The sequence below is a fragment of the Lissotriton vulgaris genome, chromosome 2_1 (genome assembly GCF_964263255.1).
Source record: "Lissotriton vulgaris chromosome 2_1, aLisVul1.2, whole genome shotgun sequence".
NCBI lineage: Eukaryota > Metazoa > Chordata > Amphibia > Caudata > Salamandridae > Lissotriton > Lissotriton vulgaris.
The window spans coordinates 441,394,977-441,683,334 of NC_141687.1; the positions used below are offsets into that span (position 1 = coordinate 441,394,977).

Here is a 288,358-nt window from a genome sequence, read left to right on the forward strand (position 1 = left end):
AATCTCATGTGCTGTGCTGTAACTAACATACCACCTCTGCCGCCCAGCCCTTCCACAACCCCTTGAACTCCCCCCACCCCCTGACTGCCCTCCCTTCCTACTGCAGGCAAATAGGTCAAGCATGACCTATTGTGGCTACTCTAGGTTGCAGCGTTGCTTCTCCCCCTCTCCCTTCCTGGCCAAATAAGTGCTGTGATCCCCCTGTGTACCCTATGGGTCTGTAGCTGGACCTTTTTCTCTACTGTGTCCGCTTCCTTGCACTTTTAGTTCCTCTAAAAACTGATTAGCCTTAATTTCTGATAGAAACATCCTGACATGCCCTCTAGTAATAACATTTAGTCTTGCCAGGAACAGTAGGTATGCTTCTAAACCTTGTCCTTGGAAGGGTGCTATCAGTTGCCTAAGCCTCCACCTTCTTTCTACTGTCACATGACAGAAATCCGACCTTGCGAAGAAGGTGACCCCCTCGTATGTTATTTTTTTGTCTGGCCTGGCCTTGTCCATGATTTCTTGTCTTGCCAAGAAATTTCCCATAAAAACCAGCATTGCCCTCGGCAGGTTATCCTGATTCCCCCCTCTCCCTTTCTTGAGTGTAAGTGGAAATCTGTGTGCTCTTTGAACCTCTGTTTCCCATTGCCACTGCGCCTCGGGGAAAGCACCCTTCAGTAGTTTAATAACATAGCCCCTTGCGTCCTGCCCTTCCACCCCCTCCGCAAGTCCCACAAGTCTAATATTATTGCGCCTTTGGCGATTCTCCATGTCATCCATCTTCCGTTGCAGGTCTTCCACTGCCTTCAGGCTTTAACTGCCTGACAATCCGCTACATCATCCTCCAGCCTGCCAGTTCTTTCTTCCACCAGCATCACTCTTTCTTCCACTACTTCAAATCTCTTATTATTTTTCCTGAGAGAGCCTTGAATTTTTTTGATTGCTTGTTTTGCTCTCCTACTTTCTGCTCTTGCTTCCCCCTGCATCTGCTTAAGCGTGCTGAACAGCATATCCAGTGTAGCATGTTGTAGGGGGGCTCGCTGCCGACTCCTCCTGCTGATGTCCCACCTGAGTAATTCCCTTCTTGGTAGACCTTTGAGGTGGCTGAATAGTCCCATAGCAATTTCCTGTTCATACACATTGGGGAGTCGACCCCTAAGCGTTTGGTACCAGATTTCTCCTTTTTTGCGTGCTTTTTTCCCCCCGATCCTGTATAGCTCGCTTCTGAGTCCGAGCTGTCTTCTATGTAGCTTTCGCATTCCGTTGATGATAATGCGTCTGATTCCTCATTAACCGAAAATAATCTGTCCACCTCAGTAGAGTCCCCCCTCTGTCCCCTTTGCTGCTTGCAGCAGCACTCTCCATGTTCTTTCTGCGAGGCCAGGCTTACTACGCTGCCCCAGTCTGAGCCTGCAAATTTCGCACCACCAAGCCCTGCCTCGAATTGCAATAGCGCCTCCAGCATTTGCGCATTAATGAGCCTCTCTGACTCCATCTGGACAGCCTCTGACCCCTCCGGCATGCCCCCTCTCGCCTCTTGCTGCATAGGAGGCTGAATATCCTTCGTGCCTGAAGCGCTCTCCGGGCGTGTCTCTTCTCCGTCTTCAACGTCCTGTCGCCTAGCAACCACATTTTCTGCGTTGCCGAGGACGACGTTCCCTGAGTCAGCGTACACGCCAGCAGCCTGATTTCCCGGCTTCGCAGCTCCTGGTGTTGCTTTACCTCCGAGGTGGCCGAAGGGTTTACCGGCAAAGGACTCAGTTAGGGTAGGTTGCCAGAGATTAGTGTCTTTATTAGCCGCGCTGCTATTGTTCCAGGATACTTTTGTGCATACTAACGGCATTGATCTGCTCTTTTACTCCTCCGGCTGCTTCGCTTTCAGATCCGGCCTTTTCTCTTTTTCAGCCTTTTTCTGAAGCGCCTTTACTGCAGCGCTATTGAGGGTGGCTGACCGCTTGCTCATTGGGGGCAGTTTTGGATTGCCAGCATTAGTAATATCCCTTTGCCCTAACCCCTTTGATGTGATGGAAGGGGTCAGTGACGGCTTCTCTTTATCCATGTCTTGTCTCAGTCTTTGCGACATCGTTTCGCCTGCCTTGCAGTTCCGTACCTCGCTGTGCCGGTTCCTCCAACAGCTTTTTAATAACTTCAGCGTTTCCAATACGTGCCTTATCGCACAGTGAAGCCACAGGTCGTGAGCTATGCATACGGTTTCCTTGGCCAAGAATCGCCCGACTAACCACAGCATGTCCAAATCAGAGCTCCTGCATAGTCTTGCTCAGGAGAGGGAGCGATGTGCGACTACCCTCTACAACTTCGTAGCGGCCATCTTGCCTCAACCTATCAACAAATTATTCTAATGTAACTTAAGTCAGTTATCACCCTTTATAGTTCTCCTTTTGGTGACCCTCAAAAGCTTTTATTTACTACAATGCATTTCAATGGTGTGCTATCATATATATTGGTCCCAAGATGGCTGCTAGCAATTCCAGGATGAAGTGCTGACAACCAATCAGATCTCACAATGAGCCAAATAATTTCCTATGGAATTAACATCGAAAAATGCATGTTAGGACCCCCCTTTTTTCTCAGCCCCCGCTTGACGAATCATCCCGCAATTTTCAAGACAGGAGCTGACAGGAGCGACCCATTAGTTTTAAGAATTTCGCTAAGATTTCTCAAACGGCCCTAAAGACATTGGAAAATCAAAAACGTTTTTCCTATTGATAATAGGTCCTAACTATAACTACCTACTGGTGACTATATATTGCTAATATGTATTAATCATTTATATAATTTTTTATTGGGATATAACTTGTATTTATCATATTTATTTATATAAAAATTATTACCAAATGGAAAAGTTGTATTAGAGACAATGAAAGTTAACCCCTTCCATGCTCATGACCAGCTCAGCTCGTCATGAGGCACAGTGGAGCTGTGCTGATGACGAGCTGAGCTCGTCATGAAACTATGTAAATCTGAAGCCTTCAGCACCGGAGGGGAAAATGGGCAGCAGCGATGTGGTTAATACAGGCTTAACCCAATGGTCCAATGGTAACTTCATGAATCAAACGTCTGTTGTTTAGCTCCATGTAAGAAATTAGTGGAGACTATTCAATGTGCAACCGTATTTAATCACTATTGGGTCTCGACATGTCATGTGATCAAGAACGGGGAAACCCGGTCGAAACGCGTCATCTTGCTGAAGGGAAAATAAAAGTACGATTAGAAATCTTACTGCATGGTGGTCCGGTCCTGCTTGTTTGCTGAAAAACGTTTGCTGTCAGGACTGTGATCTTATATGTGTATCTATATATCTATATATCTATATATATATATATATATATATATATATATATATATATATATATATATATATATATATATATATATATATATATATATTCACTGAAAAAACCATAGGTTTCACACCAGTTATAGTTAGGAATTAGCATTTAAAAAACCTATTAAATTCACAGAAAAAACCATAGGTTTCACACCAGTTATAGTTAGCTGGAAATTTTACTGATATAAAACCATTGAAATTCCCACGTTATAGTTAGTCGGACTCACTATAACTTGCGCGTGCAATGCACTGCTGATGACATCACATATTACATCACTCATGACATGGTCAGTGACATCACTCATGACACCATCCTTGTGACATAGTGACAGACCTCCTTTCACTATAATGTAACCCTTGAGACACATATTCAAAAATAGAAACTGAAATTTTTTAAAAAATGGAGATACCTATATCAGTTACAACAAGTAATTCAGTAATTCCACTATCTATATACACATCCACTCATACCTATACTCACTCATCATATGAAATGATACACCTATACATCCTGTTACACACCGACAATCATCGAAAAGTTACTCACAGACATACTCACACGTGCAAATAAACTATTGAACATCCATTTATTTTAATATAGAGTTATACACACACTTCCACCTCACTTCTATTGAAAATTACACATATTTATTCTCTTAAACAATCACTTATAGAAACACATACTTATTTAAACAGGAACTCTTTCAATCTCTTACTCTCACATATACTCACTTATATACATCAATATTCACATATACTAGATTAAAACATATGTCGTTACTGATAAAGACACTAGTGAGACAGTCATTCACTCACTAACAAACACATATACACACTCATCCACCCATACAGTCCTGCACATATGCTGTCTTCAAAACACATAGAAACAGAGAGTCAGTCACTCATGCATCTATGTGCTAAGTAATACCCCCACCAAACAATATAGACACTCATACTGATACTAAGAGAAACATCTAATAACCCATATACATACGCATGTAGCTACTTACCAACACATGTAGCCACTTATACACAAAGTGAAACACTAATATATATATTTAAATATTTAAACATTACTCACTAATATTTACTTTTTCAGAAAGACACATATTCACTGGATGGTGTCATCAGTGATGTCATGAGTGATGTCACTGACCATGTCATGAGTGATGTAATATGTGATGTCATCAGCAGTGCATTGCACGCGCAAGTTATAGTGAGTCCGACTAACTATAACGTGGGAATTTCAATGGTTTTATATCAGTAAAATTTCCAGCTAACTATAACTGGTGTGAAACCTATGGTTTTTTCTGTGAATTTAATAGGTTTTTTAAATGCTAATTCCTAACTATAACTGGTGTGAAACCTATGGTTTTTTCAGTGAATTTCATAGGTTTTTTAAATGCTAATTCCTTTCTATATCGAGTTTGTATCCTTTTTTTTTTTACAATTTGCTGTTTTTTTGTAAGTATTCATTTTTTTTATATAATTTTTTTTCTTTTGCGCTCTGGGTGCGCGCTCCGGGAAGCTTTCAGCTAAGCGCTCCCGTAAGCTTTCTGGTGAGCTTAGCAGAAAGCGCACCCGGAGCGCTATTGTCGTTCGTGAAAAAAAATATGAATGAAAAGTTAATAATAATGCAAAACTTTTCGTACTATACAAATAAAATCAGTTTTTTTTAATAAGGAAAATGATTATGCATTTCTGTAAAAGTTTGATGACATCACTTCGGCGCGCAACGTAAGTGCCCTCGGAAGCGCCTACGTTCGCGCCGCGTAAACGCACGCAGAAGCGCCTACGATCGCGTCACGTGTGCGCGCCGGAAGCGCCTGCGATCGCGCCGCGTAAACGCACCCGGAAGCGCCTACGATCGCGCCACGTTTGCGCCCCGGAAGCGCCTCCGATCGCGCCGCGTAAACGCACCCGGAAGTGCTCCGGAGCGCGCTGCGTAAGCGCGTCGGGTCATGTGACCCTAAAATAACACTTTTCATTGGTTGCTAACAGTTTTTTTTACAAAGAATGAAATCCCCACCCATTTCCTTCACTATTGCTTTGTACTTGGAGAGAGCAAGAGCTGTTCTGTGTACTATCTTCATCTCCTACTTTCCTGATCTACAGCAATGGCTGCAAGAGAGTCATCCAGCAGTGATTCAGATGCATTTGTAGATGAGGACCCTCCTACGCAGAAGAAAAAAATCCATTTCATCTGGAAATTTTATAACATCCCTGAAGGTGAAAAAAAAGTCAACGCTCCTAAAGTAACCTGCAAAATATGTGGTAGTACTTTATCCAGAGGCAATCCTCTGAAAAAATATAGTTTTGGAAATGCCAATTTAATATAGCCGAGATACCCGCCACCCCCTCTCAACACAATCCCCAAAGGAGTGAAACCGGAAACAGTTCTTGAAGTTTTTGGAAGTGGGATGGAGTGACCATCCCGGCCGTATTTATTAAAACAAAATTAAAACATTAAACGTTTCATGTTATGTACAATTTCATTACCATATTGCGATGTTTGGCTAACCTTAACAGATTCTCTAATACAGAGGTTCTCCTAGCCGAACTAGCAACCTACAAAACATTTCTTGACATATTGAAATTGTACAACCTAACGTTTAAGGGCCAACAGCAAGGTCATAACCGGTGTCAAGATCCCTAACCGGACTTACCCCTCCCACTTGGGATGGGCGACAGCACGGAGGCGTACCTCAAGTGCAACTACTACCAATTTCCCTTGACTTGACGGGGGCACCTAAAACTCGACGCCAGTTAAAGGTCGTTCGAATACTCGTGTGAGGTATCTAGAAGGTATCGTGGCCCTTATCCCAACCCCACACAACTTACCGCATCTGCCGTCGCAGATGTCACTGGCCCCGGGAAATTCCCCAGGAGGGGGCTGTAACCCCTCCTACAAAGGAAGGGGCCTTGACCGCCTTTCCTTTACTTCCGGCGACCCATCCTTAGAAGGGACCGCCTCCCCATTGAGGGGCCAATGGCCACCTCTCCCGAGCGCTCCCATCCGTGTTGGGTGACGCCCACTCATAGGGATCTACTAATTAGTGCTCACCGATCATGACCTTACCGCCTACCAAAATAAATACGGCAGTGCAAATTAACCTAAGAATACCTTGGCCACTATGACCGAAAGAGCATACATCAAAATTCGACACTAACTGAATATCTTTAATGGCAAACATACTCAAAACGAACATTCTTTATTAACTCAAAATCAACATGGCACTACAACCTGGAAACGAAAACAAAAACAAAATTAATCAACTTTATTATACACAACTGGCTGTCTTCAGGGGCTGGTGGGTGGGTCAAAATTGGCTCTTCGTTCTGTCCCGAGCTCACGTGCAGCGAGGAGGTGCAGCTTCAGAGCACAAGAACAAGAGGATGTCTTCTGGTCTTGCGTCCCTTTTTATCCGTCTTCAGGGCGGGCGTATACCCGCCCCTGCCTGCCCCTGAGGGCGTGGCTGGCTGCGTCGGTGTCTAGGCCAGCCCACTCTAGGGCGGGAACGGGCGCGCCCCAGCTACGCCGCTTCGGGCATACCAGCTGAGACGCGCCTCCCGCCCAAAATGGCTTCCCGGGGGGATCGAGGCACTCGGCCATAAGTTCGGGGGGACCGATTCGGTCGCCCCTTTCCATATAGCCGAGATACCCGCCACCCCCTCTCAACACAATCCCCAAAGGAGTGAAACCGGAAACAGTTCTTGAAGTTTTTGGAAGTGGGATGGAGTGACCATCCCGGCCGTATTTATTAAAACAAAATTAAAACATTAAACGTTTCATGTTATGTACAATTTCATTACCATATTGCGATGTTTGGCTAACCTTAACAGATTCTCTAATACAGAGGTTCTCCTAGCCGAACTAGCAACCTACAAAACATTTCTTGACATATTGAAATTGTACAACCTAACGTTTAAGGGCCAACAGCAAGGTCATAACCGGTGTCAAGATCCCTAACCGGACTTACCCCTCCCACTTGGGATGGGCGACAGCACGGAGGCGTACCTCAAGTGCAACTACTACCAATTTCCCTTGACTTGACGGGGGCACCTAAAACTCGACGCCAGTTAAAGGTCGTTCGAATACTCGTGTGAGGTATCTAGAAGGTATCGTGGCCCTTATCCCAACCCCACACAACTTACCGCATCTGCCGTCGCAGATGTCACTGGCCCCGGGAAATTCCCCAGGAGGGGGCTGTAACCCCTCCTACAAAGGAAGGGGCCTTGACCGCCTTTCCTTTACTTCCGGCGACCCATCCTTAGAAGGGACCGCCTCCCCATTGAGGGGCCAATGGCCACCTCTCCCGAGCGCTCCCATCCGTGTTGGGTGACGCCCACTCATAGGGATCTACTAATTAGTGCTCACCGATCATGACCTTACCGCCACAGGCCCGGATAGTTGACCGGCTATCCGGGCCCCCCACCAAAACTCCTAGCTAAAGGTCATGTTCCAACGTTTTTAACCATGCTAAGAAGTCTCCTATGAGTAACTCATTTCCCACCCGAGACAAATGCACACCATCCCCCATATACATGCTGTCATCATTAATACAACCGTGCGAGATAGAATGCAATGTCCTGGAACGGAACAACCTACTCATTTTGTTATTAAGTTTCCTAACAGAATGGTTCAAAGCAGGGATCGAAATAGCCCCCCGCCACTCTTTTCGTGGGATGATATGAGACCACGCAATTATGCACCCCGGAACTTTCCTCGCCAACCAACTTACGGTGGAAAGCATCGCCTCCAGGAGAAGTCGTCTACCGGTGGTGACCAAATCATTGCCCCCTAAATGTACTATGACTATAGACGGCGGTGACCTCATCCGCCCTAACAAACCCTCAAAGTAAGCTTGAAACTGGTCAATACAGAGACCGCCCCTTCCGTAGAAGGACATCCTGTACCCGTATTCCCCAGCTACGTGAATCATGTCACCTGCTTTGAATACGTCTGCGGCACGCCTCACGTATGAGTGGCCCACGACCCACACCTCCTTTCTCACAGCCGGTGATGTCTGACCGCTGGCCCGGTGTTGGGTCGACTGCATAGTCCGCCCCGCCTCGAAGGCTTGCGTAACTGAAAACCAAACAAAAGACAAGAAGCGTGAGTACATTGTTACAGCTTCACAACATGTGCAACCGCACATACCTCTTATAACAATTGGAGGACCAACGCCCCACTCGTTTTACTTGTTCCACATTAAGACCCCTGGCTGCAGCTTCAGTGGCAGCCCCTATCCGAAAGGAATGGGTCCCAAACTCACCCGGGTCCAAGCCTGCTGCGGTAATTGACATCGCGAGCACCCGCTGAAACTGAAACTTTGTCAGTGGGGTGGCGTCCGCGTGTCTCAACATTGTCCCCCCCCATGATGCCACCCTTTGTGCTAGGTAGTCCTCTAAACACCTCACCGGACACATGGAGGACCCTGGAATCCTGCGAATGACTATGCAGTCTCCCACCCCACTTTGATCGGTTTTTGACTTGACAAAGGATACCGTCATAGTCTCACCCCTGATCTGAACGTGTTCCCGGCACAAACCCCCCGCCACATCCCGCTTGCTCCTTGCCACCAGCTCACTTATCCTCATAGCCCCGTGAAATGCAAGCGTAAAAGCGGCTCGGAACAAACAGGCCTCGAACTGAGATGAGCATATGTCGGGGAGTGTGGCCAGCAACTGGGACAACCTATCCAGACCTATCGGGCGCCTCTCATCTACTCTGCGACCCTCAAGGCGTTGCCACCCACGCAGCGCTTTCTGTACAGCAAAAGACGCTGTCGGGTCCTGGATATTATGAGCCCTGGCAACAAAGGAGATGGCAGCACGATGCCTCTGGGCTGTAGCCACCGACTTCCCAGCCTTACGCAAGGACATCAGAAAATGTACTACCCAATCCTCATGCCCCCAAAGTCCCCCTCTCTCAGTCCCCAAAAAGGCCAAATAAGCCCGAAACGCCCCTTCGTATGCCTTCCTCGTCCTTGGTGCTAGACTCTCTCCCACGAGGTAACGAAGTTCGGGGCACCGAGAGACCAGAGAGCTTCGGGAAAGGGTGCTGGCTCGGGGTCCGCTGAGGGAAGGAAACCCGAGAAAGCCTGCATTTGAAAACGAGACAGTGCATCAGCAGCCTGATTCATCACCCCCGGGACATGCTTTGCTCTGAATACCACGTTCAGTTGCATACACAGTAAGACAATCTCTTTAAGCAGCCTCAAAATCATTTTACAACGTGCTGCCTGACTATTAATGCATTCTACAACGGTCATATTGTCAGACCAAAATATGACAGAATGATTTTTGAAACCATCGGGCCAGGATCTGAGGGCCACCAAAATAGGGAACAGCTCAAGGAAAGCAATATTACTCGTCAGCCCCTCATCGTGCCACCATGTTGGCCACTTTTGTGCCGACCATTTTGTGCCGAAGATGGCGCCGAAACCCATGCTTCCCGCTGAATCCGTCCACAGACCCAGCTCTTCAGAGGACAAGGCCGGTTTGTTCCAGACGACTCGACCATTGAAATCCGCCAAGAATGCTAACCAAATACGCATGTCTTGGCGGACCTCGGCCGATAACCTCGTGCGATGGTGGCCCTCTTTTAGGCCGACCATCGCCTGTGCAATCGAACGGGAGAAGGGGCGGGCCATCGGGATCACCCTTAAGGCAAAATTCAACTTCCCCACCAATTGCTGCAATTGATGCAGCGTAACTTTAGGTGCAGTGATACACATTTGCAGGGCTGTCTTGAATTTCGATACTTTGGAAGCTGGTAAACGAAAACAACCCTCACTAGAGTCCAACTCGATCCCGAGGAACTCGAGGCAAGTCGTGGGACCCACAGTTTTACCTGGTGCCAACGGCACGCCAAATTGATTCATTAAAACACAAAATTCAGTCAAGGCCCGGGCACATTCATCATCCCCAGCGGCCCCAAGGAACAGAAAATCATCGAGGTAATGCATCACGTTCCGAAAACCTGTTTTCTTCGTGTAAACCCATTGCAGAAAACTACTGAATTTCTCGAAATAAGCACAAGATATCGAGCACCCCATTGGCATACACCTGTCCATGTAATACAAACCTTGAAACATGAATCCCAACAAACGTTGATCATCCGGGTATACCGGGAGCAAACGGAACGCTGACTCGATATCTGATTTCGCCATCAGCGTCCCGGGCCCCAGGCGATTCAAAATGGCGACGGCCTCATCGAATGATGCGTACCGCACCGAACACATGTCTGGATTAATTGCATCGTTTACAGAAAGGCCATGAGGGGCTGATAAATTGTGAATCAATCGAAACTCACCCGGGTCCTTCTTGGGGACCACCCCTAAAGGAGAACAAACAAAGTTCGGTACCGGGGGGACAGGAAACGGGCCGGCAACCCGACCTCGGGTAACCTCTTTCCGGATCTTATCCTGCACTACAGTTGTATGCTGCAAGACGGAAAGTTGATTTTTGCACGACCCGACACCCTGAAAGCTACCCACCGGGATGCGGAAACCATATGAAAAACCGTTTCGTAGCACCCCAGCAGAAGTACGATCAGGGTATTCGCTGAGCCAGGGAATCATCGCCAGGGTATCAATCGGGGTTGGTAAAGGCGCCCCTCGGACTATATTAGACCTGTTTAGCGCCTCCTCTACCCCCATTTTCACCCGATTTGGCTCTGCACGAGGACTCAGGATGGGGTGCCCCACAACCACTACATTCGTGTTTGAACTTACAACACCCCGGGGGCCTAGTACATTTGCTTCTGTTGAAATTGAAACAGAACCCCCTCTTCCCTGTATTGCCGGCGGGTCTCGGGTAATCGTCTGTACCTGTACCCGACCGAAAGGGCGTCCCCCCATTTTGGCGGGAGGACTCACTAACAGCACTCCCCACCAATGGCACTTTCAACATTCCGGACTCTTTCATCTTATTCCACGTTAAAGAATCGTAACAGTCCCAGGTTAAACTTTTGTTATGCTCCATCGCTTTCCTGAAAAGGTTGTCATAACAGAACCATTGGTTACCTTGATGTGATGTTGAGTACCCCATAATTCGTGACTGATATACTGGAAATTCAGGGAGTAAATCAGGCCTACGTTCCCCCAAAATTGCCGTGAAAATTCCCCAAGCATTACCCCAGTTACCAATATTTTCATTCACTTTAAAGGCGGCCATTTTTGCGCGCCAAACACTCGGATGCATCAGATCCTTTTGACCTTTAACAGTTTCGACCTCATAGTGATCAACGAGCAGGGAGAAAATGTTAACGTATTCCCCCGCCCAAATCTTTTCCTTTATTGGCAAAGGAACATGTTGCCCCAGTCTTTCTCTACGAGAGGGTGTTGACTCATCCCTTGCAATCGGCAATGGCCGCTTACCTGCACCGGACGCTGCTTCCGTCCCTCGTGGCTTGTCTATCGCCGCATCCGGCGCGGGCACCTTGGCTGTATCACGTTTCTCGCGCAACTGCTTTATGAGAGCTTGCGCTTCTGTAGCCATGGCGCCCCCATTGCTGTCCCCCAACCATGCTGCTAACTGTGCCGCCAACTCAGGAGGCATATCTCCGGCAGACGTCGGGGTAACTATCACGGGAATCGGATTCCCCTCATCCGGTACCGGGGCCGGTACCGGGGCTGGCGCCTCGAGCGGAGAACAGGGAACCGGGACGTCTCCCCCGACCGGCCCCCTTCTCGGCCTCTTTGGCTTCCCTCCGGCCGGTGGACGCCCCGATCCCTCCTCGCCGTCTCGCTCCGCCAACCGCTTCTTAATTTCGGACATATCCTTCATGAGTGCCCGAACCAACTGGTCAGTCGACATTCTCTTTGTTCCTTTCTTGGGCATCCTTTCGACGAAGTATCTAAAAGACAAAGAGAAAGATTAAAACGCTCAAAATTGGCTCTTCGTTCTGTCCCGAGCTCACGTGCAGCGAGGAGGTGCAGCTTCAGAGCACAAGAACAAGAGGATGTCTTCTGGTCTTGCGTCCCTTTTTATCCGTCTTCAGGGCGGGCGTATACCCGCCCCTGCCTGCCCCTGAGGGCGTGGCTGGCTGCGTCGGTGTCTAGGCCAGCCCACTCTAGGGCGGGAACGGGCGCGCCCCAGCTACGCCGCTTCGGGCATACCAGCTGAGACGCGCCTCCCGCCCAAAATGGCTTCCCGGGGGGATCGAGGCACTCGGCCATAAGTTCGGGGGGACCGATTCGGTCGCCCCTTTCCATCAGGCATGTCAAAAGAAGACACCCAAACAACTTTGCGAGGGAGAGTGTCAGAGACCTGGCACGGAAATTACCCACAGATGGCGGCAGCACCTCCACTGGTGGAGCAACACCTTCGGGACCATCCCGTAGAAGAATGGTCCCTAACATACAGCCAGAGTTTGCAGGCATCAAATTTCTGTGCACGGAGTGTAACGAACTGCTCTGCTATGGGGAGCAGAGTGTTGAACTTATTGCCCTAAAGAAACAGCAACACCGCTGCCCTGACAGTCCCTAAATTTTCACATTTTTTTTGCTCCTGTTGAGCCGTTTTTGAATCCCTGTTTTTTGTTTTTCCCTTGACAAAAATCCAAAAAAATTATAAAATTGTTTTAAAAAGCCAAAAAAAGTTCAAAAAGTTCAAAAAACACAAAAAAATATAAAACAACAAAAAGAAGAAAAAAAAAGTTCTTTTCAGAACTACCTCTAATTTATAAAAAAATGCATTTTTTTTGTGAAAAAAATCTGTCATTTTTTATCTCCATAGTATGCTCCCCAGTAAGCTCTCCGGTACGCGTACCGGGTGCGCCCCCGCGGAAATGGAAAAAAAAATAATTTTTTTTTAATGGCCCCCACATCAAAACTAGGGGGGCAGAGGGGGTGTACTCTTCCCCCTTATTGTCATTTCCCCCTTTCTTTTAGCCACCTCTTGTGTCTCGATTTTACCGAGACACAAGATGGCGGCCGCTACAGACTGTTTAGAATGTTTACAGACACCCAAGAGCCAATCAGCTTTCTGCGCGCAAGTCGCGTGTCGCGCCTGGAGCGCTCTCCGGTGCGCGCACCGGAGAGCGCCTATAGATATATATATTTTTTTGAACTTAAATTACTCAAAATCCACTGGAGCACATATCTTGAGACATAGCAAAGGCACATCGGGCTACCAGTCCCTACAATTTTGCCAAATTTGGTGGAAATCCATTCAGCCGTTCGGGCTAAAAGTGAAATCGACCGCCCTATGGAAATTAACATGGGGAAAACGCGTTTTGGGACCCCCCTTTTATCTCGGCTCCCACTTGACGTATCCCCCCAAACTTTCAAGGAAGAACCGGAGCTCGACGAGGCCATTTTCAGGAAATTTTCAGGCAGATTCGTCAACCGGTGCCAAAGTAATTCCAAATAGAATTTTGAGATTTAACATTGAAAAAAATCCTAACTATAACTACCTACTGGCGACCGCCAGTAGGTAATATATATATAAATGTATATATATATATATTCACTGAAAAAACCATAGGTTTTACACACGTTATAGTTAGGAAGTAGCATTTGAAAAACCTATGAAATTCACTGAAAAAACCATAGGTTTGACACCAGTTATAGTTAGCTGGAAAATTTACTGACATAAAACCAATGAAATTCCACGTTATAGTTAGTTGGACTCACTATAACTTGCGCGTGTCATGCACTGCTGATGACATTACATATTACATCACTCATGACATCACTGATGACACCATCTTTGTGACAGAGTGACAGACTTCCTTTCAGTGTAAGGTAACCCTTAAAACACATATTGGAAAATAGAAATTAACATTTTCAAAAAAATGGAGATACCCATACCAGTTACAACAACCAATTCAGTAATTCCACCATCTATATACACATTCTCTCATTTACCAACAGTTCTATATAGTCACTCATGCATATACTCACTCATCATATGTAGTGATACACCTATACATCCTGTAACACACCGACAATCATCCAAAAGTTACTCACACACATACTCACACATGCAAATAAACTATTGAACATCCATTTATTTGCATATAAAACTATACACACTCAACCACCCATACAGTCCTGCACATATGGTGTCTTCTAAACACATACAAAAAGAGAGTTAGTCATTCATGCATCTATGTGATTAGTAATACCCCCATAAAACCATAGAAACACTCATACTGATACTAAAAAAACATCTAAGAACCCAAATACCTACACATGTAGGTACTCATCAATCCATGCAACCAGTTATTCACAAAGTGAAACACTGATACATATAATCAAATATTTAAACATTACTCGCTAATATATGTATTCACTAAGATACACTTAATAAGCCAGTTATCCAATCATTTCTTTTTGAAAAAAACATTCATTAAGACAATAATTTAAACATTTATTCTTCCCTCGACCTTTACATATACATATATAAAACATATTTATTTTTTAGAAAGACACACATTCACTGGATGGTGTCATAAGTGATGTCACTGACCATGTTATGAGTGATGTAATATGTAATGTCATCAGCAGTGCATTACACGCGCAAGTTATAGTGAGTCCAACTAACTATAACGTGGAATTTCATTGGTTTTATGTCAGTAAAATTTCCAGCTAACTATAACTGGTGTCAAACCTATGGTTTTTTCAGTGAATTTCATAGGTTTTTCAAATGCTACTTCCTAACTATAACGTGTGTAAAACCTATGGTTTTTTCAGTGAATTTCATAGTTTTTTTGAATGCTAGTTCCTAAGTATGTAATCACGTTCGTAACTAGATAGTATCACCGCCTACACGTCCTGAGAAGCGCATGTAAAGTCATGTGACTTGAAAACAAAACTTCCAATTGGTTATTAGTAGTTTCTGTTCTGGAATATACACGCAGCACTCCACCCACTTTCCTCACAATCTTTTCTACTCTCAAGAGACAACAACGTCGAGCATCTTCCGGAAGACTTTGCTGAAATGGCTGCCCTACCAGATTCATCTTCCGAATCTGAAGGAAATGAGCGACCACCGTTAAGAAGAAAAAAGGAATCTTTCATTTGGCAATTTTTCACTTATCCTGAAGATCAAAAGAAAGTGAATGCGCCAAAAGTAACCTGCACGATATGCAATTCGGAGCTCTCAAGGGGAAATCCAAATAGAAAATATTCCTTTTCTATACACACCATGCTGCGGCATGTTAAACAAAGGCACCCTGAGCATTATGCAAAAGCATCGACAAGAGCCCTGGCCACGCTATTACCATCAGAGGTGCCCAGCACATCTTCTGGTGGACGACCTGTATCTCCATCGAGTGCTGAGATGGACTTGAGACCATATCTTGCGAAGGTGCACATGAAATGCAACGAGTGTGGAGAAATTCTTTTGTACGGAGAGCAGAGCCTCGTTCTTATTCAACTCAAAATTGAAAGTCATAAATGCCCCAAGAAAAGATACATTTCTTTACTTCATTTTCATAGTATTACAGACTGAAAAATGTAGTAGCAACTTTAAGAAATCGAAAGCATTATAACACTTCTTTCCCCAAAAAAGAAAACAAAAAAAAAAAAAAAAAGTTCTTTTCAGAACTAACTCTTTCTACCAAAACGTGCTCCAAGAGCATATTATGAGATATTTTTTCGCCGCTTTATTTTAGTGCGCGACCGGGTGCGCGCACCCTCCTATCGCGTACAGGACCTGACACTCCCATGTGAAGTCATGTGACTTCCAAACAACACTTCTAATTGGTTCTTAGTAGTTTCTATTCTGGAATTTACACGCAGCACTCCACCCACTTCCATCACTTTCTTTTCTACTCTCAAGAGACAACAACGTCGAACATCTTCCCGAAGACTTCGGTACAATGGCTACCGTTCCGCATTCATCTTCCGAATATGATGAAAATGAGCGACCACCTTTGACAAGAAAAACGGAGGCCACGCCATTACCATCAGAAGTAATCAGCACATCTTCCGGTGGACGACCTGTATCTCCATTGAGTGCTAAAATGGACTTGAAACCATGTCTGGCGAAGGTGCACATAAAATGCAACAACTGTGGAGAACTTCTTGTATACGGAGAGCAAAGCTTTACTCTAATTAAACACAAAATTGAGAGTCATAAATGCTCCAAGAAAAGTTACATTTCTTCACTTTATTTGGATAGTATGACATACTGAAAAATATCATAGCAACTTTAAGAAATCAAATGCATCAAAACACTTATTTCCCCAAAAAAAAAAACCAAGTTCTTTTCAGAACTAACTCTTTCCACCAAAACATGCTCGAAGAGCATATTATAAGATGTTTTTTCGCCGCTTTATTTTAGTGCGAGACCGGGTGCGCGCACCCTCCTATCGCGTACAGGACCTGACACTCCCATGTGAAGTCATGTGACTTCTAAACAACACTTCTAATTGGTTCTTTGTAGTTTCTATTCTGCAATTTACACGCAGCACTCCACCCACTACCATCACTTTCTTTTCTATTCTCAAGAGACAACAATGTCGATCATCTTCCCGAAGACTTCGGTACAATGGCTACCGTTCCGCATTCATCTTCCGAATCTGATGAAAATGAGCGGCCACCTTTCACAAGAAAAACGGAGGCCACGCTATTACCATCAGAAGTAATCAACACATCTTCCGGTGGACGACCTGTATCTCCATCGAGTGCTGAGATGGACTTGAGACCATATCTGGCGAACGTGCACATGAAATGCACCAACTGTGGAGAACTTCTTGTATACGGAGAGCAAAGCTTTACTCTAATTAAACAAATAATTGAGAGTCATAAATGCTCCAAGAAAAGTTAAATTTCTTCACTTTATTTGGATAGTATGACATACTGAAAAATGTCGTCGCAACTTTAAGAAATCAAAAGCATCATAACACTTGTTTCCAAAAAAAAAAAAAAAAAAAAAAGTTCTTTTCAGAACTAACTCTTTGTACCAAAACAAGCTTGAAGAGCATAGTAGCTGATATTTTCTCGCCGCTTTCTTATAGTGCGCGACCGGGTGCGCGCACCCACCTATCGCTTTGAGACACGCATGTGCAGTCATGTGACTTTAAAACAACACTTCCAATTGGTTCTTACTAGTTTCTATTCTGCAATTTACACGGAACACTCCACCCACTTCCCTAGAAAACCAGTTTATCGTAAAACTTTTAAAGCCTCCTCTTATGAAATATTCGACATCAATCACATAGCAGAGTACTAAATAGCACTATATACACTCCGTCCCTTAATTATAAGAGACGTATTGCTATGTAAAAGCAACTTTTGTTTTCCAAGATAATGTAAAATGCTGAGCCTATTACATAATTTTTTTTCGCATATATGTTACTAGTCTCCTTCGAGTACTAACACCGTAGAAAATACCACCAATAGCGGTGATATTTTTTACACCGAGAACGGGCGATTTCTATCGCTTACAGCCCTTACAATTATAAAGTTTTATTTCCTAAGTCTCTGATCTCCAACTGTGCAACGTAGGTCCCCTGTGTGTCGCAATAAGGTCCATAAACAAAAACTACAGAGCCAGCATTATAAACATACACAGAACCACAAAACGACAAGAGCCACCATGCTAATATATATGCTTAATAAAATAAACCTCTGAGAATAAATACATATTTCCGTGGCAGCCCATAACACAAATGTGGCGTCCTCTGACTCTGCTCCATTACCAAACACCGTAACTCCCCGCCCCCCTCACTTTTCACTAAACTCCGCACTCCACCCCAGCCGAACCCCCTATTACAAACCCCCAACCTACCCTCCCTGCCCAAACCCACCATGAACCTCAAACCGCCCCTAGAAAACTTATAAGACACAGGATTACTAAAACTCAAAGAATACGCAACAGGCACATAATGTAAATAGTACATAAAGGCACATAGTTTTTCCAAAATACTATTTAAAAACATGTTCTATTTTTAATAAATCTATCATGCATCTGACCCTCTAGAACTGCTTTCAAAACGTGAACTATAAACCAATACTTTTCATTTTCAAACCATACACTTTCTTCTGACCCTCTAGAACTGCTTTCAAAACATGAACTATAAACCTCTACTTTTCATTTTCAAACCATACACTTTCAATTACATTATTTTTTTTACACAATTCATGTAATGTTACAAACCTTTTCTAAAATACACCAGTCCGTATCATTTATAAGGATTTATTTTCAGTCTTCATCAGTGACACTTTCTTCACATATAATAGAAATCACTGTAACTTTTTAAACAACAATGCTAACGCGGTAAAAATAACCCTTCATTTGCTTTCCTTTAAGAATGCACACTATGTACCCCACGCATGCGTATCTTAATCTTTGTATTTGGCAGCGAATACCGACCTTGAATCGGAAGACATGAACAAGACCGCCATTGTCACATTTAAAACTGAACGTTGCATCTGCTCACACACATATCTTTCACTAAGCTAACATTCACAGAAAACAGCATTGATGTAAAAAAAATTGACCTTGCTTTACAACTCCCTCAAATCACTCCCTTATTTTTTAACGCATCCTCCAGTTCAAAAAAAGCTACTTTTTTAATAACCACTAAGCAATATATAAGTCACTAAACTCTTAGAAAATGTATCAAGTCATTCTGCTTCTCTCCACTGCATAGCCGGCGACCTAATTCTGTGGAGTTGCTATACAACCAGCGGTGCTGCGCCGTTTCCTTTACCATCTTGGGAAATTCAAAATGGATGTCCCTCCTGCCTTCGAAAACGAGCCGGGCCACTTAGAACTATTTCGCCAGAAGATGCTTGACTACTACGGCATCTTACCACTCTCGACTTTGAATGCATCATATCGATTATCATTTCGATATTCGTATTTCACTTGTGTGCAGCCTGTATTTCATTGCCTGAGCTGTGATTTCACGTGGGCCCTTGATTTATGTCTCTGCAATTTGGTACCTCCTGAACCGAATTACAATCACCTCATGAATCCGTTACTTGATCATGAACAGCTTTGTTACAACGGAGGGTTTATGGCCTTTGCAGCGATACAAGGAGTTCTGGGTCATTGGAATATATTCGCAGCGGCGCAAGATTTCCTAACAGAGAGCTACATCGAAAACCCACCGAGCTGCCCAATGATGGTAAAAGACGCTCCAATAATGACAGATCATGAATGCTCCTTTGATCTTCTCAATTGGATGGCTGACATGTTTTCAGATGATAACAGTGATTTCATGTTAGAGGCACTTGCTGCATACTTTGCCTACACAATGGACAATTAACTCTTTCCTAACAGCGAGCTACATCGAAAACCCACCGACCTGCACTCTGATGGTAAAAGAGGCTCCGATTATAAGAGATTATCAGTACTGCTTTACTCTTTTCCATTGGATAGCTGACATAATTTCAAATGATAAAACTGATTTCCTGTTACAAGCAGAAACTACCTATTTTGCCTAAACAATGCTTCAATAACTCTCAAACAACCCATTGACGTCCTCATTTCCTTTTGGTTTTCTATATTCTTCACGTTATTTTCCATATTTTCTTTTGAAGAACAGACCTATTTGCTTTACTAACAATGGACATTATGATTTCGTGTTGTTTGACAGCTGATTCATAAAGTAATGATGTATAACCACTTGCATTTTCATATATCGTTCCTAAACTGAAAGGCCACAAACCTTCTTCCATTTATTAAAATATAATATACTTCCTTATAAGACTGAACAATGTTTTTTTCCAACTATATTCATTTTTCTTCAACTATAGCGTTTGTATTCCATGTACTACTGACAATACCAATTACTGTGTTTTTTGCAATTTCTGTACTCATATTACATAATGATTTGCCTTTAAAATAGTACATTTCTAAATAAACATTTCAAATATTCACAGTTTCTCTTTTAATCCATAATCTCAACTGAAATGATTTCATATTGAAAAACTATTCATGGGTTCCACATAACCTTAACTGTAGACACTGAGGACCTTATTTATGAAGACCTTCCGCCGCCGGGGCCTCATTTTTTAAAATGGGAAAAAGTAACGCACCGGTGGCGCAAGGCCTTCATAAATAAAGTCCTGAATGTTTTCTTTTCTTGAACTCACTTACTGATACTAGAACCTCCAAGCCAATTACGGCCCGTGAACTCTTTCTTAGTAGGTTGCGCACCGTAAACACAGTTATACCACTGTTAACATTTTTTTTTTACTGTTACTAAGCACCGACACAGTTCCGCTTTACTCAGAGTTAATCACTGCTCCCACGCTTCTACAGGCCAGACGCTATGTCGTATTTCTCTCCTTATCACCCTTTCATCTCCACAATAACAAACAGTTGTCCTCCAGCCACCAGAGAACAGACTCAGATGCAGAGGCACCAAAGAGTGAACCCATCACCAACTGCCATCTCCGGCTGTTTCCATGGTAACACCTCATTCTGCACCTTGCTGAAGGCAGAGGTCAAAAGTTCATGTCTCAACGTTCTACAGCTAACTAATAACACTATTTTCCCTCCAGAAACACCTGCCAATCCACAACTCTGTTACATGTCTTGTTTTTTCACACCCAATAGTACTTTTCGTTTAACATAAACATTAACATGCAACGTACTGTTCAATCTCCACTTCTTACAATCAACCAATCATTTTTATTTTTTAGACCACACCCAGCCTCTTCCTTTTTCTTTATTTAGAATTTCAACTTCTAACTACCATTCCACTTCCAGAACCGATCGGAGGACGACTACAAATCCCTTGAAAATAAAGGTATGGCTAATAGGACACAGTTATATTCACTGGAGTGAAAAATATGCAGTAAGCAGACGAATTTGCAACCTCAGCTTACCAAATGTACACATAACATGGATTTCCAAAAGAGGATTGAAATGTCACCAATTGATTCCATTGGTGAAAACTTTTATGCATCTCCCAGAACCAGACCTTATAATTGTGCACTGTGGTGGAAACGATCTAGGCACAATCACTGGGGTAGGTCTGGAAATGCTTCTAAAAGACACCTTTCGACAATTGATGACACTTTTTCCTCGATCTGCCTTGGTATATTCCAATATATGCCAAAGACAGAAATGGAATTGGTCCAATCACCATTGTGCACAATTTGAGAAAGCAAGGAGACATGTAAATAAATCTGTTTCTGCGTTCCTCAGAGATTATAGCATGGGTTCTATTTACCACAACAACTTGCGCTACCACATGCAAGACGTCTATAGGAGAGACGGTGTTCATTTCACGAATGAGGGAAACAGAATCTTCCTCTGCAACATCAGGCTCTGCATCGGTACTTACTTATAAATGCAGAAAACACTCAATTAACACAAGGGCTCTTTTCAGAGCCACCTTATATCTAAGCACTCAAACTTCTGATTTACCTCCATTTTCACACTCTTGTAAATAGGTGTGCGCGACCGAGTGCGCGCACCCCGTATTTTTTTTTCGGGGAAAAATTATATCTTTTCGCGTTTAAGGGCCTTACTGCACACCCTGAGAAAACCTACGCAGGAAGACAATCTCTACCTTCTCCCCTTTCCATGTTTCAACGCTTTGAAATGAACAATATATTTACTCGCAGTGACAAAATGGCGGACAAAACTTCCTGATTTCCTTCGAATCGAACGTTAACAGACGTCACACAGCCAGAAAAAATACCGCTCACGCGCAGCCGCTTGGGTGCGCGCACGTGTGCGCGCCTATAGATATATAATTGACTTTAACTTTAATTTTCTGAACAACTACTGAACGGATTTACACCATTCCAAAAAAAGCGTAATCTGCGAGCCGGACTGTACAGTTTTGCCAAATTTCTTATAAATCCATTCACCCGTTCGACCTGTAGCCGAGTCTAAAGGTCCTATGGAAAATAACATGGAGAAAACACGTTTTGGGACCCCCCTTTTATCTCAGCCCCCACTTGACCAATCCCCCCCAAACTTTTAGGGAAGGAGTGCAGCGGACTGAGCCATCTTCTTTGAGAAATTCGCTAAGATTCTTCAACCAGGGCCAAAGTTATTCCAAATAGAATGTTGAGGATTTCCTATGGAAACTAGGTCCTAACTATAACTACCTACTGGCGACCGCCAGTAGGTTATATATATATATATATATATATATATAGATATATATATATATCCAAATAAATTACCGTCTTTGCTCACAGATAGAGAGTCGAGGCCCAGATTAGCTTTTCAAGTGCTTTTATTCAGCAACACTAGCACTCAACGCGTTTCGCAGCCTCCGCCGCTTTCTCATATATATATATATCTATCTATATATATATATAGATAGATATATATATATATATATATCTATCTATATATATATATTTACATGGTTGTGACGAGCGCAGTCAGCCGCCGGCAGCACCCGCCCACGAGTGCACAGGATTTTCGAAGGAGCGGCAAACTCATCTGTTTCCTGTGCACCGCCTAAATGCCAGCAGGAAGGTCTATTACTGAGTGGCCCACGCCCACTTCGGATAGTACGAGACGGTTCCTGGAGGACACCGGCGTGCCTTGGGTTCTCATCTGGAGTCTATTGGAACACCGAGGAGGGTAAGCGGACCATCGCTTGACTTAATTTTCCTGCCTAACTCGTTGGGATCACATAACAAGGGAGCGGACATCTAGGTAGGGCGCCAGGGGGTGTTACCTTTCCACGAAGCCACCACAAGCCAAGCCCATTAACCAATGCGCCTGCACCTCACTGAGCAAGGAGCGCAATTGAAACCGGCAAAATGTTCTCAGAAACGGAACGCCGCACGGCGGCAAAAGACATATTTAAACATCGTGAAAGACGTGAGAGGACCAGTGAAGATGTGCCAGTGGTAGATCCACAGAATGCAAAAATAAAAGAAATGATGGTAAAGCTGGAAAGGCTGCATGAACGCGAGACACGCAAATGGTGGGAAGCCACAAGCCTCACCAGTTACGTGGAGGTAAAAAGAGTACCGCGTGGTTTAAGGGTTCACACTGTGCCATCATACGAGAACCCTGACCCCCAGCTGCTCACGGACTGGGAATTGCATACAGCTGCATACACAGAAGGAACCCTCAACATACTAATTAAGTATGCCTGGAGTGACCGCGAAAAGGCGCTGGAAGAAATAAAGAACTTAGAGGAGAAACTGGAGGAGGAATCGGATAAAGAGCTTGTGCTCCAGCTCAAAACCGATATGAAATCCCGCCTCACCAAAAACGAACAAAAAATTCGTACTAGGAAACAAGAGAAGTATGAAAGAGATGAGGATGATTACCAACAGGGTCGCATCTTGACATCTGCAAGGAAATATGACGCTTCGCGCCAAGCACTCCAATCTAGAACCACCTCAACACCTGAAATTCTCACATCTGAATCCGAAGTGACGGAGAACGAATCCGGAGATGAGCAACAAAACATAAGGGTACCAGCCAAAACACGACAAAGACCATGACCAAATGAGACAGCGAAAAGACCCCTTTTCACCAGGAGTACGATGTCATCAAGGGGACCTGGCTACGAGGCGGCAAGACAAAACCACCGGACATGGCGGAACAACAACAGAAAACAAAAAAACAAGGCGGACAAGGAGAGGGGGCGGCGGCAAGCGGCGGCGGATAGGGGAGAGGCAGAGCGAAGCCCAAAAACTGGTGCAATCGGACCCGTGGCAACAAAAAGTGATTCCGGCATTGGAAACCACTAGTCAAAATCTAACGGGGGTCAATCTGACTGAAAGAACTTTAACGGACACTGAGACAAATCTACTCAGCCTCGGACTCACCTTCTGCCCCAGCACCCCACTTGAATATACCCAAACGAAAATAGACCTCTTCAGATTTACGAGCAAGCTCAAGCTGCATAAATATTTCAAACTACGGCCCCACCTAAATGAAAGTGAAGAGAAAGGCACTAGAGCAACAGCAACGGATGCCCTTACGGGCAGGGAAATTGAAGCTCTGGAAACCCTTGAGGAATTGCGAGAAGACAATCCCAGACAGAATTCATCTGAAATCCTCAACAGAGGACAAAGAGCTTTAGCCCTGGGCATTGAACAAGATCGTGAAGAGAGTGGATACAAACCCCCATCAATATTCATCCCACAGATGCCTTGGGATGCAATCAACGCCTTGGGATGCAATCGACGCCTTTTCTGAAGCCATGACCCAAGAACTCATGCAGTACAGAAAAGCAAACCATCCGATAAAGTACAACATCACAGAGCAACAAAAACTGGCTCTACACGACCTCATGAGGGATGAAAAAATCATAATCAAACCTTCGGACAAAGGGGGAAACGTGGTACTACTCACCAGAGAATACTACAGATATGAAGCATTACGCCAGCTTTCAGATACAAAGTTCTACGTCAAATGTACCAATGATGTATATTTGGAAAGCATCCGGAGTTATGATAAACTGATAGGGAAATGGCACAATTGTAACATGCTTAGTAAGGACGAATTTCTCTTTCTCCGGACAACCCAACCTCTTACACCAACATTTTACCACCTGCCAAAACTACATAAGGACAGTCTACATCCTCCGGGCCGTCCGATTGTGTCATCGATTGGCGTCTCACTGAAAACATGTCCCGTTTTATTGATAAATTCCTATTCCCCTTGGTACTTACTTTACCCTCATATGTACGGGACACCAAGGATTTTTTGAACAAAATAAGGAATGTGCAATGGGACAACGACTGCCAACTTATTGTGTTAGACATTACAAGCCTGTACACAGTTATTGACCATCAACAAGGCCTAAGAGCTATCCAGCACTTTCTGAACTTGAGACAATTGAGATTTACTACACACAATACGATGATCCTCGAGTTCACTGAATTTTGTTTGAACAATAATATATTTTTATTCGAGGACCAATTGTTCAGACAAGTGTCTGGAACGGCGATGGGTACCTGCTTCGCTCCCAGCTATGCAAATCTTTTCGTTGGCTGGTGGGAGGAGCAGGTACCCAGGAGCTGTATGGTAGATGGTTCAGAAGGAAAGACGGAGGGTTGGTTCAGGTACATTGACGACCTGTTTATCGTCTGGCGGGGCTCATCAGTAACAGCACAGGCGTTTATTAACCAACTGAACGAGAATGTTTACAACTTACACTTTTCAGGGACGGTAAGTCCGGTCTCAGCAGACTATCTGGACCTAAAAGTGTTCTCAGAAAATCAGCAGATTCACACAGCCCTACACAGAAAAACGACTGCTGGCAATTCCACCCTTTTTGCCAGCAGCAGTCATCCACCCCAACTTATCAAGAGCATTCCGTACGGAGAGCTACTCCGACTCCGTAGGAATTGTTCAAGATTAGAGAACTTTGTTGTGGCAGCAAGTGAATGTGTGAATCGATTTAAGGCCAGGGGGTATGGAGAGGCTCTTTTAAAAAACACCTTGAGTAAAGTAAGGGCCATCCCTAGAGATTCCTTGCTTACAACCAAACCCATCACAGAGAAACCGACTGATGGTAAAGGAAAGTTCAGGTTAATAACCCCTTTTTCTGCTGGAGCCAATGATTTAAGATCTATGCTCCGTAAGAACTGGCACATTCTCAAAACGGATAATATCCTTAAAGATGACCTACCTGTTCACCCCCTTATAACATTTAACAAAACTAGATCCATAAGAGACTATCTAGTTACTAGCCATTTAGAGAAACCACTCCCCAAAAGAACACCCTAAAGTCTATGAGTGGGTTTTTCCCATGTGGAAAATGCAAAGCGTGTGCCGGAAGTAAAAGGGTCCTCTCGATAGAAATTCCCGACACTAGCAAGAAACTGCAAATAAAACCGTTCATTACATGCAGCACTCCCTTAGCAGTCTATTGTTTGACTTGCCCATGTGGCCTCCGCTACATAGGAATTACTATTAATATGCTTAAGCTACGGATTTTAGAACACCTCAGGACTATCGACAAGGCCGATCAATCCTACCCAGTTGCTCAGCACTTTGCCGAAAAACACAACAGGGACCGTAGCCAGCTGCAATATTTTGGCCTTGATACCATCAGGAATAATGCTAGGAGAGGTGACCGTCTGCGACGACTACGCAGACTTGAATCACGATACATTATAGATCTTTCCACTAAATGGCCGAAAGGGTTGAACAGTGGGGAAGAAATGGTTTTCCATCTAGGTAAATAAGAGTGCTGCTGTTATTGTATCTAATTGTATTCTGTATTAGTTGAGACTCTGTGGCTCACTGTATGAACAATATGTTTCTGTGTGGTAATAAGGATGGCTGACCTAGATGTATTTAGAAACTGATCCTCCAGTGTTATACACACAGAACTAGATCTATGGTTCATACACACATTCTTTTAACTAAGATTTATTTTGTAGGTTCAAAGGGCTCTTTGATTCCTAATGTCATATGGTGTATGAACAGTAACTAGAAAAGAATGTACCTATGGCACGTTTTCATGTTTTCCTTTGGCACCTCCTAGTCTCTATACGATGTATGATATGTTTACATTTATTTTCACAACGTATATAATTCTGTGCAAACGTTGTAAGTAGGGTCACCTCTCTTTATTTTAGAGGACTGTTGCCGATCCACGGCTATATCAAACAGTGTATAGATATCACAAGTATTGTACATATACCTCCCACTGGAGCATACTTACCTATCTGTAGGTATAATAATGCTGAGTATATTCACCATGGGCATTGAGTAATGTAAGGTGTACTGCACCTTTAAAAGATGGCGCGTGCGAAAGATGGGAGAGTTCTAGTCCTCTGTCGATTTTGACTTAGAGGTGTAACCTTTGTACGCTGTTAACATCAATAAATGTACCGGTTGAATGTGTGCACACACACACTGACAAAGGCCAAGCACCGAAACGCGTCTGTGGCTAGCTTGTAGTTAAATAAACTACTTCGTGGCAGAAGGTACCCCCCGAGTGCTGTCGTTTCTTTCCTTGTGGATTATATATATTCACTGAAAAAAAAACATAGGTTTCACACCAGTTATAGTTAGCTGGAAATGTTATCGACATAAAACCATTGAAATTCCACGTTATAGTTAGTTGGACTCACTATAACTTGCGCGCCTGCAATGCACTTCTGATGACGTCACATATTACATCACTCATGACATCACTGATGACACCATCCTTGTGACAGAGTAACAGACCTCCTTTCAGTGTAATGTAACCCTTGAAACCCATATTCAAAAATAGAAACTAAAATTTTCATATAAATAGAGATACCCATACCAGTTACAACAACCAATTCAGTAATACCACCATCTATATACACATCCACTCATTCACCAACAGTTCTATATAGTCACTCATACATATACTCACTCATCATATGTAGTGATACACCTATACATCCTGTTACACACTGACAGTCATCCAAAAGTTACTCACACACATACTCACACATACAAATAAACTATTGAACATCCATTTATTTGCATATACAACTATACACACACTACCACCTTACTTCTAAGGAAACGTACACATTCTTACTCTCTTAAACAAACACTTATAGAAGCACATACTTATTTAAACAGGAACTCTTACAATCTCTCACTCTCACATCTACTCACTTATGAACATCAATACTCGCATATACTAGATTAAAACATATGTCGTTACTGATAAAGACACTAGTGAGACAGTCATTCACTCACTAACACACACATATACACACTCATCCACCCTTACAATCCTACACATATGCTGTCTTCAAAACACATACAAACAGTGAGTCAGTCATTGATGCATCTATGTGCTAAGTAATAGCCCCACCAAACCATACAGACACTCATACTGATACTACAAAAAACCATCTAATAACCCATATACGCACACATGTAGGTACTTACCAACCCATGCAGCCACTTATACACAAAGTGAAACACTGATACTTATATTTAAATATAAAAAAATTACTTGCTAATATATGTGTTCACTAAGATATACTTAATAAGCCATGTCATGAGTGATGTAATATGTGACGTCATCAGCAGTACATTGCAGGCGCGCAAGTTATAGTGAGGCCAACTAACTATAACGTGGGAATTTCAATGGTTTTATGTCAGTAAAATTTCCAGCTAACTATAACTGGTGTGAAACCTCTGGTTTTTTCAGTGAATTTATTACGTTTTTTAAATGCTAATTCCTAACTACAACTGGTCTGAAACCTATGGTTTTTTCAGTGAATTTCATAGGTTTTTTAAATGCTAATTCCTAACTATAACTAGTGTGAAACCTATGGTTTTTTCAGTGAATTTCAAAGGTTTTTTAATAGCAAATTTCTATAGCTATGTAATGTAATATTTTTTAAAATGAATCCTATATTGTATATTTATATAATACTATCTTTTTTATGTATATTCATATATCTTTTTTTTTGCCCTGGAGCGCTCCAGGTGCGCGTACCGGTGAGCGCACCAGTAAGCAAAGTATTCCGGCGCGCCCCAGTGCGCGTACTGGCGCGCGTCCCGTTAGCGCACCAAAAAAATAAAAATTATAATAATGAAGAAGTGAGCATAAAGAAAGGGGACAGAAAGAGTGGTGTAAAGAGAAAGAGAGCTAGAGGGAGAAACACAGCGAGACTGTGTAATAGGAATGTCTGACAAAATATCGAAAACTAGAATATCGAAGTACAAAAATATCGGAACAAAAATATCGATGTCAAAAATATCGGGATCCTATACTTAACTATATATCTACACAAATATCGATTTTTTAATATCGATATACAAAAATATCGTTTACTGTGATATCGACCACATTTATATCGGAAACCAAAAATATCGCTATCTGCAAAATGTAATGACATTTACAAAAATATCGATAACACAAATATCGTGCACATTAATATCGGATTATGAATTATATCGACTTTTGTAAAGCTTTTCTTTACATAATTAATTAACGCTTTATATGTTTTCACAGGAAAAATAACATACAACACTTTCATTTCTACTATACACAAACTATAAAATCAAATCTTTTTTTATATTGGTTTAAAAAATGTCACCTACACATATAAAAATATTCTATGGTACTGTGTATACTTTTCTAATTATTGTTTGATTTTATATTCTAATACTAATTAATCTCAACAGAAATTCAAATCTACTAACTAACCAATCACAAGCCTAATTTTTTAAATGAACCAATAGTAAAGTAATTACTACTGACACTCCCCTATATAAGCAATGAAAACGTAAGCACAAACTACTTGCCAAAAGTCACAGAAGGAGATTCATCTCTATCCGAATTGCTGCACAACAAGTAGAAGAACGAGACTCAAAACCTACTATTACATCTACTAAGTAAGTAAATAAAATATATCATACATTATTTTCTAATTGTATTTACTTACCTGCTAAATACCCAGTGGCCCTTTGCTATTCATACTACTTAACATTCTAAATAATGATATAAAATTATTTTTTTTAGATACTACCACTACTGATAATTGTACTCCAATTAATTGTGAACAAAACATAGGAATACAGAATCAGATAAATATGTAAGTAATTTGACATTGTTTCATTATGTGCACATTAATCTAAACACCCTGAAATAATGACTTTTGCACACCATCTTTTTATTTTTCTGTAGATTCTGCTACTGAAAACTGCACTACTACAGAACTAAGTCTACAGTACTACATCTATAATCCTTTATATTAAGTAAGTAAATAAAATAGAAAGTGCTTCATTTGCTAGTAATACTTAATTACCTGCTAAATACCCAGTACCCCTTTGCTATTCATTGCAGTTAACATGCTAATAAATTATCTACTACTATTTGTTTAAGATACCACGAGAACTGAATTTTTTACTCAAAATAACTGTGAACAAAGCATAGGAATACAGATGCCCAAATATATGTAAATAATGGCACATTGTTTCATTATGTCCACATAAATCTAAACACAATGAAATAATCATTTTTCTCCCACATATTTATTTTTCTCTATAGATTATACTACTAAAATCTGCTTTACTACAGAACTAAGAACATCAGAACTATTTCTACAATACTTTGTCATAAGTAAGTACATAAAATAGAAACTGCATATTTAGCACTACTAATTATTTTCCTGCTAAATACCCAGTGGCTCTTTGCTATTCATACTACTTAACATCCTAAATAGTAACATATTATTATTTTTTTAGATACTACAACAACTGAATTTTCTTCTCAAACTAAGTGTGAAGAAAGCATAGGAACACAGAATCGAATAACTATGTAAGTTAAGTTACATTGTGTAATTATGTGCTCAAAAATCTAAACACAGAAAAAATAACAGTTTTCCTCAACATATATTTTTTTCTCTGTAGATTCGACTTCTGAAAACTGCACTCCTAATTAACTAAGGACCTCAGTACTATTTCTAAAAATACATTTTAGTAAGTAAGTATTATGCAACTGCAATAAATGTGTAAAAACAATACTAACATTTCTAACTGTTTTAATAATTTTCTATGACATATTCTTTATTTACAGAGCAAACACAGTGAATAGATATACAGGCAACATACAGAACTTCACATTCAAAACAACAGTAAAACAAATAACTAAGTAAGTATATTAAATAACATATTTACCACATGTTTCAAAAAACCTACCAACATGGTGATTAAAGTAACTCATATGTTCCTTTTTTTTTAAAGATAACACTACAAAGTATTCTACAGAAGCTGAAGAAAGAATTATACTGCCAAATACCAACCACAAACATTATGTAAGTATCTTCATAATGTGAATAATGAAGACACATTTTTGTAGTAAAAATGAGCGTTTTAATTGCTAATTTACCTAAACATTAATAAATAATATACTACTTTCATATTTCTCAGAACAGCTACAACAACATCAAAACTATTTATCCTCAACTAAAGAAGCAAGAAAGTCCGAAGTTTAGCTTTACATTCTAAAACACGTAAGTATAAACATTCCTACTAATCACTAACATAGATTATTGATCACATTTAAATTGACATTAACTATTATATATATTTTATAGATATACAAAGTACAAAATGACCGAAGGAGCCGAATTTGTGACCAGCCAAAAAGGAAAATTATTATTATGCTACATGGGTTACACGTACACACAGGAAAAACAATATGGCATGAAAGTGAATTGGAAATGTTGCAAATATTATTCCAACAAGTGCTATGGCAGAGCAACAACAAAAGAAGCTACAGTACTATATACTAGGGAACATAATCATCCACCTAATATTACAGAAATAGAAGTCAGAACAGCCATGGAAAGTATAAAAGAAGCTAGTACCGGACCCCAAAAGCAAACTAATTTCATTTTAAAAGAAGCCATTCCAAAAATTCCCAAAACAGCCTCAACCCAAATGCCAAACATCCTATCATTAAAAAGAACTATAGCACTGACCAAAAAAGCGACAACTTCTTCAACACCATGTCCTAGAACATATCAGGATATTAGTTTTAGTGCTAACGAAATAATAACTTTAAATAAACAACCCTTTATAATTTATGACAATGAAAGCAATGAGAATAGACTTATAATTTTTGGTACCAGTATGAATTTAGTGAAACTGCAGCAAAGCCTATATTGGATGATGGATGGGACATTTAACATCTGTCCCAAACCATTCTTCCAATTATACACAATACATGGCCTCTATCACAACTGCAATATCCCTTTGTTATATGCACTATTGCCTAACAAAAACAATTCTACATATATGGAATTATTAAATGTCATAAAACAAAAAAACAATGATTTTTCTCCGGACAAAATCATTCTTGATTTTGAGCATGCAATGCTCTCAACTATTCTAAAGATCCACCCACATACCTCCATTCAAGGGTGCTATTATCATTTCAACCAGTGTTTATGGCGACACCTTCAAAAAACTACCCTAAGTGTCGAACATGCTACAAATTCTTCATTTGCTTTTCAAATCAAAAAACTTATAGCACTTGCCTATGTCCCTACAACAGATGTAGCTGAACATTACAATATTATCATAGACAGTCCATTTTACAAACAAAACGAAGCTAGATTAACTCCTTTTCTTGATTACTTTGAGGACACCTGGGTAGGCAGACTCCACAGATCTGGGCACAGAAGAAATCCAAAATTCCTCATTCCCTGGTGGAATGTGTACAATAGTACCCTTAACGGGGAGTCAAAAACTAACAATGCTGTTGAAGGTTGGCACAATGCATTTGTCCAATCAACTGGCAGAAGCAAACCTAGTCTCGAAAAATTCATAAAATGCCTACAGAAAGAACAGAGCTATCAAGAATTTCGAATGGACCAATCTGTTACGGAAATTGTCCCTAAAACATCCAAGCAAAATAAACAAATGTACAAGTACCTGGAAGAGCAGGTTAAACTTTACCCTAATACGAAAGGCATAGAATACCTAAACATCATAGCCAAAACACTACTGTAAATAAAACCGAAACTGTTATAAAAGACCAAATGTAGCACCTAAGTATGTGAAAATATGTAACGTGAGCTTCTAAAGTATTTAATGTATGCAATATATAATGATATTATTTTAATATATGCACACATTAAAACAAAATAATAAGTTAAAAACAATTCCATAATAAATATGACATTACCCACCCACAAAAATAATAGAAAGCAAACACTTACCAATTTTGTTGTCTATCCAAGAACGTCCATTACCACCAAAGTAATCCAGGTAGTGCAAAAGTAACCCAAAAAAAAATGTAAAAATACAACTGTTCCACAATTACGAATTCCATGCGGTCCTTAGCCATCGAACTACCATCAAAAACCCGAAAAAGTAGAAAAAAAGAAAGAATCGCTCCGGAAAACCCGAAAAACTGTAAAGAAGTGTTTGTAAATCAGTGTTGGATTAAAAAAACTAACACTTCCTTTAGAAAAAAACGGAACTTCCGATGTTGCGTACACCTAGGAAAAAAACATAGAAAACAGACATTCCCACCCACAATATTTAACAAATAATGACAGACTAACATATTAACATTGATGATTTAATGTTCGATATACCCTAAAAGACCTAAATGAACTCTATAAATAATTAGTTATCTAACTAACACGACGTGTATATACCATACGTAAATATGTGCATTCAAAATCTGAAACATAGCTCCCTCACATTCAACATCACTAAATATAAGCTCACTAGTCTCAAACCATAATATTAATACACATATAACATATAAAAAGAACCTTACCTGCAGCGACGTGAAGTGTCTCCCAACCGCGATCAGCCCTTCTTCCAAATAACCCAAAACGACCAAACCCGGTTACAAAAGAAAGCACCAAAAATGAATAAAATAGTGCCAAGTGTAAAATATAATATCTATACAGAACCAAATGTGTAAAAAAAGAAGTAATAATTTATGTTATATAGAAAAATTTTATTTTTTTATCCTACAAAGAAATCATGAAAAATATGTACATGAAGATAATAATTTAATATGATGAAAACAATGATGTTTATGTTAACAATGTTAAAAAATGTAATTACATTGTCACAAAAAGGAAATTTATTTTTAAAAAAAGGAAAAATGTTTATTTATATTGTTAAAATGTGATCTTCACAAATGAAGCTGAGAAAAGCTTAACAGAAAAATATTAGTGTTATTTGCATATTTTTTCTGACATAACAATATGTGAAAGAGATAATAAAGAATGTGAATTTCATATTAAAAAGAAGAAAAATAATAATGGTTCTGTATAGTTGTTATTAAGTGTGTTTATAAAAGTTTATTTCGAATGAAATGTCAATAAAAATATATTATTATGCATTTATGTTATTTGTTAAAATGTAAATAAAATAAAAGTTAATAAAATCATGCTGAATATTGTATTTTATTATCTTACTAAAAAGTATCAATGTAATTAAAAATTAATAAGTGTATATTACAAGTGAGTATATGTTGGACTCTAATAATGTAATACATAATATACAAAATCCAGTGTACATTAAATTTCAATAGGTGTAGCACAGTAATAACATAAATATTAATATTCCTACTGCACTCTACATAAAATGTAAATATGTACTATACACTAATTAATTAGAATAGATTATTCCAACATTAGTGTACAGTAAATTAAAGTTGATGTAATATTATATATGTAAAAAATCCTGTAATTGATTAAATGATAAATAAATATATTATTATCCTGTAGAACTAGGTACCAAAATCAAAAAATTGACCCTGAACCCTACAAATACTCCTTTACCCTAAAAACAGAACACTGACCCAGAACCCCAAAAATAGACCTTAACCTAAAAACTTGAAACTGACCCAGAACACAACAATGACCCCTTTACCCACAAACTGAAAACTGACCCTGAACTCAACAAATACCCCTTTACCCAAAAACTAAAAACTGACCCTGAACCCTAAAATTAGCCCTTTACCCAAAAACTAAAAACTGACCCTGAACCCTAAAATTAGACCTTTACCCAAAAACTGAAAACTGACCCTGAACCCAACAAATACCCCTTTATCCACAAACTGAAAACTGACCCTGAACTCAACAAATACCCCTTTATCCACAAACTGAAAACTGACCCTGAACCCAACAAATACCCCTTTATCCACAAACTGAAAACTGACCCTGAACCCTAAAATTAGCCCTTTACCCAAAAACTGAAAACTGAACCTGAACCCAACAAATACCCCTTTATCCACAAACTGAAAACTGACCCTGAACCCAACAAATACCCCTGTATCCACAAACTGAAAACTGACCCTGCACCCAAAAAATACCCCTTTATCCACAAACTGAAAACTGACCCTGAACCCAACAAATACCCCTTTATCCACAAACTGAAAACTGACCCTGAACCCTAAAATTATCCCTTTACCCAAAAAAACTGACCCTGAACCCAACAAATACCCCTTTATCCACAAACTGAAAACTGACCCTGAACTCAACAAATACCCCTTTATCCACAAACTGAAAACTGACCCTGAACCCAACAAATACCCCTTTATCCACAAACTGAAAACTGACCCTGAACCCTAAAATTAGCCCTTTACCCAAAAACTGAAAACTGACCCTGAACCCAACAAATACCCCTTTATCCACAAACTGAAAACTGACCCTGAACCCAACAAATACCCCTTTATCCACAAACTGAAAACTGACCCTGCACCCAAAAAATACCCCTTTATCCACAAACTGAAAACTGACCCTGAACCCAACAAATACCCCTTTATTCACAAACTGAAAACTGACCCTGAACCCTAAAATTAGCCCTTTACCCAAAAACTGAAAACTGACCCTGAACCCAACAAATACCCCTTTATCCACAAACTGAAAACTGACCCTGAACCCAACAAATACCCCTTTATCCACAAACTGAAAACTGACCCTGCACCCAACAAATACCCCTTTATCCACAAACTGAAAACTGACCCTGAACCCAACAAATACCCCTTTATCCACAAACTGAAAACTGACCCTGCACCCAACAAATACCCCATTATCCACAAACTGAAAACTGACCCTGAACCCAACAAATACCTCTTTATCCACAAACTGAAAACTGACCCTGCACCCAACAAATACCCCATTATCCACAAACTGAAAACTGACCCTGAACCCAACAAATACCCCTTTATCCACAAACTGAAAACTGACCCTGAACCCAACAAATACCCCTTTATCCACAAACTGAAAACTGACCCTGAACCCAACAAATACCCCTTTATCCACAAACTGAAAACTGACCCTGAACCCAACAAATACCCCTGTACCCAAAAACGAAAAATTAAACCAGAACCCTAAAATTAGCCCTTTACCCAAATAGTAAAAACTGACCCTTAACTCAACAAATACCCCTTTAACTACAAACTGAAAACTGACCCAATACTCAACTAATACCCCTTAAAAGAAAAATAATTAAGTACATTATTACAATTAATAACAATAAAAATTAATTAATTACAAAGAATTGAGTAAATACTAGAGATAAAAATATTTGTGTTAGGAAAAAAGGCACAAGACTAGAGATAAAAATATTTGTGTTAGGAAAAAGGCACAAGACCAATGGGGGAGGTGGGCGATGGTGGAATGTAAGATTGATGGGGAGTGGACAACGTTAATAAGTGTATATGGATCGACTGAGGATGACCCGGAAATCTTCCAGTATCTGGATGTGGAACTGGCTACTTGGGCTCCAAAAATTATAATGGCTGGGGATCTGAATATCAATGGGGCTGACGGTCTGGGTTTAGACTCATTAGGTAGTTATTGTGGCAGGAAAAAGCGGATGTGTCGAGCTCTTCAAGAACTAGTTAAAAACAATGCTTTATATGATGTATGGGGGAAAAAAATGATAGGAAATAAGGGCTATACATATTATTCTGCGCCACACAAAATATGTGTGAGATTGGATTATTTTTTTGCTACAAATGAGATCTTAGCAGTATCTAGGATGGATAGGCTTCCCCGAGTTTTAAGTGACCATAACCCGCTAATTCTCTCGGTGAGAAAGCAAAAAATTACTATGCAGATTACTCAATGGACCTTTGAAAGAGCACTGCTATCAGAAGAAAAATATGTGGAACATATGAAGGCATGGATAAAAGAATTCTTTGAGAATAATAGGGGTAGCACCAGTGTGGGGGTAGTTTGGGACGCATTCAAGTCGGGGGTACGGGGAGAGACTTTAAGCTTCAGTTTATATAGGAGAAAGCAGGAGCAGAGGAAGAATGCAGAGATAGCGGAATTAGTGTTGAAGGCTGAGGAGGCTCTAGAGCAATGCATTTTGAGTGGAACCCCTGTAGAAAATGAATATCTGAAACTGTTAAAAGTGAAAAGTGAAGCCGAAGGAGAGATTGCTAGAAAAGCTGCAAAAATTTATATTAGCAAAAGGGAAAAATGCCATGAGTTTAGTGAAACGGTAGGAAGAACTTTAGCAGTTCGCACAAGACAGCAAGAAGCATTAGGTAGGGTGAGGGAGATTAAGGACCCCTCTGGTGTGACGCACGTAGAAACGGGAAAAATTAGGGAAGTCTTTAGATCTTTCTATGAGGAGCTATATGAGGAGCCGATAAAAACTGACCTTGGGAAAATTAGGGATTATTTACATGACATTCCCATGAATAGATTTACGGATGAGGACGCAGATGGGCTAGATGAGTCCTTTGTGGAGGAAGAAATAAGGAATGCTATAGCAAACCTACCATCTGGAAAAGCAGCTGGCCCGGACATGATTCCAATAGAGTTTTATAAAGTGTTCTGGGAGGTTTTAAAAATAGACATGCTTATGACAATGCTAAAAGCACAAAGCGGGGACTCAATACCTAAGACATGGGGTGGTGCCGAGATAGTTATAATATTAAAAAAAGGGAAACCACCAGAAGAACCAGGCTCATACAGGCCCATTACGCTAATGAATACGGACACAAAAAATTTTTCTAAAGCATTAGCAACAAGATATGCCATGATTATAGATAGAGTGGTGAGTAAAAATCAGCATGGCTTCATACCCGGGAGAGGTACCACCCATCACACGCGCAAAGTGATTACATTGTTTGATGCTGCAGCAGTCTCAGGGGACCCGATTGCAATTATGTTACTAGATGCGGAAAAAGCATTTGATCGGGTCTCCTGGGACTATCTGTGGTTCACACTGGAAAGGGTAGGAGTTAAAAAGGGCTTTCTTAAGGCAGTACAAGCGCTATATGTAAACCCTTCGGCTTCGGTTAGGGTGAACGCAGGGGTTACCACACAGTTTGCGATAAGGAGAGGCACAAGACAGGGCTGTCCCTGCTCCCCATTGTTATTTGCAATGTATATGGATCCTTTAATCCGAAAAATAGAAGCAAGCCCCTTAATAAAACCCCTATCTACTCGGATGGGCCATTGTAAAATATTAGCGTATGCCGATGATGTTGCAGTTATTACACCAGACCCGACGGAGGCTATACCCCAAGTAGAAGCGGAAGCTATGAAATTTGGAAGAATTTCAGGCTATAAACTGAACATCACCAAGACACAGATCATTAAGAACTCCCACACCCCATGTATAGATGGGCGAGTAACTAAGTCTGGAGTATACTTAGGGGTGACCATATCGGCGGAATTAGATAACTTAGTTGAAGCAAATATAAATCCCTTAATAAATAAGGTACGGAAGGACTTAGACAGGATAGATAACTTGCACTTAACAATCCTGGGGCGGACTAATGTGATAAAAATGTTGGTGCTGCCAAAGTTTTTGTATTTTTTTAGAGCTATCCCTTTACTTTTTGAGAACAATATTTTCAAGAGAATAGAAAGTATGATCAATAGGTTTATATGGTCGAAGGGGAAAACGAGGAGAGCACTCAGGTTTATGGTTTTGCCAAGGGAGAGGGGTGGATGGGCATTGCCAGATCTAAGGTTTTACTATTGGGCAGCAGCTTTTCAGAATATGTTGGGTTTGATGGGTGGGGGAGAATATGAAGCAGGGAATGAGTTGGGCTCACTGGCAATATACGGGCTGTTGCTGGGACCAGAAGCGGAAAATGCCTTGTTGAGGTTCACTGAACCCAGTTACTATAAGAGAACAAGATTCAAGACACTCATTGCTGCATATACAGTATGGAAAGCTTTTACAAAAAAATTTGGGTTAGGTCGATATAATGCCTATACAAGGCTGAAAGGAAATCCGAACTTGTCTGAGGAAATCACGTCAGGGAGTATATTGAGAGAATGGGAACGGAAGGGACTTAGAAAGGTTGGTGATATCATGGGACAACAGGGAGTTTACCAGTTTTTGGATTTACAAACTAAATTTGCACTGGATAAAAGGCAATTTTTTAAATATTTACAAATTAGGAGCTTTCTGCATGATAAAAAGGGTGGCCTGCTAGGATTTACTAAAAATGAAATTATGGAAGTGATACAGGCAGGGGAGGATTGTACTATTAAGAGATTGTATGCAGAATTATTAGCTTCAAGAGAGGATGATATAGAGAAATGGTCAAGCAAGTGGAAGCTTAGCTTGAACATTGGTGAGGAAACTTTCGATACTTCTTTAGAAATGGGGTGCAAACTGTTGTGTTCTGCGCCCCTGCAGGCACAACATTATAAAACATTATTTCATCTATATCATACTCCTGCAAAAATTGCTCAGTGGGGTGGTATAACGGGAACTAATTGCTTTAGGTGTGGGGACTTTGATGCAGATCTGCTACATATATTTGCAACATGCCCTCACTTACAACCACTGATTAAAAGTATCGAGGGTTTTTTTCAAAATCTAGGAATAGATCTGATTATTACAACTTCAATTATACTCTTGGGGGTAAAAGAAGAAGGGGAGGGACATCAACAAAGTAGCTGTAGACCTGGTGAGATATGGAAATATTTTTTGTTTATGGCTATGGCAGTATTAAGACTTACAATTGCATCGGCATGGCTGGACCCTAAAGCTCCATCATATCACCAATGGCTGGCAAAGTTGCTCTCAATATATAATCTGGAGATAGAAATTTATGCAAGAAAGGGGAAAAGGCGTAGGAAAACTGGTAAAGAGATTTGGGGACCTCTTACACGATGGAAAGAGGAGAGTCTGGATTGAAGACCGCAGTCAGATATCTTTGTTAGAAGGAATATGATAAAAAAAAAAAAAAAAAAAAAAAAAAAATGCTACGAATTCTTGCTATCTATTGAATGTACAAAATGTTGTATTCTTTACCTAATTTCTCTCGTATATATCTCTGTAGTATTTCTGTTGTTCTTTTCCCTTTTTTCTTTTTCTTTTTCTTTAATGATTAGATATCTGTAAAGTATATGCCATTTGTCGTGCCCTGTCTGTAATGTAAAATATGGGAAAAACTTGCAATAAAAAGAATTAAAAAAAAAAAAAAAAAAGAATTGAGTAAATAATAAATTAGACTATATAATATTAATTACTGAACAAATTATTAATAATTATTTGCCAATTAGGTGTAATGTAAAAAAAAATATTTACAATTATTAATTAATGAGTTAATTCTTAATAAATTACTTCCCACCCTTATCCCCTATAAACACAATAACCCGCTCCTAAACCTAGAAATGTAATTTACAAATAACTATTTTACAATAATGTCGAAATACTAAATAAACATGTATGTACATTGAATTATTTAAGTAAATATTTAATATTTCTTATTTAATATTAATTATTTACCTATTTATTATTAATTAATATAATTGACTATACGAGCTTAAATAATTAACTAACTAATTATAATTAATAAAAAAAACTTAACAATTTGGTATAATGTACAAATAGTTAATAACATTTATTTTTTAAATAATTAATTATTAATAAATTACTTCCCACCCTTATCCCCTATAAACCCAATAACCCGCTCCTAAACATAAAAATATAATTTTTTAAATTTATATTTTACTAAATGTAGAAATACAAAATCAACAAATATCTACATATATTGATTAAAATATATAATTTTAATTTCATAATTAATATTTATTAATTATCAATTAATTATTAATTAATAATATAGACTATATGAGCTTAATTAATTAACTAATTAATTATAATTAATTAACTAATACGTATAATTTAGTATTTGTTATTAACATATATTAATTAATTATTAATAAATTACTTCCCACCCTTATCCCCTATAAACCCAATAACCCGCTCCTAATCCTAGATATGTTTTTTAAAAAAATGTTTTGTATAAAATTTAAATTAACAAAAAAAATTAAATATGTTTTAAAAAAATTAACCTCATTAATATAATTAACTAATTTTTATTAATTAATTACCAATTAATTAGTAATTAATAATATGGACTATATGATCTTAATTAATTAACTAATTATTTTAAATTAATTACCAATTAGGTATAATTTCGGAATATTGAATAACATATATTAATTAATTAATTATTATTAAATTACTTCCCACCCTTATCCCCTATAAACCCAATAACCCGCTCCTAAACATAGATATGTATTTTTAAATATTTTATTTATAATTGTTTTATTTATAATAATACAACTTTTTTAATACTTTTTCTATACAATTATTTTACTTTTTCCTATACTATTGATTATTTCCATTACTACACGATATTTTTTTTTTACGATATTTTGACACTCGATATTTTTTTTTTCGATATTTTTGTATACTCATCTATTTCGATATTTTTGTATCCGATATTTTTGCATACCTATATTTATGTCCTTCGATATTTTTACTTCGATATTTTGTCTTTCCGATATTTGTTTTTCGATATTTTGTCTGATTACCGTGTAATAGATAGTAAGACAGAGAAAAGGTGTTAGAGGAAGTAACAGAGAAAAGGAAAGACATGGGGAGTGACAGAGAGAAAGGACAGAGAGAGAAAAGGAAGGAGTGACAGAAAGGGACTGAGTAAACTAAAAAAGAAAGGAAAGTGAGGGAATATGGGTGAGCAGGAGGACTGAAAGAAGTTGAATGTGGTAGGAAAGTAAGGAAAAGAGAAGTAAACATGGAGGATGAGAATAAGTGAGGGAAGCAGAGTAAGGAAACAGGGGTAAGGTAGGGTGAGAGAAAAGTAGTGAGTTTAAAGCCAAGGATGATGACAAAGTACATTTTTTTAGTCACACTTACCATATAATTAATGTAAACTTAATTACATTTTTACAAACCAACAAGAAAGAAGCACATTCTGCTTTGTAATCTGAGGTAACGCAGGTGACATCATTGTGAAAGGTTCAAATACATTTATTTAATGAGGCAGACACTATTAATTCCTTCTCAAAAATATAAAAGCCATTCATTTACCCCAAATTCGTTTTTAAAATAACATTTTACAAACACAGCACAAGTCCTATGTACAAGCATTCAATTTCACTGCTGAAACTTCACTATCTGCTTCCAAATCTTCTCCATAGAGCAAACAAGTCTCTATCTAAATTAAATGAATCATTACTTACCTTTACAAATGCTTTGGGATATTGAGAACAGTGTCAGACACACACACCAATTTTTCTTTAGCAGAGCAAAGGGTATGCACTCAAGACACTGCAACCATGACTGGCACAGAAAACCTCTAATTCTACACACATATGCCTCATTTCAACCAATCAAAACTTTTCCCTCACTTTTTCAAACTAACACCCTTCCCCCCCTCAGACCTTTCTACATGTTACCATAGCAACTCCCTCCTTACTGAACTCTCAGGTTCAAAAGTTTATTCTACAATGTTGCAAATAAAGTCAGCAAGGATGTTTGACCTCTCAATACACCAGCTTATCCGGTGCATTATTGCTTTAATTGACTTTTTCTTTAACCATTCAAATTGCTTCTTTCCCAAAACACAACCATGCACCCTAACTTTTAGTTTTCAACTATCGAAAATCCACCAATGATTGCTTGTGATTCAAGAGCAGGGAAACTCCACAATTATTTTTTTGTAAACTCCTACTGTTCCAACTGCCATTTCATCCCCACACTTCATCTGACTGCACCAGAACCATCTCTCACCATGTATTCTGTCGGGATTATTGGACATAGCTACATCCACTGGGCTCAAAGGTATACAGCTAGCAGAAATTTTCACAACCTTGATTTATCAAATGTGGAAATCAAGTGGATTGGCCAGAGAGGATTAAGATGTCACCAATTGATAACATTGGTGAAAACCTTTTTGCATCTGACAAACTCTGACCTCTTAATAGTGCACTGTGGTGGAAATGACTTGGGCACTTTGACTGGGGTAGGTCTGGAAATGCTTTTAAAGGACACCTTTGGTAATTGATGACACTTTTTCCACAAACTACCTTGGTATATTCCAATATATGTCAAAGACAGAAATGGAACTGGTCCAACCAATTGTGTCCACAATTTGAGAAAGCACGGAAACATGTGATTAAATCTATTTCTGATTACATGAGAGACTATGGAATGGGTGCAATATACAACAATAACTTGCGTTACAACATGCAAGATATCTACAAAGGAGATGGTGTGCACTTCTCAGATGAGGGGAATAGAATATTCCTCCTGAATTTAAGACTGTGCATTGGAACCTACTTGTAGGTTCCTAAATCAGACACAGAACCCAAAAGCTCTTTTCAGGGCTACCCTACCTCTATTCACTCAAAATGATAATTTTACTCTAACTTTTTTCACTATTTTTTACCATAGTACGCTCCCCGATATGCTTCCGGGTACGCTTCCCGGTGCGCGTACCGGGCGCTCCCCCCACAAATTAAAAAAAAAAATGCCTATATGGGCCTCCTAAACTCCCCTCCCACTCCCACAGTAGACAGCCCCTGACATCTAGGGGGTCAGGGGCTGTCTACTGTGCCCCCTTCTACCCATTCCCAACGTTGTTTGTCCTCCATCTTGTGTCTCAATTGTACCAAAACACAAGATGGCGGACTCCCGTAGCGCTCCCGGTGCGCGCACCAGTAAGCTCTCCCTAAAAAAATCTGGGAACTCAATTTACATAAAAACCACAGGACACACTTTCACCAAATATAGAATAGGCCCTACTACATAGCAGTCCCTACCATTTTCCCAAATTTGATGGCATTCCATTGAGCCGTTTAGGCTGTAGCCCTGTCTAAATATCCTGAGGTAAATTACATGACAAAAACACAATGAAACTGTTGGAATTTACAACCAATTAAAATGTTACTTACAATTTGTACTTTTATGTGCTGACATTTGATTGGTTAAGTACATGAATATATATGAAAAATGAGAGGGAAACACAGCCATTTTGACTAATACTACCTGAGGTACATTTTGAAAGAATTTTGACAGAAAACTTCAACTACTTTGAAAAAGGTAAGTTGTTAATTTGGAAGGGGAACTATGTTGTGCACTTTAAGTTAATTTGGGAAAACGTTTTCTGATAGTTATATACTGTCCCCCTTTAAGAGTTAGAGATTGAGATAGACTTCTCTGTTATAATTATGGATTGAGTTAGGCTTCTTTGGTATAATTATGAATTTACTTAGGCTTCATCACATGCACTTTTTAACCACTTGGATGCTAGGCGTTTTCCCCCCCAGTGCTGGAAAATGCCATTTTAGTGGCACCATGACGAGCTCAGCTCGTCATCAGCACACGACCCCCGTGGGTGATGACGAGCTGAGCTCGTCATCAGCATCGAAGGGGTTAATAGTTCTACTTCCTGCCTGAAACCATACACTGCCCAAAAATTACTTCACTGTTAAAAACTCAGAAGTACCTGTCTGAACTTAAACCCAACAGTACCCTAACTCTACTAATATAGTTAATTTTTATGCAATTTTCAGAAAGAAAATTGAAGGAGAAAAACAATCAACTGTTATTTCTTTCGAAATAAAGGTGGAAAATCCAGAAGAACAAAAAGATGAACTTGATTTCATAGATGAATCTTTGGACCAACAGTTAATAGATTGTTTGGAACAAATGGAATCATGTACTTATAATTATGAGGAAATTCTGGACAATATTATGTTAGAAGTTTTATTAAATTATGAAAAAGAATCAGAAGAATACATTTATATTTAATAATTAAAAATTGTTTGAGACATTATTCATTTTTATATGTAATTCATGAAGTAGTACCAAAATGATTATATTATAAAATGAGACTTATAGTATACTGTGCAACTTTTTTGTGTTACATAGTAAGTTTACTCATAGTTACTACCTTTCTCCCACTATATTATCTCCAATGTGTATTCTACATCTCTTTTTCATCATAAGGGAGCAGGATAGACTACCCATGATCCCCTAGGACTTCTCAGGGAGTGCTTAAGGGATCTGTTTCTGCTTTCCTGACAGACTATGTTATGGATTCCATATACCACAAAAACATCTATAACAACATGCAATATATCTACAGAGAAAACGGTGTACATTAAATGTAAGTCTCTACATTGGTACCTACATGTAGGTACTTAAATTTAAAAAAAAAACAAAAAGAAAATTTTCTTAAAACAGCTATTTTTTTTAAAAACTGTCATTCTTTTTTCCCCATGGTATGCTCCCCAGTACGCGTACCGGGCGCTCCCCCTGCGAAAATTGTTATTTTTTTCTCCCATGGAGCCCTTTTATAGCCCCCACATCAAACCTAGGGGGTTCGGGGGGTCTACTCTGCCCCCTTATGGTCATTTCCCCCTTTGTTTTTGCCACCTCTTGTGCCTCGATCTTACCGAGACACAAGATGGCGGCCGCTCCAGAGTGTTTTGAATGTTTACAGACACCCGAGAGCCAATCAGCTTTCTGCGCGCAAGTCACGTAGTGCGCCCGGTGCGCTCCCCGGTGCGCGTACCGGGGCGCACTTATAGATATATATATTTTTTTGAACCTAAATTACTCAAAAACCACTGGAGCACATATCTTGAGACATAGCAAAGGCACATCGGGCTACTAGTCCCTACAATTTTGCCAAGTTTGGTGGAAATCCATTCAGCCGTTCGGGCTAAAAGTGAGGTTGACCGCCCTATGGAAATTAACATGGGGAAAACACATTTTGGGACCCCCCTTTTATCTCGGCCCTTGCTTGACGAATCCCCCCCAAACTTTCAGGGAAGGTCCGGAGCGCTGCGAGGCAAATTTGAGGAAATTTTCAGGCAGATTCCTCAACTGGCGCCGAAGTTAATCCCAATAAAATGTTAAGATTTTGCATTGAAAAAAATCCGAACTATAACTACCTCCTGGCGACCGCCAGTAGGTAATATATAGATATAGATATAGATATATCATATATATATAGTTATAGTTAGAACCTAGTTTCCATAGAAAGAAAATGTTTTGTTTTGCTTATAACTTTAGCGTCGTTTGATGAATGTTCATGAAATTTTCCAAACTAATTCTTTGTTCATATCAACTCCTATGTTAAAAGTTTGGGGTGATTCATCAAGGGGGGCTGAGAAAAAAGGGGGGTCCCAAAATGTGTTTTCTCTATGTTAATTTACTCAGGAAAATTTAGACGAGGCTACAGGTCGCACTGGTGAACGGAATTACCCAAAATTTCACAGGGAGAAGGGTCTTGGTTTAGCAAGCACAGTTTTGTTTATTTGTTGTAAATCCGTTCAGCCGTTTTTTGAGAAGTATCTAAATTTTCTGAGGCGTTACGAGCATGAGCTTGCTGCTTATTGGTTGCGAGCGCAGCAAGCAGTTGCAACTAGGAAGTGTTGGCTGCCATTGTGTGATTCCGTTGATACAAACTGTGTATTATTCTCCTCACAAAAGTAAAACAGAAGACCCCAGGCTATGGGATCCAAGGGAAAAAAGGGTGATAAAAGTAGGAAAGGAGGGTAGGAGCACTGTAAGCTCTGTGGGGAAGTGTGAACCGAAGTAGTCACTCCTACAGATCTGAAAGTGCGGTGTTGTTTAGAGTGACATGGTGCTGAGATTATATGCTGCTACATTCGGGTATGAAACCGAGAGCCTAAACCGAGAGCTCATTGTTGTAAAGTGATGTGCTCTGGTCTTTGTAGCATACATGTGTAAGTAGTGTTAGTATGCATTTATACCATACAGGAAGTGGGAAGCAAACTACTGACCGCTACCTTGTGTTTATACTATACCTAGCAGTGTGAAGATTCAAGGATCAAACCAAGCTGATTTCTGTAAAGTGATGGGCCCCGGGCTCTGTAGGATACTAGCCGATATAGTTTAACTGTGTAAGTAGTGTTAGTATGCGTTTATAGTATAGAGGGAGTGGGCAGCGAACTACTTTCTCCTACTGGTCGGAAGACTCAGGGATTAAATCGTGAGTCTAAATAGGGAACTCATTGCTGTAAAGTGATGTGCTCTGGGCACTGTAGTATACCTGTGGAAGCAGTGTTAGTTTGCGTTTATAGAATAAAGGTAGTGGAAAGAGGACTACTCACCCCTACCGGTCTTAAGACTTCTGGATGAAACCATGAGCTCATTGCTCTAAAGTCATGTGCTCTGTGTAGTATTCCAATGTAAGACATAGTAGAATGTTAGTATGTAATTCTACTAGAATATAAGCATGTAATGTTAGAATGTAGGGCTGTCATGGGGGAACCTTGGGGAGTTTGTATACAGTGCTGGAGAAGACGGTTGCCTTGCTGTCTGCTCCTGTTGGTGGGTATTTAAGGTGTCTTGTTTTCCTGCAATAAATTTATTTGTCGGATCCACTGCTGTCTGCATCTTCAGTACATCAATTTGGCGATAAGCAGGAGAAGGTAAAAAGAAGGCAGCATTTACCAATAATTCAAAGTAGCTTGCGTTGTGCTGAAGACCTGTTTTCTCCGTGCGCTTTCTCTGCCTCTTCACTATACTCTGGTCGCTGTACTACACCTGTGTAAGTAGTGTAAGAATGCGTTTATACTAACAAATGCATCATGGTCCTAGAGAGCGCAACTGCCCAGGCGCTGCTCATACAATGTCCCGGGGTGTGCATCCACTGGACATTTATGTTTGCTACCAGAGGGTGGGTGCATGGCTACCTCCCTGTGATAGCAAATCCCTGTTTGATTCGTTGAAGCGAGAGGAGGAAAACATCATATCGCTTTAATAGATTAATAGAGCAAATACAGATGATAAAAATGGAGAAAAAAAAAAGTGGGGTCTCACTCGTTGATTTAAATTAGGCTCCTGGTGGGTAATGTTCCATGGCTAATCCTAATATTATATTGCGGGGTCTTTGTAGAACTGGGGATCTTAATGTCACAAGTAAATTAGGAGCGGAAGGGCATAGAGACATTTCGTAGACTAGGGGATTGCCACCTTCTTGGGTATTGTTTATTAATTGTTCGGGGGGCTTCGAGGCCAACTGAACTCCGGGGATCGCCACCCTCCGGGGCTTTACTGAAATATGAAGGGTAGTCCTCTGCAGTCCCTGAAGTCACAGTGGTCCTAGGCAGTGCCTTATTGGTTCTGTAATCACATGGGCAGTACTCATGGGGTTATAAAGTGATATACGCCTAGAACCCTTGCAGTTGAAGAATTACACAGGCTTCATTTATGTAATAGTCTATTGGTTTTTTATTTGGTATTTGCACCACAAAATTATACATGTTTTCTCTCAAAACCTCTGATAAACAGACGATTTTCACAATAAACTACATACAAGTGTTGTCAGAAAAAGAAGACCTATACACTCACTTATTTATTAGAAAAAAAATCTTTATTAAAACAAGACAAATAAATGGAAACGCAAGTTTATTAGAACAATCAACAGTATAACATGAAATATGTGGGTGGGACTCCTCCGGAAGCAGTGAACAAAACCTGAAAAACAAAAATGAAACATAAGTATGTGTGCCATGTGATAGAGGAAAGGAAAGGTAATCCGAATGAAAGGAGGATAGTGAGAATGGAAGGCAGAGGGAGTGGGTGGAAGGGAGAAGGGGACAGAGAGTCAAAAGAACAGAGGGAGGAGGAGACAGAGCATCAGCCTATTACAACCAGCCCTCAGTGTTTACGTCCCATCACCCTTTTGTCTAGGACGCTGTGGTCCGCGAGAAAGAGTGTGGTCGAGCAACTCCTTAAAATTAAATATATTGATGAGGCCAGAGATTATATTATTAGCTACAGGAACATTGCTGGTCTGCACCTGTGCACCCAGGGTGCTGCACCCCAGTGCGTCCTTCGTTTTTGAAGTACGATTTACCAACTGTTAGTGGTAATCGTGGTTCAAAGAGGAGTTGGCGTGCACGAGAATACACATGGTTAAATAATAATGTGTTATGCTAACGTTTACATGCAAAGGAAAAGAGCGCATGGTAGAAGCATAATGTGGGCGTGTAATGCAGCGGCGGATGCCTGTGTGCATGTACACTTAGTAATGAGCTCACTACAGTGCACTAAAAGCCAAGGCCATGTGTCTGTAGGGCAGCGCTGCTTACTGTTTTAGGCCTACAGTACGGTCTGGCAGGGCCTTAAAATGAGACAGAGATGAGACTGAATCAGGTCAGAGATCACACCATTACGCATGGCAACATCGCTTGTTCAGACCTGCGCACCCATGCTGATGGACCCTACCCCTCCCGCAGCACTGCACTCTACAAGTGTCTGTAGGGTTGCGATGCCCACTGGTTCAGGCCTACAGTACGGACAAGCATGAGACGGAGATGTGACTGAATGAGGTCAGATCACATCACTAGGGATAGCCACATCGCTTGTTCACACTTGCCCACCTAGGGTGATGCACCCCAGCCCTTTCCCCCGCACTGTGCTCAATTGTATGTCCTGCGCACCGAGGCTTAACTGCTCACATGCCACCATCTGTGTGTCCAATGGTGTGCCGGTGCAAGCTCCGAGTCGGGGGTACTTTTGTAGGGTGGGAGAGCAGGTCCCCGGTTGGGGATGGTGTCTTGATACCACGATGGAAGGCGTGATAATGCAGAGAGCATCATCACGGGGTGAGCACCCGCTCCGCCCATTTTCAGTCAATTCAGTGTCTGAAAAGGGAGAAATAATTTATTGATAGAATTGTCTGGAGTTAAATGAAGGTTTATTTCAAGCTTAATAGAAAACATCAGTTGAGTGAATCCTTTGTTTTTGAAGTACGATCTACCAACTGGTAGTGTTAATAGTGGTTTAAAGAGGAGTTGGAGCGCACAACAATACACAAGGTTAAATATGAATATGTTATAACAAGGATTCACATATAAAGGAACAGAGAGCATGCTAGAAGCATAATGTGCATGTGTAATGCAGTGGTGTAAGTCTAAGTGCATTTACACTTAGTAATGAGCTTACTACAGTGCCCTAAAAGCCAATGCCACATGTCTGTAGGGCAGCGCTGCACGCTGGCTCAGGCCTACAGTACGGTCCAGCAGGTGCTTAAAATGAGACAGACATGGGACTGAATGAGGTGAGAGATCCCATCATTAGGCAGGGAACTTCGCTTGTTCGCATCTGTGCACTCAGTTTGATGCAGCCCACCCCTCCTGCAGCACCATGCTCAATTGTAGCCGCTGTGCACCCAGGCCCACTGCTCACCTGCTGTCATTGTCGTGTGTGCAAACACTACGGGCAGCAGTATTCACAATTCAGCTGCAGTGTTGATTGCAGGATGGTGTACACCTCATGAATCCCATTGGAAACACAACAGGCAGTAGGGTTCACAATTCAGAACCAGTGTTGATTGTCAGGATGATGTACACCACATGGATCCCTTTTTTATTTTACGTATTGTGATATGCGAGGTGGATGCAGCCATATCACCTGAGGCAGTGTGGAAGAACTGGGACATTGTGGTGTTGTCGTTATCCTACTTATAGGTACACAAGGTGGGCTGGGCTTGCGTATGCCATGCCAGCGTAGGGGTGTGAATAATTGTTCCCGGGATCTGGGTGTTGTTCAGTTCCTGCCTGGCCTGGAAGTGTAGTTATGTGTGTTTCTTTTGCAGTTTTGACATTGCAGGATGTGCAATTTATATCAATTTAGAATGTATCGGCAGGGCGGCAACTATCGCTAATGAGATGTTGTTCGAAAAGATTGAATGGCGAACAGTACATGTCGTTGTCAAGGTTGTGGAATGGTGTGCGGTAATATTGAAAGTGTTGCTATCGTGAAGCGTACACATTTGAATGTGCTCAGATGGAGGGATGAATACCAGTGAGGCTACGTCATACGCAATGATAACGCTCATTACAGTCAAGCAATGTATGTCAAACGTGAATCTGAAAGTCTCACATATGACACACTACTATATTGGTAAAGCCTGACAACAAAGCGTACAGCATTACAAATCTTCACATTATGTTTACTGTTTGTCACATGTGATCTAGGATATGCACTCTGCCCTTGGCTGATGATACTCCTTAGAGCCTCCAATACCCAGACCGAAAGGCAGCACAATAATGTTCACACACAAACACCAGGGACATTGTGTAACAAACATTTGTTTTTTGATGTAACATTTTAGATGCATGGCCATTACACGTGGAAGGTTTAATGTACAGACCATTAATATTGATCAAGATGATTGTTGCATGTTGTGTGTAGTATAAGATATGTGTACACAGAAAAAAAACGTTTCAAAAAATCTGTTTAAGGTGAAGTGGGGTCTCTCATCAAACGCAGTAGAGAGAATGACTAAAATGAGTGGGGTCATCCAACTGTTACAATGGGAAATGTTATGAAGCAATACAATGTTTTTTTAACCCCTTAAGCGCTGCAGTCGGCCAAAGGCCGACGGCAACGCTACCTCCCCAGTGCTGCGAACGACCGTTGGCCGACGGGCCAGCGCTCGTTATTCGAACGTTCAGCACTGGGTGCTGAACGTTCGACGCAGCAAAGGAGTTAAGGCCACATGGCAATCGCGCACCAAGAATGCAAGGAGGCTGCACCTGACGTGATTTTGAGAAAACATATTTATCATAATATAAGTTTATTACATTTAGAAATATATAAATGTTTAAAATATTTTAGATTATTGCTTGCTGTCAAATACTGTTTAACGTTATTTAGGTATAATTTTGAGACAATAAAAAACAGGGGAAGGCGTACCCGGCGCAACACCATACGTTTGTGACGTAACACAGGGCCTGGTGGCGTGCACTCGTCGCATACGCAACGCACAGCGTGCACGACCCCATACATATATGACGTAACGCGTGGCTTGGTACTGCCTACCCTTCGGATGCCAAAGTAGCAGCTGGGATGCCTTCATGCCACAAACATGTCGGATACAAAATGCGCATCATTTACGAGTTTAGCAATATGGTGGACCGGATTCGCTTGATGATGGAGCTTGGTATGGGAGTGCATATTTTTGGGGGAAGATATGCAACATTACATAATTTTTTAAGTTAAAAAAAGAAGTATAATAGGGTTCCAAAATATTAAAAAATATTATAGAAAAAATATAGGTTTTATAAACATTAAAATATTAAATTAATATTTTAAAAAACCTTGAAATTCACTGAAAAAACCATAGGTTTTACAGATGTTATAGTAGGAATTAGCATTTAAAAAACCTTAGAAATTCACAAAAAAACTATAGATTTTAGGGACATCATCACCAGTGCATTGCAGGCGCGCAAGTTATAGTTAGCTCAACTAACTGTAACAGGCGAGTTTCTCTGGTTTTATTTGAGTCAAATATTCAACTAACTATAACGTCCCTGAAACCTATGATTTATTTAGTGTATATATATATATATATATATATATATATATATATATATATATATATATATATATATATATATATATATATATATATATATATATATATATATATATATATATTCACTGAAAAAATCCATAGGTGTCACACCAGTTATAGTTAGCTGAACATTTTACTCATACAAAACCATTGAAATTCCCACGTTATAGTCAGTTGGACTCACTATAACTCGCGCGCCCGCAATCCACTGCTGATGATGTCACATATTACATCATTCATGACATGGTCAGTGACATCACTGATGACATCTCAAATGACATCACTGATGACATCACTGATGACATCATCCAGTGAATGTGTGTATCTGTAAAGTTAAAATATGTTTTACATATTGAACAATGAGTATTTGTATGAGTGTGTGGATGAAGGATTTAGTAGGTGCGTGACTGACTGTATGAGTGAGTGATTAAATGTGTCTTACTGAATGCATAGGTTAGTGACTAAACTGCCTGAATGTGCGCATCAATATGTCTGTTGTTGTGTAAGCTGCTGCATGTGTTGATTAATAGCTATATGAGTGGCTATATGGGTTATTGATTGGTTGCCCAAGTATTTGTATATGAGGGTGAGTATATGTGGCGGTGGCTGGGAGGTGTGTGACTCTGCATAAATGTGTGAGCAGTTGATTCACTTGGTGTATGGGTTCAAGAGTGCCTGTGGAAGCAGCTGTATGGGCGATTGACTGTCTGAATTGGTGTGTTGGTGAGTGAAAGGATATCTCAGTGCTACATGTCCAAGTAAGTACATATGTAAAACACAGTGCATGTGAGAGTTGGCATATAATAATGACTATACATGAGAGCCTGTGATTGCGTAACTGACTGTATAGATCAATGTGTACTTATATATGTTTAACTAGTATATGTTTAAATAATTAAGGTTATGTGTGTATAACTGTATAGATGAGGAAATGGGAGTGTGATTGATTCTTTGCATGACTGACTAGGTGTGTGAGTAACTCCATTGATGAGTGGCAGTGTGTGAGTATCTCTATAGGTGTATGAGTGCATATGATAGTGTTGTATTGATGAATGACTGTATGTATGAGTGATTGTATGGGTGAATGAGTGGATGTGTGGGTAAACTTAGGAATCAGTGAGTGCGTATGTAGTAACTGGTATTGGTGTGTCAATGGTTTCTGGAATGGTAGTCTGTATTTAACACTGGATATAGCAAAAGTTAGATTAGAGTGTGAGGAGGTGCATCGTATTATCACATGAATTATGTCATCAGTGATGTCATTTGAGATGTCATCAGTGATGTCATCAGTGATGTCATTTGAGATGTCATCAGTAATGTCATCAGTGATGTCACTGACCATGTCATGAATGATGTAATATGTGACATCATCAGCAGTGGATTGCGGGCGCGCGAGTTATAGTGAGTCCAACTAACTATAATGTGGGAATTTCAATGGTTTTGTATGAGTAAAATGTTCAGCTAACTATAACTGGTGTGAAATGTATGGTTTTTTCAGTGAATTTCAAAGGTTTTTTAAATGCGAATTCCTAACTATAACGATTGTGAAACCTATGGTTTTTTCTGTGAATTTCAAAGGTTTTTTAAAAGCTAATTCCTTACGAGTTTCTAACCTACGATTTTTAAAGTGAATTATTATTTTATTTTTAGTAGCTGTTTTTTATAACTATTAATTTTTTTTATTTTTATTTTCTAAAATAAATTTTTCAATGTATTTTTCATGTAGGTTTTTTTTTTTCATCATTTTGTCTCGGAGCGCTCAGGGTGCGCGCACCGGTGAGCTTACCTGAGAGTGAAGGAAGAGCATTATTCCTGCGTGCGAGAAAAAAAAAGTTTGTATTTAAAGTAAAAAATAATGCAAGACATTTAGTGGCATAATTATAAAAGTAAAATTTTTGATTTTAAATACCCGTATTTTAACTTTAAATGTATTTCCGAAAAGCTAGCAAAACGTCGTTTAGGCGCGCCGCGTAAGAGCTTCCGGAAGAGCCTATGTTCGTGCCGCCTAAGTGCCCCTGGAAGCGCCTACGTTTGTGCCACGTAAGCAGCCCCGGAAGCGCTCCGGTGCGCGCAGCATAAGCGCGTCAAGTCATGTGACATTGATATAACACTTTTCGTAGGTTCTATAGAGCTTTTTTACAACTAATGAAAACCCCACCCATTTCCTTCACTACCTCTTTCACTTTGGAGAGAGCAAGACCTGTTCCCTGTTTCTCTTCATTACTTTAGAAAGAATGGCTACAAGACCACCTAGAAGCAATGAGGACTCTGATGGGTTTATCTAGGAAGAAACTCCTCAGCCAAAGGTGAAGGAGCACTTTATCTGGAATTTTTTTACTATTCCACCAGGAGAGAAAAAGGTTAATGCTCCAAAAGTGGAGTACAAAATTTGCCAAACTGTTCTTTCACGGGGTGACCCTAGAAGAAAATATAGTTTTGGCAACTCAACAATGATCAGGCATGTTCAAAGGAGGCACCCCCAGAACTATGCCCGGGAGACTGTCAGAGACCTGGCACAAAATACCCTAAGAGATGGCGCCTCAACTTCCAGCGGAGGACAAACATCAACGGGGAGAGGAAGATCAGTGGAGCTTATTCCCAACATTCACCCTGTTTTCAGTGACATCAACATTCATTGTAAGTAGTGTAATGAACTGCTTTGTGTTGGAGAGCAGAGTATCCTCCTGATTGTTCGCAAAAGGGAAGAACACCGCTGCCCTCCCCAGCCCTAATTTTTCCCCTTTTTTTTGCTCCTGTTGAGCAGTTTGGCATTCCCTATTTTTGTTTTTGTTCTGATAAAAATACCAAAAAAAATTTGTTCGGAAAAGAAAAAAAAAAAAAAAAAGAAAAAAACACAGTTCTTTTTAGAACTACCTCCAATTCTCCAAAAAAGAGCTATGGGGCATATTACCAACAGCTAGCGATAATTATCGCTATGTTGGCTTAGCGGCAATTTTTTTATCGCCGAGTTGCGGCGATTTTTATCGCTTAGGAACCTTGCTATTATCAAGGTTTATCTCCTAAGCGATAAAAATCAGCCGAAATGCATGAATATCGCTGAAAAGTCAGCGATATTCATGCATTACCGAACTAATGTTCTTAGCCATGTTATCCACCTACCATTGGATAACATGGCTAAGAACTGCTCCGGGGCAGGTAATAGCGCGAATATCTCCGAAAGTTGGTAATAGGAGATAGCGATGTTAGCAACTGTTTCCAGTCGCTAACATCTTGGCACGCCCACTTTGCATGTCATTAGTGATAAACATCACTGACATGCAAACCGGGGCCCAAGATGGTCGCTATCTCCTACTAGCTGTCGCTAACTGGTGTTAGCGACAGCTAGGTAATAGGGAGATAAATTTATCTCTGCTTTCTTAGCTTTTAAAGCCAAAAAAGCGGAGATAAACCCCCTTGATAATATGCCCCTATATTCTTTACAAATTCAAAAGAAGTGAGTGAAGTGGAGTGCAGTGAGAGACAAAAGGAAAATGAGTGAGGGAGCAAAGAAAGGGACGAGAGGGGAAGGGAAGTGAATTAGGGGGACTAAAAGAAGGTGAGTGTGGGAGGTGAGTGAGGGGAAGGGGAGTGAACATGGGAAACGAGGATAAGTGAGGAAAGCGGAGTAAGGGAACGGGGTGAGGAAGGGTAAGAGAAGACCAGTGAGGTTGAGGAAAGAGTGGTGATAGAGAGTGGATAAAGGCAACTGAGCGTGAGACAAGGAGAGTGAGGGAGTGAGGAGACAGAGGAAATAAAGGAAAGACTGGGAGAAGAGGACTGAGGGAAAAGAGTGAAGGAGCGAAAGCAGGGAAGAGAGAGGAACGGAAGTAAAACAGGAGATCTGAAAGAAAGTGAGTGTGGAAGTGTGGCTGAGTTATAGGCAGTGAGCGTGACAGAAAAGGAGTGAGAGACTAAGAGGACGAAGTGAATGAAGCTAACAGAGAGAAAATGAGGGAAGGGGAGTGTAGAAGTAAGAGGATAGAGGGAGTGAGAGAAGGAGTTAGTGAAGTGGAGTAAGGAGTTTAGGGAAGAGAAGGGGAATGAGTGAGTGAGCAAAGGAAGGAAAGAGAGGGGAAGAGGACTGAAGCATAGCTACTGAGAGAAAGTGAGTTGGGGATGAAAGTAAAGGGAAAAGAAGAACAATATATGGAATGAGGGGTAGTGAGGGAACCAAACTAAGAGAACGGGCGTGAAAGAACGGCAGAGAGCATGAGTGAAGAGGGATAAAAGAGGGTGGATAAAAGTGAGTGATGGTAAGACAAAGGGAGTGAGGAAGTGAGGGGATAGAGGTACTGTAGGGAAAGAGTGACAGAAAGGGACTGAGTGAGGGAGCAAAGAAAGATAAGTGAGGGAGTGTGGCTGAGTTATAGGGAGTGAGCGTAAGAGAAGAGAAAAGAGAGACTAAGAGGACGGAGAGAATGAGGCTAACAGAGAGAGAATGAGGGAAGGGGAGTGTACAAGTAAAAAGACAGAGGGAGTAAGAGAACGAATTAGTGAAGTGGAGTAAGGAGAGTAAGGGAAGGAAAAAGAGTGAAGGAGCGAAAGAAGGGAAGAGAGAGGAAAGGAAGTAAAACAGGAGATCTGAAAGAAAGTGAGTGTGGAACTGTGGCTGAGTTATAGGCAGTAAGCGTGATAGAAGAGGAGATAGAGACTAAGAGGACAGAGAGAATAAGGCTAACAGAGAGAGAATGAGGGAAGGGGAGTGTAGAAGTAAGAAGACAGAGGGAGTAAGAAAAGTAGTTAGTGAAGTGGAGTAAAGAGAGTAAGGGAAGGGAAAAGAGTAAAGGAGCGAAGGAAGGGAAGACAGAGGAAGGAAAGTAAGGGAGAAGGTCTGAAAGAAAGTGAGTGTGGGAGTGGAGTGAAATTGAAAATGTCATGGATATTGAAAGCACCATTTTATCACAAGGAGGAGATGACATAAATGATTTTTTGGATGAATCTCTAGACGAGGAATTAATCGAATGTTTGGATACAATAGAATTACAACAAACATCAATGAACACTTTTCAGCCCTACGTTCGTGCCGCGTAAGCGCCCCCGGAAGCACCTACGTTCGTGCCACGTAAGCGCCCCAGAAGCGCTCCGGTGCGCGCAGCGTAAGCGCGTCAAGTCATGTGCCATTAATATAACACTTTTCATTAGTTCTTTAAAGCTTTCTTTTACAACTAATGAAAACCCCACCCATTTCCTTCACTACCTCTTTCACTTTGGAGAGAGCAAGACCTGTTCCCTGTTTCTCTTCATTACTTTAGAAAGAATGGCTGCAAGACCACCGAGCAGCAGTGAGGACTCTGATGGGTTTATCTAGGAAGAAACTCCTTAGCCAAAGGTGAAGGAGCACTTTATCTGGAAATGTTTTACTATTCCACCAGGAGAGAAAAAGGTTAATGTCCCAAAAGTGGAGTGCAAAATTTGCCAAACTGTTCTTTCACGGGGTGACCCTAGAAGAAAGTATAGTTTTGGCAACTCAACAATGATCAGGCATGTTCAAAGGAGGCACCCCTAGAACTATGCCCGGGAGAGTGTCAGAGACCTGGCACGTAATCCCCCAAGAGACATGGCGCCTCAACTTCCACCGGAGGACAAACATCATCGGGGAGAGGAAGATCAGTGGAGCTGATTCCCAACATTCAACCTGTTTTCAGCGACCTCAACATTCGTTGTAAGCAGTGTAATGAACTGCTTTCTGTTGGAGAGCACAGTATCCTCGTGATTATTCGCAAAAGGGAAGAACACCGCTGCCCTCCCCAGCCCTAATTTTTCCCCTCTTTTTTGCTCCTGTTGAGCAGTTTGGCATTCCCTATTTTTGTTTTTGTTCTGATAAAAATACCCCAAAAAATTTAAAACGTTTGGAAAAACAAAAAAAAAAAGAAAAAAGAAGAAAAAAAAACAGTTCTCTTTAGAACTACCTCCAATTCTCCAAAAAGAGCTATATTCTTTACAAATTCAAAAGAAGTGAGTGAAGTGGAGTGCAGTGAGAGAGGAAAGAAAAATGAGTGAGGGAGCAAAGAAAGGGACGAGAGGGGAAGGGAGGTGAAGTAGGGGGACTGAAAGAAGGTGAGTGTGGGAGGTGAGTGAGGGGAAGGGGAGTGAACATGGGAAACGAGGATAAGTGAGGAAAGCGGAGTAAGGGAACGGGGGTGAAGAAGGATAAGAGAAGAGCAGTGAGGTTGAGGAAAGAGTGGTGATAGAGAGTGGATAAAAGGCAACAGAGCGTGAGACAAGGAGAGTGAGGGAGTGAGGAGACAGAGGAAATGAAGGAAAGACTGAGAGAAGAGGACTGAGTGAGGGAGCAAAGAAAGATAAGTGAGGGAGTGTAAGTGAGTTATACGGAGTAAGTGTGATGGAAGAGGAATGAGATAGTGAGGGGACGGAGGTAGTGAAGCTTAGACAGAGGGAGTGAGTGAAAGAGAATGAGGATATGATAGGACAGGGGTAGTGAGAGAAAGAGTGAGTGAAGTGGAGTAAGGTGAGTAAGGTAAGGGGAATCAGTGAGTGAGCGAAGGAAAGGAAAGAGAGGTGAAGTAGACTGAAGTATAGGTACTGAAATAAAGTCCGGAGAGTCCGCCATCTTATGTCTCTGCAGAATCGAGACACAAGAGGTGAAAATAAAAAGGGGGAATGATTAAAAGGGGGCAGGGTACACACCCACTGACCCCCTAGGTTTTCTGAGGGGGGCCTAGAAGGACCCTGAAGGGCAAAAAATCTTATTTTTTTTGCAATTTTTGCGGGGTAAGAGCTGGGTGCGTTCCCATGTACACTCACCGGGACACGTACCCAGAGCATACCACAGGGTAAAACAGTGAAAGGAAATAGTGTAAATTAAGAATTTGGATTGCTTAGAGGTAGGGTATCTCTAAAAAGAGTTGTGTTATGTGGGTGATTTAAGTACCTACAAGTAGGTACCGATGCAGGGTCTAAAATTCAAGAGAAAAACTCTGTTCCCCTCATCTGAGAAATGCACACCATCTCCTCTGTAGATATCTTGCATGTTGTAATGCAAGTTGTTGTGGTATATGGAACTCATACCATAGTCTCTCAGGAAAGCAGAAAAATATCCTTTTTGGACACCCTGAGAAGGTCTAGGGGGTGTGGGGCACTCTATCCTGCCCTCTTTTCACGTCCTGAACTATTATATTTCACTCTCTTCTGTAACTACACAAAATGGCGGCAATAGGGTGCATCAGAGACAGACAGTGAGCGAAAGGAGGCAGGAGATGAAGAAGAGATTTCAAATACACATTGGAGAAAATATAGTGGTTGAAGGGAAGTAACTATGAGTAATCTTACTATGTAACATAAAAATGTTGCACTCTATACTATGTCTCACATTATACTACAATCACTTCGCTACTACCTCATAAATTAGAAAAAAATGAATAATATGTCAACTAATTTTTAAATTTGTAATTATTAATTTATTGTTTAGAAATTTCATAATTTAATAGAACTTGCAGCATGTCCTCATCTGGAATTTCCCTTTCAATCAAATCATCAGGAATCTCCTCATGAAATGTCTGCAATGATGATTGTTGGAATTCAATTGTATCCAAACATTTGAAAAATTCTTCGTCAAGAGATTCATCCAAAAAATCATTTATGTCATCTCCTCCTTGTGATAAAATGGTGCAGTCAATATCCGTGACATTTTGAATTTCAATAAATGAAATTTCGTTGGTCTCCTCATTTTGATCCATTTTAATTTCAAATTTCTTGCTGTAAATTGCAGAAAAAAGTAATCATTTTCATTTATCGTTTTTAGTAATACATAATATAAAAGTAGCTTATTGAAGTATTTAGTTCTTTAAAATTAATTGGTAGTGTATAGTATCAGGCAGGAACTAGAAATATAAAGCACTGCATGTGATGATGCCTATCTTCATCCATAATTATAACAGAATGACTGTAAATAGCTAACAGAAAACATTTTCCAAAATATCTTAAAGTGTACAACATAGTTCCCCTTACAAATTAACAACTCACCTTTTTGAAAGTAGGAGAAGAGATAGTACTCTGTAATTCAAACTCCAGAAATTGAGCACCCAAAATTCCTCTCAAAAGTACCTCAGACAGGAGTATCACAAAATGTCCGTGTTTTCCTCTCATTTAAGATATATACATAACCAATCATACTTCATCACACAGAAATTCAAAACGAAAGTAACATTTTGATTGGTTCTACATTTTAATACTTTCAAATGTGTTTTCCGCATGCAATTTTCCATAGGACATTTAGACACGGCTACAGCCCGAAAGGCTGAATGGAATAACACCAAATTTGGCAAAATGGTAGGCACTGGTACGTAGTAGGACCTTTTCCATATTTGTTTAAAATTGCTCCAGTGGTTTTTATGAAAAGCAACTTCAAAAACACATATACATCTATAGGCGCGCTCCGAGCGCTCACTGGTACGCGTACCTTGGAGCGCACTCGGCGCGCCACTGAAGTGCGTGAGCGGAAAGCTGATTGGCTCTTGGGTGCCTGACAACATTATAAACAGTCCGGAGAGTCCACCATCTTGTGTCTCGGTAAAATCAAGAGGTGAAGAAAAAGGGGGAAATGATTAAAAGGGGGCACTCCCTGACCCCCTAGGTTTTCTGAGGAGGGCCTAGAAGGACCCTGAAGGGCAAAAAAACGTTGTTTTTTTTTGCAATTTTCACGAGGTAAGTGCTGGGTGCGTTCCCATGTACGTTCCCATGTACATGCACCCTGAACACACCACGGGGAAAAACAGTGTAAAAATTAGAGTAAAAAAATAATTTAGAGTGCTTAGAGGTAGGGTAGCTCTGAAAAGAGCTGTTGTGTTATGTGGGTGTTTTTTGCACCTACAAGTAGGTACCGATGCAGAGTCTCAAATTCAAGAGGAAGACTCTATTCCCCTCATCTGTAAAATGTACACCACTCTCCTATAGATGCCTTGCATGTTGTAACGCAAGTTGTTGTGGTAAATGGAACCCATACCATAGTCTCTGAAGAAAGCAGATACAGATGTATTCACATGTTTCCTTGCTTTCTCAATCTGTGGACAAAATTGGTTGGACCAGTTCTATTTTTGCCTTTGGCATATATTAGAAAACCAAGGCAGTTTTTGGAAAAATTGACATCAATTGCCCAAAGATGTTCTTTCAAATCATTTCCAGACCTACCCCATTCAAAGTGCCCTGGTCATTGCCACCACAGTGCACAATTTTGAGGTCAGGGTGTGGTAGATGCATAAAGGATTTTATCAATGGTATCAATTAGTGACTTCTTAATCATCTCTGTCCAATCCACACTATGTCCACATTTGTTAAATCAAGGTTGTAAATACCTCTGTTACTTGCAAACTTTTCACTCCAGTAGACAAAGCTATGACCCACAAACCAGACTTTTGGCATCTTGAAGGTAGATGTGCTTGTATTCAGATGAGTTGTGGAAATTAAATTTTGAAAGTAGGAATTATGAAAAGAAGTGGTTGAGATTCAGTGCACTTGAAAAACAAGAAATGATTGGTGCTTTCTTAAAATTCACCACTGAAAATTAGAGTGCATGATTTTCTTTTTAAAGAAGTAATTTTAATGGTTGAGAAAAGGTCATTTAAAGAAACATGGCACATGATTAGCTAGTACATTGAGAGGTCAAACACCCTTGCTGGATTCTTTTGCAACATAGTATGATGAACTTTTCAACTGTGTGCTGGGTTAGGTGGGAGTTACCATGGTAACAGGGTGAATAAGCACTGGGGGGATGGGTGAATATTATGTGAATTTCAAAGTGTTGAAATGTACAACCAATTAAATTGTGCAGTTTGGTTTTGAATTTGTGTGGGAAGAATTTTCATTGGTTATGTACAAGAATATGGGTCTGAAATGAGAGGTAATCTGTGTCATTATTCTGAGGCTGCAGTGACAGGCGCATTATTCAGAGATTCTGCTTAAGAAAATCTGGTGTGTGACTGACACTGCTCTACATCTTCCAAAGCATTTTTAAAGGTGAGTAATGATTCTTTTGATAAAGATAGACTGCTGTACGTACTATAGGGAAGATTAAGAAGCATATTGGGCTTCTTTTTTCCTGAATTGTGTGTCATCTTTTTTTGTAATGCTGCTAAAAAACTTAATGGGGCATATTTGAAATGTATTTTGGAAATGGGTTAGGTTTCTGCCTTGTTTTGTAGTGGTCATTTAAATGGGCTGTGCTCTGTGTTAAAAATGATTTACTATGGAATATGTTTTCTGGTAAAATGTTTGGCTTTTAAAATGTTGTCAAGGATTACAGTGAGTGTGTGTGTGAAATAAGGAACTATGTTTTCACATTTTTCAATAATGTCACGTGTGTCTGCTGTCAGTTTGCCTCTCTTAGCTTAAAAGGTAGTCTGTGCCTGTGTTTCATGTCACTTTGCACGCGCATAATCTCTCTTTTTCTGTGTGTCATTTCTCTCTTTGTGTGTGTGTCATGACATTTGTCTCATGTGCCTAAGATCAGACTATGAGTGAAACTCTATTTTGAATGTATCTGGGTGAATAATTTGCTTAGTTGATGTGTTTAAAAATATGGAAATACATGTTTTCCTAAAGTCAGTTAGGCTTTAGCATATGTACTAGTAGGGAATCTTAGGCAGCATGTCTGTTAGGCCTCTTACTTCTCAAATAGGCTCTAAGCTGTGCATTCAAGATTCAGGGTGTGCTATTGAAATGAAAAAGGAATGTTATGTCTTGCTTATATATATGTGGTCTGTTTTTTGCCAGTAGGCACAGTGAAATAGTCTGAGACACACATATTGCATGCAGAGACAGACATGGTAGATTACATGTAACATCCTGGTCATGTGCCTAAGATCACACTGTGAGTCAAGCTTGGTTTTTAATGAATCTGGGTGAATAATTTGATGAGAGTTAGAGAGATGGAAACTGTGAGGAGACATAAGTGACATTATTGAAAAATGTGAAAAAATTATTCCTTATTTCATACAGACACTCAGTGTGATACTTTTTACCATGAAACATTTACCAGAATGAGATGAGACTCAAGCAAACAGACAAATTACACACAGAAAGAGAGAGAGAGATGGGGAGGCACAGAGTGAGATGAGACACAGAAACAGAGTGAGTTGAGACACAGGCACACAGTTCCCTTTTAGTTTAGAGATGCAAACTATGAGTAGACACAGGTGACATTATTGAAAAATGGGAAAATATAATTCCTTATTTCATATAGAGACTCAGTGTGATCCTTGTCAAAAATGTTAAAGCCATACTTTTTACCACAAAACATTTACATGAATGAGATGAGACACACGCAAACAGACAAAGGACACACAGAAATAGAGAGAGATTGGGCAGGCACAGAGTGACATAAGACACAGGCACAGAATGAGATGGTGCTGGCAGAAAGTAAGATTAATAATGAAACTGTACTGCACTGTTACTGTGACACAGTTGCTGTGGTATAAAGTAACTTATGTTGTAAACTAGTGTTTATATCGTTTACTTATTGTAATTGCTATGTAGTATGTTTGTAGTGGTCTATAATATGTTATTTTTTCTTTACCACAGACTATAATCATCTATAGAAATATAAAAGAATATGCCGTCAAAGAAAAGACGTCAAAAGAAATATAAACAAGATTTACGGTCCAAGAAAACGAAAACACAATCTTCAGTGAAAAAAATAATGCTCCTGGTAAGCAAACTAAGGACTTTTTAAGGAATTTCTTGAAATGTAAAAAAAAAAATGTAGTTTGAAAGAAGAATAAGGCATCTCTAAGTAGAAAGAAAAAACTGTGCCCCTCCAAAAATGTTAGACCTGTAGAAGGAGATGATATTGTCTCTGCAATAGAAGGAGATATCAATTTATTGAAATTCGTAGACGAATGTTTTATAACAGAATAGTTACAAATGTATTAAAAAATGTAAAGCTGTATTAAAAAAAGACTGCTTTTTACAAGAAAAAAAAGCATAGTGAAGATTGTGGATGAAGCATTTAAAGTGAAAAATAAATAATTGTGTAATTAATCGGACTAATTTTTGTGATTTTTTTTCTGGAGAATGGAAGCATAGTTCAAGTTGTGAGCCATTTTTTTATGAAGAAAGTTACTTTCAGGATAATGATTTGGTGCATGCAGTTGACACCAGTGGTCAAGCATATAAGGTGAAGGACGGCTGTCCGGTTGAAAAAGAAAGGATTGTGCCTAGAAATACAGAAGAAGTGTTAGCTGATGATATTTTAGGGAGATGTCCTAAGGCTCCAGTGTGTACTTGGAATTGTAGTAGTATTTGTAGTGTGCGACAGGATTCAATTGATTTGTTTCTTAGTTTCTAACGGACATATACTAAGAAAAGTTTTTTTAAAAAAAATTAAACATTTACAAGAATTAGATCCTTGTAGAGTGAGAGAAAAAACAGTTTTGCATGGACATTCACTGGCTTGTCTTGCAAGGAAAGTATTTCAGAGTGTTTTTCACCATTTTAGGATGTTAGCAGTGCATCATAATAAAGTAAGGAAATTAGTGAGAAGTGTGTATTATGCAAAAGTCCAGCACTTAAGCTAAAACAGTTAAACAGTGCTCTTTTGCATGGAACTGAATTAGATGTGAAAAACATTTGTAAGGAAATTGAATTTTGTTACTTTGGTGAAAAAGAGGACTGTGCAGTAAACTGATACACTAATAGAAGGTAATGTGGAAGAGAATGTAGAGATTTCAAGTACAGAAAAATGTGACCATGAAATTACAAAGTTTAAGGTCAATTCAAGTGAAAGGCCTAATTTTACTTGTGTGTGTTGTCAACGAACTCATTATAAGAATCAGACTAGATTAGTTGATTTGTATGTAAAAAGTGAAATGGAAGGATTTTGCAACTTATTTGTTGGTAGAAAATTGTTTTGATTTGGGTTCTGATCAACGTATTTGTAAATATTGTTATAATAAATTAAATGAAAACAGAATGCCTGCTAGAGCTGTTCATAATAATCTGGAGTTGGTAGACATTCCTTCTGAATTGATGGATTTAAATACCTATGAGTCTATTCTGATTCAATGTGTGCATCCATTTCAGGCTATTGTTCGCATGGAGCCTAAGACAGGGAAATTGCCTCCTTCAGATTTACAGAGAGGATTAAAGGGAAGAGTTGTTTATTTGCCTCTAGATTTTAAGAAAAATATTGATACAATTGGTGTAGAAAAAGAAGAAGAGGAACCTCTGGTTATTCTAGTTAATGGTGTTCCGACAAAGAGTAAGAAAATCTGGCAAGAATTAGTAGATGTTAGGAAAGTCAAAAAGGCAACATTGTATTTGGTACAAAATAATCACTACCACAAAAATGTATATGTAGGAGAAGAGGAAACAACTGTAGAAGAGGACAGTGATTTCTCAGCTGGGCAAATTGAAAAAGTTGATGTCTCTAGAAGTGAAGAAATTTATGAACATTATAGTGTTCATCCATTGCATTCCAAAGAAGTAATGGGGAAAGCTATTGACTTGTTTCAAATGAAAGAAGCAAAATGAAGTCCCATTAGTGTATGGGAAGAAAGTTTGGAAACTCGTTGTTTTCCACAGTTATTTCCAACAGGTCAAGGTGGACGATATGACGACAGACCTGTTCAAATTCCTGCATCTGAATACCGGACTTCAAGATTATATGCAGAAGATCCAAGGTTTCGTCAATTCATTCCATATTTGTTCCATCTACTGTTTACTGACTTGTCTGGACTTTCTTATGCAGTGAACCATATACTGAAAAGTGGAGTACATCTACAAAAAGTTTCGGCAAAGGACGTTCTGGATAAAGTAAAAATGCAAGACAGTGTTTTGGAATATCAGCTAATTAATCTCATGGCATGTCAGCGTGGTAATAACGAGTATTGGTACCGTCGTCATGGGGAATTGAAATGTATGCTGAGAAACTTAGGAACTCCTACATGGTTCCTCACTCTTAGCTGTGCTGAGTATGCTTGGGAAGACTTACTTCAATTTCTACGAGAGGCAAATAAAAACATTTAAAATATTAAATACAAGACACCTGGAGAAGTGTGCTCTTTGGATCCAGTTAATGTATGCAGGTATTTCAATCATAGGTTTGAAGCTATGATGTCTTTTATTACAAACAAAAAAAATCCTCCGCTTGGAGAGGTTTTGGATTTCTTTTGGAGAAAGGAGTATCAAGCAAGAGGTGCTCCTCACATACATGTGCTGCTATCGATTAAAGATGCACCAAAATTTGGAACAGATTCAGATGAGAAAGTGATGAGTTTCATTGAGCAGTATTCTACATGTGCTGTTCCAAAAAGTACAGAAGAAAACAATTTAAGACATCAAGTTTTACGCTTTCAAACCCATCGTTGTGGAAAATACTTTTGTCGAAAATACAAATCCAAGGACAAGTTCTACACAAAATGTCGTTTTGCATTTCCACGTCCAGTAACATCGAAAGGAAGAGTGAACAGTTTTATGTCTTCTCTGCGACATACTGTGACATGAAAATCACGGAAAAATACATACAACCTAAGAAGAAATGAGGAATTGAAATACATAAATGACTACAACCCAGTCATTTTGTCCATGTGGAATGCTAACATGGATATTCAGTATGTTGCTGACAACTCTATTGCTGTGGCTCGATATGTGACGTCTTACATCACAAAATCAGAAAAGACGGAACTGAAGGAAATGTGGGAGGAAATTTCGCATGAAAAGAGTCTAAGCAAGAAATTATACAGTTACAGTCTGAAGATGTTGTCGCATCGAGATATTGGAGCTTATAAATGTTCTGATTGGTTATCATCAGCAAGTCTATATGCCAAATCTAGAACGATCATTTGGGTGAGTCTAGGTCTTGCTGCAACACGAAACCGAGTTTTGAAATCTGTACAAAAAATAGAGTATTTGGCGGAGAAAGAACCAAACAGTAGAGATATTTTGAAGACAAACATTTTGGATACATACTATCCAAATAGAAGTAGTCATCTTAAGAACATTTGTCTGTATGAAGTTCTGCAAGCCTATACTTTTAAGAAGAACGTCACAGAAGATATCAATAAAGGTGTATATGCTATAATTGGATGTGAAGGCTGTCTGGTGATACAAAGAAAAGGCTATTTGATTAATCATCGAAAATTGAGTTGTGAATCTCCAGACAAGAGAGAATTTTATTACTTAGCTCTTTTGCAACTCTTTAAGCCTTGGCATACAGAAGAGGAACTACTTGGAGATTTGTTCAATGCAACCAAGGATACCATAGGATGTCCTGTTTTTTCAAATTATCTGCAAATGTTGAACGAGGAAATACAGCAAAAAGCTACAATTGCAGCATAGATTGCTAGAGACAGTTCCCAAGACAGTCAGAGTTCTGCTTCATTGAGTCAGGATCCACTAGGAGGACCAATTATCCAAAATGAAGCTGCTACTACCATGGATGAAGTTGAAAGAGCCATGGAACAAGCTCAGGAGGATGTAGTTAACTTACAAGATTAGGAAAAAGAACTAAATGTTGAGCATAGACAAATATATGACGAAGTCACAGAAAAGATTGAGCATGGTTTTTCTCATGAGAAAAAAGAGTGCTAATGTACATCATTTATACCTGTACGGCTGTACGTGAGTGGAGAAGCAGGACCTGGAAAAAGTTTTCTGATTAAAGCAATTGTAAATTATCTGCAGAAAAGAACGGAGTCATCGCTGTCTTGTGTTGTTACCGCTCCAACTGGGTTGGCAGCACATAACATTAAAGGAATTACTTTACATCGGTTATTGATGCTGTCAGTAGAGCATGATAATAAATTACAATACTACAAGCTATCTGGAGTAGCTTGTTGTGAAGTTTCCCGAGTCTTGAAGAAAATTAGCATTGATGAGGTAAGCATGGTATCAAATGTAATGCTTGCTTTTGTGCATTTAAGAATACAAGAAATTCTTAAAACAGAGCATGATGTGTTATTTGGAGGCAAACACATCATTGTTTTTGGAGATCTACTGCAGCTAACTCCAGTGAAAGGTAAACCAGTGTTTAAAATGCTTACACATGAAGATACAAGGAAGTGCCTCGGAAGCATTGGAAATGTTAACATATGGTTAAATTTCAAATATGCAGAACTGCTACAAAATATGCGACAGGCAAAGGATGAAGATTATAAAAATATTCTACAAGATGAAAGAATTGGAATAGTAAGTGAGCATGGGAAAGCATCTTTACATGCACGATTAATTTCAAATTTGTTTCCAAATGAAACCATTAACCCAGAGAATATTTTTAAGAAAATTCCTGAAAACAAATCTGTCATATGCTTGATGCCAACTCTGCAAGAATGTTCAATCTTCAACAACAAAATGTTAAAGATGGAAAATCAAGAGATTGTGAAACTAGAAGCTATTGATAAAATAGAACATGAAGGAGCAACTATTATTTTGTCAGAACAGTTTAAATCAAAATTGGATTCTTTAGAGAAGACAATATCTAAAACTGATGGTTTGGAAAAGAGTGAGACATGCCCGGGGCACACAAGGTGTCCCTGTGCATAAGCCTTTCCAAACCGGTCCTGGGACTTCCCAGACCCAGGCCTGGCGAGGAGCTGGACAAAGGAAAGGGGTGTAACCACCCCCCTTCCTGGTCCCACCCAGAGGAGGGACCTAGCAGGTGATCCACCCCTCAGATTGGGAATAAGAGTGGGAGCAGTGCCATAGCACCTAAGATCATCCTGAATCAACTTGAAACTAAGAAGACGACTGGACTTCGACATTCTTCTGCACAGAAGACTGAAGAGCATCTCCCTTGTGGCCTAGGAGTGGCCACCCTGTGAACACAGGTACCAACCAGCGAATAGATTTCTGCTTTGCCGCCGCCTCCCGCCGGAGCCTGAGCCCAGAGCCTGACAAGACCCAGACTCTCAGACTTCTCACAGCCCGATCCACAGTCCCTGCAAAGAAGGGACCCGTGGAGGCACGGAGAGACGGGGGACCGGATATCTTGGAACACAACCGAAGAGCTGACTGCGCAGCATCAGAGGCATCCTCGACGTTGTGCTTTGGGGACTGAGAACCCCCAACACCGAGCAGCCCTTGCACCAAAGATCAGCCCCCCAGCATCTCCACGATCAGCGTGGGGCCCTTTTGCATTGTGCCACTCAATGCGCCAATCTGGCCACTAGCCACGTGGTCAGCGGCCATCTTGGCAATGAAACCGAAGAACTACACTGCGGTTCTGATTGCACCAGACTTGCCCTAGCTCCTGTAAAAAGGAGCACCCGCTCTGACCTTGCTGGTCCGAGTAACAAGCCTTTTTTGACTCCTGCATGGCTTGCATTAGCCAAGGCCTGTTTGCTTCAATCAAGTTGCCGACACCGCCAACAGCGAGAAGCATGCGTGGGACATCTTGTGACCGACTCCTGGACATCCTTGACCCCCGGTGTCCACGTGGCTGCAGAGAGAAGCTACACCTCAACGCCTGTTTGCACCCAACATCGCCTGGTTCCAATCTGGTTCCACGGTAGTCACTGGCTAGTGACTTTGAACATTGTCCCCTCTGCTTTCAGGTCTTCACATCTTCAGATCCACCCTTGGATCCACCAGAACTCTTCACATCGAGCCGCCTGCAGCATCTTCAGCTCCAAGCACCATCGACCAGCGTGACGAAACCCGACACTACTTCGACCCTGTGCACCCGCTTCCTGTGGGTGAGGTAAATCAGCAACTACAGTGTTCCTACATTGGTACACACCTCTAGGGCCTGTGTCTCAAGTTTCAGCTTTCTAGGTCACTCAGAAGGTTCTGAACTAACTAACTTTCTAACTTTTACACACCATAGACTTTGTATTGGTGAGTGCGTGCATTTTAAACACTGCACCCGAGTACCGCGGGCCTTTCCCCACTTAGTCACTGCTAGTCCCGAACAGCTCCAGCGATTCCCAAGGCCCTAGGCCTGTTTCCTTTTAGATTGGTATCTCTTATACCACTTTCTTAGTATATGGTTTAGGTGGCCCCTAGGGCTCATCCATATTGTGCAACTTTTGTGTATTTTAAACTGTGTTTTGTTTAACGCTTGTGCTTCTGTGCTCATAAAGAGTTCAGGGGATATTTGTAGTTAATAAAGATATATATATATTTTCAATATATATCTGTGTGGTGTTCTTTCATTTGGTATTCAAGGGGGTTGTGTATGGTAATACAGCTGGCTTCACATGCCTTTCAGAGTTTAGCCTAAGACTGCTTTGTCCACGTTACCTCTAGGATAACTGGTCTATAAGGTTGACTTACAAACGATCATCATAAGGGTTGTTTGGACTGATACAAGGTGGTTCCTGAATTGGAAACATCATATATCAGGCCAACTTCTCACAGTCAGAATGCAATAAAAATGACTAGGAAATAGGTCAACCTCCAGTACGCAGGTGGGCTCACAAAGACAATAGACCCTATGTAGATATTGACATTTTTTGGAGAAATCGTAATATACAAAGGGCCCGAGCATTGGTAGATACAGGAGCGGAGGCCTCTCTAATTCATGGAAAAGCGAAGAAATTTAAAGGACAATTTTTCACAATTACTGGTTTAGGTGGAAAGGAAACCCACGCAGTGCAAACAAAAGTTGAAATGAAAATAGGTAGAATGCCTCGAAAAGAATATTCTGTTTTAGTAGTGCCACTTTTAGAATACATAATTGGAATTGGAATAACTTTGGCGCCGGTTGACAAATCTGCCTGAAAATTTTCTCAAATTTGCTTTGCAGAGCTCCGGTCCTTCCTTGAAAGTTTGGGGGGGATTTGTAAAGCTGGGGCCGAGATAAAAGGGGGGTCCCAAAACGTGTTTTCCCCATGTTAATTTCCATAGGGCGGTCAACCTCACTTTTAGCCCAAACGGCTGAATGGATTTCGACCAAACTTGGCAAAATTGTAGGGACTGGTACCCCGATGTGCCTTTGCTATGTCTCAAGATATATGCTCTAGTGGTTTTTATGAAAATTAACTTTGAAAAAATATATATTGGACTACATTGGGCTATATATATGTTAGAGCCCAAATGTAGCCCAATGTAGCCCAATGTAGCCCAAAGATGGCCCCCAGAGACAAAAAAAACAAATGTAGCCCAAATATCAGCCAGATGTAGCCCAACTATAGCCCAATGACAGAATGTCCCAGAGTGTTCTAAAGAACAACTAGAACGCTAACAGTCTTACTTATGACAAAAGTATGGCACACCTGAAGTCATCTTGATTGGAATAAAGTGGTAACACTTAATACATTTAATTTGAAAAGGAACAAAATGAGGGGTTTCATTTTGCCATAGAAATTTTATATATATATATATCTATATATGTTAAGTTCCTGGCGCAATCTTCATTTCTTGAAACACCAGAGTCGAAGCCCAAATACAGTTTGAAGTGCTTAGGTTTATTTGGCGGAAAAACAACCCCTACGCGTTTCGAGGTAAGCCTACATCTTGCTCACGGGTGGAGTGCAGGTAAACGCGCCAAACTTTTAAAGTGAAAGACACAGTGTTTGCACAAACCACGTGATAATAGACAATGAAGACATACTAGTAGTGCTACAATGTTACAACTACACCGCATTTAAAATAAACACATAATGATGAATGATGAATATTGTATCAAACATTACTGTGTAACAAGAAATTATATAAACAAATTTATATACAGTGAATTTTCTTGAAAAATGCAGTGTAACTCATCTAAAACGGATCACTTGAAGGTCAAAAATGAAAAGCATCACATTGCGTTGCAGAAGTGTAATGAGTTGTGTCAAAGGTTATTTTATGCTGATAGGAGATCTGCCACTTTGTCACAAGGATGTTTTCATCAGTGATGTCATTTGAGATGTCATCAGTGATGTCACTGATCATGTCATGAGTGATGTAATATGTGACGTCATCAGCAGTGCATTGCACGCGCAAGTTATAGTGAGTCCAATAACTATAACGTGGGAATTTCAATGGTTTATTGCTGGTTTATTGCTGGTGTGAAACCTATGGTTTTTTCAGTGAATATATATATATATATATATATATATATATATATATATATATATATATATATATATATATATATATATATATATATATATATATATAATTCTGCCGTGGTGTGCTGATGAATAAAAGAAACTCACCTGCACTCTGGGTCTTCCGTGTTCTTTCCTGTGTGGTGGTCGATTATTGGAGCCTGTCGCAGTGAAAAGTGCAAGTGCGGATATATACATATACACACATACATACATACATACATACATCTATATATATTGCCGATGGCGAGGGAAAAATAAAGCCACTTTCTTGAATCAAACCTTTGGTGTTCTGGAGATCTGTTCCTGTTGGTGATGTGAGGAGTCGCATTGCAGGACTTTGTTTCTACATCTATATATATATATAAATATATATGTGTATATATATATATATCCATACGAAAAGCACCCAAAGTTGAAGCACCACACACAGCGTGTTAAACACCTTCTTTATTGGCAGGTTCGCAGGAGCAGATGGCGTCACTTTCACAGACTCTTGAAATCAAACATGTTTTGGGCTTCCTAGCCCTTGTTCACTGACGTGGAGCAAGGCACAGCTGCAGCATTCTCACGCCATGTTTGTGGCACTTAATTATAGTGGGCGTATGCTCAAGTAGCATTGTAGTCTTAGTAGTCCTCTTGATATAATCCCACAGTGGAATGCAGCACAGTCCCGCAATTCATTAAAGTGCTTTAGTAGGGAGCTGTGTAGGGCAGCGCTTCGTCCCTGCTTTAGTACAAAGCCAATATTCGTCATGTTTTTCCATGCTCGCTGTTACCTTCAAGGCGCACTGGATCTGCCATTCGAAGCAGGGTAGCTTTGCGACCCGGGCAGGGCCGCAATATATGTCCATACGAAAAGCACCCAAAGTTGAAGCACCACACACAGCATGGTAAACACCTTTTTTATTGGCAGGTCCGCTGGAGCAGACGGCATCACTTTCACAGGCTCTCGAAATCAAACATGTTTCGGGCTTCCTAGCCCTTGTTCACTGATGTGGAGCGAGGCACAGCTGCAGCATTCTCGCGCCATGTTCGTAGCGCTTAATTATAGTTTGGTCCAGTGGGCGTATGCTCAAGTAGCATTGTGGTTTTAGTAGTCCTCTTGATATAATCTCACAGTGGAATGCAGCACAGTCCCGCAATTCATATATATATGTCACAAATAAGCAAATCCCCAATTTGCACATTCTCAGGAAAGATGGACTCTGTATCAATAAACGTTCACCTTCGTGTTTACACGTGTGAACTATTACAGCCAGTGTGCTTCTCCGGCATGCACGCCACTCTCCATGGGTCCATCAGAGTCTGGAAGGAGTGCTTGCAATTATAAACAAGCGGCTGCTTTTGCGCAATGCCAAGAGCTTTTTTTTATTTTTAAGGAGGCAGTCTCAGCTTCATGTGCTTTTTACACCTCTGCCATGTCAGGCAGTCAGACACAAAGAACACGTCCACCACCACAACCACCACCCCCTTATCCGCCACCACCGCCACTACCACCGCCACCATGTCCAACACCACCACATCAACCACAAAAACCATATCCATCACCACCACGTCCACCACCACCATGTCCACCACCACCACCATGTCCAACACACCTACGTCCACCACCACCATGTCCAACATCACCACATCCACCACCACCATGTCCACCACCATCACCATGTCCACCACATCCACCACGTCCACCACATTCACTCCCACATCCACCCCCACATCCACTACCACCACCACCAAGACCACCACCACATCCACCTCCACCACCACATCCACCACCATGTCCACAACCACCATGTCCACCACATGCAAAACCACTACCACACCCACCACCACCACCACGTCCACCACCAACACGCCCACCAAAATGTCCACCACCACCATGTCTACCAACTCCATGTCCATCTCCACAAACACCACATCTACCACCACCACGTCCAACACCACCACATCCACCACCACCAACTCCACCACCACCTTTATTACCACGTCAACCACCCCCATGTCTACCACATCTACTACCACCACCACGGCCACCACCACATCCACCACCATCACCACATCCACCATAACGTCCACCATAGCCACATCCACCACCACTACCATGTCCACCACCACATCCATCACCATGTCCACCACCACCATGTCCAGCACCACCACATCCACCACCACCACCACCATGTCCACCACCACCACGTCCACCACTAACACATCCACCACCACCACATCCACCACCATATCCACCAACACCACCACAATGTCCACCACCACGTCCACCAACACCATGTCTACCACATCCTCCACCACCATGACGGCCACCACCACATCCACCACCATCACCACATCCACCATAACATCCACTACAGCCACATCCACCACCACCACCACATCCATCACCACGTCCACCACCACCACGTCCACCACCACCACATCCACCGCCACCACCACCATGTCCACCACCACCACGTCCACCACTACCACATCCACCACCACCAGATCAACCACCATATCCACCAACACCACCACAATGTCCACCACCACTATGTCCACCACCACATCCACTGCCACCATGTCTAACATGTCCACCACCACCATGTCCACCACCACCATATCCACCACCACTACATCCACCACCACCACCATGTCCACCATGTCCACCACCACCACCATGTCCACCACCACCACATCCACCACCACCACATCCACCACCACCACCATGTCCACCACCACCTTGTCCACCACCACCATATCCACCACCACCACGTCCACCACGACCACCACATTCACCACCACCACCACATGCACCAACACCACATCCACCACCACCATGTCCAAAACAACCACCACCATGTCCATCACATCCACCCCATCCACCAACATATCCACCACCACATACACCACCCTCACCATGTCCACCACATCAACCACCACCACCACATACACCACAACATCCACGTCCACCACCACCACATCCATAGCCACCAACACATCTACCACCACCACGTCTACCAAATCCACCACCACATCCAACATCAACACCATTTCCACCACCACCTCCACCACGTTTACCACCACCACCATGTCCATCACATCCACCACTACCACAATGCACCCCACTACCACCACATCAATCACCAAGTCCACTACCACATCCACCACCACCACATTATCCACCACCACAACCACCACCACATCCATCACCGCCACCACATCCACCACCATGTCCACCACCACCACATCCACCACATCCATCACCACAACCACGTCCACCACCACCACCACAATGTACACCAAAACCACCACCACGTCCATCACAACCACTTCCACCACCACCACCACCACGTCCACCATCACTACATCCACCACCACAACGTCAACCACCACCATGTCCACAACCAAACCACCACATCTACCAATGGCACATCCACCACAACCTCCATCACATCCATCACCACCACTTCCATCACCACCATGTCTAGCCCCACCACCACATCCACCATCACCATGACCTATACCATGTCCACCACCACCATCACATCCACCACCACTGCCATGTCCACCATGTTCAACATCAACACCATGTCCACCACTACCTGGTGCACCATGTCCAACACCACCACCATGTCCACCACCATCAACACATCTACCAACACCACGTCCACCACTGCCATCTCCACCACCATGTCCACCACATCCACCATGTCCACCACCACCACATCCACCACCAACACCACCACATCCACCACCACTACATCCACCACCACATCCACCACCATGTCCAACATATCCACCACCACCACCATGTCCACCAACACACCCACAATGTCCACCCCCACATCCACCGCCTTAACCACCTCCACCATGTCCACCACCACCACTACCATGTCCACCACCACCACAACTGCCACCACATGCACCTCCACCATGTCCACCACCACCTGGTCCACCATGTCCACCACCACCACCATGTCCACCACCATCAACACATCGACCAACACCACCACGTCCACCACCATGTCCACCACCACCACATCCATCATGTCCACCACCACCACATCCACCACCAACACCACCACATCCACCACCACTACATCCACTACCACATCCACCACCACCATGTCCAACATATCTACCATCACCACCATGTCCACCACCACAGACACCATGTCCACCACCACATCCACCACCACAACCACCTCCACCATGTCCACCACCACCACTAACATGTCCACCACCACCACAACTGCCACCACATCCACCTCCACCATGTCCATCACCACCACCACATCCACTACCACATCCACCACCATGTCCACCACCACCACGTCCAACACATCCACCTCCACAACCATGTCCACCACCACATCCACCATGTCCACCACCACATCCACCACCACAACCACCTCCACCATGTCCACCACCACCACTACCATGTCCACCACCACCACCACAACCACCTCCACGTCCACCACATCCACCTCTACCACATCCACCACCAAATCCACCACCACCACATCCACCACCATGTCCACCACCACCACCACGTCCAACACATCCACCACCACCACCATGTCCTCCACCACATCCACTACCACAACCACCTCCACCATGTCCACCACCACCACTACCATGTCCACCACCACCACATCTGCCACCACATCCACCACCACCATGTCCACCACCACCACCACATCCACCACCATGTCCACCACCACCACCACGTCCAACACATCCACCACCACAACCATGTCCACCACCATATCCACCATGCCCACCACCACAACCACCTCCACCATGTCCACCACCACCACTACCATGTCCACCACCAACACAACCACCACCACAACCACCACTACCACATCCAATACCACCACCACCACGTCTACCACATCCACCACCAAATCCACCACACCCATCATGTCCACCACCACCATGCCTACCACCACCACCATGTCCACCACATCCACCACCATCACCACGTCCACCATCACCACTTTCACTGTCACCACATCCACCACCATGTCCACCACCACCACATCCACCGCCACTACAACATCCACCACACCACCATGTCCACCACATCCACCACCACATCCACCACCTAATCCACCACCAGCACCACGTCCACCACCCCCACCATGTCCACCATATCCACCACCACCACTACGTCCACCACCACCATGTGCACCACCATATACACCAACACCACCACCACGTCCACCACCACCACATCCACCACCACCACCACATCCACCATCGCCACATCCACCACCACTTCCACCACCACCACCACCATGTCCACCACCACCTGTGATGGGTAAAGTGTCACTGGAGGGCAGGGGTAATAGGAGTGGCAACCCCAGCTGTACATGGGACAGTTAAGGATGCATTGGGTGCAAGAAGACAGAAATAGGGGCTAGAAGTATTACACCAGACCCAAGATACAATTTGAAGAGGCCCAATGTCACAGGGGCTACTGTAAAAACACTCATTGCATCTCTCCCTCACAGTGGCATACATGCATGAGCCACTCACTCAAAACATGCATTGGCATAGCCAATAGGTCTTGCCTTTGGGACCTTATAAGCATTTAGCCATGCAACACTTGATGTTGTTACACTAAGGATATTGTGCTGGATAACTAAACACTAATAAGGTCCCAAAGGTGAGACCTATTGGCTATGCCAATGCTTGTTTAAAATGGTGTAAATCTGTTCCTGGGACATTTAAAAACGAAAAATTTAAATACCTGAGCACCGGGGAGGAGTTTCCAACCCTTCCAAGCATGTCCTCAATTCTTATTGGCTGCCAACACTCCAAACCAGGAAGTGTTGGCAGCCATCTTGTGACTCCGTAATCTGATAACAATAAAAAAGGGTGAAACAAAGATAACAAGCATGAAAAGGGGGCAGGGTACAAACACCCTGACCCCCTAGGCATGCCCATGGACCCCCAGGGCCAAAAAAAACATTTGTTTCGAAAAATAATCAGCAGAATTTGTGCTAGATGCGCGAATCAGGCAGAGAAAAAAATGAAACAAGGTGGTCTGAGGCCACACCCCTTTTTACAAACCTCAGCAATGCAGCTTTGTGGCTAGTTGTCCCCCATGGACCCTCAGGATTCAAGGGGACATAATAGGGATGTTATAGTTAGAAATTAGCATTTTAAAAAAACTTAGAATTTCACTAAAAAATATAGGTTTCTGGGATGTTATAGTTAGAAATTAGCATTTAAAAAACCTTAGAAACCCACTGAAAAAACACAGGTTTTAGAGACGTTATAGTTAGTTGGACATTTCACTAGTACAAAACCAGAGAAATTTGTCTGTGATAACTTGCGGCCCGCAATGCTCTGTTGATGATGTCACATATTAGATCACTCATGACATGGCCAGTTATATCACTGATGATGATATCACTGATGATATCTCAAATGACATCACTGATGACATCATCCATGTGATACCCTAAAACACCTTCTCACACCATAATAAAACCTATTATACACACACTCTAAAATACAGACTACCAATATCAAAAGAATAGACAGACCAATAGCAGTTAGTACATACCCTCTCAGTGATTCCGAGATCTACACACACACATCCACTCATTCACCCATACAGTAACTCATGCATGCAGTCACTCATCAATACAGTACTACCATATGCACTCATACACCTATACATAAACTCACATACCAGCACTCATCCGTAGACTTACTCACACACCTACTCAGTCATGCAAAGAATCAATCACACCCATTTACTCACCTATACAGTAATACACAGACCACCTCACTTATTTCTACAAATACTAACACATACTTACTCCCTCATACAATCACTGATGCAAGCACACACTCTTCCATAGAGCCACTCCTACACTCACTCACTCTCACATATAGTCATTTATGTACTCCAACATATACTGGCTTTCACTTATGTAGTTATTCACATATATAGCACTGAGACATCCATTTACTCACCAACACACCCATACACACACTCACTCACCCATACAACCCTTCCCAGATGCACACTTGAACCCATACACCCAGTCAATCACCCACTCACACATCTATGCACAGTCACCCACCCACTCACAAATACACCCAGGTAACCATAGAAATACTCATACATCCAATCAATAACTCATATAGACAGTCATTTAGCTACTCACCAACCCATGCAGCCTCTTAAACACCAACTGACAAACCGATACAGACATTTATAGTTTACTCACTAACCCATGCATTCAGTAAGATATGCTTAATCAGTCACATATACAATCGGTCACACACATACTAATTCATCCATTCAGACACTTATACACCCAGTCATTCTTCAATACACCTTGGTATAAATGTATATAAAACATATTTAACTTTAAAGAAGCACACATTCACTCGATTATGTCATCAGTGATGTCATTTGAGATGTCATCAGTGATGTCAGCAGTGATGTCACTGACCATGTCATGAGTGATGTAATATGTGACGACATCAGCCGTGCATTGCGGGGGCACAAGTTTTTAGTTAGCTCTACTAACTATAGCAGCTGAATTTCTCTGGTTTTGTACGAGGGAAATGTCCAACTATCTATAACGTCGCTGAAACCTGTGGTTATTTCAGTGAATTTCTAAGGTTTTTAAATGCTAATTTCTAACTATAACATCCCTGACACCTATGTTGTTTTCAGTGAACATATATATATAAAAACACACACACACACTCTCTCTCTCTCTCTGTTTAAAATATCTCCTGAGAGTGTTCTGATTCTCTTCCTCTTCTTCCCACTTTTCTCACACATGAAAATAGTCACACACAAGTTGGCAAGCACAAAGACATAAGCAACCACTCACACAAAGTCTAAGGTGGCATTAAATCCATTTTAAATTCGGTCTCAGGCTTGTGGACTCTTCAGCAGGGCTTCTGCTGCGCTTACAAGCTCTTGAGAAGCAGAACGGCATCTACCCTGTGCTAGAAAAGATACCTAACCGGAGCCTGCAGTGCCGTCTATTAACATACTTGTACTCTCCCTTGCTAAAGCGAAGTGCCGGGCCTGTCGGCCAGAAAATATTGAAGTACCAGTACTCAGTACCGGTGAGTACCAGCCCATTTAAAGCACTGGTCAAATCCAAAGCTATTAATAACAACTACTGATTTTGAAGACTAGACTCCACTGTGACAATCTAACTGGCACTTTGGTCACCGCAAATCCAAACCCGAACCTGAAATTAATGAATAAAGTTTATGAGAGCAGACTATATCCCACCTTAATGAAGTACAAGTGTGAGAACTTCAAACTCTTTTGGCAGTGGCTCCTATAAGAGTACATTTAACTGATATTGCACATATAACATCACAGAAGTGTTCACATTCAAAGAGATCACCCTAAGCTTGAAGCAATTCCAGCATGACCAGTTTGGCATGCTACAAGGGTTGCCACAGTAAGACAAGAGGCCCACTCTCTTTAGTTAAAATGTACAAAGGCCAGTCCGTCACCATGGCCACTTACTTTGGCACTTATAGGTATTCAGGACCTACATCATTGCTTGCAAATTGCAGCATAGATTAAACTAAAGCTCCCAGTTTATGTAAGAAGCAAATGGGTTTGGGGTACAAATGAAAGCAGGGCTATTAGAGCAGAAAGGAAAGACCTCTTCAGTGATACCCTTCCTCTAGCATCTATTCATTTAGGCTCCTACAACTCTGTTGACACGGTCATAATTTCTCTTGTCCCATCCCAATCAATTCCCCATTATAATTAGAACCGTCCCACTCTCATTCCACCACCATTGCAGCCATTAGTGACATAAGCACCACCCTCGATCATGGACAGACCATTGCTTCCTTCCTCCTCGACATCTTCTCTGCTTACAACACTGTCTCCCAGTACTCACTCATTGCTATATTACACACAGCAGGATTACAAGGACCATACGCAAATGGATAGCTTCCTCTCTGTAAGGACACAATGAGTCAGACTCACACTGTTTACATCAGAACCCAAGGACATCATCTCCGGAGTGCCACAGGGATCATCAATCAGCCCCGTACTTTTCAAAATGTACATGACTCCTTTGTCTAACTTCAGATACCAAGTACTCAACATCTTCTCCTTCACTGACGGCACCCATCTCATTTTTTCCCTCTCAGATGACACCTTCACCACCAAATCCCAAATGTCAAACAATGCGTAAACACCTACAAAGACAGCACTCTGGCACCCAAGATTCAGAGTCAGATGCAGTAATTATTTCGCCACATCTGATTTTTGTTTTCTTGAATAACCTTTGATTTTAAACACTCAACAAACACTTTCATGGCAATATAAAGCAAAGTTGCAACTAAGGAGCAGGCATGTTTAACCTCTTTGAAGTACTAGGTAAAGTGTTGGCACTATGGTTTCCGTGTTGAACTTTCACTTCACATCTTAATGCTTTCTGAGAACTACTTTAATTAGGCTACTAGGATGAACTCATTTTAGAAAAAAAAAGATTTATAACCGAAAAGCAGATGGCTAGAAAGTATAGTGAAACAGAACAGATAGTGGCTGGGTAGGTCTTGCGCAACAACAACTAAATTGGTATACTCCTAATAAGATGGCTCAAGGGAACAGGGGAAAGCGGCCACCTGCGTTCCCAAAAAGAGTTCTCTGAAAACAGAGAATTCAACGACAAAGAATAAATTGTCCCCGAGCACAGATATGCAATTTCTTATATTTGTTTCAAGAGAAAAGATAGCCACAATCAAATCAATGTTCTTTCAAAGTTCATCGAATCAAGTTCCTTTAATTTCCATTTCTTTTCTCTTCATATATCAGAAAATTCTTCACAGTCTTCATCAAGTTCATACAGAATGTAGCCAAAAAACCAAATGTCCAAATGTCAAATCATACGGGCCAATTCCAGGAGACAGTTGTTCCACAATTAACCTTATTATTGGAAACGAACCCCTACTTATGACGTGAGGAGTACTCTCCCTGATCTTAACCATACATCTTCCTATATGAAGAATTCTGAGATAGAATATGGACTGAGTTCTAATCAATAATTGTGGAACAACTGTCTTCTGGAATTGGCCCGTATGATTTGACATTTGGATTAAATTTTTGCCCTGAAGAAGTCATTTGGGTTATTGTACCCTCTGACGAAACACGTGTTGGCACTGTTTTTTTGATCTATTGGCTACATTCTGTACGAACTTGATGAAGACTGTGAAGAATTTTCTGATATATGAAGAGAAAAGAAATGGAAATTAAAGGAACTTGATTCGATCAACTTCAAAAGAACATTGATTTGATTGTGGCTATGTTTTCTTTTGAAACAAATATAAGAAATTGCATGTCTGTGCTCGGGGACAATTTATTCTTAGAAAGTATAGTGTTTTGTAAAAGAGCACAGAGTTAGCAACTCTATACTACTTATATAGCTGCTAAATGGACAATGCCATGTTGGTTATATCCTGCAACTCCTGGCTTATTAGCTGAACAGCACTTTGAAGCCAGCATAACACATTTAACAGTGTTAGAAGAGAAACTCCAAATCTCAGACTGAACTTTACCACTGGCTAAAAACACAGAAATAGACATAGATTAAGTATGGGCGAAATTTGTGAATTTGTGTTACGCAAATTCGTGCGAAAGGGAATTTGCGGTCTGCAAAATCCACAAATTTGTGCGAACTTGCAGATTTTTTTTATTTTTGCGTGTTCGCAGAGTTTTTTTTTCAGCGCGGCTACCGCGAACTTACCCATGCGGTCGTTTTTGGGCGTTGCCATCTTGTTTGCGGGAAGAAAACAACTTGGAAAACTCAGAATCAAGGTAAGTCAACGCAGCGCACTCAAGATTGTATTTTTGAAGTGCAAACAAGCAAAAAAAATCGCAAACTTGCGAATTGCGGATTGTTTGGCTATTTCTCGTGATTCGCGGACCGCGAAATTGCCAAAAATCCACAAATTCCGCTCTCGGAACGAATTTTCAGCCCACGCTTAACATAGATGTCTCACAAGACATCAGCGTTTTAACAGTCGAGCAGTTGGCTGCATACTAAGAAGATTGTGCCCCTACTTCAATGAAGTATATATAACGTGCAAGCAGTGGTGCAAATTCAGCCTTTTTTTATTTTCCTCAGATGGTGTAGTCCACCTTTTTAATGCACTTTCTGTACTTAATACAAATTCTATTCCATTTGTGTAAACTCAACTGTTTATCCTTTTCAGGTCGATGAACTGATTACTCTTTAGTTGGATGGCAACATTCACTGCTGCTTTACAATATAGCTTAAACACATTGCCAAAGCCAAATGGCTCTCGCTAAACACTTAGTAAAGTCAAAAAAGCGAGACCTATTGGCTGTGCCATTGCTTGTTTTAAATAGGCAAAGGGACCTTAAGTGACTGATTTATTGCCCACCAGAATTAATCACAGGATACTGAGCCTGAACCGATGCCGAGGCTCGAACCCTGTTCCCGGTAGCGGGCGGCCAATCTCCAGAGTCGGTAGTGGCAGACCTACCTAGCCGGTGTAAGGTTATACTGCGGTCGACTTCATGCTATAATTAGGTGTAGTGCAATCTTGGAGCCATTTTCCATACTTACTTTACATAGGTAGGTGGACTCTGAAGAGAGGTGTGTAGAATATACTGGATGTAATTACTAAAATGAATCGAATGGCAAACTGAAACAAGAGTAGTAGGTGAATACACATAGGCGCCATATGTCGAGTGCTGGTCTCTCTGGACCTTCTACGGCCTGCCGCCTACGCTTCACCTATTATAATTCTGCTTGTAAGCCCCAGGGCATGAAGATATGTGCCTGCACTATTGAGCAGGAACACAATTTCGCTCTAGAACCCTCAACCCTGTTCGCTCACCAACTTAACAGGAAAATATTCATGTCCCGGGTCAGAGCAAAATAAAAAATGAAGTGCACGTTTATAGCAGCAATTGGCACATGATCTATCTGCAATGCTGCTGGTTCATAATTATTGGCACAAACGACCATGGCATTTAATAAACATAATGAAAAATTAAAAAAGAACATGGCGACAGCAGGCATCAGGTTCATTATGACTCTAGTCCCAAGATATGATTTTGGAAACAAACTAGTCACAAAACATCACATAAGTTATTACAAATAACAAATAAAGCGAGGGTAGACATCTGTGGTAAAAAAGACTAAATAGGCAATTTTTCACCAGCCCTTTATGTGTGTCGCTAATTCCTCTATAATACTGAGACTGCCAGTGCCACACTCAAAGACAAGGCAAGAGACTCTACTCTGCTGTGGCGCAGTATATTAACAGTCTTACTGTCTTTGCTGCAGATCAGGGCCTGATCATCTGCAACAAAGATGCTAAGACAGTATGCAATTAATTTGCACCCAATTTCTAAAACCAATCCTTGATGCACTGCCTGCCTCTGCAGTAGCTAGATGTTAGTTCAATTAAAAAAAATCAGACGGAGTGATCAGTGATCACACCTACCTACTTTTAAGGTCTCGCCAATGGAGTGCATGCGCTGCATAGGAGGAGACATAATGCCATCAGCAGAGCTTTTTCAGAAAAGAAGTGCTCGCATTGCAATGCAACGCGTGCATATCTTGGCTGTTTCCTATCGGGAGGAGGCGTCGCCATATGGTGGCGGACATGGTCGCACTCTCCCGAAGGTAAATCTCCCATGCCCCCTCTCCCTGCTGCCATTTCACTGCCGCGCTGCTTTACTGGTGCGTGGCCAATGCTTGTTTCTTTTGTTTTTTTCCTAACTTTATTTGTCCACTTCACGTCGTACTACATTCGTTACTGCGCCATTAAGTCATGGGACAATTTAGACGCGTAACCGCATCATGCATGCATTTCTGACTTTCACGATTCAAATTGTTGAAGTCTTCCAGGCAGGCGCGTTTACTTTTAGAGTCCAGATTTGATCACGATGCACAGGTACCATTTCAGTAGAGCAAGGTGAGCGCCAAAGCATGATATATTTACACGCATTTTGGATTAGATCCCTTTTGTATCAGCATGCGAGCCTGCCGCATACCATCTCTTTAAATGCCAGCATTATTTTCACATCGCATTTTAGATTTGTTCGTTTCAAGCTTTTATCAACCTGTGAGCCTGCCGCATATCGAGATTCGATAACCCACTTCTTTTAAATGTTTGCATTTCTTTCACATTAATTTTGGCTAAGAATGCCGAGTGTATGTTCTCCAGTGCACCTTTTGGTTAGGGTCACTTCTTTATTAACACAGACATTTCTGAACGCCAACACATCACACATCTGTGCACTTTTGAGTTCGGATCACTTTTTCAGCAATAAGGCCATTTCTAAACTTCAGCACCTTATTTGTATAACGTCACGACCGTTGATGTAGTCATATATTCACTGTTTCGATACCGGTAAGAAGGTGTTGTCACTGCATTTTTCACTGAGCACAAGGAACTTTTTCCCTGAACTCTTGAAGGTCTCTTGACCATTTATAAATTTGATTTTGTTTTGATGTGGACTGTATGATGAACAGTCTTCCGTTTCCATTTTCATATTTCAGAACTTATTGAGTAACTACTGATGAAGGGTCAATGGATGACTCGAAATGCGTTTGAGTTTATGAATATGTGATTGATTGGATTTTGGACGGTTAATTACGATGGATAATGCATGCTTGATAAATGCATCAAATGAACATTAAAACATCAAAAAGTTGGATTCCAAATTAGTTTGAAGAGTGTTCATTCTAAGATACACCAATTTGAACTTGTTGATACCTTGTGGTATTGTTAATCGTTCCCCCACCAGCAAGAAGGGTTCTCCCTCCTGCACACTTGTTAGCATTCAGCGTATTAACGCCTACGGACACGGTGGCAGTGGTTGAAGCACACTGTAATAACATTTGCAGAACGTTGATTCCTATCTAAATCTGAGTGCACGTTGGCAATAGTTTTGTCCAAGCTGCGTTTTGGTCTGTTTTCTGTCACAGGCACTACACCTAGCTTTAATTAGGCTAGCCACTCAAGTGAGGTACCACTTTCAATATAAGACTTGGGGAAATGCTGGGTGGAAGGAAGTGTGTTGCTCTCTGCAGATTCCAGAACTTTCCATCACAGAAATGCAAGAACATGTGTTTGTTTACTCAAAGTGTGAGGTTTGCAAAGGATTCTGGGTTAAAAAAAGAACAGGTTGACAGTCACACAAGGCACACCACCCTGGTATGCCCAAGTGCCAGTTATCAAAAATGTGCAGGTTTACTAGGGTTCCTTAGATGCCGGCTGAGCTAGGGCTCAAAATCCACAGCTACAGACTTTGCAAAAAAAGAGCCAGTTCTAAGTGTAAAAATATGATATTCATATGACTTTTTGGCCCGTTTCCTGTCACCGGCACTAGGCCTACCCACACAAGAGAGGTACCATTTTTACAAGCAGACTTTGGGGGGTTCTGGGAGGAAGAATGTTTTTGGCTCCAAACACTTTCCAGAACTTAACCATCATAGAGATGTGAGGAAAATGTGTTTTTAGTCAGAGTTTGTGGTTTGCAAGGTATTCTGGGTAGAGAAATCTGGTGAGAGACATGCTAGTCTCCACATACAGGATTTCTCCACTTGTCTATTTTATTTTAAATGTACAAGTTTGCTAGGATTCCTTAGGTGTCACCTGAGATAGGGACCAAAAGTCACAGCTACCACCTTTGCAAAAAAAAAAAAAAAAGTCAGTTATGTGGAAAAATGGGATGTGTCCATGTTGGATTTTGGTCTGATTTCTGTCATGAACACTAGGCCTACCACTCAAGTGAGGTACCACTTTCATTGCAAGACTTGGGGAATGCTGGGTGGAAAGGAGTATTGGCTAGTGGCAGATTCCAGAACTTTCCATCACAGAAGTGAGATGATTTTGCAAAGGATTATGGGGAAAAAAACTGGTGACAGTCACACAAACCACCCCCCCCCCTGGATTCCCTGGGTGTCTAATTATCAAAAAGTTGCAGGTTTACTAGGTTTCCTTAAGTGCCAGCTGAGCTAGGGCCCAAAATACACAGCTACCCACTTTGCAAAAAAGGGTGAAAAATGTGATATGTCCATGTTGCGTTTTGGCTAATTTCCTATCATAGGCATTGGGCCTACTCACACATGTGAGGTACCATTTTTATTAGGACACTTTGGGAAATTCTAGGGGGAAGGCTGTATGTGGCTCCCCATAGATTCCAGAACTTACCATCACAGAAATATGAGAAAAATGTGTTTTTAAGTCAGTTTTAGGTATGAAAGGGATTCTGGGGAAATAAATCTGGTGAGAGCCATGCAAGTTTCCACACCCTGGACTTATCCAGTTGTCTAAAATGTAACCGTATGCTAGGATTCCCCTAGGTGCCTTCTCAGCTAGGGCCCAAAATACACAGCTACCCGCATTGAGGAAAAAAGTGTCAATTTTTTGTTGAAAAATGTGATGCATCCATCTTGCACTTTGGCCCTTTTCCTTTTGCAGGCAGTACTCCTGCTCACACAAGTGAGGTACCATTTATATCGGAAGACATGAGGGAAAATAGAATAGCAGTACATTTGTTATTACCAATTGGATTTTGCCGCCATTGTGCATTCCAAATATATGGCAGTGTGTAAGAAAGACATTTTCAAAATTGCCCTCTGGATCACTTGCTAGTATAGGTATCCACAGATTCAGAGATGTACAAATAACCACTGCTCCTAAACTCCATATCTTGTGCTAATTTCAGAGATACACAAGTTTCCTTGACACCCATTTTTCACTCTACATATTTCACCATATGAACTGATTTTTACTCAGCACACAATAAACAAGCATTGGCATAGCCAATAGGTCTCGCCTTTGGGGCCTGGTAAGTGTTTAGCCATGCAACCCTTGATGTTATTGCACCAAGAATATTGTGCTGGATAACTAAACCCATAAGGTTCCAAAGGTGAGACCTATTGGCTATGCCAATGCTTGTTACCCAGGGTGGGGTCGAGCAGGACCGGGTCGACTCGACAACCAGTTAACAGACTCCCAGTCATCCATGAAGCAAAGCTGGCTGTGGCTCGCGGCGGTCAAAACAAATGTGACCCACTTGAATCAGCGGTTTCTGATCTGGCATTATGATAGGCCCCCGCCTGAGCGATTTTGCTTTACTGACAGACAGAGAAGTTTTTTTCCTTTTCCTACGTGTGCTCTGCTCCCTTTTCATAACTGCTTTTGGCTGCTTCACCGTCCCGGCCCCCAATCGGTTTCTCATATTGGCAGTATATCTCCTTAAACAGGTTGTGCCCTTGTTTTTCTTAAGTTGCACTGAGGAGTCCTCCCCTTTTTTCGACTCCGTATTCAGCATTTTAGCAGCACTGCCCTGAACCAATATCACTTTCTTTGATCTGACCGTTCTGAGCACTGTTTATCATTTGCGATCTCCATCTGGCATTTTCTTTCGTTACATTATCATAAACCCGCTTGTGTTTTGTTGTATTAGCCCGCCTGGCCAGGAGCTCAGGCACACCCCATGGCCACTTCCTTGGATTCCCCCACCCTGAGGAAGGTGAGACCCATATGGGGTCGAACACCGAAACGCACATCAGCGTTTATACCATATAAAGTTTATGACCAATGCTTCCGGTTGCCTCTATTGCTTAATTTGAACTTGAAGTCTGATGGTACATATGGTGTAATTCTGAAAAAGGATCTTGGTACCTACAAAATACCACCATCAATGTTATTGTTTCGTGGTTATCTTGGTCCATTTGTCCATGTATTGCCTTTGTTGCTTTGAGTATGGCTAGATTCCTGAGTTTTAGGACGCATGAGTATGTGTGGGTATGAGTTTGTTGGTTTGAATGATTGAGTGAGTGTAATGTGGGATGTGATCTGTATCTTCTTTTTATTGTCTATTTACATATGTGAACTGACTATTAATACATTTTAATAATTTTTATATTCTGATTGTGGCATGCCTTTGTCAATAGACCAGCTTCTTGGGTGTCTATATATCTGTGAAGTATGGCACAACTTAATTAATTATGGTGGAGAATTTTTGTGTGAGTAGTCAGTTTATTTCCCGAGTTCTTCACCACCTCTATTCAACTACAGGGACCCCCTCTATTTGAGTGATTCCACCTGAGCTGGTAAACAACAAGATGAGTTCTGATGACTACTGAGCACAAGGCCAGCCCAACTGTTGTCTGCTGCAGACCGTCACACCCTGAGGGGGGAGGGACAGCTAGGTTGACTGAACAGCCTAGCAACAGTAGAAACGTCCAATCACTGCATGGCTACGCAATAATCTAATGCATTGATTGGCCTTACTCTATTGTCAGAGCCTCTTAAGGCCCCCCCACACCTCATGTGTGCTCCGGACTGCGAGAGGCTGTTGGTAACATCATCTCAGCCAATCCAGATGCTGCTCCAGCAGTGCCAGGATTGGCTTGAGCTGGAATACTCGCAGCTCATTTGGAGACCAGGGGCTGCAGCATGGATCAACCCTTGCTCTTCTAATGTGAAGCCAGAGCATTGCCTAGTGCACTTGTCTGGGCTGGTCAGAGAAATTCTCTGCCCAAACTCAACATGCACATTTGTGCAGTGGGCTCGGCTAGACCATCCCTTGCTATGATGATATGTCACTCATCATGATGACGACCCAACCTGCTGTCTCACCCCACCCCCTTCAGAGCCGCTGATGGTGACTGCCTGTCTGCCTCGGGCCCGGCCTGCCAAGCCCGGGATTAAAAGCTGGGTAATTGTGGTCACTATGAACAGCAGCTATAGGGGTCAGAAATTATTAATGATCAACACCTCAGCGCCCTGAGCTGGAGGAACATTATAGCCAATACACTTTGAGCTCTAGTGTTACTGTATGAGGTGTATCAGAAGTGCAAAACAATTGTCCATTCATTTTTTTCAATATCCTAATTTTGCAATATTCCAGCGTTCGCCCAGTAAAACGTATGTAATACTGTGTTGAAGTTGAATGTGTCTAAAACACTCAGAGTAACCGCATGAATGTACTTTTTAAAAATAAAATCCTGGCTGGTTATTTGAGACATATCGTGTGTGCATGAAAGAACATTTAGTGCTGGGAGCTAAGGCTAATTGGTTGCAACGTAGAGATTGACTAGCTTATCTCTACGTTATTATTAACGTTTAAGACGCGATCCCTCTACTGAAGTGAAGCTGACAGAGCTGTGCAAATGCTACTTTAAAAAAACATACCTGTCAGAGCTGAGACCTTCTGGAAAATGTTAATCATAAACATGCTGTCCCAGAAAACTGTTTGGTGTTCAGTACTCCCCTCAATTGCAGCTCTTAACATTAAAGCCAATGGATTAAGTTGGCAACGTTTTTAGGTCGGGCGTTACAGACTGTTTTCACTATCTTTCCAGACTATTGTTATAATTAAATACAACGTCATACATAATACGTATAACCACAGGAGTGTTTGGGTAGCATTGCTCCCTCAACTGATCTGCTAAATTTCAATTCACATTGTGGTTCCACGCACCACGAAATACAGCATATGATAATGGGTCAGCCAACTTTAGTCATTGCCTGCGTCGCTTTGAGTGATGCAAATCCTGTGAACATTGTTGATATATTCCTAAAAATAGTCCCTTTCATTTCAATTGTTAAGCTGGTTGAAAGTGTGCTATTTTATTTTACGTAATTTTTTATATTAACTTTAAGTACCATCTATGTATTTTGCCTGCATTCCTTTTCAAAGTTTATTTTTTTTTAAAGTTTTTATATGTCAGTGGAAGTGTTATAGTATAGAAGCATCTGTTTTTAGTGATTGACTTGACTGTGACTTATTCTAGTCTCCTTCACAAGTAATATTAACATGCCTACAGCAGCTAAAAGGCTTGTTGTTTGAAAAACATCATTATGAAATTCCTCATCGACTACTTTTATTTAAATGTAAAAATGTTATTGCGAATAACGGAGCAAAGCAATTGTTCTTGTTCCATCACAAAAACAGCTACCTCGTACATTTGCAACATGTCAGCAGTTTAATTGTTTTCCAAGATTCCTGGCACATGCCCACGTAATATGCATAGCCTGCCACAGGTTCCCAGGCGAGCTGCAATATTTTGGTAATGGCTGATAGATTTAATTGTGTTCCAGATGTTACCTCAGCTGATGTCTTCACGGTGGACGGCTGTTTAGGTATTTTAATTTGTGATGTAATATGTTCCCGTAAGGGGGACTGCTAATCTCTCCCGTGTCTCCGTGGCTAAGTGGCTTGACGTTTATTTCCATGTTAAATTGTTCATACATCAGCGGCAGAGGCATGTTTTGTGACAGATGAGGTAAAATACTATTCGAGGGGCACCATGGTCAGTCACAGCAGTTGAACTTTGGGCTGCCACAAACAGTGAGAAAAGAGCGAGCCATATTTGTTCCACTTGATTTGGGGAGGGTTGGGGAGTGTCATGCCCATACAGTGGCACTAGGACCCTGGGGACTCAGGGGCAAGGGACAGAGACAACGGACACCACATCCGGTCAGGGGAGGGGATGAGGGTCAGTTGGGATCAGGACCTCGGAGCAAGAGGTCAGGGGACAGGACACGCCGCACCAAGAAGCTGTTGCACAAATAAAGAATTGCCTACCATACCTTGGCCGTCTCCTGCGTGATCTGTACAGGGCACACGACGTGACAACTGGCGACGAGGCGGGATGAGAATACTGCGACGTGAGATAAGGCGATTTTAACCAGGAGCCCACCCTGGATCGCGTCGTGACCAGAGAAGGAGCGCAGGAGCACAGCGACGTCGAAGCAGCAGCAGCAACACGGGAGCCCACCCCAATCACTGCAGGAGGACCAAGAAAGTGACCTAGCGACCCCCGGTAAGCGCCCAGCAAAAGCAGCAAAGAGCGCACAACTGAAGAATTAAAAGAGAAGAAGGCAGCGCAAGCTCTCGCGAGAGTCTCGACGGCCATTTTGGGGTCAGGCGCGACAGCCAATAGCAATTGAGAACGCACGCGGCGGCGATTTTGAAGTCAGGCAGTGCTGCGAGTGGACGCGAAGTCCCGCGAGATCAGCGGCAGCCATCTTAGAAGCAGGTGAACGGACCAATAGGAAGCAAGAAAGGCTCTTTTCTCGAGTTTGGACAGAAAGTGCCAATTAATCGACAGAAAGCAAAGGAAACATAATGGAAAGGATAATAAAGCAAGGAAGGGCCTACAATAAAGGAAATAAAGAACAATAAAAGGAATAAAAGAGTAAACCTGACACAAGTATCAACGAAAGACAAAACAAAGAGAGAAAGAAAATAGTAAGAAGCAGAAACAAGTGATGTCAGACGCAAAACAAAGTGCGCAATATAGAAGGCCATTGCCATTTAGCCTGTCCGAACCACAAACAGGGATAAGATGGGAGAAGTGGCTCAGACGGTTTGAAAATTATGCAGAGGCAACAGACGTCACAGAAGCAAAGAAACGAGGACTGTTTATAAATCTAGTGGGCGATGAGGTCGAGGACCTGATGGTGACGCTGCCAACCAAGGAAATTGACACCTATGACAAACTAATAAAATGCCTAACAGACAAGTTTGACCCACAAAGAAATGTGGATTTTGAGAGATACAGCTTCACGATTGCCTTCCAACAAGCGGAGGAATCATTGGATGAGTTCGCAACGAGGCTGAGGAAACTGGTGACTCACTGCGAGTTTGATAAATTTGACAATGAGCAGGCCATACGATTACTCATAATAACAGGCTGTCGGGACATAGAGTTCCGAACAAGGATACTAAAAGAACCAATAGCTCTAGAAAACATCCTCGCACTTGGGAGGGCAGAAGCGCGAGCAACAACACACGCTCAAGTGATGGAACGTGGCAAAGGAAGAGGTGGAGAACAAATCAATAGAATGGCAAGCAACACCAGAACAGGAAACAGGAGACAAGACAGAGGGGATCAGCCAGCAAGGAAGCCGCATGAAGGAACATGCTACCGATGTGGACTAGAATTCCCACACCGAGGACAATGCCCTGCATTTGGCCAGACGTGCAGAAAATGCAACGGAAGAGACCCCTATGCAAGCGTGTGCCATGGAGCACAGTTCAGGAGCGACCGGGGAAGAATGAGCAGAGGAAGAATGTCGACAAGGAGACACATAAGGCATGTCGAGACTGAAGTGAGAGGCTCATCAGCAGAGTCAGAGGAAGAATATGAAGAAGAAAAAACAGAACGCTTATACCTCATGACAGAGGGCACAACGGACTCGGAAGACGATGAGGAAGGAGCCAATGAGACAATATGCCTGATAGACAAGAAGAAGATACGGAAAACGGAATCGGTAACAATAAAAGTGGGCCCACATGACGCCACTTTCGTTCTAGACAGTGGTGCAACGTGCAACGTGCAACATTATGTGCGTTTCGGAGTATGAAAAAATTAAAATAAAGCCAATCCTGACGCCATCACGAGTGAAAGTCTTCACGTGGGGGGCAAAAAGACCAGTGATCAACCTGGGAAAGTTTAAGGAAGAGCTAAGGTACAAAGACCAAAGGACAACGGAGCAGATCCATGTACTCAAAGGAGACATCCCCGCGCCATGTTTGTTGAGCAATGTCACAGCGCAAGTGATGGGGCTAATGGAAATGACATACCACATGGCAGAAAAAAAGAACATCTTAAAAGAATATCCAAAACTGATAGAGGGACTAGGAAAACTGAAAGGGCGCCAGATAACACTACACATTGACGAAACGGTGAGACCGGTTGCGCAACATCACAGAAGGGTGCCCATACATCTACAACCACAAGTGGAGGAACAGCTGAAAGCCCTCCTAAAGCAAGACATCATTGAACCAGCAGATGGACCGACAGCGTGGGTGTCACCCATCGTGGCCGTTCCAAAGAAGGATAAATCAAAAATAAGAATATGCGTGGACATGAGGATTCTAAATAAGGCAATTGAACGAGAGCGACACCCAGGCCCACACCTAGACGATATGATTAGCTGTCTCACGGGGACAAGAAGATTTTCAAAGCTAGATCTATGCAAGGGCTACCATCAGCTGGAACTTGACCCCCAGTCACGGTACATCACGACATTCTCCACCCACCTGGGGTTTTTTAGATACAAGCGCCTGAGCTTTGGGATTTCGTCAGCGGCGGAAATATTTCAAGAAACAATTAGGCAAGTCATCAGGCCCGTCAAGAACAGTTTGAACTATAGTGATGACATCCTGGTGTTTGGCAAATCAGATGAAGAACACGACAGCGCCTTAAGAGAGGTGTGCTCACACCTAGAAGAAGCAGGTCTAACGCTGAACGAAGAAAAATGTGAACTGGGGGGAAATGAGTTGGTGTTTTTCGGTCACATCTTTTCCAAAAAAGGAATGCGGCCAGACTACAGCAAGGTAGAAACTTTGGAAAAGGCAAAAAAGCCCACAGATGTGGCAGAAGTGAGATCGTTTCTGGGACTAGCGAGCTACTGCTCGCGATACATCAAGGACTTTGCCACCGTCAGCGCACCTCTGGGAGAGCTGACAAAACTGGGAAAGAATTTTCGATGGACCAGTGAATGTGACAAAGGGTTCGAAGAGATAAGAAAGGCGGTGACAGCAGTGGATCACCTGGCCTATTTTGATCCAAAACTGTGCACAGAGGTGACAGTGGATGCGAGCCCCGTGGGCTTGGGAGCAATTCTAGCGCAACACCAACCTGGGAGGGATTCCCCACGACACATCGTCGCATATGGGAGCAAGAGTCTGACAGAGGTTGAGAAAGGATATTCACAACCAGAAAAAGAGAGTCTAGCGGTAGTGTGGGCCTGTGAACATTACATTACCACATGTTCACGATCGTAACAGATTATCAAGCCCTGATCACGATATATGGCAACCCAAATGCAAAGATACCGCTGAGAATAGAAAGATGGGGAATAAGGCTCATGGACTACATTTTCAAAATAATCCACAAGCCAGGCAAAGAACAAAATCCAGCAGACTACGTGTCAAGACACCCACTACCACAGAACTCTCAAGTGGCTACAATGGCAGAAGAATACCTCAACTTTGCACTGAAACTAAGTACACCAGCGACAATAACAATGAGTGAACTGGAACAAGCAACGAGACAGGATGTCACCATGGAAGAGGTGATGAGGATCAACAAAACTCAACGATGGAGGCACGTGAATAGCAACATGCATGCAGACAAAGGAGTAGACAAAGAAGAACTGCTGGCATTCAAAAGAATACACAAGAAACTATCAGAATGTGAAAATGGAACAGTAATGAGAGGAACGAGAATGATAATGCCTCAATCGCTGAGAAGAAGGACAGTGGAGTTGGCACACGAGTCACACCGGGGCATGGTGGCCACAAAAAAGATGCTGAGGGAAAAGGTGTGGTTCCCGGGACTTGACAGCATGGTGGAAGAAATGATAACAAAGTGTCACATATGTCAAATCATAGGGTCACCACCAAGACCAGAACCACTGAAAATGTCTCCACTACCAACAGCGGTATGGACGGAGCTGGCCGCGGATTTCTATGGGCCTCTAGAAACAGGAAATTACTTCCTAGTAGTGATCGACGAATACTCAAGGTTCCCCATTGTAAAGGCAGTGTCGTCGACGTCTGCGAACGCAACACTACCAGTACTGGCCCACCGTTCTCAAGCGAAGAATTTAAGAAATTCATGGCATACTTAGGCATACATCACAGGCGCATAACACCCATGTGGCCGCAAGCAAATGGGATGGCGGAGAGGTTCATGGGGACCATCAAAAAGGCGGTGCAAAGAGCAAAACTGACGGAAATATCAATTGGACAAGCGCTATGTCAGGTACTGAGGGACTATCAAAACACGCCCCACAGTTCCACCGGGAGATGTCCCGCGGAATTGGTACTAGGGCGAGTGAGCAGAACACGTCTGCCACAGATGAAAGAAGAAAAAAAAGTGGGCCAAGAAGACATCGCCGTCAAAGACAAGAGGCAGAAAGAAAAGATGAAAGAATACTCGGATCAAAGACGACACGCGACAAACAAAAAGATAGAGGAAGGAGACCTGGTGTTTGTGAAACAGCGACAGGTAAAAAAGTCGGACAGCGCATTTGCAAAGGAACCAGCAAAAGTGGTGAAAGTGAATGGGCCCATGATCACAGCCACAACTGGCCAACGAGAGATCACCAGAAACAGCTCCCACTTCAAGACAGTAAAAACAGAAGAAGAAACAGGGATGCCAAAGCAAGAAGAGGCCAGAGAGACACCGCAGGAAGATCCTGCACCAGAGGCTGGAGAACAACGACCAAGGAGAGAATGCAAAAAGACAAAGAGACTGATAACTGAGATGTAAAGGAACATCGGCAACATCACATTTCTTTTCTTTTTCCCTCTCTCTCTCTCACTCTCTCTCTCTCTCTCTCTCTCTCTCTCTCTCTCTCTTTTTCTTTTTCATTTCCACGTTCTCTCCATCACTGATGTGAGCCATTGGACAGCTGGCAAATAACTTTTGTTCGCAACAAAGGGGGAGATGTCGTGCCCATACAGTGGCACTAGGACCCTGGGGACTCAGGGCCAAGGGACAGAGACACCGGACACCACATCCGGTCAGGGGTGGGGATGAGGGTCAGTTGGGATCAGGACCTCGGAGCAAGAGGTCAGGGGACAGGACACGCCGCACCAAGAAGCTGTTGCACAAATAAAGAATTGCCTACCATACCTTGGCCGTCTCCTGCGTGATCTGTACAGGGCACACAACGTGACAGGGAGCTTGGGGGTCTATTCAGCCCAGAGAAATGTGTGTAAACCTGAGGCAAAAAAATGAATTTTAAAGCAAAATTGGAACGTAATTTTGGAGCAGAATGCTCAAGGAATGTCATGGTCAGTTGCAATTGGAAACTATGTAGAGTGAACAATGGTGAAGTATCACTGTGGTGGAGCCAGTATGATTTGCACACAGCGAGAGAGCAACCTGAGCGAGATGTAATCGCTCCAAGAGGATTGGATGAGGCCTAGGTGGAGTTTCTCATCCGAGATAAGTTTGCAAAATCATACAAATAGTGCGTTTTGCAGTATAACTTGAACCTAAATCGAGGGGCCAAGTTTCCTGAACGGGCACCCTGGTCGCTTCAGATAATAAACTTTGAAAATGTAGGATTATAAAGTCAATCCTTGAACAATGGCAGCTAAAGTCGAGCAGTGTTGGGGTGTAAGTACCATGTATGAACTGCAGGCAAGTGATGCAAGGAAACCCTAATTACTCCTGAAGATTGTATAATGTTGTAATATGTTCACTCAATAATGCATTTTGGAAGATAAGGAGGACATACATTGAATAAAACCTCGTGGATCCTGAAAGAGCCCTCTAGGTATGACCCTGACCGGCGATATATGTGGTACACTGTCCCCAATAAAACTGCGAAAATATCACAAACAATTGGCTGAAAGGTCCTGAGTATTCGAGTAGCTCAACATATCTTGGTGTGCGATTTCATATTGGCTATTATTTTAAAAAATGTAGTATCTTCTATCATCACTGAATTGCACTTACCTCCATTTCCCATCCTGCCTTTTCAAAGTATCATGTTAGTCATCCTACTGAATGACTGGAAATCTAATTTGAAGGGGCTGAGTGGAAAAAATAAAAGCTATCTAGAACTCACAATCTCAGGCCTTACACAGCTGAGGCAGAATTATTTAAAATGATCATCTATCAGAGCTATGACAACCAAACACATAGGAACACACTGTTTGTCAGTCTGGCACGGTAGAAGACTTCTAGTCTTATGGTTCTACACTCAAACATGCTGCCCTGCCCCTGATCCAGGGTCAGCTGCCACTCAGTAGCTAACTAGGAATTCTAAAGAAGAAAAAGTTGCATTAGAGTATAAAATATGGTTCACAATAGCTTGATGGTTGAGGAAGAGATCATATACCAAAGCATAGGCCTTCTGAAAATACCTTTGGCCGTCAGTATGGATCAACTGAATATGTTTCACTGGACTGAATAAGTGCTGATTTTTGCCTATCCATGTTCATGAGACACATTCTTAAAGTCGTACATGAACACCTCACTCCATACTGGCCATAGACCAATAGTATATCTGCTAAACATAAGGATTGCAAGTGGGACTTCTAGCTTGTAGGATACTAGTTTCTTCGATGCTATTTACTTACACCTCATATGTACACATGAGTTGGAAAAGGCCTAGTTTTGGAAGAGTGTGACATAAATGATGCACCTTTGTGTGTACCACACACCTTGCCACCAAGAACTGCAAAAGCAAGATGGCAGCAGGCGAACCATCAGACACCTCCGGCTCCAGGCTCTACTCCACGCTGAGGTACCGACAGAAAGAGCGGTGCCTTTTTCTTGAGCAGTTGCCAGGGAGAGGGGTGGTGATTTACCCAGTAGTCACGGGTAATGTTTTCATTATATTTGACACATCAAGAAGAATTGTGTCTTTGTATCTTTTTTGGTTATCACTTTCTTGCAGCAGCATCATTGGTCCTGATGAAAGCCTAGCCCGCATTCAGGATTTTTTGGCTGAAACATGTTGACCAAGTAATTTACACCACCGCGGTTTCGAATCCAGACCGCTGGTGCACTGCGTATTTAATCCTAGTGTAGTATGTCCTATAATAAAGGTTTCTTGGACGCCCTCGAGCTAGCTTTACTTCATTTTCCTCGTAGTTTTTGACTACATTTGCTTTACGCTGCGCCCTCACTCACACTATTAGCTCTTCATTTGTGGATTTAGAATATCCTAGACAACATCTAAAAAATCCCTGAGCTCCCCCCTCTCAGAGAGGGGGTCTTAGCCCTAGAGGAATTAGGTTTTTCCTCTGGGAAGAGAATCCCAAATGATGAAGCATGTCACCTATAGTGAGTGAGGGATTTTGCGCTAAAAAAGGCAAATGCCCAAAGATATTTCTGACACTGCGTGTGAAATATAATCTGGAGGTAGCAGATTTTGGTGACATCTGTGCTCTGTCGCCGACAAGGAGGAAACTCTGGATGTGCAGAACGTGAGTAAATTGCCTCCTCACACGGTGTTGTTCGTGTGAACAGATAGCTCCTCTGAAGCCCTTCGCAGTTCACACCAGCGCTGAGTGTTGTTAGAGGGGCTACTCCTGTGAAGTTTCACACGTGCAAGGTCTGAGCAGAGTTTGGTGGGAGTTTGCCTGCCAAAGAGGTACCTGAAGCGTTGGTGTTTTACACGTCAACTTCCTTGCAGGTACTTTGCCGTCTACAAGATTTTGAATTGTATTACATTTTGAGTTGATGGTCGGCAGCGCACACTTCATGTTTTTGGACTCTCTGTGTGAAGGTGAGGATATGCGGAGAGCCAGTGCTGGGTATTGAATTTTCGACTTGAATTTTCGACTTCAATAATTTTATTTTCACTGCGTAAGGATTAACAGTTTAACTGTCATGCAATTTTTTTTAAAAAGAGTGCGAAGAGTGTGCGTGCAACGTAATGCGCATAGAACTTACCTAGTGTGTCCGCCGCAAGGAGGAGTTCCCTGCTCTTTCTGACATCGTGGGAGGTTTGCTGCTTCAATGCCGCTCTCTCATGTTTTCCAGCACCGGCGTGCCGAGAGCCACCCGGCGTGTGATGCGTGCCACCATTTTGAGATTGACATGGGATTTATGTTGGAGAGTTTGTTTTGCCAGCCACGTATCATTATCCATGGACGTACTACTATCCTGCGGAATGACTGCCAGCCTTATGGAGATAATTGGAACATTGTGGGAGACAAAATTGTACTTTCGGCAGCTGTCTGGCAGTGACTCTTTCAACCCTGCAAATCGATTTGGAGCGGATGATGCGACCAATGGAGGGTGTTTTCACTAAAGGCATGCATTTCTTTCTTGAATAGACACTACAAGGGGATCACGCATGGAGGACACTGGACTTTGGGCTCTGGTTTCAATTCTGGTGACAGATCGCTCACCAGAGTCTAAGCCTGTTTATTTACTATACATTGTATACGTGATGTGTTGGGCAATGGTGTGTGTGATTTGAGATTTGTTTTAAGGAGGGGTGTACTTGTTATTTTGAGATTTGCCCTAGTTACGTTTCTTAAGGATGTGTTTTGTTGTTATCTTTTACATGTAGTTTCCGGGAATTAAGTACCCCAGTTATAGCTTCACAGAGAGGTTCCCTGTTGCGGGGAGGTTGTGGGGTGGTATAACTAAGTCCCCCAGTTTTATTTACTCTTTGCTGTGAGGTGTGTCAGTGTTGCGTATAATTTTGAGGTGGTTGTGGGAGCTAGGTGCTAAATATATTTGTTGCTAGGGTAGTTTACCCTTTTGCAATATGGTTGTGGAAGCTCAGTGGCCCTGCCATGTTCTTGTTCTACGGGGCATTATGTACTCTTTTACATGTTGGTTATGGAGCTCCAATTTTGTTACGCAGGGTGGTGTGTACCCTGTTACATGTAGGTTGCGGGGCAGTTTGTGTCCCTGTACTGGTTCACAGGGTGGTGTGTACCCTGTTACATGTTGGTTATGGAGCGATAAGTGCTCTAATTTTGTTCCACAGGGTGGTGTGTACCCTGTTACATATAGGTTGTGGGGCAGTCCTTGTCCCAATACTGGCCCGCAGGGTGGTGTCTACCCTGTTAAATGTTGGTTATGGGTGCGTGCCCATTCTGTCATACCGGTTTTTTTTTTGCAGTTGCATTGTGGACTTTCCCCAAGGGAGGGGGATGGGGCTAATTTCAAAGGTATTATATTTCAGAATGTAATATCAATACTTTCTTTTGCAATGTAAATATTTTATTTTCTGAATGCATTGTACATATTGATGTTCATGTTGCTTTCCCTAAATTTAGTCTTGTTGTTGCACTAAGGAAGGAGGATGTGTTATAATTGACCTGGGCCTCTTTTCCCTGGCTGGGATTTCCCTGTTGCTCAGATAGTGTGAATGGTAGAATGCTTGGTGACATCATGGAATGCTGGGAGCTTGGCCTGTGTGTGGAGTGGCAGTTGATGGAAGGCAGGCTGAGTGACAGGGAGGCCGCTCCTGGTGGGGTTTACATTTCCATATGTCTTATCTTGAAGAACTTAACTTGGAACTAACTTAAATAAACTTATCCTGTTTATACACCTGCCTCAAGGACTTCTATTTGTAACATATTTCTTTTGGGCTTAGTCACTGGTTATGTTTGCTATTTTGCACACAATGTTTGTGATTTCACAGTAGTGGTTTGCCACACTCTTTATACTATTTTTTCAGACCTCAGGATTTCGTATTGTTCTTTATTCTGATTTTGGGTAATAAATCCTCTGCGGTCTATACATCCTCCCCAGGAGCCTCTGGCTTTGAACCGTTTATTGTTATAGAACCATCAGACAAGCTGCTTATGTGGGTCAAAGTCTTAAGAAATAGAGGTGCCCTTTGGGAAGACAGGACACAGTATTATTGAATTGATTCATTTTGTATTCAAAATACATGCAACAACCCCTGGTCAGTCTGTGATCCTCAGCAAGTGTCTCAGGTTCCAGCTTCTCAGAATCCACATGCCAGATTCCAGAAGTGGAAGCATCACAATTGCAAAGTAACAGTGTCACAGCACCTGGGACATAGTCTAATAATGCAACACATGCCCTTAACTTACCCAAAGATTCCTCACCAAACTAGCACAAAAAAGAACTATATAGCTACTTAAGCATAACTACGAAAGAACTTCAAGAATATATATACTTAAACATAACTACTCAACAGCCTCAGTCATAGAAATAATACTCTAATGTACTGAGTCTCACTCTCACATATGTGCTCGCTCAAGTTTCATCACATCTGAAGTGTGTGTCACTTCTGACCCTGAACCATTACAATTGATTCTCAAATTCAACCTCACTTGCCATTCCACATCATTACAAACAGTCACTCTCCTTCTAGACTACCACTTGCCATCTGATAATCTCAGTGTATTACCCTTTACTTTGATCCAGCGCGGCTCTGAAACAACCATCCAGAATCATCATGGAAATACTCAGGAGCTATCAAACTTCACTCGTTGGTGGGGCCCATAGCACCGCGAGTAACTTATTAACACAAACACACTGATTCCAAGATCAGTGAAGAATAGAGGACAAGCTGCTGGACAGCGGAGTACCCTTATTAAACCAACAATATTAATTTCTATACACTATATACATATGCATTTTATGGATGTCTCCATTCTCCTTAGATCCACAAGAAATAACATCAAGGCACCCCACTGTTTTGGCCAATGGACCAGCTACTAGAAGTTAGTTGATGGAAATCAAGACCAGCCTAATTTACTATTTCTCATTTATCTTTATTTCTCTTATTATTTCAGTGTTTTTGTCATGGGTTTTAATTCTAGATTTCTAACTTTTATATATAGGGTTATTAAAACATTTCTATAGAATACATTCAAAGAAAAATGATTTCAATAAATGCAACATTAATTAGTAAACAATTTATAAATAAGAAATTTGAATGTCATATTACCGATCTTCTTTGGAAGAAGAAAAGAGCAGGAATAAAACGACACAGGTTCCCAAATCTGCCTCTCTATCTTCCTCGATGTCTACCTACCATCAGGACACCGCATTCAATTCTATACCCTATCAAAAGTTAAAGTCAGGAAAAATTTCAAAGGTGTTTGCACCCAAAATCATTCAGTCCGACAGCATGTCGTGACGCGAAAAATAAATTCAGGAAAAGCTTTTTTCACTCTTTCGTGCTGGCTCTTTTATACCCTTTTTCACTAACTATCAAACTAAATATTGAAACTTTAGGGTCCATACTCAATTGTCATTGGTCCATTCGAGGGGTGGTGAAGATCACCTCATTTCTCCATTGTCCAAATTTTGCACAGTCACTTCCATGTTTTTCATGTGGTCATAATAGTTCATTTTTCGATACTCATCATCCTGTCCTTTATGTCGATACTTCACTCAATTTTCTTAGGCTCACAAACTCTAGCATCTCTTTGGGATCAATCTGCTCTTCTAGGCCACGCTGACCTTGACACCAGTAGCCCAGGCACAGGCCATTCATACATTTCTCGAGCACAGTCGCGCATGCGTTGAGCCATACTCTTTCGGAGTCTCGCAAATCCACCATTTTATTTTAGGCTGCACGGGCCTCAATGGGAACTAATACAGAACCACACACAACAAATAATACATTTTGAAGTAAAACCCTTCTGTTTACCTCCCACCATTCTAAGTTTTACCCTGTTAGAGGATACCTAGCAGAAAGCTGCAAAAATGCATGTTTTACTAACCAATTTTGTTCATTTTGCCACTAAAATACTCACAATAAGTATACATGTATAGCTCTGCTTAATTAAAAGCATTACTGCACTATATTAGTATGACAATTTCACCTGATTAATATATTACGAGTTGCAACATAAGCAATTTAGTATCCCACATGTACTTTTTCTGTGTGTGCTTTTGTTTTTGTTGACTAGTTTTAACACTCCACTCGATTAATACATGTTATTGTTATAGGAGGTTAACTTCACAAGGGGTACACAAAAAATGTTGTCACTTCACTGCTTCATCAACTTCCACCACTTCGTTAGTTTAGTAAACTTGGCGCTACCCCATTTACTGAACACACTCTCACCAAGATCTCTTCTACATTCTGTATACAGTTTTTCTTGATTTTGTCATAGTGTCTTCTCTTGTACTGAGATTGATATTGTTCCAAATTTCACTCATACTGTAATAATCCACCCCTTGTTGATCTGACCAGCAAAGTACAAGGTACTCTCCCTTTCAGCAAACAAAATGGTGTTTCCCCCATCATGGATTGTGAAGTGGTTCTATAACTCCACAACATATTTCTGACTTGATTCCTCCAACAAGAATTGGTTGACATGGGTAACTGTATGCTTTCCACCAGCACACAGTTAAAGCATTCAATCATGCAGTTACCCCTGTGATGATACATAGGTGTCCTACAGTCCTTTATTCCTCATTTCTTCAAAAATTGCAGAATTAATCTGAAATAAATTGTGGACCGTTATTGCTCACTATAGGCCCAACTACAGCACCGAATCAGCTCTCCTCTCCGTGACCGACAACATCCAGATGTCACAGGATAGAGGAGGCTCAATGATTCTGGTGCTGTTAGACCTGTCGGCCGCTTTTGATACTGTGTCCCATAAGATCCTCATGAGCCGTTTACAGGGAGTAGGTATAGGAGGACAAGCACTCTCCTGGCTGGAGAGTTTTCTGTCCGGGCGCTCACAATCTGTCAGCCTGGGACCTTACCCCTCCTCTTCTAGGATGCTCACGAAGGGGGTGCCACAGGGCTCATGCCTAAGCCCCACATTGTTCAATGTGTACGTGGCCCCCCTTGCTGAGATTGTGAGAAAATATGGATTCACCCCGGTGTCCTACGCTGACGACACCCAACTTCTTTACCCTTTCCATTCTTTTAACTCCAATGTCAGGGATAACTTCGCGGAAGGCATGAGGGCCATCTCCAACTGGATGGCTGCCAATCGCCTCCAATGCAACGTTGGAAAAACGGAGCTAATGCTTTTTGGAAAAGCGTCCATACTATGGTCCCCCGACTGGTGGCCCTTAGACCTGGGACCAGTACCCACCTCAAAACTTACAGTAAAAAATCTGGGGGTGAAGTTGGATCAAAATCTTACCTTGAAGGAACATGTTAACGCAGTCGCTGGGGCATGTTTCCATACAATTGGCCTGTTAAGACGAGTCTTCCCTTACCTATCAGACAACTATAGAAAGACCCTAGTGCAGACTATGGTGATAAGTAAAATTGATTACTGCAACGGACTCCTGATACAAGCCAACGAGAGCGCCATTAACCGCCTCCAGGTTGTCCAAAACACAGCAGCAAGACTGGTTTTGAATGCCCCTCCCAGAACCCCCTCCAAGCCTTTGCTGCGAGAACTGCACTGGTTGCCAATACGACAACGCATCAAGTTCAAGATCTGTTGCATTGCTCACAAATGCCTGTTCGGGAAAGGCCCCAACTATCTGACCCAAAAGCTACCCCTCTATAAACCTGACAGAGCCTTACGGTCAAGCAACCAATTGCTAATAAAAACTCCACTGGTAAAAAAAAACCAGACAAGGTGGCAGAGCCTTTTCTCTTGTAGGGCCTAAACTCTGGAATAACCTTCCCATCGACATAAGACAAACCTCTAATCATTCCTCCTTTAGGAAGAAACTAAAAACCGTCTTATTCCAGGAAGAATAAATAATCTACCATTAGTCGACAACCACAACATCTGGTAACACCTGCTACTCCATCCTGCGAGCAAAGCGCGGAGATACCTCGGAAGGGGTCGATTCTTGCGCTATACAAGAATATAAAATAAATAAAATAAATATTTCTGCCGGACATCCTTCCCTACAGAAAATGCCCTCAAAAAAGGCTATCACATTGTTAGACTTCACATTTCTTATAAATGCCACCTCAGGCCCCTTTGAAAAGTAATCTATCATTACAACAGCACACCTTTCACTCATCCCCAAGTGCTCAAATGGATCAAAAATGTTGATAGCAGATTTACAAACTGAGATTGTCTTAACTCAACTGAATGCTGCACATTCACCTGTGTTTCCGCTGTGGTGGTGTTTTGTTCTGAGTGGCTCCACTGTCTATTACCCTAGGCCAGCATTCTATTCGCCAGGGCCCTTCATAAAACATAAAACATACACTTCTGTCAAAGATTAAATCTCCTGCACTATTTCTACTCTCCCTTCATGAGACAGGTAAGATGAGGGGATGTGAAGGGACACACATATAGTTATCCATGGGTGGCCAAAATTGTAGAGACAATTTAACACATTTTTCAGTAAGCAGAATTGTTAATGCTATGAGCATTTTCTGTAGAGCTAAATCTGTGAGTTATTGTGCAGCAGTCACGTTCTCTGCAAACTATGGGGTCTATTATGATGGCGGGCGGATAAAGTCTACCGCCACCTTATCGGCAAAAGGGACCACCCGCCATATGTGTGGCGGTGCCGTGAAGCAGATTGGATATGCCTGCAACACTGGCGAGTGCATCCCACATTTCTTACATTGCAGTGGGTGGTGCTTTCAGCAGCACCCGCCCCAATGTATAAAAAGCATGTTGTGCATTTGCATGCACAACGTGGTAGGCACTGCGCGGTGCCTGCCACGTTGTGCATGCAAATGCAGGGGGGTACCCCCATGTGCACACCCCACACCCCCAACCCACTGGGTGCCCACAGCAGGGCCCCACATGCAACACTGCCATGGAAAGGCATATCTCCGCCTGCATAATAATATGGATGGCGGTGTCTTGCAGACACGCCACCATATTCAGCCCCTTTTCCAGCCGGTTTACTCATCATCGTAATATGGCAAGGGAAAATGGGAGGCAGGTGGTGGGAAATGTGAGGTGGGCAGTGGGAAATGGCGGGCGGATTGCCACCTCCATACGGGCAGTGGCGATCCACCCGATATACTAATAAACCCCTATGTGTGGCAATGGACATCACATGTGTCATATTTTTTATGCAACAATCTTAAGCCTTCTTGCTCCTGTATGAAGTACTGTAGACACAGCTGCAAAGTGGCTGCACACCCTTCAAACTGAGTATTTCAGTAAATGGTCATCTTTGGCATCATTTCAGCAACATTTTCTGCCCTACCTGTTTTTCTGGACTTGATCTTTTGTGCTCTCTTTTCCAGGAACAATTGAAAAATTGGATAGGTGTACATTACCCTTGGGAACACTATCCCATTGATTAGAGATGAGCCAGGAGTCACCCTTACCCAAAGGCTAGTATTTACCGATTTTAAAATACCGATTTATACCGAATCAGTATTTTGAAATCGGAAAATGATATGTAGAGAAAAAAATTCGGAAATATACAGATTCGGTAGTAATCGGTATTGTGATTCGATACATACCGATTCAGCAATTACCGAATCGATATTTACCGAATCGGCGAATACCAAATCGGCAAATACCGAATCGGTAATAGCAATACACCCCCATGGGCCAAAAGGCCCATAGGAACGCATTGTAAATACTGAATCGGTATTTATCGATTCGGTAGTAGCCGAATCGGTATTAGCCGAATCGGTAAATACCGAATCAGTAAATGCCGATTCGGCAAGCATGTAAAACTGAAACTAAGGACATCAGGCAATGAGGTGGAACCACCCTCCCCCACCCTAGCAGGGAGTGGCTACCCAGGCAGGTGCAACTCATTAGAACTTTCTGGTGAGGCAGCCTGAGCTGAGCATTCACAGTGAGCAGCAGTAGTAGCACTATCCAGATCTTTGTGAAACATGGCAAACAGCTCTGAGAGCCAGAAGGCAGAGCGCAAGCGGAAGGCCAAATTCATCAGCATGGAGCTGCAAGTGTTGGTGGAGGAGGTGGTAAGAGTACACAGGCAGCTGTTTGGGAGGCTGTCCCTCACTGTCCCAGAGAGCACCAAGAGGAAGCTGTGGAGTGAAATAGGGGAGAGAGTGAACGCAGTTGGTGTCACCCCCAGGAGCCTGGACGACCTCAAGAAGAGGTTTTACGACATCCGCAGCCTCACCAAGAGGAAACTGGCCGAGCTGCACAAGCAGGCAGGACTAACTGGTGGAGGCAGGAACCCGGCGCCACCCCTCACTGACCTGGAGGAACTTGTGTCGACTACCATTGAGAGCGAGAGTGTGGTGGGAGTTGGGGACCTGGACAGCTCATCCAGAGCTACAGCTAAAAATAAGAAGCATGCGCATCTTGACACACCCTACCAGACACCTCCCCTTTAGCCCCAATGCACAGCCAAACCCCAGCCCAGTACTGCTAGCAACAGACATGACCAATGCATCATGGTAAATGTAGTCAGCAAAAGTAGTAAAAAATGCCAGTGCAGAAGCATAATGAAATGAACTGTAAAACTGAATCAAAGTATTTGAAATGAGATGTGCAATGCTTTAATTGTAGTGACTGTAATACATTAGCACTCAGTTCACAAATGCTTCTTTATACCTAGGGGCACCATCAGGCGGTGGAGCAGCAGCTACACAAGCTCCAGCTCCAGCACCATCAGCCAGTGCGGTGGCAGGGCCAAGCACCAGTGTACCACCACAGGAGGAGGAGGAGGAGGAGAACAGCAGTGCCCTGGGCAATGAGGAAGACACTGGACATACCTTCACATTTCCCCACTCCCCCCAACTGTCTCTAACGCCCCCATTGCAGTTCTCCCCGGAGAACTCACCACCACAGAGCCACCCTGCACCTGCCACATCTCCTGCCAGGAGGATAATTGTTGCTCCATTAAACGTCATGGAGGGAGCAGCGGGTCAGGCTCCAGCAACCAACCCTGTAACATCTGTGGCACCCCAGCCCACACAGCAGGGCAGCAGCAATCCCCGGAGGCCACGCACATCCAGCAGTGCTCTTCCAGCATGGGAGGGCAGCGTGTTCCAAGGGCTGGAAGGCAGTATGGTCAGGATCTAGAGGATGCAGGCAAAATCAATCTTGGCTTGCCAGCGCCAATTGCGGGTGCACAACCTGCAGATGGGGGAGATGACACAGGGATTCAAGACATTTGTTGATAGCAACAAGGACATAGCAACAGGTCTTGGGCGAATGACCACTGCCATCACCCAGCTCTGCAATAAAATGGAGGAACATGAGCACTGTCGGCGCGGGGATGCCCGCGTGCAGAATAGGGCTATCAACTGCCTTGCTGCTGCAACCGCCCAGCTTTGCCGCCGTGGGGCTAACATGGAGGACTGCCTCACCCAGAACATGGCAGAGGTGACTAGGGGCATGGCCCGCATTACCACTGCCATGGAGGCACTGATAATATCTAACACAGTAGTAAATCCTGCCCTGGACCTGGGCGAGGCTGGGGACAGCAGCAGCCGCAGCAGCCCGGCCAGCCCAGTGTCTGAGCCGCACCGGAGCAGCAGGCGCTCCGCTGAGGCTGCTGGACACACAGAAGGGGGTGAGCCACATCCTAGTGGGGCTGCTAAGCGCAGCAAGAAGTAAGACTGCCAGGGCGGGTGAGGCAACCCGGACAATTTACATTTACCCACATATTTTTTACCTTTTCATTTGTTGCACATCATTAAATCTTATTTTTTTCAAACATCCATTGACCTGTCTGTGCATCTGTACTCACTCAGAAATTGTTTTCTGTAATCTCCTCACGTCTGTATCTGCCATCACTTGGCGTAGACACCCCAGCAGGTTGTGTTTGTGGCACTGCAACGTCATCGTCATGGTCCTCGTAGTCTGACAACTCCACCTCAGTGCCCTTCTTCACCGCAAGGTTGTGCAACATTGCACAGACAGCTATGATCTTGCAGCAGGTGATGGGGGTATACTGCCTTGCACCTCCACTCTTGTGCAAGCATCTGAATCTGCTTTTCCAGATTCCAAAGGTCCGTTCTACTACAATCCTTGTGCTTTTGTGGGCCCGGTTATACCTCCTTTGGCTGGGGGTAGAGGGGTTGAGGTAGGGGGTGAGTATGAATGAGCGGAGGGCATATGCACTGTCGCCTACAAGGAAAAGGGGTAACATTACTCACATGCATACATGTATTTTACTTAGCTACTTTGTGTTATGGGGTCTGATGATGTGTCTCACCTAGGAGGTATCCTTCACCAAATTCCCCAGCCGTCAGCCGTGCATAGATGCCGCTGTGTTGAAAAATGTAGGAGTCGTGGGTACTCCCTGGGAATTTTGCTACCAGGTCTGTGATGGTGCACTTCGCATTGCAGATCACCTGCACATTGATGGTGTGCTTAGACTTCCTATTGCGGTATATGTATTGTGTAACAGCAGGGGGGCAAATTGGAATGTGCGTGCCATCTATGCAGCCGATGATTTGGGGAAATTGTGCCATCTGGCAAAAGTCTGCTTTTGTTTGTACCAGTTCCGCATGGGTTGCAGGGAAAGATATGTATTGGTCCATCCTCTGTATCATGGTGTCAAGGAATTTGTGGCAAAACCTTGACAGGCTGCTCTGGGTCACCCCTCCTACCGCAGCGACTCCACTTTGATAGCTGCCAGACGCAAGCAGGTGTAGGCTGCATAGCACCTGCACGTGCGCTGGGATGGCGTGTGCCCTTGGGGTGGGGTGGTCCAACAGTGGTTTGAGGTCCCTGATGAGCTCCAGAATGGTGTCTGAGTCCAGCCTGTACCTCTGTAGGATCTCTGCCTCTGTGAGCATGAACAGGGTGATCCTCTGTATCTAGACCTGTTCCTCTCTTTGCCATTCCCTCTCTCCTTCCTGCTGTAGCCGTAGCGGCTTGCAATGACATAAAATGCCGTCATCCTGCAAGTTGCAATGCATTTTGGGTCTATTTTTATCGGTTGCAGTTGGTTACCACCTGATTGTAATCCATGGTAAATACCGAATTTGAAATACCGATTTTGAGGCAAAATCGGTATTTCTATGCTTCCCTACATCTCAATCAGAGTTTTGCCCTGTCCGAATCGGTAATTTACTGATTCGGTAACTCTACCGAATCGGTAGATAATCCGATTCGGAATAATTACCGATTCTGTGTCTCTACCAATTCGGTACATGGTCCGATTTGGTATTTTTACCGATTCGGTGTCACTACCGATTCGGTACATGGACCGAATCGGTATTTTTATCGAATCGGTATGTAATTGTAATTGTAAAATTGTAATTGTAAAAATATTTGTTGAGCGCGGTTGCTGCCCGTAGGCATCCAAGCGCTGAGTATGTCGTATGTTACCGGATCGTTCTTTTAATGAATCGTTGTATTTCCGATTCTGATTATTTCCGATTCGGTCACTATTCCGATTCGGTATATATACCGATTCGGACGATTTTCATCGCCCTACATCTCGATGGCTGGATACCGATCGGTAAGGGCCGAAAATCGGTATTTTCGGCTGTTACCGAGCGGTAAAGGCCTACCTACATCGGGCCCCTTGTGCGCTATCCCCCTCACATCCATCCACCACAAACAAATGTGTCACATTAGGGATTCTGGAACTTAAAAAATTGGATAATGTTGGTCACTTGATAAGAAGATGCTTGTGAGGTTGGACAAATAGGAATCTTAGTCATGTATGGATTTACATATAAAACATTTATTTAAAACAAAACATCAACAATTGAAACTATATACAGCCATGGGATGTCATCGCTGGACCTTTGTGAAACACAGAAAGACAAAAAGAAAGATAAGATTGTGCGTCATGCGTCCAGCAAAGGAGAAAGAGAGAAAGAGTGAGAGAGAGGAAGAGAGATAAAAAAAAGAGAGAGAGAGAGAAGAAGAAAGAGAAAGAGAGAAACAGTGAGAGAAAGAGTGAGAAACAAGGAAGAGAGACAGAGAGAAACAGTGTGAGAGAGAACAAGAGAGAGAGAGAAGGAGTGAAAGAGTGAGAGAGAGGAAGAGTGAGAGAGAGGAAGACAGAGAAAGAGAGAGAGAGAAGAAGACAGAGAAAGAGTAAGATACAAGGAAAAGAGAGAGAAACGGTGTGAGAGAGAGGAAGAGAGAGAGAAAGAGAGAGAGGGAAAGAGTGAGAGAGGAAGAGAGAGAGAGAAAGAGTGAGCGAGAGAAAGAGAGCGAAAGAAGGAATAATAGAGAGATGATGAGACAGAGAAAGAGAGAAAGTATGAGAGAGAAAAGAAAAAAGGAGGGGGAGCAATGACAATGGAGATAATCCTCGCAGCTCACTGTATGCCACTGATGTGTTTCCAACCACTTGCCAGGATATAGTGCACCCTCAAGTTTAGTAATCTGAAAGATTGTATAGAATTATTAATTGCAGAGTGCATACAACTGCATAAGCCTAATCCTCTGTTTCCGCAATCGGCACTCAGGCTGCTGCACTCTATCCACTCCCACTGCTCCGAGGTGTCTGTGCGCTCTTGTGCACCCAGTCTGCTGCACACTATCCACTCCCACCGCCCAGAGGTAACTACCCGCTGCTGCAGAAAAAAGCCTCTCTCCTCATCTTCCGCCACCGGTGTGTGTGTAAGAGGGAGCACCACGTGCCGAAGCAACATTCTCAGGCGTTGTTAGGATAGCCATGCATCATCGCAGGTTCTACACGCATTCAGCTGTGGTGGTGTTGGGAGAGACGTAGATTCGTGAATCGCATCCTGTTAGATAAAAAGCAATATAAGATTTTGCGCCATGAGTCCATCAAAGGAGAGAGAAAGAGAGAGAGAGAGAGAGAGAGAAAGAGAGAAAGAAAGAGTGACAGGAAGACAGATAGAAAAATAATGAGAGAAAGAGTGAGAGAGATGAAAAGAGAGAGAAACGAGAGAGAAAGAGAGAAACATTGTGAGAGGAAGAGAAAGAGTGTGAAGGAGAGAACGGAAGATATGAAGAGGGACAGTGAGTGCCCATACCGTGAACAAAACCCTCACAGCTCACCTTTATGCCACCACTGTGTCTCCAACCACGTGCCGGGATCTAGTGGAGTCCTCAAGCTCCCACATCTGGAACACAGTACAGAATTAGTCATGATAGATTACATATGACCGCGTACACCTAAATCGCTGCTGTACCCCATCCACACCCGCCGCCCCGACGTATTTGCCCTCCGCTGCACACCCAGGCCTCACTGCCCTCCACATCATGCAGCCGTGCTCTGCAAGCCAACAAGTCTTACATTTGGTGCTGCATCTTGATTTTTCCATGGCAGAGGACATACTACTGCACCTATCATCATCACAGGTTCCACACCCGCTCAGTACTTGTGGTGCCACTTACTCAGTGACCAATGAGGCCACGCACGTGGCGGTAGGCCCCCCTGTTCCATGGCTCAGGCCTTCATGAGGTGTCCGGACCACCGGGATGGGCCATCACACTGCATGCTGTGGGAACAACTCTGAAATACATTTTCCTCGGAGATTTCAATCTGCACTGGAATGATCTCAAAGATCCTCATGTCAACGCCATTAATGACCTCCTGGCCAATCAAGCCCTGACCCAAGCGTGCTCACTCCCAACCCATTCGAAAGGGGCCACTCTTGACTGGATCATCTCTAAGGAGGCAACCGTCAAGCTTATCTCTATAGACCCCTGTCACTGGTCTGACCAGCATGCCTTCGCCTTCCTTCTGCCCGGCACCCACAAGATAAGAACACCACAACCGGTGCTTCCTAAATGCTGGGTCAGAGACACCAAGAACCTGGACCACAAGGAACTTGAGATCCGCTGCAAATCTGACCCCCCCCCCCCACATATCACATCGGTCAGTGACCTCAATGATCACTACTCTGCAACGATGTCGAACATTCTGGGATGACCTAGCCCCTCTTAAACTAAAAAGATCTCAAGTCAAAGATAGAAAAACCCATGGTTCACTGTTTCCCTCAACAATGAGAGGAGATCCCTCCGACAAGCCTAAAGAATTTGGAGACAGCACCCCTCGGCAGCTCTACTAAAACCTCTCCACCAGGCCAGAAATACATACAACAAGAACATCCTCAACTCAAAAAAAGAGTATTTCAGAGCGGAACTAGGAAATGCCCAGAACAGACCATGCAAACTCTTTGAGCTGGTCAAACACCAATAGAGCAAATTGACCAAAATAGCGAAAGAAAACCCCAAATCTCTCATCTCATCCGAGGAATTCTCCTTGTTTTTTGCAAACAAAATCAAAATCTTAGCTAACGAACTTAGTGCTGCCTCACTCTCTCTACCGACCCCTGACCTTCCGCCTCCTTCCCCCCTGCCTCCACAGTCCTCACCTAAGAATCTAGCACACTGGACCTACTTCTCACTCTACGATGAAGGCTCTGTCGCCAAAATCCTTTCCACCTTAAACGCGAACAACCATTTCAACGACTACCGCCCAATCCATTATTCCTAGCTGGACTGCGATAATCAACGCCTCTCTCCGGCAGGGATCAATCCCGGACTCTCTGAAAGTGGGCCAAGTCCTTCCCATTCTGAAAAAGCTGACGCTGCATCCAGCCTCCCCAGACAATTTTAGACCGATTTCCAACATTCCTCTCTTGGCTAAAGTGCTGGAGAAGTGTGTGCAACTGCAGCTAAGTCACCACATCAACAACTTCCATCTACTCAATGACTGCCAATCTGGTTTCCAACCTGGACACAGCACTGAAACCACCGTGCTCCACATCATCGATGATGCCCTACAAGCCCTTGACCAAGACAAAACCTGTCTCCTAATCCTCCTAGATCTACCCTCAGCCTTCCACACGGTCACCCACAAGATGCTACTTAAATGCCTCAAACTTAGGATGGGATTAGATGGCCCTGTCCTTGACTGGTTTAGTTCCTACTTCGAAAACCGATCTCAGCGATTCCTAATCAATGGCAACCTGTCCGTTCCCTCCTTGGTCACGATGAGAGTCCCTCAAGGATCAACATTGCCCCCCACCCTTTTCAACCTCTATTTAGAACCCCTTGCCGAAGTCCTTTGCACTGCAAATATCTCCTACCATATGTACGCTGACAACACTCAGAACTGCATAAAAATCTCATCTCCTGAGGAGATCCTTACCTTGAATAAGGCCCTGAAGCTGACCATCCAATAGCTCTCCTCCAACCAACTCAAACTCAATGCAAAGAAAACTGAGTTCCTCCTAATTTCCCCGTCTAAAAGCAACTCAGAGATCCAGACATGGATTAAAGCTATCACAGCCTTAAACTGTTCCCGACCATTGTGGACTCGGCCAAATATCTGGGAATTACCTTGGATTACAACCTAAACATGCGATACCACATCAACTCAATGGCCAAATCTGCCAGATTTCACCTGAGCTACCTATGGAAACTGAAACCCTTTCTTGACGCTCCCGACCTAAAAGTGGCAGTCCAATCACTAGTTATTTCTAGGCTGGAATATGGCTGCTCCAACCTCTCTGGTTTACCCAAGATCTCCCTAGCACCCTTAAAAGCCTGCCTCAATGCAGCCACCAGACTACTTACCGGCACAAGGAAATTTGATCACATCACTTCTCATCTGTAAGCATTGAACTGGCTTCCTCTCGAGGCTAGGATTCATCTCAAGCTGGCACTATACTCAAACTCTCCTGCATATCTGGCATAGAAACTTGTGATATCCGGAGGAAGCAGAAATTCACGGTCGACCAGTGCCCTCCTACTCCAGCCTGCACGCTTTCAGGAAAAAAACCTATAATCGGGCGTTCGCTGGGGCTGCACCAAGAATATGGAACTCCTTCCCACCCGCCATCAGAAAAATCCCCTCTCTGGCACACTTCAAAAAGGAGACTAAATCCTTCCTCATGGGTCAATTCCTAGGCTAAACCCATTCCACAGCCACCTCAGAGACTACTGCCTTCATCCTGAGACCTCGCCCCCACCAAGAAACCGGGGGTCTGTCCTCAGCAACTGTAATATTGACTATCCTTGTATACTCCCATCCCTCTTGTATCCAGCACCCCCTCCTCCCTAATTTACAGTACTCTTGTGATATCATGCCTATTGTATGACTCTTTGACTCTGTAAAACGCTCTGATAACCTAACGGGTCAAGTTCGCACTCTATAAAACACTAAGATAAATAAATAAATAGTGTAGAGCACGTGCGCCCAGTCTTTTTTATTGGTAGGCTCACGTGTCCTGTGTGGATGGGTGTGGCTGTATACCAGCCGAGAGGGAGTGGCTGTGGAATACTGACAACTAGGCCTGTGACCAGCAGATCACTACAATGAAAATCTGTGCCATGTAGCATTGTTGTCTATCCCTGTAAGTGTAAGCAGTGTGGGCAGGCCTGGTGATTGCCATTCCTGCATGAGGCTGTGAAGAATGACTCTGGAGCTGTGGGCGTGGCTCCATCGTGAGCTGTAAGAGGTATCAACTGGTACGGCACAGTTGCCAAATTGGGATAGATCACGCACAAATGGGCTATATTTTTCCCGGTTGTGTGGTAAAAGTTTGGTTTGTGTGAGTTGCCAGATTATAAATATATATACAGCGCTCCAGCAAAGTAGTATGTCAAAGTGCTTTATTAGGCAAATATTTACTTTGCAGCCTGCTGCAACATTAATTCCAATGCATTCTCCGCCGGCTTGTCGATGCCCCCACCCCTCCTTCCTTAAAGTAGCAATATTGGGCTACCTAGGGCTACTTTTGGTTGGCTTTGGGCTAGATAATGCTTAAAAAATCAGGTGCTGCAGTCACCCGGGTCACAAGCGTCAATGTGTCACTTTATGAGCCAAGTCCCACAACATGGCCAACATGGAAGGTACGGGGAATCACTGACCTTACATTCATCCATATTTCCACACAAGAAAGATGGTGGAGATGACACATCTGTCTGGATGTGAATGTTTACTACGCATTCAGTGGAGTATTGCAGCTGTAGCAATACAGGGCCATGCAATGCCCAAATTTCAGTTTTTGGCACATGGAGAGCAGCCAATTAGAGACAAGCTCGTTGCCGGAATTAGGCTGCTCTAACATATGTACTTATACAATCACTCCGCCAATCCACACATGCTTATTAATTCACTGTACACTCTCCTTGCAGTACACTAATCATCCAGTGTCTGCGTTCCTACTTGTACAATGACCAAGACAAAGTTACATAACCAAAGTTTTCTCCCACTGTCAAAGGTAAGTTGGTTGCATACGCTGTCCAAAGCACAATGTAATGGGGTAGGGCCCAGGGGTAGCATGTTGCATAGATAATGAACACACGGACACAGATAGATAGTGGAACTGGGTACGGGCATGTACGCTCGACTCCTTTTCATTACCAGAGTCACATGTCCAGTGACATCTGTGCTGGATGCATGTGGGGTGAGTGTAAGCAAGCCCTCCAGGAATGGTTGGTGTTGGCCAAAAGTACATAAGTAATCATTGGGTCAGACACAGCGATTCAATCATAAAGGGTCAATGATTTGTGATGCACTAAAGTAGGGGCATCAGATGTGAAATAATAGACAAAAGATTCTATCGTAAAGGGTCCATGACTTGTGATACACTGAGGTAGGTTACCAGATGTGAAATATACACCAAATATTGTATCATAAAAGATCCATGGGTTCTACTGCACTGAGATAGTGACATAGAAGCATTCAGCATGTGCGCAGCCAGCGATGATGCGTGGTCCTGCTGGGCCGCTCTGGGAGCAATGTCTCTTGCCTATTGGACTGCGTCATCTGTAATTGCGACTCAATGTGAATTGTGAGCCCTGCTATCCGTAGTATAGATCGAAGGCAGTAGTCAGCACAAGCATCGAGGAATGCTTTTAGATATAGTTACAAATTATCATTTAAAAAACCTTTGAAATTCACTGAAAACACCATAGGTTTCAGGGACATTATAGTTACAAATTAGCATTTAAAAAACCTTTGAAATTCACTGAAAAACCATAAGTTTCAGGGACATTATAGTTAGTTGCACATTTCACTTGTACAAAACCATAGAAATTCGGCCATTATAGTTAGTTGAGCTAACATTACTCACGCCCCCGCAATGCACTGCTGACGGTTTCACATATTACATCATTCATGACATGGTCTGTGACATCACTGATGTCATTTCAAATAACTGAGCTTTCTTGAACAAAGTGAGTTTTCGAGATCACTGTGCCTGAAGTACTTGATATAAAAAGACTAATGACTTATGAAGACATTTATGCTGCAATGGGAAATAACAAAGGTGGTAATACTAAGGCTATGATGTGAAATAATGTGAAAAGTTATATTTTTCAACATGTCATTATGGCGCTTATTTGATCGGGCAATGGAAGAGCTAATGTGCAGTCCTTTGCCGCTGTTTACACTTTTAGAACTGCCAATAGGAAGGAGTGCGATGCGATTTAAATCATATGAATTTGGCGTGCTGATAGCTGATAGCTGCTTTCAATTGAGGAACATTGAGAAAGGCAATTTTCGCCGGAATGCATTTGTTCAGATCAAAAAGAATCCACTGCCATGCCTCGTGAGTGCTTCATATTTCTTTGAGCCGCAGATCCTTCTCCTACCTCACCACCAAGACCTGGAACACTCTCCCCAACAACCTACGACAGACCCAAGCCCTGCTCACCTTCAGAAGACTCCTCAAGACCTGGCTAGTCAACCAGTAGCAGCACCCCCCCACCCCTCTCAGCGCCTTGATACCCTAGCAGGTATGTAGGGCGCTTTATAAATATTTTGATTGATTGATCGAGTGATTGATTAACATCATAAATGACTTGAGGGTGCATTAATTTAGTGCATGCCGTAATTTTGAAGGCAGCCCTGCTTTGTAGTGCATTGTACTAATAAGTAAGGGCATTATAAAATAAGTTTTATATGCCCTGGTGAGGGACAAACTGCCAATTTAGTTATTCCCTATTGTAGTACATTAGCTCCAGAGGCTAGCATTGGAAGGCTGTATTAAACTTCAATAAAGCCTAACTTGTGACAGAAGCGAGCTAAAATAATAATTCAAGCTATGAAAACCATACATTACAATAATTGTGGCAACTTGCCAAGGTTGGATGTATTATAACTATTGCAGGAAAGTAGCTTTAGAACTGCTTTCATAAAGGTATCTAAAACCAGTCCTGTATGAGCCTCTTCTGACTGGCCAGCCTTTGACAGGCTGAGCAATGCTCCTATAATGAGGTATGAAGTGGCATGCACTGAGACAAAGGAGGCATCTGGTGGCAGCAGTTGCCAGGACAGGAAGGGGGCTGGCATGGTGCCCTGGTGCAAGGATGCCTCAGTTGCAGGCAGGATTGTTTTATTGCAGGAAGGGTCATATTCCTCCTCATTTCACCTCACCTCAGGTGGCATATGAATTTGACACTTCCCCAGGTTTTCATCTCTTTGTAAAGCTGGGGGAGTGTTAAATTCCATTGATGTTGGTGGGAAAACCAACCAAGTTGCCTATGGAACACCTCTCAGGTAAAGAATAAGGCAAAGCAGGGGTTTGCGTTGCATGGTCTTACTCATGATTTATGAGGACACTCAAAACCACACGGTGGCCTTGCATGGCTTCATAAATATTTATAAGAGCCCTCCATCATGCATGCACCACTTTCCATGGTGTAAAGTGGCTTTAAACATCTGGGCTCTTGTTTCTCCTGTCCACATAGCTGGCTCAAAGCACTGCAACGTGTAGACAATTATATTCCATATTGAAATGCAACCACAAATCAGTTGATGGCAGTACCTACAGAACATCAGTGACTACTACTGCCAAATTTCTATCAGTGTGAATGAATGGGACCACATCATCTGCACTGGGTAACGGATGAAACCTAAGATGTTCGGTAGGACAGAGAAGTCAATATGAGTTTTCTGCCAACTCAGTAGAGAAGTGTGAGATACGTGTCTCCTCACTGCCGTGGCTACTCTCTCTATATATCAAGACTCCTCATATTCAGACTGGTGGGAAACATGTTTCCAAAATTCAGGAAGTGTGTCACACATGCCAGTATTCATGTATGTCTATAGAAGTGTCAGGAATAATAATTTTGAAAGGCCATGTGTGACATTCAATGTCGATGTAGGCCCTTGGCATGGGTAAATGTCTATACCACTGTGCAAAGTGACATCAACTGTACAAAAGCAACATATCTCTCAGCCTTACAGTCATATATTGGGAGAGGATGTGGCCTTACAGCTAGAGTAGTTGTACTTGACATTGGGGAGCCGGGTTAGAGTTTCGGCATGGACACTCAACATCCTGTGATTCTGGGCTAATCACTCAATCTCCCTGTGCCTAAAAGAAATGTATGTGAATGTTTCCATCTGCAACACAACTGGTACTCATGAAAAGCACTCTGATATCTTTGAGTCAATTTTGCACCATATAAAACTCCAGGAAGAAATGATTGTGGTGACCAAATGGAAACCATATGAAATCCAGAATGTGCAGTCAGAAACATTAAAACAACGTAGCCACATGTGCAACTTCTACGCTCCCAAACGCCACCACCGATCCGCCAGCCACGCCCTCGCCGCCGTCCCACGCATCCGCAGAGCCACTACAGGAGGAAGGTCCTTCTCCTACCTGGCCGCCAAGACCTGGAACTCCCTCCCGGCCGACCTGCGCCTGACCCAAGACCACCTCTCCTTCAGGAAGAAGCTCAAGACCTGGCTGTTCGAGCAGTAGCGGCAACCCCCCCACCCCCCCAAGCGCCTCGAGACCCTACGGGTAGGTAGTGCGCTCTATAAATGTCTTTGATTGATTGATTGATCGATTCAACAATCATAAACATAGATTGCAATGCAACCTGGACTATGGATCAAAGTGTACTCAGGATACCAATCTCAACATTCCTTTGACACAGCAATGATGATAGAACCATTGGAAATAGGCACCTTATCCACATCAATTTACATTACAAAAAATATGTGTGAAGACCAAAGTATTGTGTGGACATAGATCAGTTACAGCATCAGTGTTCCTACCTAGAGAGGCCCCACATTGCAGACCCAGGTGCCAATCCCAGTGCACATTGACATATTGACTGATATACGGCCACGGGAAAGCACAACAGGTGGCTGACATCAGGACCCGCACTACGGGAACCCGCTTCCTGGTTATCAAGTGCCTCCTTTCACGGTGATTGGTGGTGATGGCTGAATGGCAGCTCCAGCCATGGAAAAGCACAACAAGCGGCTGACAGCGGGACCCATGCTGCGGGAGCACGCTTCCGAGTTATCAAGCGCCTCCTGGAACAGTGATTGGCGGTGATGGCTGAATGGCAGCTCCAGCTGAGGGAAAGCACAGCAAGCTGCTGAAAGCAAGGCCTTTTTAGCACATCCTGACAATTTAGTGGCAGGGTGAGCTTACTCACACAATAGGTGCAACATGCCGGAAGGCAATGAATACATAGGCAACATGTGAAGATGACCACTATGATAGCTATTAAGACCAGTAACATCTTCTATCCCTATGAAGTCAGCAGCCCCCAGAACCACCCTGTCAAGGACCATTACCCATTATCTTGATGAATATCAGATGCAAGCTTGTGGAGCTTCTGTATAGCAGAGGATACATTGGGAGAATGATCAGGGATGTAGACGCAGCAGCTACTACCGATGACATCTAAAACCATCTGGTTTTGAAGAGCAATGAGTTGTGTAGCCTGAAGCTCTACTGTAATGTTGGTCAGTATTTCTGCCGTCATATTGATATCCCCCTCCACCACCGGGTGAGTCATCTAATATTGAGACTATTGGCCTTAGGGCCCCAGAAGGGTGGAATACCTTTCATTGCATAAGTAAACTGTTTCAAGGTTGTGTCAGTCTGGTCATTATCGGCTGTACTAATCATCCTCTTAAATCAGGAGGTGATGAGTTTTGTGATAGTTGGGAGGGGTTATATAGACCGGGGGAATGAGGTAGGAAAGGTAACACTGCCCGGACCACCCCTCAGGGAGCCATATGTAACCACGAGTACCACAAACAAAATAAACATTAGGTGGCAGGATCAAGGCCGGACTTTTGGGCGTCTTCAATATGGAAGTGGTGTTGCATCTACTTTCCCCCACCTCTATGTCTCCTGCCCCTTGAACACAAAAAGGAGCCAGTACATCTACCACCGCAAGGGGTATGGGCTTATCTTCTGTGACATTGTAGGCTTGGAAGGATTGGTAATATTCTGATGAACTGCGAGTACCAATCTCTGTCAATCTTCTTTTTGCCATCTACCTCGATCTGCCGCCCTGAGGCAAGAACTCAAGAATACTCAATCAAACTGCCCATTTTCAGGGGAAACACCAGCTGGGGCCCTATGCTGGGAATACACATTCATTGTCAATGAACGGGAACTGGTACCTCTTTCTTCCAAGGAGTTTACCTCGGAGAATGAGCGGACCATGCTAAGTAAGGTGAACCACCTCTCACAACTATTAACATTGGATAAGGGCATAGGCAGCAAGTTCTCACTTCGATGAGTGACAGAAGGTAACAAAACACATACCCAACATTTCATCGTATTAAAAGCAGCATGCATTTGGTGCAATGTCTGAATAAAAACATTGTCTTTTATAGGACTTCCGGTGTTCTCCATTAGGAGGTGCTAAGGTACCAAAAATACGTTCAAGAGGGGCCGGTGTAGTACTGATCCAAGCGTGCACAGGGTATTTCTCTTCTAGGAAGAACAGCACCCCAAATACAAATATCTGGGAAAGCAAAAGTATTGCAACAAACACTATTTTACTCTTAGTGGACCAAGACGACCAAACAGGCCCATCTGACGTAGGATGCAGAGCTGCAAAAGGCTGCTCCTCATCAGGGATAGGATGACCAAAGGGATACATTTAGAGAACTTCAAGGGCAACTTATATGAGTCAAAAGGAAATTATCACGGGCTGGAGCCACTATTGCAACAACAGTAGGAGGGGGCACAAGTCACCCAGCGTCCTCACTGGAAGGCTCCTATTGTTCATATATGACGGGAAGCACTCTGGCAGAGGAGCTGTGTGATCTCAGCCCTTGCAGGAAAACAAATCTTCTTCTGTCAGGATAGGGCACCCTCCCCCCTGGGCAAGTACCCTCAATGATCCTGGCTTCAGAGAAAGGAACAAAGTGGGACACTCGCTCCCCTTCCTGATCAGCGATGCCTTCGAGGAGCCAACGATCATACGGAAGAGGTAGAGGTATCTATTTGACATGCGATCCATGAATACAGTGCTTTCTGCCTTCAAGCTTCACAGCTGTGCGGGTGGTGAGAAGGTGCCCTTTCCACTTCAGCTTCAAGCAGCTGAGGTGGAGACTTTCTGCTGAAAGTTCTTGATGAGCACAAAGTCTCTGGGCTTTATCTGATGCCGGGCTCCCTCCAGTACTGGCAGCAGAGTGGCGTGAATCTGTTGGCAAAGAGAACAAAGACCTTTAGACAATTCATACAGATAATCTACAAGCAGGGGGTACTGTATCTCGGAAAAGTGCTTGGGTCTTGGAACGCCCCAGACATTAGCAGGGCATCCAAAGACCACTTCATACGGTGACAACCATGTTCTAGAATGCGCTGTCGCCCTGGTAGATAATAAAGCCAAAGGTAATGCATTTTGCCATCGCAACCCTGTGCTTTCTTTGATCTTTGCTAATTTCAGTTTGAGAGTACCATTGTACTTCTCACTCAGGCCTGCTGACTGGGGGTGGTTCGCTGCATGAAACTTATGCTTACTATGCAAGCCTTTGCACACCAATTCAATAACCTTTGAATTGAAGTGACTTCTGTTGTCACTACAAATCACACGTGGTAATCCTTAGTACGGGAAGAACTCTTTTAAGAGTGCCTTCGCCGTCGACATAGCCGTATTCTTTTTAGTGAGGTAAGCCTCAATCCATTTACTGAATACACAAATCACTACCAGTACACTACCAGTACACACTTCAAGTTGTTCACCCATTCCATTTTGAAGAAAGCCATTTGTAGAACCTCGAAAGGGAAGGAAGGCGGTGCAAAGTTACCTGCAGGTGTAGGAGTGCCTTTCCCAGGATTATGCTTTCAAAACCAATGCAGTGTTTCACTAGGTGTGTGGCTACCTTAGAGATATTATAGTTCTGCCATACTGGGTCCAGTAGCTTGCATACTACTTTGGTACTAATATGTGGATGACTCAACTATAGTGTGCAAATTTTTTATTGCATAAGCAGCAGTTCTAGTGGGATGTATGACGTTACAACGCATACTTTTACTCCGCATACCATTACAACGCATAGCGCGGTATTTACAACGCATACCGTTGCAACGCATAGCGCTTTGGGGTGCTGGATAGTGGTAAGTATAATTTACTATTCTAACTCCAGTCCCCGTGGAACCTAGGGAAGGTGTTGGATAGTAAATTAAACTTACCTCTTATCCTAGAGCGCCCCCCAGCGCAATGCGTTGTAATGGTATGCGTTGTAATGCCTGCGTTGTAGTGGTAGTGCGTTGTAAAAATTGCGTTGTAACAGGTGAATACCGTTGTAGTGCCATCTGGTAGCTTGAAACCAGAGCCATCAACATATAGTTCCCCTTGGGGGTCAGATAAGGAAACATCAGTCAGGTCTACCCATCCCTTCCTTCCTTCCTCAGTCCGAAATAAACAATCATGGACATCAGTGTCTTTTTCTTCTGAAGGGAGGGGTACGAACATGGCTGGGTTCAGAGTAGCACATCGTTTGATGGTAATGTGCGGAGCAAACAATGTTAGCTCATATCCAGTGAGACGCATACTAATGAGGTGCTGCGTCTTTGTCTTGTTTAAGAGTGTGTCCAAAGCGGGGGGTACCATTACTGTGAAATAAGTATCAAGGACAAGCCCTGCAATTGTATGCTAGAAACTGATGCCACCGTGGCAGCTCTCAGGCAGCTTGGGAGAGCTCTGGCTACGTTATAGAGAATAGCAGAGAAGTAAGCAGGGTCTCTGCTTACCATGTAACCCTGTGTTAGGACAGAAACCATCCACCTCACGTACATAGAGCACAAAAGGCTTCTGGTAATCAGGAGTACCAAGCACAGGGGCAGAGCAAAGAGCAACCTTTAATTGCTAAAATGCTTGCTGACATGCAAAACGCTTGCTGGCATGCAGGTGTCCAAGGCAAGGGTTCGGGCTCATCCTTGGTGGTCAGGTATAGAAGGGGTTTTGTTAGTAAGGAGTAATTAGGGATCCAATGCTGACAATACGAAATTTTCTCAATTAAATCACATACCTCACGTTCAGTCTTAGGAACAGGCATATTAGTAATAGCAGCTATGCATTAAGGTGTTAGTTTGCGACACTCCATCGACAGTAGGTGACTTAAATAGGTGACCTCCTGTCGACAATATTTAAATTTTGACAGTGACACCTTGTGTCCATGATGTGCCAAATTTAACAATAATTTAACTATAACCTCTTTGCAACCATCTTCAGTGTCCGAAGACACAAGAGGTCGTCAATGTACTGCAACAGCACATTACCATGGGTAAGTGTCAAAGAATTCACATGAGCTTTCAAAGCTTCCAGGACTTTCAGTATAGCCCTGTGGAGCACAGCAACATCTAAAGCTTCTGCCGACTGTTGAGAATCCAAATAGATGTCCACTATCTGTATGGATTGGGATGCTGAAAAAAGCATTATTTAAATGGATCATGGGAAATAATTTTGCTGACGAGAGAATCATTGTAAAAATTGCGGTAATATCAGGAACGACAGGGTATTGGAGAACCACTATTTTGTTCACCCCTCTCAGGTCAATTACAAAGCATTAAACATCAGGGTGGGCATCAGAAGAGTACTAGGGTGCCTTTTTAAGAATAGGGAGGATAGGGCTATTACACACATTCACCACTGTCTCCTCAACCACACCAGACTTAATCGAATCCTGTCTAATTTGCAATAGGGCCTTTTCTCCTGCCTGGGATATCTTGTACTTAGGAATTCGTGGTAACACAGCATTGTGCTTAATCTGCAAAGAGACTGGTGGGATCTGGAGTAACCCCACATCCGTGTCTCCTGTAGCCCACAGAGTATGTCATACATCCTTATACTCAGCGGGGAGGGAGGCATCCTTTGCAAGGTGTTGCTTGGCTTGGGCCACCTGCAGTCCAATACTCATGTAAACAACGTCTGGAGAACAAAAAATTATTGCATGCAATTTTTTTAACAAGTCCAATCCCAACAAATTCTCCCCACAATTTGAAGTTAGTAAAAATTGTCAATCGACTGAAAAGGGGCCAATAGTGTGGACAAGGGGCTTGGAAATGGGGCTAACAACTGGCACACCTAAGAAACCCAACGAAACATTATTTTGGCCAGACAAAACTGCCCTCGGGACCAGTGAACGGGAAACAGAGCTAATCATAGCCCTCCATCAACTAAAAAAATGGCGGCCATATGCAGTAAATCAGCAGTGACGTAGGGTTTTCGCTGAACTATAGGCACCAGGACTAGTCCCTTGCCCTGTCTCTGGTTGTCCTAGCTGTGAGACAACCCCATCACCTCATCCAAGTGATAGTCATCATGTTAGTACTGTGGGCCTGATGGGTCATCAAAATAGGTTCATGGTGAGTGTTGGATGGGAATACAGTAGTTTTGCGTTTATCACACTGCTCTGACTCGGTTTACAAATGCTTTATTCACAGGAGCCATTATACCTTTATGGGCATTCTTAAGCGTCCAAGTCCTCTTTATTATTGACTTTCGCGCATTGGTAGTGGTGAGTTATATATGTGTGTATGTTTTTATTTCTGCTCTCAAGGTCAGTGATATCATCGCATTCAGTGAGTTTACTTGTTTGTTGATTTTACAGGATTACGCTAACTTGATTGATTTGAGAGTTGGACTTTGACCTTTTTGATAGTGGGATTCAGGTAAAATTAGATTTGTGTTTGCACGTATGTATAGCTTTAGTTGTGCACTTAATTACATCTTTTGTCATCTCTTTATTTCCGATTAGTGACTGTTTTTGTTCAGAGCCCTGACCTTGATTTAATGGCTTGGTCTAATCTTTGGCTGTAAGTTAGTTGTTTTTTCACTGTCTTTTATCAACCTATGGCTCATTAACCTTTTTTCACTGTCTCTTATCAATCTCAGGGCCTATTGACTTATTATTTTTTTCCTTTTTATAAAGATGCACAGTGTAAGCTTTGTTTCACTTTTCATATTGCCTAGTGCACTTTAAATGGGGTTTCCACTGAACGTACTGCATGCATCCTTTGACCACATTGGTGCAGTACGATTTACCGCCCGGTGCTGACCCCTAATGGAAACGGGTTTGGGCATGACGGAACGGTTCCGTCATGAGCACAGCTCAACTGATGCTCATGACGGAACGGTTCCGTCATGAGCATCGAAGGGGTTAACACGTCACGTTAGCACCTCTTTGCCTAAATCTGGTCGGCATGACAAAAAAATTTGTGTGGTGGTTCTCTCCTCGAATATTTTTGAGCCCTAAAAAATCGAATAGAATATTCATGGTGATTTTTTGTTTTAATGTCAACAGAATACCCTGATGAAGGGCTATCCCGGAATGCCCGAAATGCATTGGGACTTTTAAAAGACTGTTTATGCTGACTTCAAAAGCATTGTTTATCTTGTTTTCTTGAAAATTTGTGAAGACTGCGAATAAATTTCACTCGCACACCTTCGTTTCCTGGACTTCGAAGCTTTTCGTTCCTTCTGATGCATTGTTTCCATGTTATTTACTTTTTGTTAACTATGTACAAGAATTGTAACTGAAGTCAAAGTTCATGTAGTAACTTTTTGAAACACAATTTTGCGACACTTTTGGTAGTGCATTGGGTATTCCCAGATCATTATCTGGGCACTGTTATAGCTCGTGGGTGGTAGCAGTGCAGTCCCAGGTCTCCATAATCGTGCTTGTGATATAAGAGGTGTAAAGATTAGGTGGTGTATGCTTCTTCCAGAGAAAGGGAATACCTTGCAGTGGCATGGCCACAACTGCTTGGTCTTGGAATAACCAGTGCTTTTCGGATTTCAGGCGGTTCCATTCCAACAAGTAGCGGAACTGGGCAGCGTAGAAATAGAGCTGTAGGTCAGGGATTCCCACGCCTCCCCCCTCCAGGGGCAGGACTGCGAGTGCATGTTTGTACCGCAGCCTGCGGCCTTGCCACATAAATTGTGCCAGGTCCGACTGGATTTGCTGAATCCAGCAAGCGGGGGGGGGGGAAGTAGAGGGAGGGTCTGGAAGAGGTAGAGGATCTGGGGGGGGGTATTGAAATTTAATAGCCGCTTTTCCACCCAACCAGGAGAGGGAACGGTGTTTCCATTGGCCCAATTCTATGCGGACATTGGCGTGGAGCCTATCATAGTTAGCGGTGATAATGGCTTGTATGGTGTAACCTAATTGCACCCCTAAGTATGGGATTGTGGTGGTGGAACACTGTATAGGATGTTCTTCCTGTATGTGGGCTAACTTGGTCGAGGAGAGGGAGATATTAAGAGCAGTCGATTTGTCCATGTTAATTTTAAAACCCGAGGCCTGTGCAAAACAGTGTAGTTCAACAAAAAGAGCCCGTAGTGCCTGGATCGGGCTAGGGAGGGAGAGCAGAATGTCTTCCGCATATAAGGTGATTGTGTGTACATCCCCACCGAATATGATCCTGGTGATGAGGGGATGGTGTCTGACTCTCAGTGCCAATGGCTCCATATAGAGCGCAAAAAGGAGGGGAGAGAGGGGGCACCCTTGCCGAGTATCTCTGCCTATGAAGAACTGCGATGATGTCTGACCATTTACTCGGACTGTGGTTTGGGTGAGCAATAGCAATTGATAATTCAGGTGCGCAATTTCTCTCCGAAGCCGAATCGCTGTAGGACCTGTTCCAGATAGGGCCAGTGCACACTATTGAAGGCCTTCTTAGCGTCGATGGCCAGTAACATATGTTCCCCTTGTGTGCAAGACGCTTTTTCAATGAGATGCAGGACTCTCTTTGTGTTGTCACTTGTTTCCCTTTGCGATATGAAGCCTGCCTGGTCTGGTTCCACCAATTGGGTCGTATTGGGCGCCAGTCGGGTCGCAAGTATACTCGTATATAGTTTAATATCTATGTTTAGGAGGGAGATTAGTCTATACGCGCTGCACAGAGTTTTGTTCTTACCGGGCTTCGGGATGACTACAATCGACGCTTTTCCTCAAGGATAGCTCCGGTTTGTGTAAAACTGTTAAACAGGTCCCGCACAGGGGTGCCACCTGGGTGCAAAAGGTTTTATAAAAGCCTGCTGAATAGCCATCTGGCCCAGGCGTTTTACCGAGCCGAATACAGGATATCGCCTGCGATTACTTCTTCTGTCCCTATATCCCTATCTAAGTGGGCGGCCTGTGCTGAGTTAAGAGCGTGTATCTGTGCGGTCTCTAAATATTCAAAGCTGTGGAGTGTGTCTAGGGAACCGCCCGAGTAAAGATTAGCATAGAAGTCTCGAAAGGCTTCTGTAATGGCCACATCGTCCGAGGTAGGTTCTCCCCCAAGGGTCGGATGGCTTGTACCCCCTGACGTTGTCTTACTTCCCCCAATTTGTGGCCTAGGAGATGGCCCCACCTCTCTCCTCCAGAGTAGTAGGAGTGGCGGAGATGGAGAGCCGTGTATTCAGGTCTAACCTGATCCAGCACTGCGAGTTGTTTCCGCTCCGAGCAGAGTTGGCGCCAGGCCCTGGTCACCCCAGTGGGTTGATGCATCTGCTCTAGTTCTGCGACCCGCTTAGTGAACTCAGCCCTTTTCTGGCTGCATTCTTTGTTGCTGGCCTTTGAAATGGCTATAAATTCTTCCCAGACAACAGGCTTACAATTGTGGAGGCCTGGTGAAATAGCGAGCCGCGCAAGCGCCAGTGTCGCAATGGTTGCTGTCTGTGTGGAAACTGGAAGGAGGCTATGACTGGAGAGTGGTCAGATAAGGACACAGTGAGTATGTCAGTATCAGTGGCTTGAGCCTGTAGCAGAGTGGAGCAGAGGAAGTAGTCCAGGTTGGCATAGGTTTTATAGGCCCCTGAGTAATAGGTGTAAGCTCGGCTGTGCGGATTGAAATGGTGCCATAGGTCGACGAGACCCATCTCCCGGGCATGGACCAGCCCCCAATAGCAGGCGTCATTCTGTGTTATCCGCCGCCTTAGTGAGTGCGTTGTGAAATAATTTGTCCTGACCTTCATTGGGGGAGTATACTGAACCTATTATGAGGGATACCCCGGCCACCAGAAACTGTTATGTAAGCAAACCATTCTTGATCTCGGTGTCCCTTTGGAGTACTCTGCCCTGGAAGGAGTGGGAAACAAGTATGGCAACCCCTGCTGATTTATTGGAATTGGAGGAAAACATCTGTGTGGGGAAGGCACAGGATTTCATCCTATGATGGTCTGCATTTGATTGGGTTATTGAGGCCTCATACATTGAGTGTTTAAATCTTAAGTGGTCTATGTGGCATCTAGTGTATGGGAGAAATGTTGGCCATATCATGCGAAATAGGAGGGGTCCATGTGTGCAGAGCTCGGAGGTGATCAGCGCCAGTGGAGAGAAGGGAAAAGTGGACGAGGGGGACCGGCCCAAAAACCCCCCCAAAAACCCATGGGAAAAAAAACCCCAAACCCACCCCAAACTGAGAACAGTTCGAACAATTACAATTAAAAAAAAAATTCCGCCATTCTGGGACGACTGGTCAGTCAACAAGTTGGGGTCCATCATGTAACAAAGAGGAGGGTTCATTCCCCCCGTCGCCCCCCAAAACCAACAAATATACAAATAGAGGGTCCAATGCTTTAAGGGGGTTTACTTGGCAGTTGAGTCTTCTCCGGCAAGAGCCTCTGTGGCTGCGGTTAGAGCTGCTTGTCGGCCTCTAGCAATTTCTGACTTGTGTGGTCGCTGGGGACGCCACCATCTGCCTTGACGCTGCCATCCTGATGGGGACATCTTTGGTCCTGAGTTAGTGCTGCGGTCATCGTCTTCTTCTTTTGGCGTTCCAAGGCCCAATAAGCAGCAGGCTTTTATTAAGGAGTGGAGCTGGTGGAGTTTTTCATTGTGGTGAAAGATAAGGCAAAAGGGATGTCCCCAAGAATATGATATCGCCTGCTGCCGGAGATGGTCAGTCACTGGACGGAACTGCCGGCGTTGTTGCAGCGTGATCAGGCTAAGTCCTGGAACAGCACTGGGGAGTGATCCTGAAATAAGATGGGGTGGAGGGTTCTCGCCTTGATGAGGATGGCTTCCTTTATCTTAAAGTCTTGGACGCACACCAGAATGTTCGCTGGCGGAGCGTTGGGGGCACGTGCTGGCCCCACCCTATGCGCTCTGTCCAAGACAATGTCGGCGACCTGTGATTCCCCCAAGATGTGGTGGAAAAGTCCCTGTGTGAAAGTGAAGAGCTTATGAGTGTTTTTGAGGACTTTACTCCACAAATCTGGATGTTGTGTCTTCGGGACTGGTTTCCAGGTGAGTCTGAATGTCCACGTTCTCCCACATTATGCACTTCCTTGCGGATATCCCTGACCTTTGTGGCAAATTGAGTTTTCACCGACTGTATGTCCTCTCTAAGAGTGAGGAACAGTGACTCAAGGAAGGTTTTCGTGATGGGCTCATCTCCAGTGGCAGGGGAGGGCTTTGAGGTCTCCACCTCTGGAGTTGCAGTTGCCATGTCACGAATGAATTGTGAGCAGCCAAAAATGTCTTTAAGGGTTTTCACTTTGTTGGTCCTGGCTTTGGACATGCTTTCCAGTCTCCATCCGGGCCCCAAGGGAGAGGGCCGTTGGGCAAGCGGCACCTGGCGGGCCGCTGGGCTTGTGGCTTCACGCTGTGGCCCCTCTGGTCAAACTGCTCCGTAGCAAGCAGGATGCCCCAGGAAGGGGAGGGCTGACCGCCTATGTCCGATGCTGCGCGTGCTCCCATGTGCTCTCGGTACCAGGTGCTGAGCTAGTGATCAATACTCTGTGGGAAGGATGGGAGGTGGGGCGCCCGTTGGTCCGGTAGATGCCCCGACGGGGCACCAGGGTTACCTTTGTTCAAGCAGGTTTTGTAGTATGTCCTTGTCGCCGGCCCAGGAGCAGTGTCTCCACGAGGGCGGACCCCTTTCAGACCAGGACCTCCCTGTTCTATGCCGCCTTCTATGTGTGCGCTCTCACTGTGTGTCTGCCAGGGGAGGATTCGCAGCGGCGTGTACCGATTTATTCTGGGCCACCACCTCCACGACTTCTCAAGTAGCCAGGGCCCTGTCGTGACTCAGGCGGGGAGGAGAGGTTCACTGCGGTCGCTGGCGGGACAGGGTTCCCACCGACCCCCTGCAGAGGGAGGTCACGCCGGTCTGTCCACAAGTGCCCCAGCCCTCTTCAGTGCCCCGTAGGTCCCATGCAGGGCAGGCGCTGTGGTCAGATCAGGTGTGCTAGGGGAGAACCCAGGATTCGTCCTCTCCCCGCCTATGGGCTGCCCAAACAGGGTCCAGCAATCCACGTGGTCTAGGGCCCACTATCGTCCAGTAAATGCACCAGGTTTGCTCACCGTGTGTCTTGTGGCTACATTTGGGCCATCTTGTAGCCGCTCCCTGTCCATGGCAGCCCCTGCTGGCCCCAGGGGGCTCCCGCTTTGTTAGCCTTGGAGGCAGTGTGCCCCGGTCGTTGGCCCTCTGATGGTCAGGGTGGGGCATCCGGGCTCGCCCGATCCAGCGCTGCATGGGCGGCCGAACCCAGCTGGCCGCAGGGCAGGGGTGGGTGGTTGCAGTGCTTATCAGGGGGAGGACCTTGGTGGTTCCGGTCCCGGTGGTAGAAATCCAGGGTTATCACTGCGGGCCCCACTTCCGAGGCCGCAGCTTCGCGTGGATTGCAGCCGGGCTCTATGCGCTTTCTGCGGGCCTAATTCAACCCCAGGCCGGGGATCGCCACAGCCTAGGGCGTCGGCCAGGCCCCTGGCCCGCCCGCTGCGCCCTGTCTGGGCTTAGCGGCGGGTCCCCCAGTACATCTCTGCAGTTCTGGGGGGCACCAGGGGTAATGCCAAAGAGGGAGAGTTCTCTTACCCGCAGCGTGAACAGCGAGGCTTTTCAGTGATTTTCAGGATATTGAAAACAAGTACCTAGATACAGGGCCGGCGCTAGGCATGGGCAGCGTGGGCAGCGGCCCAGGGCCTCGCAGCCAGGGGGCCTCGCGCTTTCAAATGCTTCAGAGTTTGGAGGCCCAGGGGGCCCAGGAGGCCCAATGGATTTAATCAATATCTGCCTGCCTTGGCCTAATCGCTGTATCTGCATGAGGATAGCAGCGATTAGACAGGTAATTAAAGAGCCGTTACGTGTGAAGTGCGCCCTGCCCCTAGTTGAATAAGAAGCAGGATGACCTGCAGGGCGCTAAAGGAAAGATAGAATGACGGCGCCTCACACTGAAAACAGCTCAGCTCATCCAGGACTAGGGAAAGGGAGCACAGAGTACATGAAAGGGGTGCGAAATACAGAATCAAGTGAGAGGGGGCTGGGAGCAGAAAGGTGTGAGATAGCAGCCAGACAAGAGGTGCAGGAAGAGTAGCACAATCAGAATGTAAAATTGGCTGAACTAGGGCTTTCAGTGTGCTAGGTCCCTCGAGTCTTTACCTGGTGGTAAATTAAAATCGACATTGAAACAGGCATCTACCGGACCCTATATTCATGTCCTTTACTTTACCTACAAAAACAATGATCCTGTATCAGCATAATAATTGTATAACACAGTGGCCGGGTTGGACATTAGGGCAATCAGGCAGTGTGTAATGGTCCAATCTGCCAGGTTATTAATTGACCTGTTTTTTGGGCTGTTTGTTTGCCTGCTTTATGGTCAGATGAACATGTTTTTAATGTTGATTTTCATGATATTAAAACAAACATTGTCTGCAGCAAAATCAAATTTTGCAATCTCTCATACCTTACAAAAAACGTAAACAGCATGTCTTTACAAGTTAAAAACGGCCCTAATTTTGACACTTTTCTAGCTAACTAATTCACTAATGGGGGCCACTTTTATTTTTGTGCTGGGCCTATTTCCTGACCCTATGAGGTCACTTCCTGTCAGGTTAAATCTTATGCAAATTATAGGGGCCTCGCATGTTCCTATTCTGCCCGGGGCCCCACAAATCCTCGGACCGGCCCTGCCTAGATACATGTGGTCATGCACAACCTGTAAGGCAGGCACAAAGTTAAGAATTGTGTGATCTGATTTTAGAAAGAATGCTTTCCAACGATCATTCTAAATTATAGAAACACATTTAAAAAATCCATGTCTTGTGGTATGACATGTTTGGAAAACCATCTATCTTTACTCTAAGCATGGATCTATATCATTCACCAAGTGTGAGAGGCTTTCATACGTGCAACCTACAAGTATTTGCCACGGAGTCTAGTTGTACTCTGCATTTTACTGGTTATAATATTTCACCTGTAAGCATTAACTATTTTGTATAAAAATAGACACACACACACTCCCAGATACATAGGTACGCGCACAAACAGTTAAGCATTAAGTTTAAATGCAAATATGTTCATTTGCACGTTTCAAAATACTAGAACAGAACAGGAAGAGGGAAATTTGTATCTCCTGAGCGCACTGGGTGTGGAAATTTCATTAAAAACCATTGAGTTCTAGGAAATGTAAGATACAATTCAACTAGATTTTAACAACAGACCAACATTAACTTTTGAAAGCAACTCAAGGAATAAACAATGAAAGCAACAACGCCACATTGACAGTCTGTGGCAACAACACAAGGAAGGGACAAAAGCAATTAAGAAAACAGCATATAGCTTGTGCAGACTGACGTCAGTTCTGGTGCTCCATTATGTGAACATAATATTCCGTTTTTACTGTCCCTGCGAGCATTCGCCGTCTCAGCCAAAACACAGGCAGCATCCTGCTAATTACAGTGACGTTAATCCCCAGAAAGAAGAAAATTATGCAGAATATTTTCTAATGAGTTCCTATTGTATCTAGTTCAGGAATACGGAAAGGCTCATTATCAGTTGCCAACGGGTTTACCCTGCAGCCACTATGTTAAATAAATCTTACAGCAGTCCTGAATTCTTGTCCATTTTCTCATTTGACATGTTGTTTATACATTTAAGCTCACATCATACTCGTACTCGGTATTGATACTTGACTGCAAATGTGTGCAGTGCCATTGCTGCTCTTCTCCAGTCGTGGTCATTTTTGGTTCCCAACTTGTTCAGAGCACTTCTGGCAAGCAGGGCCCTGCCGTTCCACGGTTTAAATGCCACACTAGTTCTGCTGTCCTTGCATTTGAAGCATGATACAGCCACCAAACGTGAACCTTCAAAATATGCTTATAGAATTACTTTGTCGAAGTTGAAATCCGCGACTTCGGAGGATACAACAGCCTGCCTTCTAGGTAACATGACCTCTCTTTTGGTAATATTTATAAATAAGGAATACACAATTAAAATGAATATTACAGGTTGCATCTAGCGCTAGAGATATGATCTACTTAGACTAACAATACGCCGAAACTCCCAAGAGTTTCTTTTGCACTTTTCTGGCAATCCACTCGTATACAGGTTTGGGACAGTCAAGTGTACAACTGGCCGCTTGACCAACCACCACCTCTCTCAAGTATTCTAGAACTGAGTTTGTTTTTCCATAAGTAGAAGAGGAATAATTCAATAGTCTGTTTGAAGTATCACAATTGTCCCTCCATAAAGAAATGTTTACCATGTAGGATCCTTTGTTCTACTCTTTGTAAAATAGGCTGATATATCCCCCGAATTTGAGGCACTATTCCACTCGGGCAGTTTGTTTACGTGTAGCTGGTCAGGGTGGACTGTACGTTCCAGACAGATGAACAAAGCTTAGTATAGTGGTCAGCAGACTCAACGCTGTTAATCAAAATGTATATATGTGAGAACTAGGGTGTTGGTTGAGGGGGGTGAAACCTAGCTCAAGCAACAGCCACAATCCTTGTTAGGATGAACCAGAAAAAGACCCTAAATTAACCTGCGCTTAAAACTCTAGTAGGTTGACACAAAAGCGATCAGGCTTTTGTGCAAAGTACTTATGCAGCAAATAAACAGGTAATGAAGTGAAAAAATAACAAAAGAAAAATTCCACACTAATTTAAAAAAAGATTGCATTTTAATATATTATTGGACATCAACATTAAATCAATCTTAACAGTAGAACCAGAGTGATACATTTTTAAAGGTTAAAGTTAAAAATACAAACTAAAAGATGAAAGCAACAACCTCAGACATCTCTCGGCTTATTTTTCAGAGGCTTGAACCACCTGGGCGTCACAGCGCAAGCCTTTCAATAGGCACAGAGGTGAGAATTATCAGGACCGAGGAAATTGAGCCCAAGACCCGACGAGGCAAGAATTGAACCCTGGTGCTGGGCCACACCTCTGCATCGGGCCACACCTCTGCATCGGGGTCTGCCGCTCTAACCATTGAGCCACACTTCTCCACGGGCCTAAAGGTAAGTTTATCATCAATCAGAACCCCCAGGTTGTTGACCTTGGTAACTGGAACCGGGGGTACACCTAACCTTTCCAGCCACCAATTAGGGCTCCAAAAATTAACACTGGAGCCAAAAAGTAGAACTTCAGTTTTAGCCGAGTTTAGCTTTAAACAGTTCCGAGCCATCCACTTGCTGACTGCTGACATACACTCTTGGAATTTACTGGTTATGCCTTCCTCTCTACCTGGAATCAATGAGACCACAATCTGCGTATCATCCGCATATGTTGTAAGCTCGAACACATAGGATCGAATGACTGGGGCCAAAGAGGAGTCATAAACATTGAAAAGGGTGGGACTTAGGGAGGATCCCTGGGGAACCCCGCAGGGAAACACAAATGGTTTAGACTCGAACTCCCCCAGTGCTACCACCTGGATTCTGTTGGTGAGAAAGGCTTTCAAGATGTTAAGGGCATTCCCCTGTATCCCGCAGGCCTCCAAACGGTCCACCAAGATCGTGTGATGGACCGTATCGAAGGCCGTTGACAAATCCAGCAGGATCAGGGCTGCCCTACCCCCCAAGTCCATCACTTTCTTGTTGCGATGGATCGAGGGCTTGTGTGGTCCTTAAAAATGCACTAAGCTGGCTATATAAAAGAAACTCAAAATGTACAACTAATAAAGTCAATTGAAAGATGAAACCTATTAATAGACACTCGTAATGTACTCTGCCGAAGATACATTTTTATTGATGTATCTCGCTGGTGTACAATGTGGTAAGTAGACATTATATCGAAATTAAAATATCGATGTGACAGAATATCGATGTTTTAATATCGATGGTAATATATATCGAACTGTTTAATAGCGATTACAAAAATATCGTAAGTATTATGTGTGTTTTAATATCGAAAGTAAAAATATCGAGTGATAAAATATCGTTGTGTTAAAATATCGATATTGTGTAGTTTTTAGTAATATGTGTATATTTATGTTTTAAAATTGTGTTTGTATTTTAAATTAGTAATTTTATTATTTTTTTTAAATATTTTTTATTCATCAACATCAAGATTACAATTTCATTTTCATTATGTATTTCACCAAGATAAGAAAATCAGATAACATTCATTATAAAAAAATTAATTCCTTAACAAGTTCATAAATTCATACTTTCATTCAGTAAATTCTATCCATACTAGTTCCTGCAAACTCAACGTAAAACAAATTATTGATTATCTTACTGTATGCTTACAGCTCCCCCAGCTTTTGCTTCCATGCTAATATTGGAGCCCATATTCGTCTCGCAGCTTCTCTTCTTACCCTGCTTTTTTTCATATAGAGCCTGTTCCAGGGTAAAGATCGCCAACAGCCTAGAAACCCATTGATGTAATGTCGGTGGTCTGGGATCTTTCCATAGCGATGCTATACATAATCTACTTAATACCATGGCTATATACAAAAACTCATAGTGAGGTACTACCAAGCCATCCTTAGCTACTCCTAAAATCATTACTTCATCTGACAGTGCTATATTCATTCCCAATGAGTTATTAAAAATGTTTTCCAATTCTTGTTTAAAGCTATCTAAAACAGGACATGAAACAAACATATGAATCGTATCAGCTTGGGTAGATTGACATCTTGGACAGGTTATACCACTTATTCCACCCCACTGTGCCACCCTGTGGGGGGTATGATACAGTTCAAACAATGTTTTATATTGCTGGGTTTGCAAAATTGTTGTTCTCAGCACCGTATTTGACATTTTTAACGATTTCTCAGCCTCATTCCCTGTCAGCCCCAGTTTAGTTCCCCATTTCTCAAACATTTTTTCAGAGTCATCCTCCTTGTATTTGCATATTTCACCATACAGCTGCGATATGGAACACCCTGTTTCATTTCTTAAATCTTCCATCAGGTCTACCTTTTGCATATCAGCATCCCCGCCCCTCTTTCTTAATAGGACTGACCTAATTTGTAAATATTTATAAAAATCTCTATGCCTTAAATTATAAAGCCGTTGCGCGTTTTCATATGTGATGATTACCCCTGCCGGCCCTACAAGGTCTCCAATAGTTTTAACCCCTTGCCTGTCCCAATCTTTCATTATGGAATCATGGAATATTCCTGGGAGCGATGGGTTCCCATATAGCGGTGTATAATAGTTCATTCTACCCAATTTTAACTTCTTCTTAATGGTAGACAATATAGTTATTGCAGCCCCTAGGGTCTTAAAGCGTACCTTCTTGTAATAGCTTTTCTCATCATATTTGAGCAACCATCTATCCGAATCCTTAACCAAAAGCTCGTATACATCCGAAATCATATCCCTCCATCTCCATTTATCCGTTATATCTCCCCCCAGCATCCCTCTTATATATTGTAAAACTGTTGCCCAATAATAGGCTTTGAAATCGGGAAGCATCAACCCACCACGTTCTCTGGGCAGCGACAGAAATTTTTGGCTGCGACGTGTTCTTCCTCCTGCCCATATAAACCTGTTTGTTACCCCTTCTAGCTCCCTGAACCATTTAATATCAAATAACAGGGGAATGGACCTGAAAAGATAAAGCACTTTAGGCAAAAAAGACATTTTTATCAGGTTGCATCGGCCGATTGTAGTCAAATGTAGATTGTTTAATCGATTAAAATCAGTTTTAGCCTTACGTATTATAGGTTCTAAATTTTTCCCCACTACTGTCGAAATATCAGAGGTGATTGAAACCCCTAAATATACCGCTGTCTCGGTGACTCTTTGATCTGCCAGCGTTATTTTTTGATTTATTACAACTTGTGTTTTATCTACGTTTAGCTTATATCCTGATAATTTTCCGTATATAGCTGCCTCTGCTTCTATTGCCCGTAATGCCATTTCTGGATCACAGGATGTGACCGCCAGATCGTCCGCATACCCCAGAATTTTTGTTTCATGTCCGTTCAAAACAATTGGCCGTATGTCTATATTCTGTTCTATTCTCCTTATAAATGCATCTATATATAGGGCGAAGAGAAGTGGAGAGCAAGGGCATCCTTGTCTGGTTTCCCGCCCAATTATTGTCGCATTGCTCATTTCACCCATAATTCTAAGTTTATCAATGCGGATAGGCACATTGAATATATGTGGACTGAATGACGGAAGGAAGCGAAGGGAGCTGAGGGAATATTTAAAAACAATCCATGTTGATATGCTTTGTCTACAGTAGACCCATATAGAGGTGTCCCAGAAGGGATTATTGGGGCAGTTAGGTTTTCAATTGTTTGCTTACACAACACAAGAGACGAGAACAAGAGGGGTGGCGGTATCAGCACGGCAAGGTATGGTGAACGTTAAAAGGCAAAAAGCAGATTCATATGGGCGTTGGGTGTTGATGGAATGGCAGGTGAAGGGATTTAATTTTACTCTATGTACAGTGTACGCCCCGACAGTTGATGATCCTGAAATGCTTAATTTGATGAATACACAATTGGCTAACTGGCCCCAACCCCTGGTGGTATGTGGAGATCTTAACATTAACGATCTGAATGGTTTATGGAAGCATGATCCGAAAAATTTCGGGGGGAGGAAAAAGAGAAGTCATATGGCTTTGATAAGGCAAATGGAAGATAATGGCTTAATAGATATTTGGGAACAACAGCATAAGGCCGGGGGGGGGGGGGGGGGTAGCACGTATTTTTCCGCACCCCACAAAATATTAGCAAGACTGGATTATTTTTTGGTATCCCCTACAATAGCAACTAATGGCAAAGTGAGTAAGCTTCCCCGAGTTATGTCGGATCATAATCCACTGATTTTGGACATCGTAATTTCACCACAAAATAATCAAAGCTCAAATTGGACATTCGAGAGGGCACTATTACAAGATGCCAAGTATATTGAATCTATGAGAGGATGGCTGAAAGAATTTTTTGAGGTTAATAGAGGAACAGCTTCCCCAGCTATAGTTTGGGGTAAAATGAAAGCAGGCATAAGGGGGGAGACACTCAGTTATTCAGTTAGACAAAATAAGGCAGAAAGGGAGGAGATGGCAGGGAGAATAAGAACGGTGGCAAATATTGAGGAAGAACTAGTTGTAGCTATAAGGTCTAAGCAAGACACTATTGTAATATCACAGATATTAGCAGTGGCTAAAGCAGCTGTGGGGGAGATATTTGCATCTAAAGCAGCAGGGAAATACCTGGTTTGGAGGAAGGAACAGTAACTATACAGCGAACAGATCGGCCGCATATTAGCCTCACGAACAAGACAGGCGGTTACAAAGGGTGATATCGCAGAGGTAATGCTTCAAGATTGCAGTATGGTGACAGCACCAAAGGATATATGTGCCAGGTTTCAAGAATTTTATCAAATACTTTATAATCCTGATCAAGGGGGCGAGAAGTAGGAGATAGAGGAATTTCTGGAAGGAGCTAATTTAGAACAACTGGAGGCTGCTGACAAAGGGGCTTTGGAAATGATGTTTAGTCGAGGGGAAATGCATAAAGCAATTTTGGATCTTCCAGCAGGGAAAGCTGTTGGTCCCGATTCTATACCATTAGAATTCTATAAAATCTTTTTGCCTGAAATAGAAGGGGATTTTTATAATTTAATAATTAATATTCAAAAAAGTATCCCTCCCCCAGAGTCTTGGAGCGAAGCAACTATGATAGTGTTTATTAAAAAAATAAACCACCAACTAATCCTGGGTCATATAGACCAATAAGTTTAATGAATAGCGATTCGAAAATCTATTCGAAAATCATGGCAAATAGATTAGGGAAGGTAATAGGCAAGATAGTATCCCCCAGACAGCATGGGTTCATCCCTGGGAGAGGCACTACAGAACATATCAGGAGAGTTGTAACCCTGTTTGATGGAACGGCAGCCTCACGAGACCCTATGTCATTAATATTATTAGATTTATTTATTTATTTATTTATTTATTTATTTATTTTAGAAGCTTGTAAAGCGCGCGGCTACCTCCGACGGGGGTGTCCCGGCGCTAAGATTACAGGTCAAATCGCAAGAGAGGTTACCAGGTTCAGAACCATCCAGAAGACCAGCAGGGAAGTTTTAAATTAAGTTAACGTTTGGGAAACAGCAAGGTTTTTAGTTTGCGTCGAAAGACTTGTTCCGATTCAATGAACCTAAGGTCCAGAGGAAGGCTGTTCCAGAGCCTGGCTGCAATAACGGTGAAAGTTCTACCACCACTACGGGCCAGTCTGAATCGGGGGACATTCAGTAATCGGAGGCTATTGGATCTCAAATGCCTCACTGAAGAAGATATCTTGAGTCTTTTGCTCAGATAGGCCGGGCCAGTACCATGGATTGCCCGGAAGGCAAGGATCAGGATCTTGAAGTCAATCCGTCTAGCTATAGGCAGCCAGTGTAGCTCATCTCGATAACCTCTGACCGAGTTACGAGCGGGGATGTTACCAATAAGCCTTGCTGCCGCGTTCTGGACGATTTGCAGTCTGTCTATAAGATATAGAGGGGCACCTGCATATAAGCTATTGGCGTAATCAAGATGTGCCATAATGAGTGATTGAACAATCGTTTGGCGGGAGGACTGAGGAAGGTAAGGAAAGATCTTCCTTATCATGCGGAGTTTATTGAAACAGGCCGATGAAACTTTATTAACCTGGGCTTTACAAGACAGGGTGTTGTCGAATAAAAAGCCAAGATTACGGGCAGACTGCACGGGTATAGGAGGGGGGTTCAGGACAGTGGGCCACCATAAGTTAGCAGGGGGAGTAGACTTCTGGCTGAAAAAGAGGACCTCAGTCTTATCCGTATTTAGAGCCAAGTGATTGGTAGCCATCCAGGTGCAGATGTTGCCAAGGCAGTTTCTGAAGTTGGAAAAGAGGGAGTCAGAATGGTCTCTGAATGAAAAAACAAGCTGAGTATCATCAGCATAGGAGACCACTCTGACCCCCCAGGACTCAACTACCCTGGCAAGCGGGGCCAAATAAACATTAAATAATAGAGGGCTCAAGGCGGAGCAGATGCAGAAAAAGCATTTGATAGGGTCTTGTGGGGATTCCTCTGGGCAGTATTAGAGAAGGTAAACCTTGGGAGCGGCTTTATAAAGGCTGTCAGGGCATTATATGTCAATCCAAGATTAAATTAGTAATTTTAATGTGTTAATTAATTTTAATAATTTTATGTTTTTTTGAAAATCATATATAAGTTTAGGAGTGGGATGTTGGGTTTATAGGGGATAAGGGTGGGGAGTGTTTTAAAAATGTATAATACAAATTTTATTTCTAAAATAAAAAAATTAGAAATACATTTTTCTAAAAAAATCAATAATTTTTAATGTATTAATTTACTAGATATTTTAGGAGCGGGATATCGTTTTTATAGGGGATAAGGGTCGGGAGTGTTTTAAAAATGTATATTTAAATTTTAAAAAATGTATAAAAAAATTTGAAAAATAAATAAAAAGTTAAAAAAATCAAATTTAAATAAAAATATGACTGAGTTGTAGTGTTTATAGTGGATAATGTTAGGTTTTTTTATTAAAAGTTAAATATTTAGGCTAATATTTAAAAAATAAAGCAAATTCAAAAAAATTTAAGTTGAGAATTTTATTTTTCCATTTAGGATTGAGTTATCATGTATAAAGTGTATAGGGGTTGTGTTTGTTTGTGAAAAGTACATACTATAGGAACGATTCCACATTTAAAAATGTTTTAAAAAATAAATAAATTGAATTTTAAAATTTGAAATACATTATTTACATTTAGGATTCAGTTGTTGTGTTTATAGTGTATAGGGGTTGTGTTTGTTTGTAAAAAGGACATACTATAGGACACATTTTTATAATTTGAAATTTATAAATACAATTAAAAAAATTAAAAACCTGAATTTCGACAAAAAAAAAATTACAATTTAGGATTGAGTTGTACTGTTTATAGTGGTTAAGGTTTGTGTTTGTAATCAAAAAGTTCATATTATCGGAAAAAATGTCAATATTTATTTAAAATTTTTAAAAAAAATGATTTATAATTTTAAAATTACAAATAAAAAATGGAGTGGAGATTGGAGTGGGAATAGTAAATTATATTTATTTATTTATTTTTCATATTTGTAAAGCGCACTGCTACCAAACGGTGTCCTGGTGCTGTATGACAACTGGTGTGCATGACTGAAAGATTAATGTGTGAAAAGCCATGTCTTCAGGGCCCTCCTGAAAGGCAACAGGTCTGAAGTCAGCTGAAGGGCCTGTGGCAGAGCGTTCCAGGCCTTAGCTGCTCCAAGGGAGAAACTCCTTCCCCCCCAACGAGCCTTCCTGACTCTAGGGACTACAATCCGTCCTTGATCAGCAGACCTTAATGATCTTGCCGGCTTGTACCACTGGAAGAATGGAGTCATACAGTGAGGGCCCAGCCCTTTTAAGGCTTTGAAAACTACACAGAGTGTCTTAAACGCTATTCTTTTGCATACTGGTAGCCAGTGTAGCTTTACCAGATCTTGTGCTACCGAAGCAAATTTGGGTGTAGCGGTGATCCGGCAGGCAGCTGCATTCTGCAAGATTTGAAGTTTGTTTAACAGCCCCTGTTGGGCATTTAGCAGCAGGCTATTACAGTAGTCTAATCGGGATATCCCTAATCCCGTTACCACTGTCTTTCTATGTTCATCAGGGAGAAAAGGCAGAACTTTTCGTATAGTTTTTAGGACATAGTGAGTTGATGAGGACAGGGTGTTGACTTGAGATCTGATGGAGAGGGTATCGTCCATTAGTACCCCCAGGTTTTTGACCTTTGAAACTGGAGAGGGGGCTGTCCCAATTTCCTCAGGCCACCATCTTGGGGACCAGAAATTATCTTTAGCCCCGAACAGCAAGACTCCAGTCTTTGATGAGTTCAACTTAAGACAGTCTTCTGCCATCCAGTTGCTGACCTCGCGCATGCAGTCCTTAAACCTTTCGGCTGTGCCTTCCACTCCACCCGGTAGCAGCGACACTACAATCTGCGTGTCGTCTGCGTACGATGTTATAGTGAAGCCGAAGGATCTTATGACTGGCGCCAGGGTGGAGACGTACACATTGAAGAGAGTCGGACTCTGGGATGAACCCTGAGGGACCCCACAAGGGAGTACAAAAGGGGCCGACTCAAAGTCCCCCAATGCCACCACCTGGGTCCTACTGGAGAGAAATGCCTGCAGAATCTTGAGGGATTTTCCTTGTATACCGCAGGCCCTCAACCGGTCCACCAACAACCTTTGGTGGACCGAATCGAAGGCCGCGGACAGGTCCAGCAGGATGAGGGTGGCTCTGCCTCCTGCATCCATTACTTGTCTTATATCTTTGGCTGATTGTATCAGGGCCGATTCTGTACTGTACCCTGCCCGGAATCCGTGCTGAGATGGATCCAGATGTTGTCCTGTCCCCAGGAAGTCGCTCAGCTGAGTATTCATGATGCCCTCTATAATCTTAGCTGGTAGTGGTAACCTAGCAATGGGCCGATAGTTGTTCAAATCGGCCACATCTAGGTTAGATTTTTTTAGAAAGGGTAGAATGGATGTTTGCTACCAGCGTATAGGGATCTTACCACTTTCCGGCATGTTATTGAAGAGTGGGGTGAGTCCTGCTGCTATGATGAATGGGGCTGTTTTTGCAATGGTGGCTGGGCAGAGATCACAAGGAGAGCCAGATTTAATTCTCTGTAGCCGGTCCCTAACCTCCTCCTCAGTAATAAGGGAGAAGTTAAGTAACCCGTCCGCGCCTGGACCGCGCCCAGCGCCAGACCCCCTGCACCTCGCGCTGCCCAGCCCTCCCGCATTACCTACGATGCCGCCACCCTACTAGCCCTTAACCCCGGTCGCGCCCCCAACTGCGTCCAAGCCGCTCCTGGACACACCCATGGACCTTTCTCCTGCTACTCCTGCAAATTCATCGGCACCGACAACATCTCCGCTGCGACCACACCACAGATTCCCGACCCCAACCACCTACATTGCATCTTGCTAAACACCCGATCGGTCCACAGGCACGCCATTGACCTATGGAATCTACTAGACACCACCTCTCCGGACGTCGCCATCCTAACGGAAACATGGATGAACGCTTCCTCCGCCCCAGACATCACCATTGCCATCCCTGAAGACTATAAGATCATTCGCAAGGACCGTACCGGCCACACAGGAGGAGGAATCGCTATCGTCCATAAAAAATCAATCCACATCTCAACCAGCTCTGACGCCAATCTCGCCAACTCTGAACACCTTCACTTCCAGATCCACACCGACCCCAAGACCACACTCAGAGGCACCCTCCTCTACAGACCACCAGGACCCCGCGCAAAATTCTGTGAAGACATCACGGACTTCATCACTCCACACGCGCTCCCCTCCAAAGATTACATCCTTCTGGGAGACCTCAACTTTCACCTTGAAAAGAACAACAACCACAACACCACCACCCTCTTGGACAACCTCGCCAACCTCGGACTTAAACAACTGGTCACTTCCCCCACCCACATCGCAGGTCATACTCTCGACCCTATCTTCACCTCCAGCAACCACGTCTCCTTCAGCCACACCACAGCTCTCCTTTGGACTGACCACAGCTGCGTCCACTTTACCTACAACAAACCTAAACTCATCAACCACCCCCAACCAACTCTGCAAAGAAACTGGAACAAAATCACCATCGACCAGATCTCCTCATCGCTCCTTCTAAACACCCCAGCCCACTCTTCTAACCCAGACCAAGCCGCCGCCAACTTCACCCTATGGTTATCCAACAGCGCCGACATCCTAGCACCACTGAAAAAACGTCAAAGCAAACCTGGCAACAAGAAGGCCTCATGGTTCAACGATGATCTTAAGAAGTCCAAGAAACTCTGCCGCTCCCTTGAGAAGGCCTGGAAAAAAGACCCAACCACCAGCACCAAGGAAGCCTTCAAAAACGCCACCCGCATACACCACCAACTAATCCGAAAGGCCAAAAAAACAGCATTCAAGGATCGACTAGACAACAACGCCCACAACAGCAAGGAACTTTTCAACATCGTCAAGGAATTTACCAATCCCTCGGCCAACTCCAACGACATCACCCCCTCTCAAGCCCTCTGCGACTCCCTGGCTTTATTCTTCCACAACAAAATAGCAGACATCCACAACAGCTTCGACAACCAACCCGGAGACCAACCCACCCATCCATATGCTGAACATCCTCCCCCCTTGAACACCCTTAACGACTGGAACCCAATTTCCACTGAGGACACCATCCACCTGATGAACTCCATCCACTCAGGATCCCCCACAGACCCATGTCCTGACCACATCTTCAACAAAGCAAATTCCGTCATAGCACCGCACCTCCGAGACGTCATCAACTGCTCCTTCAACTCCGCCACCTTCCCGGAAAGCTGGAAACACGCTGAACTCACCGCCCTTCTGAAAAAACCCACAGCGGACCCCACCGAACTCAAAAATTACCGCCCCATCTCGCTCCTTCCTTTCCCGGCCAAAGTCATCGAGAAAGCTGTCAACAACCAGCTCGCCGCATTCCTCGAAGCCAACAAATCCCTCGACTCCTCACAGTCTGGCTTCCGAGCAAAACACAGCACTGAGACCGCCCTCATCGCAGCAACAGACGACATTCGAACTCTACTGGACAATGAAGACACAGTCGCCCTCATCCTCCTCGACCTCTCTGCAGCCTTCGACACAGTCTGCCCAGCACCCTTTTACAACGCCTCAGAAACATCGGAATACAAGGAAAAGCAATTGAATGGATCACCTCGTTCCTCACCGGAAGAACCCAGAGAGTCCGCCTTCCACCATTCAAGTCCGAGGCCACTGAAGTCATCTGTGGCGTACCACAAGGATCCTCACTCAGTCCCACCCTCTTCAACGTACACATGAGCCCCCTCGCGGCCATCGCCCGCCAACACAACCTCAACATCATCTTTTACGCGGATGACACTCAACTGATCCTTTCTCTCACCAATGACCCCAGCACCGCCAAAACTAACCTACACGAAGGAATGAAAGAAGTTGCCGAATGGATGAAACACAGCCGCCTGAAACTGAACTCAGATAAAACAGAAGTCCTCATCTTAGGTACATCCCCCTCTGCATGGGATGACTCTTGGTGGCCGGAAGCCCTTGGAAAAGCACCCAACCCGACAGACCACGCACGGAACCTAGGCGTTATCCTGGATTCTTCACTTTCAATAAACAGACAAGTCAGCGCCGTCTCCTCATCCTGCTTCAACATTCTTCGCATGCTCAAAAAAACATTTCGCTGGATCCCCACCGAAACCAGAAAAACAGTCACCCATGCTCTGGTCACGAGCCGACTGGACTACGGAAAGACCCTCTACGCAGGTACTACAGCTAAACTCCAGAAAAAACTCCAACGAATCCAAAACGCCTCAGCCAGGATCATATTGGACATCCCGCGTAACGAACACATCTCTGGTCACCTGAAAAACCTCCACTGGCTACCCGTCAATAAGAGGATCACTTTCCGACTTCTGACCCACGTACACAAGGCACTCTACGAAATCGGACCAGAATGCCTCAACTCACTACTGTCCTTCTACACCCCCCCCGCCAACTACGATCCTCCAGCCAAGCCCTCGCCACTGTACCTCGCATCAACAAGACCACCATGGGAGGTCGATCCTTCTCATACCTGGCGGCTAAAACATGGAACTCCCTTCCCACTTACCTTCGCCTTACCCAGAACCACCTAGCATTCAGAAAGCAACTTAAAACGTGGATATTTGACAAGTAATCCTCCTCCCCTCCCTAAGCGCCTTGAGACCCTCTGGGTATGTAGTGCGCTATATAAATTTTATGACTTGACTTGACTTCCATATAACTGTCAGTCTCTGAGATCTCTGGAATAGTCTCTGGAGGATTGACCTTAACTAAGTGATCCAGGGAATAAAAAATCTTCTCGACCTTACCCTGAAAGAATTTGGCCAGCTCTTCACATAGTTCCTGCCTCGGAAGAGCCTCCACTGGTTTGGGGGCTACTAGGGATGACACTGTGTGGAATAGTTCTTTCGAGGAGTTACTAGCTTCCTCAGTGCGGTTGGTAAAGAAGGCCCGTTTGGCCTTAATTAGTGTCCAGCACTTATCCCAATTTAATGTAGATTGGAGTGGGAATAGTAAATTATATGTAATTAGTGTCTAGCACCTAACCCAAATTAATGTAGACTGGAGTGGGAATAGTAAATTATATGTAATTAGTGTCCGGCATCTACCTCAATTTACTGTGACTGGAGTGGGAGTAGTACGTTGTATGTAATTAGTGCCCAGCACCTACACCAAATTAATGTAGATTGGAGTGTGAATAGTAAATTATATTTAATTAGTGTCCAGCACCTATCCCAAATTAATGTAGACTGGAGTGGGAATAGTAAATTATATGTAATTAGTGTCCAGCACCTACCCCAATTTAATGTAGATTGGAGTGGGAATAGTAAATTATATGTATTTAGTGTCTAGCACCTACCCCAAATTAATGTAGATTGGAGTGGGAATAGTAAATTATATTTAATTAGTGTCCAGCATCTACCCCAAATTAATGTAGACTGGAGTGGGAATAGTAAATTATATGTAATTAGTGTCCAGCACCTACCCCAATTTAATGTAGACTGGAGTGGGAATAGTAAATTATATGTAATTAGTGTCCAGCATCTAGATCAAATTAATGTAGACCGGAGTGGGAATGGTAAATTAAATGTAATTAGTGTCCAGCACCTACCCCAATTTAATGTAGATTGCAGTGGGAATAGTAAATTATATGCAATTAGTGTCTAGCACCTACCCCAAATTAATGTAGATTGGAGTGGGAATAGTAAATTATGTGTAATTAATGTCCACACTTACCCCAAAATAATGAATATTGGAGTGGGAATAGTAAATTATATGTAATTAGTGTCCAGCACCTACCTCAAATTAATGTAGACTGGAGTGGGAATAGTAAATTATATTTAATTAGTGTCCAGCACCTACCCCAAATTTATGTAGACTGCAGTTGGAATATTAAATGATATTTAATTACTGTCCAGTACTTACCTGAAATGAATGTAGAGTGGAGTTGGAATAGTCCATTATTTATGAGAATAAATAAAATTCATACTAATTGTGTATAGTTGGATTTTTTTATTTTTTATTAACATGACAAAAAATAGACAAAAACATTAGTATTATATTTTTATTTCATACAAATATATTTAGTCATATATTTGTTATAATATTTTATGGTTCATTTTTAATTTCACATTTTTATTGAAATAGTACATTTTATTGAAAAAACATATTTTATGTACTTGTAAGTGTGGTTTTAAATTTTTTAAAAAAGGTAAATATTTTCAAAAATTATATACAAATTTTATATTGTCATACATGTTGGTTGTACATAATATGTTGTTATTAAAATTAATAAAACAAATAATCATAATAATTTTTTTAACAATATATGTAAATAAAAATTGTTTTTAACGCAGCTTTGTTTAAATACATTTTGAAAAACATTTTGAAAGAAATTTTTAAAAATGTTCCTGTTTTTAATAATTATAATAATGAATATTATGTATTTTATAATATTTATTCTTATAATTTCACAAAATATGTAGAAATTGTTAAGTATTTTCATACAAGTAAAAAAGTCACAATTTTTATAATACATAGTTATCATTTTTTACTCTGTAAAGGAATATGTTCAAACATTAATTAATATCTTTTTATGTTCATCTTTTTACTTAGTTTTGGGTCTTGTATTTTGTAACCGCTTAGGGTCGTTTTGTGTCATTTGGATGAAGACTAGCTTGCGGTTGGGAGACACTTCACGTCGCATAAAGGTAAGGTTTGTTTTATATGTTTTAAGTGTGTTTTAAATGATTTTTGATAGTAGTTTGGTACTATTTAGTGTGGGTAGAAGTAAGTTAGTTGTATTAGGCGTTTGGATATGTTGTATTTACGTATGGTAGATGTAAGTCATTTTTAGCGTTGCATAGGCTTGTTTGTACAGTTAGTGTTTCAATGTTTAAAGTTTATTAAGTGAAATCTAATGTTACTAATACTGTTAGTAGGAGTTTATGTGTTGTTTTGTGTGGGTGGGAATGTATGTTTTATGTATTTTTGTTGCACAAGTTTGTTATGTCGGAAGGAGTCGTTTTTTGTTTAAAGAAGTGTTTGTTATTTTTATTAACTAATGGATTTTTAACACTTCTTGAAATTTGTCGGTTTTCCTGGACCATTTCTTCTATTGTTTATCATTTTTCAGGATTTTTATGGTTTTTCGAAATACTTTCGTGGAATGGACTATTCTGTTTTGGAATAGTAGTATTTTTTCATTTTTTTGGGGGTACAATTTTTCTAAATCAATCAATCAATCAATCAGTGACACTTATAAAGCGCGCTACATACCCGTAGGGTCTCAAGGCGCTGGGGGGGGGGGGGGGGGTGCCGCTACTGCTCGAACAGCCAGGTCTTCAGCTTCTTCCTGAAGGAGAGGTGGTCTTGGGTCAGGCGCAGGTCGGTCGGGAGGGAGTTCCAGGTCTTGGCGGCCAGGTAGGAGAAGGACCTTCCTCCTGTAGTCGCTCTTCGGATGCGGGGGACGGCGGCGAGGGCGTGGTTGGCTGATCGGAGGTGGCGTTTGGGAGCGTAGAAGTTGACTCGGCTGTTGAGGTAGCTCGGGCCTTGGTCGTGTAGGGCTTTGTGTGCGTGGGTGAGGAGGCGGAAGGTGATTCTTTTGTTGACGGGGAGCCAGTGAAGGTCTCTCAGATGTCCGGAGATGTGGCTGGTTCGTGGGATGTCGAGGATGAGTCTGGCTGAGGCGTTCTGGATCCGCTGGAGTCTCTTCTGGAGCTTGGCGGTGGTACCGGCGTAGAGGGCGTTGCCGTAGTCCAGTCGGCTGGTGACGAGGGCCTGGGTGACGGTCTTCCTGGTCTCGGTGGGGATCCACCAGAAGATCTTCCGTAGCATGCGTAGGATGTTGAAGCACGCCGAAGAGACGTTGTTGACTTGCCTGGTCATGGAGAGGGAGGAGTCCAGGATGAAGACCAGGTTGCGTGCATGGTCTGTTGGTTTGGGTGCGGTGCCCAGGGCGGGAGGCCACCAGAAGTCGTCCCAGGCGGAGGGTGAGGAGCCCAGGATGAGGACCTCCGTCTTCTCCGAGTTCAGTTTCAGGCGGCTGGTCGTCATCCACTCGGCTACCTCTTTCATCCCTTCGTGCAGGTTGGCTCTGGCGGCGGCGGGGTCGTTGGTCAGGGAGAGGATCAGTTGGGTGTCGTCGGCGTAGGAGATTATGCTGAGGTTGTGTTTGCGTACGATGGCCGCGAGGGGGCTCATGTAGACGTTAAAGAGGGTGGGGCTCAGAGATGATCCTTGGGGGACGCCGCAGATGACTTCGGAGGCCTCTGACTTGTACGGTGGTAGGCGGACTCTCTGTGTTCTTCCGTCGAGGAAGGAGATGATCCATTCCAGCGCCTTGTCCTGGATTCCGATGTTGCTGAGGCGCCGTACTAGGGTGCGGTGGCAGACCGTGTCGAATGCCGCGGAGAGGTCTAGGAGGATGAGGGCCGCTGTTTCTCCATTGTCCATCAGGGCTCGGATGTCATCGGTGGCGGCGATGAGGGCGGTCTCGGTGCTGGATTGTTTTGGTGTAAAAGGATTCTACAGCCTTTGGGCTATGTTTGATAAGTAAATGTAAATGTAAATGTATGAATACTTGTAAAGCGCACTATCACCTGACAGGCATCTTGGCGCTGTATACCGCTGTGGAACCCGTCCTGGCTTTCCCTGTGAGATGCTCCCTACGGGGCACCCCCAAGGTGAAACAAGGCATCCCAGCGCTTTTAGGGCAGTTGTGGAGATTAAGCAAGCTGTTGCCCAGAGTTGCAGAGTGGGGACCCATGATTAGAGTAGGCACAAAGGCGAGAATTATCGAGTCCGTGGACATTGAGCCCAAGACCCTGCCACATCGGGAATTGAACCCTGGTCCCGGCCAGACCTCTGCATCAGGGTCTGCCGCTCTAACCATTGAGCCATTTATTGTGGGTGGGTAATGTTATTATGATTATGTTATGTTTTATTTATTTCAAATATTATTAATGTGTGTATATATATTAAAAAATTATAATATATATTGCACTCATTAATTATTATCCAGACACAATATATGCTTGTGATTTACATTGTATTGTTTGTATTTTATTTAGACTGCTTTGTTGGTAATTTAGAGTAGTGTTTTGGCTATTATGTTGAGGTATTCAATGCCTTTTGTGCTAGGGTACAGCTTTACTTGTTGTTCTGGGTATTTGTGCATTTGTGTAAGCATGGGCGAATTTTGCGAATTCGCAATCCGCAAAATTTGCGAATTCGCGCAAATTTGCGGATTTTTTATTTTTGCGTGTTCGCGGAAAACTTTGCGTATTCGCGGGGCGCTTTGCGTGTTCGCAGTTTTTTTTTGCCTGGTTCATCACTGCCAGCCTCTCGTTTTTATGCCCTTCTGCCCTCTGTACCACTTGTTTTTGTGCCTTTCTGCCCTCTGCCCCACTCTTGTTTGTGCCCTTTTGCCCTCTGCCCAACTGGTTTCTGTGCCCTCCTGCCCTCTGCCTAACTCATGCCCTCTGTCCCACTTTGTGCCCTTCTGCCCTCAGCCATAAGTCAGCTTCAACAGGAAGCACTAATAGATAAAGTATAGCAGGTGCTTGAGTTGAAGGTCAAATTAAGTTACACAGTCATTAATCACCCCAAGTTTGGGGTGATTAATGATTGTGTAACTGAATTTTAGATTCAACTCTAGCACCTGCTTTACTTTATCTATTAGTGCTTCCTGTTGAAGCTGACTTTTTGTAACTATTTTAGAGGCTCTGGCAGCTTGCCGGCGCCATTCTAAAATAGTTACAAAAAGTCAGCTTGAACTTTTGACCCAATCCGTTCCGCTCGCGGATTTTGCGGGAAATTCGCGAATCTCACAGATTACAAATTTACCGAAAATCCGCAAAATCCGCGAGCGGAACTGATTTTCCGCCCATGCTTACAATTGTTTGGTTTGTTTAGATGTTTTTGGAGTTAGTTCAGTAATGGATTGTTCCATTCTGAATTCTTGATAACTTTGCTCTTTTTGGAGGCATTTAATACATTTTTCTAAAGTTGGTTTAGTTCTGCCTGTTGATTGGAGGAAGGCATTGTGCCAGCCTTCAACAGCGTTGTTTGTTTTGGATTCACCATTTAAGGTGCTTTGGTAAACGTTCCATCAGGGTATTAATAATTTTGGATTTCTTCTGTGGCCAGATCCATGTAGCCTACCTACCCATGTGTCCTCAAAGTATTCGAAGAGTGCACTTAATTTAGCTTCATTTTGTTTGTAAAATGTGCTATCAATTAAAATGTTGTAGTGTTTGGCCACATCTGTTTCGGGAACGTAAGCCAGTGCTGTTAGATTTTTGATTTGATTAGCAAAAGATGAATTGGTTGCATATTCTATGCTTAGGGTTGTCTTTTGTAAATGTCTCCATAGACACTGATTAAAGTGATAGTAGCAGCCTTGTATACAGGTATGAAAAGAGGTAGTGATGAGGAGAAATAGATATTTCTCCTTATTACACCTGGTTCAGGGAGGCATAATATTTTAGTGCAATCCCATGTTCATTCACTTTAGTGAATTTGGGATTGCGTAAAAATTCCTGGAATGTGTATGCTCTACTCATGCAAAGCTTCCCTGATATAAAGAAACACTAACCGCTTACTTGCTTTACTTTTTGAGAAAAATCCAATGTAATCCATGCAAATTTGATTTGATTGGCTTTCTGTATCACAAATAGGTTTGCATTATGGCTGCGCCAAAAAAGTGGCACATTCACAATGCAAAATGCTAGTAAATCTGGGCCTTAATCTGTACTTTTTTCTAGATACTTTTAAGAGTTTGGTTGCCTATTAAATGGCCTTTGATTTAAACAAAAATGTAAAATCCATTTTACCGTATTGACCCAAATGTCAAGACAATTACTACATTGTTAAAAAAGCTTTGTTTACTTTGTCAGGTTTAGCAAGCACTTGAATCACAGTTATGTCTGCTCAATGAGCAGAAATATTGAGGGATTTATATGATAAATACATTCCTACATAAATGTAAAAGATTGACTACCATGCCCCTAGGTATCAAAATCAGGGGCATATTATCAAGGGGGTTTATCTCCGCTTTTTTGGCTTTAAAAGCCAAGAAAGAGGAGATAAAATTATCTCCTATTACCAAGCTGTCGCTAACACCAGTTAGTGACAGCTAATAGGAGATAGCGACCATCTTGGGCCCTGCTTTGCATGTCAGTGCTATTTATCACTAATGACATGCAAAGTGGGCGTGCCAAGATGTTAGCGACTGGAAACAGTCCCTAACATCGCTATCTCCTATTACCAACTTTTGGAGATATTCGCGCTAAGCGCGAATATCTCCAAAAGCTAACACCTGCCCTGAGCAGTTCTTAGCCATGTTATCCAATGGGAGGTGGATAACATGGCTAAGAGCATTTGCTCGATAATGCATGAATATCGCTGACTTTTCAGTGATATTCATGCATTGCGGGCGTTTTTTATCGCATTTGCGATAAACCTTGCTAATAGCAAGGTTTATCTGCGATAAAAATCGCCGATGTGCGGCGATAATTTTTGTCTCTAAACAAGTTAGAGACAAAAATTATCGCTAGTTGTTGGTAATATGCCCCTCATTTCTTTGTCAGAATTCCGACTTGATGATATTAGTAAGGAAACCTAAATGGTTGATGATGGGATGAAAGACACATCTGCAGTGCATTTGTAAAAACTGTCTCTATTAAACTTAATTGAATCTCTTTCAGTATTGATTGAGCAATCCAAGCCTAAGAAGCACAGTTTAATTATGCTCTATTTCCACTCAAAGAAATCCAAGTAGAAAATAAATATAAGCTTAATTGGAATCCTTCTTGACATGTTTTCAAGGGCTCAATTATCAGTGCACACTAATCACGCCAGCCGTGAGTAGTTTCAGAAAAATTAAATTCAACATTATAAATTGTTATGTATTTACTGGAAGCTGTTAACAGCTTGAAGCTGCTGCTCGCACTTTTAGAATGCATCCTACTCCATTTTTACTCAGGGCATGTTTCTTCATTACAATGTTTCATTGGAAAATCATAGTTAGTTTCCATGTAGTGCTTTACTGGAGTTTACGTATAGCTACAAATGCTATAATTAATACAATAGTATATTCAGTATTATAAACATTCATCACAACATGGTTCTAGGCATTGTGGCCGTGTCCACACCTAGCTTAGCTCCACACAGTGTCCCAACCCAAGTCTCTAGTGCTCGGTACACCACAGCATACCTTAGCCCATATAGTGAAAGCAACAAAGAAAGCTCACTTCAACATAAGTTGTGATTTTAAATTCTGAGTCCAGTAACACCAAACTTGGAAAGTCCATCTCTTCACAATTCAGTATTGCACTTAAAAAATATAATTAGTAATCCCAATGTTATCCTTTGGGAGGGATATGCCTTGCAGTAGAGAAAAACGAAATGGGGAGTTTTCATTACCAAGACATGTACATTTAAAAATACATGTCCTGCCTTTTAAATACATATTTCACCCTGCCTTTCAGTCATATAGGGCTTACCTTAGCAGTGACATACATATATAAAAAGGGAAGGTTTATTACTGACAAGATGGTTACCTTGCCATGGTGACGTGCAAGACTGCATATACAGGCTCTGCAGTGGAAAGCCTAAGCCATGGTGAGAAGGCTACTTAAGTGGCTGGCACAATGTGTGCTGCAGACCCATTAGTAGCATTTAATTATGGCCCGGGCACATGTATTGCACTTTACATGGGGCTTCTAAGACAATTAAATATGCCAATTGGAGTTAAGCCAAAGTTGCCATGTTAAGGGGAGAGAACACACACACTTTAGTACTGGTCAGCAGTGGTAAAATGTGAGGAGTCCTAAAATCAGCAAAAACAATGTCAGAAAAATGGAGGCAGTTAGGCACAAAGTTGGGGGAAGACCAACCCAAAGCTGTTAGTTCTAACAACAACCTTGTCTGTGTGTGTGGGTTGCTCAGTGGGAACAATGCAAAACCAATCTGTCACGTCGATCCCAGGGGAGTACCTTAAAGGCACAGCCCCATCTTTGCTAACAATCGAAGTGTCCATTAGGCAATCTTGCAGGCAAGACCCACTCCCCATGCCCTCATCATTGTGTCAATGGGGGCTCAATAGTGCTTATTCAAGCATATTCCGTGGGACTGAAAGAAGGATGTGTAAACCTGCCAAGCTATCAGGGAGGTCTCTTGTTTGCTTTATCATGTACTTTAGCTATGTTGGCATCCCAAGCATCCAGCTGGGGTGCCTCCCCATTGCAGGGGCCGCCTTCTCCATGTTGTGTTTCAGCAGTCACCCACTTTACAAGGTCCCTCAGCCAGGGTGCTAGTGGTGGTCCAGGTCATAACTATACTGCATTGCAAAATTATTCCGTTAATGTCATTTTAACCCACCCTATATATTGTTTATTATACTTACAAGGCACCCCAAGAGACAACGCCATTCCCAAGGCCATGTCCTCAGTACAGTTATGAACATTAGAATAAGTACTAATAGACAAGTAAAATCCTGGGTGTGCATAAAGTGGACCTTGTTATTTACAGGAGCTTAGCTGGTATTTATACCCATTGTACTCAGATCATATTTCTTCACTAAAGACATAGTATTCTTGAACAATATCAGTCCAGAACAATTTATGTATAAGAAAGTGTGAGTACTATTCACTATCCGGCAGCATGTGGGATAGTAAGCTGCTCCTCTAGTGACTGTTAAATCTTGATAATGCCAACCCATCAAAGTAATGTTCTGTTCCTCCATAAACAGATTGTTACAATGCACATTAATGTTACAACCATACTTTTAAGACTGCTCAGTGCCACGCCCTCTGTACCTTCTGGGAATCCCACAAACCTGAGATTACATATCCACACCCTTACTTCTGCGCCCTCCATGCAGGCATCCACATATGCAGCTTTCTTGTGAGAGTGTGTACGGTTGTTCTGAGCTCTGTCTCAAGAGCGCACTCATTCACCTTCTGCAGATCCGCCCTCAGTAAATTCACATCTATGGATAATGCATCCATTTTTTGTTCCAGTGTCTGTTGGAGTTGCACACTGGCTGTAAATATCTGAGCATTTGAGGCAACATTTGGCAGCTGGGCCTGTGCTGCACCTTGTCATGATCCATCTGCACAGGACCCTGCTCTGCTCTGTGCATTGGTCCATGTTGGTTTGCTGACATGTGTGCAGGGCTCTGCCAAAACCCATTCTCAGTGTAAAAGTATGTGACAGGGAAATGTACACATCTCAGCATCACCTGAGTCTCAGTAACAGTTCTACAATACTTGGGAGGTAGGCTGCCCTCTCCTCTAACAGCACTCAGCCCAGTACAGCACCACTACGCCTTCCCATAATACCACTGTGGATATTAGGCCAATGCTGACTAAGCTCCACCGTCCAGAAGGAAGTCCAAAATTCACCTCCTGTCTAGCTCCTCGGTGCCACGTTGGATGGGCCCCAGTCCTATCTCCTGTCTCTCAGGATTGGCATTACCCAGGGACTTCTCCCATCATTGCCTCTTCGCAGCATCCAGGCCCTGACTGTCCCGATCCATCCTCCTCAGAGCTAGTCCAGCGGTGCTTGCAGTCTATAAGACTGTCAAAGCAGCATTGTCTTGTACAGAATGCTCTACCCCTTTCTCAAAATTCTGTCCCAGCCGGGGGAAAGTCTACAATAAATCATCTCAAGGCAGTTGGATGCCTTCAGCCGGGCTGGCCAACACCGTTTACCTTCAGCCTCACAGGTAAAGTTATCCGGGCCATGGTGGATCCACCTGTCTCTCTGCTGCCCATCCAGACCAGGTGGATGGCTCCAATATTACCAGTAGTCTCCTGGCCCAAGGTGCACCCCCACCCCTGCTCTTAGGCTCATTGGGGGAGGAAGGGGTCACCTTCGCCCCAGCACTGGGACCCGCTCCATTCTTCCTCAGCCGGGCTGACACTACATGCAGGATTCCAGTACTGCCTGTTACGGCTGGGCCCTTGACGTCACTTCACAGGGCTCACCAGCTCCACGATTCGCTGCCGGATGAGACTGCATCTCAGTGTCAGGCACTGTTTTCCAGTGCAGCATGCCCCGCTCAGGCCACAAGCTCATCTAGGCCAGCAGCACTGACTCACAGCCACCAGGCACGTTGAGCGCTATTTACTCAGGAAGAGGGGGAGGCAAGGAGTGCCTCACCTCTGCCGCCACTCTTTGCTGGCCCCGGGCTGAACTTCAATTTCGCTTGGCTGGGTCCTTTGTCATTTGTTGAGCTCCAATGCCGCCCGTCTCACCAGGGTGCAAGACGGTTCCATTCGGGGCATCCACGTTCTCCCAGCCAAATTAGACAACACCTCAGCTTCAGTGCAGAGCTCTCCAAGACGATCATATACACTGGTGATTGCCTGGATGTAGACTAGAGCACACCTAATCTGCTCCTATTGTGCAAGGCTGCATAGAATTTCAAAGGATCACGTAGGGCAGCCAGGGGTGTCTCGCTTAGATCATCAGATCCACAATCGTATGTGGCCATGCCCACTATGCAGTCAAATTAATATGATCCTAGACTTACTCCAAGCCAAGCTCCTCATGCAGTATAAAACAAGGGTTGCTTTTCGGTGAGCCTAAAAGACTTCTGCACACTCAGTTTTCTTTGGCTTGGAGTCTGGGAACTTTTTTACAAAACAAATTCTCAAACCATTAGATAAAACTTGGAGACATTTCCTCCCACAGAATTCTAAAAAAGGGGCCTGTGGTATGTACTTATGTTATTGCTTTATGTTATTACTCAATTTACTTTATTGAATCTACCTAGCCAATGTGTAACACTCATGCTGGCAGCTCTAGAATGTAGAATGTAGAATGTACTTGGTGCCTTGCTACTGGGTCTTCTTGTCAGTTACTGCTTTGTGTGCAGTGGTTAGGACGCTACTACATTTGTTCTTGAATAAAGAAGAACATCTCTACATCATGTCTACTGGTACTTCTGGCGACGAGCAGAAGTGGATGGATGGACCACACACACAAGAACTAAGCAGAAACTCTGCACATCGCAAGATGTCTCTTCCATCTCGCGTAACTCTTTTCCAGTCAAGCGTCCTAACACAGATAAGTTCAGTACACTGAACTCTATGGTACTGTGCCCTGCTTTAAGAGCATCCTTCTGCGTATTCATTAAGCGCTTCATAATAACTTTGACTAGCCCCATGCTGAGGACAAATTCATTGTTTTAAATTTGAGGCTCCCGCTTTGCCAAGATATACGCACATTGCCAAAATATGCGTGTTTTGTTAGTCATCTTCGTTTGAATTTTGCCTTGATCGACATTGACATTATAAGCTCCTTGGCAACTCACGCACTTGCAACGGCACGCTCACCTGCTACTGCGCCTTTTGAAAATCCATCACACTCAGCATTTCATTCACCTCTTGAGCCGCTCCTTTCTCTACATACTGTGTTGCCTTCGCTTTGTCTTCAATGACTCAACAAGACGCTGCGCGTCAAGACGTTGGCCTCCATAGCAACACAGAAGCGCTGTTGCTGACTCAACGTCTCCTTGACAACTTCTCTACGTGTTAGTATCCAAGCCACATCCTCGGTCATAAAGATTCATCTACAGGGCAACACAGCAGTGCGCTCTTGAAAAGCGCTTCAGCTTGTTGGTTGCATCGCGCTGACAAGCACAGCATTTCATCGTTTTTCTACAGCTAGTTGGTTGCATCGCACTGACAAGCACAGTATTTCACCATTTTTCTACAGCTTGTTGGTTGCAACACACTGGCAAGCACAGCATTTCATTATTTCTCTGCAGCTTGTCGATACTATTGTGCTGACAAGCACAGCATGTCATTGCTTGAGATTGCGTATTGGCCTATTAACGCCATACGCTGATACGCACAGCAACTCCTGTTTAATCTGTGCATCACACAATTTCATTACGAGCAGATGCACACAGCCACTTCATACCTACAAGTTATAAGTGTGCTTGCAATGTTACTCCACACTGATGCACGCAGTTAGATTATTCATACGTGCTGAAATTTACAAGTTACAAGTGTGCTTGCAATGCTGATGCACACAGCTGGTTTATTTTGTATTCTAGCTCACAAATTTGACAACATTATACACTGATATACATAGCAATCTCTTCCCTACCGGTGTAGCATTCTTCAACTTTACTACTCGCTGATGCACACAGCTACTTTGTTGTACTTACTGAAAACATTATTATAAAATGTGCTCATTACACTGATGCGCACAGCTGGAACAGCAAACTAATATATTGTTGTGACATTTTATCCTTACTTTACACCCCTTCGGGAAACAGCTAATTTACTTACATATTCATTCAATATGTAAAAAGTAACAATGCCACTCTTCTTTCTTTCAAATCCTGGGGACCCACCTTTACAGTGGTCAAAATGGAAGAACATCTTCCTCAATTATGCAAGAGTCTGCAGTGTTTCTTTAAGTGTAGAGAGGAAATCTGCTCTACTTTTTCATTTCCTGGGGTCTGAAGGCCAAGACGTGTTTTAACACCTCCCCGACATGAATGATACCGAATGCGACAACCTTAACGAGTTTGAAATTTGTCTTGAAAAACTGGACAAACATTATCTACCAAAACCAAGTACTATACAGGAACGTTATCATTTTGGGAAACATGTGCAAAATACAGGTGAATCTGTGGAGACTTATATCACAGCCTTACGCAAATTAGGAGCTACTTGCAAATTTGAGGGGTCACTAGAAGAACGCATACGTGACCAGTTCATGCTTAGCTGCAACCTAGAAAGAATACAAGATGAACTTTGGCAAAAAGACGATCCAAAGCTTGATGAGGTTATTGCCTTAGCCAAGAGAATTGAACATTCCTGGGCCTGCGTAGAAGTAGTAAAAAAGAAGTGGAATGGGGTTTTGGAAGAGAAAGTTCATGTCATTAATTAAAACCCTGCAAAACCTGTTTGGAAGTAAAATTAACAGGGTTGGAAAGGTCGCTCTCCCAACACCTTTCCTTCCACCTCCAAGGCTAAGGAAAACATCAGACTTAAATGCTACCGTTGCGATCAATTTGGTCTTCTTGCTAATGATAAATCTTGTCCTGCGCTTTCCTCTAAGTGTCATAACTGTGGAAAGGTTGGACACATAGCCAAAGCCTGCAGAGCCAAGAAAACTAATTCAAGTAAACATGTCAAAGACATCTTTTTTTAAAGTGATGACTCCGAACTTGAACATGACGACTTACACTGTAGTGAAATAATTGCACCAAGTTAAGAAAATAAGTGTAGAGGTCCTGTTGAAACTTTCCTTGTTAATGACTGCAACATTAGAATGCTGTTTGATTCAAGTGCCAAAATCTCTCTAATACCCAAAGAATTCTTTGATTTAAAGCTACATAACAGAGTGAAAGTTTATAAGACAGACATCAAGCCTTTGGCATGCAGAGGACAACCTATAAAACTCTTTGGGTTTTTTCTTGGTAACATTGAATATAGAGGGAGGCTGACTGCCGGGAAAATCTACATATCATGCAGAGGAGACAGCATAATCAGCTGGTTTCACAAGGCTGATTTGGGGGTATCCTTAGTTCCTGGTGCTGATCCCTGGATTGTTTTGAGGGACATCTCTTTGCAACGATGTCTCGTGTGTGGGAAAATCTAACTCTACAATACAAGCTGAGTTTAAAGAAGTCTTTAATGCAAAGTTAGGTTGTCTCTCTGATTATATTCATACTATTACACTAAAGCCAGGTGCTATTCCTGTCCCATGTATAGCTCGGAATGTTCCTTTAGATATGAAAGACTCTATGCACATTGAACTTTAGAAATTGAAGAATGATGGTATCATTGTTGAAACTGATGCTAGTCTATGGTTGGCTCCAGTTGTTCTGGCACGCAAGGCATCCAGTGAGGTACGCTTATGTGTGGACTTGCGTGCACTTAATCGTGCTGTTGTTGCAGATAGGTGCCCTCTCCTCAACATCACTAAAATTATGGTAATTGAGGGATGCACGCATTTTTTCCACACTTGACTTGATTGCGGCCTATCATCAAGTTAAGATAGATGCCGCTTCCATGGATCTGACTGCCTTCATTACCCCGTTTGGTATCTATAAATTCACATGTCTTCCTTTCGGCTTGGTCTCTGCAGCCTCTGTCTTTCAGAGGGCCATGGAGGACATATTAAGGGGTTTGGAGGGAGTCAAGATCTACCAAGATTACGTGTTAATTCATGGTTCTTCACAATTTGAACATGATTCTAGGTTGAGATGCGTGCTCGAACGGTTTGGCGCAAGAGGTTTAAGTCTTCATAAAAACATATGCAAGTTTAATTTTACTGAGATTGATTATCTTGGTCACCGTTTAACATGTGATGGGGTTAAACCAAGGGAATGGTTAGTAAAAACCATTGACAAACTGCCTGTTCTTCAATCTAGGGAGGAGTTAGTAACATTCTTGGGTATGGATGACTACTATAATAAGTTTGTGCAACGTTTTGCTTGCCGTACTCATGCTTTCAGGTCTCTTCATAAAAAGGGGGTGAAGTTCTGCTGGTCGTCTCAGTGTCAATTGGAGTTTGAGGAAATCAAGCTGGCACTCAATTTGGCACCTTCTCTTCAGAACTTTGATACTTCTTCAGACTCTATCCTGATCACTGAAGCGAGTGCCAATGGTTTGGGAGCTGTCCTTAAGCAAATTAAAGATGTGAAAGAGAAAACTATTATGTTTCTTTTGAGAGCTCTTGTGGGTCCAGAACTGCAGTACTCCGAAAAGGAGGCACTTTGTATTTTTTGGGCAATCAAGTAGCTCAAGAAATTTCTATGAGGCACATCCTTTGGTGTGCACTCAGATCATAAACCACTCAAATATCTGTTATGCTAGAGGGTTCCTCTCGAATTTTCAAATGGATAATTGCACTTCAATATTTTGATTTCACTGTCAAGTATGCTCCAGGGATTGACAGCAAAGTCGCTGATTGTCTCTCCCGCTTAATACCCAAAGATTCCAGTGATCTTGAACCCTGTGATTCTTGAGAGATTGACAACTTCAAGGTGTGTGAGGTTGTTGAAGGCGTGGGGTCGAGTCAGAGTGGAGAGAATCCTTGAAAAATGACAAGGTGTTGCTTGAGGTTTGCAAATTCGTGTCTGATGGGTGGACTGGTATTAAATCCTTGTCTAATGATACACAAAAGTATTGGAATGTAAGGCATGAGCTTTCTCTATGTAGCGATTTGTTGTGGAGAGGAACACGCCTTGTTCCCCCGGTATCACTTTGTAAAAGATCATCCATTTGGCACACAATGGTCACCAGGGTATCTCCAAAACCAAGCAGAGAGTCCGAATACATTTTTGGTGGCCGGGTGTCAACATCTTGGTGGAACACTTGGTCAGAGAGTGCAGAATGTGTGACAAAGTGTGCAAGACCAGAACTCAACCAATGGTCATCCATAAATCCCCTACTAGGTGTTGGGAACATGTTCCAGTTGATCTCTTGGGTCCTGTTACTTCAAAATCTGGCCAGTTTTATGTCTTAGTACTTATGGATATGTACTCTAGATGGCCAGGGGTAAAGATTACTCAAAGTATTGAAGCAAGAGATGTCATAACATATTTAGAAGATCTTTTTTTTAGGGAAGGCCTTCCGGAGTCTTTCTTGACCGACAATGGTGTACAACTCGTGTCGAGAGAAATGGAAGATTTCTTAGCTAAAAAAGGGATCGTTCATAAACGGTTCTCTCTTTACCACCCAAAATATAATGGGATGGTTGAGACATTCAAGCATGTTCTAAAGGAATCCATTCAATCATCTAAGGAGCAAGGTCGTGACTAGAGAACAACTATACTCGAAAAAGTAATGGCTTTCCATTTAACACCTCACTCTATGACTGAGAAAGTTCCTTTCAAATTGTTCAGGGGATGTACGCCTAACACTCATTTATTTCAACCTTGGATGACAGGGAATGGGCGATATCAGTATTTTTGAGGACCCTCAGTGGAGGGTTTTACAGGTCTTGAAGTAAAAAATAAAAGGAATGCCATTTTGATGCTAGACATGCAGTTGCTCATACTGTAATTAATATAGGTGATTGTGTGAGGGTACGTTTTCCACAGAAAACTGGAAGTTCTAAGTTCTCTACTCCCGCAAAGATGTAAAGTTATTTCTTAATGCTGAGACACTTGATAATGGGCGCATTTGGAACTTGAATAGGATTCCTCTTGTGCGTCACTCTGATCCCTGCATTTCCGGTACCAAACCATCCTCATCAGGGTTTATTCCTACCCTGCGTAAGAGTACTCACATGTGTTCAACTCTTGCCAAACTTCATGACTATGTGTCTAACTGAGTTTACCAGCCAATGTTTGCTTAATTGTATTCCAGGGAAGGTGTGTGGTATGCACTTATGTTATTGCTTTATGTTATTTCTCAATGTACTTTGTTAAATCTACCTAGCCAATGTGTAACACTCATGGTGGCAGCTCTAAAATGTAGTTGCTGCTGTGTGTGCCTTGGTTAGGATGCTACTACATTTGTTGCTGAATTAAGAAGAACTTCTTCTCTACATCCTGTCTACTGATACCTCTTCAGGGCCATGAGTTTCTTCCTGATGAAAGGAAGCCAGGCTAGAAATTAGCCCAATACAATTAGGAAATCTAAGTCTTGCCCTAACTACACACTTAAGCTATGAACCCTGTGAATTAAAAGTGGCCCCAAAATTTGAAAATGTTAGATTTTTTTTATGGGTTTATCATCTATGGTTGAATTCTGCATTTTCAGATTCCTGGGTCTGCAAGCCATTGCAAAAGTCTTGTTGGGATTTACTACCAGCTTTAAAGAAGCCATAAAATCAATGTAAGCTTTTATTAACAAATTCAAGCCCTTGAGAGTTCTTGCACGTAACACTGCATCATACGCTTAAGTTAAGGCAGGAATAGGAGTATTCCTGATCATTGATATATTCCCTCACTTGGCCATCAATGCCTCCTCTAAGGCACTAACATATAAAAGAAAAACTATTGTGGCAAGGACACACCCTTAATGCACCCCAGATCCGTTATGAATAGATTGGTGCATTCACTTTCATGTCCATACCTGATGGTAGCAGAGAGGTCATAATGTATGGCCCTTAAAAACTTCACGGGGTACCTGTCAATTCCTGGACTCTCAAAGTTAGCCCACAATTTGGACCTCAGCACACTATCACAGGTGCTGGTGAGGTCAATGAAGGCTAGGAAAATGAACCCTAGCTTTGCCATGGTTTCATTATTCATTATAAGATGCAAATTGAGGCATTGTTCTATTTTACCCAGCCAAGCTCTAAAACAATAGGGGAGTCTAAAAGGAATACCATTGCCTTGCACACAGACTAACAGCCTTTTCAAAATTATCCTACCAACTATCTTAATCATGCAGTCCATAAGAGATATTAGTCGATAGCAGCAAGGATTATTTAGATAGACTTTTTGAAAGACTAGGACAATTATAGCCATTCTCCATGATCAAGGAAAGGTGGTTTTGCATGCCCAACACTAACATTTGTAATAAGCGGGCCCACAGTTCTAAATATAGTTTATATAGATTCATAGGGACTCCTTCAGGTCTTGAAGATTTATTCCCAGGGCTTGCATTTATTACCTCAACAACTTAGGGCCTGATGTTGATCTTTGCAGAAGGATTACTCCATCAAAACAGTGATCGATATCCTGTCCACTGAAATATAAACACAATGCATATAATGGGACATTTATATATATCGGCGGATGGGATGGCCATCATCTTTGTGAGCGAGTAATCCTTCTGCCGATATCTAAATCAGGCCCTTAATCTAAAGAAAACTCAATGTCCAATGTGAACCTTTGCCAGTGGTGGCTCCCAGGCTAAGGTGGAGGAGCCTTGCAACACAACTCTGCAGCAGTAAAAGAGAGGAAACAATAAAATTATAATAAGTAATGCTATTATCATTTTATTTTGTCCTCCTGCTGACGCAGCGTTATGTGAGGGGGGCGGGGCTGTGGAGCAGGTCAGGAGTGGTACAACAGTCCTAAGTATACAATGACTGTTTGGCCCGCCACCCAAAACAGTCATGCGCAATTTCCCTGTTCTCCATGCAGGCTGAATTACAGCCTGCATGGAGAACATGCTCACCCCTCCAGTCCCTGACTGAGTGCTATGTCACAGAGCTCAGAACAATCACAATGCGGTATTGCAGCATTGTGTTTGGTTAGGGGAGCCTGGCTTTGCTTCCTGTTCTTGGAGTCGGATGCAGGAGAGCAGCAGCAGAGACAAGGGACCTGGCAGCAGGGTAGGTTTATTTTTTAATTTATTTTTTCACATTGTGAATCCTGTGCCACCACCCCTTGCTCCATTCCAGACGCCTGCCCACCACCCAAAAGCCATGCCGGCCGCCAAATACCTTGGCATATATTGATTAATGTTGATTAATACCTTTCTCATTTGCATCCCCCTGGCTATACACCTGGGTAAACTGATCAACCCATTTATCAGGGCCTATGCTGGTGTCTGATCTTAAGTTATTACCATTAAACTATTTACTTTTAATTACAGTTTTCTGGAACAAAATGGCATTTTTACCTTGCAAACAGTGAGTAGTCTATCCTATACTTGGTAATGAGAGTCCACTTTCATTAACATCACGGTTAGCTTATAATCTTTTCTACAGTTGACTATTTTGGTACTGTTAGATCTGGGGGACCAAATATGGACCATTGCTTCTGAGTCAGGGCAAGGGGATTACACTACTGGATAACCCCTTCTCTACCCCTTGGTAGCTTGGCAAGAGCAGACAGGCTTATCTCAGAGGCAGTGTGTTAAGCATTTGTGAATACACCCAGTAATACAGTGAAAACACTACAGATGGACACCACACAGGCTGTAAAAAAGTATTCTTTTATATAGACTTATCACAAGACCATAAATGACATAAATCCACAATACTGTACTCAATAAGAATTCTTCAAGATAGTAAAAACTGTTAAAAAATTGGCTATTCACTTAAAAACAGTCTTTAGCAACAGATAAACCCAACTGGAGTTATCACAACGTCAAGGTCAAAGAAATCTCAAAGTAAGTCGCCGACTGCGAGGTGTGCAGCGTCGGACCTGGAGTCAAAACAGACTCAAAGAGAACAGTACCTGGGAATTGTAAAAACATAGACAGCTCACAGCGTTGGTTCCTTACTTCGGGGGATGCGTATGTACCCTAGATGCATGCAGTTCCTGACTGGAGATAAGGTGACGTCACGATGGAGCCGAAACCATGGTTCTGTACAAAGTCACGTTGTGGATGGATTCTTGACCACCCACATCGACGATCGGCTCCACGATGATGTCAGCTACTGAGTCGATACAGCACAGCAGCAGACGTTGGGCCTACGTTGGGAGTAGGAGCAGCGCTCATGGCTGTGGTAGGCTTACGATGTCGTATGCTGGCGTTGATGTGGCACGGCGGCCGGTGTTGGGTCTATGTTGCAAGCTGGAGCAGCACCCACAACTTAGTTGCAGATTACGGCGTCGCTCGCCGGCGTCAGTATTGAAAATTCCTTTTGATTTACTGGTCAGTCCCTAATGAAGTGCACTAGGTGTGCATGTAAATCAAATACCACTAATGGGCCTGCAGCAATAATTGTGCCACCCACATGAGTAGCCCTGAAAAGATGTCTCAGGCCTGCCACGGCAGTGCCTGTGCGCAGTTTGCTAACTGACATGTTGATTTGTCAAGTGCACCCACTTGCCATGCCCTAACCTTCCCTTTACTTACATATAAGACACCCCTATGGTAGGTCCAATGTACCCCCCCTGGGCATGGTGCAGTGTATGTGAAAGGTAGGACATGTACTAATGTGTGTAACATGTCCTGATAGTTAAAATACTGACAATTTCGTTTTTCACTACTGAAATGATACCTTGCTCCATAGGACAGAATGGGGAATTCTCTTTAATATTTTACAAGCATATCGTCCGATAGGGATAAGATGGAAAAATAATTTTTAGGCTCTCTTAACTCAGAATTTAATAACGCATTGTTTACGAAATATGTTTTTTAAATTGTATGCTTGAAAACACTACTTTTAGAAAGTAGGCATTTTCTTGTTTAACCATTCTGTGTGCATCTGCCTGTTTGTTTATTGACTTTCTGGTTTTGGAGTGACAGGGGCTGGGGAGGTGCATTTTCTCAGACATCCGCCGGGGGTGTTTATGTGTGTCCTGCCTTTCCTGAAGGAGTCAGGGCTGGGCCGAAAAAAACTAGCAGATTTCCTTTGCACCTGAATAGGGACAGTCTGCCTTACACAATGCTGTCTCCACCTCCTGCTGGGCAGCTGCACCAGAGAAGACAGAGCTGGTTTGGACTGGGCTCAGAGACCCTTGCACAATCTTTGCTAAGGAGAAGAGCCGGAGAACCTGATGAGAAGTACTGTCCTTGTTGTGTGGATCTCTTTCACTCCCCACCCCCAGAAAAGACACCGAGAGGGGATATTGCAATGACCTCCTAGCTTGGCAATAAAAGAACCTGATGAGAAGTACTGTTCTTGTTGGGTGTCTGGGGTTGGCCTGCAGTTGTTGTTTCTGCCAAGGAAAGGAGAAGGACTTTTCTGTGGGCCCTGCTTGAGGTAATTCTCCAAGGGCTTCAGTAGAGCTTCACCCTCAGCTCCGCTGAATTCTGTTGTTGGGAGTTCTGACCTACCAATCGGTACCTGTGACTGTGTGGGGCCTATGTACGTTGTTTCTGCTGCTGGGAGCTGAAAAGCAATGCAACAACAAGATAATTGACGCATCGCTCTTCTTGCAACAGTTTATCTGACCCAACGCAGCGGTGCAAGAAGAATTTCCTCTCACTGCTGCGTCGCTGCTGAAACCAAGAATTGACCGATCAAGGGATCCGCGACTGAAGAAACCTATACAGCGCCGCTCAACGCTGCCACATCGTTCGCCGACACAGCCCAGATTTCCAAATATCGTCCTTGTGCGGTAAGTTCCCTCAACGTATCACCCGCGGATTAGAGTCATCTCAGAATCGACGTATTGCTTCCTCCTACAGACCCAACTGAAGTAAGGGCTGGGCCTTGTTGCGCACATTGTTAAGTTAGCATGGGCTTATTAGAAGTTTAAACACCATTTTACTTTTTTGCATGTTTTGCACACAACACTGCATATAACTGTTGTTGTAAGATAGGCTGCATGAAATGCTTCTCATGAGAATGGCTTGTTTTCAGCATCCCTAGACTTACATCGTGACTCTAGTCTGCACACTGAGCTCTGAAGCCTCCAAGGTCCTCATAACAAAGTAGCTGTTGTTCGGGATGATCGGCTCATGTTTTTAGACATAACATAAATTCAGCTCCAGCCAACGTTATTCTGGAACCTTTGATATCACACTGTAAGCATGATTTCAAGCACTTGGAATAATTATGTTTTTCCAGAGAGACAGAATGCTTTTGCAGATCCTGATGTGATCCATTCCTGCTGATTCTAGAGGTATGGGGTCCCCCAAACAAGCCTAAGAGACCTTCTATATTTTATAAAACATAGTTCCTATCTAGGGAGGGTGATTCACTAGGCGCAATAGGACCTATTTTCACCATCATTTTAATGGGATTTCTCCCTTTGTGTTTTATGGAACTGCAACAATGCTGATCATATTATTTCTAATCATATGTCTGCTTTTGTTAGCAAAGATACTGCATCTTAGAGCACGTCGTTAAAATAAATATTTTAATCCTTTCTGTGTCTCTTTTTTACTCCTGTTGTGGACTGGTATGAAAGTATAACGAAAGAGTGTTCTTGCTACCCACCATTCCTGAGTATAACCTAAGTGGCATGTTCTGGGTGTCTAATCATTGGTTCTTTTGCTATAGTACGAAGAGCTAATGTGATACTGATGCTAGCTGGTTAGGGTTTCTAGGCACTGAGGTGAGTTTTTTAGTACTCAAGAAAATGTCCACAGGTCCAGAGAAGTGAGTGTACCTCCAAGTAACATCTCAGGGATAGGGTCTATTTTAGAACCCCTGTCTACTTTTGTAGACTATTTCCTGCTTCCCATGGTGAGCGAGATGCTAATCTTCTTGCAAGATACTAAGGATGTGCTTCGGATATTACCAGAGATTGAATTTGAAATCACAACAGATTATTTTGTATCATTTGATGTAGAATAATTATATACATCCATTCCTCAGTATGAGACCTTGGAGGCCATCACCACCTTATTGAAGGAGAGGAATTTAAATTCATTCAATCCGGTCCAGTTCATCATGGCGTGTGCAAACCTTGCTATGAATGAGAACTTCTTCAAATTTGAGGACACAGTCTACTTACAGATCTCTGGCAAGAGCATGGGGAGTGCTTTTGCTCCTAGCCTAGCGAATTTGTATGTTCAAGGCTTCTAACAGGAACATGTACTGACATCAGTTAATCTCTTTCGTGACCCAGTGCAGCTGTGGAAACGCTATATAGATGATATCCTCGTCATTTGGCGAGGAAGCATCGATGATTTACATCTATTTCTGACATGTCGAGTATGATAAAAAACTGCTAGCCTTTTTGGATTTGCTGATCCTTGCAACTCCTTCAGGCCTCCAATAATAATAATAATAATATTAATAATACTGAAGTGTTATACAGCACAAACAGCTACCTTAACAACAGAGGGTCCCGGCTCTCAAGCAGCAAGCAACACATGTGGGATGGTATGAAAAGACAGGGGCATGCCTAATTGTTGCTCAAAAGCATTGACTTAAGTGATTTTCTAAAACAGGACTCTGTATTTGCGTGACGGAGGAACATCGGCAAGACATTCCACAATTTTGCTGTTCTAGCAGCGAATTCTCTTCCACCCAGCCGGGCTTCGCGAAGCGAGGGACAGGAAGCAGGTTCTGAGTGTTTGAACGTAAAGACCAAGCCTGCTTATAACAGAGAAGTCTTAGTTTGAGATAGCTGGGGCACTTTCCCTTCAGTGCACGGTAGGCCAGTGTGAGCGCTTTACATTCTATTCTTTTTGCTACTGGTAGCCAATGCAGATCCCGCAGGTGCAGAGAGACATGATGCCTAAAGGGGATGCGTCTGATCAGAATGGGCCAAAGAACGGTGATGGATTAAACCCAGATCTTTTGACTGGGTGTGAGTGTTTGATTGATTCAGATGCTCCGTCCATCACCACCCTCTTTTGTACCGCGTCTGATCAGAATGGCAGCCGAAATCTGCACCATCTGCAATCGTCTAATTGCATAATTAGGCAGGCCAAGATAAAAGCCATTTGCGTAGTCCATCCTCGATGTAACAATGGCATGGACTACAGATTTACAGCAATCTTCTGGTAACAGGTGCAAACATTTACAAAGGTTTTTAAGTTTACTAAAACAACCAGCAGAGACCTGTTGGATTTGGGCCGAAAAAGAGAGGTCAGCATCCCAACACACCCCCAGATTTTTTATGCTAGAGCTGGGAGCGGTTGAAGGACCCATTTCTGAAGGCCACCACAGTTCTTACGCAGGCATTGGGCCCTTTCCAAAAAAGATCACCTCAGTTTTTCCTACATTACGTTTTAATTTATTAATGTTCATCCACAGAGCGATGTCACGCAAACAACCTTTAAAATTCTTGAAAGTCTCTTCCGTCTGCTCCTGGTAGAAGAAGACCAGCTGGGTGTCATCAGCGTAAGAAATTGCCTTGACACCCCAGTTGGCAATCAAGGAGAAGAGAGGGGCTAGGTACACATTAAAAAGTAGAGGGTTTAACGCCGAGCCCTGAGGGACACCACACCAGAGTGGTTTAGGTTTCAATGTAAATGGGCGTAAGGCGACTCTTTGCGTGCGGCAGCTAAGGTAAGATTACAACCAGATCAGCACCTTCCCCCTAGGCCTATATCTTTTATTCTTTGAACCAGCCTAGCATGATCAATGGTGTCAAATGCTGTGGACAGGTCCAGGAGCACCAGCAATGCTGATGCCCCTGAATCTAATGCCCATCTCACCGACTCTGCCACCTTAAGGAGGGCAGTCTTTGTGATAAAGCCCGTCTTGAAACCAGATTGTGGTTCATGCAAAACGGCATTACATTCAATAAAGTTGGTCAGTTGTCTCTGAACCAGCTTCTCCTGCATTTTGCCCGGAGCGGGCAGTATGGAGATTGGTCTAAGATTATTAAGATTAAGGTTTCTTTCTCAGGGGTAGAAGGGTTGCATGTTTCCAATTATCGGGGAAGATACCTGTGTCAAGGGAAGTATTCCAGACATGGGTAAGTGTATTGGTAAGGGAGTGGGCTAATTTTTTTCAGAGTTTAGGGGGGCATGCATCATCTGGGGCCCATGATCTACATTTTTGAATTTCTAGAGCCGCCTCTTGAGGTGCGATTGGAATAAACTGAACTGTATAGGAAACCTATGTCACGTAATTCTCAGTTATGTTATGACAGTTACCATCCCAAGTCTTTGAGGGATAATCTCCCGTAGGGACAGGGTCCAAAGGAACTGTTCTACACAAGATAGATTCAAGGAACATTCTGCTTTACTCTCAAAACAACTGAGTGTGAGGAAATATCCATGAAGCTGGTGCGCCGATTTTTAAAACGCGTGAGTAACAACAACCGGGAAGCCTTGTTGGAACCTCCTGCACCAAAACAGAATCTACAAAGGTTGACTTTTGTAAACACGTACAGTACAAGTTATAGCGACAATCAGAAGATTATCAGAAAACTCTGGTCCATACTCAATATGGGTCAAGAGTCCATACAGCCCCCACTCTTTGCATACAAACGGGGACCAAATTTAAAGGATTAATTGGTCCATACAAAACCAAAGAGTAAAGCACAACATTCTGTAGGTACTATATGGGACTTGCCTTCCGTACAAGGTCATCATCCATGCGGCACATGTGGAGCTTGCCCTCAAATATGCAAATCACTCACTATTGATATTGGTACTAGTCGTCCGTGGCAACAAAAGAAGTTCACAAATTGCAATAGCGACACACTAATATACATGATCACCTGTCCATGCCAGTTAAGATAAGTGGGCATGACAACTCGAAAAGATAAGCTGAGGATTTCAGAACATAAAAGCACAGTGCGGTGCAGAAAACAAGTGACAAGATTGACAAGCCACTCTTTAGAGGCTAATCACGGTCCAACTGATTTTCAATGGACAGTATTAGAGCAACCCTTTATTCCAGACTATGTCATGGACATCTCACAATATCTGTTGATTAAGGAACAGAAATGGGTGTTTAGACTGGGATGCCAAAAAACCGGTTTGAATGACGAAATTCCATGGGTGGCACTTTGAGGGCTTGCTCTGGTTACTATAGAAATCTCAGTATTTAAGATGATACATTGACATCATAAGAGATTTTTTTACACGATCACTTGTTATCGGTACCCTCTGGGAAAATTCCCTCAAACTATCCCCTGCCAAGTCCATGTTCCACTTTTCAAGTGATTGTTCTAAAGTTCTATCAATACAGCTCTTCTAATGAATTTTGTATTGAAGATACTGGCTTTAGGAACAGGGCTGATAAACCTGATAAGAACCTTCCTCTTTATGTATGACAGAACACAATATGCCTCTATTACCTAGTATACACATACAAAATAGGGCTTCCCTCCCATTGAAGGTTTAAAAGACGATATATTAATATCGTCTAAACCTCAGAGAACGTATATTCTTAATAAACATATTTGCTCTGATGATAGATACAACATTGCAGTACTATATAGTGCCATGTGGGACACATAATGAGCCCATTAAACTACATAAAACTCTATTTCCCATGGTTCCATAACCAGCAGGATGAGATCACATGATCAGTTCACATCTCTCGGGAGTCCTTGTTCCATCTTTTAGGAAATTGTAATCCTGGATTGTCAATAAAGTTTCTTCAACAAACTATTAGTCTTTGAAGGTTTTAAACACTGATGATTAATTTGATACGAGTCTTCCCCAACATATATGACAGAATATAAGATGACATCTTTTGTACACTTGCAAAATAGGGCTCCCACTGAAGGATCTAAAGACGGTATATAAATATGTCCAGAGAGAATATTGTCTAAGGTGCAGCGAGCATGAGCTTTAGATAAACTTCAAATTTGGGTTTTGCCTTAAAAAATGTCTGGTTTGCTGACTCGCTCTGATGAGAGATATAACTTTGCAGCATTGTTCAGTACCGTACGAGACACAAAACGGGCACATTAAAACAAACTCTATTTCCCATGATTCCCATGGGATGAGATCACATGATCCGCTAACGTGTGTCGCGTCTTACGAGTAAGAATTGCAGAGAGATAAAAATGACGGAGATATGCTGCCGGTTACCTCCCATAGACGGCTTGGAAGACTGTCGGGAAAACCGACGGACCGGTGAGAGAGACAGAACAGCGGAGCATTTTGCGCGTATTTTTGTACTACTTCTCAGTAGATTGGGGACTCTTAGACTGCTGTCAACATTAGCCTAGGGTTTCCCTGTAACACAACTCGGTTGCTACATATCACATCGCTGTATACATTGGCGCGGGAGACATGCCTTTTAACGCTATGTTAAGTTTCAGACTATGGGGCCACTACAGTATGGAATGACTACGATACATATATGACGCAGTTATATAACTGCGACGTGAGCTGCACCTCCGTACTGAGAGGTTTGGATAATATATGAAGCAATGGAATAGTTGTAGCTTCTCCATGAGTATTGGCTCATTGCCTCACAAACTAAGAGCATAGTGTGTCCTTCTTAAGGGAACTTGATCTGTTGAGAATATAGCATCACACCAAAACAGTGGCGCTAGTAATATTGACACACTGTTCTCATATAACATCTTTTCAAATGAAATACAGCAGTAAGCTGGAGATCACCAAGAAGCGCCAAGAAACCGATGGTGATAGTGCGCGTTATAAATGTTTTTTAAAGTAAAGTAAAGTAAAGTAAAGTAAAGATCACAGTACTAATAATGGTCGATTATACAGGTTAGACCATCAACGAATTACAATAATGCTAACAGCCTATGGCAAGGATTGTGTGTGGACGTGCACGGACCTATTAAAGGAAATAAGGCATTTAACTACGCTTTTTGTATGTTTTCTCTGATTTTTATAGAGCAGTGCTAATTCTTCCTGAGCCGCAGCGAGGTGAGGTGGGGCTTTAGCCTCCTGCTAAATAGGTAAGCTGGAGTAGCAACACATCAGTTAATGTAACAATACTTGATGTACTTGATGTTATCACTTCTGAGATATACATATAGATGGTAATTAAACCTTACCAGGATGTCGATATTGGTAAAGACCTGATTTTTGTGCTTACCTCTTTCAATAAATACCCATTAAACCTAAATAATGACAACTGTGTATCTATTACAGTGGCCAATCAGCCCATACGGAGAAGGAATTTACCAGACACCTAAGATTCCAGGTGAAATAGTTATTTTTCTTCCTTTTTTACACTTTGTATGGTGTTTATGTTACACATTGCAGTAGCCATTATATTGATATGTCCTGAAGAAGGCAGAGGAGAGAATTGTCCCTTTATACTGCTGAAACATGTTGACCTAGTAACCATTCTGACAGGTATTTGTTAAAACTGCCTTATGTTGCACTGTTTTTAACCTTGGGCATTTGAGTGATAATAATAAACACAATGCTTCTCTCACTTACCCAATTTTAAGTCACATTTTTGATACACGATTCATGCACTGCAATTTTTTCACTCATCACAAATCACTACCAGCTGACATCTAGAGGCTATCCAGTGACTCATAATTTGATGTGGGACATTACAATCAGGACCCTGTGTTCATCATTTATGCTTGACGATGGAAATGCCAAAAAGAAGCCCAGATGATGACTAGGGCGGTATCGAATGGTGGCTGATGGGTACCTTTATTCTTAATAAGACTCTTTTGTCTACTTACACGTAGATCTTTTAGGTGTTTTGGATGAATGTTCCTTAGAGAAAGACTCACTTTTTCTAGACCTGTGGACATTTTCTTGAGGAAGAGGTGTGAGGTGTGGCGCCGCGGCTAGGGCGACTGACTTCGGAATCTGGGGATCATGGTTCGATCCCCGGAACCGGCGGCAGATTAGCACAACATCATGTGACTCTGGGCAATTGCTTGCTTAATCTTCCTGACGGCCCCCAGTGCCTAGAGACCATTACGGGTGGTTGTGCGCTTTACAAATGTGGATTATTATTATTATTATTATTATCATAGTTAGAATTGGGGGCTGTGTCCATGCTAGGTCTCTAAATATTCCCTAGGACCCTTCCCTACTGGTTTTTTTTTTAGTACACCACTGTTAGACGGGGACCCGGAGGGTCGGCCGAGTACAGGGGGAGAGGCCTCCAGTGAGGGCCGTCTCCGGCGATCGTACAGACAAGTAACTCCCCCCCCCCCACAGATGGACACCACACAAGGATGAGTTCAACACACTTTATATACGAATCTTGAGGCAAGGTGATACGATACAGTGGGGTCAGGACACGAGGATCCTCCCAATTCTAGTCTCTGTAGGGGAAAGGGGTAGCGGGACAGTCTTAGTACCGGTCCGGTGCAGGCGCGGCAAGAGGGAAGCTCACAATCCTCGAGCTTGGGGATCCGCAAAGATGGGCCGCAGCAGCGCCAGCAGGCTAGGTCGATGGTACACAGCAAGAAGGGCCACGGCAGCGCCAGCAGGCTAGGTCGATGGTTCACAGCAAGAAGGGCCACGGCAGCGCCAGCAGGCTAGGTTGATGGTTCACAGCAAGAAGGGCCGCGGCAGCGCCAGCAGGCTAGGACGATGGTGCACGATGAGAAAGGCCGCGGCAGCGCCAGCAGGCCAAGACGATGGTTTCATGTGGAAGAGGGCCGCGGCAGCGCCAGCAGGCTTCGGAGATGGTTCACAAGAAAGGGCCGCGGCAGCGCCAGCAGGCCTTCAAGGATGAGTTCCTCACGGTGTCTCTCGACTCCAAGATACAACTGCCTTCCTGCTCCGGAGCTGCCCCAGTTATAGGTCTGGTCTCCTTTGATGTCCGGACCCTCGCACTTGGAGGTCGGGAGGTCCGGGATGAGGGAGTCCAGACACCCAGCAGGGGGCTGGAGCCAGCGCCCGGGGAGGCTGGGGGCGATCGACACCTGGCGGAGGGGAGACATTGACACTCCTTCTCCCATTGACCTGCCAAGTGGTCTCTTCACCCCCTGGGTGGATGGTGGTGCCTCGATGTCGGGGCCTGGCCAGGCCCAGGGTTGGGGTCGAGCCGAGGCCACGCGGCCTTGTTAGGTAGTGTCCAAAGATGGCAGCTGGGCCGGGGCAGTGGTGCTGACGGGGGCCCGGGCCAGCCGATACTGGGGTGTTCGGGGGCTGGAGTTCCGTATTGTCCACCCTAAGCGTGTAAGGGTATACTCAGACATGAGTCCCTTGCTCATTGCACCATCAGGATTCAAGCAAACCGGGCCGAAGACGGCTGTAATGCCAGAAACCGGTCCCCGGGAGCTTGTTTCCTTCCCAGTGTAAGAATTGGCTTTTGTAGTTTGGTTTGCCCTGTTCCCATCATGCACTGGGACAGGAACAGACTAATTTGCATACAGCCAGGTTCTGAAACTGGGATGGTGCAGTGAGCTAAAAAACGGTGTTGGATCTAGCCCTGATCTCTTGACTGGGTGAGAGTTTTCTGCTTAATTCAGAGACTCTGTCCCTCACCACCCCTTGTTGTAAATATTTTTGTCCACCCTAAGCGTGGAAGGGTATACTCAGACATGAGTCCCTTGCTCATTGCACCATCAGGATTCAAGCAAACCGGGCCGAAGACGGCTGTAATGCCAGAAACCGGTCCCCGGGAGCTTGTTTCCTTCCCAGTGTAAGAATTGGCTTTTGTAGTTTGGTTTGTCCTGTTCCCATCATGCTCTGGGACAGGAACAGACTAGTTTGCATACAGCCAGGTTCTGAAACTGGGATGGTGCAGTGAGCTAAAAAACGGTGTTGGATCTAGCCCTGATCTCTTGACTGGGTGAGAGTTTTCTGCTTAATTCAGAGACTCTGTCCCTCACCACCCCTTGTTGTAAATATTTTTGTCCACCCTAAGCGTGGAAGGGTATACTCAGACATGAGTCCCTTGCTCATTGCACCATCAGGATTCAAGCAAACCGGTCCGAAGACGGCTGTAATGCCAGAAACCGGTCCCCGGGAGCTTGTTTCCTTTGCAGTGTAAGAATTGGCTTTTGTAGTTTGGTTTGCCCTGTTCCCATCATGCACTGGGACAGGAACAGACTAATTTGCATACAGCCAGGTTCTGAAACTGGGATGGTGCAGTGAGCTAAAAAACGGTGTTGGATCTAGCCCTGATCTCTTGACTGGGTGAGAGTTTTCTGCTTAATTCAGAGACTCTGTACCTCACCACCCCTTGTTGTAAATATTTTTGTCCACCCTAAGCGTGGAAGGGTATACTCAGACATGAGTCCCTTGCTCATTGCACCATCAGGATTCAAGCAAACCGGGCCGAAGACGGCTGTAATGCCAGAAACCGGTCCCCGGGAGCTTGTTTCCTTCCCAGTGTAAGAATTGGCTTTTGTAGTTTGGTTTGCCCTGTTCCCATCATGCACTGGGACAGGAACAGACTAATTTGCATACAGCTAGGTTCTGAAACTGGGATGGTGCAGTGAGCTAAAAAACGGTGTTGGATCTAGCCCTGATCTCTTGACTGGGTGAGAGTTTTCTGCTTAGTTCAGAGACTCTGTCCCTCACCACCCCTTGTTGTAAATATTTTTGTCCACCCTAAGCGTGGAAGGGTATACTCAGACATGAGTCCCTTGCTCATTGCACCATCAGGATTCAAGCAAACCGGGCCGAAGACGGCTGTAATGCCAGAAACCGGTCCCCGGGAGCTTGTTTCCTTCCCAGTGTAAGAATTGGCTTTTGTAGTTTGGTTTGCCCTGTTCCCATCATGTACTGGGACAGGAACAGACTAATTTGCATACAGCCAGGTTCTGAAACTGGGATGGTGCAGTGAGCTAAAAAACGGTGTTGGATCTAGCCCTGATCTCTTGACTGGGTGAGAGTTTTCTGCCTAATTCAGAGACTCTGTCCCTCACCACCCCTTGTTGTAAATATAGTTCTGTTGTGGACGGGTCGTGGGTTGCCCCAGCGGGTTGCCGGGATGGTTCTTGTCGGGGATACAGGGAGAGCAGGGGTCCAGTCCTCGTCATGCAGGGAGGGAGAGGGCCTTCTCCGAGGCCTGTCCAACATGCGTCCCCCCCAGCTGAAGGCAGGGAGAGTCACCCATCCTCTTGGGTACTCTCCTCGCCGAGGCGGAAGAAGCGTGACAGGCCGTCTGCGTTGGCGTGGTCCTGGCCTGGACGATGCTCCACAGTGAAATCCATCCCCTGCAGGGAGATGGACCATCGCAACAGTTTTGGGTTTTCTCCCCGCACCTGCATCAGCGATTGCAGTGGTCGGTGATCTGTTTGCACCCGGAAGTGGGTACCGAAGAGATAGGGCCGGAGCTTCTTGAGGGCCCATACCACAGCGAAGGCCTCGCGCTCGATGGGGCTCCAGCGCTGTTCTCGGGCCAGCAGGCGTCGGCTGATGAAGGCCACTGGCTGATCGACTCCCTCGGTGTTGAGTTGAGAGAGGACGGCCCCAATTCCATGATCTGAGGCGTCTGTCTGCACTATGAATTCCTGGCTGTAGTCGGGGGCCTGGAGCACGGGGCGGTGCACATGGCGGCCTTCAGTTTCTCAAAGGCTGCTTGACAGTCTGGAGTCCAGTTGACTGTTTTGGGGTTTTTCTTGGATGTCAGTTCTGTGAGGGGCCCCACAATGCTGCCATAGTCCTTTACAAACCGCCGGTAGTACCCTGTGAGCCCCAGGAAGGCTAGGACCTCGGTTTGGGTGACAGGTGGTTGCCAGGCCTGGATGGCAGCGATCTTGAGCTGGAGGGGGGCCACCAGACCGCTCCCCACTTGGTGTCCCAGGTAGGTCACGGACCCTTGGCCAATCTGGCATTTGCTGGCTTTGATGGTGAGCCCGGCCTGCCGGAGAGCGTGCAGGACTTCCCGGAGGTGGTGGAGGTGATCTGCCCAGTGGCGACTGTACACAGCAATATCGTCCAGATAGGCGGCGCTGAATTCTTCGAGGCCCGCCAGTACCTTGTTCACGAGTATCTGGAAGGTAGCGGGGGCGTTTTTCATGCCGAATGGCATCACTTTGAAGTGGTAGAGAAGGCGGATCGCTCTTGGGCCCCGGGGGTGAGGCCGATCTGCCAGTAGCCCGCTGTTAGATCGAAGATGCTCAGGTAGCGGGCGGCCCCCATGCGGTCAATCAGCTCATCCGCCCGGGGGATGGGGTGAGCGTCGGTTCTGGTAACGGCGTTCAGGCCCCGGTAGAACACACAGAACCGGAGCTCGGGGCCACGCCCGGGGCAGCAGCCTTGGGGACCAGTACGACTGGGCTGGCCCTTGGGCTGTCAGATGGTTTGATCACTCCTAGAGCCAGCATTTTGGCAACTTCGTCCTGGATGCAGGTGCGCACTCGATCCGGCACTCGGTACGCCCTGTGGCGGATAGGGGGGCTATCCCCAGTGTCCACGTCGTGAAGGCACCAGGGGGTGACCCCGGGGATGAGGGAAAACAGGTCTGCCAATTGTAGCAGGAGATCTCGACAGTCTTGGTGTTGCTCTGGGGATAAGGCATCGGAAAGTCTGACCCCTTCCACGGAGCCGTCCTGCTCGAGTGTCCTTAGCAGGTCAGGGAGGGGCTCGGAGTCCTCCTCCATCCCACTATCGGTAGCCATCAGGAGGCTGATTTCTGAGTGTACGAAGTGGGGTTTGAGTCTGTTGGCGTGGAGAACCCATAGGGGATTCCGGGGGGACTCCACGTAGATCAGGTAGGTGACGGGACCCTTGCGCTCTATCACCTTGAAGGGCCCGGTCCATTTGTCCTGTAGGGTGCAGGGTTCAACCGGGGACATCACCCAGATCTGTTGTCCCGGCTCGAACTCGATGGAGGAGGCATGCTGATCATACCATCTCTTCATGTCCTCCTGACTAGCTTCAAGGTTGGCCTTGGCGAGCTCCCTGAATCGCCGGGTCTGGTTGCGGAGGGTCAGGAGATACTTGTATACATCCGGAGGAGTCTTCTGGGGGCCACCTCCCACCCTTCTTTGACCAGGCTGAGGGGGCCCCGGACGGGGTGTCCATACAGGAGTTCGAATGGGCTGAAGCCCAGGGATTTCTGGGGGACTTCTCGGTAGGTGAACAGGAGGCACGGAAGCAGCACATCCCATTGGCGACGTAGGGGTTCTTCTAGGCCCATTATCATCCCCTTGAGGGTGCGGTTAAACCGCTCGACCAGGCCATTTCCTTGCGGGTGATAGGGGGTCGTGAATTTGTAGGTGACCCCGCACTGTTGCCAGAGAGACTTCATGTATTTAGAGATAAAGTTCATGCCCCTGTCTCTGACGACTTCCCGGGGGAAGCCCACCCGAGAGAAGATGCCCATCAGGGCTCGGCCTACCACGGGCGCCGTCACGGTCCGAAGAGGGATGGCCCCGGGATAGCGGGTGGCGTGGTCCACCAGGACCAGGATGAACAGGTGCCCTTGTGCTGTGCGGTGGTCCAGGGGCCCCACAATGTCTATTCCCACCTATTCAAACGGGGTGGTGACGATGGGGAAAGGCTGCAAGGGTACTTTGAGTTTTCGGCCGCTCTTCCCGCTGGCCTGGCAGGTTGGGCAGGCCCGGCAGTGGTTTGCTACATCATTTCGCATCTTCGGCCAGTAGAAGTGGGTCACCAGGCGGCTGTACGTTTTGTCTTGCCCCAGGTGTCCGGCAAGAGGCACATCGTGGGCTAGGTTCAAGAGGAAGTCTCTGAAGCGGAGGGGGACCACAAGCACCCAGCTGGCCCCCAGCTCAGCAATCTTTTGCTCACTGTAGAGCAGGTCATTGTCCCAATAAATCCAGTGGGCCCCCGAGGTGTCTCCTGTGCTAGGGGGCGAGGGCTTGCTGCCGGAGTCCCTCGAGGGAGGGACATGTTCGCTGCTCCTGTCGGAATTGTTCCTGAGTGGGGCCACCCTCTTGACGCCACTGGGCCAGTTCGAGAAGGTCCCAGAGCCGATCAAGTCCTTCTTTGCTGTGTTCCGGAGAACTGGCTTCCAGGGTGGCTCCCTCGTGGACGATCGGGGGAGGAGGCTCTGGCCATTCGGGTTCCTCGGGACGGGGGATGGTGTGGGCGGCCATGGACCGGGTCGTTACGCAGACCCATTCAGGGAGGCCCAACATCCCCAGCTGCTCTCTTCTCTCGACGGCTGACCAGGGAGAACTCTCGAGGTCATTCAACAGGAGGCAGTCCACGGGGGCATCATCACGGACAGTCACTTTCAGCATCCCTGATACTCCTCCTCACTCGAAGGGGACGCAGGCCATCCGACATAGGCTTTCGGAGTTGTCGGCCGACCGTACGGGGCACAGGATATTTGGCAAAATCTGGTCCGGGGTCACCAGATGGCAGCGGACTGCGGTCACACTGGCCCCGGTGTCGCGGAGGGCTTCAGCCCGGTGTCCATTAATGTTGACCCACTGGCTGTACTTCTGCGTGTTGGCGGGAAGGGGTGCCCGCGAGATCAGGTCTCTTTCCCCTAGGCAGACCAGGGACATGGCGGCGGGTTCCCACTCGGGCTGGTCTGGCTCTTACTCTTCAGTGTCTTCTTGGGTTTGCTCTTCTCCCAGGGCGGCGGCAGCGACCTGGCGGGGCATAGGGCTCTGGTTCTTCGGGCAGTTGGGATCATTAGCGTAGTGGCCGGGTCGCTGGCATCGGTGGCAGGTAACGTTGGCACGGAAACCTGGTCGCATCGGGAGGCTCCCCCGGCCGGTCGGGGCGGGGTGTTGCTGGCGGGAGCCACCGGGACGGTATCTCTTCCCCGACCCTGGCCTCCTCCTCCCCCTCGGGGGCGATGGAGCCCTTGAGCGGCTCTGTTCTGTTCGCTGGGCCCGTTTCGGGGAACTCGGGTGCTTTCCCATCGGTCAGCCTCTGCGGCGAGTTGCCGGGGTTCAGTCAGTTTACTATCAAGGAGGTGCTGCCTGAGCTCGACGAAGCAGTTATTAGAGAGGTGCTCCCATACAATAAGGTCAAAGAGTTGTTCGTAAGAAGTCACCTTGCTGCCCTTGATCCACCCCTCGAAGGCTCGGCTAAAGAAGTTCACGTCCTCCACCCAAGTCGTACCCGGGATCCGTTTGCAGTTGCGGAACGTCTGGCGGTACATCTCGGGCGTGAGTCCTTATCGAGTGAGGAGAGCGGCTTTCATGTGGTCGTAGGACGTCATCTGATGGTCCGGGAGTTGCAGCAGGGCGTCTCGCCCTTCGTTGACAAACCTCCCCCATAACCCGGCTCCCCAGTCGCTCCGGGGAATCCGGTGGGAGGTCATGGCTACTTCGTAGGCTTTGAACCATTGCTGGATATCATCGTTCCGGTAATATTCTCTGATGACATCCTTGGGGATGTGGACCTTGGGGTCCGTAGTGACAGGGGGGCTTGGGTGTCCGGGGACCCCGAGGTCTTTGTTATGCCTCCGAATCTCTAGTTCCTTCAAGTTGCGCTCATGCTCGTAGGCTAGCTTTTTCTCCTCTAACTCTCTCTGCCTTTGTTTCTCTTCTCGCTCCTCTCGGAGCCGTAAGTGTTCCAAAGTTATTTTTTGTTCCGCCAATTTGAGTTCTCCATCCAAGCGAAGTCGAGCCAGCTCCAATTCGTGGAGCCTGCTCTTCTCTCGTTCTCGGGCCTCCTCTGGTGAGAGACCCGGTCTTCTTTCTTCTGTCGGTGCGGTGCTTGTTTCGGTTGTCTCTTGGCTTTGGTTTTGGGGTACGGCCGTATCCGTCTCTGCCCAAGATTCCAGGGCATGTTTGAAGTCCTCTTTCATGCTCAGTCCTGTGGTAGCAATGCCCAGTTCGATGCAGAATTGTTTTAGTTCTCGGTGGCTGTACTCTTCCAGCTTTTCCATCTGGAATTTTTCCGTTGTTCCGCTCTCTTTTGTTGTCATGGTGGTTGTGTGTCGTGGGGTGAGTCACTCTCTGTACGATTATGCATTGGCTCGGATCACACCGCTGGCCACCAATGTTAGAAGGGGATCCGGAGGGTCGGCCGAGTACAGGGGGAGAGGCCTCCGGTGAGGGTCGTCTCCGGCGATCGTACAGACCAGTAACATCCCCCCCCACAGATGGACACCACACAAGGATGAGTTCAACACACTTTATATACGAATCTTGAGGCAAGGTGATACGATACAGTGGGGTCAGGACACGAGAATCCTCCCAATTCTAGTCTCTGTAGGGGAAAGGGGTAGCGGAACAGTCTTAGTACCGGTCCGGTGCAGACACGGCAAGAGGGAAGCTCACAATCCTCGAGCTTGGGGATCCGCAAAGATGGGCCGCGGCAGCGCCAGCAGGCTAGGTCGATGGTACACAGCAAGAAGGGCCGCGGCAGCGCCAGCAGGCTAGGTCGATGGTTCACAGCAAGAAGGGCCGCGGCAGCGCCAGCAGGCTAGGACGATGGTGCACGATGAGAAAGGCCGCAGCAGCGCCAGCAGGCCAAGACGATGGTTTCACGTGGAAGAGGGCCGCAGCAGCGCCAGCAGGCTTCGGAGATGGTTCACAAGAAAGGGCCGCTGCAGCGCCAGCAGGCCTTCAAGGATGAGTTCCTCACGGTGTCTCTCGACTCCAAGATACAACTGCCTTCCTGCTCCGGAGCTGCCCCAGTTATAGGTCTGGTCTCCTTTGATGTCCGGACCCTCGCACTTGGAGGTCGGGAGGTCCGGGATGAGGGAGTCCAGACACCCAGCAGGGGGGTGGAGCCAGCGCCCGGGGAGGCTGGGGGCGATCGACACCTGGCGGAGCGGAGCCATTGACACTCCTTCTCCCATTGACCTGCCAAGTGGTCTCTTCACCCCCTGGGTGGATGGTGGTGCCTCGATGTCGGGGCCTGGCCAGGCCCAGGGTTGGGGTCGAGCCGAGGCCACGCGGCCTTGTTAGGTAGCGTCCAAAGATGGCGGCTGGGCCGGGGCAGTGGTGCTGACGGGGGCCCGGGCCAGCCGATACTGGGGTGTTCGGGGGCTGGAGTTCCGTTGTGGACGGGTCGTGGGTTGCCCCAGCGGGTTGCCGGGATGGTTCTTGTCGGGGATACAGGGAGAGCAGGGGTCCAGTCCTCGTCATGCGGGGAGGGAGCAGGCCTTCTCCGAGGCCTGTCCAACAACCACAATTCACTGAGGTCCTGGGTCTCTGTGCACAGTTCTGTGTAGGAGCAGAATCCCTGTGACATGGCACACCTAACGTTGTGGTCTTATTTTGAGACTCTCAAGTAGTGCTTACATCAGTCCACAACCCCCTCAGTATTGTTTCTGGTTGACAGTGGTAACGGATAAACCTACCTATAGTTAAAAAGGTCTTTTCAAGCTTGATATTACAAACAGGTTCTATTGGATTCCTACCCAGTTGTGCTACATTTACTTTGTGTTGTACTAGTTTCTTTCTGTGTCGTTAGGGCTGCTGTATACATCCCGCAGCATAGTATGATGGCGGTTCGCAATAATTTTCAGGCTTATAACGTCCCACGGGAAGGCATGGCAGTCGTTTTTGTTGTGAGTGTTGACGCGGCTTACCCATTTGAGCTTTTCTACTCATGGGTTACATTTCCTGCGGTCAATGCAGATACCAATTTGTTTCATACACACACTCACACGGCCGTGCCTTTGGAGTACACGCCTTATACGACACAGAAGATTCCTATTTCTGCTTGGCAGCACCGCATTTGCTTTGATGGCGCCCTCCCCCACTCTTTAACGACAGTGAGATTAGGTACTTTGTCCATTCCAGGTGCTTCTTGGCCTGTTTTGGCTGGATTTACACCGCACCCTGAGCTGGATTAGCTCTCGTTGGTGAAGTGAGGGCCCTTTATACTTCTGCTGGAGCGGTTATATGGGATTTAGTTCATTACATCTCACGCAACATGCAGGGTTGGGCCCCTGGTGTTGCAGCGCATCCAGTTGGGCCGAACAGGTTGAAGTTTATAATCCCGTTAGGGTTAATGCGGTTATGGCAAGCCTCCCCAAGACAAGGATGAAATGCCTTTTTGGCTTGTCGAGAAATTTGACAAACTGGAGGCAGTATTTCCTAATAAAACTCCTGTGGAGAAACACAGGTTTCTTACAATTAGCTTGCAGAAAGACCAAGGGCCAGATGTAGGTATTTCCATTTAGCGAGTCCTTAATAGCGAATATTACCGAATCGCTATTAAGGACTCGCTAAATGGAATGTAGGTAGGAATTGTTAAAATGTTAGCGATTCCTTAACATTCCTTAATGCGAATCAGTAATTCCGATTAGTTATTAATGAATACCTAGCCATTCATTCCAATGGGCTAGGAGGCCGAAAGGAATGAATGGGAAGAGATTCACTATTAGCGATTCGGTATTACCAAATCGTTAATAGTGGGAGGTATTTCAAGGGTGCCAGGGTGTCCAAAGGACACCCTGTTGTACCCCTGAATGTGCATGGATGTGTGCCACATGGTACATTAAAAAGAGCAAAAAAGTGCTTTTTGTAGGGAAATTGCTACTAACCACCAACTTGAACTTGAACGGTATTTCCGATTCCTTAAATGCAAGAGCAAAATTAGAAATCGCTGTTTTGTGATTCCTTATTTTGCTTGTAGGTTTAAAGTCACCTATATCGCATATGGCTAAATACCGGTCGGTAACGCAGAAATTTAATGAATTTTGGCATTACCGACCCTTATTTGGCCACCTGCATCTGGCCCCTAGTACCTGAAGTAACTGACTGTACCATATGGGGTATGATTTTTGAGGCAGTCTATACGAGGTGCTTCGGCACGCTGTCAAATGTCTGTCTTCTGTCTGTCATTAAACGTGTTCAGGATGAGCATGGACCGGAAGCGGCTGTTAAATTGGGAATGCAACACGTTGGAGTGTTTGACTTAGTTTCCGAACTCTTCCTTGCAAATGATAAGGGTGATGCAGTAAGCTTACAGGTGTGTAATTCTTTGCGCGATGGTCCCCATGCAGAGAAATCCTGTCAGTTGCCGAAAATTATTATGGCGGCATATAAGACCATTGGCCGTAATAGTTTGGGTGTTGAGCATTTTGCAACACAAAAGCAAAAGCAAAGTCAGGCGGCGAAGTCTGTCAAAGATGATCGCCCCTCTGTTCCAAAACAGAATTGGAATAATAATAAGAAACAGGGGAAAGAGCAACAGAAACAGGGGTCCCGTCCTGCCTCACCAATACTTGTTTCTACTGAGCACACTTAATAATTGCCCGACCGTGCTACGATTAAGTCACCTGATCATTTACAGGTTCCTGATCAATGTTCTCCTCGCTCTTTGCAGGACTCATCGGTCTCCCCCGCCGGTGGATGAGACGGCGGCAGTGGGAGGGAAGCGAAGCAGCACCCACCCCGCAAGACAGACGGTAAAGGCAAGCAGGACGACTCTCCATGACAGAGGGCCCAGTTTCAGAAGAAGAAAGTTGCTGCTTTAACAGCAAGATATGCCTAAGATATTTTTTTAAATTGTCCTTTTAATTGAAGGTGACATTGACATACCATGTACTATAAAATGGGTGTTTTGGGAGAATCTAACTGACATTTTATTGGCGGAGGTCGACTGCCCCCCACTTTTTGTTTTAGCAGGTCTGCGAGGGGAGTAGGTAATCCTCCCTAGTTTCGCGCACACAGTGCCGAAGGAGCAGGCTCTGCATTTTGCATAAGATTGGGCTAAGGCGCTTTCACCGGCTTTGTACCGTACTCACTATGGTTGGGACAAATTTTCCCCCAGACATGAGATTCCCTTATGGTCTATGCCACAGCCTCAACCCCAATACCCCATGGGACGTGAAGCAAAAGCTCTGATTGCAGAAATCCTTGAACAATTGGAATATTAGGGAGTGATTGAAACGTGTGTGTCTCTGTTAAATAACCCTCTTTTTACTGTGACCAAGCCCGATGGCTTGTACTGTTTGGTTTTAGATTACGGCACTTAAACTCCCATTGTCCTATGTGCGCGGTACAAACCACTTACAGTTCAGCCCTTGTGGCAAAGTGTCATACGTAAAAAGTTTAAAACCACGCTTGACATATCCAATGGCTTTTTTTCCAACAATCTGTCCTCTATTAGTAGTCAATGGACAGCTTTTACCAGTGGTGGCAAACAACGCCAATTCCCACGTTTGGCTATTGGCTATAAGAACAGTCCAGGCGTCTTTGCCGCCCGCATAATCTCTTTTGGAGGGACTCAACGCAGATGCATGTTCACATGTGGATGACATTTATCTCACAGATGACGAATTATGACCGCATCTCTGTCGTGTTGACCACATCATTTGCCGTTTTGAGGATTTTGCCTATAACTTCAACTTTGCTAAAAGTCACATTGCAGAGTACACAGTGTTATTCCTGGGCTATGAGCTCAACAATGAAGGTCGAGAGTTATCACCTCACTTCTTGGAGTAATGCACACAGCTGCGCGCTCCCTCAACACTTAAAACATTACAGTCTTTACTGGGCTTTTTGAATTTCGGGCGTACCTACATTCCCGATTATGCCCAGCATATCAAGCCTCTTTACGCTTCGATGCAACCTACTTTCTCCAAATCCTGATGGTTGCCCGCACATTGTGTGTAATATCACTAAGTGAACAGTGCGTGACTCGACTGACACTTCAGTTGGTCTAAACTCTTATGAACAAAAAGGACTGACAACCCTTATCAGTCACAGCACCAGACTGATCGGCATATGGCCATGTCTGAACTGGAGTGGCAGAGTGGGCTAAAGAACGGTGATGGATTAAACCCAGATCTGTTGACTGGATGTGAGTGTTTGATTGGTTCAGATGCTCCATCCATCACCTCCCCTTTTTGTACCACTTTGTTTGCCATAAGTTGGCAGGGTATGCTCAGACGTGAGTCCCTTGCTCACTTTGCCACTGGATTCAAGCAAGCCTGGCTGAAGACGGCTGAAATGCCAGAAACCGGTCCTCGGAAGCTTGTTTCCGGTCCAGGGAAGGCACGGCTTGGCGGTTCGGGCTGGACTGTTCCCCTGAGGCACAGGGTCAGACTGATTTGCATATGGCCATGTCTGAACTGGGGAGGCAGAGTGGGCTAAAGAACGGTGATGGATTAAACCCAGATCTGTTGATTGGGTGTGAGTGTTTGATTGGTTCAGATGCTCCGTCCTTCATCTCCCCTTTTTGTACCGAGCTTGGCTCAGCAGCAGGAGGCAGACTTGTGTCTGTGGCTGGCAGCATCCATTTTGTGCTGTAAGGCTCAACAAAGTTGGTACCAGTAGACTTACGGACCCCCATAACGTAAGTTCTGAGGATGGAATTATACCATCCACACAAGTTACTGGTGTGAAGGTATGATTCCAAGGTGTTTGATACCAAACACGACATACTTTGTTGCAGTCGTTTTCAAAATAGCATTTACCACAAGGTTAAAATGCACCTCTACCTATATATTTGGCCGTATCATGTACAGCCCAGGAGAACGATCTCCGAAGACTGCAGAGGAGCCCCACTCATGCAGGAAGACCCTCTCACGTAAACCCCAGCACCCTGTGTTCAGGATAGTTAAGGCCTGCTATAGGGCTGACTTATAAGATTTAGGGTGTAGTGATAGATATATATAGATATAGCGAACATATATCTCTCCTAAGCGGTACAAGCACCAGCTTAGACATGCTGCAGTAGCAGATCTGAGGTTACATTTTGCATGGCCTCTCATGAGTGTCATAATACATGCTGCAGCCCATGGGAGGCCTCTGGGGGACCTATGCACTGGGTACATGGGTACCATATACTAGGGACTGATAATGGTATCCGAGTATCCAATCTGGAGTTGTACTAAAGTATACACATGTCAATTTGAGGTAGAAAGCATATAGGCTGAGGTCCTGATTAGCAGGATCCCAGCCAGACTATTCAAAACTGTGGGTGCAAAAAGCAAAAAGTGAGGGTAACCATAAGAAGCAGATCCTACTTTCCTACAGCTTTGACTTCCATAAACATTTTAATCGATAGCGATGAACCCCTGAGAGCTAATGGGTGTGCTAAAGCACTCATAACCATCAAAATTCACAGGTATAGAGGACCTGGGGCCCGATGTAGGTGGCCCAAATACCAGTCGGTAAGGGTGAAATTCTGTAAATTTCACTGTTACCGACCGGTATTAAGACATTCGTGATGTAGGGAAGGATTCAGTATTAATACTGACTCCTAATTGGCCTTGCATTTAAGGAATCGGTAACACTGCTTCCTTAAATACAAAGTAGGAAGCACTTTTAAGAGTGCTTTTGGACCTTAGGAATTCGTTAATTACCACCAACTTCAAGTTGGTGGTAATTGACAAATTCCTTTAAAAAAGCACATTTTTGCTTTTTTAAAAGTGCCATGTGGCACACAACCATGCCCTTAGGGCATGCATTTGTACATTTCAGGGGTGCAACAGGGTATCCTAGGACACCCTGGCATTCTTGAAATACCTCCCGGTATTACCGATTCGGTAATACCGAAGCAGTAATACTGAATGTCTTCACATTCATTCCTATGGGCCTCCGAGACCATAGGAATGAATGGGTAGGTGTTCCTTATTACCGAATCAGAATTAGTAAATCGGTAACAAGGAATATTAACGATTCAGGATCTTTTACCGAATATTTACCTACATCATAAATACCGAATTCTTGATACCAAATCTGTAAAATTCGGTATTAAGAATTTGGTATTTGGCAATTACCTACATATGTCCCCAAGTACCTTAAAAGAATAAGATGCTATAGCCAGTAATAAAACCCTTTTAGTCTGGCTGGGACAGTTTAGAGTGAATTCCCGCTACATTCCAGCAAAGGGACTCTAAGACTAGATAGCGAGTAGAAACGCATTGTTGCTGATCCCCTTTGTAAGGAACATGGGCATGTTGCAATGAGGGTTTCTCCCAGGACACTGAAATTGTGGGGAAAGCCAGTCATTCGTTACAACATCAGATGAATTTCATATCTATTCCTGGGTAGCAAGTTCAATGCTCTCCATGGGATGTATGTATCAAGTGTGGCTTTGAAGAGAAACCGAGGTAAGGATAGCAATATTGCTATGAGGAGGCTCAGAAATCCCCTGATAAACTACCAAGTACCAAGTTTCTTGCATAGATTTGTTTCTTGAAATTATCATTATGCACTTCTATGCGATATTTTCCCTAGAACGTCCCAGCCAACCAACCCTTTTGACGAGTAAGATCGTATCACAATAGACCATGCCGAATACTCCATTTCTCCATTTTTGCACAGCCTACAATAAATACCTTTATTATTAAGATGACTCCCTGATTCTTCCTTTTGTTTCCCTAGAGGGAGAACTCCTGCCAGCACCAAAGCCTAGGGATTGAAAGACGGTGGTATGTTAATGACAGTGGTATTTGTGGATTTGTCATGCTCCAATTATCTAAAGAAGTGAGGTTCGCTTCAGGTTTGCTATTCTTGGTTGGAGTGGACGACAGAAACATCAGGTCATCCCCGTTTCTCAATGGTATGAACAGACTGAATATTCTTATGGGGGTCTGATACAGAAGCAAATGCCGGCTGGTCGGTCATGCCATGACTGGTAGCAAGATTCTCGGTGGGGGGCATCATTAATGCCTTCCTTAATTCCTTGACTGTTAGTACACTCACTCAGTGCACAAAAAGGTTCTTTAACTGGTCAGAGCTACTTCAAGTTCCTCGAGTCATGATTCAATTTGTCCTAGGTTGCAGTTGATCTTGAAGAACAGAAGAGAGAATAACCTACTGAAACATATCTCAGTTTACATAAGTACCGGATTGAAGGTTTCTCCCACCATGTCCCATGGGTTCATGGGACGTGCCGTTCTTCTCTTGGCTAAGCTGTCAGCGAGAAAATGTCTTCCATACTTGGAGGAATGTAGGAACTGGACACATTTCTCGTTACTGCCCAACTTCCTGGTTAAGGCCGCCATCTGCTGTGCTCTAGAGCTCCCTATCCATTTGGCTATATTAAAAGTATTCTTTAAAGCAGTGGGGGGTTGGATCACTTGTCCTGCCAACCTGGATTACTCAGGTATTCGGTACGTCCCTCTGTAAAAAACCCTCATACACTCGAGATGGAATCGTGGGTAGCGGTATATCTTGATTCTCCGCTGAATTTATCGAGTGTCTGCATAATCACAGGGTTCTTTGGTATGCAGCCTCCGCCCAGAGGTAGTCATCCAAGGTTGTGTGCAGTAGTGTCCAGTGATTAGTGACTCCTGCCAAATTTTAAATGGACTATACGGAGCCACACAAACTGCAACAGGAGTCATATAATTTATATGATTACATGTCCCTGCAGTAAAATTTACATTGGGATGACAGGCCGTAAGGCAAAAACAAGAATCAGCGAACATCGCAGCAACGTTAGATGTAAGAAGGTGACAACCAAAATGGCAACAAATTATCTGGAGAAAGGCCATACAGTAGATGATCTTCAGTGGGTGATCCTAGAGACATTACAGACCAAGGGCCACAATGCGGAACGCATACAGTTCGAGAAAGAACAAAGGTGGGTACATCGATTGGGCACAGATGTACACGGTCTAAATGACAGCATCCCATGGGCCAGCATGAATAGATGATGAGCACTCATACATTTTAAAATAACCAACTTAACTTTAACATCGATCCACTAGAAGTAGCTATTCACAAAGAAAAATTCTAAAGTGTAGCGACTGACTTACTTGTTAACCTAAATAATTTATGAAGAGTAAGAAAAAATGTTGTCAAAGAATGTTTCATTAATCAACGTAACAAAAAATGCCCACATAAGTACTTTGCCCCTTCATAAAAACATTACTGAAACCATAATAAATATCGAGAAAAAGAAAAAACAAATTGCCCTTTTTGGTAAATGATAAGTAACGAGAAATTTAAGGATAAGTAAACAAACATAATGTATCAAAACTAAGTCGGAAGTCTTTTCACCATTTCCATTGGGAAGGACAAACAGAATAAAAGGGAGCCAGGAACTAGGTAACACTACCGGGTCCTTGAAGGCAGAGTCAGCACAAGTCACAAAGGAGGATCTACAGGTAGAACGCGGGAATTGCTCCAGAGAAAACAGATAAGTACTGCTATCCCCGCTTAACCTTAACAATCCCTGCCTCCAATTTTCTTAAATTTTAGATAAGACCTCCCAACAGACTCCCAAGGCACCCATGGAAGCACGTATTAACAAGTGCGGAGGTATGTTACAAGCATGCGATTGAGAGCACACCTTATATTTGAGGCATGTAACCGTTTCAGGATAATAACACAAAAACTTAATCTGAGCACGCAATGAAACTAATTTTGAGAAACGTTTAGAATATGTAACTAAGTATGAAAATATAAAGCAAGTAGAGCGAAAGAAGTCTTAGTGGACAATGTTAACATTTAAGAAAGGTATGAGATAAGAATCTCGTGATATTTTGGTGAATAGCGATGAGAAACTTCATTTCTGAATGAGGGTTGATGACAGAACAACTCTATGACTTAAAGTGTGATTTTAATTGGCAAATTTTGGAGTATGTGGTTACCCAAGACAAGATGGTGGCGAAGCTATGAATGGTAATTAAAGGAATTAATTTACCCTAAACACAGAACAAATAGGTGAATTAAGCAAACGCCCCGTTGAAATACCCTCCCTTAAACCGATACATCCCCCTTTTTCCACAGGCACAAAAGTTGACCTCATAAAGAAGGAGATATTAATGATCCCTTCTCACCTCCTCACCTGGTCCTGAAGAAAGCCCGACGATCACTTTGACGAATAAGGGCTGAAACATGTCGACCTTTTAACCCACGAAAATAGGTAGCGAAGAGAACCCTAATAAATCTCAGATCGCATACCAAAGATATTTTCAACTTCACTAGCTCGAACCCAGAATAATAAAATTCACGCTCTGGCTCTTCGAGTTATTTTAAATTCACCACTTTCACTAATCACTGGACACTACTGCACACAACCTTGGATGACTACCTCCGGGCGGAGGCTGCATACCAAAGAACCCTGTGATTATGTAGACACTCGATAAATTCAGCGGAGAATCAAGATATACCGCTACCCACGATTCCATCTCGAGTGTATGAGGGTTTTTTACAGAGGGACGTACCGAACACCTGAGTAATCCAGGTTGGCAGGACAAGTGATCCAACCCCCCACTGATTTAAAGATTTGAGCCAAAGGAAACTGGTTGGATCGTTGATTTCCTTCTCCCCCCGCTTTGATTGAAGAAGATATATTAAAAGTATGTCAGCACGGACGTCCAGCAAGGTATGGGCGCTCTGCATGACACCTTTGATTTTTTTAAGTTCACGCTGATAAAAGCTTTTTAACATTTTGGTGTTGTGATAGGGACAGGGGTGTGTTCCTGAGATTTTTTGAAGGAATTAGAGGCCTATCCTTCGGGCTGCCACAGTTCATCTGTTTGAGTGGGAAGGGTTGGAAATTGTGATTACTGCCACACTTTGAGAAAGGCGGGGCTGGCATCGGCCATGCCACAAGTATGGCGGGCGCACTGGCCTCCCCACTCTCTGTGGTGAAGGCAAGCCTGTCATGCTACAATGACGCGACAGGTGCACCTTGAAGCCGATTGGACCCTGGGCCTCCCAGTGACCCCGAAAGTGATAGAATCACTTCCGGGTCACCATGGAGCAAAGGCCAGGCCAGTTAGAACTGGCGTGGCAGGTAAGGGGTTAAAAGGCCGGGGAGCACGAGAGTCTGCCTCCTTGACTCAACGCTCCATGGCCTGCCCCTCCAGCTGGAGTTGTTTCAACAGTTAAGGAAGTGACATTAACATTACTTGGCGTGGGTGAGTCACGCACCGGAAGGGAACATTTGGCCAGGCATGTAACACGTGAAGTGAAAGAATTTGTATGGTCTGGTGCTTATGTTAATATGTTCTCTCTGCTCATGGACGAAAGGGAAATGGAGTATTCAAGAAAACAGAAAGATTGCATGCTTCCTAGTGAATGGCGCAGTGAATTGTTGAAATTCAGGGTAGAGGAAAACTTGAGCAACTGGATTAGGGCTTTTTCAGTATTTATGGCAACAACAACTGAGCGTTTTCCTAACATACAAGCAGAGATGGCTTGTTCCCAGAGCAGGATCACTATGTCTCATGACAAATATGGGGGCATAGGATGGAAGGAATATGACAGGAATCTCAGGAAGGCTAGGGCAGCTGACCCATCACTTTCCTGGAACCAAATCGACACGATTGCATGGTTGGATCAGTTTGGACAGGAGTCACACATTCCAAGCTCCCCTAGTCCAGGAAGCGGGGGGACGGAAAGGGACATGTTGGGATTTTAATAGGCGGACATGCACCAGGGCCCAAAACACTTGTAAGTTCAGGCACGCATGCTCTATCTGCGCTAACCCATCTCACCCAGAATCAAAATGCCTAAAAAAATCAGGATATAGGGGAAAGAAGAAACAGGAGTGAGGAGAGGACACAACTTGTAACACACTCACCCATTTACGTTATGGCTATGACACCTTGGTTAAACAAATACCCAGATCATGCCACGGCTAGGACTTTACAAGAGGGTTTTCTGTATGGCTTTAGGATTCCTGCATTTGATTACATATAGACACCATATTGCAAAAATCAGCTTTCTGTAAGGACCAATCCTGAGGTGGCATCAACAAAGATTGGAAAAGAGTTAAGCTTGGGCAGAATAGCTAGTCCTTTTGATCACATCCCTGTACACAATTTTGTTTGCTCACCCATTGGAGAGGTCCCCAAGAAAGAGAAAGGGGAGTTCATGTTGTTTCATAATCTGTCAGCCCCAAGAGGAAATTCATTGAATGACGCCATCAATGATGAAATCTGTAGTGTTAAATATGCTTCCTTTGACCAGGCAGTTGATATGCTAAGGGGTCTGGGCCCCGGGGCCTTGCTAGCCAAATCTGATGTTGAGTCTGCCTTCTGTTTGCTGCCGGTCCATCCTCTAGATTACCATCTTCTGGGTTTTAAATTTCAAGACAAATTCTACATGGATATGTGCATGCCCAAGGGATGCTCCGTTTCCTCTGCTTACTTTGAAAAATCCAGTTCATTTTTGGAATGGGTTTTTAGACAGGCAACAGGGCACCAATATGTCATGCATTATCTGGGTGATTTTATTTTTCTGGGGTCGGCGGGCTCCCGGGAGTGTGCTTGGGCATTGCAGGAATTTTGTGTGATCATGCGGGCCTTTGGGGTTCCCCCGGCGCCTGGGAAGACCGTGGGTCTAGCGACCACAATAGACTTCCTGGGCATTGAGTTAGACTCAGTACAGGGGTGTTACCGGTTACCTCTGGAAAAAAATGAGAAATGTAAGACAGCACTACAACAATGCTTGGCAAAAGATAAGGTAACCTTACATCAGCTACAACAGACAGTGGGTCAGTTGAATTTTGCGCTGGGAGTCATACCTATGGCACAACCATTCTCCCGGTCTATATCACAGACCATAACAGGTCTCCAAGAAAAACACCATCACACAAGACTGTCATCTGAGGTTCGCCAGGACATGCGTATTTGGATGGCATTTCTGGAGGGTTTCAACGGCAGGGTGGTGTGGCCCAGTACTCCCACTACTTCTGTGGAGTTAGGTTTATGGACTGATGCTGCGGGCAGTGTGGGATTTGGTGCTATACTTGGGAATGAACGGGTGGCACAACATTGGCCGGCATGGTGGGTGGAGATTAGAATGCTGTGACAGCCAACATTGGTTTCCTGGAACTCTTTCCCATCTGGGTGGCACTCACTGTTTGGCCTCAACATCTGCATAATCAATCTGTAATTTTCTGGTCAGACAACATGACGGTGGTAGAATGCTTAAACCAGCAGGCTGCACAGTGTAAAAGGATCCTCCGCCTGTTGAAGGAGATAGTGTTGTTATGTATTACATTGAAAATACAGTTTAAGGCTAAACAAGTCCTGGGGGTCTTGAATAATGCTGCTGAAGCACTCTCTCACTTCAAGATGCAGGTTTTCAGGGAACTTCTTCTCTCTGCGGAGGCAACCCCGACATTCTACCCGGAAGTGCTTTGGCAGATTGGTGCCCCCAACTACAGAACCTTGTGACAGCTAGCCTAGCTCCCAGGACCAGGAAAGCTTATGAAGGGGTGTTTTGGGCTTACTGCGCTTTTTTGGGGAAAGATTGGGTTGAAAGCTGGCATGACACAGGGGCACTCCTGCAGTATTTAGATACTTTGAATAAAAAAGGGAACTCAACGGTGGCAGCCAGGTGACATGTAGCGGCTATCTCCTTCTTCGCCCAAATTAAGGGCAAGGGGGACCCTACCAATAGTTTCATTGTTAGGAAGGCCCTAAAAGAGTGGAGACGCCTCCAGGGAGCAGCAACAGACACAAGACGCCCAATTGGGATTGAACTACTAACATCCCTACTGGCAGCTCTGGGTGGCTTCTGCAGCTTAACATGGAAGGCTTTGCTGTTCACAGCCGCCTTTTCACTGGCCTTTTACTGAGCCTTTAGGATAGGGGAGCTGGTGGCGCAAAATATACAGGATGTGCAAGGAGGGCTGCAGTTTGAACATGCAAAAGTGCAGGGAGACACCTTACTAATATCTGTAAAGAAGTCCAAAACTGATCAGGAATCCTGTGACGAGGGGATATTACTCCACCGTGCACATGATAATACGTGCTGCCCCGTGACTCAGCTAGAAAGATTCCTGCGACAGAGGGAAAGTTCAGTGGGGGGAGCATTGCTAATACATGCAGATGGGACCCCGCTCACCAGGTTCCAGTTTAAAAGGGTCATGGAGATGGCAATAAACAGGGCAGGTTTAGACCCTAGTTGTTTTGGAGCGCACTCGTTCAGAATAGGGGCTGCCACTGAAGCAACAGCTAGAGGTCTGCACAGCAGCAGTGCAAAAAGGATTGGAAGATGGTCCTCCAATTGTTATAAGCACTATGTGCTGCTACACATGCTGTGAGTGGGGCACTTCACACTTCGTACTGATGCATGTCCCATCTCTGCTTCCATTTACAGTTTCTCAAACCTGTCACGCAGGGGGGAAACTGCGGCACCAGCAGCAAGATCCAATACAAGGATGGGCACATCCACAACAAACAGGAGGATCCAACCCCCCACTGATTTAAAGATTTGAGCCAAAGGAATCTGGTTGGATCGTTGATTTCCTTCTCCCCCCGCTTTGATTGAAGAAGATATATTAAAAGTATGTCAGCACGGACGTCCAGCAAGGTATGGGCACTCTGCATGACACCTTTGATTTTTTTAAGTTCACGCTGATAAAAGCTTTTTAACATTTTGGTGTTGTGATGGGGACAGGGGTGTGTTCCTGAGATTTTTTGAAAGAATTAGAGACCTATCCTTCGGGCTGCCACAGTTCATCTGTTTGAGTGGGAAGGGTTGGAAATTGTGATTACTGCCATACTTTGAGAAAGGCGGGGCTGGCATCGGCCATGCCACAAGTATGGCGGGCGCACTGGCCCCCCCACTCTCTGTGGTGAAGGCAAGCCTGTCATGCTACAATGACGCGACAGGTGCACCTTGAAGCCGATTGGACCCTGGGCCTCCCAGTGACCCCGAAAGTGATAGAATCACTTCCGGGTCACCATGGAGCAAAGGCCAGGCCAGTTAGAACTGGCGTGGCAGCTAAGGGGTTAAAAGGCCGGGGAGCACGAGAGTCTGCCTCCTTGACTCAACGCTCCATGGCCTGCCCCTCCAGCTGGAGTTGTTTCAACAGTTAAGGAAGTGACATTAACATTACTTGGCGTGGGTCAGTCACGCATCGGAAGGGAACATTTGGCCAGGCATGTAACACGTGAAGTGAAAGAATTTGTATGGTCTGGTGCTTATGTTAATATGTTCTCTCTGCTCATGGACGAAAGGGAGATGGAGTATTCAAGAAAACAGAAAGATTGCATGCTTCCTAGTGAATGGCGCAGTGAATTGTTGAAATTCAGGGTAGAGGAAAACTTGAGCAACTGGATTAGGGCTTTTTCAGTATTTATGGCAACAACAACTGAGCGTTTTCCTAACATACAAGCAGAGATGGCTTGTTCCCAGAGCAGGATCACTATGTCTCATGACAAATATGGGGGCATAGGATGGAAGGAATATGACAGGAATCTCAGGAAGGCTAGGGCAGCTGACCCATCACTTTCCTGGAACCAAATCGACACGATTGCATGGTTGGATCAGTTTGGACAGGAGTCACACATTCCAAGCTCCCCTAGTCCAGGAAGCGGGGGGACGGAAAGGGACATGTTGGGATTTTAATAGGCGGACATGCACCAGGGCCCAAAACACTTGTAAGTTCAGGCACGCATGCTCTATCTGCGCTAACCCATCTCACCCAGAATCAAAATGCCTAAAAAAATCAGGATATAGGGGAAAGAAGAAACAGGAGTGAGGAGAGGACACAACTTGTAACACACTCACCCATTTACGTTATGGCTATGACACCTTGGTTAAACAAATACCCAGATCATGCCACGGCTAGGACTTTACAAGAGGGTTTTCTGTATGGCTTTAGGATTCCTGCATTTGATTACATATAGACACCATATTGCAAAAATCAGCTTTCTGTAAGGACCAATCCTGAGGTGGCATCAACAAAGATTGGAAAAGAGTTAAGCTTGGGCAGAATAGCTAGTCCTTTTGATCACATCCCTGTACACAATTTTGTTTGCTCACCCATTGGAGAGGTCCCCAAGAAAGAGAAGGGGGAGTTCATGTTGTTTCATAATCTGTCAGCCCCAAGAGGAAATTCATTGAATGACGCCATCAATGATGAAATCTGTAGTGTTAAATATGCTTCCTTTGACCAGGCAGTTGATATGCTAAGGGGTCTGGGCCCCGGGGCCTTGCTAGCCAAATCTGATGTTGAGTCTGCCTTCTGTTTGCTGCCGGTCCATCCTCTAGATTACCATCTTCTGGGTTTTAAATTTCAAGACAAATTCTACATGGATATGTGCATGCCCAAGGGATGCTCCGTTTCCTCTGCTTACTTTGAAAAATCCAGTTCATTTTTGGAATGGGTTTTTAGACAGGCAACAGGGCACCAATATGCCATGCATTATCTGGGTGATTTTATTTTTCTGGGGTCGGCGGGCTCCCGGGAGTGTGCTTGGGCATTGCAGGAATTTTGTGTGATCATGCGGGCCTTTGGGGTTCCCCCGGCGCCTGGGAAGACCGTGGGTCTAGCGACCACAATAGACTTCCTGGGCATTGAGTTAGACTCAGTACAGGGGTGTTACCGGTTACCTCTGGAAAAAAATGAGAAATGTAAGACAGCACTACAACAATGCTTGGCAAAAGATAAGGTAACCTTACATCAGCTACAACAGACAGTGGGTCAGTTGAATTTTGCGCTGGGAGTCATACCTATGGCACAACCATTCTCCCGGTCTATATCACAGACCATAACAGGTCTCCAAGAAAAACACCATCACACAAGACTGTCATCTGAGGTTCGCCAGGACATGCGTATTTGGATGGCATTTCTGGAGGGTTTCAACGGCAGGGTGGTGTGGCCCAGTACTCCCACTACTTCTGTGGAGTTAGGTTTATGGACTGATGCTGCGGGCAGTGTGGGATTTGGTGCTATACTTGGGAATGAACGGGTGGCACAACATTGGCCGGCATGGTGGGTGGAGATTAGAATGCTGTGACAGCCAACATTGGTTTCCTGGAACTCTTTCCCATCTGGGTGGCACTCACTGTTTGGCCTCAACATCTGCATAATCAATCTGTAATTTTCTGGTCAGACAACATGACGGTGGTAGAATGCTTAAACCAGCAGGCTGCACAGTGTAAAAGGATCCTCCGCCTGTTGAAGGAGATAGTGTTGTTATGTATTACATTGAAAATACAGTTTAAGGCTAAACAAGTCCTGGGGGTCTTGAATAATGCTGCTGAAGCACTCTCTCACTTCAAGATGCAGGTTTTCAGGGAACTTCTTCTCTCTGCGGAGGCAACCCCGACATTCTACCCGGAAGTGCTTTGGCAGATTGGTGCCCCCAACTACAGAACCTTGTGACAGCTAGCCTAGCTCCCAGGACCAGGAAAGCTTATGAAGGGGTGTTTTGGGCTTACTGCGCTTTTTTGGGGAAAGATTGGGTTGAAAGCTGGCATGACACAGGGGCACTCCTGCAGTATTTAGATACTTTGAATAAAAAAGGGAACTCAACGGTGGCAGCCAGGTGACATGTAGCGGCTATCTCCTTCTTCGCCCAAATTAAGGGCAAGGGGGACCCTACCAATAGTTTCATTGTTAGGAAGGCCCTAAAAGAGTGGAGACGCCTCCAGGGAGCAGCAACAGACACAAGACGCCCAATTGGGATTGAACTACTAACATCCCTACTGGCAGCTCTGGGTGGCTTCTGCAGCTTAACATGGAAGGCTTTGCTGTTCACAGCCGCCTTTTCACTGGCCTTTTACTGAGCCTTTAGGATAGGGGAGCTGGTGGCGCAAAATATACAGGATGTGCAAGGAGGGCTGCAGTTTGAACATGCAAAAGTGCAGGGAGACACCTTACTAATATCTGTAAAGAAGTCCAAAACTGATCAGGAATCCTGTGACGAGGGGATATTACTCCACCGTGCACATGATAATACGTGCTGCCCCGTGACTCAGCTAGAAAGATTCCTGCGACAGAGGGAAAGTTCAGTGGGGGGAGCATTGCTAATACATGCAGATGGGACCCCGCTCACCAGGTTCCAGTTTAAAAGGGTCATGGAGATGGCAATAAACAGGGCAGGTTTAGACCCTAGTTGTTTTGGAGCGCACTCGTTCAGAATAGGGGCTGCCACTGAAGCAACAGCTAGAGGTCTGCACAGCAGCAGTGCAAAAAGGATTGGAAGATGGTCCTCCAATTGTTATAAGCACTATGTGCTGCTACACATGCTGTGAGTGGGGCACTTCACACTTCGTACTGATGCATGTCCCATCTCTGCTTCCATTTACAGTTTCTCAAACCTGTCACGCAGGGGGGAAACTGCGGCACCAGCAGCAAGATCCAATACAAGGATGGGCACATCCACAACAAACAGGAGGATCCAACCCCCCACTGATTTAAAGATTTGAGCCAAAGGAATCTGGTTGGATCGTTGATTTCCTTCTCCCCCCGCTTTGATTGAAGAAGATATATTAAAAGTATGTCAGCACGGACGTCCAGCAAGGTATGGGCACTCTGCATGACACCTTTGATTTTTTTAAGTTCACGCTGATAAAAGCTTTTTAACATTTTGGTGTTGTGATGGGGACAGGGGTGTGTTCCTGAGATTTTTTGAAGGAATTAGAGACCTATCCTTCGGGCTGCCACAGTTCATCTGTTTGAGTGGGAAGGGTTGGAAATTGTGATTACTGCCACACTTTGAGAAAGGCGGGGCTGGCATCGGCCATGCCACAAGTATGGCGGGCGCACTGGCCCCCCCACTCTCTGTGGTGAAGGCAAGCCTGTCATGCTACAATGACGCGACAGGTGCACCTTGAAGCCGATTGGACCCTGGGCGTCCCAGTGACCCCGAAAGTGATAGAATTACTTCCGGGTCACCATGGAGCAAAGGCCAGGCCAGTTAGAACTGGCGTGGCAGGTAAGGGGTTAAAAGGCCGGGGAGCACGAGAGTCTGCCTCCTTGACTCAACGCTCCATGGCCTGCCCCTCCAGCTGGAGTTGTTTCAACAGTTAAGGAAGTGACATTAACATTACTTGGCGTGGGTGAGTCACGCACCGGAAGGGAACATTTGGCCAGGCATGTAACACGTGAAGTGAAAGAATTTGTATGGTCTGGTGCTTATGTTAATATGTTCTCTCTGCTCATGGACGAAAGGGAAATGGAGTATTCAAGAAAACAGAAAGATTGGATGCTTCCTAGTGAATGGCGCAGTGAATTGTTGAAATTCAGGGTAGAGGAAAACTTGAGCAACTGGATTAGGGCTTTTTCAGTATTTATGGCAACAACAACTGAGCGTTTTCCTAACATACAAGCAGAGATGGCTTGTTCCCAGAGCAGGATCACTATGTCTCATGACAAATATGGGGGCATAGGATGGAAAGAATATGACAGGAATCTCAGGAAGGCTAGGGCAGCTGACCCATCACTTTCCTGGGACTAAATCGACACGATTGCATGGTTGGATCAGTTTGGACAGGAGTCACACATTCCAAGCTTCCCTAGTCCAGGAAGCGGGGGTACGGAAAGGGACATGTTGGGATTTTAATAGGCGGACATGCACCAGGGCCCAAAACACTTGTAAGTTCAGGCACGCATGCTCTATCTGCGCTAACCCATCTCACCCAGAATCAAAATGCCTAAAAAAATCAGGATATAGGGGAAAGAAGAAACAGGAGTGAGGAGAGGACACAACTTGTAACACACTCACCCATTTACGTTATGGCTATGACACCTTGGTTAAACAAATACCCAGATCATGCCACGGCTAGGACTTTACAAGAGGGTTTTCTGTATGGCTTTAGGATTCCTGCATTTGATTACATATAGACACCAGATTGCAAAAATCAGCTTTCTGTAAGGACCAATCCTGAGGTGGCATCAACAAAGATTGCAAAAGAGTTAAGCTTGGGCAGAATAGCTACTCCTTTTGATCACATCCCTGTACACAATTTTGTTTGCTCACCCATTGGAGAGGTCCCCAAGAAAGAGAAGGGGGAGTTCATGTTGTTTCATAATCTGTCAGCCCCAAGATGAAATTCATTGAATGACGCCATCAATGATGAAATCTGTAGTGTTAAATATGCTTCCTTTGACCAGGCAGTTGATATGCTAAGGGGTCTGGGCCCCGGGGCCTTGCTAGCCAAATCTGATGTTGAGTCTGCCTTCTGTTTGCTGCCGGTCCATCCTCTAGATTACCACCTTCTGGGTTTTAAATTTCAAGACAAATTATACATGGATATGTGCATGCCCAAGGGATGCTCCGTTTCCTCCGCTTACTTTGAAAAATCCAGTTCATTTTTGGAATGGGTATTTAGACAGGCAACAGGGCACCAATATGTCATGCATTATCTGGGTGATTTTATTTTTCTGGGGTCGGCGGGCTCCTGGGAGTGTGCTTGGGCATTGCAGGAATTTTGTGTGATCATGCGGGCCTTTGGGGTTCCCCTGGCGCCTGGGAAGACCGTGGGTCTAGCGACCACAATAGACTTCCTGGGCATTGAGTTAGACTCAGTACAGGGGTGTTACCGGTTACCTCTGGAAAAAAAATGAGAAATGTAAGACAGCACTACAACAATGCTTGGCAAAAGATAAGGTAACCTTACATCAGCTACAACAGACAGTGGGTCAGTTGAATTTTGCGCTGAGATTCATACCTATGGCACAACCATTCTCCCGGTCTATCTCACAGACCATAACAGGTCTCCAAGAAAAACACCATCACACAAGACTGTCATCTGAGGTTCGCCAGGACATGCGTATTTGGATGGCATTTCTGGAGGGTTTCAACGGCAGGGTGGTGTGGCCCAGTACTCCCACTACTTCTGTGGAGTTAGGTTTATGGACTGATGCTGCGGGCAGTGTGGGATTTGGTGCTATACTTGGGAATGAACGGGTGGCACAACATTGGCCGGCATGGTGGGTGGAGATTAGAATGCTGTGACAGCCAACATTGGTTTCCTGGAACTCTTTCCCATCTGGGTGGCACTCACTGTTTGGCCTCAACATCTGCCTAATCAATCTGTGATTTTCTGGTCAGACAACATGACGGTGGTAGAATGCATAAACCAGCAGGCTGCACAGTGTAAAATGATCCTCCGCCTGTTGAAGGAGATAGTGTTGTTATGTATTACATTGAAAATACAGTTTAAGGCTAAACAAGTCCTGGGGGTCTTGAATAATGCTGCTGAAGCACTCTCTCACTTCAAGATGCAGGTTTTCAGGGAACTTCTTCTCTCTGCGGAGGCAACCCCGACATTCTACCCGGAAGTACTTTGGCAGATTGGTGCCCCCAACTACAGAACCTCGTGACAGCTAGCCTAGCTCCCAGAACCAGGAAAGCTTATGAAGGGGTGTTTTGGGCTTACTGCGCTTTTTTGGGGAAAGATTGGGTTGAAAGCTGGCATGACACAGGGGCAATCCTGCAGTATTTAGATACTTTGAATAAAAAAGGGAACTCAACGGTGGCAGCCAGGTGACATGTAGCGGTTATCTCCTTCTTCGCCCAAATTAAGGGCAAGGGGGACCCTACCAATAGTTTCATTGTTAGGAAGGCCCTAAAAGAGTGGAGACGCCTCCAGGGAGCAGCAACAGACACAAGACGCCCAATTGGGATTGAACTACTAACATCCCTACTGGCAGCTCTGGGTGGCTTCTGCTGCTTAACATGGAAGGCTTTGCTGTTCACAGCCGCCTTTTCACTGGCCTTTTACTGAGCCTTTAGGATAGGGGAGCTGGTGGCGCAAAATATACAGGATGTGCAAGGAGGGCTGCAGTTTGAACATACAAAAGTGCAGGGAGACACCTTACTAATATCTGTAAAGAAGTCCAAAACTGATCAGGAATCCTGTGACGAGGGGATATTACTCCACCGTGCACATGATAATACGTGCTGCCCCGTGACTCAGCTAGAAAGATTCCTGCGACAGAGGGAAAGTTCAGTGGGGGGAGCATTGCTAATACATGCAGATGGGACCCCGCTCACCAGGTTCCAGTTTAAAAGGGTCATGGAGATGGCAATAAACAGGGCAGGTTTAGACCCTAGTTGTTTTGGAGCGCACTCATTCAGAATAGGGGCTGCCACTGAAGCAACAGCTAGAGGTCTGCACAGCAGCAGTGCAAAAAGGATTGGGAGATGGTCCTCCAATTGTTATAAGCACTATGTGCTGCTACACATGCTGTGAGTGGGGCACTTCACACTTCGTACTGATGCATGTCCCCTCTCTGCTTCCATTTACAGTTTCTCAAACCTGTCACGCAGGGGGGAAACTGCGGCCCCAGCAGCAAGATCCAATACAAGGATGGGCACATCCACAACAAACAGGAGGACATGTTGTTTGGGTCATTGGCCACTCATATGTAAGACATTTGAATGCAGGTTTTCTTTCCGGAAATTACAAACACAGAGTTGAACAGGCCAGTTTTAGGGTGTTTTTTCATGGAAAAGGGGGACTCTGTCTTAGTCGGTTCAGGAGTTTCGTCACAGAGATTTTGGGAAAGCATAGGGCACCACCCAGCATAGTCATCGTGCACTTGGGAGGGAACGATCTGGTAGACCTGGGTAGAAGGAGGTTAAAGGAAGCCATAATCTCAGAAGTAGGTTGGTTAGTTAAGACATGCCAGGGGTGCAGCATAGTATGTTCTCAGATGGTACCCATATGATTTAAATGGAGGAGGCGAGATTCTGTAAAAGCATTGAATCACTCAGTAAGGAGGATCAACAATAAAATAGACAATTTGTTTAGGTCTCCTCAGCTACAAACAATCGCACACAGGTGTATCGGGGGGAGCCTTGCTTCTTAAAAGACGGGGTTCAGCTGACTAGGGTAGGGAATTATATAATAATAAAAATAATAAAACCATTTATTGAGCGCCTGGTTACACTGAACAGTGTGTCCCCACGCTATAGAACCCCATCATTAAACCATCAGATCATCTAAACCAGTAGAATCTCTAACAAGACACAGACCACTAGTCTATAGGGAAGAGATGCGTCTTAAGTTTCATACGGAATCTCCTCTCTGAGGGTTCCATCCGCAATTCAAGGGGCAGTTTATTCCAATAGGAGGCTGCTAAGTAACAAAATGAACGCCCACCCATTTTGGCTTTAAAAATGCGAGGAACTGAAAACAGCATGCTGCCCAGTGACCTTAAGTGACGTTTTGGGCGGTGGATGTTGAGGAGCTTGTTCCTGTTGGAAAATATTATTGCTTCGTTGGGAAGTTTTAAAGACAGGGCATGACCTTTCAGTGAGGAAGTTTGGGGGGCCAGATAGTTGGTCAACTACGCTGTCCTGCGGCGGTAAGGTCATTATTGGTGAGCAGTAAATTTAAGGTCCTTAGAGGGCGGCGCGCATTCTTGAATGGAGTCGCCCAAGGGGAGGGACAAGTGGTCTCTCCTAGAACTGTAGGGGTAGTTACAGCCTGTTGGCTGGAAGGGTGCGGGGGAGGGTGGAGTCACGCTTTCTCTAGGCTGGTTGGCAAACCTGCATGTGCACAATGACGCCTGTAAACAGCGCAGAGATGCAAGGCCCCCCTTTAATGGAGGTAAAAGAGCATACAAGGGTTACCGGGGGCGAAGAACCCTCACGGTAAAGGCGCCCTCTTCGCATGCACACTCCGCCTGGAGGGCGTGGCTAATTGACAAGGATCTGACACCAGTTAGTGACCTTGCCATAGGCCCAAATAGGATACGCAGGAACGTAATTACTGTATGATTATGGTTAATATGTTAGAATCGGATAGGAAATACCTTGTACTAGAATTATGTTAAGGTTAGCCATCTGACATCTGTATTTATCAATTCTAATCAATGTCATTTTTATGTTTAATAAATACGGCTGGTGGTTGTACAACCCACGCTTCCAAAGAAATCCCTCTCATGTCATTTTAATAATGTTTGATAAAGGAGGAGGGGGGGGTTTAGGTAGTCCTTGGCCATACTGGTTGAAGCCGTCATCTTGGAGGTTAGCTCTCTAGCGCTCCCTACCCATTTGGCTATATTAACAGTATTCCAGCGCAAACACGCCAAAGGCAAGCCCTCTGCATCCCTCCGTAGATGGACGGTGCGAAGAGCCTTGGCAGTTTGGAGTAAGCCCCTATTCGATACTCCAAACTGGAGCTGCTGAGTTGACCCACTGTCCTGCCTAGCATGTCCTGGATCTTGCCATCGCAGAAAAATTCTGCAAGAAATGCAGGTTTCGATTTCTGGATTCACTAAAGACCAAAACAGAGGTCAAGATAATTCATACACCTCAGGCTTCGGCCAAGATTTTTTTTTCCAATTAACTGCATGTCAATAGTTAAACACAAACATAAAGTGCATCATTTTGTAGAAGATCATCTACCAGATATAGTTTACCTAACGAAAATGTGTTTTAAAAGGACTGTTCCCCTGACCTTTCAGCCATCTTGAAAGGTTGTAAGTTTTTGCCATTATGCGGCTTGACAGGCAGGCGCAAAGAGTTTTAAGCAATCATTACAGTGCACCTTTTCGGAGCTTAGTATTGAAGCAAGTGTAGCAGCATGTACCTATCTCTTGCATTGACCAGTAACTGTACAATATCAAGAATTCTGATTTATTGTCCCCATGGTCCTGCTTCTAAATTTGTCTCATCATTAGCAGATGTCTTGTCCCACTGGTACTCTGTTATTCTATGTTTACAGTGGGCGGAGATCCCAATATGCATTTTGATCATGCTAATTGGCTTGCAACAATGACTCTGACCAGAGATCTAGAGGGATTGCAGCGCCTTCAAAGTGTTGCTGCCCTCACACATAGACTGAGGTACAGTCTTGATCCTGTCTTTGCAAAATTGACTAGTATAGGGATTAAGCAGCCTATTCCACTCATTTGGTTCAACCATTTTGCTATCATTTCTTGGTTGCCTCTGCAAAAGCGCGTATTAGTCACGTATCTGCTCATGCGGCACAAGCAAAGTGGTGGGCTGGAGCCTTTGGAGTCCGCAGGAGCTCGGGACCAGATGACCAGTTAGTTGCATTACGGTAAGCAAACGTCTTGGCACACATAAGAGAGAATCAAGTCAATGTGAATAATGATGTTGACGCTACCTGGTACCAAGTGATTCGTCGTGGGGCAGCACTATACACACAGCAATAAAACTGGATACTTTGAACAAAAACTAGATGAGCACGATCTGCAACTTTGAAGACTCCCCCACGACTTAGAAATTTGTGACAAGACTTGCACAAGAGCAGTTCGTTCGAACAATTGACTTGTAACAGTGTCATTTCTCAAATTAAGCAGAACACTAACGATCTGGAATTTGTCACCTTTCCTACCTAACCTACATTGGCCCGGCCGGGTTGGAATTATCACTGGCTGAGCGAATACACGGATCCATTTATTGTTACACAGCCTTGAAGAAGTCGCGGAGCAATACTCCTTAGTGCGACAAAACACTTGTCAGCTGGCTTGTTCTACGTGCATTTATTGTTGAAAAGGAATTAAAAGAGTTAACTACATACTTACATCACTTCCATTCCTTCTATCTGGACAATATTTCTTGCTTCTTTCAACATCATTATTCACAATGACTTGAATCTCTCTTATGGGTGCCTAGGCATTTGCTTTCTTTCTGTTCTGTGTGGGGTTTCCCACACTCATTTAAGGGGCTATAGGGCTTATCCCCTTGCCTATCTTGCACCATACTAATTTTGTTTTGTAAGATTGTACTACTTAGCGTATACTAGCTGAGCACCCGAACTAATCCCTGATCTAAAAACCCTTTTTCAAGTCCAGATGCATTACGGTGCCTGCAAATGGAAGGGACTGACACCTTCACTTCAAGGGAGATACTTCAGTTGTAGCCTATATGGCGCATGGGCACAGACAATGCTTTGGCCGGAGAGGGAGACAAAGGCAGGCCCAGTCGAAGTCCTGCAAAGTCCAGAGTGTCCAGACGGTCGAAGGTCAGTGGTTTCATGTTCAGAATCTTGTCCGACTCTAGGGTTCTACAGCCAGGTAAGCCCTTTTGTACCCACAGGAGAGGGTTGGACAGATTCAGGGGACCCTACTAGGGGAGGGTTAGGACAGGGGGAACATTACACCCATGTTCCCTGTCCAGTTTTGCACCAGAGCAGAAGCCAACGGCTCCCAGAACTGGTTTGAACTGGACTATGCTCAGGGACACCAAATGTGCCCCTTGTGCAGACTTTCAGATACTTTGGAAGTGCACCGAACCAGCCCCGATACACTAAATCCTAATAGGATGTGGTCACACCTCGCTGTGACAGGATCTCTATTGTGCTGCCTTCTTCCGTTTAAGCTTGGCTCAGCAGCAGGAGGGCAGAAATGTGTCTCTGGTCGGCAGCATCAATTTTGTGCTGTCCGGGTCGAGAAGGTTGGTTCCGGGAAGCCCAGGGGCCCACAAAGCTTGCTTCTGAGGAGTGGAATCATACCTTGCACACCTGTTACAGATGTGGAGGTATGATTCCAAGGTATTTGTTACCAAAGACAATATGGTTTGTTGCAGCAGTTTTCGAGATAGCATTTTACGCGAGAATATAATGCACCTCCACCTATATGTCGGGCTGCGTCACCGACAACCCCAGAGAATGGTCTACGAAGGCTGCTGGGGTGCTCTGCTCATACAGAAGCACCCTCTCATGTGGAACCCAGCACACTACCTTTAGGATTGTCAAGGCATACTATAGGAAAGACTTATAGGTTTTGTGTGTAGCGACTTAGGGATATAGTAAACCTTTATCCAAAGTAAGTGGTGCATGCACCATATTACACAGGCTGCAACACCAGGCCTGTAGTTCCATTTTGCATGGCCTCTCATGGGTGGCATAATACATGCTTCAGCGCATGGGAGGTCTCTGGGGTACCTATGCCCTGGGTACATGTGTACCATATAATATGGACTTACAAGAGTACCCCAGTATCCAATCTGGAGTGTACCTAAGTACTTAACATTTTATGGAGAAAGCAGATAGACTGGGGTCCTAATTAGCAGTATCCCATTCAGACTAGTCAAAAAAAGTGTAACATCAAGCAAAAAGTGGGGGTAACCATTAGAAGCAGATCCTACTGCGTACAATAAGAAGCTTTCTAATTTTATTGGGAAGCATGAGCTACTATACAGGATGCAATCTGCCTTTCATCCCTTCTGCATCTTATGCTTCTTTCAACAATGTGTCTAATAATATTTTGATTGAGAGAATCTGGAACAGTGGGGTGGGCCGTAAAGGGCTGAGTTGAGTCACTTTGTTTTTGCAGGGATGCAGCTTACAGGTATCTCAAGAATATTGTCGATCAAAAGTGGTGTCTCTGAAGCATGGAGTGCAAAAGAGCTCCTACTTGAGTCCGACCTTCTTTAATATGTATATGCGCCAGCTGGCAGAAGTCATCAAATGCTATGGAATTTCCATCATCTCATATTTGGATGACACGTTGCTTATCATCACGCTGCCACATAATTCTTCCCACATGGTCTCCTCCCTTTGCTTCTGCCTTGCAGAGGTTACCATGTGGATGGACTTGAATTGCCGTAAGCTCAACACAGGGGTCGAGGTTCTGACCTTGGGTAATCATTCGAACATTTCTTCCACTGCATGGTGGCATAAGGAGCTGGGCCCAATACCTGTTCCAAAACCCAAGGTTAAGAATCTTGGCAACAATGAAAAACTGTCTTTTGAGAGCCAAATAACTGCAGTGGCAGCAAAATGCTTTGAATGATTGATTAAATAAAGATTGAGGAAAATCTTGGGTCTAGTGCAAGAGCTGGCAAAAGAAATCAGTGGCTTAGGCCCTGATTCCATCTAGGCATGACTATTGATGTGTTTCATATATTGGAGTCATGCAAGGTAGGATTATGAGACTACAAAGAGTGCAGTATGCTGCTGCATGTCTTTTATTGAACCTGCCTAAGCGTGCGTTGACAGGGGCTTCACTTAAAAAGCTTCACTGGCTACAGGTGAAGCAGAGGTTCTCTTTCATAGCCTTGTGCTACTTTTACAAAGCATTTGCCCAAAAAGTTTCATGATACCTTCAACCTTTCGTAAGACCGTATACTCCTTTGAGGAATTTGAGATCGTCAGGGGCTATGTTCTCAAACGTTACCAAAGTAATGTAGGTGGGAGTTCTTTCAGCTATTTTGTGACCAAATTGTGGATTGCTTTTTCCCTGACAGATTGTCAAGCTCAGTCGGCATGTCCCTTCAGAAAAAGACTCAAAACTTGTTTTTTTAAATCTCAGTTTCTATGGAGATCTAATAGCTGCATTAAGGCTGGCAGATACCTGTACCTAGCTCCAGCACACCTCATATGAGCTAGATGTGCGCTCTAGAAACTGCATCATTATTATTATTATTATTATTATTATTATTGCTACTGCACTACAGCAGCTGGCAATCAGTCTACAGTGCCGGACTGGGAACTAAAATCGGCCCTGGCAAACTGCTTGACTGCACCCCCTTGGGGCTTAGTGGGGGTGTGGCAGAGCTGTTTACTACACCATTATTTCTGAAAATTAGAGGCATAGGGGAATCTAGGTAGATGTGGCATGCAGTTATATCAGCAATGTATTACCCAGAATATTTCATAATGTGACCAAAACAATCACATCTTTTTCTCTTTTCTGCAATAGAAAAGTCCAGAGTTTTAGGACTTTTCCTCCTTAAAATGGCTACCAGATTTGTAAGTAGGTAAACTGCACAAGAGAAGAATATGATAAAATTGCCACCCTGTGAAGACCACATTAACACTATTCACTTCACAAGGTTACATTTTTGGGCTGCTTAAGTCTCTTAAGATACATCAATTCATGTGAGGTACTGCTTTTATTGGTGGACATGTGATAATACTGGGTGGTAGGGATTTTGCTGTTCTCCACACACTTTGGAACTAACAATAATAGAAATATGAGGATTTTTTAAAAAATAAATTGTTTACCAAGGTAGAAAATTCTGGGTAAGATAAATTGCTGGCAGCCTCACCCACTCTACTATCCATGACTTCTCCAAGTTTCTATTCTTCAATATTGTCTAGTGTTGGTGCCTCTCCCTGGGTGCCAGACAATCCCATCCTGATGCATAGCCCAATTAGAATTTCTTTCTGTCACAATACTCCTCTCTATGACACTCCATTCTGCTATTCCACTAAATGCCAATCCGCTCTATGTCACAACACTGTATACCAATAAACTAGATGATATTCCACTCTACACAACTGTACTCTCTGCTATTTCACTGCACACCAGTCCCCTCTATGCCACATCACTTTACTACACTCTAGTGTACGCTAATCTACTATATGCACTATATCCACTATTCCACTATACGCTATACCACTATATGCTGCTCCACTGTATGACTCTCTAGTATACACCACTTCACTTTATGCTACTACACTATAAGCAAATATACTCTACCCTTCTCCACTTTAGGCAACTCCACAGTACAACACTCTATTCTGTGCTATACCACTCTATGCCACTCCAATCTCTGCCTCTCTAATATATGCTATTACTTTGTACACTGCTCCATGCTATGCCACTCCACTGTACACCACCCCAGTCAATGCAGCTACAGTTTACACCACCCCACTGTATGATTTTCCACTATATGCATCTCCACTGTGCACTATTCCATTGTATGCCACTTCACTGTATGCCCCTCCAGTGTAAACCATTCCACAATATGCTATTTAACCCTGTGCCACTAAACTTCACACTGATCCACTGTACACAATTTCAATCTGTCTAACTCCACTCTATGCCACTCGACTGTCCGCTATTCCACACTACACCACTCCACAGTACGTTGCTGAACTATATATGCTCTTCTACTGTATGCCACTACACTGTACCTAACTCTACTGTACACTGCTCCACTCTATGCCACTGCAATATATACGCTACTCCATTGTACGGTATTACACTCTAGTTACCTCGATTCTACACCACTCCACTGTTTGACACTCGCTTGTTGGCTATTCTACTGTACACCACTCAATGCCACTACATTATACAACAACCCACTATATGCTATTCCACTCAGTGCAACTACACTGTATGCCACTCAACTCTATGCTACTTCACTGTATGCTATTTCATTGTATGCTAGTCTTCTGTTTGCTATTCCAATGTATGCCATTCCACTCTATGCCACTCCCCTGTAGCCACTTCACTGTATTCTCTTCCACAGTACACCACTACACTCTACCTCACTCCACTGTACACTACTCTATCTCTATGCCAATCCACTCTGTGCCTCTCCACTGTACGCTACTCCATTCTTTGCCACTGCAGTCTACACAGCTCCCCTCCATTCCACTGTGCTCTACTCAGCAACACCATACTCCACTCAACAACAGTCTACAGCCTTCTACTTGACCACACTATACTCCGCTGTATAACACTACACTGTACAACAATGCACTCCTGTCACTGCCACTGTGCAACAGTATACTGTATAGAATCTTGTGACACTGAACTCCAGTCTACATCACTCTGCTCCTCTCCCTTTCTGGTCTGCTCCCTCTATGCCGCTCCAACCCGGTTAATGTACGCTACTCTGTGAGTCACTACCCCACTGTACTCTGCTACTGCACTCTTTGCCACTGCCATTACATTGTACAACAGTCTATCTCATTTTACTCCACCACACTGTACCACACTGTACTGTATGCCATGCCACTCAACTATACAACGCCTTTATCCACTCTGTGAAACTCTACTCCACACTACAACACTTTCTGACACTCTAAAAAGGACCACTCCACTGTCCCACTCCCCACTCCATTCACCAGCACTTTACTCCAATGTATTGTATGCCATTTAACTCTATTCAACTCAATGCCACTCTAATGTAAACACACTATTACACTCTATGCTATGCCACTATACTGAACTTCACTCCACTGCTCAACATTTGACCACAATCAATGGCAATGTACAACACTCCACTCTACACTGCCTCACTGTACCACAATATTTTACACTTTATGCAAATCCTTCCTACAAGACTCTTCTACGCTGTGTGCCACTATACGAGACTGTTCTTCACTCTATGGCCCTACACTACACTGTACAACCCTTACTCCACTCTATGCCCCTATACCCCAGAGAGGAACACTGTACTCCATACTACAACACAATACAACACACCACTCCACTCCACTCCACTGAACAGTACAAGTGACCACTCCAATTTATAACAGGTTACTTGACTCTACGCTATGCCTGTCCACTTGATTGCACTCCATGCCACTATACTATACAACACGCCACTGCACAATATAAACGTTTCCTCCATAGTATGCTGTGCCACTCTACTCCCTCTACTCTTCTCAACTCTACTCTATGATACTCAACTCTACTAAACTCCCCTCTACAACACTCCACTCTACACAACTCCACTCTGCGCTTTTCCACTGTACCCTACTCCACAGTAACACATTCCATGTTACTCTACTCCATTTTAATCCACTGTATGACAGTACACTCTATGATATTGCACTGTCCGTCACTGTCCTCCAATATACTGTACCACACTCCACTTAATTACACTTCACTCGATGCTGATTTTCATTGAAAATTAAAAAGAAACATTGAAATTTAAAGACCGAAAAAAAGGTTAAACTGTTGGTTTGGTTAATAAAGATGTATTTATTTATTCTATACAAACCACACATAAAATACACAAGCATTACAAATTCTAAAGTTATAGTTATACCTTCAATTCATACATTACACAGCACATTTAAATTAATATAACTTCATTTTGTATTTAACTACAATCCCAAATTAAACTTCACAAAAATTAAAGATTTAAAACCTTAGCTCAAACATTTAATTCATGAAGTATGCAGCACCTTCAAATCATTATAATTAATGTACATCCTTAGACACCGTATTCAGCTCAATAGCCACACCACATAAACTATAACTTACCACTCTACCATGCACTGTATTCTCACATAAGATGTGATTTGCAATGGCATAACTAATATTGTAAATGCATATGTTTGTTAATGGAATAAGTGGAATACTATAAAACGGTATAAGCAGTGCATGGAGAAGGCATGAGTTATAGTTAATTTAGTGTTCTGTTTATGTTAAAAAGAAGAAGCTTTTTCTCATTTGTGTGCACTCACATGAGAATTAAGTACTTTCAAGCTTAGCAAAGCCAGATATTGCTTATGACTCACTCTCTGACAGAGGCATCTTAATTGTAATTCGTTATTCCACATTTCCTCCTCTTTACAGGCCCATTCTTTATGTTTTTTTACTATCTTTTAAAGTAAAGTCATCTTGAATTCATAGGGAATCATAACCTAACAGCACAGTAAAGGTACCCGGAGAACTAGAGATCATATTTGGTTTTACAGTTCTACAATAGAAACAGAATATTCAGTAATTAAAAATTCCCATACTCAATATTCCCAATAATCATTTTAAAATCTTATAGCCAGGAGCTTCTGATTTCTTCACATTTTTCTCCGTACAGTTATCAATGCCAGAGGGCATTTTTTGCTTTCTGTCTCTGAAGTGACGTGGTTGGACAGCTAAATCCATTTCTAATTAATGAAAGCATTTCTATTCACAGCATCCACTTTAATGACAGATTTGTCTGACATGAAAATATGTTTTTATCCTACATCACAATCCATGTAGTCTACAGGGAGCCTTGGAATAATGGCTTAATTAGATAACTTTAACATGCTCTTTACCATAAAATTTGAACTAGTTTTGATCTTTCCTAAAAGACTGAGGCAGCGAATAAAATTGTAAACATCATGCAGCTGGTAACATTATTTTCAGCTGTGACATTTCCCTTAAATTGTATTTTCACAGTTTGCCATTCTATTATATTTTTCCGTGTCATGCTCTGTTCCACTTTAGTGCTTTTTTCTGGTGACATTGATATCCAGTCTGTTGGCAATGCTTTGCCAATGTTAAAATGTGATTTGTCTGAGGGAGTATAAAATAGAGAAGGGAGACATTGGTAAAATTATTATTACATTCTTAATAATCAATGTGCTCTAACACAATGTCCTTGCAATATTGAAGAGCTCTTCTAAGCATCAAAAATACCTCTAGTTAGGATCCATAGAGACCCCATACTTCTTGTCAGTGGTACTTAACCTTTTGACTTCTGTGGATACCAAATCCACTTAATCATTACTGGAAGCGTGGACCCCCACTGAGTCCTTATTGAAATCAAAGGATCCCTGCCTAAACAATTTAGATGATTTGGATCGCAAAAAATGCACATAAATACACAAAAAAGTGTTAATGGGTAGGTTGGAATATTTCTAAACTCCATTGCTAGCACCAATTGTTCGTACTATATCCTGTTTGATGCACTTGCATAACACCCACAAATCAATCAGAGCATATCAAGTTAATTTGTAGTTTCCAAATTCAAATTACATCTCATTAGCAGAACATTTTGACATTTTCAGTTTTACATTTTGCTCCTTTATATATGCTTTAATATTATATTTTGTAATTTTATTTTCTGAGAAATCATGGACCCCCTGAGTAGGCATTGCCACAGTGTAGGAATCACTGATGTAAGTAATAATGGTAGAGGTTGCAAGTTGGTACATGTCCGAAGAGGGCCCACAGTGACCCACTTTTGAAAAAGGCAAGTAACAGATTTCACAGCAGTTATTTCTAATTCACATAGTCTGGTCTCTTTTTTTTAGGTCCCTTGTCTTTGACGTAATCCTTCACTGAAAGCCTATTCCACATTCTTATGGCAGCTCATCTGTATAGTCCTCATATTAGGTTATTGCAATCTTCACATAAAATGTATTTACCCCTCTCCAATTTTTTCACACCTTGTCAATCACAAAGGACCTTACAAGAAAACTGGCAGGGTGGTATGGGGTAGGCCCTCTTCCACTGACTTCCTCTTCACACTCCATTCCCCGATTCCTTCTGCCTTCTGTCAAGTGCTGTCCAGTTACCCATACATTGTTCAACTGTGAGAGGACCTACCTGGACATTCAGCTCTTGTGTCTTGTTCAGGGATCTAGAAATTCTGTCGGCATACAAAATTGGCCTGAATATTGGTGTGCCTTCTCCAAGTGATCGGATGTATCCCTGACTCAGCAGAATAGCTGTGTGCCACTTTCGCTAGCTGCATCAGAGAAGCTGAGGCATAGTGGTTACCTCTACGGGAGAATTGTGCGCACTACAACTACTACCAAGTGTAAACTGGTCAGTGGGTGATTACTGCCACCACCAACCACATGAAGGGCAAGAAGGAAGCAGAGAGAATAATTTCCACAATGCTGAAGGATGCGGACTGCTACATGCAGAGGTGAGCCATCAGCCCTTTGCTAAATGATTTTTCTTAGTGTCATCCCAGATGCCTTTTTAGTATTTCAGTATTTGGAGGATTCACCCTCAGTTCTCCACATAGTCCCAAGGATTGGACCCAGCCAGCCGGTGTCTGTGTACACGGGCATATCAGGAGGATATTTTCATCCCAAGCATTAGGACTGCATACTGACATGCTCCTACCCATATCAGAAATTATATCAAGAACCAAGGAGATTTAGGACCTTATTTAGAGTTTTGCAGACAGATACTCCTTTACGATTCTGATGCATTCCCATGTCTACCAGCATTGGTAAATCTGGGAATGTATCAAAAAGCATTGGTGAAAGTGTGGGAACACCCATGCCGTACCCATTGAACCCCCAAGCTACGCAGTGTAACGCAAGATAATGACTTGTGGTGCAGTGCATAAACTTGATTTACCGAGCCACGCAGCGCCATGCAGGGTGGCCTTGCATAGCTTGGCAAATCTGAATCTAGGTTTTTCATTGCCATGCCTCACCTTGCATGGCTCAAAGTATGGGGCGCAGCATTAACTGTGTAATATCCCTAAAGTTTCCTCAAATTTGAAAAGAGAACATATAAAGTCCAGGACTCCAACAGTAATTTGATTTGTCCTCCTAAAACAAGAGTATGTTTTAAAGGTAAGGTACAGAACAACCACCAGATTACAATAGTATCTCACATCACACTCCCTACAGGATTCCAAAATTGTGAAGATCTCATCAATATGTTCTGACCATGGGGACATAAGAACAGAATATCCCCAACAAATGTCAAAGGACAAACATACAGAGAGCACAGCGACAAGAAACCACTGCAAGAGTCAAGCTTTTAAAAGGATCATGCAGTTCATGCTGCAGATCTTCCCAGATTACCAGGATTCAACACACTACTGTTATTTGAATGTTGTTTAAAACTATAGCAAAAAGAGTAATAATTTTGTAAGCAATACTAAAACACAGAATATAAGCACAATGAATGAGTCTAGAATGTTTATCAGAATTAAAAGAGCAGGCATTCTTGCACAATTAATGAGACTAGAATGGTAATCATACTTAAAAGAGCAGGCATTCTTGCAGTCTAAAAACGATTGGCAAACTACTTGTGGAACGTGCCAAATCTGAATTCAAAGATCATTATGTGAAACAGGTAATTGTGAACTCTTCAGCAGATTGGCAACAGGTTTTTATTTACTCGTGAAAATAAAGGTTGAACTATGTGCCTTGAAATGTTATTGAAAAATATGTTATATTTCTACTGCTTAGCACAATACCATAGATGGAACTTGTACGTACAAATACAAATGCTCAGTAAAGTAGACACTTATCCACACCATCACGGAATTGATAACAAGGGTTTAAAGAAAAGTAAAAAAACGCACTGCGATAGAGGTATGCCTGACAACATATTTCTTCTAGAAAACAATAGTCTTTGCTTGTGCTGTCTTCTTTAGCACACACACTTAGAAGAAATAGCATCACAGGATATATTATGTGAAGAAAGGAACACCTTCTAGCACACAAACTATCAAGGACACAACACTAGCACCCTTGGGGCATCACTCTTGGGTGTTTACATTGGCACCAAGAAAGCCCAAATGTAGCATTATTATTACTAACATATCTTCTTTCTTATTTTCACACAACACAGCTCAGAAAATAAATGTTTGCTGTGCTGTGTTATGTCAAATATATTTTTTTAATATACCACACAGTGCAGTAAAAGCATATTCACTTAATAAAGAGACATTTTATAGGTAAAACTGAGAAGGAAAAACATTGAGAGATTGTAATGTGAAAATAATCAACATAATAATTAGAGTAAAGGCGTCAAATCCCTGTAGATAGAATACCATGAATCTTTAAGGACAATTACTTTGTTTGACACCCTTAGCAGTAGATAATGTCTTTCATTGAGTGGTGTCTTTACTGTTGACTCTGGTAACCAACTCTTTTCATATGAATGATACCACCTGCTCCTCCATTGGAGTCAAGTCCTTCTGCAGTTCTGGTGCTCCTCCTACGGTCATTGCAGCCTTCAGACTCTGACCAGTTTTGCCTCAATCCTGCTTTCATCATGATCATGCCTTCTTTTTGGCATTCAACTACAGTCCTTCTGGTTGGTGCTACAACATTAATGTGTCTACAATTGCTTTATATCAAACATCCTTCTTAGATAAGGATAATTTTGAGGTGATGATACAATATTTGTCTCGTTTTTTCACTTCAGAAATCAAAATCTGTTTTTCCTCTTCCGTACAGTTGACTTTCATTTGCAGTGCCCCATCCAAGAGAGACCCTCCATGTTTATTTAACACTCCTAGTTCATCCATGTTGTCCATTTATCTTCATAGAAAAATATTTTGGTTAAATGTGTTGCAGTTTTTAGTGAAATGCACCTCACTTGGCAAATCCGTGATGCAAATTAGAGTTGCATCACGTATTTCTGACTTGCTGCACACAATTTGGCTTTGTGTCATGTAAGAAGGAGTTGCAGTAGGGCGCGCTGTTCCACAACAACATTTTATTAACATTTCTTTATTGGAGTTTCATAGATTTATTAATATGTTCGGCTGGGGTGTTTGTCAGGGGCGCCTGTTATCCATTTTACTAGGTGTTCTACCTTTGGAACCCTTCCTATGCCGTATCAGGATAACACAGACATTAGTGGATTTCAATATGGAAAAGGACATCTAAAAGTTTCGGTTTACGTTGACAACATACTTCTTTTCATTTCCTCTCAGGAACAGTTTGTTCCTGCTCTTCTTTCAGATATGTCTACATTTGCTTTGGCTTCCGGATATTAGTTCTGACAAAACTTAAATCGTGACTTTTAGTCAGTCACAGGTTTTCATTGGGTATTTGTATAGACAGGGTTTTTGGCCCTATTTTGGGAGTGATAAAGACTTTAATCTTGCTCACATCTAGGATATGTATTCCTAGCTAGTGTTGGCCCTTTTAAGCCCTTTCTTTCAGACCTAGAAGAGGCCATCTATTGCCTATTGGCTTTGGCCTGTCATTTTTGCTTATAGTAGAGGTTGGATCCTGTGGTCCTGACTTTATATTACACATTGGTATGGTTTATGTAGGTACTCTGACAGAGCTAAGGGTTATTTCATCCACCTCAGGCGTACAGGGCCCAGAACTAGAGGGACTCCATTTTGATGGAGCTGAGAGGCTTCAAGGGAAAAGGTAATATTTTGGTTTTGAGCTGTTGTTCGCCCTAAGCGAACCGGAGAGAACCGGCCAGAGCTGAATCTAATCAGGAAGTGTCTCTGGGCTCAGGTCTCTAGACGAAACAAGCAGCTGGTCACTGTGGGAGCGTCTAGCGCAAGGAGCCTGGTGCATGGGATCGGTGGGAGGAAGCTGCTGGCTGGAACTTTCCATGAGGAGACAGCATTCTATATTAGTGAAGTGCAGAGGCGGAGTCAGTGAGTTGAGTTGGAGGAGCAGAGAGAGTTAGTTGAGTTGGAGGAGCAGAGAGAGTGAGTTGAGTTGGAGGAGCAGAGAGAGTTAGTTGAGTTGGAGGAGTGGAATTGCAGGAGGAGAAGAGACAGAGGATGCTTGGAACAGAGAGAAGACAAACAGACAGTCAGTGAGCTGGAACTGAAGGAAGCAGTCAGAAGCAGTTACTTATCAGGAGGAATTGTGAATAGCTGGAGTCTGAAGTAATGCCTTTTAGAAGAGACTGAAGTTATATTGTGGATTAACCTGTGGGAGCAGCTGGAGTTAATTGGACATTGGCACAGAGACTTTACCCAGAGTGAACAAGCTAGTGGAATGAACAGTTATCAGAGCGGCAGAAACCATTAGATTGAAGTTGGAAGGTGGAGAGGAGAGAGTCCGTGGGGGAGAGAAATCCAGTGCAAAGTGATCAGCGCAGATGTGTATCCAAGAGTGCAGGAGAGAGAGAGTCTGAGATGAGCCAAGACACAGACGAGGGAGGAGCCCAGATGACAGCTAGAGCAAGACTTCATACTCCCAAGGTGACCTCGTTCTTTATACTTACCCCTTAATCTTGTCCTTATTCCCTAGGCTATTGTATGTCTAATCCTTTTCTTTCAGCGGTGTGTTAAAAGTTCCTGTCCCCGCAGATAACCTTGTACTGTATGCCTAATCCTTTTCTTTCAGCGGTGTGTTAAAGTTCCTGTTAGTCATAGAGACCCCGCAGATCTGTGTATGTGTATTTCATCATTGTTAAAAAAAGAGACCCCAGTTCTTAATGAACTAGTGTGTATTTATTATTCTTATGATAAAGCTAGCCTTTCTCCTAACCAGTTGCTGTTGAGCAACTGGCGGATCAAAAGGGAGTAGGAGCGCTTAAATCAAGGAATAACTCAATCACATAGTGTGTATATTTTTTGTCCCCATACAGTGGAGGTAACCTTGTCTCCTAGTCAGGTATTACTGTTTGAACAGATGTTACCCCTGATCAGGTAAGTGATAGTTGAATAATTAGGGAGATAGGAGACCTGCAATTAAGGGATAAAGTTTATACCAGGTAATTTGGCCATCCCATAATATTATTGTAGTAGCGAACCCTTAGTGAATAGTGAGAGAGACTTCCCAACATAGAGAGACAGAGAGCTGAAGGTATTCATAGGAAAGTGGTCGTCATTGGTAAGTGGCGTTAGTGAGAGCACTGATTGTGGTCAGTGTGTAGATCTGCCGGATTGCAGATCGGATTGTAAGTGAGTGAGCACCAGATAGGAGAATGGTGTGTGTAGTCCCGCTGGATTGGGGACACAATAGAAAGAGAGTGAGCACTGGGGCTGCAGCCCAGTGTATATGGCACGCTGGATTGTGTGTCGAGTGAGCACTGAGGGTGAGCAGTGTGTATACCCGCAAGATTGCGGCTTGAGTGAGCACTGAGGGTGATCAGTGTGTAATGGTAGATAATCAGAACTGCCCCAGGGTAGATTAGTCTGGACCCATGTGGTAGCGAGACTATGAGGTATGAGTGTGGTGTAGGGCATGGATGCCCTTAGTAATCAGTGAGTATTCTTAGTATCCCTATAGATTTAGTGGTGTTTCTGATGATATGAGCTTGTATATTGCGAGTTCCCCATCCTCAGGTAGGTACCCAGGTGCCTGGATAGATGGTCCTGAGGAGGGAGGTGGTTACGTTCCGGTTGGGTTAGAGGGGCTCTCAGGACCTGATCCCATCTGGTCCAAAAATCCAGTTGTTACATCTGGCGTAGTCGGCTGCTTACGAAGCCTGTGTGACCTGGCCTTGTGCTTGGATTGTTTCCCATAAGTTGTGGGGGAGTGCCCTGATCGCCAGTTACATCTTGCGTAGTCGTCTGTTTATGAAGCCTGTGTGACCTGGCCATGTGCTTGGATTGTTTCCCATAAGTTGTGGGGGAGTGCCCTGATCGCCAGTTACATCTGGCGTAGTCTGGCAGTTTACGAAGCCTGTGTGACCTGGCCATGTGCTTGGAGAGGTTCCCATAAGTTGTGGAGGAGGGCCCTGATCGCCAGTTCCATCTGGCGTAGTCGTCTGTTTACGAAGCCTGTGTGCCCTGGCCATGTGCTTGGATAGTTTCCCATAAGTTGTGGGGGAGTGCCCTGATCGCCAGTTCCATCTGGCGTAGTCTTGCAGTTTATGAAGCCTGTGTGACCTATGGGCTTTAACAGTTGCAGTGTGAGGAGATTGCAGTACATCATGGCATTTGGCTTATGCAGGGTGGAAGAAATGCTTTTCATCTTGGTGTTTGACCTGTCAGGGTTGAAGGATGACATTACATGAGGGAGCCAGTAACATCTTTGTGATGATACAATTGTACAAATGTGTGTGAAAAATGCTTTTAAATTGCCCATTAAATTGCTTGCTGCATCTGCTTATGCTGTGCAATGTGAAATGTGTTCAATGTGATATGATTTGTGGAGTTCCTTGTAAATAGCTCCTTGTAAATATGGCTTGCCAATAGCGCCATGTAATTGTGGCTTGTGAGGAGCATGTTCTCATTTTGACTTGCTGTGTTCCTTGTGAATTGCGCCTTGAATATATTCCTTGTGAAGAGCTTGTCATTTTTTGAACTTGTTGACTTTCTTGTAAATATGGCTTGTGAATAGCGCCATGTGGATATGGCTTGGACAGAGCATGTTATTGTTGCGTTAGGTAGGAGAGAGCTGGATCTCTTTCAAATGCTTGGGGGATTTGTTTTGTTGATGTGTGTACGTGTTATGTGAAAACGTGGAGAGATGAGTTCATGACTTTCCCATGTACTGCAGTCATTGGGGAATGATTGTGCTTGAGCTGCCAAAGGGTTAATATCTTGAATTGAGAAGGCAGTATTTATTTTAACATGCTGTTTAACATGCATGGTTATTTGAGCTGACATTAAAAGTCAGTGAGTGTTTAGATGAATGATGGTTTGATTTGACTTTCATTGGTTGCTGGGTCTGCCTATGTGCTTTGTCAGCTTGTTGACGGAAGGGTAACATCTTGAGCTGAGAGTAGAGCTGTGTTCATTTAACATTCTTTTTGAATTGCGTCTACGAATTTGTGTGGGTTTGCCTTGGAACTAATGATTTCATGTGTCTGACCCTTAGAGGTCGGTAAGTTATAAATCAACCAGTCGGATTGAGATAAGGGTTTACACGGAGGGAGCTGTGTTCTTTTAAATGTGCTACTTAATATGCATCCACAGACGTGTGGAGAATTATTTTTGAATGCATGATTTAAAATGAGTGAAAGATTAAAAAAAAAAAATGGCCCAGTTAGAGTGCACGCTACGGGCTCTTTTCATTAATTATTTCGTAGAGGGTTTTCCAACAAGAAAGAAATATGCCAACCGGTGTTTTAGAATGATCACAGATTGTGAATAATTACTCTTGCCCAACAGTGCACGGTAACATGTGCTTTTAATTAGTGAAATGCAACCGTGTGTTTTTAAAACAAATGTGTTCTCATTATTATTTTTCCAATGCAAGCTGAACCTTTTTCAAATGCAAATGTTTCTGATATGTAGCAGTCCATTGTTTGAGTGCGCCCACTCAGTTAGAAAAATGACTATTTGAAAAAACTGATGAATCTGGCCTGCAGTGCAAAATTATGGTGTTTCACATGTTATTTTCCAATACTAAACTGTAATGTATCTGCTAATATTTTTTCCTTTGCAGCTAGTAGCAGTACTGAATTATTTTAAAATGCTAGCATGTCACTTAATTACAAAAAATATATGCCCTTATTAATTATTAATATTAGGATGCTTTTCGTCACGTTTTTATTTAATTTAGTTAGTTTGAGAACAGTGGTTCTCATGGGAACAGAGTTGTTTTGACTTCCAGGGAATGTGTTTTTTGACCTTGAATTCGCCTGGCTCTCAGAGAAAAGCTGCTTTGTGAAGGGAGGGCCTTTCCCTCTTGGAGCGCCGAGCAGTGCCTGTCTTGTTATCATTGGCCAACCTCCAATTTCTTCCGCGAAAGAAATGTTTATGTAAGGGAGGGGTCAAGTCGCTCTTCCTTGCTGTCGGCGCAGACAGCTTCATTGCCTTCAGATAAGGGATCCTTGTACATGCAGAATAGTTGGCAGACTCTTGGCCCTTGGAGTTAGATAGATACTGAAGGCCTGGGTGAGCTTCCCTGATTAGAGACTAGAGATGCTTGAACCGAGTGCTTGGCAGCGCCTTGCTCCTGCAATGAGATCAGCACTTGGCAGTGATTCAAATTACTTCACACTGTAGCCTGGCTTCTGCGTATTTTTTGGAGCGGATTCAAAACTCTGAGCACGAACATCTTTCTGAAGGGAGGGGCTGTCTCACAGAGGATTAGGGGTGTTGCTAAGCCCCAGCCCTTCTGGCTGTGTATGAAAAAATTAGATTTTGCCCAAACAAATTTCAAAGTATATGATTTTAATTATTCCTTGACTTCAGAATAATGTTTTTTATTAATTAGGATGTTTCTTCCGACAATGAAAAGCACTTGGGGTGCTTTTTAAATGGAAAATTTTATCTTGCTAGATTATTGATACTGGTTTTCTCGTTCTAGGTTGCTGGGTTGTGGTGTTTGGTGTGTGCATCGGCCCACCCCCCTCCCACTCCCTTTATTATTTTACTTTTTTGTTTCATTTATTATGTTAGTTTGTTATTTTTGGAAGATGGAACCAGACCAGACCGGAATGGTGGTGGATGAACGGCAGAAGAAGTGCTTCCTTGGTACCGGATACAGATGAAGATGCAGGGTGGTGACCTACACTGATGTACCCACAATTGACTGCCGTGAACCCCGAAAATATGCTAAAAGAACTCTGAACTCTTGATATTGGACTTACAACCTGCAGTTGGCTGACAAAGCCAATAGTCATCTTTAAAAAAAAATGTATTCTAAAAGAACCCATTATGATAATATTTCCCACAAAAGGGTTTTGTTATGTAATTCCTTGGCCTGCATTATTCCCATGTTTTTCTTTGCAATCACCACGAACAGGCCCCACTTTTAAAATGTTTTCATGGTTTTGATGTTTATGCAGTACTATATTTACTTTTTAGGATGCTGTGCTATTTTACACTGGTTTATCTTTCACCTATTATAGTTTTCCTGTTTTCTGCACAACAGTTTTTGCCAATGAGAGATCGATGTGTTTTTTAAATGGTGGTGCACACATGTGTTCCACAGTGTGATACAGGTGCTAATTGTTTTGTGCTTTTACATATGTACCACATTTAGATAAATTTCTTTGATTCATTACCTAATATGCATAGTGCTACATCAGCTATTTTGTAGGAATGGGGTTATCTTTATTTTCCTGTTATTACACTTTCACTTTGATTGATCCAAGGGTGGTTACCCTAGACTTTCAGTTGTCCTGGGAGGTGTGTCTTTTAGTATGGTTATGTCTTACATTTATTATTAATGTTTGCCCAGACCTTGAGAACCGTTTGTCATGTTTATTTCTCAGATTTCACTAATTTTTTTCTTAAGTTGACCAAAGTAGGTAGGCCCATTGTTATTTTTATTCCACAAACAAGGCCCTACACCAATAGATTTCATGAGTTATCCTTAGCTTAAGTTGACCAAAGTAGGTAGGCCTCATTTAGGCCCTTTGTTGTTTTTCATTAGAAGTTGAAGCACATTTAGTTCTTAAGTTGTCCGAAGTAGGTAGGCCACTTTTAGGCCCCTTGCTGTTTTCATTCAACAAATAAGTCCCTATATCACTAGATTTCATCAGTTATCACTAGAAGTTGATTTATTTTTTTTACTGTTCATGGGGGCGCACCAAAATAGAAGTCCAAGAGGAAATAAGTAGAAAAATGTTCTTTATTTATCTTTATCCATTAAAATACACGTCATCAGTAAAATGTGTCACGAGTTCAGCCAACGCGTTTCACTCCATACCAAGGAGTTTCTTCAGGGCGCTGCAAATCTTTTTACTGTGTTGTGTTCAAGGGTTCCTTCTATAATCACACTCGTTTTTTAATGCCATTCATTTGTTCACTCCGGCATAGTTCTTAAGATTCTGCAGTATCTGTCTTCCCTTCTCTTTTCACGTTTTCATGGACTATATGTATCTTGTCTACAAATCGGTCCCGGTAATCCACTGTTTTACCCGTCCCTGGCCGTATTCGTTCAAAGTAATTGCGGTACGGTATTAGAAGACGTTCGGTTTCAGCGTCTCGGCATGGCTGGTTCCTAGAAGTTGAGGCACATTTAGTTTGAGGATGCTTTGGTTAGTTTCTGTTGTTATTAGATCAAATCTTAGATATGTTTCAGCATTCAAGTCAAGGGTGCTTTGATTTGTTTTCAGTTTGTTGTTAGATTTGTATTCCCTACATTAAGTTTCAGGTGGAATTTCCTTAGGTTGTCATTCATTTTAGAGAGTTTTTTGGGTTTTTGGTTTTGTTGATAGATTATGTTGATGTTTGTTTATTTGGATGTTGTTGTTTATAGATGTTCGCAAAATAAAGTCTAAGGGTGGAATGTATAGACAGGATTTTTGGCCCTATTTTGGGCGTGATAAAGACTTTAATCTTGCTCACATCTAGGATATGTATTCCTAGCTTGTGTTGGCCCTTTTAAGCCCTTTCTTTCAGATCTAGAAGAGGCCATCTATTGCCGATTGGCTTTGGCCTGTCATTTTTGCTTATAGTAGAGGTTGGATCCTGTGGTCCTGACTTTATATTACACATTGGTATGGTTTATGTAGGTACTCTGACAGAGCTAAGGGTTATTTCATCCTTCTCAGGCGTACTGGGCCCAGAACTAGAGGGACTCCATTTTGATGGAGCTGAGAGGCTTCAAGGGAAAAGGTAATATTTTGGTTTTGAGCAGTTGTTCGCCCTAAGCGAACCGGAGAGAACCGGCCAGAGCTGAATCTAATCAGGAAGTGTCTCTGGGCTCAGGTCTCTAGACGAAACAAGCAGCTGGTCACTGTGGGAGCGTCTAGCGCAAGGAGCCTGGTGCATGGGATCGGTGGGAGGAAGCTGCTGGCTGGAACTTTCCATGAGGAGACAGCATTCTATATTAGTGAAGTGCAGAGGCGGAGTCAGTGAGTTGAGTTGGAGGAGCAGAGAGAGTTAGTTGAGTTGGAGGAGCAGAGAGAGTGAGTTGAGTTGGAGGAGCAGAGAGAGCTAGTTGAGTTGGAGGAGTGGAATTGCAGGAGGAGAAGAGACAGAAGATGCTTGGAACAGAGAGAAGACAAACAGACAGTCAGTGAGCTGGAACTGAAGGAAGCAGTCAGAAGCAGTTATTTATCAGGAGGAGTTGTGAATAGCTGGAGTCTGAAGTAATGCCTTTTAGAAGAGACTGAAGTTATATCGTGGATTAACCTGTGGGAGCAGCTGGAGTTAATTGGACATTGGCATAGAGACTTTACCCAGAGTGAACAAGCTAGTGGAATGAACAGTTATCAGAGCGGTAGAAACCATTAGATTGAAGTTAGAAGGTGGAGAGAGTCCGTGGGGGAGAGAAATCCAGTGCAAAGTGATCAGCGCAGATGTGTATCCAAGAGTGCAGGAGAGAGAGAGTCTGAGATGAGCCAAGACACAGACGAGAGAGGAGCCCAGATGACAGCTAGAGCAAGACTTCATACTCCCAAGGTGACCTCGTTCTTTTTACTTACCCCTTAATCTTGTCCTTATTCCCTAGGCTATTGTATGTCTAATCCTTTTCTTTCAGCGGTGTGTTAAAAGTTCCTGTCCCCGCAGATAACCTTGTACTGTATGCCTAATCCTTTTCTTTCAGCGGTGTGTTAAAGTTCCTGTTAGTCATAGAGACCCCGCAGATCTGTGTATGTGTATTTCATCATTGTTAAAATAAAGAGACCCCAGTTCTTAATGAACTAGTGTGTATTTATTATTCTTATGATAAAGCTAGCCTTTCTCCTAACCAGTTGCTGTTGAGCAACTGACGGATCAAAAGGGAGTAGGAGCGCTTAAATCAAGGAATAACTCAATCACATAGTGTGTATATTTTTTGTCCCCATACAGTGGAGGTAACCTTGTCTCCTAGTCAGGTATTACTGTTTGAACAGATGTTACCCCTGATCAGGTAAGTGATAGTTGAATAATTAGGGAGATAGGAGACCTGCAATTAAGGGATAAAGTTTATACCAGGTAATTTGGCCATCCCATAATATTATTGTAGTAGCGAACCCTTAGTGAATAGTGAGAGAGACTTCCCAACATAGAGAGACAGAGAACTGAAGGTATTCATAGAAAAGTGGTCGTCATTGGTAAGTGGCGTTAGTGAGAGCACTGATTGTGGTCAGTGTGTAGATCTGCCGGATTGCAGATCGGATTGTAAGTGAGTGAGCACCAGATAGGAGACTGGTGTGTTTAGTCCCGCTGGATTGGGGACACAATAGAAAGAGAGTAAGCACTGGGGCTGCAGCCCAGTGTATATGGCACGCTGGATTGTGTGTTGAGTGAGCACTGAGGGTGAGCAGTGTGTATACCCGCAAGATTGCGGCTTGAGTGAGCACTGAGGGTGATCAGTGTGTAATGGTAGATAATCAGAACTGCCCCAGGGTAGATTAGTCTGGACCCATGTGGTCGCGAGACTATGAGGTATGAGTGTGGTGTAGGGCATGGATGTCCTTAGTAATCAGTCAGCATTCTTAGTATCCCTATAGATTTAGTGGTGTTTCTGATGATATGAGCTTGTATATTGCGAGTTCCCCATCCTCAGGTAGGTACCCAGGTGCCTGGATAGATGGTCGATTGTATATTGATTGATTGGTCCTGAGGAGGGAGGTGGTTACGTTCCGGCTGGGTTAGAGGGGCTCTCAGGAGCTGATCCCATCTAGTCCAAAAATCCAGTCGTTACAGTATTTCAAATTGGATTTGCTTCTTCCATTAACGACTCTGTTTCGGCTAATGTCAATGTAAGTTTAGACAAAATCGAAAAGCTTCTTTCCTCCTGGAAACCCCTTTTTCTCTCCTGTTGGGGTTCTGTGGACTCATTAAAATGATGGTTTCATCCATAATTCTATATACATTTTCAATGATCTTAGTCAATATGCCTGCTACCTTCTTTAAGAAATTAGATTCCAAAATTTCTAAATTCATTTGGAACATCAAGAAAGTCAGAATCTCTCTAGCTTCTCTTAGGGAGGCTAAACAAGAAGGTGAAATTAATTTCCCTGACTTTCGGTTTTACCATAAGGCTTTCTGTCTCAGTCAAACCTCTAGACGGCTATCTTTATTGCATTCTTCGTATACCCCCTTATGGTTGGATGTTGAATCCTCTCTTTTTCCTTTTCTCCCTTGTGAAGTTATTTCCTTCTCAGCTAAACCTTACATTCTTCCTTCTCTTTTCAGACATACGTATAATATTTTAAAACCAATTTACCATTTTCAACCTGTAACTTGCGATTCCTATAGTCAATCTCCTCTTTAGTATAATAATCTTATTATTATTAATGACAAACACATTTTTTGGAAGGCCTGGAGACAAAGAGGTATTATTTGGATCAAAGATCTATTTCCTAGTCATGATCCTCTTCCCTTTTCACAATTTCAACTCTTATTTAAGTGTCCTTGCTCTTTTTTACCTACATTTCTCCTTCTTATAAATATTCTTCTATATGTCCTATATTCTTTACCGGACACTTCTCTTTCCTCCCTTGGTGCGATCCGTACCTATGTTCCAAATGCTACACCAATTTATAAACTCCTTTGTTCCCTCTATCATATGTTAGATCCAAATCTAAGATTGAAATGCAGTTGGAACTGGATTTGGGATATACTTGGACTCTCCCTTTTTGGAATACAATATGGGAAACACTCTATAAAACTTCCAGAACTGCCTCTACTTCTCAATCTTTGTTCTACCTATATCATAGACTATGCTTTACCCCTTCTTTGCTAGCAAAATTCCCCATGGGCTCTTCTCCTAAATGTTGGTCTTGTGATCACCCTTCAGCCAATCTTATGCATATTCTATTTCACTGTCCCCCTACTGTGTTTTTCTGGGAAAAGGTCTGGTCTCAATTATCCCCAATATTCCACTTAAATTGTCTACTCAATCCTCTGATACTCTTTTTTATCTCATGCTTGTTCTTGCCTAAATATTTCTATGAATTGGACATCTGCCTCAAATATTTCATATACTGTCTGGTGGAATACTGTTTGTCACTGTCATAGATTAGATAGTGCCTTCCCCTCTTTATATTCCCCATCTGCAAATAGAGTTTCATATTGGTTACCCTTAACCTCTTTTGCAAATAATGTACCCATAAATATACTGTATGTACCTTATCTGAGAGTGTTAAACCACCATGATGTTAGTACTTCTTTACCATGAGCACTGCTATTGTTACTCCTTTCTCAACTTTTCTATATTAAATTATATACTTTTTTTAACTTTTCAGGTACTTCTCTAATTCGCTTTTAATGCGGCCTTTCGGTGTTAATATTTCCCCCTTTTTTCCTTTCTTCCATTTCCTCATCAGAGTTCATAAATTGTTAAACAGCTTAATTTTCTCGTGATCTTTTGTTGTTTTCAGTTTTACAGTTTATCTAAGTTTTTGTATTTTGTTCGTACTATATCTTTTTTTCCAATAAAGCTGATTTCACATAAACAAAATAGATTAAGTACATATTCATGTAGTGTGTAAATGTAAATATTCAAGGACATACAATTTGGTAACATTGCAAACAACAATATTCAATGTCCATGGTACTTTACCCTTTGTCATCTTATGCTGTATACATTTGGCACTTGCTTCAGTAATTGTGAGATTATACGTAGTTTACTATTTCACTTAACAGACATCTATAAAGAGAGACCGGACAGAAGCATTATTCCATCGTACACTGTTCAACCATTTTTTTCTGGCTATTCACCCATCGATATTCTGACTATATCTGCCTAACATTCCTACTTTTCCGGGGACAATATATGGAATGAGTGGTACATGTTAGCTGCGTCTTAAGTGATGGACTATTTCACAGTGGGGGGAGGCCGAGGTCATTGAATGACAAAAAACATTGCCCTCTTCTAGGTGCTGAACCATTTTCTAGCTACATTAATAAGCATGTACTTTATACCCTGAAAGCATATGAACTGTTGGGTCCTCCTTGTACACCTCCCAGTATCTGATCCCTAGAAAGCTGTGTATCATCATTATGATTCTATTTCACCCCTATCTTCTTGAATTCACCCTCTCCATATAATTGGTGTTCAGAAAGTGCACATATCAGTTGGGGTGAAGTATCAGGAGTGGTCTCCTTTCCATAAATCAATGAAGGGCTTAAATTGTCCCCCAACATTTTCAAACATCTGGAATTGGTTCTGCATCTGTAAATAATTTTTTCATAAGTGACCAGTCTGAACATTTCTGCCATTCATTCGAGATATGTAGGCACACTCAGGGCACGCCCGTGTCTGAGAGTACATATCATTTCTGCAATTAGTGTAATTGACTTCCACCTCTTCGAAGCGGAATTAGCTATGTTGGTATCCGAGGTGTCATAAAGTATGGCTAATTTCGCAGATTCTAAAAGGAGCTGGGGCTATTGTTATATAATGTGCACCTTATGTATGTCCAGTAGCTGTGAAGCCAGGTACAGGACCATACTATGTGGTGCAGCTTGCATTGCAGCTGTCGCATCTCCAGCTTCGAACATCTGACATGAGCCTGGCTCTCTTTAACTTGAAAGGGGTCCAGTAACAGTCATAAGGCATTTTAAGGTATGCACACTTCATTCTGGCCATGGTTATGGGTTTCTATGAGTTCTGCCCAGTCTTAATATCACTTGCCAGTGCACTTTAGTTTCATTTGGCATTCCCACAGAGTGGGCTTCTTCTAGGAGGATCTGATTAAGACAGGAGACCACGTTCCAGGGTTTTGCTCAAGTGAGCAGGTAAATTTGAACTGGGCGTGCTGGAATGGGGCAAGGCACAATCCTAGCATTTCCCTCATGTAGTGTCACATTTGACTGTAGCACCATACCTTGCGTCAAGGACAGCATTTTCCGTACATAGATACAGAAAGGTTTTGAAGGCCCCCCACAGTTCTTATCTTGTAACCTTCCCTAAGTGTCCATATGACAATCCTTCTTTTGATATTTATCCCTGCATTTGACACAACGGTGCCCAACCACAACAACTCTACCTCAAGCTGCATCGTTTTTGCACCACTCTTGCATTGTGGTATGTTGTATAGAAAATACTGCACTTCCATGGGGCAAGAAAGTAGCATAGTGCAACACAACAATGCTACTCAACACAGTAATACATGAGTTTAAGTTCATCTTGGTGATCTGGAGAGTAGTTCCTCTAATAGGCATATATGTTTGTTGAGCCAACAGGATGTTTTTGCTAAGTTTTACTGGTTTGGTGGCTCAGTGAACTAAAACATCCAATTCTGAGTTTGATTGAGTGAAATACTAGTACAGTATACTAGTGGCTCAGTGAACTAAAACATCCAATTCTGAGTTTGAGGGAGTGAAATACTAGTGGAGTATACTAGTGGAGAAGAATTTACTAGTGAATATATCAGAAAATCCTATTTTGCGATTTGGTAACGTGTTACTGAATCGCAAAATGGGTTTGCAATTCGCTATCAGAAGGGAGTCCCTTCCTAATCCCGGAATCACATGGCTAGCTAGGAATGTTTTGTGACTGAAATGTGGTCACAAAACATTTTGATGTTAACACCTACTTCAAGTAGTTGGTAGCCCATTTGCAAATGGTAAGGGGTCCCAAATGACCCCTTCCCCTTTGCTAATGATGGTAAAAGCGTTTTTTGAGAGCAGGCAGTGTCTTTTTGTGCACCTAAAAGCAAAGAAGCCAAGAGAAGAACATCAGTGAAATATTGCATTTGTTGTTGTGGTTCAATTACTACTAATACAAACAAACAAATATAATATATAACTTTGTGTGTGATGGTCACACTTATTAGTGTTATATTATTACATTTTATTAACTCAGTTTCAGTCATAAAAAAACATAACATTGTAGCCATTTGTAAGACTTTGACAACAAGGGTTTTCATGGTATTCTGTGTACACTCAGGAAGGATAGGAAAGAAGAAAAACAAAAATACAAATGGAATGGAGTTGGAAACTGTTTGGCATTTATTTGCTCATCATGTCATTCAGGGAGCTGCAGCTCTTGCAGAGGGGATGGGAGCAGTAAGCCAAGAGGAACAAAGGAAAGACATGCATGCCTATATGGCAAAAGCAGCACCGTAATAAACTACCACCACAAAATGGCTACCAGCCACATGGCCAGGCCACCCACAGCAACAACAAGAAAGGGAAGACAAACAATGCAGGCCTATGGCAAAAACACACTGCCTGGCTTCAGAATAGCTACCCGCCACATGGCCAGGCCCACAACAACAAGAAATGGAAGACAGACAATGCAGTCCTATGGCAAAAGCACACTGCCTGGCTTCAACATGGCCACCAGACACATGGCCAGGCCCACAAAAACAAGAAGCCTAGGCCAAAAGGAACAAAGGAAACACATGCAGGCCAAAGTGGCCTATGTGGCAAAAGCAGCACACGTCTAAACTACCACCACAAAGGTCTCTCTCAGTCACAACAAGCAGGAGGCCTGGAAAACAATGAACTGAAACAGGCCTATAATGGCCAGGCAAGGAGGCATACTAAACTACATAGCTTTAATGCAATAAAATGCAAAAACAAAAGTCCACAGGGCTAAACAAGGTTTGCAAGTTACACAACAACCACACCACACACACAGCAAAGGCATTTATTTAACACACACCCAAAAAGTGAAATACCCCCAAAAATAAAAAAAACTTTCAATTCAATTCAATGCCATCCATGCCCTAAATGATGTTTGAAGTCAACAGACACCACATAAACAGTTGTTTCATGCACCCATGACTACCTCTGTGAGTACTGGCTGCCCACAGTAAAAAAAGTAAAATGATGAAAAGTACAACAATTGTATTTTCAATAGCTGCAGTGCCCCAATCAAACAAACAACACCAACTTACTTTTAAAATCTCAAAAAAGTCCTCAAAATCAATTTAGATTTGATGCTGGAAGGATCACCCTTTTGTCTGCTGCATCATATATCATTGAATTTGAGGACTTTTGGATTTTGAGGGTCAGATTAGCTTAATTCGATGTTATGAAAATCGAATAAAGCTAATCAGAACCTCAAAATCCCAAAGTCCTCAAATTCAATGATATATGTTGCAGCAGACAAAAGGGTGATCCTTCCAGCATCAAATCCAAATGAAAAGTGAACAGTACATGGACAAAGCACAGGGAGTAGCCTGCTGGACAGGAACAGGAAGTTGGAGACCCTCGGGCACTTCCTTCCTCTCCAAAAAAAATGCAAAAAAAGATAAAGTACTCCTTGCACAAAAAATACAGCCAAATGTCAATCTGAGGAGTTGTTCTCATTCAAATCATCATTTTTGAGAAGGTTTATGCTGCTCGAGAGATATTCTTCTCCAGATTGCAAATTTTGCGTGTTTGGCATCGCAAGCTTCAGCAAACTTCCATCAGCTGTCCAATGGCGCATCCAAATGACGTGTTCGCAATCACACAATCTGGTGAGATTGCGCGGACGACTAACAAAATCTCGTGGCGCTCGTGAACAGATAGGAAAACTCGTTGCCGAGCGCAGGGATCCTGGTAGGTTGCATTTTGAAAGCACGAAAAAGGGAAAAACTCTGCTATGCCGCAGATTGCAGAGTTTTTGGTAACTCCGCATTCTGCGTGGAATGCGGAGTTGCTCAAAATCTGCAAACTCCACAAGCTGAGCGGATTTTAAAGCCCAAGCTTAAATAAAATAGATCCCGAAAAAATAGAAAGCATTGTTACTTAGCCTTCCCCAACAACTGTAAAAGAGGTTCAACATTTTCTTGGGTTTGCAAATTTTCATTGAAGGTTTATAGCAGACTTTTCTTGTATTGTGGCACGATCACCCAATTGGTCAAGAATGGCCAGCCTTTTGTATGGACATCAGCTGCTGAGCAGGCTTTCCAATCCTTAAAGCATGAGTTCAACTCTGCAGCAATTATAGCCCACCCAGACCCCAATCAACCCTTCTTTGTGAAGGCAGACACCTCACAGTTAGCTATTGGGAGTGTCCTGTCATGAAAGAATCCTACCACAGGCAAATTTACATCCATTGGCTTATTATTCACGAAAACTGCTCCCAGCTGAACAGAATTACACAGTTGCCGAAGGAGCTATTGGCCATCAAGGAAGATTTTTCAGAATGGCGTCATCATTTATTGGGTGCAAAAAACACCAGCACAATTCTTACCGTCAGATAAATTGACAGTTTTTCTCTGTAGTTAAGGCTCTTACTCCACGGCAGATGCGTTGGCTTCTCTTTTTTTGTGATTTTGATTTTCTCATTAGGTACCACCCAGGAACAAAATGGCTGTAATCCAATATTCTGTGCCAGATAGGTCAACCTGAACGCAAGAGACCGGAATCCTCACCTTCTAGTATTACACCCTCTGAAAAAATAGTGGCAACTACTATTGCTGATACCTTCCTATCACTGGTAAAAAAGACTTCCCAAACTCTTAATCCACAGACTTGGTTACAGTACCCAACAAACAGAGTAAGAGATGGATATTTGCATCATAAGAAGCATAGGTTCGTACCTCACTGCGAGTTACAGCAACAAATTTTACAGTGACATCATAACTAAGCATTAACCATGCATCCAGGCATGAAGGAACCACTCAAAAGTTGTTTTAGAGATTTTTGAAGGGAAAACATACAAAAAGATGTTCAAACATATGTTAAAACATATCCTGTTTGTGCCTGGAATAAGGCATAGAATTCAGCCCCTGCAGGACTACTGCAACCACTGCCTATTCCGCTACATCCATGGCATACAATCAGTTTAGATTTTATTACAGATCTACCAGAATCCAATAAACGTACTAGCATTCTGGTTGCAGTTAATATGTTGTCCTAAATAAGTCATCTTGTGCATCTGAAAAAACTCCCAACAGCTGTTGAATTCAATGATATTTTCCTAACACAAATAGTCAAGTTACATGGTCTTTTGTGCAAGATTGTGTCAGACCGTGATCCACAATTCATTTCTAAATTCTGGAAAATGTTATGTAGCACACTTGGTACTGAGGTTGCCATGTCATCTGTCTTTCACCTACAAACAGATGCTCAAACCCCAAGGGTCAACCATTTCTTAGAGCAGAATCTGCACTGCTTATTAGCCACACAAACCTCTCAATGTGACTAGGCTTTATCACTCGCTGAGTTTTCACCCAATAATAGTGTTCATGCGGCCCTAGTTTGTTTCCCTTCCTATTTCCTCTCTGGTTATCACCCACGTACCTCCCAGCACTATCGCCATCAATCCCAGGACTAATGCCTTCAATCTCTGCTCAGTTACAAACCTTGCAAGAAACGGATGAACTACCGCACAAATGTTTAGCACAAAACAAGCTAACATCAAGAAAAGCTATGCTGATAAGCACAGAACAATGGAGCCGCAACATAAAGGAAACATGGTATGGCTGTCCAGTCGCAACATACAACTTGAGGTCCCTAGAAAGATACAATCATGATACATTGGCCCTTTTTCCATAAGCAAAATGATAACACATGTTACTGCACAATTACATTTACCTGAGGATATGCTATGCATCTTGTCTTTCATGTGTCTCTCCTCAAACCTTACCACTCAAGTACTCCATAAAGATGAACCTTCTCCCATGGTAATCATAGGATACCATCAGGAATATGAGGTGCACCTGATGTAGATGCCAAGCGAATACACAGTAAATTATACTATCTAATTAATTGGAAAGGATTATAACCAGAACGTTCTTGGGAACCTGCTTCCTTTGTCCATGTACCTCATCTGGTACAATGTTTTCATACTTTCAACCCAAATAAGACGCGTACTGCTAGACTGCCTTTGGGGTGGAGAACTATCATGGGCATTGGCCTCAGCAGTGTTACAACACTGTTACACTACCAATCGTCTTAAGATATTGTTATGAACATTATCATATGTAACCAGTCCCGCAGTATGTTGCATTTAGCATCTACTTCATTACATTGTCATGTACTGCATATCATATTATGCATTTTATTGTATATGTACACATGTACTGAATATCAAATTACAAATTGTATTGTATATGTATGGTTACTGCAGTATATGCGGTGTGGTGTGTTTGGTATGACAACTGAAATTAAATCCTGGTGAAAGTGGTAGGTGAACACTTAGTTTATTGTTTCTGTACAAAAGCCCTGGTGGCAGTGGTAGGTACCTATAACGAGTTATATGCCATTGTCTAATGATTGTTAGTGAACATGTGCTACTGCTAACATCCTGCACGATCATGCTTCTTGTGGAGAAGTACTCGGTAAACGTACAATCACAAGCCAACTCCTACAATGTACTTACCCCGCAGAAACATGGTCAATAAACGTGTATCAACCTGTTTTATGTCAGTTAGGATCATTGTTGACTTTTCTAATTTAGCATGAGCTCTGCTGCCATGATGCTGCTTTTGCTGGGCACGTGCACATGTGATTAGCCTGCTGTGGCAGGTATTTCAGCTGTGTCCCTTCAAGACTAATGGCTTAGCCTCATTGGTGTGTATGGTACCACTTACTAGACGCTAGTCCTACGAAGATGCTGTCCAGCTCTTCTGGACATCTCCACTCATCAGAGTGTCTTTCTTTAAGCACCCTTGCTTCCCTTCCTGCTGCTCGGAAACAGACCACAGGACCTGTAATAAATGTGCAAGGAGATTACTCTACTCATCAGTCCGATATGATTTACATTCCTTGGGGCATATTACCAACAACTAGCGATAATTATCGCTATGATGGTTTAGCAGTGATTTTTTTATTGCCGAGCTGCGGCGATTTTTACCGCTTAGGAACCTTGCTATTATCAAGGTATATCTCCTAAGCGATAAAAAATGAACCGAAATGCGTGAATATCGCTGAAAAGTCCGCGATATTCATGCATTACTGAGCTAATGCTCTTAGCCATGTTATCCACCTACCATTGGATAACATGGCTAAGAACTGCTCAGGGGCAGGTGTTAGCTTTTGGAGATATTTGCGCTTAGCGCGAATATCTCCAAAAGTTGGTAATAGGAGATAGCGATGTTAGCGACTGTTTCAAATTGCTAACATCTTGGCACGCCCACTTTGCATGTCATTAGTGATAAATATCACTGACATGCAAAGCAGGCCCAAGATGGTCGCTATCTCCTACTAGCTGTCGCTAACTGGTGTTAGCGACAGCTAGGTAATAGGGAGATAATTTTATCTCCGCTTTCTTGGCTTTTAAACCCAAAAAAGCGGAGATAAACCCCCTTGATAATGTGCCCCCTTGTTTCTTGATGCACACAAGCAAGGTACAAGTGAACTTAATTACAAATTAGATATTGATGTAAATTGGGATATCGTTTCAGTATAGAAAAAGGTTTTGTGTTTGAGTATGTGAAATACGCTACAAGAAAGCCGTATTTCTTGTGAAAGAGGTGCACTGAAAAAGGACACGAGACATTCGGTTTAAGGAACTGATCCTAGACCATCACCTCATTCCAAGTGAACATTAAGACTTTTTGGGTGCATTTTAAGACTGGTGAATTCTTTTGAGAAATCCTCCCTATTTGTGTAGATGGAGTTATTCTTGACAACATAGTATATTGGTACATAATGTGGCTTTTAATATATGAATGGTCAAACTTTTAATGTTGTGCAAACTATTAATCTGTGCTTTTTGTTCCAGCCCTAAGCATCCCCAATTCACATCGTGAGTCGCTAGATGTTTTATCTCCTGTGTTTCTTATTTGTATGCTTATGCTATTTAAGCAACTATCTTGCTTCCATGGTAGAAGATTGTTTCGCATGTAATCAGTCTTTTTTCTTGAGCAGTCCTCATACTCAGTGAATCTGTATTCTAACAATTCACATCCTGTATCCGACCATGACAAATAGAAAAAACAGAAGAGGATGAGAACCAGTATTTCTCTTTTTGCTCTTATGTCATCCAACTTCCACTGGAGAGGTATAAGAGAAGCACTGTATAACTTTATGCAGTGCCGTTAGTTTTCTTTGGAATTTCTGAATAGTTTTTGTATCATCAGAACAGCCTGAGTGGCATAGTACACTCTTCTTCTGGCTGATCCGGGCTCCCCGGAACACCTTCTGCTGATCTTTAGACCTGGTTTCGACATCGACCTAAAACAAGAAAGTGAACTTCGTGAAAGTATTGCCTGAATTTCTATGCATTATTTTTGTTTGTCCCAATTGTTTCCTATGGTTCATAATTGTGCAAAGAAGTGATATATTTATTGAACTTTGCAAAATCTTATCTCCAAAAGTAATTATCTTAGAGCTGTGTTCATGGTCTTATTGCGATTGGTGGTTGAAAATATTGTTTACCAATTGGTTTCAGATTTATTCTTGAGTGTGTGTCTCATTTATTGTCTCTTGGAGTACAACAAATGCTTAGCACTACAAGTGAGTTGGTGTGTGAGTGGCTGTATTAGAGAGTAAGTTTCTGTGTGAATGGCTATATTAGTTATTAAGCATGTATGAATTTCTGCATAGGTAAGTAAGAGGTTTGTATGTGAGTGCTTTTATGGCTGAGTGAGTGAGTAGTTGTGTAGGTAAATAAGTGGGTGTGTTGAGTAGCTGTATGACTGAGTGAATGGCTATGTGAGTGGCTGAACGAGTAAGTGAGTGGGTATGTGAGTAGCTCTATGGAAGAGTGAGTGGGTGTGTGCGCACTGGTATGGGTCTGTGAATGGGTATGTGAGTGGTTGTATGGGAGTGGGCATAGGAGTAATTGCAGGGGGGTGTGAGTGGGTGTGTGGACAGTTCTGTGGATGATGTCATCTGTGATATGTTCAATGATGTCATTTGAGATGTCATGAGTGATGTATTATATAAGGTCATAAGCAGTGCATTGTGGGGGCATATGTTATAGCAATAGCTTAGATAATATCACTGTTGAAATTCAATGGTTTTGTACAAGTGAAATCGGAGTCTAATGTCCCTTTAACTTTTATTTTTAAGTGGATTTCTAAGGTTTTTCAAATTCTATTTCCTAACTATAATGTCCCTGCTACCTTTGGTTATGTATTTACAAGGGTTTTTAAATAGTAGTTGACTTTGCAGAGTGGTGGAGAAAGCGGGTGGGGCCTCTGACCAGCTTTCAGAAATCCTGCTGTGTTTTACCTACTACTGGTTACACAAGAGCTTCTTTGTCCACCAGAACCCTTAGCGTCCAAGAGGACTTCATCCCTAAACCAGCAGTGCACCATGAGGTGCGTTTGCAGAGTCGTACAGAAAGGGAACAAGGCCTCAAATGTCCTCCTAGCATTTGCGCTCTATGGGACTTACTGGAGGAAACACAAGGGCTTGTTGGCCCCCAAGGACCCGTAGAATCAAAGGGGACTTCTTCTGCCAAACAGCAGTCTGCCAGGAGGTGCATTTGCAGAGTGCTGGAGAAAGGAGGCGCGGGTCTCTGAAGACCTCTCAGCAATCCCACTGTGTGGGATTTACTGGAGGTAATTGGAGGGCATGTTGGCCACTAACGACCCCCTGGAGCCAAAGGAACTTAGGGCCCGATGTAGGAGCCCTAATACGGGTCGGAAATGGCCGATTTCGTCCGTTTCCGACCGGTATTAGGCTTTTCAGATGTAGCCTTAGGGCATATATGTGTGCTACATGTCACTACATGTTCTTGGGGTGCTAGAGGGTGTCAAAGTGACACCCCCTGCATCCTTGCAGGATTCGGTATGTACCGATTATGTAAATACCGAATCGGTATTTCCCATTGATTCCTATTGGGTTCAAGGCCCATTGGAATCAATAGGAAATACCAATTCGGTAATTACCGAATCGGTAAATACCGAATCTTACAGATTCGGTAATTCTAAAATATGAATTACCTACTCTGCCCCCTTCCTATTTACCTACTCTTAAATACCGAATCGTTATGGTTCGGTATTTAAGAGTAGGTAAATCGGAATTACCTACATCTGGCCCTAAATCCCCTAATCAGCACTGCACCAGAAGGTGCTCTCTCAGAGTGGGGCTTGGCCTCAGAAGTCACCCCAGCAATCATGCTCTGTGGAACATTCTGGAGTTAATAGGACGAGTATGTGGCTCCCAAGGACCATCAGCTTCCAAGAAGACTTTACCACCCCAGCAAGCATTGGGCCAGGAGGCGTGCTTACAATGAGGTGGAGAAAGGAGGCAGGGCCTCCAATGAACTCTCACAATCCTGCTGTGGGGGACTTACAGGGGATAACAGGGAGGGCTGTTGATCCCCAAGGGCACTCAAGGGCAAAGGGGACTTCATCCCCTAAGCAGTTTTCCACCAAGAGACCCCTTTGCAGAGTGCTTGAGAAAAAAGGTGGGCCTCCGATGACTTGCCTGGTCTGGACTATTTTGTTTACTTATTTTTCTTAGGGGAGGGTTGCCACACAATTGCCTTCCATAGGTTTATTTTAGCCCCAGGTGCATTATTCTCCATGACATAGCATTTTTTTCAAAAGTTATTTTTATTGGGAGGTGCATGGCCCCCTTCCCCAGGTCTATTTTGGCCCCTGGGAACACCCCAATCCCCAGTGCCCAGCCACTACAATATGGAGGGGGGCACTCGGCCCTAGGAAACTGCTCCCACTTACTGACAGTAGAGTGAAACAGATGAAAGGCTTGCTCTCACAGACAGGAAGCTACATGTTTAGCAGCTCCTTGTCTGTGAGAGCAACGCTGGCTCCCACAGGAGGCTGGGAGCCAGGTGGGATTGCAGGAGATTTGAGGATCCAATCCTGGTCCTAGGGAGAAAAAAGGATAAAGAGACAAAATCAAGGTCAGAAATAATTAGAAAGATGCAGAATAAAGGTCAGAAATGATCAGAAAAAGGCAGGATAAAGGTCAGGAACAATCGCCACGAGGCAAGATCAAGGTCAGAAACAAGAGGAAAGAGACAGAATAAATGTCTTCAACTAACAGATATAGGCAAAATAAAGGTGAGAAATGGCCAGAAAGGTAGAATAAAGGTCAGAAAGTAGCAGAAAGAGGCAGAATAAAGATCAAAATGAGCAGTAAGAGGCAAAATAGGGATCATAAACGAGGAGGAAAAGGCAAAATAATGGTGAGAAATGAGCAGAAAGAGGCAGAATAAAGGTGAGAAACGAGCAGAAAGACACACTATAAAGGTCAGCAATGAGCAGTAAGAAGCAGAATTATTATCAGAAACTAGCAGAAAGAGGCAGAATAGAGGGTGAAAATGAGCAGCAATAGGCAGAATAAAGGTCGGAAACAAGCAGACAGAGGCATAATAGAGATCAAAAAAAATATGAAAGAGGCAAAATTAAGGTCTGAAATAAAGCAGAAAGGGGCAAAGTAAAAGACAGAAACAAGTAGCAAGAGGCAAAATAGAGATCAGAAACAAGCAAAAAGAGGCGTAATAAAAGTCAGAAATGAGCAGTAAGAGACAAAAAAAGTCTGAAACAAGCAGCAGGGGCAAAATGGAAACCAGAAATGAGCAGAAAGAAGCAAAATAGGGTCAAAAACAAGCAGAATGAGGCAAAATAAAGGTCAGTAATGAGTAGAAAATGCAACATAGATGTTAGTTTTAGGTTCAGGTTTCACTCATACAAAACTAGTGACATTCAGCAGTTATAGCTAGCTGAACTAACTATAACTTATACCCCAAAAATGTGCTGCTTATGACCTCATATATTACATCAATCAGGAAATAATCAGTGACATCACTGATGTTATATTATGTTATGTTATGTTATGTTAGCCTCCGTTTATAACGTGCATGGCTACTTGGAAGTGTCCCCACGCGAAAGACAAATGGTAGAGAAGGGAAAAGAAATGGCCTAGCATAAGATTACCTCAATACCACGGTTTTTAACTTTAGAACTTTAGAACTTTAGTCAAAAACCATGCATACCAAGAAACCTACCAACTGGTTGATGTTTCGAATGGTAAATGTGAAGTCATGGTGTAGCAGGGTTTCCGTTCTCCCACAGAACTGTGCACAGAGATCTAGAACCTGGGTGAGTTAGGGTGACCCACAACTCACCTTGTTTCAGAAATCCCCTTACCAAGCTAGCTACAGTGTCTCATCGGTAGTAATAACTTACCAATGACTTAGACAATCCAGAACATGAACTTAGAGTACCTCAGGTATCGTGGAACACATGAACACTCTTTCGTTATATTATCATTCCAAACCGAAACTGGGAGGCAAAGAATACACGTGCAAGTTTGAAATGTTTATTTTTCAATGCAGCATTCTCAAACGCAGTATCTTGTATAATATCAACATACATATTATAAAAATCAGAGTCAGCAGCATAGTCACTAATCCATAGTAAGCAAAAGGTGATAGCATTTTATGATGCAAAAATCTATAGAATTCTGTATCACCTATATTTCGCGCACCCTAATTAGCATATTATATTATATCTAAGAAGGTCTCATCTGGGTTCTTAGCAGGGCGGACCCATACCTCTAATTCTCAGTAGGAGGAGATCACATCAACAGCTACCAGCTCTCTGCATGCTCAGCATCAAGTGTGTTGATTCATTCCCTGTAACTGTATCTTAAATCCACGTAGAGCCCAATGTTGGCAGCCACATTATTTGTGTTATGACTAACGTGGTGCGAGGATCAGGCCTTCAGCAACCTTGTGTTAGGTTATTCTTAGAGTGTGCAGTTCTCAGTGTGCAGACAGTTGTACCAAGTGTACCAAGCACGACTGATACCAGGGCAATAACATATTATTCTCAAATAAATCACATCTTTCGTCTAGGTTGAAAGCTACAATAACAATTAGGTGTCGTGTGCAAACCGAAGCAGAAAGAAAATATGGCGTTTAAACATTTAATAAGCACATGCTAACTTAACACAATATATAGAAACGTAGTAACCATATGACACCCCCCCAATGATCCGAGGACGGTTAAAAAAGAAAAAATATAAGCCAATACTCTATGAGAGGCAAGACATGAAAGCAGAGTTCAATGATATTGAGCCAAGCTAAATGTATGCAAATGTATGTAAAATTTAAAAACACAAAAATGTATGTATGAATGCCTAAAGTGGCCACACAAAATATAAAAAGTCGAACTTGAGGCCTACTCTCAGTTAATAGGCCTAGAACATATGAAAAAATCGAATGTTCGTATTGAAAAAGGCACCATTCAGAATTACTAAAAAGTCACGTGCCATAATGATGGAAGTCTTCAGAGTCACTCATCGTTGAATGAATATGCAAAATAGGTAGCTACAGCTTCCAACATGAAATCACTGCCATCATCCGAAAACAGTTCAGCCATCCAATTAAGCAATGGGAAAGAACATACGTGCTCCTCCAACACCGATTCCTCTAGCAACATCAGAGGACAACTCATTGGGTTCTCGAGAACGCTCTGTGCCAGAAAGTCATGCGCCGCTGCGAATATGTCCCACTGACCCATTAGTCCATGCATCGCTGCCACAGCCATAACCCTTTCGCCAGAACAGACCAACTCGTGAGCCACTACGGGGTTCATCAGCTGATCAAAGTTGACGTCAGGAGAAGTCGGTAAACAGAGACACAAATCAATGGCCCAGTCGAAATCACAGCTCAGGCAATGAAACACGGGCTGGACACATGTGAAATAGGAAAATCTGAAGGATAATCCAAAAGCCGTGCTTAAGGTCGCAAGCGGCAAGGAGCCATAATAATCAAGCATCCGGTTGCGAAACTGCATCAGTAGGGGCTGAGCGTTTCCTTGCGCAGGATGGGCATCCATGTTTTATAAAATAAAATATCACCAGAACGCCTGCAGCCAAAGCCAGCAAAACAGGAAATCCGCCAAACAGGCTAGCGTATATAGAATGAAAGAACGCAGGGATAATACCAAATACTTTTTCAAATGTAGTCACGAGACCACTGCTAACCATTTTAAAAAAATGAGCCAGGCTCGTTGTGGAGGAGGCATTGAAGATTTGATGAACCAGCTCGCAGAAATAAAAGGGCAAATCAGTACTTAAAAGTGCCTGTACTTCTGTGCATGTGTTTGCTATGTGAAGGACATAAGTTTCGCGGGCAGAGCTCAGGGCCACCTGCTTTTGAGACAATAGGGCTCTTATACGGCCTAAACCATTGAACTCAGCTCTCAAGGTTGGTATTCTTGGCCAAATTAAAACATCTGAATTCCCATGCGTGGGTGGATACAACACATTCTTGCAGCAAACCACCCTTTCTGACACGGTAACCACATAAGCGATACCAGCCTCTAACCCACAACAAAACTCGTTATTCAAAAGTAAATAACTTCCGTTGGACAACAAAGTGAACGCGGGAACTATTGCAGGAACTGGTGTCCCTTTCAAAACACAGGCCAAATTAGGTTTGTCCTGATTACAAGAACCATGCAACTGGATGTGTCTGCATATTAGTGAGCGGTCAGGCGACTGTGTACATTCTTCACCATTCAGATTCACTTCATTTCCCTCCTTTAGGCATCTGTAAGTGTATGGTAAAGACCATGTCTCATGGAGGAAAGCGCTGCCTAATGGTTCATATCGCCCAATGGCTATATATTTCATACAATTTGTAAATTTATACAAAGCAAAAGGTAAGGTTATAACACCATGGATAAGCCATGTAGCAGCAGTCACCTCAGCCACAGAAAAGGGCAGGGATTCTAATTTTTCAATATGTAACATAGAAAATGTTGCATCTCTCATTGATAGCATGCGCTGTTTCTCAGTCAGATTAAATGGGGCAAATAGTGATGAGACATTCATAAAATTCCAAGGCACTCGACCAGACTTAAGAGTCTGTAGTGTCCAAGCAAACTGCATCACAGAACGTAATTGATTCTGACCATGATATAACACGGACACTTCATCATGTACAATGTCAACAACAGAAGACACAATATTGTTTAACGTGTAAATTCGGGAAGAAAGCGTGTTAATACTGTTATCAACAACTGCAAGCACCTTTTCTAAATTTGCTTGATCAATAGCTCTCAGGCGTTTAGCAGCCTCAACCTGGGTAACTTTCCAAATTTCATTGTAAATCGCATACAGCCATCGTTTAGATCTACCTTTAGCTGGGCCTTTTATAAAATCGTTCAAATCCACATCATCATTTAATAGAGACAGATGTAGTTTAACTGCAGCTAATGTGGAATGTTGTAACCAATTCTGACACAGCTTCCCCACAGAATAAGTCGTGACAGTATAGTCTTCTTTAAAACGGGGATCGAGTCTGACTTGTGTAAAACCCTCAGCCAAACCCAGAAAACGGCGTTGGCAAGAATCATCACTCCTATGCCACACTAGCCAACCCTTGGAATCCAAACTGGAAATGTTAAAGGACGAATTGTGTAAAAGAGTTTGCAACTCATGAATGGACAAATCAGTAAAATTACCCCAACCTGTATATTCCTCTAAATCTGGGATGGTTGGTGTATTTAATTTTTTAGAAGTAGCCAATCCAAAGCATGTTGTTTGGAAAATGTATGAATTTAAAAACAACATGTGATTCGGGACGAGACATGCACGGTGCAAAGCCTCAGTGCCTTGTACCTGCCAATCTTTGGTACCCCAAACCAAAATAAGGTCGTAGCCATCTACAGCCAACCTGTCTAGAAAGGACTTCGAATACAGCAATTTTGTATCGGTAAGTCTAACTTTGGACATGGACTTTTGTGTCATTTTAAAATAAAATGACTCGGGATTAGATTGATTAAAGTCTGTAAAATATGTGTATTTTTTCAGAAACGTATTGGAACTGCCACCGAATGGAGCAGGGCAATGTTCCCATTGGGTATAATTTACAGCAACCCTCCTGGAATTTGTCTTATGTAAAAAATGATTTCCATAGTGTTGAAAACAAAACAAATCACCATAATTAATAGAATCTGTGTACAGATCCTCAGCATCGAAGGCTGCATAATACTTTAAATCAGAGAATAATGCTTCTACGGCCCGAATATCCCAATCATCAGAACGTATATTCTGTTTAATTACATCTCCCATGTTTACTCTAAGCACATTTGGAACATTAATCGCTTCAGTGGGCCCATGTATCTGAAACCTAACCGCATCCCACACAATCCCATCAAGGACAGGCCAAGCAGTAATGTTAACTGTATTTAAGTTTCGTTTCAGTCTGTGCGCAGAATGTGAAGAGGAAAGAGGGGCCAATGTTCCATTAAGGTACCAAATTCCTGTTCTTTCTTTAATGTAGTGACCATCAATCCTGCGGAAAAAATAAAACACAAAACCAATTGACATAAAAAGATAGAATGAAAATAGGATCAACCAAATGTATGTCCAAGGGGGAATTAAAAAATGTTTTTTAAACAACGTGGCATATCTTGCAATGTTTGTGGGTTTCTTTGAAGGTTCCGAAACAGAGTCAAAAGAGAATCTGGACTGGTCGGCCAAACGGGTATGCAAATCAGGCATCGATAAATCAGCAGGATAAGTGTAGTTTAGCTCATCAATGTTAGTATCAGGAATAGTATTTAATAAAGGACTGGATATGGCAGGCATCTCGAGGGACACCTCCTGTTCTGCACCAGATGTAATAGCCAGCACAGAGTGCCTCACCATGGAAGGACAGGATACAGCCGGTGTCATGCTATGAAGAATCGGCCACCCTGTGTGTCTTGACATTGTCAATAGAAATAAATCTGTTTTCCTTACGACCTGGAAGTGGTGGTAAAATGACTGTTCTTGTGCCCTTCACTCCAAGAACTCGAACCGGTGCTCGATATGAGGGACCAAACTCTTTCTTGTTATCGATCTTCTCTCGAACCAGTTCTCCAACTTGGGGTAGCCAGCCAACTACCGGGATCTGCAGCGCATCATCCGATGTGGAGGGCAAATGTTCCTTTGCAAGACTGTCTCTGGTCTTTTGTAGATTCTGTAAAACATTGCAATGTTCATCTACGTCAAAGGCCGTGGCCTGGGCTTTGCTGTCTAGCCCATCGAGGTCAGGTACATACATCTTGATACCAAAGAGCATTTCGTATGGGGTCCGCCCACCCAGAGACCTTCTAGGGAGATTATTAAGCGCAAGCTGCACGCCTATGAGGTGGGCTAACCAGTTTCTGCCAGTGCCTATAACTCGAGCTGTCAAAGATTGCTTTAAGTCGCGGTTCATTCGTTCAACTACACTATTACCCTCAGGTCTGTAGGGACTCGAAAATTTGACTTGGACCCCCATCGAAACCATAGCATCCTTATACGCCTTAGAGGCAAAAGCCGGACCCTGATCCGAATGGAAGGTACCACAGGCAAAAATTCCCACAAAGACTCGCAAATCCTTAATGACAGTACGTGAATCAGCGCTCCGATGTGGCCATACCCACACACAGCGTGTGCATGAATCAACTGCTACTAAGATGTACTTAAACGCAGTATCAGAAGAAAATGGACCGCAGTGATCCAAATAAACGCATCCAAGTGGTTTATTCGAGATGTACAACTGTGTCTGAGGCGGACGCGCAGCAGTTGAAGGCTTAATCTGCTGGCAAATGTCACATTGAAGGACATAATCGCGCGTCGGTTTATACAGTCCCCGCCACCAGAACCTCTGTTGTAGCTGAGTTACAGTGGCTGAGACGCCCGCATGCGCAGACGCCACACCTTCATGCGCCGCTGTAATCAAAGCAGCTCTGCGATCCGAGTTGGGAACTAGACGTTCGCCAACTTCAGGGATTTTCACATAAGGAACCTTATCGGGACTTAAGTGGCATGTGTATTTAGAAGGGAACCCCGCAGGATATTTACTTCCCTTCTCCGTTGCAGCAACTGCTGCCAAGATGTCATCATCTATTTTGCTTTTGGACCTCGTGACCGCTGCAACTAAGTATTTTGATACCGCTAACTTCGCTGCTTCATCAGCAAGCGAGTTGCCAACAGCGTGGACCCCCACGCGCTGATGACCGAGAGTATGAATCACAAACACGAGTGGCAGCTTCTCTTTCAGTTCCGCCACTCGGACCCAGATCATCTTATGTTTTATTGTGCTACCTTTGGAGTCACGAAATTCATTTTGAATCCAAAAGAACAAGTTCTCATTGTAAGACTGGACACAGTAGTAAGAATCACTTACGATCAGAGTCGTCACACTAGGATCAGCGTACTCCAATGCAAGCATCAGTGCACGAAGCTCTGCTAATTGTGCGGTGCAGTCCCCAAGCGTCTGCGTATGCACGACACTGGACTTGAACTCATCGTTCACCATGGCCCCGACCACAATGGCGCAAGCGGAAACGTAGGCATGTTTAGAGCCATGCGCAACCTGCGCCGAACCATCAGTGCAAATGATGCAATGGAAATCCTCCAACGGCCGCATTGCTAATGGAGCAGGATGAACAAATTCATACTGTAAATACTCCTGCGACCGTAAAGTGGCGTCAAAAATAAACGTGACATCCTGGGACGTCAAGGATGCAGCCCATTGAATCCACCGAGGGTGCAAAGCTTTGGAATTAGGTACACTGGCTTTCGTACCTGCCTCTAAGGCAGGACACGGGGTAACAACCAACATGCGCTTTCCTTGTGACAGGGCACGTTCCTTAAGAATTGCCATCTGCACAGCCGTTAAAACTTTCTCCACAGTGGAAAAACGCAATTCAGCCGAAGTGTACAAGTGTGACTTGTAAGCAATAGGTACTGTGTCTCCTTCATTAAAAGTCAGGTACGTGAAACCCACCGCCCCAGGGATAATTCTTATCACCAGGTTGGTTTGGTTATCACTAATCTGTAAGTATTCAGAAGCGAGCAAATCAGCCTGCAAAGACTGCAGAATGGCCGAATGCTCAGGCAGCCAGCATGATTTGGAAAAAGATGGTTGTATCAAAGCATACAAAGGCTTGATACGCTGGGCATATTCCGGAATGTATATCCTCCCGAAATTCAGAAAGCCCAGTAGAGATTGTAATTTTTTCAGTGTTGTTGGAGAGCGCAATTGTGCGCATTTCTCCAGGAAGTGGGGTGCCAAACCCTTCCCTTCGTTGTTAAGCTCGTAACCTAGAAACAACACTGTGTACTCTGCAATGTGCGACTTTGCAAAGTTGAACTTGTAACCTATGTCAGCAAAGTTACAAATTATGCTATTTACCCGACACAGATGCTCCCAAAGATCGTCGTCTGTGAGATAAATGTCATCCACATACGAGCAAGCAACTGGGTCGAAGCTCTCCAGAAGAGAGACAATGCGTGCGGAAAATACTCCAGGACAGTTCTTGTAGCCCATTGGGAGTCGCCTAAACATTTTTTGCACACCGCCGCATGTAAAACTGGTCCATTGGGAACTTAGACCGTCTAATCTATGGGCATAAAAACCATTGGAAATGTCAAGCGTGGTTTTGAACCGTTTACGCTCAAGACTATTCACTAACGCAGAGCCATGAGTATTCTATACTGCGCAGTTACGGCAATGCGAATTCAAATGCCTATAATCCAAAACCAAACGATATGAGCCATCCGGCTTGTTTACAGTAAAAAGGGGATTATTCATCGGTGACACACACGTTTCAATTACACCTTGATATTCCAATTGTTCAAGGATAGCCGCGACTGAAGCTTTTGCTTCACGCCGTATGGGATATTGAGGTTGAGGCTGTGGCTGAGACCGTAAAGGAATTTCGTGGCTTGGTGACAATTTATCCCAGCCACACTGATTGCGGTACACAGCCGGCGCAAGCGCCAGAGCCCACTCTTCTGCAAAATGCAGCGCCTCCACTCTTGGCACAGTGTGCGCGAAGCTGGGTAGGATTACCTCCTCCCCTCGCGGAGCTGCGAGAACAAAAGGTGGGGGCCAGTCAGCCTCCGAAAGCAAAATGTCATACGTAGACGAGAGATTTTCCCAAAATACCCCTTTTTCAGTTCGCTGCATGTCACCTTCAATTAGCAAGACAATTTCAAAAAGACGTTCAGGGGGAGCAACATGTGTATCAGCAGTTTCAATCACAACATAAGAATCAGTCGCTGTCACCTTCAACAGTGGACGGAGGGCTTCTCTCACTATGGTAATCTCTGCTGCGCTGTCCAGCAAGGTCAGAGCCCACGTCAGATTCCGAAGCCGCGTTCTCACTATCTGGGGCATAACGATGCGCGGTCAGGGCAGCGACTTTCTTCGTGGCAAACTGTGGTCTCTTGGGCGTAGAGCCTTCCTGCTGATCTCCACCTGCACGCGGGCGGGGCTGACCACGTCCTTGCTGGCCACCCCGGCCCCTGCCGCCCCCTCCACCACCGGTTGACGGAGCCGATGAGTCCTGAAAGGAACGAGGAGAGCATTGGTCAGAAGCCTGAAACCTCTCAGGCGATTTAATCATCGCGCGGTCGCGCAAATCATAAACACCATCCGACTGCGCAGGCAACGGAGACGCAGGAGCAGAAACCTGTGTTTGTTGTTGTTGTTGCTTACCCTGATTCTGCTTTTTAGGCCAATTTTGTTTCTTGGACTTTTGTTGACCACTAGTTTCCGATGTCTGACCCTGGGGCTGCTTCTTCTCCTTATCAGGAAAAGCTTTAACCCCCATTGCATTGCGGCCAACCATTTTGTAAGCAGCTACAATTATCCTTGCTAACCGTCGGGGTCGTTCGGCCTCGGGAACCAACGCTAATGCGTTAGCAACTTGAAAGTTCACTGCATCCCCCTTGACATTCGCAAGGATCAGATCTCAAACCACATCAAAGGAGCCACACAGGCGCATACCCAATTCAACAGCCGACTCCGGTCCGTGTTCGTCTTGAACACGTTTAAGGACCCCACCCAGATTGGTCACAGACGGGGAGCCATAGCACCTCGAATAGACCGCTGCAAAAGTCTTGCCCCAGGTCTCACAGTCAACAAGTTCAGGAGCCAAATCCTTCGGCAAACTTAGTGTAAGAATCCGGTGTTTATCACCCGGACTCGTATTGGGAAACACAGCTTCCAGCTGGCCGAATTTCTCAGCAAGCCAGAACGGAAAATCATCCTTGTCCTGGGGCTTTTTACCCATCATAGAATTAACCATGACCGGAGTGATTTTCAGACCAGCATGTTCTGCATGAAGCTGTGCGCCCCTAGGGGCCGCGTCCTGAACATTACGGCTAGTATAATGAACAAGCGCTCTAATCACTTCCACCGCGACTTCATGAAGCCTCCGCAGATCAGCCACGTTACAAGTGGCACGTCGAGGGTGAGGAGTAAATCCAGCCAAAGCGGGCCAAGGAGTGCCCGGAATGGACAAAGGACCTAACCTCGTAGCGGTTAAAGCGTGCGGTAGGGCGCCACCAAACCAAACTCCATGCTGCCAAGCATCAATAGGAACTTCCTGTGCCCTGTACGGAGCGTACGCAACCGGTACATCCGAAGCAGTGTATGAGTGGAACACACCAGTATTAGCGTCCACTGCCGGAAATGTCACCCACGAATAGAACAGTTCGTACGGGTAAGCATGTTCCGCACTCACCACCAGAACCACAGCCAAGCCTTCCATAGGAACATCATACATCCGCAAATGGTCACGCACGGCAATGCGACTATGCTGCGGGATGTCCACGGCTTGTGCCATGTCAGCACAGGAAAGTGAAAACACAAAGATTACTTTGTAGCACAACTGGGTAGTAATTCAAAGAAACCGTTTTAGATAGATTCAAGCTTGAAAAGACCTATTTCAAAAATAGGTAGGTTTTTCTGACACTGCCGTTTTCCGGAAACGGGAACGAAGGCGTTAAGGTTTGAATGATATACTACTCGAGTGTCATGATATAAGGCCAATCAACGTATGGGCGCCATGTAGCAGGGTTTCCGTTCTCCCACAGAACTGTGCACAGAGATCTAGAACCTGGGTGAGTTAGGGTGACCCACAACTCACCTTTGTTTCAGAAATCCCCTTACCAAGCTAGCTACAGTGTCTCATCGGTAGTAATAACTTACCAATGACTTAGACAATCCAGAACATGAACTTAGAGTACCTCAGGTATCGTGGAACACATGAACACTCTTTTGTTATATTATCATTCCAAACCGAAACTGGGAGGCAAAGAATACACGTGCAAGTTTGAAATGTTTATTTTTCAATGCAGCATTCTCAAACGCAGTATCTTGTATAATGTCAACATACATATTATAAAAATCAGAGTCAGCAGCATAGTCACTAATCCATAGTAAGCAAAAGGCGATAGCATTTTATGATGCAAAAATCTATAGAATTCTGTATCACCTATATTTCGCGCACCCTAATTAGCATATTATATTATATCTAAGAAGGTCTCATCTGGGTTCTTAGCAGGGCGGACCCATACCTCTAATTCTCAGTAGGAGGAGATCACATCAACAGCTACCAGCTCTCTGCATGCTCAGCATCAAGTGTGTTGATTCATTCCCTGTAACTGTATCTTAAACCCACGTAGAGCCCAATGTTGGCAGCCACATTATTTGTGGTATGACTAACGTGGTGCGAGGATCAGGCCTTCAGCAACCTTGTGTTAGGTTATTCTTAGAGTGTGCAGTTCTCAGTGTGCAGACAGTTGTACCAAGTGTACCAAGCACGACTGATACCAGGGCAATAAGATATTATTCTCAAATAAATCACATCTTTCGTCTAGGTTGAAAGCTACAATAACAATTAGGTGTCGTGTGCAAACCGAAGCAGAAAGAAAATATGGCGTTTAAACATTTAATAAGCACATGCTAACTTAACACAATATATAGAAACGTAGTAACCATATGACAATGGTTCCATAGTACCTTCTCCCAAAATCTGTTTGGGAGTAGCCTCACCTCGCCTGGCGCTCTGCTCAGGTCAATGAGGCCCCGCTCTGTCCGTCGGTACCTCCAAACCCCACCTGAGCCGAGGAAGTTGGTAGGTTTCTTGGTATGCATGGTTTATGACTAAAGTTCTCATATTACTGAACACATTTCATAGTTGCAGTAGTGTTTCCATTTATAGGTCCTGAAGAAAGCCATTTATTGGCCGAAACATGTTGATTAATGAACACATCATTTGATAGTAGTATTAGTTTCCAACACTATCATACACTCTGCTTTTCAATTTTAATCTTGTCAGTGTGGTGGCCTCCCCAATAAAGTCGTTTCTTTTGGCACTATACTAGACAATTTTAGACATTACACAATCTTCACAAATCTTGTTTGAGCACTGCAACTTTTCTTCCCCTCAGCCTTTACATCTTCTTTCCGTGGCTGGTTCTCATTGGTGGACTGGATCCCAGCGCTTCCTCATAATTATTTAGTGAGGAGCCTGGCTGGTACCAGCAAACAATATCAAAATCCCAAATGACGAAGCTCCGCTAACGGTTGGGCTGATGGGTCTCTTTTTCTTCTCTTTTGTCTTCTCATTTCTCTCTCACACCTATTTGCACACACGATCTTTAGCATGTGTATTGTCCAAAGAGGAGGCACACACCAGCTTTTGTAGACCTATAGTACCCCCTTGTGTATTTTTGTTAGTTAGATTAGGGGATAGGGTACTATTGGGTCTTTAATCCTTGTTTCCCCATGGACCCTCCCTACTTTTGTTTTTTGCCACCATTTCTTTAGCCCTTTTAGGTAAAAGAGGCATAAACTCCTTTAGGCGTTTCAGTGTGCCAAAGCACACACCCGCCAGTTTGTTAATCTGAGGCCGAAATCTCAGATCCTCACCAAGCCAAACCCCCAGATTTTTAGCAGGAGACCCGGAGGAACTGGCGAAGGGGTAGCCCACAGGTCAAATGTTCACTCTGAAATGCGGGGGGAAAGAATCATAGAGGAGCACTTCCAATTTCTCCTCATTGCACTTCATTTGGGCCTTTGTTAGACACTTAAAGGATCTAGGAAGCTTTGAACAATTGAGAATATTTATTTTGAATTATTTTTTGATTGGGCAATTCGCTCAGCCAAAAAGTGGCCTTTGGCAACCTTCACGATAGAGTAATAGTTATTCTGAGCTTTCCTAAGGGCTGTTTTAGCTAGAAGACAGTAGGCCTGTGTCCAATCCGATTGTAGCTTTTTACATGCAGATTTTTGTTCTTTGAACTTCTTAGAAAACACGGTTGGGAAGGGGACTTTCTTGCGCTTTTGTGACCTAGAGGGCCAGAGACATTCTCCACCTCACTGGCCAACCAAATATTAAGTCTGCCAACTGCTTCCAGTAAATATCCTGACATATCTGGATGAGTATCGGCCAGGACCCCACCAAAAGTAGCCAGCTTAATGCGAGGAGAAGGTCTATTCATAGGACTATTCATAGCGGAAGTGGAAGGCTGAATGAACCAAGAAAATTGAATTAAAAAATGATTCGACCAAGTGACCAGGAGAGGGTCCAGTACCATTAGCGGAAAATTAGAACAGATCTCATCAATAGTATGACCACCACTATGAGTGGGGGAGATGATCCACTGTGTCAGTTGGGCAAGATCCAGGGACTCATTAAGGGTATGTGTATCGGGAGCTTCTCTACAATCAAAATGAATATTAAAATCACCGAGCAATAAATAATAGAGTATTTTGAAGCTCTATGCACAATTGCTTCATCCAGTGTTTTGAGAAAAGAACTAGGGGACCCAGAGGGCCAATATATAAGCGTGCCTCCGATCAAAAAATGAGGAGAAATAGTGAGGGAGAAATCCAACACTTTGCCATCCATCAAATTATAGGAATTCCCCTGCCTAAAAATCCAACTTTACCTATAAACTACTGCAACCCCTCCCCTCTCCCTGTTTTTCGGTCCACCCTGGCAATTTTAAACTCTATAGGGAAAGCCAATGTAATAACTGGGGTAGAGCAATCATTGATGTCATTTGATGACATCTCAAATGAAATCACTGATGGTATCAATCACAGAACCACTCACCCACTCACTCACACCTCCATAAAATCTTCCATATGTCCACTCACAAACCAACACAGCCCCATTCACAGGCCCATACAAGTACTTACACAACCACCCATCCATAGACCCACTCACACATTACTTACTCACTCAGTGAGCCTGATCATATTACAGTCACTCACCCATATAGCTACCCATACAGCTACTGACACACCCACTTATTCACCTATACAGCCACTCACACACATACTCACTTATCCATATAGCCTCTCAACAGAGCCACTCACTCACCCATACAACCACTCACACACCCAGTCATATACCTATTTATGTACCCATTCACACAGCCATACAAACACTCACACATCCACTCAGTCACCTATACAACCAATCCCACAGATATTCACTTGCCCATAAAGCCACTTACACACAAACTCACAAACTAACATACACTAACACAGACACTCACTCACCCATATAGCTACATATATACCCATTCACCCACTCTTACAGCCGTCAAACACCTGCACACTTACTCATATAGTCATTGACACCTAACCATGTGACATCTCACTTTGCAGTGTTTTGGGAACACGTGCACCCCTTCAGCAATGTGTACTCTACAGGGGCTTATCTCCATGGACCATTTTGGTGTTGCTGTGCCTATCTGTGGGAATCATTTGGGATTTTCTATTCTGCATTTGTCTGCTGGCTGTGGGCTACTCTACCTGTGATCTGTCAATCAGTCGGGCTTGGGTCTCATGGCCTGCCTAACAATGTATTTATGAGTTGGGGTTGAGATGGAGGTCACAAAGGAAGAATGAAGGTATAATTATTCATATTTAGATCCAAGTTTTCAGTGTTAATATTCAACCATCTAGTTGAATTTTACACTACACTATTTAACCCAAGATTTCTGACAGTTACTTTATTGGGGGACTGTTGTTCTTCAGTGTTGACAGTTACTACTTTCCAAGTAACTTGCATGTTACCCAATTTGAGGATGGTGATCTTACAGGCACAGTAGGAAATCCAGAATTGCATATTGCAAAGAGCCACACACAGGAGTATGATGATCCAGAAATCCACCATGGGAGCCAGGAAAACCAACCTGAGAACTACTCATGTCTCTTTGTAAATGGTTTAATGCTTGGATGACAACAGTCAATGTCCCATTATTCATGTAATTCTCTGGGATAAATGTGCAGCAGGACAAACTAATCATGGCACACACCCCTCCCTCCATCATGGCCATTAGGTCAAACACATACCTATGCTGCATCACAATGAGGCAGATTGCTCTCAGTTCTTCCTTAATTGAATTAAGGCCAAGCTCAGTGCTGTTCCGCATTTTGAGCATTTCCAATTGGTGATTTGAAGCCAGTGGGCATTGGCTTTCATCTGCAAGGTGAAGAAGGGCATGGACCCTCCCACCAATACTTGTGAGACTAAATTCTTCTGGAATGTCCTTGAACTGAGCTCAGACAAAAATTATTCTGTAGTTCGTGTACACAAGTCTGGTGCAACAAGGTGGTCCTACTCCTTAGAGGGTATTAGTACAAGTCCGACAGCTCATCTCCAGAAATGACTAGGGTAGGAGTGTGTGTGGTTACCAAAGAACAGAGTCCATGCCATCAAGGGATGATCTGAGTCTAGGTAAACTCGCCACACTGCTGGTACATATCCATCAGCGTGGATGTTCCCCATTGCATGTTAGAAATGTGTAGGATTGTGCCAGTTTCATTTGTAACCAGAGGAAACATTCCTTTACCTCTGAAACATAAGGAATATGGTGTACATTTCTGTACAATTAGAGGTTGCCCTTTCCCTTCTAACCAAGTGTATCCACCCACCTCGGTATTCTAGATTTCCTGATGTTGGGTGTCTCTGCTTTTCAACCCTCCCCTACAAGACCCATTTCCCTTCATATCATAGAGCTGAATGGCCCTGCACATGAACTCTATTTCAGGAGTCTACTTGTTACTAAAGAAGACTGCCCCATATATGCTATGGGACACATTTGGACCACAAATAGAGGTAGAAGCAGATGTGTTTGTGCCTTGAGTTAGGGGTTTTTATACCTCCAAGAATCTCTTCTCTGCGAAATCTCGAGAAGAAACAGTATCCTCCCCTATGGTGCACTTTCTTTGCATCCTTTCTAGCTCTGTCTGAATATTGCTAGGCTCAGTGTAGTTTCACTCTCCCACTCCACTAGTAATACTCCCTAGAGTAAAATCTTCTGTTACTAAATAAAAGAACATCTCCAAGTTGTCTTTGGGAAGTTTAGGTATGAATTTACAGGAAGGTTTACATCGGCCTGCAAGCACATATTAGCAATCAATTCTTCTCCCATCATATGGGCATTGAAGCCTTCAGTTTTATTCTCAAAGTGTCTCAAATCTAATAGAACGTCTGATACCATCAAATTCCTATCTGCCTGTATTCCTGTGTTTTTTGAAGGTGGTTTCTCTTTCAGCTGCGTGGCATAATATTTTTTCAGCTTCAGTTTCCTTATAAATTTGTATATGTCTACTATGGTTGTGATATAATTTAAATCTTTCTCAGAGCAGAATGATAGTCCTAAATTAAGGATTTCCATTTCCTGTTCAATTAAATTGATGATTGAGAGATTTACTACTGATGGTCCTTGTTTATTTGCTTCTGATTCCTTATGTACTCTTTCTGTTGTTGAAGGCCACTTGTATTGGCATTTTTTTCAGTTCCTGCTTTTCTTTTTGATCTTTTAATCGTAGTCAGAGATTTAAAAATCTGTATGTATCTAAAAAATTCAATTAATCAATTACAGATGGTACACCTTGTTTACTTAACAGTTCTTGATCAGTTTCCACTTATGAGCTTAAATGTAAATGTTGTATACTTGTAAAGCGCACAGCTGCCCACACCGCGGGCGTCCCGTCGCTGTATACCGCTGGGGAACCCGTACCGCTGGAGAACCCGTCCTGGCTTTCTCTGTGAGATGGTCCCTTCTGGGCACCCCCAAGGTGAGACCAGGCATCCCTGGCGTTGAAGGGGCCGTTGTGAAGATTAAGCAAGCTATTGCCCAGAGTTGCAGAGTGGGACCCAAGGTTAGAGTAGGCACGAAGGTGAGAATTATCAGGCCCGCAGACATTTTGACCCAAGGCCCTGCCGCGTTGGGAATCAAACCCTCGTCCCGGGCCGATCTCAGCTTCCGGGTATGCCACCTCTAACCATTGAGCCACACTTCTCCACCTTCTTATCGCTGATAAAGCAGATTCACTTGGAATCCATTCTTGCCTTAGCCGATTGCATTTCGATAGTCTCTGTCTTCAGATAGTGACAAATCTACTTGCACATATAAAAATGTGACCCCTTTCATATTTATTTTTATCGCATTTGAACTTCAATGTTTTCCTATTTATAATGTTTCTTTCCTGTTTCTCAAAGATTTATTTCATTTCTTCTTTAAAGGTGTTTAAATCATCTCCTGTTCAGGTAAAGCAACCAGTTCCGTGTTTAACATTTCTTGTTCTCGTAATATGATTTATTTGCCTATTTCTGCACATTTGACAAGTATTTGTACTAGCCTAGATAAGGCTTTAGTATTACTTTGCACCCATTCTTTCAACATGTCAGAGTGTGGATTTTCAAAGCTGAAATGCGTATGCCCCTCGGTATCCATCCCACTTCCAAGTATCCCTGCAGAGACTTGGTCTCCTACCATTTTGTTATCTTAATAGGAGTTCGTTTTTCTAGTTTTTAAAGTTTTGTTCCCAGATCCACATTTTGGGCTCCATCTCATGTATTTGAGCTTGTACTGGTCTATCCAGTTGCGTTTTTCATCTTTAAATGCCTTCTGAGCCCTTTCTTCTCTGTCATGCATTGCTCTGGACAACATTGATATTCATTAACCTTTACACAACACTGCTGATGTATGCAGAGACACTCACTCAGTTCTTTTAACCTTGTTCCCCTCTCCCCACTTTCACCAATCCAACACTCACCCAAACAGAAACAAACGTCCCCACACTGATACAGCCACTTAGACACCAACTGACAGACAGATTAAAACATTCATACAACCGGTAAGTCACTCATACATTCACTGAGAGACCTAATCATCCACTACAGTTACTCACGCATCTACTGAATCATCCAATCAGGCACCCATACACCCATTGATTCACAAATACACCTTGGTATAAAATGTAACACTGAGACCTTTTTAAAACACTCACATTCACTGGAATATGTCATATTTGATGTTTTTAGGGATGTTGGAAGTGATGTCATCAGTGATGTCACTGACCATGTCATGAGTGGTGTAATATGTGAGGTCATGAGCAGTACATTGCAGGGGCACGAGTTATAGTTAGCTCAGCTAACTGTAACTGCTGAATTTCTCTGGTTTTGTACGAGTTAAATGTCAGCCTGGCTATAACTTCCCTTTAACCTTAGATTTCTTCAGTCAATTTCGAAGGTGTTTTCAATGGTAATTCCTAACTATAATGTCCTTGTAACCTTTTTTCAATGTGTATATATATATATATATATATATATATATATATATATATATATATATATATATATATATATATATATATATATATATATATCGAAGCTCCAGCTTGGTCCCAACACTTGAGAGGCACTCTAGTAAACAACACAGAGCTTCAAGCTTAAACTCCTTTGATACCCATCTGTGGGTTTTAAATGTGTCAGCAGTATGAAAATAAAACACTACAAAAGGAACACATTTCCTGCCGGGACTCTAACTCCCAGAAGTACTTGCGCAGGGTCATAGGGAACCGCCCATCCAAGGGCGCGCAATCACATGTACTTAAGAGGCTGGGACCGGACTGTGTTTCATCCTTGTCACCAGCAGCCTCTGAGGAAGAAATGAATTTTCGAAACGCGTCAGGCAGCAGTGATTCAGGCCGTGAAAGAGATCAGCTGGACGTTTTTCCTCCGTACCTGAAATAAAGGAGTTTAAGCTTGAAGCTCCGTGTTGTTTACTAGAGTGCCTCTCAACTGTTGGGACCAAGCTGTAACATCGATATATATATATATATATATGCAGGTCCACAATACGTAGCAAAGCTACGTGAAATGCACTCCCCTTGAAATATCAGGAATCAAAGAGTTCTCAGCAAAGTGCGCTTTTCCAAAGTTCCATATTTATTTAAAGTGCAGCATCGTGATAAGTCATGGAATCACAAAACCCAACGCGTTTCAGCGAGGAAACTCGCCTTGATCACGGGTAGTTACAGATCCAATGAACAAACATTTAAATAAAGTTTCACGTGATAAGTGCAACATAAACAAAGGACTCATAGCTTGCATATATGGTGGCCATCTTTGAATGGAGTACACATATATTAGTCATACAGTTCCAAAGAATAAATATCTGATTCAAAGGCACCTAATCAAAATACATATGGCATAAATAAGCCATTATTGCCACATTTGTGTCACAATGAGCAAAAGAAATAATACGAAACGTTATATGCACATTTCATGATTCAATGGACATCATAACTTAAGAAAATAACCGGTCATTGTGTTCTCATTTAAATTCACGCTACAAATGAGATTTCCCAGAAGCATCAATTTTAAAGTTTTAAAGTTACCGCTCGTGTATAAACCCCCAGTGAGGTTTTGCATTCTCCCTTGGTAGATATTACGGGTTGACCAACATGCATACTCGGTCTCTCTTTAACTATTGATTACTTCTGTGGAAAGTTACGCTGTCCAACTTCAGTCAGTTGACTTAGCAGAAAGGTGCCACATACATACAGTGCATTGCATACTACATGTGGAGTCCCAAGTGAGGTAATGCGTATATGGCAGTCATTCGTGTCAATCCAAGTCTATATGGGCTTAGGTGGATGTTTCTCCCTGTGCATCATAACAAAGTCAGTACCTATAAGTGAGACACAAAGGAAAGAGAAGGTGCAAATCAGAATCTGTATCATGCAAAATCAGAGACTAATAATTTAAGCTATGAGTTTTAAACTAAGAGAGTGACAGTGATGAAACAAAATTAAAATTACACAGTATAGTTAAAAATAGCAGAAGGCACTAGCTAGACTAAGGGCTAAAAATCATTTACATTTCTAGTCACATCCAAGGCAATGACCTAGGTAACCATATCCAGATAGCAGTTCTCATCAGTCACCTAGATGCCATTTCATTTCTTCCTCCGAGTTTAAACCCCTAGGCATCAGGGTGTCGAGCTCAATGATATACCTGTTCTCCATTTGCCTTAATTTGCGGATCTTGTCTCCACCTCTCCTCATGGCAGGGAGCTTGTCAATGACGAAGAACTTGAGCAAATTTCTATTGCTCTTGTGTTGTTCCTCGAAATGACGTGCGATGGGCGAAGTTTGATCCTTGTTCTCAATGGATCTCATGTGTTCAAGAACACGTTTCTTGGCAGGGAACATTGTGCTCCCTACGTATTTTCTTGAACACGGGCATGTCAAAACATACACGCAATATTCAGATAAGCATGTTAGATGTTTATTGATCGGTTTTTCAACTGCTTCTACAGGAAAAAAGACTTTCTTGGTGTTATGACTATACCTGCAAGCTTTGCATTTCATGCAGGTATAGAAGCCCTTGGTGTCACTTGATTTAGTTGTGTTTGTGCTTACCTCATTTTTGCTCAATTTGTCCTTAAGGGAATGTGCTTTCCTGTAGGTCATGCTGGGATTCTCACCTAGGACTTCAGTCAGAGTGGGTTCCGTTCTAAGGACATTCCAATGGCGTTTGAAGGTCTTAAATACTTGCCATGATTTGGAATGATAGGTAGAAATATGCCTTACTACTTCTGTTGTTTTTGCAGTTTCAAGACTTACCTTGGATGTTAGCAGGGATTGGTGGCTGATATCACTGGCCTTATTGAAAGCAGCATCTATGATTGAGGATTGATATCCCCTTTCAACAAAGCGCTTCCTCATGCATATACTTTCATTCCTGAAATCTTCTTCCGTACTACAATTCCTCCGAGCCCGGAGGAATTCCCCAAAAGGAATGCTTTTGATCAAGGTTTTCGGGTGACCACTGTCTGCGTGTAACAAAGTGTTACCCGCAGTTTCCTTACGGTATAGGGAGGTCTTAAGTTTACTATTCAGAACCTTCACCTGTAGATCCAGAAATACCATTTTCTGGGTATCCATGTGACCTTCCAGCCTGACATTAAGATCATTTCTGTTTAGATCAGCCACAAAAGTCTCTGCTTCACTCTGTGTCCCGTCCCAAATGATGAAAAGATCATCAATGTAGCGTAGCCACATTTTCACATGGCCGCGGTACATTGGATGAGTCCTCTCTACTTGCTGCTCCCAGTTCGCCATGAAGAGATTAGCAAAACTGGGAGCAAAACAAGTTCCCATCGCCGTCCCCTGCCGTTGTCTGAAATAGACATCGTTAAAGACGAAAAAATTGTGTTCCAGACAAAATCTGATCATTTGGATTATCATCTCAGAATGGTTCAGATAGGAGATAGATCTGGTGCACAAAAATTTCCAACATGCTCCAATACCATCTTCATGTCTAATAGACGTATACAAACTGCATACGTCTAATGAAATGAGTAGATAGCCTTCCTGCCAATCAAAGTTGGTGATTTTATTGATAAAATCCCTACTGTCTTTTAAGTACGATGGTACATTCTCAACGAAAGGTCTCAGAAAGTAGTCAATGTATCTTGACGTGTTCTCCAATAGGGAACCAATCGAAGATACTATCGGCCTGCCAGGGGTTTTTTTTGGGTCTTTGTGTAACTTAGGCAGTAAATATAAGACTGCTATTTTCGGATGTCTATTTAACAAAAAGGAGTACTCATCCCATTCGATGATACCATTTGTCCGCCAGTTTGTTAACATTTCAAAATATTTGTTATTGCTTTCTTCAATCTGCTGTAAAGAGGAGACCTCATAACAATCTTTTACATTAAGTTGTCTGTTACCCTCAATTATGTAGTCATTCACATTCATCACAACCACATTCCCCCCTTTGTCAGATTGACGAATGACAATGGAGGGGTCCTCTTCCAATGTTTTTATGGCTACTCTTTCTGCTTTACTCAGATTGTCTTTAAACCAGCATTTGTTTTTGGCCAAGTTTTTAAGGTCATTAATAACAAGGGTTTCAAAGGTGTCAATGCTACAAGCAGGCATAGTTGGATTGAAGGTCGATTTGGATTTGAAATGATTTGGACAGTTAAGATCTGTTCTATAACCCAAGGAAATCGCATTGTTAGGGGTATTTTCAGGTGTACCAAACTCCAAATCCTTCATGGCAATAAGTGATTCTATTTCACCAATAGTTTCGCTAGCTGGTTCTATGTTTGAGGCAGTCATGGGTGTATTTTTCACTTTAAGTTTGTTCCATTTGTGTAAACGTAGCTTTCTAGTGAATTTAAACAAATCTATTTGTTCCTGCGAATAGTTAAAATTAGCCGAGGGGCAAAAGGATAAGCCAAACTGTAAAACATCATATTCTACTTTAGATAGGATATGGGATGAAAGGTTTACCACATTGCGTTGATTCATTTTCCTCGTGTTTTCTTTTGACCCCGTGTTTCCACTCCCACTGGGGTTGTTGTCAATCCACTTGTTCCAGCCGCCCCTCCTGACTGGCCGTTGTTTTTTGTTGTATTTTCTCCAGGCTTGCCTCTTCCTCTGCCTTTTCCTCTGAAACATTTTCGGGTGGAATTCAAGATGATGAATCAAACCACGCAACAACAAAACTGGCAAATAGACAGAGGCCGGGGACAAGGAAGAGGTTTCAGAGGAAAAGGCAGAGGAAGAGGCAAGCCTGGAGAAAATACAACAAAAAACAACGGCCAGTCAGGAGGGGCGGCTGGAACAAGTGGATTGACAACAACCCCAGTGGGAGTGGAAACACGGGGTCAAAAGAAAACACGAGGAAAATGAATCAACGCAATGTGGTAAACCTTTCATCCCATATCCTATCTAAAGTAGAATATGATGTTTTACAGTTTGGCTTATCCTTTTGCCCCTCGGCTAATTTTAACTATTCGCAGGAACGAATAGATTTGTTTAAATTCACTAGAAAGCTACGTTTACACAAATGGAACAAACTTAAAGTGAAAAATACACCCATGACTGCCTCAAACATAGAACCAGCTAGCAAAACTATTGGTGAAATAGAATCACTTATTGCCATGAAGGATTTGGAGTTTGGTACACCTGAAAATACCCCTAACAATGCGATTTCCTTGGGTTATAGAACAGATCTTAACTGTCCAAATCATTTCAAATCCAAATCGACCTTCAATCCAACTATGCCTGCTTGTAGCATTGACACCTTTGAAACCCTTGTTATTAATGACCTTAAAAACTTGGCCAAAAACAAATGCTGGTTTAAAGACAATCTGAGTAAAGCAGAAAGAGTAGCCATAAAAACATTGGAAGAGGACCCCTCCATTGTCATTCGTCAATCTGACAAAGGGGGGAATGTGGTTGTGATGAATGTGAATGACTACATAATTGAGGGTAACAGACAACTTAATGTAAAAGATTGTTATGAGGTCTCCTCTTTACAGCAGATTGAAGAAAGCAATAACAAATATTTTGAAATGTTAACAAACTGGCGGACAAATGGTATCATCGAATGGGATGAGTACTCCTTTTTGTTAAATAGACATCCGAAAATAGCAGTCTTATATTTACTGCCTAAGTTACACAAAGACCCAAAAAACCCCCCTGGCAGGCCGATAGTATCTTCGATTGGTTCCCTATTGGAGAACACGTCAAGATACATTGACTACTTTCTGAGACCTTTCGTTGAGAATGTACCATCGTACTTAAAAGACAGTAGGGATTTTATCAATAAAATCACCAACTTTGATTGGCAGGAAGGCTATCTACTCATTTCATTAGACGTATGCAGTTTGTATACGTCTATTAGACATGAAGATGGTATTGGAGCATGTTGGAAATTTTTGTGCACCAGATCTATCTCCTATCTGAACCATTCTGAGATGATAATCCAAATGATCAGATTTTGTCTGGAACACAATTTTTTCGTCTTTAACGATGTCTATTTCAGACAACGGCAGGGGACGGCGATGGGAACTTGTTTTGCTCTCAGTTTTGCTAATCTCTTCATGGCGAACTGGGAGCAGCAAGTAGAGAGGACTCATCCAATGTACCGCGGCCATGTGAAAATGTGGCTACGCTACATTGATGATCTTTTCATCATTTGGGACGGGACACAGAGTGAAGCAGAGACTTTTGTGGCTGATCTAAACAGAAATGATCTTAATGTCAGGCTGGAAGGTCACATGGATACCCAGAAAATGGTATTTCTGGATCTACAGTTGAAGGTTCTGAATAGTAAACTTAAGACCTCCCTATACCGTAAGGAAACTGCGGGTAACACTTTGTTACACGCAGACAGTGGTCACCCGAAAACCTTGATCAAAAGCATTCCTTTTGGGGAATTCCTCCGGGCTCGGAGGAATTGTAGTACGGAAGAAGATTTCAGGAATGAAAGTATATGCATGAGGAAGCGCTTTGTTGAAAGGGGATATCAATCCTCAATCATAGATGCTGCTTTCAATAAGGCCAGTGATATCAGCCACCAATCCCTGCTAACATCCAAGGTAAGTCTTGAAACTGCAAAAACAACAGAAGTAGTAAGGCATATTTCTACCTATCATTCCAAATCATGGCAAGTATTTAAGACCTTCAAACGCCATTGGAATGTCCTTAGAACGGAACCCACTCTGACTGAAGTCCTAGGTGAGAATCCCATCATGACCTACAGGAAAGCACATTCCCTTAAGGACAAATTGAGCAAAAATGAGGTAAGCACGAACACAACTAAATCAAGTGACATCAAGGGCTTCTATACCTGCATGAAATGCAAAGCTTGCAGGTATAGTCATAACACCAAGAAAGTCTTTTTTCCTGTAGAAGCAGTTGAAAAACCGATCAATAAACATCTAACATGCTTATCTGAATATTGCGTGTATGTTTTGACATGCCCGTGTTCAAGAAAATACGTAGGGAGCACAATGTTCCCTGCCAAGAAACGTGTTCTTGAACACATGAGATCCATTGAGAACAAGGATCAAACTTCGCCCATCGCACGTCATTTCGAGGAACAACACAAGAGCAATAGAAATTTGCTCAAGTTCTTCGTCATTGACAAGCTCCCTGCCATGAGGAGAGGTGGAGACAAGATCCGCAAATTAAGGCAAATGGAGAACAGGTATATCATTGAGCTCGACACCCTGATGCCTAGGGGTTTAAACTCGGAGGAAGAAATGAAATGGCATCTAGGTGACTGATGAGAACTGCTATCTGGATATGGTTACCTAGGTCATTGCCTTGGATGTGATTAGAAATGTAAATGATTTTTAGCCCTTAGTCTAGCTAGTGCCTTCTGCTATTTTTAACTATACTGTGTAATTTTAATTTTGTTTCATCACTGTCACTCTCTTAGTTTAAAACTCATAGCTTAAATTATTAGTCTCTGATTTTGCATGATACAGATTCTGATTTGCACCTTCTCTTTCCTTTGTGTCTCACTTATAGGTACTGACTTTGTTATGATGCACAGGGAGAAACATCCACCTAAGCCCATATAGACTTGGATTGACACGAATGACTGCCATATACGCATTACCTCACTTGGGACTCCACATGTAGTATGCAATGCACTGTATGTATGTGGCACCTTTCTGCTAAGTCAACTGACTGAAGTTGGACAGCGTAACTTTCCACAGAAGTAATCAATAGTTAAAGAGAGACCGAGTATGCATGTTGGTCAACCCGTAATATCTACCAAGGGAGAATGCAAAACCTCACTGGGGGTTTATACACGAGCGGTAACTTTAAAACTTTAAAATTGATGCTTCTGGGAAATCTCATTTGTAGCGTGAATTTAAATGAGAACACAATGACCGGTTATTTTCTTAAGTTATGATGTCCATTGAATCATGAAATGTGCATATAACGTTTCGTATTATTTCTTTTGCTCATTGTGACACAAATGTGGCAATAATGGCTTATTTATGCCATATGTATTTTGATTAGGTGCCTTTGAATCAGATATTTATTCTTTGGAACTGTATGACTAATATATGTGTACTCCATTCAAAGATGGCCACCATATATGCAAGCTATGAGTCCTTTGTTTCTGTTGCACTTATCACGTGAAACTTTATTTAAATGTTTGTTCATTGGATCTGTAACTACCCGTGATCAAGGCGAGTTTCCTCGCTGAAACGCGTTGGGTTTTGTGATTCCATGACTTATCACGATGCTGCACTTTAAATAAATATGGAACTTTGGAAAAGCGCACTTTGCTGAGAACTCTTTGATTCCTGATATTTCAAGCGGAGTGCATTTCACGTAGCTTTGCTACGTATTGTGGACCTGCATACAACGAAGGGGGACCTTTGCCCCTTAATGCACCGCTGTCCCGGTGTCCCGGCGTTACAAAGGATGTGGATCTGATATATATATATATATATATATATATCTATATATACGCTCCAAACTTTATCTCCCGGCAAAGAAATCGATGGGCCGCACTCACAAGGTCATTTCTCTGTGATTTATTTTTCAACCAAGGCAAACAAACACAATTGTTGTACTCCTAATTAAATATCAGAGTCCCATAGATATCTATTTTCAAAACACAATTGCGCCCAGGATGGGCATGCCACCAACTCATACTTAAAAAATCAATAAATCAATTCCAATAACACCTTTTTTTCCTCTCACATCTTATCTTTTAAATGCCTCCAAACACAATTATATACAGCAAACATTTTGCCGACCAGCGAACGTGTTCATATCAATGCATACATTTTCAGTAATTAATTCAAGATACTTCTAACCAATTAGTACAGCATTCGAATACCCATAATTTAATGATCGGAATTCATTATGAACCATCCTCAATGAATCAATCACTAATCTTCAGTGTTTAAACCTTTGGGAATGATAGTTTGCATGTCTATAATATATCTTGATTCAAGTCTGCGTAATCTTAGTTAACAGTTTCCACCTTGATCCCTGGCAGGGACATGATCTATGCAGCATTACTTCAAAAACTTTCTATTGCTATTGTGAAATTTGGTAAAGTGCCTCGCCACAGGGGACGAAAAATCCTTGTTTTTCATCGCTTTCACATGTTCCAGAATTCTCCGTTTAGTTGGGTGAATTGTACTGCCAATGTACTGTTTGGCGCATGGGCACACAAACAGTACACGCAGAACGGATTATTCCAAGTCAAGAGTTTATTATTCAATTTATCTCGCCTCATGCCTGGTATTTTGTATGAAAGCAATCTAGAGTTATTTTTTCATGCTTTACACTTGGAGCAGGGAAAGAACCCTGTGACTGTACTGATTCTTGGGACAAATGGAATCGGTTCATAATGGCTCTTGACCAATACATCTTTCAGAGATGTACTGCGTCTAAAAGTTATCTGCGGGTAATCAGGGAGTGTCCTGCCTATTACCATATCAGTTTTTAAGATATGCCAGTTTCGACAAAGTATTATTCTCAAGGTAACCGCCTCATTTGAAAAGGTGGTGATAAACCAACAAGAATAATTCTCACAAATATTTAATTTCTCCTTGTCTCTTAGCAGGCTATAGCTCGGAATTCGCTCTACTTTTGCTAGAGTTTTATCCAATAAATCCGGGCAGTGGCCACCTGCTTTAAATCTCTATGTTGCTTCTAGTGCTGCCTCATGAAAATCATCTATATCAGTACAATTTCTTTTCATGCGTAGAAACTCCCCATAAGGGATAGTGTCCTTTAAATTCTTTTGGTGACTACTGGAAGCTTCTAAGATAGAATTGCCAGCAGTTTCTTTCCTGAATAGGGAGGTACGGATCTTACCCTCCCGCACAAATACTTTAAGATCTAGGAAGGAGACTACCGTTTTACTCAAATGACCACTGAAAGTTTAAGGTATTTTTGTTCAGTTCAATGATGTACTCTTCTGCATCTCTCTGCTGACCTTTCCATAGGATGAACAAATCAGAGATATACCTATACCATGATATAACGCAACTGACCCACTTGCAATACTTATCTGCCCAGGCCACCTGCTTCTCCCACCAGCCCACAAATACATTCACATAGCTGGGGGCGAAGCAGGTACCCATGGCGGTACCCCGTATTTGGCGATAATGCTGTTCATCAAGTAGGAAGCTATTATTCGTCAAACAGAACCAGGTAAATTCAATTAGCATTTCATTATGTTCAGTTAACTGTAATGATCTTCCTTTCAAAAAGTAACATATAGCTTGTAGGCCATTAGTATGTTCAATTGACGTGTGGAGACTTGTCATATCTAACACTATCATCACCATATCTTGTTCCCATGGAGTGTCTATAATATTTCTGATGAAGCGGGTGGTGTCACGTATATAAAAGGGCAACGTCCTTACAAATTCTGCCAGAAAATAGTCAATATATTGGGACATAGACTCAGTTAGACATCCAATGGAGGATACTATTGGTCGCCCTGGTGGTCGAGTGGCATCCTTGTGGAATTTCGGCAAATGGTAAAAAGTTGCTGTTACTGGGTGTGGGCATGTCAAGAACTTGAACTCCTTGTCATCAATCATACGTTTGTCAGCCCATTTCTGGATGAGTTCATGATATTTTTTAATGCTAGTAATGTATTCATCCTTAGTTATCCTTATGTAACAGTTTGCGTCTGATAGCTGTCGAAGTGCCTCTTGTGTGTAGAATTCATGTGTCATTAAAACAACGTTTCATCCTTTAGCCGAGCGTTTACAGATCAAATCCAAGTCATTCTGTAGATATTTCAGTGCAATTTGTTGTCCTTTAGTTACGTTCATCTTTAGGTTAATTGCTGGTGCCGACCTCATTTCCAACAGGTCTCCGTTAACTGATATAGGTTTATTTTAGTTTGAATTTTGTTTTTGCAGATTTCTGTTCAATCCCAAAGCTCCTTGCATGCGATATATTTGATGTTTCGTCCTGTGAGCTAGAGGGTTCCTGGCTATATAATATCTGTAAAGTTTGTAAGTCTTCACCTCTCAAGGTGTCTGTTTCCATTGCCTTTTGCCTTTCCTGAGTTGGTGCAGGTGTTTGTTCAATTGCTTGTTATTGTAAGCCTTTCATTTTAAAGAATTTCTGTAACTTTATTTTGCGGGATTTGTGTGTTTTCAAGTATTTTGGTGGAACAAAAGGTCAGTCCTTTCTTCAATACCAGTTTCTCATCCTTTGTAAATTTTCTCTTTGTCAAATTTATGATAGATCTTTAACTGGCTCTTCGTCTTTGACCCTCGTTAGCTCGTGTTTGGCCCGCTATCCCTTGGTTTTGGCTTGTTACGGTCACCACTTCACGTCTTTCTGCGGTGTCTTGATGCCTTTGTTCTGGGGGTTTGCCTCATACTCCCGGTTATCGTGAGTTCCGCATCAGTCGAAACTCCTAAAAAAAAACAGCCTTTAGCAGCCAGGCTGTGTGCAGCACCGGTAAGTTCTTCACCTGAGAGTTCTGCATCGGTACTTACAGCGGATTCTGATGTGTCTCTCACTTCCACACTTTGAGGAGCTGCACTTCTCACCACTCAGCGTGGGGCATCAAATTTCCTAGCAGATGTAAGTATTCTCCCTTGCTAGTAATCTCTTGCATCGCGGTGGAATTTAGTGTGTTTCCGTGATTTTATTTTCTCCTGGTAGGCAATAAGGCGTTGTTTTATTTTTTAACGTAAATCCTCCTTTGTTGCCCTATCCCGGTTGAGTGCAATGGTTGCTTCCAATTCCTCTGTTTCTTTAAGACATTTCTCCCTGTCACTCCATACAAACTTAATCAGTATTTTCAGCTTGCAGGCTGAAGCTTCTGTTGTGTATTCAGACCATTCTTCTAGGAGAGCCGGGTTCGGGTTCTCGTAAGACGGAATTGTATAAATTCTGAACCCGCGGGGAATGCGCTTCACCTTGAGGTAATTTTGTAATGAGGTGGTTTAGCACCACTTGCTGGTTTCTCGTTCCTTGAGCTGCTCTAATTTATTAAATTGAGTGAGTAAAGAACCTTGTATACCATTGCCTCAATCCCGTTCCGTACGCTGCATTGGTGTGCATTTAAATACGTGAGATGCATCCGAGAACATTATTTAGCATTAATGTTCGCACTCTTTAAAGTCAATGTTGGTCCTGACCTTGAAACACTCCTGCTAAAAATATACACTCGTAAATACGATAATTTTCAAAACTGTTGATTCCAGATCACAGGGCAGCAAGCAGACCCGTCTCCTGACTCACCCGGTCCATTGCCTTCACGTAATCTTCAAATTTTTAATTGTTGTATTGTAGAGGTGCTCACACGACGAAAGTTAAAGCTCCTTTTTCCACCACAGGTCTTTCACGAGCACTCCGGAGTGGGTGCAGTCCGAAACCGTGGCGGTGGCTCCGGGTCACTTATCACGTTCCAAACTTCATCTCCAGGCAAAGACATGAATGGGTCACACTCACAAGGTAATTGCTCATTGATTTATTTTTCAACCCAGGCAAACAACCACAGGACGGATTTCGGCTTTCGTCTTTCGCATGTTTTTCCAGCGGTCGCCAGTAGTTAGTTATAGTTAGGACCTATTTTCCACAGGAAACATTCTATTTGGAAGAACTTTGGTGCCGGTTAATGAATCTTCGCAAAATTTTCAAAACTTTTGGCCAGTTCCGGTCCGCTCCTATCTTGAAAGTCTGGGGGTGATTCTTGAAGAGAGGGCTAAAAAAGGGGGGCCCCAAAATGTGTTTTCCCCATGCAATTTGCCATAGGAATCATTTATCGTGGCTACAGCCCAAACTACTGAAAGGAACTACACCAAATTAGGCAAATAGGTAGTCTTTGTTTCAGACTTGTGCCTTTTTCTTAAATGTAGTGCACTATATAAATGTTTCTGATTGATTGATTGATTGAGAGAGCAGGAGCCGAGGTTTCTGACCTCCCATAGCAAACTTTGTTTGGATTTTAAAGGAGAGAGCAGGGAAACCTGCTCTTTCTTTCAAAATCCAAACCATATTGCTTTTCTACACGGGGAGCTGCATGTTAGCAGCTCCCCATGTGGAAAATCAATGCCGGTTCCCGAAGTGCGCGGGGAGCCGGCTGGGACTGTGGGGGCAGTGGGGCTCCCCCCACAGTCCCCAATAAGCATGGGTGTAAAATCCGTTCCGCTCGCGTAATTTGCGGATTTTCGGTAAATTCGCAATCCGCGAACTCTCACGAATTTGCAGAAAATCCGCAAATTCGCACGCAGCAAATTTTTTTGTTTGGTGATACAATAATGCGGCGCGCGGCGTTCACTTACCGTCATTCAGCGTTTTCTGAGTAGTTTTTCTCGATATTTTGCGAGTGCTGCACCATTTTGGATCTTGCAGCGGGATCCAGCAGGAGTTCGGCGACTGCGATTACGTCATCATGGCTTGCCACCTTGCACAGCGAGAGTTTGTCAACGCGAGTACGCCGTGATCACGTATCCCGGGAGTTCGCAATTGCGAACACGTAGATGCGGCAGGCAGCAACAATCTTGTACTTGCGAAATTACAAAATTTTCAATTCTGCACAAGAAATCCACCAGCAAGCAGCATAAATCTTCTGAAAATGATGATTTTTATCAGAATAACTCCTCAGGTTGACATTTGCCTGCACTTTTTTTTGCAAGGAGTCCATTTTGAGGGGGGGGGGGAAGGAAGTGGCCCACAGTCTCCAACTTCCTGTTCCTGTCCAGCAGGCTCCTCCCCGTGCTTTCTTCATGTGCTGGTCACTTTCATTTGGATCTTGACTTGGAAGGATTACTTTTTGTGGATGCTGCTGGATATTTGGATTTGAGGCCTTTTTGACTTTCTTTGGATCACTTTTGGATTAGAAATTTCACAAGTAAGTTTGTTTGGGGCATTACAGTTGCTGCAACTACAATTTTGGAATTTTCGATTTTTGGGCTGTTGTTGGGGCCTTTTGCCCAGGGGTAGTGAGTTGTGCATGGACTGAGTCTTTCTGTGGGGTCTCTTTAATGTAAACATCATGGAGGGCATGGATGGCATGGGATTGTGCTGATTTTTGTGTGTTTTTCAATTTTTTTTGGCTGCTGTTGGGGCCTTTTGCCCAGGGCTAGTGAGTGGTGCATGGGCGTAGTATTTCTGTTGGGTGTCTTGAATTTAAACGTCATTGAGGGCATGGATGGCATGGGATTGTGCTGATTTTTGTGTGTTTTTCGATTTTTTGGGGTGTTGATGGGGACTGGCCATGTGGGTGGGGGCCATTTTGAGTGCTGGTACAGGCAGGCCCTGGCCATGCGCTGGGGGGCAAGGAGCCATTTTGAATGCAGGCAGTGTTCTCAGGCCTGCACCCATTTTGCCTAGCTTTCATCCTTTATGCCCAGGGGTAGTGAGTGGTGCATGGGCCTAGTCTTTCTGTGGGGTGTCTTGAATTTAAACATCATTGAGGGCATGGATGGCATGGGATTGTGCTGATTTTAGTGTGTTTTTCGACTTTTTTGACTGCTGTTGGGGCCTTTTGCCCAGGGCTAGTGAGTGGTGCATGGGCCTAGTCTTTCTGTTGGGTGTCTTGAATGTAAATCTCCTTGAGGGCATGGATGGCATGGGATTGTGCTGATTTTTGTGTGTTTTTCGATGTATTTGGCTGCTGTTGGGGCCTTTTGTCCAGGGCTAGTGAGTGGTGCATGGACTGAGTCTTTCTGTGGGGTCTCTTTAATGTAAACATCATGGAGGGCATGTTGGCATTGGATTGTGCTGAATTTTGTGTGTTTGTCCATTTTTTTGGCTGCTGTTGGGGACTGGCCATGTGGGTGGGGGCCATTTTGAGTGCTGGTACAGACAGGCCCTGGCCATGTGCTGGGGGCCACAGGCCATTTTGAAGGCAGGCAGTGTTCTCAGGCCTGCACCCATTTTGCCTAGCTTTCATCCTTTATGCCCAGGGGTAGTGAGTGGTGCATGGGCCTAGTCTTTCTGTGGGGTGTCTTGAATTTAAACATCATTAAGGGCATGGATGGCATGGGATTGTGCTGATTTTTGTGTGTTTTTCAATTTTTTAGGCTGCTGTTGGGGCCTTTTGCCCAGGGCTAGTAAGTGGTGCATGGACTGAGTCTTTCTGTGGGGTCTCTTTAATGTAAACATCATGGAGGGCCTGGATGGCATGGGATTGTGCTGATTTTTGTGTGTTTTTCGATTTTTTTGGCTGCTGTTGGTGACTGGCCATGTGGGTGGGGGCCATTTTGAGTGCTGGTACAGACAGGCCCTGGCCATGTGCTGGGGGCCAGGGCCCATTTGGAAGGCAGGCAGTGTTCTCAGGCCTGCACCCATTTTGCCTAGCTTTCATTCTTTATGCCCAGGGGTAGTGAGTGGTGCATGGGCCTAGTCTTTCTGTGGGGTGTCTTGAATTTAAACATCATTGAGGGCATGGATGGCATGGGATTGTGCTGATTTTTGTGTGTTTTTTTATTTTTTTGACTGCTGTTGGGGCCTTTTTCCCAGGGCTAGTGAGTGGTGCATGGGCCTAGTCTTTCTGTGGGGTGTCTTGAATTTAAACATCATTGAGGGCATGGATGGCATGGGATTGTGCAGATTTTTGTTTGTTTTCGATTTTTTTGGCTGCTGTTGGGAACTTTTGCCCTTTGCTAGTGAGTGGTGCATGGACTGAGTCTTTCTGTGGGGTCTCTTTAATGTAAACATCATGGAGGGCATGGATGGCATGGGATTGTGCTGATTTTTGTGTGTTTTTTGATTTTTTTGGCTGCTGTTGGGGACTGGCCATGTTGGTGGGGGCCATTTTGAGTGCCGGTACAGACAGGCCCTGGCCATGTGCTAGGGGCCAGGGGCCATTTTGAAGGCAGGCAGTGTTCTCAGGCCTGCACCCATTTTGCGTAGCTTTCATCCTTTATGCCCAGGGGTAGTGAGTGGTGCATGGGCCAAGTCTTTCTGTGGGGTGTCTTGAATTTAAACATAATTGAGGGCATGGATGGCATGGGATTGTGCTGATTTTTGTGTGTTTTTCGATTTCTTTGGCTGCTGTTGGGGCCTTTTGCCCAGGGCTAGTGAGTGGTGCATGGGCCTAGTCTTTCTGTGGGGTGTCTTGAATTTAAACATCATTGAGGGCATGGATGGCATGGGATTGTGCTGATTTTTATGTGTTTTTTTACTTTTTGGGGTGTATAACTGATGTTCCTCTGTCTTCCATTGCTTTTAGGTGCTCAAGACTCAAGAGAACCACCAGTGCCAGGAAGAAGTCCTGCAGCGGTGTGTGTGTGCAGCATAACGTCACGCGACGTCACGTCTGGCCACAGAGAACTCTGCAACTCGTGCAACTGCGGCCTGCTGTTCTGACCTCTGAAGAAGATGGCCCCAAAAAAAGTTCCCCGTAGCTCCTCTAGCAAGAAAGTTGCCAGTAAGGAGCAGAAGAAGCAAGTTACCAAGGAGACTGGTGTGCCGCCCGCCATATTTTTTGGGAATAAAAAAAAAGTACGCCTGCAGCAGCAGTGGGATATGCTGGGGACCAAGCTGGGAGCAGCACCACCACGCCAACTTAAGTCCAAGCCCTTGAGTGCTGCAGAGGCACTTATTCTAGTTGTTCAATCACCATCGACCAGTGATGTTGGCTCATCGCAAGAAAGCAGCAGCAATGTCCCTCAATCAACACAGGTTGTTGTAACTCATCTGACGAGTGTTCAACAACCACAGCCGCAACAACAACCACATGTGCAAGTACAAGCCCAGGTACATGTGGAAGGAGAGGCAGCACAAAGGGATGCGCAAGCAGAGGTGCATTGAGGGCCACAAGTGCCCATAATAGTTGCTCCTCCCGAAGTAGGGGCACATCAGGAAATCAGCATTCAAGCCGAGGTATCATTTGAGGAAGCCACTCCTCCTGATCAGTCATTGTCTTCCACATCCCTAGCAAGGAAAAGATCAAGGATGGTGTCTACATCTTCTTCAAGCCCCCTTCCTTCTGATGATATGGATCCAACTTGGGAACCACCACTGTCGTCTGAGAGTGAGGCACACCATGATCTGACAAAGATAGCTAAGCGTAAAAGGAAGGTCCCCAATACTCTCGTACTTATGAAGTGTGGTGCTGAAGAAGAAGTGGCTTCTACTACTCCTGCTGATGAAGACTCTCACGACGACAACCCAATCATCATACACGCCACTCCAGCCTCAGTGGGCATGCAGCAAACAGACATTTTGACATTAGCCCGAAAAGCTGCTGAGCGTGATGATGTTGTCGACGAGGAGGCAATGGGAACACCATCATTGGAATTAACTAGTACACCACCACCTACGCTTCCATATTTCTTTCTCCCCAGAAGGGACCTCCATCCACTTCGACCTCAATTAGTGGTGGTGCAAGTGCACAACGTAGTAAAGTTCGGCAACACACATCCTCCACTTCATCTGGCATTAGCAGCATGACCACCAGTATTGCCTCCTCCGACCCCCACAGACATTTCAAGTCCGCAGTTTGGGACTTCTTTAGTGTTTGCCCAAAAAGGGAAAACATAGCCATTTGTAGCATTTGTAAGCTTGCAGTTAGTCGTGGTAAGTTTGGTACCAACTATGGTACCGGAGGCCAGAGAGGTCATCTTGAGAGACAGCACACTGTCCAATGGTTTGCGCACCTAAAGGAGATCAATTGGAAGTCAACAAACTGTATACGTTGATGTTTCATGTGATGATGACGAGGAGGAAGAAGCGTCAAACACTTCACTTACACCCAGTACCCCTGTCAGCAGCACACCCCCTGTGAGCCGCACTAAGAGTGTAGGAGAGAGTGAGAAACCAATGCGAAAATGTTCATCATCACCGTAACTGGGTCGAAGAAGTCATCATCATCATCCCGTAAAATCATGGTCCAGCCCACCATTAGAAGCATGTTGTTTTCAGAAGCGCCATTTGATCGCAACCACCCACTGACGCGTCTGTCTAACACTAAGCTGGCTAAAATGCTAGCTCTGGACCTTCTCCCTTTTTCTTTTGTGGAAGGGGTATGTTTTCTAGAATTAGTGGCAACGCTCAGCCCTAAATGGAAGGTTCCTAGCCGGTTCTATTTTGCCAGAGTTGCGGTTCCAGCACTACATGAAGATGTGCTGGAGGTGATTGGGGCAGCTTTGCAGAAGAGTGCTGTTCACACTATACATCTGACACCAGACATGTGGACCAGTGGCGCAGGCACTGATTACATGTGCATCACTGCACACTGGGCCTCTTTTTCAGGGGTTAAAGCAAAGCTAAACGCAGGTGTTGACCCGAACAACGTTTTTAAAGCTGCTCGGAAACATGCAACACTAGCCATGTTTGGCATGGAGACAAGTTATACAGGTGAAAACATTTTGAAGAAGTTTAACACAAAGGTCTTTCAATGGCTGTCCCCAAAAAAACGCAAGATTGGTTATGTTTCCACGGATAATGGCGCAAATGTAGTTAAGGCCATGGAGCTGGGTAAATATTTCAGAGTGCCGTGTTGGGCGCACTGTATAAACCTGGTTGTTAAAAAGTTCTTGAGTGAAGAAAGTCCAGTGTGCGAGTTATTGACCACCTACCGAAGAATATGCAACCATTTCAGCCATTCTTTTAAGGCCCAGAAGCATCAGAGGGGCCTGCTACATGAACATCGAATGCCAGTGAAAGTACTCATCCAGGAGGTACCAACACGTTGAAACTCAACCTTCTACATGCTTGAGCGCCTATATGAGCAGTTTACGGTACTCGATCAGTATTGCTTAACACTGGGTACAGCTCTGTAGGACCTGAGGCTAGATGCGGCGCAATGGGAGCTAGTTAAAAGCCTGACCGACATGCTTCGTCCTTTTGAGGTCTTCACGCGTGCAGTCAGCAGGGAGGACTGTAATTTGGGAAAAGCTATCCCATTGTTGCACATGTTAGAGCACCAACTGAAGGCGGTGTCTTCTATGTTTGAAAAAGATGAAGAAAAGCAAGAAGCTTTTGTTTTGGTGGAGAAATCATTACAGCGCCTACTTGGCGATGAACGTCTTCAAAAGATCCACTCAGAACAGTATACATTTGTGCTACTATTCTGGATCCATGCTACAAAAAGGCACTGGCAGGCAGAGCATTCTTTGCTTTTGGTGACACAAGTATTAATGTACAAACATTGGCTAGCTGTGTCAGCCATGAGGTTTGAAAGAGAACAGCAGAAAAATGGAAGGAAAAGGCAGTCCCTAGCTCATTGCACCATCAGGATTCAAGCAAGCCGAGCCGATGACGGCTGAAATGCCAGAAACCGGTCCCCGGTAGCTTGTCTCCTTTCTGGTGAAGAATTGGCTTGGTAGTTTGGTCTGCCCTGTTCCCATCATGCACTGGGACAGGAACAGACTAATTTGCATGGAGCCAGGTTCTGAGCTGGGATAGTGCAGTGAGCTAAAAAAACGGTGATGGAGCAATCCCTGATCTCTTGACTGGGTAGGAGTATTCTGCATCATTCAGAAACTCTGTCCATCACCTTTTCCAAAATTGATTTTATCCATACTATGTGTGGGAGGGTATACTCAGACGTGAGTCCCTAGCTCATTGCACCATCAGGATTCAAGCAAGCCGAGCCGATGACGGCTGAAATGCCAGAAACCCGTCCCCGGTAGCTTGTCTCCTTTCTGGTGAAGAATTGGCTTGGTAGTTTGGTCTGCCCTGTTCCCATCATGCACTGGGACAGGAACAGACTAATTTGCATGTAGCCAGGTTCTGAGCTGGGATGGTGCAGTGAGCTAAAAAAAACGGTGATGGATCAATCCCTGATCTCTTGACTGGGTAGGAGTATTCTGCATCATTCAGAAACTCTGTCCATCACCTTTTCCAAAATTGATTTCATCCACACTATGTGTGGGAGGGTATACTCAGACGTGAGTCCCTAGCTCATTACACCATCAGGATTCAAGCAAGCCGAGCCGATGATGGCTGAAATGCCAGAAACCGGTCCCCGGTAGCTTGTCTCCTTTCTGGTGAAGAATTGGCTTAGTAGTTTAGTCTGCCCTGTTCCCATCATGCACTGGGACAGGAACAGACTAATTTGCCTGTAGCCAGGTTCTGAGCTGGGATGGTGCAGTGAGCTAAAAAAACGGTGATGGATCAATCCCTGATCTCTTGACTGGGTAGGAGTATTCTGCATCATTCAGAAACTCTGTCCATCACCTTTTCCAAAATTGATTTTATCCACACTATGTGTGGGAGGGTATACTCAGACGTGAGTCCCTAGCTCATTGCACCATCAGGATTCAAGCAAGCCGAGCCGATGACGGCTGAAATGCCAGAAACCGGTCCCCGGTAGCTTGTCTCCTTTCTGGTGAAGAATTTGCTTGGTAGTTTAGTCTGCCCTGTTCCCATCATGCACTGGGACAGGAACAGACTAATTTGCCTGTAGCCAGGTTCTGAGCTGGGATGGTGCAGTGAGCTAAAAAAACGGTGATGGATCAATCCCTGATCTCTTGACTGGGTAGGAGTATTCTGCATCATTCAGAAACTCTGTCCATCACCTTTTCCAAAATTGATTTTATCCACACTATGTGTGGGAGGGTATACTCAGATGTGAGTCCCTAGCTCATTGCACCATCAGGATTCAAGCAAGCCGAGCCGATGACGGCTGAAATGCCAGAAACCGGTCCCCGGTAGCTTGTCTCCATTCTGGTGAAGAATTGGCTTGGTAGTTTAGTCTGCCCTGTTCCCATCATGCACTGGGACAGGAACAGACTAATTTGCCTGTAGCCAGGTTCTGAGCTGGGATGGTGCAGTGAGCTAAAAAAACGGTGATGGATCAATCCCTGATCTCTTGACTGGGTAGGAGTATTCTGCATCATTCAGAAACTCTGTCCATCACCTTTTCCAAAATTGATTTCATCCACACTATGTGTGGGAGGGTATACTCAGACGTGAGTCCCTAGCTCATTACACCATCAGGATTCAAGCAAGCCGAGCCGATGATGGCTGAAATGCCAGAAACCGGTCCCCGGTAGCTTGTCTCCTTTCTGGTGAAGAATTGGCTTAGTAGTTTAGTCTGCCCTGTTCCCATCATGCACTGGGACAGGAACAGACTAATTTGCCTGTAGCCAGGTTCTGAGCTGGGATGGTGCAGTGAGCTAAAAAAACGGTGATGGATCAATCCCTGATCTCTTGACTGGGTAGGAGTATTCTGCATCATTCAGAAACTCTGTCCATCACCTTTTCCAAAATTCATTTTATCCACACTATGTGTGGGAGGGTATACTCAGACGTGAGTCCCTAGCTCATTGCACCATCAGGATTCAAGCAAGCCGAGCCGATGACGGCTGAAATGCCAGAAACCGGTCCCCGGTAGCTTGTCTCCTTTCTGGTGAAGAATTTGCTTGGTAGTTTAGTCTGCCCTGTTCCCATCATGCACTGGGACAGGAACAGACTAATTTGCCTGTAGCCAGGTTCTGAGCTGGGATGGTGCAGTGAGCTAAAAAAACGGTGATGGATCAATCCCTGATCTCTTGACTGGGTAGGAGTATTCTGCATCATTCAGAAACTCTGTCCATCACCTTTTCCAAAATTGATTTTATCCACACTATGTGTGGGAGGGTATACTCAGATGTGAGTCCCTAGCTCATTGCACCATCAGGATTCAAGCAAGCCGAGCCGATGACGGCTGAAATGCCAGAAACCGGTCCCCGGTAGCTTGTCTCCATTCTGGTGAAGAATTGGCTTGGTAGTTTAGTCTGCCCTGTTCCCATCATGCACTGGGACAGGAACAGACTAATTTGCCTGTAGCCAGGTTCTGAGCTGGGATGGTGCAGTGAGCTAAAAAAACGGTGATGGATCAATCCCTGATCTCTTGACTGGGTAGGAGTATTCTGCATCATTCAGAAACTCTGTCCATCACCTTTTCCAAAATTGATTTTATCCACACTATGTGTGGGAGGGTATACTCAGACGTGAGTCCCTAGCTCATTGCACCATCAGGATTCAAGCAAGCCGAGCCGATGACGGCTGAAATGCCAGAAACCGGTCCCCGGTAGCTTGTCTCCTTTCTGGTGAAGAATTGGCTTGGTAGTTTGGTCTGCCCTGTTCCCATCATGCACTGGGACAGGATCAGACTAATTTGCATGTAGCCAGGTTCTGAGCTGGGATGGTGCAGTGAGCTAAAAAAACGGTGATGGATCAATCGCTGATCTCTTGACTGGGTAGGAGTATTCTGCATCATTCAGAAACTCTGTCCATCACCTTTTCCAAAATTGATTTTATCCACACTATGTGTGGGAGGGTATACTCAGACGTGAGTCCCTAGCTCATTGCACCATCAGGATTCAAGCAAGCCGAGTCAATGACGGCTGAAATGCCAGAAACCGGTCCCCGGTAGCTTGTCTCCTTTCTGGTGAAGAATTGGCTTGGTAGTTTGGTCTGCCCTGTTCCCATCATGCACTGGGACAGGAACAGACTAATTTGCATGTAGCCAGGTTCTGAGCTGGGATGGTGCAGTGAGCTAAAAAACGGTGATGGATCAATCCCTGATCTCTTGACTGGGTAGGAGTATTCTGCATCATTCAGAAACTCTGTCCATCACCTTTTCCAAAATTGATTTTATCCACACTATGTGTGGGAGGGTATACTCAGACGTGAGTCCCTAGCTCATTGCACAATCAGGATTCAAGCAAGCCGAGCCGATGACGGCTGATATGCCAGAAACCGGTCCCCGGTAGCTTGTCTCCTTTCTGGTGAAGAATTGGCTTGGTAGTTTGGTCTGCCCTGTTCCCATCATGCACTGGGACATGAACAGACTAATTTGCATGTAGCCAGGTTCTGAGCTGGGATGGTGCAGTGAGCTAAAAAAACGGTGATGGATCAATCCCTGATCTCTTGACTGGGTAGGAGTATTCTGCATCATTCAGAAACTCTGTCCATCACCTTTTCCAAAATTGATTTTATCCACACTATGGGGGTCATTACGATCGCGGACGGACTTGAGTCCGTCCGCGACCCCAGAGCATGAGGGAACGTCCGCATGGGCTGCGGCGTTCCCTCTGTGCAGATTAGGATGTGACCGCCGGGGTGGCGGTCACATCCTCTATTTTAACATTGCGGTGGGTGGAGCTTCAAGCTGCACCCGCAGCAATGTTAAAAATGCATGCACAGCATTTGCGTGCACAAAGCGGCAGGCACCGCGCTGTGCCTGCTGCATTGTGCACGCAAATGCAGGGAGTACCTATGGTACCCCCCATGTGCACCCCCCATCCCCTACTACACCTAGGGGGCCCGCAACGGGCCCCCGCAGTGCAGTTACACATGCTTTTCCACGGCGGAAAAGCCGCTGCGGAAAAGCATGTTCCCAAGCAAATCCTAATCTGGCTGACAGTGTCTGAGAGACACCGTCACCATTTTAGTGCTTTTCCGCCGCGGTTGTAAGCCAGCCGCGGCGGAAAAGCTGCGGACCTAAACCATGACCCACCAGCCATCCTAATGTGGCGGTGAGTCCTGGTGGGTCCGCAGAGGATTTTCCACATCCTCCGGGCCGGCTGTGGCTTCCGCCGGCCCGGGGGATGCAGAAAATCCTCCATTGTAATGACCCCCTATGTGTGGGAGGGTATACTCAGACGTGAGTCCCTAGCTCATTGCATCATCAGGATTCAAGGAAAACCGAGCCGATGACGGCTGAAATGCCAGAAACCCGTCCCCGGTAGCTTGTCTCCTTTCTGGTGAAGAATTGGCTTGGTAGTTTGGTCTGCCCTGTTCCCATCATGCACTGGGACAGGAACAGACTAATTTGCATGTAGCCAGGTTCTGAGCTGGGATGGTGCAGTGAGCTAAAAAAACGGTGATGGATCAATCCCTGATCTCTTGACTGGGTAGGAGTATTCTGCATCATTCAGAAACTCTGTCCATCGCCTTTTCCAAAATTGATTTTATCCACACCATGTGTGGGAGGGTATACTCAGACGTGAGTCCCTAGCTCATTGCACCATCAGGATTCAAGCAAGCCGAGCCGATGATGGCTGAAATGCCAGAAACCGGTCCCCGGTAGCTTGTCTCCTTTCTGGTGAAGAATTGGCTTGGTAGTTTGGTCTGCCCTATTCCCATCATGCACTGGGACAGGAACAGACTAATTTGCATGTAGCCAGGTTCTGAGCTGGGATGGTGCAGTGAGCTAAAAAAACGGTGATGGATCAATCCCTGATCTCTTGACTGGGTAGGAGTATTCTGCATCATTCAGAAACTCTGTCCATCACCTTTTCCAAAATTGATTTTATCCACACCATGTGTGGGAGGGTATACTCAGATGTGAGTCCCTAGCTCATTGCACCATCAGGATTCAAGCAAGCCGAGCCGATGACGGCTGAAATGCCAGAAACCGGTTCCCGGTAGCTTGTCTCCTTTCTGGTGAAGAATTGGCTTGGTAGTTTGGTCTGCCCTGTTCCCATCATGCACTGGGACAGGAACAGACTAATTTGCATGTAGCCAGGTTCTGAGCTGGGATGGTGCAGTGAGCTAAAAAAACGGTGATGGATCAATCCCTGATCTCTTGTCTGGGTAGGAGTATTCTGCATCATTCAGAAACTCTGTCCATCACCTTTTCCAAAATTGATTTTATCCACACTATGTTTGGGAGGGTATACTCAGACTTGAGTCCCTAGCTCATTGCACCATCAGGATTCAAGCAAGCCGAGCCGATGACGGCTGAAATGCCAGAAACCCATCCCCGGTAGCTTGTCTCCTTTCTGGTGAAGAATTGGCTTGGTAGTTTGGTCTGCCCTGTTCCCATCATGCACTGGGACAGGAACAGACTAATTTGCATGTAGCCAGGTTCTGAGCTGGGATGGTGCAGTGAGCTAAAAAAACGGTGATGGATCAATCCCTGATCTCTTGGCTGGGTAGGAGTATTCTGCATCATTCAGAAACTCTGTCCATCACCTTTTCCAAAATTGATTTTATCCACACTATGTGTGGGAGGGTATACTCAGACGTGAGTCCCTAGCTCATTGCACCATCAGGATTCAAGCAAGCCGAGCCGATGACGGCTGAAATGCCAGAAACCGGTCCCCGGTAGCTTGTCTCCTTTCTGGTGAAAAATTGGCTTGGTAGTTTGGTCTGCCCTGTTCCCATCATGCACTGGGACAGGAACACACTAATTTGCATGTAGCCAGGTTCTGAGCTGGGATGGTGCAGTGAGCTAAAAAACGGTGATGGATCAATCCCTGATCTCTTGACTGGGTAGGAGTATTCTGCATCATTCAGAAACTCTGTCCATCATCTTTTCCAAAATTGATTTTAGCCACACTATGTGTGGGAGGGTATACTCAGTCGTGAGTCCCTAGCTCATTGCACCATCAGGATTCAAGCAAGCCGAGCCGATGACGGCTGAAATGCCAGAAACCGGTCCCCGGTTGCTTGTCTCCTTTCTGGTGAAGAATTGGCTTGGTAGTTTGGTCTGCCCTGTTCCCATCATGCACTGGGACAGGAACAGACTAATTTGCATGTAGCCAGGTTCTGAGCTGGGATGGTGCAGTGAGCTAAAAAAACGGTGATGGATCAATCCCTGATCTCTTGACTGGGTGGAAGTATTCTGCATCATTCAGAAACTCTGTCCATCACCTTTTCCAAAATTGATTTTATCCACACCATGTGTGGGAGGGTATACTCAGACGTGAGTCCCTAGCTCATTGCACCATCAGGATTCAAGCGAGCCGAGCCGATGACGGCTGAAATGCCAGAAACCGGTCCCCGGTAGCTTGTCTCCTTTCTGGTGAAGGATTGGCTTGGTAGTTTGGTCTGCCCTGTTCCCATCATGCACTGGGACAGGAACAGACTAATTTGCATGTAGCCATGTTCTGAGCTGGGATGGTGAAGTGAGCTAAAAAAACGGTGATGGATCAATCCCTGATCTCTTGACTGGGTAGGAGTATTCTGCATCATTCAGAAACTCTGTCCATCACCTTTTCCAAAATTGATTTTATCCACACCATGTGTGGGAGGGTATACTCAGACGTGAGTCCCTAGCTCATTGCACCATCAGGATTCAAGCAAGCCGAGCCGATGACGGCTGAAATGCGAGAAACCGGTCCCCGGTAGCTTGTCTCCTTTCTGGTGAAGAATTGGCTTGGTAGTTTGGTCTGCCCTGTTCCCATCATGCACTGGGACAGGAACAGACTAATTTGCTTGTAGCCAGGTTCTGAGCTGGGATGGTGCAGTGAGCTAAAAAAAACGGTGATGGATCAATCCCTGATCTCTTGACTGGGTAGGAGTATTCTGCATCATTCAGTAACTCTGTCCATCACCCTTTCCAAAATTGATTTTATCCACACTATGTGTGGGAGGGTATACTCAGACCTGAGTCCCTAGCTCATTGCACCATCAGGATTCAAGCAAGCCGAGCCGATGACGGCTGAAATGCCAGAAACCGGTCCCCGGTAGCTTGTCTCCTTTCTGGTGAAGAATTGGCTTGGTAGTTTGGTCTGCCCTGTTCCCATCATGCACTGGGACAGGAACAGACTAATTTGCATGTAGCCAGGTTCTGAGCTGGGATGGTGCAGTGAGCTAAAAAAACGGTGATGGATCAATCCCTGATCTCTTGACTGGGTAGGAGTATTCTGCATCATTCAGAAACTCTGTCCATCACCTTTTCCAAAAGTGATTTTATCCACACCATGTGTGGGAGGGTATACTCAGACGTGAGTCCCTAGCTCATTGCACCATCAGGATTCAAGCAAGCCGAGCCGATGACGGCTGAAATGCCAGAAACCGGTCCCTGTTGCTTGTCTCCTTTCTGGTGAAGAATTGGCTTGGTAGTTTGGTCTGCCCTGTTCCCATCATGCACTGGGACAGGAACAGACTAATTTGCATGTAGCCAGGTTCTGAGCTGGGATGGTGCAGTGAGCTAAAAAAACGGTGATGGATCAATCCCTGATCTCTTGCCTGGGTAGGAGTATTCTGCATCATTCAGAAACTCTGTCCATCACCTTTTCCAAAATTGATTTTATCC

General features: G+C 43.5%; 1 pseudogene; it reads left to right on the forward strand.

The window, feature by feature from the left end:
• Nucleotides 1–65,177: 65,177 nt before the first annotated feature.
• Nucleotides 65,178–83,602, forward strand: LOC147730572 (uncharacterized; annotated as a pseudogene).
• The last annotated feature ends 204,756 nt before the right edge of the window (nucleotides 83,603–288,358 follow it).